The 288,358-nt window shown below is 41.0% G+C and overlaps 3 protein-coding genes across 3 annotated transcripts; 2 read left to right on the forward strand and 1 right to left on the reverse strand.

Moving 5' to 3' along the window:
* The first annotated feature begins 1,180 nt into the window (after positions 1-1,180).
* On the forward strand, positions 1,181-9,975 carry LOC133958455 (ephrin-B2a-like). The gene is made up of 5 exons (XM_062393249.1): positions 1,181-1,437; positions 2,056-2,339; positions 3,957-4,049; positions 6,946-7,062; positions 8,213-9,975. Exons 1-5 carry the CDS (start codon positions 1,331-1,333, stop codon positions 8,602-8,604), a joined length of 993 nt encoding a protein of 330 aa, XP_062249233.1. The 5' UTR covers positions 1,181-1,330; the 3' UTR covers positions 8,605-9,975.
* An 8,394-nt stretch (positions 9,976-18,369) lies between these two features.
* gpc5a (glypican 5a) lies at positions 18,370-129,610 on the forward strand. Its single transcript, XM_062381764.1, has 9 exons — positions 18,370-18,785; positions 22,701-22,862; positions 45,711-46,171; positions 46,261-46,494; positions 47,227-47,369; positions 47,910-48,035; positions 75,763-75,883; positions 89,879-90,041; positions 129,056-129,610. The coding sequence occupies exons 1-9, from the start codon at positions 18,632-18,634 to the stop codon at positions 129,211-129,213; spliced, it is 1,722 nt and encodes a 573-aa protein (XP_062237748.1). The 5' UTR covers positions 18,370-18,631; the 3' UTR covers positions 129,214-129,610.
* A 17,032-nt stretch (positions 129,611-146,642) lies between these two features.
* Positions 146,643-273,848, reverse strand: gpc6a (glypican 6a). Its single transcript, XM_062381777.1, has 9 exons — positions 273,184-273,848; positions 241,652-241,810; positions 208,318-208,709; positions 191,039-191,204; positions 177,494-177,624; positions 175,335-175,478; positions 155,363-155,493; positions 153,211-153,386; positions 146,643-151,476 (listed from the first exon to the last, which is right to left on the reverse strand). The coding sequence occupies exons 1-9, from the start codon at positions 273,347-273,349 to the stop codon at positions 151,259-151,261; spliced, it is 1,683 nt and encodes a 560-aa protein (XP_062237761.1). The 5' UTR covers positions 273,350-273,848; the 3' UTR covers positions 146,643-151,258.
* Between the last annotated feature and the right edge of the window lie 14,510 nt (positions 273,849-288,358).

The following is a 288,358-nucleotide window of genomic DNA, read 5'->3' on the forward strand; positions in this document are numbered from 1 at the left end:
AACAACAGGGGCTAAAGCTCTTCTCATGAACGTCCCCATGTGGTTACTCACTGAACTGATTTCTGACCTGATAAAACTGGCCTCAAATTCCATTGGTGTGTGCATGTGCTGGTTTGCTTTGCCTCTTGAGGACCCTTTCTAGAGTAAACACTAAACTTGTAAGGACCAGGTGACCTGGTCCTATGAGGCTAAACGTGACTTCTGGGCTCCTGGTTAGGGTTATGACTTGTGGTTAGGTTAATTATAGGGTTAGGCATGAATTGGTCATGGTTGAGGTTAGGGAGGATGTTTTGGTTAGACTGTCCTCAACAAAGGGAAGTCAATGCAAGAGTCTTGATAAATTGGACAAGATTGTAAGGTGTGTGTGTGTGTGTGTGTGTGTGTGTGTGTGTATGTGTTTAAGTGTAATTGCAGATCTAAGCTTTTTTCATAAACAGTATCCACAAGTCATACAGGCGAAGTGTGGTCCAATAAAGTGCTGATTTATCCACAATGTTCTATTCCCTTATGTTTTGTTGGGGCTGTATCTTGGAACAAACTGGCACAAGAATTTCACTTGCCATTAATATAATTTTCTTATCTGATCTTATCTTACAAAAAAGCATTAAAGGCAACAGTGATTCAAAATAAGACAATAGAAATACATATTGGCACGCTATAAAGTCAATTTCACTTAAATAAATAAATTTGCCTCAAAGGGCCCTACATTCCAAGTCAATGGTTCGACCTTCAGATGGAGAAAGATGAATTGATTCAACTGTAAAAAGAAATAAGTGAGTTGATGTTGAAAGTTAATTCGTTCCGATGAGGTGGATAAAATATAGGATGTTAAACCCAAGAACATTTGGCATAAGGATGGTAGGGTGGATGGTTTGTTTGTTTATAAAGAAAAGATTTAGAGGTACTTTGGTGGCACATTGAAGCAACCCTAAAATTTCCACCAATGAAATAAACGAATTTGTTTCTCCTACATTAGATGTGGTCTCAGTTCATACGAATAAAGTTACACGAGAGGAGGGGAAATAAAAAACGCAGCGTCCAGACGCGCTCTGATACGCACAGGGTGGATGTGGGCGGACCGGACAGTCAGCTGATGACCAAATACTCCGCACAATCTCTGTCCTCAATACACCGACGGTTTTCTAACCAATTACGCACAATGTGGAACATTTCATCCGTGTGCGGGACTCGCGACTCGGTGGGCTCTGGCGCGGGGATGAGTGGTCGGCGCGCACCTGGAGGAGACATGCAGGGGCTGCGGCAGACTTTCGTGCGCGTCCTCAACGGTTTATGATACGGAGTGAGAGCTTGTGGTTCGATCCTGCCGGTGATGGGGAGCAGCGCATGGAGCTGCGGTGCCGTGATGCTGCTGAGCGTCTTCTGCTGCTGCCGCGCCGCCACCTTGGAATCCATCCACTGGAGCGGCTCCAATGCAAAGTAGGTGCACGGACCAACTTGCTGCTGCTGCTCCGTGACCTCGGGGATCGACTGGAAGTTAAGACAAGCAGCCCATTTAGAATGACTAGTCGGTTAATCGTTGACAGTGTTGATGAGGGATTAAACTAAGACCGCTTTACTCTGTTGTGCATTATGTCAAGTGATGACATTTTACATTTCCTGATCAATTATTTGATAGAAACTTGTGAACAAGATACAAACTCATCCTAGATGATGTGATGTTTTCAGTTTGCTGGATTTGAAAAGATGAGTTTATCACATGAGACAAAGGGAAGCAGCAAAGTATTCCAAGTGAAAAGCTCAAACTGGGGTTTTTGGTTGGAAAAATTACTCAAACCGCCACTCGAGTCATATTTATCAACTAAACTGAACACTTGAGTTGTTCCTCAGATGAATACACATCTTGGGTTGTTTTTCTTGTTTGTTTATTCATTAGCTTATTTCAGCAGCTTTTCGAGACATGAAAACTACATTCATTTCACAACTTACATCTTTGCCACTCTAGTAACTGACGGGGATAATTAAAAATCGATGTTTCACTCTTTATTGTTTCACAGGTCATTTTCAGTTACATCTATTTTTCTGTTTCTGCCTCAGATTTACTGCAGGCCAGGGTCTGGTCCTGTATCCTCAGATAGGGGACAAGATGGACATTGTGTGTCCCCGGGCAGACGCTTCCCCGGGGGGGAAGGAGGAGTTCTACAGGGTGTACCTGGTCTCCCGGAGTCAGATCGAGAGCTGCACCATCGACAAGACGGACACGCCCCTGCTGAACTGTGACAAGCCTCACCGGGACGTCAAGTTCACGTTCAAGTTCCAGGAGTTCAGCCCCAACCTGTGGGGTTTGGAGTTCCTCAGGGGGAGGGACTATTACATCACCTGTAAGTCAGAGCAGAGTGAGACCTGCCTGTGACCTGTGTGCGTCTCTAAGTGCAAATCAACACGTGCAACATCCTAAAACGAGTCCCTGGTTCGCCCCAGGTGGAGCGGCGTTCGAGTCGCTGCTACAGCAACTGTTTCTTGTTCCCTCTTTTCCCCCCCTGTAACGAGAGGAAGCCATCGTCATTGGCTCCCTCTCAATTTGTCAGTTTGCGTGAGAATCAACAAAAATGTGGCCTCGTTATTGGACCGCTGTCGGTTAAACCAGCATCTTAGTGGCAAGTGATGCATGATACGGAGAGCAAGTCTGACAATGTAGCCTCATCCAGCGCGCCACACTCTGACAGCACACTTTGCTCTGGCAGGCCAGTGTGATTTCAAGGGCTTACATGCCCCAAATCACACAAGGCTTTTACAGCATCAGGCAGATTTGATGGGAGCTTTCATGGCAACGTGGCTTGTAGCCTCTGAGATGTTGTTATCTGACCTAAATGCTGCTAACAAGCCCATGTGTGTGGGGGAGTGACAGGGGGTGAACCAAAGTTCTCAGTGTATGTGTGTGTCTCCGTGTTTATGCAGTTTTTTTGTGTGTCACTACATTGTTTTGCATAAGTTGATTTAAAGTCCACGTCCAAGTTGCATCTAGAGTTAAAAGGATCTTTATCAGGCATATCATTGATAAGTTGATTCAACCACAGAATTACATTTAGTTTGTAGTTCATTAGGTCCTCCAAGCCAAAACGACATACATTCTATTGTAAGGTTTTAATGTTCTCTTTTTGCTGAGATTTCTTTAGTTTTTGGCTATTTTTTGTTGTTGTGGCCATTTTTAAGCTGTTGAGATGTATTATTTTGATCATTTTGATGAATAATGAACATTTTTAACCTTCACAGTGTTTGGATTTAATGCAGAACTACAGTTTGAATACGTTTTAGCTATAGGTGTATTCACGCTATAGATATACCTAATAAACTACCAATTGAGTGTAACTGTCAATTGTTTTAAATATTGAATAATCATGTAAGTTATTTATGAAGGACAAATGTAGCATCCGGCGTTTTTTGGAAAAAGAAGGATTTTCCAGGAAATTCCTCATTTTTTTATTGTTAAAGCGAATCAAATAATAATATTTGGACAGTTTCCATAATAATAATAATAATAATAATTATCACTATAAATACTATCACAAAGGCTTCATAAACAGCAACACTATGTAAATCCTAGGTTAATGAATTGTTCCATATACACTGTGCCCACACTGTGCTTAATGCATAAGCAACATAACGCTTTATATGTGACTTTAGTTATTCTATATCATTTAAAATGATATCGTGATGGTTATTTACCTCATTTTATTGCCAAACCCTATAATGAGTTATTTCTTGCAGCACTAGTTGCATCTTTTGATTTTTATGTGTAAATAATGTATGTAAAATACAGTCACATGCATCCTATTTGGTCAAGTTTGTGCATCTTCATGCATAAATGATGCAACATTTGGAAACTAAAACAAGAATTAAGGAAACTCTATATTGGTGGATGGTCTTGTAATATGAAAAATACATGAGATTCAAACTCTAACAATAATTTAAAATTTACCCTCATGTCTGTGTATCAGCCACCTCGACAGGAGCTCTTCAAGGTCTGGATAACACTAATGGAGGAGCGTGTAGGACCAAATCCATGAAGCTGATGCTGAGAGTCGGCCAGAGTAAGTACTTTGTGTGTGTGGGTGTGTGTTTGTGTGCATGTGTGCGTGTGCCAGCAGACTTGTGAATGAAAGACGGATACAGGCTCCCAGACGCAGGTATCTGACAGCAGCACTTAACGAAACATCACAGCTAATGTCTGCTCCTGCTTATTATACATGCGATGCCGTTGTATCACCTTCTCTCCGGAATTGGTCAGATGATCTCGATCATCTATTCATGCTCTTGAAGAGAGATTACCGTTGTGAATTATCTCAAATCCCTAATTCAAACTGTTGGCAGCTTAAGGCCATCAGTATAATCTTGCATGCCATCGCTCGGATTGGTCGCTGCTTTCAATAATCTTTTTTTTTTCTGCTTTAACATCAGAATAGCTGATGTGTTCTGCTCTCATCACATACATTACAAATTTAATAAATCTGATTCCTAACATATCCACTGCCATAGCAGAGGATGAGTGAGTTTATAATGTTCACATGGAAACATATTGAGGTTTTTTATTTATTAAACTATCTACGACAATATTATAATAGTGTTATTTGTAAGTAACCTTTATGAGAAGATACCTGTGTATGAGGATGGTATTTATTAGTTTTCTACACGCGCAGTATGTGTGTGTGTGTGTGTTATTGATCTTCACGTGATCAGAGAAATCGACTGATGCCGCGTTTCTGTGCATGTTTATAAAACTTTAAAATGCAGAATCTGCTCAAGCCGTAAAATGGAATTTATTTGACCTCAGAAATGTGGAGAATTACTCATAAATGATTCAAGAGTTTGGGTTAGAGATGAAAATAAAAATCGCAGCATTTTCTGTGTTTCTCCACTGATCATAACTGGGAATGTAGAGCTGTTTTTCTGCTGTGTTCACAAACACTGCAAGAGTAAACAAACCTTTAAGAACCACCAGGAAATACGAATAACTCAGATTTAGTTGTAATCTCTCGTTAATGTCGACACACGGTGGGATCACTGCAGCTTCCATCGGTATTTTAATGAACCCATCTGTTTATATTTGGATTTATAACTCGTGCTCCTGAAACTGATAATATAATCACCGAGTTTTTGTGCATTCGTGGTAAATGTTTTTGAGAAGATGAAAATTTGTGTTTCTGTTATAAGTTTATGTGAAAAACCTAAACTTCATTTTCTTTAAGAGCATCGAACAGATGTTGATTAAAGTGATAACATGTGATCTAATTTGTAGATTACCAGAAGGCTTGATTTTGTGGGTCGACTTCAATACCTTTCAAACTGCTCAGTGTCATTTGCACACAGAAAATATTTATTAATCTGTAGTGATGAATGTGGTTCGATGTTTTTGCCTGTTTTACGCAGGCCTCCATATTTTCATCAACCTGCCACCTTTGGTTACTCCAGCAGTTTAGAGTTTAACTTCCACAAAGCTGAGGGACTTCTGAGAGACTTTAGAAGCAGTGGTGGAAAAAAATTACTCAAATCCTTTATTTAAGTAAAAGTACTGATAAAATAACATTAAATTCCTCCATTAACTAAAAGTTCTTGTTTCATCAGCTTTGATACATGATCACATTTGACATTATTAGATTCATGCTAATGTATCAATATGAAAGCAGCATTTTACTAGTAAAGCCAATCAAGGTGGAGATGTTTGAGACACTCCACTGTATTTACTTCACAGTTTAGTCCAGTGGTTCCCAACCAAGGGGTCAGGCCCCTCCAAACAGTCACAAGCTAGACCTGTGAGTTGTCAGATGATAAATGGGGTGTAGGCCAAAAAGAAAAAAGACAAGATCTGACTCACAGAAAACTTGATTTTCATTGTCATTTATCGATAAAAAAATCACTAAAATAGGATTTGTTTTCTGAAATATATGATATGATATACATCTATATATATAATAATATATGATAACCTTAATAGTTTGGACCTTGAGCTTGTGTTTGAATAAAACAAAATAAGACATTTAGAGGGGACATTCCTCCTCACTGATAACAAAGATCACAAACGTGACAAAGCAACACATTACTTTTCTTGTGAGGAATCTTAAGGTTTCCATTTCTCTTTCTGGGAAATGGTAGTGTGAGAATTAGGTCATAGCTGAAGTTGTTAATTAAACTGGACTAAACAGACGACATGGTTTCCATTAGAAATTTAGTAAAGGAGCCAGCTGACCTAGCCCCTAGGTCAAAAAAGGCGAAACGACCTGAAAAACCTCTTTAAAAAAAAGAAATGAAGTGCTATACCTGTACTTGAGGGTACATGCCTACTTTGCCTGAGATAACCAAATAAGCTATGATTTGATGTTGTTTTCTTAAACTCACTCAAAATCACTCCTCCAGAGGTACACAAGACATTATCTTGTCTCTGTTTCAGCTGCTCCTGTCAGGAGGTACTATGCCTGACGTCCTTTCTGACTCATCCTCCCGTTCATCCAGACTTTGCACTAAGGATGTTACACATCTGTGAATTTGGTGGAATGCCCCCTTACTTTTGATTTCCAGCATTCCTTCTCGAAAAAACCCCAAGGAAATGTGTGAATTGGCTGCATTGAGTGTAAGTGTAGATAGTGAAAGTGTTAGTGAGTTGAGTTTTTCATTCAACACAATCTGAGTCCCAGTCTTGACTCAAAACAAAATTTCTGTGGTTCGATTAGTTGAGAAAATGTTTTCCCCATTTCCTCCCGTGATGTGTTTTTATCTGAATGACTCTCAGTGCAACATAAATCAGTCCAGAAAGAAAGAAGCTACGACGGACTGACGGCAAACACTATTCATTTTGTTATGACAGAACTCCACCTACGCAGGAACGCCACAGATTATAATGAAGTGAAAATGAGGTGTGAGGTGGGATCCCTGTAATCATGTGCTGTGATTTAATTCAGGTCAGCTCCTCAACTGTCCTGCTTCATATTCCAGGCTCCTCAGATCCACCCTCAATACTCCAGGAGTCGCCCACCAGATTCCCGCCCTCACGACCGAAACCCAAGGCCAAGGACGAGTCTGCGAAGGAACACGACGCAAAAAGCAAAACTGGTACAGAAAAAGTGTTGTCTTTGGCCTTTTGACACATGTGACTTTTAGTGAGTATTTGCGCCACGGTGAAGAAAATTCCCAGTATAATGTAATTTAACAAGACTGAAGTCACAGTTTAATGAGAAAGAATTTTATAATATCTCGTTATCCCGTCTTAATTCCAGAGTTAATTCTGGTAGGCCTAGAACTCCCATTTAAGGAGTCATTATAATGTTTTAACATGTCAACTACACATAGAATAGTATACATGAGCATATTTGTAAAGGATAAATGTAGTGATTATATAAAATACAATACATAATCTACTTTTGTTATTGTCAGCAAATTTCATGAATGAAAGCTAAAATCGGTGTTAGTTTGAGAGACACGTCTCCAACTTCTATACATATCTGTGGTTCTCTGCTCTGAGTGAGCCCATTGGTTATCGCTAGAAATATAAATCTTCACAAACAGGTCACAAATGCATCCACAACATTTTTATAAAGGCTGGAGTTGATTTGCCTTTAAATAAATGTGGGCCTCTGTAGTTTGGAGAATTTAGGTGCTTGAATGATTTAACTATGTTAACTTTAGGAACAAATTATTGGTACATTACAGGTCTAGATGATACAATTTAAAATCTTTGGAGATGTCCTGTCACTGATTTTAAACACTAGTGATTTAAAGGTATACAAGTATAAAGATTTGTACTCTGAGGCTTTGAAGTGGAATATATTCGAATTTCAGCTTTCTGTTACTGGTATGCTCCAGAAAAAGAGAACAAAATATTTAACCATCCTGTTGTCCTCTGAATCAAATATATTGAAAGGAATGAAAACTTGCATCCCAGCTGATACATCAAGGATCAGGGACACATTGTCTTTATTGTTTTTGAATTATCTTCTTTACAAACCTTCAGTGTGACCCATTGACCCGTTCGGTGTCAGAGAAAGGCTGTTCACTAGGGTGACACTAAAGATTAGATCATATTCTCCAGTGTCCAGCTTGTACAGAGGTGTTTCTGTACCATGCTAATACAAACTGATCGCAGTGCACCCGGGCATAAACTGAGTGAAACTGTTGTTAAATCTCTTTGTCACGCGTCCCGATTCACTCTTTCATCCCAGTTTCTCCTCGTTCTTCCCGCCCCTCCTCTTGTTTCTCACGACAGACGCAAACCAGGATGAAGGACAAACAAACCCCGGTGGCGGCGGTGACTCGGAGACACAGCTGTTCGTGTGGGTCTTTTCCGGCTGCGTGATCGTCCTTCTGGTCGTCATCGTTTTGCTGGTGCTGCTGTGGAGGCGCCGTCACCGCCACTGCCTCCCAGAGAGCCAGCAGTCCGCCTCCGTGTCCCTCAACACCTTGGCCCTGCCGAAGCGGGACAGCGTCAGCAGCGACAACAACGGCTCGGACCGCAGCGACGTCGTCTTCCCTCTGCGGCCTTCCGACAGCATGATCTGCCGCCACTATGAGCGTGTGAGCGGCGACTATGGTCCACCTGTCTACATCGTTCAGGAGATCACACCTCAGACTCCCACTAACCTCTACTACAAAGTCTAATGTGTGCTGCTCTGGTCTTTATCTAACATGTTAACCACATTTATAAAGATGGACAACACATCTCCTCCTCCTCCCACTACAGCAAGAAATGCAGCCAAAACATCCCGGATACTAACGCTGCCATCTTGCACATTTGGAGCCAGAGTCTGTGTCACTAGAAATCTGTGGATGCAGCCACGGTGGCGAGGTCCGGTCGATAGGCACATTTGACCAATCATGAGTCAGCCTCAGCTGTACATCATGACATGACGTTTCACCGCCTTTTCACAGCAACTAATTCAATTCAAACTTACTGGAAAAACAAGAACTTGAACAAACATCAGAGTGACATCTAACTAAACTGACCGTACATGGGGGGCCATGTAAGTATTCGATGTGTGCTTTGACTGATTGTCTTAATTTGGTCAATAGCAGGGGGAGGAGGTATTTAAGACCTTTACTGCAACCAGCCACCAGGCTGCAATCGAGACACTTTGACTTCACTTTTTGGTAGCCGTCATGTCGTCCATCTTTATAAACTAATGGTTAATAATCTTATATTTTACTTCTGGCTACAGTTTGTTACACAATGTTCCTGTGGCTGTAGAGTTTGTAGCATTTAAAGGAAACGTTGTGACTTTATCTGAGAGCTGTGTTGCTCTGAACAAAGACATCCGACACGTGAGTCAGAAGACTTGTTGGGCTCCTAGTGCACAAAAAGCTGCTTAGTACACTTTGTATTATTGGTGAAGAGACAATCCCAGAGATAAATGGTGTCATCAGATATCATTCAGTCGTTGTGTTCAGTTTGTGAGTTATGTCCCGTAGTGTCTAGCAAATGCCAGTTAGTTTTTGTTTGTATTTTACTAAGAAATCTGTTGTTACTCCCTGCTACGGAATGTGGCAGCTTCAACGTGTTTTGTATATTTAATTTATTGATAAAATGGGGAAGAGAGATTGACATTTGCATTAAAATACACTAACTTTTTGAGTTCTTTAGATTTAACATAATTGAAGTGTGTAAACTTTGTTTAAAATGCTGTTCATTAAAATTAAAATCATTTGGGGCCTTTTATTGTAGTTATTTAAATGATCATTTCCAAACAGCTTTTATTATATTGTACTGTGTAGCCAGAGGTCCCAAGCCACAAAAAAAAAGGATTTTCCAATGTAATTATTTATCACAGGATTTTTTTGTTACTTGTTAAAGATAAAAATGAACAACTTGTCAGTGTCTCGTCCTCTGTGTGTGTTCCATCTCTTCTTCCAAACCAACAAAGGTAAAAGGTAGAAGTGACGAACACAGGCAGGAAATGAACAGAATATAATGGAGAAAGTGAAGTTTGATTTAGAATAAATGGTGATGAATCACAGTGCACTCCCTCAATGATTCTTGTGAGCACAACATCACAGAGCAACATGTCACCGTGTGTGATGGTTTCAAGTAACAGTATGAGACAGCAGCAACACTATTTGCATATGGATGTTGTTAAGATCATCATGCTCCTATTCTGCAGTTATAGCCCCTGTTCTCTGTTTCGAAGATTTACAGATATTACACTGTTCAGCTTTGTTCGATGTGGATTTATTTTAAAACTTAAAACCATCGTCTGGATGATTTTTGGAGGTTGAAGTTATAAAATGAGATACTGCCCACAGGGGCTTGTCTCTCCATTACTCTTCTAATGGTGCTCCTGGGGAAGTGACTGTCACTATGCAGTTAAAAGTAATCTCACACCTGACAGGACAGAAAGAGGTGTATTCTTCTTTAAATACACTTTCCCTTGAACCCCTCACTCAGTTGCAGCATCCTCTTTGCTGTGATTTACCACCAAAAGCTTTTAAATGATCTAAAGAAAATATATTTTAACAAAGAAATGTTCAGCGCATAATTGTCTCATAGTCTCTCCTGTGGCTCCGTTCACAGCATCCATGGGTGAGCATGTTTCATGCTCCCCCAGCCACATCATGCGGCACATTTTCAACCTGTCAGCTTCCATGAGCTTCCTCTCCACCAGGGACACTGTTGCCTCTGAACAGACGATCACCAGGACATGTGCTCGGTGCATCAAACGAGAAGACTGCACAGCTAAAATTAAACAGGTGCTTTACAGGAAGAATACAAACGAAATCTTTCCTTTTGACTGAATATTCAGTGAAACTCTTGAGAGAACTGGGTTATATTCTCATTCACAGTGAACCACTTGTCTTTTTCCGCCTGTAACCGGATACAATAAGTTTGATAAAGAGCAGATGACAGGATTGGGCGCCCTCATTCTTGTCCTGCAGCAAAATACAATTTCCCCTCTGGCAAGAGAGGTGTTTTAAAATATCTGAGGGGCCGTTAATAGAAAATGTGCCAAAGATAACTTCATTACTCTTTTCTATAATTGACTTCTTTAATAGACTCAATGTGTCGTGGCCAAAAAAAACTCCCTTACTTTTTTTCAATGTGGAAACATATATTGTAACTGTACGGTGAACTATATGCTCTAATAAACCACTCTGCATGTTATTCACTGAAATAATAACTCTTCATTATCTTGAACTATTTGTACTTGCTGTAGTGTCTTGTGAAAACACAATATAACACAAAGGTTTGCTTCCTTAGAGCATGTTCGTTGTCTGTGTGTGTCCGTCCGCCACCCCCCCCCCCTCCCCTCCCCCTGCTTGATGTGACTTGTTCTTGTGAGATGTTTTTGTCCTGTGTGAAGCTTCACAGCTGAATGGGCAGTGGTCAGGCGAGGTGCGTTCAGTTGACCTCGGGGTCAGGCCGAGACAATGGTGGCCAGGCTTGTATGGGGCGAACAAAACAGAGACCCCCAGACTCACGGCCCCTGATGTGGGAGGGGCTTCAGGCTTGGTAGGTCAGTTTTTTTTTTAAGCGGGCAGATGTGGCGCTTCATTGGAGGGGATGTTTTGGATCCCAGGTACAGACTTGAATATATTTCAAGTGCTACCAGTATGTTGTTTTTAATTTCCACATTTTTACATGGGAAGTGATTTCCTTGTTGTTTTACAGGGAAATAACAATGATTTCATCTTGTTTACATGTCAGACGGCTTTTCCTTCATCTGTATCCCAAACTACCACATGAATTGTGTCGTCCTAAGATGCTTTTGTTACTGCTACCTGCTCTGATGAATCTTTAACCATCATTTGTGCAGGGAGCATAGAGCGGGAGTGAGGAGGGTGGGGGTCGGAGGAGGAGGAGAGCCAAACGCTTTCATCTGACCCCATGGGACAATGTGAAGTCTACAACCTCCCTGCGTCCACCCGACCCCCACTTCACTTCCATATGCAGAGGAACTAGCCCCACTGCTGGCTCCTGGTGTGGGGGGTTGGGGGTCAGGACTGAGAACTCACCACAGAGAAGAGAACGGGGAGGAACGGATATACTGCATTTTATGAGTTTTTCTCGTTGTGGCTCTGTTTGAGGAGTGTGAAGCGAAGCTCAACTGAAACACTGCACTGATAAAAGAGAACAAAATAAACATTTTGCACCAAGCTTTTACAGAAACATCCTCGTGCATCACAAAGGAACATTACAGGAAACAAGTTAAAATGTTTAACCTATTGAAGAGTACTGATTGGGTGCTTTGTATGAATTCTTCAAGTGTTTCCTCTGAATGTGTTGCTCAAGGATGATGTTTTCTATTTAACACTACAGGAAGTCCAGGGATGGGGAAGTTGTGGTTGGTGTTTCTAGTTACAGTTGAAAAACCATACTAAAATTGTAGTACAATATTTTGTTTGCTAGTTCCCTCTGCTGGCCAGCTCCTTTACTGTATTATCTTCACTGTGACAATCCACGGGGGTTTAACGCATTTTCTCAACTTCCATTATAATGACTTGGATGAATGTGGGAAAGGTGGAAGGAATTTATAGTTAAGGGCTCATCGGTTGTTTGTTAGTTTACTAAACTCCACAAGTTGAATCAGTGTTTTTTCATCATTTATTTAACTGGACTCACATATTTGTGTTGTGAACAAAAACAGCACAGGACCGATGTATTTAGACTTTTTCTTGAAGCTGCAATCATCGATCATACTAGTAGTGAGAGAAGTTCTCAACACCTTTGGGTAGGTTTCCGATAACAACAACGGAAAAAAAGGATAATGTTGAATCATCCTACCCCTTCTGACGCAAACAATTATTTAAATGAAACTGAAGAGGAAACATCTGTTTGGTAGAACGGCTGAAAACTCCTAATGAGACATGACAGGTGGTCTAAAGTGCCAATTCTGTGCCTAACCCTAAGACTAATGTGTGTTTTTATTCATAAAATCTTTGTTTGAAAATGGAAATAAAACTCTAGATAAAGGTATAGGTGCGTGAGGTAAACCATTTCAGTTATACGCCTGCTCATCTCAAGTTAAAATAAAGTGACTAAGATTATGACAAATGTTCTGCAGGTTTTTGTTTGATGATTAATACCTGTACGTTTTTTTTCATGAAACGCAAAACTTTCTATTGTCATCCTTGAATTTTCCATACAAGTCAATCAAACATCTGAAGTATGTGTTTGAGGTTTGTATCCGTCGATGATTTACACCTCAGTCTTTAAACATTTGTTTTACTTTTTTTACACACATTAAATTGAATCTACTGAGATTTTTACTTAGAAGCAATAAAAAGATGTGGAGTGTTGAGCCGGGGCCCTACATCCGGCCTGAGGCCCCCAAATTTGTTGCAATGCTCGACTGCTCCTCTGAAGTGGTTTGTTGGTTCTTGCCCTCGCTCTTAAAGACTCTGAAACATCCCGACGTTTAGTTTTAAATCTAAGAAGAAAGAAACACCAGGGCGTGAACGTATTTACTGTGAGCATGAAAAGTAACAAATACTTTGGTTCATTTCAGAGAGCAAGTTTTAATTACTGTGGTTGTCCCATATAACACAAACGACACATTTAGTTTTATGTAATTAGTACTATTGTTTTATCTTTTACTGTTGAACTATTCTGAAAGGAAAAAACTAAAATATCACTTACAGACTAAAACTGAAAATGTCTGTATTACTTTGATACAATACTTTATATTACATCTAAAACGTTTTTCAACAGTTTAACTTATTGTTTCCTTATTGATTGTCATTGTTTTTATTCCAGTCAAATGTTTTCAGTTAATTATCTGTGGCAGATTTGTTTGTTAAACCTCTTGTTGAGGTATTTCTTCAAACTAAAACTTAGATTCCTTATTGCTTTTATATCCTAACAATAACTAGCTACATTCAAAGAATAGACTCTAAACGGATGCCACTGTTAAACAATTTGGATTTCATTACCTGAATAAAGTTTTATAGAACATTTAAGGCTTATTTTGAGACTTAAGAAAAGAACATTAACATTGTCATTGGACAAAAAACATAGTTTGGATAGAACTTTATTTGTACTGCTCACAAACCCCAGAGTTTGGATTTATGAATGCATGGAGATGCTGTTTTTATTTTTGGTTTAATTTTTGGTTGTGTTACATACATTTTTGGGTTAAATTCGTTTACATGTATATGTTGCACACTCTTGCTAATTTTATCTACAGCAAATTCAAAGTATAGAACTAATTAACTAGCCAACTAGTATAGACCAAATTGAATAATCAATAATTTTGCTATTGCATATTTACAAGCCTACAGTTTTCAAAACTCTTAAACTATATGAAAATATAAAAAATATATAGTTTTTCCTGTTGTTACTGTGTGGAAACCAACAAAAAAATGAAGGTATATACATGATCTACAGGTTGATGCATTAATTCACATTATTCATAAGTGTTTTGGTGCAACAGGTTAATCAGCGGTTTCATTGTCTGGTTAAACGAGAACACAAATTAGATCAATATATAATTTTGTAATAAAAAAACAAAACCCGACTCTCTGGTTCGATTATTTAATCTTTTCTCAACGCACACGGACATTTACCTATACGCGTCTGAACGGACTGCTCCCTTGTTTACATACATACATATATATTAAGTGTTATCTCTTAATATAGTTGATAGGAATCTGCAGAGCTCCCCGTGTGTGTGCCTCCTTCCCCGGCAAAGGCAGGTCGGAAGTACCGTAGTTTATGTATGCTAATGTGGAGAGTTGGGGGTTGTAGCTAGATATTTACGTTCAGTGGGAGCCGCCCTTCATTCACCCACATGGTTACCAACTGGTCGCCTTCGCGCCACTTTCCTAACCCCGCAATCGGCTCCAGCGGCGGCTCCTGGCTTCGGATCCCACCCGGCTCGCCTCGGATCTCAACCCGCGTGTCGTCTCCGTCCGCCGGTAGAAAAGTTTTGGGCACAGTTCGCTGTTTATCCCGCTTTCTTTTTGTCGCGGAGAGACCACACGGCAGCCCGAGCAAGTGAGCGAAGATGGTGGATTTCGGCTGGTGAGTGTCTGCCGAGCGCATGTTTATCGGCAAGGAAGTCGGGTTCCTGCTCCGTTTTTCCGCCTCTGCGTGGCTCCGTTGAACCCGCAGCGGGCTGGGTGCTGTTTCCTCTCGCCTCGTGGTGTCTCGGGAGGAGAACGGGGATCTGCATAGTGAGACATTACCGAGATGTTGGCGATGAAAACAGTGTAACGTGAGGCGCATGGCAGCCCCCTCAGCTCCACCATTGAGGGAGATTTGAAAAAGCTTGTCCGGAGCTTTTTCTCCGCTGCGCCTCCGCGACAGCTGGAGGAGGGAAATGTGGCTTTTTAATCAACACTCCAAATAGTTAACATAAAACCCCGCAGCGTGATATTTAGAAACAAGTTTTTGAATGTGTTTATTTCGCTGCTCGGACTCGAGTGCAGTGGTGTGTGAGTTAAAGTGCCCCCCAGAACAAAGCAGCAGCACATGGGGCAGCTTTAGGCCGCGCGTTTTAGCTTAGCCTAGCCGCGCAAACTTAGCACAACACTCCAGCGGGGCTAGCTCTGGCAAGAGATATCAAATGCAGGGAACCCGGGAAAATTAAGGCAAACGTGGGTAAATGCAGAAAGAACAGCGGGGCCAATGCACCATGGATTTATTTTCAAACATGTGTTCGTTTGTTGTTGGCTAGTGGCTAAGCAGCGCCGTCCAGCTCCACTCCCCATGATGCTAGCCGGAGACGCGGACACAAATGAACCGCCTGTCTCAATGCTAACACCAGCAGCCGCTCCCCCTGCCACCTCCTCGGGTAGTTTCGGGAGAGAAACTGGTTTAAAGTTATCACGGTATGCCATGTTGTCAGCAGCCGCACCGCCGCTCCACCAGCACCGCTGTGGTGTGCTGTTAGCATCGTGGACTGCAGCCCGTGTTTTCTAGAAGCTCCGACGCCGCAGCTCGCGGCATTCTCCCGCTAAAGTGCCACGCAGGTTTAAACTTTGTTTCACGTGCAGCGCCGAGCTTTTTTGCGTTTACTTCGATTCGGTTTGTTGGTATTTGTGCGAAGATTGGCGCACTTCGAGGCGCCATGTTAAAGGCGGTGGGGGAGGGGTGAACAACACCGTGTCCCCGCGCAGGCGCGCCCGTGTCGCGGGGCCGCAGGCTGCTCATTCATGTTTTCACTGACCTCGTGCTGCTGCTGCGTTCAATCACAACATCTTCCCCCGTGAGAAGCGACGACGCTATGGACACTTATGACGGTGACCATTCACACCCCCACGCGTTCAGACCGCACTTGATTTGTTACAGGAGCTCAGAACCTGCACGTGTAACTTGTTGCGGTGCTATAAAGTCTTGTTTATTGTATGTAAGACTGATCCCACGTGTCCCTCTTGTGTTTTCAGATCCCACGTGCAGCGCCGGACCTCTTCTGATCAGAGCGGTGTGACCATCCTCTCCTATGGTGCTGGAGGGCAGTGATGCTGTAATCAGTCTGTGTATTGCCAAAGTGCTTACAGTGCAGGTAGTTCTATGCAATACCTACTGCAGTGGAGGCACTTACAGCAATACGCCGACACTGGTGTGCAGAGTCTCCGGTGTAGTTGTCATTCGAAGTACTGTCTTTGTGCTAAGGTGCATCTAGTGCAGATAGTGAAATAGACTAGCACCTACTGCCCTAAGTGCTCCTTCTGGCATAAGGGGCTGTGATCATTCGCCAACCAGACTCATTTCTACTTTCTAATTTGGCTCAAATATCGCGCAGTTCTCTGCTAGTTTTGCATAGTTGCACTACAAGAATAGATGAGTTGTGCAAATCTATGCAAAACTGATGGTGGCCTGCTTGCTCTCCACCTGTTAAGATTGGTTTTGGGGGGTTATCACATCAAACTGACTGTACAATATGCTGTTTTTTTTTTTTTTAAATGGAGTGCTTGACAGTTCTTGCCCCCTGACTTCAGGTTCAGCAGTACTAAAGTGCTTATAGTGCAGGTAGTGAATTCTCCCTATCTACTGCAATGTAAGCACTTGAAGTATTTCTAACTAACTTCATCTCTCTGAAGATTGAACGTCTATTATTTGTCAAACTCGTCTCTTGATCACCACCTGGTCAGTTTTGCTGGTTTGCAGTCAGCTTTAACTAATGTTCGCTGTGCAAATCCATGCAAAACTGACTGGGCTGGTGAACTGTGCTCCACCAAAGGATTTCTCTTCAAGAGTATTTTTGCTGCATGGTGGGTATTTGCATGTTCTTGGAAGTGTACTGTTTGGGTATGCGTAGCTGTCCCTTCCTGTGCAGGTGGGGATTAGTTGCAATGCTGTGTACCTGGAGGTATTGCACTTGTCCCGGCCTGTGTAGGAACGAGGAGATGGAGCTGACCTGGATCCTGACCTCAATATCCAGAAACCTGTTGTGTCCGGTTGCATGTCCTGTAATGTTTTGGTCGTTAAAATGTGTGTTTTTAATTGGTTGTAATGTTGCTGGTAAAAGATTAAAAGTGTTTTCACCAATTTTCTCTGAATTTTGTATGTTAATTTCACAACTAATGAGGTCAGAGTTACAGCTATACTTGGTGCCTGTATTAGACTATAGTTAACTCTAGTTTCCCCTTAGGATTATTACAAATCACAATTGGATTTTAAGTTAGAATTCGAATAAGGTTTAAATCATGATGACCATGTTATTATTCTAACGTTAGAAGTGCGAAGCGGGTCCAACAAGTCCTGAAATGACAAAGTTGAATCTTGAACAAATTAAAATTAACTCAGTTGCACCACTAGGTTTGAGAGCTGTGTGGTCAGATCTGTAAAATGAAGTTTACATGACATCAATACTTGAAAATCAAACATGTGTAGTTGATACACATTTGCAGCACCTGAAATGGGTATATTAAGCATATTTTTTATTTTTAAATCAATTCTTTCAAGTAATTCCTGTTTGAAATAATTATTGAAGTTCTTCATGAGAGCAATATATACGAGAAACATGAATAATAACTTTGACTACATCACTTTTTACACTAATGAAACCTAATGCACAAGTGTATGGCTGTTGGGAGGCAAATCATTAAATTTCCCCATATAATAAAATATTGCTCACAATTTATCAGCTCTGTAATTAATCCTTTAACAATACAACAATAATATAAAAATATTTTTAATTTAGAATTGCAGAGTTATACTTAATACACAGTTGAAAGTATGGAACTGAACAAATTTTAAAATGAAAATGAAAAAAAATTAAGAAAGATAAGAATGCGGCAAATCACATTTTTCGGGTGCAGAAAGGGGTTCAACATCAATCAAATTTTAAATGTTTAGGTTGAAGGATCTATTAACAGAAATAGTATCAAACCAAGAAACCGTACCCTTACGTTTACGATTAAAAGCCGTCCACCAGATGGCGCTGTCTGATCGCCATTCACCTGCAGAGCTCAGGTAACGCCGCGGTTCCGCCTCCTCTCTCGGTCCAACCTTGGACAACATGCCGCTTCAAAGCGAATCGCGCCGCAGCAACTTTGTGAGCGTCCGGACCTGAATCATCCTCCTCAGCCACTTCCCTCCACCCTGACACCGAACCACACAAAGTCCCTCCCGAGACCCGGCATGTGGACGTGGCGCACCTGAGGACCTGGGACTACACATATTGAGGTGGAACCTCAACTTCCAGAAGACACTTTCATTTGGAGTTTTTCTGTTTGGAGGCGTCCTGCTGAAATGGGTGAAGTGTGGCCGAGCTGCTGCGTCCTGCTGGCGGCTCTCTGTGGACTAGGGTTCGGACTCAACCCCAACACATGCGAAGAAGTGCGCAAAGTTTTCCAACTCAGGCAAATTGGACCCATTCAATTATCGCCTTTAAGTCCCAGAGCAGGTATGTTGGAGTTGAGCTGGACTGTGTGTGTGTGTGTGTGTGTGTGTGTTTGTGTGTTCGTGTCTGGGTTTCTGAAGGCCTGCAACTTTCACAACACAGTCTATCATACAATTTTGTATTTTGCGTTGACATCTGAAAAGAGCTCGTTCTTTCCCTCACTTTCCCGAGGAGCTCATTAACTGCCCTGTAGCTTTAACCTGTCATTTACTTTCTACTTAAATCCTCTCTGCAGTTACACAAACACCTTTTTAAACACTTTCCAGAGGCGTGTGCGCAGTTGCGATAATGATATAGACAATATAACAGCAGAGCTTTGAGCTATTTATGTGACATCTCTCTCTCTGAGACTTTAAAATCAAGATATTTAGAGGAAATACTACATGTGTGTGTTGAATTATCACAAGAATAAAACTCACAATAGTAATTCTACTTAGAGTTAAATCTACATGGGTCCAGCTAAATCTGCTATACCTGCTAATGTTCACAATATTTCATTTTTTCAGATTTTCAACTGATTTCAAGCTCTTGATGTTGATAAATTTGATTCGATATAGATCTTCTAAGAGCACAACTCTACAGTCACCACACGTTGTTGTGTGTGTGTGTTTATTTCAGTGTATTATCATCCTTGCATGGGGGAATTAAAAAAAAGTGCTGCTTTAATCCTGTAACACCAGCAAATAAATCTGCTGCGATTACTCCCTGGTTGTGACGAATAAGAAACCAAACTCCACTCCTTCGGCCGACTAAAGCAGATAAGTGGCTTGCTGGGATAAACAGGAATTATTTAGTGTAAAGTTAGGTAAACTGGGCTTCACTGAACTGAGCACCACCCATGATGTGGCACCACATGATGGATCTGTCAAAGACATGGGGGAGGAATTAAGGATGTGGATATTTCATGTGTGCTGTAATTGAGTGGACAGCTTGCCCTGTGTGTTCTTCTCGGAAAAGTAAATCTTAATGGTGTTGATTACCGTCCTGCCACAAACTGCTCCCTGTAAACTCCATCACTCCTTTCCTCTGCTGCTGCAAGGAAACCGAATTCAGTTGTCAGAAAACCCTCAAATACCTCCTAAACCTCTAAATAACCCTTATAACGCCATCACCACTCCTGCCCCCTTTAATGAGCCTGTGCGGATTTAAACCTCTGTGGTTTTTTCTTTCTAGATCATAGATTTGAACAGGACTTTCTCTTCCTCTGCCCCCTGTAGTCTAAGCGTAGATAAGCTCCTGATTCAGGAGCCAGTGACCCTGTAAAAACACTTGCGTCTATTTAAAGCTGCACCTCCTCCGACCTTTCTGGGCAGCAGCTAAAATGTCCTCCCATGTCCAAATCCATCTGAACGCTGCAGAGAAAAACATTGTTTCATAGATGGATGCAGATGAACGTCCTGAAACGCACCCAATAAAGTAATGGGAGATGGCAATAGTCGATCCTTGGTTTGAGAAGTTGTCTGTGAGTGCGGGCCTGCGAAAAATAACCAAAAATTCCAGGAATCTGAGAGAAATGTTTTGGCGCTGCCTGCCCGGATGAGAAGTGCCAAGCAACTTTCAGTTTAGGTCAGAACACAGCAAGTCGGAGAAGTCCGTCACCCCGGCCAAAGAAACGCAGTCGTCTGTGTTGTTGGAAGTGGAAACGGTTGTGGGACGTCTTAGGGTTAGAAAAAGGAGGCCTGGAGTGCTTTCATGTTGTCTTATCTGGAAGAGTTTGAATTCCTCCACGTGTGCCATCGCCTTGATTCCCCCCCACCCCCCTCCCCCTCACTCTTGAATCTTGTAAGGAGCTGATAGCGTCTCTGGCAACAGCCAAGCACGCTCTGCCTAGGCATGTCGGACAGGCGCTTGCAGAGTTTTCGGTGCTTTCAAGATGTTTTGATTGCCCCGCATGTGAGCAGATTGCTTACATTTGTTCGTAGTGGAAAAATAAAGGAGATAAAGCTTTGGTGAGGCGATAACGGTTTGACTCAGATCTTCCCGTAGGATCTCGGTGTTTTGGTTTTCTTGCTCCACTAAAGCATTTTTTTACTGCTAGAAAAACATGGGTATTGTAAAACTTCTTACCTGATGTTTTTATTTTGTCTAACTCCTCAATGGCTTTTCATGGGTCCACCATTTGTGCTCAGGCTCAAACATTTCTACAGGCTTTGTCATTAAATTATGAACAGATGGTTCCAGAGGGTGACGCCAAACTGATTTTAGTGATCTTTGACTTTTCTTCTGAAGTCTCCAGCAGACTGACATTTCCAGATATTTGTAAACAATTATTGAACTGACTTCAGGAGGACTTACAGTAGTTATAGACTGTATATAAAGATGGATGACATGTCTCCACATCCTCCTACTGTCCAGAAAAAAAGCCAAAATAACGAATGCTGCCATCTTGCACCTATGACGTAATTAGGATCTGCATAATAGTAATTGCTGTAGGGAGCCATCTCAATCATAACATTTCAACCGATTTTAATATCATTAAATAAGTTATTAAAACTAAACTTGCCAGAAAAACTAACACCTGAGACAAATGCTTTTTAAAGTGTGATTTGATCTATTAGTTTGGTCCGTATCCCATCCACTAACAGGGAAGAGGCAGGGTTAATGGCCTATAGAGCAGCCAGTCCCCAGGGGGCGTTCAAGACAATTTAGTTTCACATTCGGGGCGCAGGCTCTCGTCCATCTGTATATACAATCCACTGTCGTAACATACACTTCACTCCATCAACTGGTTTTACAGACAACTACAAACTTTTGAATGAAGCTCAACACTGCAAACTGAAATGTTGAGCATGATAAAGATTAAACCTGAGAAACAGTTATGTGGTAGAGTTGCCATTGTAAGTATGTACATGTTAACAGTACATATCAGCACAGAGAAGCCTCTAAATACTAATACCTCAGTGCTGCTAACACGTCTGTAGACTCATGTGCTGCCTAAAGAAGGAAAGCTGCGTGTCAGTTTGGACAGTTGCCTTCCACACTAATGACGCTGAGGACAGTTGCACACTCTTGTTCATACCTTTAGGCAGTTTAAGGTGTTAAATCTACCTGACTGGTCTGTGACATGTGTAAAGGGAGGTGGAGAACCCTAAAGATGTCATGCCCCAGTTTATGTAATGCAATAGCATTAGCCTATATTCGATTAACAGATTTGAGCATAAGTTTGAAAATGAAAGTTGCTTTGAACGTATTTCCAAAACCCAACCATTTAATTTGCTGCACTGAAACAAGATGTTTGATTAGGTTCCAAATTTCCCTTTTCATGTTCATTTAGAGCATCAATGGTTAATCTATTAGTCATTTGAAATAAAAATCAATTGATGGTCAATTCATCGTGAAAAACACCAAATATTTGACCCAGTCCTTCGGGGGATGTGATGGATTCTGATGTTTTACTGATGTTTCAATGAGCAGATTCATCAGAATCAGAATCAGAATTCTTTTTATTGCCATGTATATTTGCACATACAGGAAATTGCCTTGGTGTGGTTGGTGCACTTTACAAACAACAATATAAAAACAACAATATCGAACAATATAAACAACAATATAAAAAACAACAATATATACAGTAAAAGAGTTATGTGCGGTTTTAAGGTGCAGAGATTGGTGATAGTGCCAGTAATATAGAGTTATAAATTATGTGCGAGACTAATATAAGTTTAACCAAACTTATACTATCAGGTGTATTTGACTTGAAGATACTTTAGGTTATTTACTTTGATAACTCTAACTTTTTGGTTCCAGCCCCCTGTACATCTCATTTTCTGGATGTTCTTCACGGTTAAATCAAAATCCATGGAGAAATGACTGCAAGGCGAACACTGATCCACCCGCCTCTTACATTAGTCTAATTTTAACCCTAAACTTCATCCATTATCTTCTAAGATCATAACTCTTATTTCCAATGATTCTTAGGTTCAGACCTCCAGGTGTGCTCTTCCAAGAACCTAACCTGCTGCACCAAGAAGATGGAGGAGAAGTACCAGGTGGCGGCTCGGAGAGACATCCAGAACCTGCTCCAGATGTCCAGCACCAGCCTGAAGTTTCTAATCTCGCGCAACGTGGCCGCTTTTCAAGGTAGAAGTTTACTGGTTTAGCGTTTTAAGGGTTAAACTTCACAAACTCATGCTGAGATGAGAGCACTAATGTTTATGTGGGTAATTGTATGCATGTAGATGTTTGTTTGTACTTCTGAGTATACGCTGAGGAGTTAGGGTTTGTGTGGGTGCTATAAAAACAGTGTGTGAGTCAGTGTGTGTGTGTGTGCGCCTGCTGTGAGGCAGAGTGAACAGAGTCGGGTCTGTCCTCCGTGCAGATCTAACACCACAGTCTGATCATGAGACAGGTTGGCTGCTCCTGCAGGAGACTCAGGAGGCCGTCTGTGGGGGTAAATGTCTATCGGGGATACACACTGGAGCCTTTAACCTCCCTTCCTTCGCAAGGTGCCCTACTTCACCGTTCAACCTCATTTTCCCTCAGTGATCTCCATTCCTCACCATTATTTCACTCAGCGGTGACTGACAGCTGAGTGGCAGGCCGCAACTTGCCTCGGTCTATTTGCCGTCCCTGCCCTAGAGTGGGATGTGTCTCCCACTTGAGCTGTAAGCTGTCATGCGATGGCTGAAACGGGTGGGCAACAAACACAGAGCCTATGACCTGAATGTACAGACATGTCATTAAGCCAATTCACTTTAACGATGTCTCACAGTTTAAAGACGTGCTCTTATCCTCCTCCTCAACTCAAATGATTTATAGGAGAGTCTCGCGTAATCACTGTGTTTTAGTGTGGGTTTGCAGGGGCTAGGCCCTCTTTTTGTCATCAGACGTTTCATGTTTACTTAGCACTTTGCATCTGTGCTACCTTTTATAAATACTTCAACCAAAGTCACAAACATCTCTAGGCTGATGAAAGTTGTTGAGATGTTGGGTTTTCAAAGTATAAGGCTTGTGTTATTCTATTTATCTTGTTTTGAAAAACTTTGGAAAAGAGCAAAATCGAAATAATAGATAATTTATCTCAATATTTTCTAACTTTCTAACCTATCCTGTCTATGACCCTCATCGCCAGGCACATTTGTTGTTACCAAGGATGTTAATTTATAATAATACTTACATAATTCCCCAAATAATGTCCCTAAACAGCAGTACACTGTAGTTTAAAAAATTAGAATAAAGGGGGATTTCTTGTAGACTATTTCCCACTGTGAATTAATACACATTTGTTATTTAAGTATTTAATTAAAGGTTGACTCAAAACAAACTACATTAATTGTAATGAAAGAAAATGTAATCCAGTGTTGCGTGCTGATGTGATTTTTAGAATTTCACCGGCCTCATCCATCCTAATCCCAAACGCCCCTGCACACACTGTGGCTTCTAATGACGTCATTGCTGCGAGATGGCATCGTTCCTATCCAGGATGCTTTGGATTCATTTCTGGATAGTGGGAGGAGGTGGAGACCTGTCGTCCATCTTTATATATGGGACCTAAAGTGTTATGCATTCCTTGCTAGAGACCATATCTGCTCATCCAGGTTGCATTGAGCAAGATCAGGCGTTCTGGATGCAGAGGCTTTTTCTTTTTTAAATTTCTTTCTGCCCTATAAAGTTCTCGTAATCGTCCATGCACTGAGTGTTTTGTTTACACAGGGCAGCAGCAGTCAATTTAGACTGCAGGAGCCGGTAGCTGTTTGAGAAACACTCACAAAAAGAGCAGCACTCACATGGTTTCATCCGTGGAATGGCAGCCAGTGAACACTCCTGCCAAACCAAACAGAGTTCCCTGTCAACATCGGCTCTCATCAGTCAGCAAACACTGGCAGCTGCCTTCAACATCCAGGCTGCACAATGCAAATGGCAACAGAGGTTTAGCAATTAAAGGCACATACATATTGAAGTCAAATTGGGAACATAACTGCTTGCCGTATTACATCAGTTTATTATTCAGGGTTATGGTTAATTGCAGAGCCAAGTTTGCCTGCAATTATTTCCATAGTCTATTAATGGCCTTGATTGAATAATCGATTGGTTTACCATTTCACAACTAAAATTCAGCTGTTATCCAAACATATTTCCCTATGTATATTTTCCTTTCAAAATAAAAAAATATTCCTTATTGTAGGGAAATACGCAAAGAAAAACCTGTTTTTGTAGTCTTAACTATTCTTCTCCACCTGCTTAATATTGGTTTGTCTTTCTTTTTAAGTAAATCTGTGCTGATCAAAGGTCACAGCCAAACATGTCTGTTTACACACACCCACACACACAATGTCACGCACACGCATTGTGGCATTGTTCTATTTGGCCATAGAGGATTCAGTCTTTGTCTCCATATGTATGGGAAGCATGGAGAGACAGAAATATGTGGCAGGATCTTAAAACCACACAGAGCGGGGGGGGGGGGAAAAGATCAGTTCCACTGGTCATGTGCGGATATGAAAGAAACACAAGTCAAGCATTTAATCCGTCTCTTTTCTGCCAAGGGAGTGTTCAATTATGTTGAATTAAAACTAGTTGACTTTTTGTTATTCATCTTTTGTGACAGTCGTTTTGTTTCAGGTGTTTTCATATTATAATACAAGTGGAGAAGAGCTAAAAATTTAGAAAAGACTGGCCTCAACTATTCGTCTTCTTATTCCTGTGACAAGCTCTTCTGCCTCATCATAAACACAGGGGGAGACTGGCAGGAAAGAAGAGTGTTATTGGAGGTGGGTGGGTGGGTTGTGAGTGAGCAGGAAAACAAGTCTCATAGATCAAGTCTCCAAATGATTGGCAGCCTGTGCTGTAATTTGAGAGACAACACAGAACAGGCAGAGTGTATAATGCATTTGGACCTCAGACAGGAAGAGGGACGAGTTAAATGGGGGCAGGCTGATGTGGTCATTTGTTTTGTGCAAAGCCTTCAATTAGCCATCTTTATATGATGCAGCTGAAGGAAGAGGGGGGGATGAAGGGATGAGAAGAATGTAGAAGGATAACAGTGTGAAACTCTAAGGAGACACTGAGAAATAAAACGAACCCATAAAATGCTATTTAAATGTTTTCCTGTGAGACTTGATGCTAATGTTATTGTCCCCAAAAAAACTTCAAGGGCATCCTTTATGTAAAAAAAAAAGAAAAGAAAGGGGGCACAATATTTTCAGCAAAATGTGCAACGCAAATAAATGGAAACAAGCGCTCGAGCTGTTAATTACGAGGGGAGCTTCAAAGCACAGCTCATCCAGCAGTAACGGTTCATTACTTGTTTCTCCTCTTTCTTCAGAGAATTGTGCCGCAATGTTTCTGTGTCGTCCTCAAATGAACCTGAACATCCAAAAGATAGTTTGGCATCTATGGTTTAAAAAAAAATAAATGTTGGTGGCATCCTGTCAGGGCAGACAGCCTTTGAGCTTTCCAGCACATAGCTCTCACCCCTCCGTCCTGCTCCTGGCTGTCAGCGAGTCTCTCAGGACGCCATGTTTTCATTCACCACTTGTGAGGTTCCTGCACATCGTCCACACAATGCACAAATATGCGGGCCTGCTGAGCGGGGCTTTAGGGGGAGATCTTTCTTCATCCCGCGCAGGTTTGTCCTACATCCATGGCAACCAACCTGTGCAGTCCCAGCGTCCCGTAGGGCTGGAGTCAAATAAAACTCAAACAGAGCCCACGATGAATCAGCTGTTGAAATGCCGGAGAGGGGGTGTGAGGAGGGCCCGCTTGAATCCCAGAGAAACGGTCTGAGATCAGCAGATCAGAGGAGCGGCTTCCTCTGGGACCAGCTTTCATCTGAGGGACCATTTGAAATGCCATGTACTGCCTTATGCTGACTGCAGCAGCGAATGTTACTCTTGCGTCTGTGAATAATATAACCAGAGCTGCTCCTGTGTGATTTAAGGAGGGAAGGATTTTGTTATAACTGCTGCAGCAGTGAGTCATAGTCCAACTGAACCTGAATTAATTCACAACTGAGAAACTCTGAGACGTAGTAGAGCATGCATTATTTTACACTTGCCATGAATGTAGATCACGTGTAATTAATCATAAACAATATGAACTCTAAATCAGCGGCTTGAAAATTGTTTATGAACATTCAAAAGAAAATCCATTATATTGATTTTCTTTTGATGTGTCTTTAAATATGAAGCTACAGGCACAGCTGTCATTTTAACATATCTGTTCATAACATTCATTAAAAACATTTATTTCTATGCTTAACCCCTCTAACCGTTTCCCAATTACCAGTCTTCATGCAAAATTCAGATAATTGTCTCCTGTATAGCTCGTTACATACAATTCAAATACATCATCTTTTATAACTCTGGAAAAATTGAAACCAAAACTTCATACAGTCTTTTGGCCTATTTTGAGTGTTTCACAAGAAAGCAGCAACCAGTGATACCACAGGCCAAGCAAAGGGCCCACTCCAAACAGGCCTGTTTAAAACGGGTACTGCACTCGGAACAAATGGATACTGTGGGAAACATGAAAACTCGACAAATGGGCAATATTGAAAATATGAATTCATCTCGAAGCCGCCTCCAATGTTATATAACCACAGGATGAGCGAGGTCAGAGCGGCTGTTGCACATGTAACGCTACTGTTTCTTGAACGTCTATGGCACGAAGCTGTTGTGACCATTAACACTCTGTGGCTTGTGGGCTTCCTTTCAGTCATTTTGGTTTCCAGCCTCGGAAGAAAGAGGAAAAACTCCTGTCAACATGAGGCTCATGAATCCAGTGGCCTTTGCTTTTTTTTTTTTTTATTTGCATTGCTTCTAATTGTGAGCGTCTGCTTTTGTCAGGAGCACAAGTGGCGCAGATGAATGTGAGATCAAACGGTCACAGGACTGAGAGCTGGTGTGGCTGAAGAGCAAAGCGAGACCTGTTGTGCTCCGGATTAGCCGTTTGCACCCATACATGCTAATTGTGTTTCTGTTTACCAGCTTTTAGAGGATTCCACCGCACATCTTTTAGTCTCTGAAAAAAGGAGCGGAGATGAATGGCAGCGGCCCCACAGCTTGACTGAGAGGAGGCTGCAATCAGCCGTCAAATTGGTACAACACGCTCTGTGCCAGGGAGGTCCGAGTTAGGGGAGGAGTGGGGGGGGTTGTTTTGATCGCTGCTTATTAGACTGATGATGTAAAGTTTTTTTTTCTCTTTCTTTGCAGCTGACTTTCTATTTCAGTGGTTTTGTTAAGTCCAGTAAAGTTCAGCTCTCGGTTGGTTAACGCCCATGCCGTGTAACCACAACATCCTGGGTTTGAGTCCTATAAAAGAATATTTTTAATTTGATTTGAAAAAAATAAGAGTCTTTATTCAACTAGTGGCACGAAGACACTGAGATGAGTTTTAGTTTCATCTGTGACAGATTTGACCGCAGAGAAGAAATGAGGATTAAACTCGAGCAAATATCCGAGGACGTGGATACCAGCTGAGATCTGAGTGTGATGTTTGCTTTTCATGAGCTTTTTTTCTCCAGCTTTGTGACGGAAATTTTTTCAACTAATCCGTTTTGTTTACAAATGGATTATCGACCTTAAGAGACAGGAGAATCTTATCAACCACAGAGGAACACTTCACCCATCAGTTCTGACTGAAATATTCAAAACCACCACAATTGGAGATAAATGGACGGACGGATTTGTTTCTGTTCTCCTCATTTAAATCGAATGAAGCTCAGGTAGAGCTGCGTATGGCTGAAGGTCAAAGGTGGTCTGGCATTCATTTCATAGATTATCATGATTTGATTCTCAGAATTATGACCCCTGATCTTTCTTCCCAATTTTAAAATATTGAGAATATCCCGACTCTATTATATGAACTTTGCACAATTGGATAAAAGACACTGTTTTCCAAATGTTAAATAAAAACTTTATTTTAAATGTCAAACAAAGTTTAATCAGCATTTAATAAATAAAACAAACATTGAAGCAGACATATTTAAAGTAGTCAGAACAAATCATGGTCACAGAAGAAAATGTTATCTTATTTATCGACTCTACTGAATCTTTCAAATGTGACATTATGTTTCAGGACCTTGTCACATAATGATGAGTTATCTTATTTCTTCGGATGTTTCAGTTTAAAGTGGTTCACTATATTTGTTTGCTTCACATCCAACAGTTGCCCGACAAACTTTAGATTTGCTTTGTTTTACTTTGACAAAGCAAGTAATGTCTTGTATGAAAGATCCTATGATGGAGATTTGATATAAATCAAGAAGACAAGCATTCTGTGGTTTCTCAATGTAGCGATGATCCATGTTAGCAGGGTATACGAGTATTAGTAGAATTCAAGATCAATCACCCCCCCGTTTATGTTACTAGTTAATCTAATTTACCATGTAGATGAACTTTCTGATGTAAAGTGACTTGGCCTCTGGTCTACCATATGTTTCATGTGTAGCTGGAAGCCTGGTATGAGTCTTCAGGCCCCTGGAGGCTCTGCTGGATTACCAATGGGTCATAGCGACCAACTGCCTCAGGGCCCGAGTCTCTTTAGGGAATCCCAAGGCCCTTTATTCATTAATTGCAAATGTATTTGGGCCTTGAGGCGGGTCCTGCATTATTACACACTTTGTCTACTTGAGAAACAAAGGGCCGGTATCAAAATCTACATGGTGTATATTTTTGTTCCACAAAATTAACACAAATCCAGTGTCAGCGGTTTTACACAACTCCTTTTTAGTTGATTAATTCAGCCTTGAAAAGAGATCAAACACAAAGTGGTTTGGAAAATGGTGACTGATGGTGGGTTCTATATTCTTTAGGGTCTTGTCCGTGTATGTAAAGTGCCTTGAGATAATGTTTATGCACTTTTTAGTGTGGCTGTCTGTCTTGGCCATATTTAATTGAATTGATAGCATTTGCGTAGGTGAAAGCATAAAAATGATCGAAGCCTAACTTGAATATGAGGAACATTTTAAGCTGAAATGCAGGGTCGTTTTTCTCAAACTGAATTATGTGTAAAGTCTCATTTATGCTCAAAATAAGATTTGTTTAAAGTAACAGATGGAGCCTTCTGTCTGTGCTCTGAATTTATTTTGTCTGCAATACCACTGGATATTGTTGGGGGCAGTGTAGCACATAGTTCAAGCCTGATGATATACGACAAGAGAAATAAATCTCAAAACTGGCGGAACTTTTTGCTTAAAGACTTTGCAAGTTAAGAAACAGGAATCTATATGATGTTACTTCGACCAGGCACAGAGATAAACAGCTGCTTGTGAGTCTTTCTTAAGAGGAACATATCACAACCTCCTCCACTGTCTCCATGTTTTTTTTGGTCAGAAACTCTCGACCATGCACTGCCCTCTAGTGGAGGTATTTCTCAACAACCATGCCAACATAAAAGAAACGTGGCGGTATGTGGGGCAGTGTTTAAAATCGTTTATATCAGACGTATCTCTTATCTTACGTAAAGGCTGCGTAAATGAGCTTTATATTATACCTGCTGTTGAGATGTCAAGTTTGTTTAGTGGTTCTTGTGAGGTTTACCTTGTGACAATGTATTAAACTGCATCACTTAAATAAATATAATATGAGTATCCACCTCTTCTTTTTAACATTTGACCTTTTTCCAAATATTCTGCTATAGACACAGGACTAATTTGTCATGAAAACTGTGCCTTAGTCTTGTCACATCTCTGATTGTCTCATTTCTGCTGTTGACTAGTTGCTCTTTCCTTTCTGGGGCAGTTGCTTTAATATCTCAGTGTGATGACCTGGCCGCACTTCAAGAATATGCTGAGCAAGAAGTTGCTCTAAAAGCAGAACCCGGAGAAGCCACCACGCTCACCTCAGTGCTCCTTTGCCACCCGCATTTGTCCAAGAATTTCAAGTTCAAAACAATCATTTCTTCCCGAGGACAGATACTGTGTGGGGACCAGCCCTGAACTGCACTGCATCGTGGACTACAGTAACACACTGTTCCCTGCCAGTAAAGTTTCTAAGTTGGTCACAAATTGGCCGCTTGCCTCAGACAGGGAAAATATGCAGCTTTTTATAGGATTCTGCATTTTAGCATCTTTTGTCTTGAAAATGAGCATTCCTCATGTTACAGGCCGCTCAACCGACACCAGGCTGCCTCACATGGGAGCTGTCTTTTTGTTTTATTGTGTCAAAAATAGTTTCTGGTTGTAGAGAAAACACAGTATGAGAGATATGGCGTGAAAGCGAGCTATATAAACAAACATATTTTGAAGTTTTCGAGCTGTTGTAACATAGCAGTTGTTGTTGTGTCTCTCTTTACAAAGAATGGAGTGTATCCACAAAATACCATTGTGGTGGCATATTTGTAGATGTTTACACATTTTTTAGCTACACCAGTGGCATGTGACTGTAGGGATGGTGATCTGTGTGTAAGTTGGTCAATTTGAAATATGTCAATAACTGTTGGATGGATTACCATGAATTTGAAAATTTCTTGGATCCTTGCGACTCCTGACTTTTCCTCTAGTTGCACCAGCGGGTAAAAGTTTTCACTTCTCCTGTGAACATCTCAACAGGATGGATAAGGGCAAACCTTTGCACAGATATTAATGGATTCCTGGTGATGAAACACTTGTTAATGCCCTTACTTTATCTCTAACACCATCATAAGTTTGACAATTGTTGTTTGGAGGGAAATGTCCGTTTTTTTAATGAAATGAAATGTTTGGAACAACATTCATGAACCTCACTTAGGAAGAACTGAAATAACTTTGGTCATCATTTAACTTTTCATATCGTGCCATCTTCAGGTCACTATTTCAGTCTGAGGGTCTCATGGAAGGAATAATTGTGTTAGTTGTGACTGCTTTCAAACAGAAGAACTTTTTTTTAGCCTGTTGTTAAACAAGCGTTGCAACTGTCGCAAATTCATATCCCTGCCAATATGAACAGTTGTAATGTGAAATATTTCTAGGTGAGTATTTCACATTTTTGTGAAGTTTATTCGTTACAACAGTGAAACAAATCTCCAAATACAACAGCATTAATGTCGAACGGAAAAAGGTAGGTACAACAAGGCTTCTCACTGATTGGATGGACGCACTTCATAGGTAGATTCTCACAGCTGGCCTTCAAATCCCCTCTAACCTGCTCTCTGCTCCTTTGTGTGGGACCCTCTTTGTCCAGCGGGTCTGCAGCCATGCTGTCTTTGTTGCCACTCTTACAAGAGGAGTGTGTGTCCATGTGTGTTTGTGCGTCTCTGTGTGTTTGTGCGTGTGCGCCAGGCAACACAGGGGCCTCTCCTCGAGATTCCCACAGAATTTGGGTTTGGCTTTGTGATTCGAGGCTGGACAGTTGATCCAGGGGAGGACAGAGAGGGAAAAAGAATGCGAAGAAGAAGAATGAGCGACTGATGGAGAGAAAGTTGGGCAGATGCCAGATTCTATTGAAAGTCTTTGCACAGTGTTTGAAGTCAGAGGATGAGGATTTAGAGGGAAGCAGGATTATTCAGAGTCAATACCCCTCAATAATCCAGGCGTTCGTTCTGCTGCAAAGTAGTCGGACTGTTTTCATACTAGACTTTTCTAATCTTGTTATCATTTTCAGTGCTTGCAGGAGTAGTCTGACAATTTGGGGGAAGTAGCTCCTTTGTCTTCTTACAGAGAAGTGGATAAAAAGATGGATACCACTCTCTTGTCTTCCCGTTTAACATTAGGGGCTCAGCTAGAGCCTGGTCAGTCATGCATTAAGACTGGAAACTTCTAGTTTTATACGTCTCTGCATAAAAAGATGGACGACTGACAACTCCCTGGAAGTGAAGAACTGAAGCCAACATATCTCATCGCCCTCTAGTGGCTGGGTTCTGGACAATGTTGGTGTACAAAGACCAAAATTATGTCAACATGCACATTTTTCATTTTTGTAGTTTTTATCACACAATGCCTTAAAAAGTGGGAAACGTAATGACTGACACATGAGCTTGACTCGATTAGTCGGGCAGGTGTTATGGGCAAGATTTCCATATCTCAACTCTGGCTCCAGATTATGTCACCATAACAAGATGGTGACACCGGATTATGGTATTTTTGGCATCATTTTGGAGGAAGAAGAGATGTGTCTTAGGGGTAAATCATTATTTCTTTTAATTTTACCAATGGCTTTTTCAAAAGTGAGGTGGTTCAGTTTTGTTGTCCCTCATCACTGTGCTGGCATTACATTAGTATATACAGAGCTTTTGATATATTGCTAATGATTAAAATTATATTGCAAAAATTATTGATAGTGTTTTATTGCCCAGCTCTATATTGTCCAAATGTGTTCAATCGTGTTCAAAGGTCACAAAATCCCCCGATCAGCACCTTGACACACACATACACACACACCTGTATGTATATATATATGTATATATATATATATATATATATATATATATATATATATATATATATATATATATATATATATATATATATATATATATATATATATATATATATTCTCAACACTCTGCACTGTCGCCACTTACAGCATAGAGATGAACCCTAAAAATACACACCTTTGTCAGCACTTTTCATTGTTTGTCTCCCATGTGCCTGTTTGAAATGGAGATTCATGGCTGCTGGCTGTTCTTTTAGAGGCATTTTCTAGATTAGATGAGAAAGCACACTGCTAAACATGAAATGTGTCTTTATGACAGATTTATATATATTTCTGTCCTGACACGGTGTTGAGCTTCGTTGACTCCTGCAGGGTAATATTACAGTGTGATGTTTGTATAGGCAAGCTGACCGGGCAGCTACAAAAATGTGCAACAGTTAGCAATGGACAGCAGAAACTGAGCTCACACTCGCAGCTTTCCACACAGACCACGTTACTTTGATTCGGTGGTATGTTAAGTGAATGGTTTGGGCCATAATAGGCACTTTTCCTGGAAGTAGCCCTCAACTTTAACCAAGTCATTCTTCAAATAATTTAGACGTCTAACTCTGGGGGGGTTAACCGGACACAAATAGGACTGCTCTCTACGTCAGAACTGAGAAAAACGACTTTCTACAAATGATCCTGAGAGGAAACTGCAAGGATGAGTCCAGCAGAAGTGAAAACATGAGCACATCAGTGTCTAGTTTTTTCCCTCCAGCTCACTCGGTCTCTCTGCGTGTTTCTCGGGATTGTGCTTCTCTGTTTCACTGCGCTAGTTCAGAGAAGAGAAATGTTCTATCAGTGTGACGGGAGGAAGTATTTCCTAAGCAAGGAAGGAGTCTCCAGGGATTAGGCTGTAGTCGTCTGGGCGTTGAAATCCTAAACACAGCAACACACAGCAACACACCAAGCCCACTGTCTGCGCCCACTCTCCCCGCTCACACTCTGCCCCCTCATCCTGTCCGTCTCCCCTACATGGCAGAGATATAATGGCATTATTGTCCTTCTTTTCACAATATCCTGGCACGAGTGACAAATGAATGTTGTTTTTACTGCTGAGAGAGTCCAGTGTCTTGTGGCCCCTTCAGTACGGGTGATAAGTCTGTTTTATGTCATTCTTAAAAAATTCTCCTCTGATTTGCCTCGTTGCTCAGTCATGATTATGTGATGCTTGTGCCACAATCTGTACATACTCCTAAATAGTAATAATTCATTTGTATAGCACATTTTAAAATGCACAGTTACAAAGTGCTTCACACACAAAATAAAGTATACACAAATGACCGTATATATACCATCCATACGTGCATAGATACAAACATGCATACACCATACATACAAGAAAAGAAAAAAGTGAAGGAATAATCAGGCTTATTCCTTCACAATGAAACTGCATTAAAGAGTTAAATTGTTTCATTTGGATTTAGACATTTTATCAAACGTCACTTTCTCTGGGGCTAGTGTCTCGGATGTCGGGGTTTTTCCCCTTTCACTTTGACCTGATCGGAAACTAACTATCTTTTGGTTTTAGACTGTTAGCATGACGAAACTTTAAGACAAGCTGAATAATCTATTTGCAGAAATGTTATGTCACGATTAATTAATTTTCTAGAAAAAAATGTCAGGAGGTAAATCAGTGTTGAAAATAACGATAGTGGATTCTGCTCGTTTTTAGCCCTGAGCCGTTTATATCTACATTAGGAGTGGATCCTGTTCCATGGGGTCCACCATTTTGCATTGTTGGTTCTCCAAGCCTCCTCCATGTTGGTAGATGAGACAGGGGGCAAACTAAAAAGTAAAATAACACAACTATACATTGTTCTCAAAGCTGGTTTCTGTCATTTTAGGAAGTTCTTATCACATTATTGTTTGTTCAAGTGTTGACTCCATCCCCTGATCTCTACTGTGGAGACTTTGGGTCCAAATTGGCAAGATGCCAGCGTTCATGGACATTTTAGCTTTGTTTCTGGATAGTGAGAGGAAGTTCATCATTTCAGAGCATATCATGTATCTATTTAAGTGTAAATCTGTTACTGTGAAGGTCAAAACTTTATATTAAAAAAGAAGAGAGCAACAACACATTGATGTACACACCAGAGAAGATGAGATCCGGGACATAAACACGTCTTCTCTCAGTATTCCTCTCTGAAGACTTTTCTACAACAGCCACATTCTTTGCAGTGAAGTAAAGACCTGAGTTGTGTTTCCCTGCTTCCTCACCGGAGTCAAATTACCCAGCTTACCACGAACCGATCCTTGAACCGAATGTTCCATATCATCTTTTCAGAAATCTAATGTAATTATTCAGTTGAATAGAGTAATCACTGGCTTGCTGTGTGCATTAGCCCCTCCATTGAGGCTTATGACAGCCCTGTCAGCTCATTCACTGGCATCTAACAGCTCCCTAAGGCCAGCCGCAGGAAACCTTCAACAGCCTCACACAGAGCCACCTTTGAAAGCTAATGAAAGCTTTATTATGATGTTATTATTTTCACTCTGGCTCTTAAAAACGGTGGCAGCTCGCTCTCCTCTGGTATGCATGCATGTGTGCATGCTCTGACAACCTTAAACGTGTGCTAAACCTGACCTGTGTTTCTAAATGTGCAGCATGTATGAAAGGATATATGACCTAGACACTCACACACTCACACACTTACTTCCCTGTGACCCTCTCGGCTTCTTTTCCTGAACGGCATATTAAAGGCTGCATTCACAGCAGAGCTTTGTGCTCTTTGAAGTGTTCAAGAGCTGCAACAGATCCTCAAATATTGACTTTTAAGCCTTGTGGAGGTAACGGAGAGAAACAGACTGAGAGAGAGAGAATGGAGAGTGAAACAGAGATGGATAGATAGAACAGGGGGGCTTTTCTTTTGTTTTAGTACAGCAGGGTTTTTGTGAGATTTATAAGAGCAGGGCTGGATTTGTTCTGGCTAAATATGTGTTTTTCAACCAATAATATATGTATATACAGAGAGGGGTGTGTTTATTGATGTGAGGGAGGAAGTGCACTGAGATAAAGGCTGATGGGAAACTGAACCCGACTCCAGGCAAAACAGATTAACATGACTCATGGTCTTAATGGGCCTTTCCTTTCCTTTCCTTCATGCTTTCCTTCATCCTTTCCGTTACTTTCCTTCATCCTTTCCTCATTTACTCTGCTTTTTTTCCCTTCATCCATTCCTGTCCTTCCATTTCCTTCATCCTGTCCGCTATCCTCTTTCTTTTCCCTTAATTTATTTTGTCTTTCTCTAACCCTCTATTCATTTGCTTATCCCCTTCGTCTTCATCTTCCTCTTTATCTCTTCTCGTCTGTACCACTTTGGAGCGAGCGACTGTTTTCACTTTTTAAAACAATGCCTCCTTTATTGAAACTGAAGAAAGAGAGGAAAAAGAAAACATCCAAAGGGCTTTTACAATTTTTACATAGTAAACTTTTCCTCTCAGAGTTGTCAGTCACCTTTCCCTCAATCCAGAAGGTTTAAACTCGTGTGGAGAATCATTTTGAAATGGGACAGTTTAACATGGTCTTTCCCTCTTCATATAAATCTCTTCCTGTCCTCATGCGAACAGGCTCGGACACGTTTAACACACGCAAACACACACGCATAAAAAGGCCCGGTCTTGCTCTGTGGTTTGTTTGTAGATCAGAGCAGGTACACTGGGCTCACTCATCCACTCTGAATAACGCTTTGTGCTTCACCTCAATCTCCGGCTAAATCTGGACAGTCTGTCGGGTGGCGTGTGAGTTTGTACGACGCCACTGTCTTGATGCAAAGTATGATTAATTTGCCTTATCTGTCTTTTCGCTGTCTGTTCTCGTGTTCATTGCTGTCCTAGCAGCGGCCCATGTAGACGTCGGATTCCTGGGCTCAAACCTGGAAGGCTGCGTGTTCCTGTGAATCAACTGAGCTGCCTGCTGTCCCTCACAAACTTAACATGCTTGTGTGAAAATTGGTCATGCCAGAAAAGCCCAAATGAGGAAAAAAAAAAAAAAAACTCTTATCAAAACCCAGACAGCCCTGCATCCGCTGGATTTAGGTGAATATGTGCTCTGATGTTGTAAATGTGTTCTGCAGCCTCTTGCTGAGATTAAAGGCAGGTTTATTTTTGCATTGTGTATCCAGCAACTTGAGAGTCAGTGAGTTTGTTCGAGAAGCTCAGAACCAGACCAGTTTGGAGCCTCTGTGGAAGGTCACGAATTAAAGACAGACCCGGTTTGTTTTCAGGTAAATCGGAAGCAAATGTGGAAACATTTGGAAACAGCTTTGTATATAGAGGCAAACTGAAGGTTGATACTTGACTTTAGACCGAATAAAACAAGATAAAGACATTTCGTGAGCTGTGTCACAGTTCTGGGACCTCATCCGTCGGAGGCTGCATTTGAAGACTGACACAGGATTTGTGCCAGACTGACATGACTGGCACAACCAGGCTTTCCATTTTGAAGGGTGACAATGTGACCTTCCATCCCTGAGCAATGACGGCTGAATCCCTCTCCGGGCCAACTCCTCCCAGGATTCATTGCCCTTTATTGACTGTTTTTAAGAAAAATTGGCAAGGCAAGCGACAAAATCAAAATGTTGGATGCTTACACTTCTTTTTAAAGATGTATCTTGGGCATTTTTACTTAGCCCTGATCGCCCACTGTCCTTTTGTTAGAACAGTGCAAGTGTGAAACTGAGAGAGAATCGGGTCACAACCAAACCAAACCTGTGGCTGCTGGAGGAGGACTCGAGTCTCTGTATGGGGGGCTTTAGCGCATAATCCAGGGAAAGTGTATGTGATCTGTAATTTCAGATTTATTGTCTAGCATATCCATTTTTTAAACTGTTGCACATTTTAGGGGAAATAGAAACAGTGATCAATTCATACTACTTCATATTAATACGCAACAGATCAGCTGAAAATCTGTGAAAATGTGTCGACAGACCAGCACAGAATTTTTTATTTATGAAGGAAAAGAAAATACACAAATGAATGAATAATAAATGAATATTTCCCTCGGTTGGGAGAGAGTTGTACAAAAGTCTTTCCGGAGATAATCTTGAAATCATTAAGAATTGTTTTGTAAAACTTTGCTCTGCTTGTAGGAATAAAATAAAATATTCCTTTATTCCTCCAACAGTGGGGACATTTACAATTTGAAAGATTAGAAGTGACAGATGCTTTACTCTTTTTCAAGTTTTAAGCCCATCAGTGTCCGACCTGTTTCTCTTTTTAACACAAACAATGTCATCAAAACTGAATCCTGGAACAACAAAGTGTGCGGCTTCTTTTTTCATCCTCTAATACGCACAATTAGGACATAGTTTTCTGTTGACTCCTCTGACTGTGCCTCCCTGTAAGTCATTGACTTTCATTGTGTGTCCTCTGCTCTGGGATGAGGTGAACCCACAGAGCCACTGACTCATCCTCTCTCCATGGAGAACGGCCTTTTCTGCAGACTATCAGATGTCACTGTGCTCCTGTGTTGTGGTTGCGGCTATTCAGAGAGGATGAATCACATTAGGAAGAGACATTTTCGTGCTGTTCAGCAGCTCAGCTGAGGTCAGCCGGCGGCATTTGATCGCTCGAAACCTGGAAGTATGGGAATCTTCAAACAAACACACTGCTGCGATCTGCTAACCTATAACAGTGCACATCAACCACGTCTCTCTATTCTGTGAGAGAGTGTGTGTGTGCCTGTGCCTGTGTGTGCCTGTGTGCGTGTGTACTCATTTTGTTGTCTAGCATAAACGCTGACCTTGTCTGCACCTGTAGAACTCACAGTGAGCTCCTGTTTAAGGTCAATGGCAAGATGTGAATAGAGATTAAGTTAAAGGGATGGTTCACCTAAAAATCGAAATTCACTCATACTCACCACTATGACTGGTTTGAGGCCACAAAACAGACATCTCAGGGTTACACAGTGTTGCAGTCAAAGTGACCCCCTCTATACTGTTTGTGTGGTGTCATCCAAGTGTCCGGAGGCCCCGACTTTTATATTCGATTGGAAACGGGAATCCTACAATGCCTCCTTTATTGAAACTGAAGACAGAGGGGAAAAAGAAAGCATCCAAAGGGCTTTTACACTTTTTTCATCGGAAACTTTTGCTCTCAGGGTTGTCAGTCACCTTTCCCTCAATCCAGAAGGTTTAAACTCATGTGGAGAATCATTTTGAAATGGGACAGTTTAACATGGTCTTTCCCTCTTCGTATAAATCTCTTCCTGTGCACTTACATACATCATTTACATGTGTTTTAAGCCTAAAAGTCCAATTTGGGAAGTAAAGATGCAAGTGGACGAAGCAAAGCTAATGCGTACCTATGGGTGAGAGTGTGTGCTGTTTTCCGGTGTGTCCCCAAGAGCGTGGACGGCGCTTCGAGGAGGACATCGGAGGACATTTAGGCTTAAAACATAATGTAACTGACGCCATTTCATCATTAACGTCTTAAGAAGGGATCTGGTTTACTTCGATTGTTTTGGATTTGGCTAAAAACACTGGTTACCCCTGAGACTCCACAAGTGTTGCTCCATCGGCATAGTGGTGAGTGGATAATGGGTGCATTTTCATTTTTCGGTGAACAATCCCTTTTAAGGTTTGTATTAGGCACAAATTGGTCATGGTTAAGATTAGGCATACGGTTTCAGGATTTGTGTGTGTGTGTGTGTGTGTGTGTGTGTGTGTGTGTGTGTGTGTGGGTGCATTCCCAGGAGCTTTGATCTGTTGTCAGTTTAGAGCTTCAATTACAAATCATCTTATTCGTCATCCAGCTGACTGAACTTTTTTGTCATTGACATGTGTATGCATGCATGCATGCACACACACACACGCAAAGATGTCTTCTGCAGCACAAACAGACGTTTGATGACCATGTTTCATTGTTTAAACTCTCATGAAAAGTCTGAGTTAGCAAATTATTCCCACATTCAGCCTTACTATAAAAAAATTGTTTGTTACGATGCTCTGTGGTTTGAATTACATTTAGCTGTTTATAGGTAAGGCAAGGCAAGCTGAGACACCAGGCGATTTAAAGTGCTACAAGAGGCATGGAAATGGATTAAAAATAAAATATTAAAGACATAAATAAGATTAGGCAGACGAAGGGGACATTAAAAGTACATTTAAAAGACAATAAAATAAAGCAATTAAAAGTGCTTTACAGGCAAAGAATAATTGGAAACACAAGAAGAACACATTCAAATTGCAATTAAAGGCTAAAAAACAAAATCAAAAGAGACAAGTTAAAGATCAAAAGAGCTTGTACGAGCTGAAGCAAACAATAGTGTTTTATGCTCTGAATTGAATGAAGTTACAGTTTTCTCTGTTCAGGGATCTTGCTCCCCAGGTTGGAAAAGATGCTGCACTTTACCTGGTTTGTGATTCACTGAGTAAACATTCAGATGACCTGAGGGGTCGTTACGCCCCACGACATACAAGTAAATCAGAGGTGTTGAGCTGTGGTTGACACCTTTCAATAGAACAAGGTGACAAACAGAGACAGTATTTTTTTCCTCTGCCAAGGAGCTTATGTTTTCATCGTTGTTGGTTTGACTGTGACCAGGATTCTATAAAACCCACTGAACTTATTCCGTTCAAACCTGGTGGAAGGATGGGATATATGAGCCAAGGAACAGATTTGATTAAAGCGGCAGATCAAGGATTTCTTTCACCTTCTTTTACATTCCGAAATCCCTATGAAAAAGATCTGGTGTGTGCAGACTTCTAATACATATGAACATGTGCAATTGTATCAGTTCTTTTTACATGTGTGTAATACATTCATGTGCAATATTGTGGCTGGAGGTATGCGCTCTCGCAGTGCCCTTCTAGATGGTCTGCCAAAAAACGTCCTGGCACCATCTTATCTTTTAGGCTGTATTCTGGATTGTGTGCCTGTCCACTTGCTGAGGTTGCTTAGTGCCGGTTTACTGAGGGGCCATTTACAAAACACTGATGGACACACATCAGAAATGTATTGTTGGTCGACATGTTGACATGTTTAAAAAACCTGTAAAAACCTATTTCCATGATCTTGTTTTAAAGGAATCCAACCACGTTTACATATTTTATTGTTTTAATGTTGTCTGTTTTTTTGTTATGGATCTTGTGCTTAATTTATGAAAAATACTTTATATATTTTACTTTTGTTTTTCGGACTTTAACACACTTTTCTGTCAGTGTCTCCTCATCCTGCAGCATCACACTTATCACATTTTTTAAATGTTACAATTAAATAATGTCTCCCTCTGGTGGTGAAAGCATCCTCCAGCATTGTCTTACCACCTCGCATCTCCAACTTCGTTAGTTTCTCTGCTGAGTAACACTTGTCTTACACAGCTCTGTCCAGACATCCCTGTTCCCTCCTGAAGCAGTCAGACACAGAGGGCCACAGAGAGAGAGAGACACTATAATGGAGTGAAATAAAATATTCCCCTTTTCTTTCCCCCTTTAGTGCGAATTGCCACAAGGCCTGACCTTAAGTGCAACTCATCACTCGGTTAGCTACCCTGTCACAGCTAACCAGATCATCCTACATTAAAGGAAATGAGAAATGCAGCAATTATGGGAGAAAGGAAGAAAATGGGATCAAATTTAAAAGCCTTTTAGACATGGAGAAAAGCTCAGCTGCTGAGGAATTTAACTGAAAAGGGCTTTATATAATAGCCAATACATCTGGATAATAGCCAGCAATTCCCGAGCTTTCAGGCATTAATTGTTCATATATATGAGAATTTATTTACCGTGCCGGTAGACGAGGGAGCAGGCCGATGGGTGGCAGGCTGTAATGGCGTCTTTACTCTAATGGATTAAAATTACACATTCAGATTTTGATATCAATCACAGATGAATTCATCAAAAATAATGAATCCTTTCATTTATACTTGTCCTCCTACCCTAATGTTTGGAGACTGTCTTGTCGTGTTTTATCTCGTGTTGATGTTATTTTAATGCTCTTTGCTTGTCTCACTGTGTGGGAGAGCTGGAAAACAGCTTTAAAGCAGAGTCAGGCCCCACAGCTGGAAATGTTTTTCACTGCTCTGCTGTTTTTCACTGCACCAAAAACAAATATGTAAAAATAATTGCAAAAACACATCACACGGTCCTGTTCTGCTGTTGGAAAATACTACCTATTAAATATAGAAACTTAAACAGATAAAATATATATATATTCTTTTTCAACAACAAAACAAGATGTAAAACATTTTGTATGCACAGGGACCTGTCTGTCGTGTACAAATCCCAAACTTACTGACTTTTTACATTGCTACAAAATCAAGACACGCATCTGATCTGAGATTGTGTAACTACCATTAAACACACACACAAACACACGCATACCCACAAAGTTCCTTTAATCTGACAGGACGGTGTTTCCCGTCATGCTGTCTCTGCTCTCCTCTTATCAGCCGGGTCATTGACACTCAGAACAAACACTCAGGCAAAACAAGTACACTGTGGCATTTCTAGCATAAGGAATGATAAATATGAGAAATCAAGGACCTGTAGTGAACATGAACAAGGAAGGATTGTTCAATCATGCTGTCTTTAGTTTTTCAGCTTTAAATCGGCATCAGCTTCTGTTTTGACAACTCGGGTGCAGCAGAAATCTGCTATAAACATTTATATATTGTTTTACAAAGTTATCATAACAAGCTTATTAGCAAACTGATATTTGAATTACACATTCAGCAAACCTAGATTAACATAATCATTTATTTGTCATGTTTCTGGTTGCCTGATGAACAAAATCCAATATTGTCTCCCCTATTTGCTCTGTTATGGTCTCCACCAACTCCTGAGGGAAATACCAGTATCTGTCGCTGTGAAGTCTCCCCAGTCAGCTAGTTGCTAACTTTATCTGTCGTTTGGTGCCGAGCAGGTAGAGTGCCGAGGGTTTATTGCGGCCATCTGCTGCTCCGGTGAGAGCGGTAGAGAATAAATCAAACCAAAAAAAAGGTTGTAAAACAAAATCAATACGCTAAAAGACACTAAAACGCTCAGTTAAACAGTAAGGGCGACTGGAATCAGGGGATAAATTGAGTTGTAGTACATCACACTCATTTGATCCGTTATAATATTGATTACAGCAGCTTTAAAACAGTTATTCATGTATACATTTCAAAATGCTGAGTTTAAGGATAAATATTTCTGTCCTTATAAACACAAGATCCACTTTCTTCTCATCCTCCTGCTTATAGCTCTGCTGCGTCCCTCTTTTTCTTTTCTTCCTCTCCTGGTGTTATTTCTGTCTGTAGGCGCACCCTGAGGCCTGGCCACTGGTCTGCGTCTCCAAGTGAGAGACACACAGCGTCACACTCCTCTTTAGTGCAAAATAAAGTCATTAACGCAGCGGGGGCAGCTCCGTGTGGGTGTTCGTGTCATGCAGCAGATTTGTTTAGACGGCAAAAACACATATCAGATTGTTATTTACGTCTTTATTAAGTTTCTCACTTTAAAAAACTGGTGAGGAACTTGATGTCAAGATTTACCGCCTGGGAAGCAGAGACGTACAGAAAACGGAGACAAATCTGTTTACTGCACAGGTTTTCGTTATGGGATTCATTAACCCCACCATCTAATGCCGTGAACCTCCCTTGAAGCACGTGCTGTAATCCCTGTGGGACTCCTCATAACCCGGCCGCCTCTGCTTCATGCTCCCCAGGGCTGCAGTAATTTTTAACTGTACTCCACGAGCACAATTTCCTTTCTCCCTGTATCTCTGCCCGTCTGATCAGCTTCAGTCCTTCTCTCTGTCATTTACACCTGCAGCTTCTTCACTGCATTTTCACATCTGTGCCACCTGTCGTCTGCTTTCTTTACAAGTTCCCCTCTGTTTGTCCGTGCTGCTCTCTGACCAGAGGAGCTTCACACGAGCACACATCTTATAGGTCTCAGATCTTGTTTAGACCCATAACACTTGTGCAAGATCTCAGGAAACCTGGGATCAGATTCAGTTTCTGAAGCCTTAGTGTTTAATGCTGCCTGTGGGCATGTCAGACCCCTCTCTGCCCCCCCCCCCCCCCCTCCCTCGCAAACTCCCTCTCCAGGGGGCGTTCGGTCAGTCTTTCCGTGTCGCTGCATATTGTACGGCACTTGACGGTCTAAGCCCTCATTGCACTGGATACCTACCCCCTCCCACCCGTCACAAGCCCAGCTCCCCAGACTCTCAGCCCCCCCGGGCAGCTCCAGGCCCTCACCCTGACCGCTGCCTCTCACACCTCATGACGAGCACATGATGTGAGAATGGCCATGGCTCAGGTATTAGCGGAGACAAAAACTGGAAAAAAAGAAGTGAGACAAAGGGATAAAGACCAGCTCGCTGCTCTGGTGGAACATTTTCTATTGTGCTGCAGGTTTTTCCTTCATATCTGGAAAAAGAAGATGTAGAGCTTACTTATCATTTTCTGGTGTCATGTTTCCGGGAGCAGCGGAGGTGTAGTGTTATGGTCTTGTGTTTCTAACCTGTTGTCAAAAATGCAAAACCTGGAGCTGAAAGACAAGTTATTTTGAAATATCTTTAAAATGGCATCTCTTGCTTCTTGATGTGTTTTATAATTCCACTTTTATTATGAATCTTCTAGACTTGAGCCCTGACAGATGCAAATATTTGGGTCCCGATGCACAATATAAAAAAAAAATTGTAATGATGTTTCTTTTGAATAGTCCCCTTATGATTCTACATTTAAATTCACTACATCTGGATTTTTAGTTGGATCTGCACCAAATGACGATGTAGAAAAAGAACCTGTCTCGTGATGTTAAAGAAAGTTAAATACATGCAAAGATTTGCACCAACATGTAACATGTTACTTCCTCACCCATACCACATCCTTCCACCTAGTTTCATGGTAACTCGTCAGAAGGATTTGTGTAATCCTGTTAACTGCAGACAGACAAACAAATACAGGCGAAAACACAATTTCCATGACAGAGGTAATAAAGTGTGGTTAGAATGATGTGATGATGTGATTTTTCGACACTGTAATGTTGCACAATCCAGACACTTCCCCAAACACACACACAGACCCACAGACAGAATAAAATCCATGTAAATTAAGCTACTGCAGATATTTCTAGCAGCACTGTGCTCACCGCTGTGTTGAGGATGGTGAAGACATGTTTAATGGACTCTTTCATGTATGCATGATTTTATAATGTGTGCTGTATGCAAATGTGTGGACATTATAATAATTGCTTATTCCCACAGGAACACATTTTTGAAGTTCTCATTATCCATCCTTAAAAGCTCTATTAACCTTTCTCCTCCCTCATTGCATTCTCTTAACCTCTGCCTTTCTTCATATTTCTCCTCCATCCTCCTCTGTGTCATCCACTTCACTTGTTCTCCTTCGAACTCCCAAGACACGTCTCCTCTTATTTTCTATTAGTTTTTTTGAAAAACAAGTTGCTTAACAGGAAACTGCGGCTTCTACTAGGCCCTTCTCTCTTCTGCTCTGTTCTTCTCTCTTCTTTTCTTTTCTCTCTGACTCTCCACATGCAGCAAGGAAAACTAAAGCCAGATAAAGATTAGGTGTAGAATTGAGCTAAAGTCCCTGTGTAATCTTTTGTCTTTCTTTCTTTGTCTCTTGTTCTCCCTCTGTCTCCCACAGAGACATTTGAGCTTCTGATGAGGCACGCCGAGAATCACACCAACAGCGTCCTTCAGGGGTTACACCACAGCATGGCCGATCAGGCTGCGGGTCCTGTGCGAGAACTCTTCACTGACATCAGTCTCTTCCTGCTGGGGTCCGAGCTCAGCGTTGATGAGTTGGTGCAGAGGTTCTTCGACGCTCTCTTCCCGGTTGTCTACAGTCACCTCATCAACCCAGGTCCTGGAGAAATATCCCCAGGCTACGCTGAGTGCGTGAGGTCGTCGAGACGCGACGTGAGACCGTTTGGTGGGGCGCCCGGCCTCCTGGCAGATCAGATCGCTCGCTCCGGGGTCTCCGGGAAGCTCCTTCTTCAGGCGCTGCACCTCGGCATCGAGGTCATCAACACCACAGACCACTTGCAGCTGAGCCGCGAGTGCAGACGGGCCCTGCTGAAGATGCACTACTGTCCTCACTGCCAGGTACGGATGCTCGTCTCTGGGATGAGTTTATCTGACTTAATGAAAGTCTTCCCCAGAATCACTGATCCCAATGTGATCATTTTCCACAGGGCTTGACCCAGTCGAAGCCCTGCATGGGTTACTGCCTCAACGTGATGCGGGGCTGTTTGGCGAGCATGGCCGAGATCGACGCCCACTGGAGGGAGTTCGTCCACTCGCTGGAGGGCCTGTCGGCGCGGATGCAAGGACCTCAGGACTTAGAGCAAGTGCTTCTGGGAGTTCACGCGCTGCTTCGAGACGCTGTCGGACATGCTCAGAAAAGTGGACCCCGCCTCTCGGCACAGGTCAGATCATCTATAACTTGAAACTGAAGCAGGATCAATCTTACGGATAAAAAGAAGAATGAATGAGGGATGACATCTCCAAGTCCTTGAGTCATTTTTGGATGGAACTACGCTGCTATTCATGTTTGTAGCTCCACGTCAGATATGTGGTGTGGAGTGTAAACATAAATATCTTGAAATGGCAAACAGCACCCACATCAGAGCAGGCTTAAACTCTCCATTAGGACATGCGTGTGGGGAACTCTGAGGCGGTCAGGAACTTAGTATTTAAAGCTCCAGACAGAGCAGGATAAATCCAGAGTGTCAACAGCTTATTCATCAGGCTTAGACGTTTACCCAAACCAGAACATACATATCCATCATCATCACCCTCCTTATACGCTGAATCACAAAGTCTTTATTAGTCCGTGCTGATCTCATATTTTGTGAAATGAACACCTCTGGATTGCACCTGAACTGCTCCAGCTTCATTGTACCTTTTGAGACACCACAGCTCCATCTAGTGGTCGCCTGGTGTGCCTGCTGCCTGAGAGGTTGCACATTCAAAGACAAGGGATGATGGGCACGGCTGCACTAATGGCCCTTTCATAAACATCTGTCTTTTCCCTAAGCTAAATTAAGGCCCATTTGTCCCGCACCAGCACGGTTTAATGAGATTTGCAAAGTTCAAAATGCCTGTTTCCTCCCCGCAGGGTTCCGAGCTAAATTTGTGTCTGTCTCTCTGGGTAATAGGTGCACAAACTGTGTGGCACGCCGAGCAGGAAGCCCACACAGTTAGTCAGCATCCAGCTCAGCAGCAGCAGCAGCAGCAAAGACGCCGTTCCTCTTAAAGCTCCGGTTAGACCGCTTGGAGAATCGCTCGCTGTCAGGAGAAGGTAAGAAGAAGTGGAGGAAGAACTCAAAACATTTTACAAAAGCACAAATGAATAGACAAAATCAACTTCAGTTAAAGTACCACATTAACTTTTCAAAGTAGGTAAGTACTAGACTTTAAATGCACTTAAAGTATTGTTTGCTGAGTTTAGCCTTTCTTTAACGCAGTGGTCTACTCCATCATTATGGTTAAGCCTGGCGTTGCAGTTTCTTCACCACTGATGCTCCACTGCAGTAGGCGTGGCAGCATCACTGGTGATGTAGAAAGTACAGATAAATAAAAAATCAACCTTTATTTTAGTACAGTTATGAAGTAAATATTACATTGGGTGAAAGATGCCAAATGCCATTTAATTTTTTTAAACCTACAATTAAGATTAAATGTTTAGAAGTTAAACATAAAAAAATGTAAGGCAAACAATAGGAAACAGTTAAAAGCAATTCACACATTAGAGCACAAATCCCCCCAAAAAAAGAACCATAAACACCATAAGAAAATAGATGCAGATAATAATGCATGATCCACGTGGCTTCGTTTTCAGGGACTTCCTGAGCAGCATGCGTCACTATCGTACGTACTATGGCGGCCTGGCCGATCAGCTGTGTGTGAGCGAGCTGGTGTTTGGAGACGGGCAGTCCTGCTGGAATGGAACTGACATCGTAAAAAGGTTTGTTTTAACAAGTCAATAATACAGATGATTGATCAGGTGGGAAGACGCCATCATGAAACTTGAACTGCTAGAGGAGTGAACAGCATCATCTTCTTCGAACACTGGTACAAAATCGCCCATAAGTCCCTCTGCTTGTGCGGATTGATGTGTAGTGCAGTTTTTGTTTTCACACTCGTCTCCTGAATTGGACGTTTTTTCTGTGCTCACCTTGATTTCCAGTTTAACACGTACAGTGGGTACCAGTAGGATACAGTGATATCACAACCAGACCAGAGGCTGGCTTTGGTTTTTATACTCCGCTGGTGTGGTGTGAGAAATAATTGAGTCAGAGAAATATTTTGTATATTCTGACTTCTACTACTGACTATACTTCTACTATTACTACTACTGATAATACTACTACTGATAAAGAGGTCTACCTAAATTTCTTCACTTGTGCAGCCCTTCCTGTGACATATTATTTAGCTTGAGGTCAGAAGGGTTTTGAGCTGCTGTCCCAACGTGTGATCGTAGCTTCAGGAGGCTGCTTGTCCACCATCTGACCTCGGTCTAAGACACACACACACACACAAAGACACACACACACACACACACACCCTTCATATATACTGCCCCGTGGACAAAGTGACACCAATGTAGAATTAATCTATTAGCTGCCCACAGACATAGATCTCTGATATGAATGGTTGTGAACTGGAGCAGACAAACTGGCCTCTTTCATGGTATCAGTCAGCAACCTTGTCTCCATTACATCACCGCTCTAGATCTTACCCGTGCTGTCATCACTCAAGGACCCCCTCATATATCCTGTGTTTGTGGTTGTTCCTCTTAACTGTCATCCGCTGTCAGCGCTGCAGAAAACGGCAGGTGAGCCCATATTTCAAACCGCCGGCGAGGTTGGAGTTGCCGGTTCAGGTTTGACAGTCCATTGTAAAGGATGACAGCCTTGTTGAGATTGTTTCACAGCTGCGGCGCGTAGGTGAGGAAGAAGGCGGGCCAAAAGGAGAGGAAGGTCCTGCGCAACCAGCGTAGCAACCGCACAGATTCGCCGACTCGTTAAGAATGTGTGGTTTGCGTGTTGCTCATCAAAAGTGACTTTACTATGGAGAATCACCATCAAGGTTAAGTTTCACTCTGACATTAGCAACTTAATCTTTTCATCTTTTCCTATTTTCCCATTGGTTGTTACAAAAGAGGCAGTGATCCCCGAGAACAGACGTGTTTCTAATGCAGGCTGTCCGTCATCTCTCCCAGCAGCCTCAGCTCTTTAACCCTCCAATCCTCTCCTCATTCACACAAACACTTACTGATGGAGACCTGTCCATCGCTCGAAGATTTTCATTTTGATTCGGTCATTAGACAGAATCAAGAAACACTAAGAAAGACGAGGCTTTAAGGAGACAATTGAACCAAGTCCCCGCGACTTAGCAGATCTACAACCCTGTGCTGCTTTCTATTTGCCCAGAACCATAGATGAGTGGCTGGGAGTCAACACAAGCTCAGACCAAAGCAATAAATAACCTCCCGCATATGGGTCATAACCCGACATCCACTGAGAGAGAGAGGGGAATAAAACTGGCTGCTGGACGGCGGCTGATTTACAGAAGCTTATTGAGGCCTCAGAAACCTTAAACGATTGGTTCGGTTGCTCCGTGAGTGTTTCCGTGCACGTGAAACCGTTGATTTTAGTGTGTGCAGATGCTTTTCATAACAGCTCTTTGCATCTGCTGGCACAGATGGTCATATGGTCTTAAAGAAGCGATGAGCTGCACCAGAGCTTTGCTTAATTTAATATAAAGCAAAAGCACGAGGACAAAAGAGACAACATGACACGGGAGCCTCAGATTTAAGGGAGATTTTATGCACGTCCTGATCTGGGTCCCTGGTAAACAAAAAGATAAAGAACAATCAGATAAGATCATAGAGGAAGAACACAAGCTGCTTTCATCTCAATGTCTTTGTGATTATACATGATGGAGTCTCGCTTCAGGGGGGAAATAGTAACTACATTCTTCCTTCCTGTTTGTTTCTCTCCGTCTCCTGATGTGTCCCTCGCTTATACACTCATATTGTATAGAGGAAAAAAAGATTGAATGTGACATTTTCTGATTTGTATGCTGGTTTATTAACACAGCTTCCTTTTCATTGTGACGTATAATTTTCTACCTGAAATAACCCCTCAGTATGGAGGCTATTAAGGTGCTCGCAGAAAGAATGTAAAATAATACAGAGAGAAAAAAGAAAATTGTACCCAAACTTGTCATTGAAGGCCTCGTAACATTTATACTCTTGTTCACTATTTAATCAATTGATTCTACGGATTTAATTTAATACCAATTCTAGAGTTTTTAGATGTTAGAATGGGACTTTATTTCAGCAGTGGCCTTGTGTGTCTGCTTGCCAGAGACAACAATTTAGATTTGAGAAGTTTATTGGTGATTTCTTTGTTAACCCTAAAACCAATTTCCAACAAGCTTAATAAGGGATGAGGCCTCGGGCTGAAAAGAACCCATCACATTTTGGTGCAAATCAAAGGCTGTAAATAAATCACCTCCCCGCTCTATACAAACAAACAAGTACGTAATTTCTGTTCATGAAGACCAAGTTTTTACCCAGTCTGAGTACTCGAGTGTGGCACGAGTGAGTGAAAGAGAGGTAGAGACACGAGTCAGGAGAGTCAGAATCAAGATTTTACCCATTTAAAGAAAGTATCGATGATTATGAAACTGTATGCGATCTGAGTGCGTTCACACCTGAAGCAAAGCACGTGATGGAGACACTTTTTTCACTTTCTTTCTTAAAGACAAATAGATCATTGAGGTTATCAGACCACCTCCTTTTCTATATTCCTTCAAAAAGTAGATTGTTTCTTTTACCTCTGTTATTGTCTCCACAAACCCATGAGGAAAATTGCCGTCTCTTTACCAGCTAATAGCTCGACAGCCTGTCCTGCAGCTGCATGGGGCTGAGCTGCTTGTGAAAAGCAGATTCTTAGAGATTGTTGTGTTGAAAACAGCTTCCTGCTGCGACATGGATTAGAGCTGGAGGGAGAACCAGGATCGCTTCGTGCCATAAAACAAAGGAGCTGAAAGACGCTTAAAAATATCTCTGTAGAACTGAGAAGAGAGGTGGAGGTGGGTGCTATTTCTCTGTGGTTCTCTGCTTTACATAACAGAAGTCATGTGATCCATGTTAATGTAAAACATATTGATTATAGATGCTTTAAATTCCAAAGGTGATTGTAAAAAAGGTTTTATGGGTATGAACTAAGGAGTAGAAGTGTTCTAGAATTGAAGAATGATTATCCAAACCCCAGTACTGGTATAAAGGTGTGAGGGGTTGTGACGGTCTTTCGTTTGTCACAGAGCAAGACTGATGAAAGAGTTCATGTGATTTATGTCCCTGCACAACAACGAGTGAAACATCCCTCAAACTGTGGAGGTGCAGTGGTGTTCTCTTCACTGTCCTCGTCTGGGCAGGAAAGGTCAAAACATTCCCACATGCTTCCTTCATCCGTCATGGATACATGCACACTGAGGGAATGGCAGGTTGCCATGAGCTGCCACCCCTCTCTATAAACACACATACACACACACACACACACACACACACACACACACACACACACACACACACACACACACACACACAGAATTGGATAAAGCTTGAAAATCACACTGGTTCCTGCTCTCACTTTGTCTTTGTGTCTCTGTCGTAACTGGCTGACATAGACTAAATGTCATGTGATGACACCACTGGGATCCTAATTCCTCCCATTCCCATGTATTGCTAAATCGGTTTGACACCTGTTCTGGAAAAAAAATTGCGTGTGAACGTGTGCAGGTACCAAATCTATTTGGACGCACATTATGATATTTACACCCTCTCTGCCACTGGGAGAAAACAACCAGGAGTTATGGCCGTGCTAAAAGCTACAGCCTCAACAAGTGTGAGTGTGATGTTTTATTCATGATCACCTCCTCCAGTGCAGACTCGCTTTAATTCATCCCCCACCTGCGCTCTGTCTCACGCCTGCCAACACACACCAGGTGTTTGGCGCGGTGTGTTTATATTTTCAAAGTACCTTTTTCTAATTGAGTACAACAGTTTTTTTTTTTTTTTTTTTACGATAATAAGGCACCTGACCTTGCGTGCTGGCGGATTTGAACTGGGAGGGATGAGCACTGCAGGATAACATCGCAGTGTGTATCCAAAAAGATGCTCGAGGACAGGCGGGCAGATTTGAGTGTGGCCTTTCATTTAATAGGCCGCCCTTCTCTCCGGAGTGTGTGTCTGAGCACTGACCTTTGACCTTTCCCGTGTCTTTTGCTGCCCGATTAATCCCGAAGAGGTTAATCACATGGTAATAAGAGCCTCGCAGTCATAGAGCAGACCTCTTCACAGTGTGTGGCCGGTTTATCGTTGGAAGGCGTTGATTCTTTAATAGCAGGTTTATCTTTCTCTGTTCCATTCTGCTCCGTTCCTCGTCATTTGCATTTTTTGCGTCACCTGTCTAATTCCCCCCCCCACACTAGACGAGAAACTCAGCCTTGGCTTAACTGAAATGACAGCGTTTAAGCTCTGCTAATAGGAATCCACTGAAGCTGCATCAAGAGCTTAGGTTAACCCGGCCCGCACCGGGAACATGCTTCGTCATTTGAGGGTTGTCTGCGCCTCACTGTGAAATCCGCACGCTGTTCCCACCGGGGGGGGGGGGGGGGGGGGGCAGCTTGTGTTGAATAATAAAGTATATCGCTCTGCCTCCTGACCTTTTCGGCTCCTGGCCTCTCATCACAGGTTGCATGTGTCTCCTACAGTTGTCAGCCCTTCGCAATCCTGGATGGATTTATGTGGAGTTTAAATTATTCAGTGATAGATGGTCATACGCTAGCATGCACAAATAAGATTAAAGCAAAGTCTTATAAAACCGTATTCATGCCACAGAAATTATTTATTTTGCTTTTAATCATCTGGTGACTGCTGAGATAAACCTTGCAACTCTTTGCAGGGGTCTCCACCCCCTGGTTGGTAATCAGAGCATGTATGTTAACCCTAATGTTCTGCCCTAGGCACTGGAGGCCCCTCTCCTCTTTGACGGATACAAAAATATCATATTCGACTTGGTTCTTCATGACTTTGACTTGTATAACAATTCACCAAGGAGCTTATGTTTTTCTCCACATTTGTTTCAGTGTTTAATTATAAATACAAACCATTTATGAGCATAGTGACTTTGACTTTGAACTGTTAAATGTGGTTTCATAAGGAGACTGTTGAGGACTGTTGCATGCGCCATTTAAATGAGAGTGTGTTACAGATGTCTGCCACATAAACTGAATCTATTACTTCAGAAAGTCTTTGTGTTACACGGCCAATATACAGAAACACACAAACTCACATTCACACCTACTGACATCTAGAGTCTCCAATGAATATGCATGTCCTTGGACTGTGCGCTCCACCGTGTAGAGCCGCACTTCACATCCGGTCCTTAACAAGTTAATAAGAGTGGTTTTTAATATATCATCGTGTTCATAAAAGTCAAAGTTGGGGTCTTATCAACAGTATAATATTTGATGTGTAGCCCGTAAAATATATGAACGTTTAATGCCGTTTATCAGAAAGTAAGATTTTGTCAAACACACAAACCCCAAAGGAAAGGTTATAATGTAAAGGTATCTGAAAAATATGGTTTGTTATTATTTTTTGGAAATACAGCAAAGGAATTTGTGGGACTCCAAAATACAGAAATACTTTTAATTCAAACTCGTAAAAATAGTTTATCCAGATTTGCAGCCTCAGATATACATCAAAGCTTTATTCTTTGCTCTGCTCATATTTTGCTACAGACCATTGACCCATTGATAAACCTGCTGTTACATTCAGTAAAATCACTGTGGTCATTGTGGTCCTGAATCCAAATAGTCCTGCTGTTGGCTGTATGACCAGCAGGTGGAGCTCTTATCTTTGGGTTTTAGACACACAGATGCACACACACAGACACACACACCAGATTGCTCCTCTGCATCAGTTTTGATGATCTATGCTGTGGAGCGGTGCTTCCTGTCCATGTCGCACCTGACAGTGACAGACAGAAAACAAAATTCAAATGATAAACAGATACACGGAGGAACATCTCACCACCTCCTCCTGCGTTCGTTTGCAGTGATGAACTGACCTAATTTCAAAGGGGAAGGAATAACCTTTTAAACATGCACTGTCAAATATATTATGCATAGCTGTCCTCTTAGTCACTCTCATGCGAGAGAGTAAAAGAGTTGTTTCCTTTCCATCACATGCGAAAAAACAACTTGAAATGAATGTGGTGTAGAACCCCCTGCGAGCTCCGAGGCAACAGTTCATAAAGTTGAATTCAAATTTAGCTGAGGTTTTTCTCTCTTTTTTTTTCCTGTCTGGGAAATGACTGGGTAATAAAGTGTCATGCCTGGGCTCCCGCCACGAACCATCAAAGTTTTGTTTTAACTCATTCTAGGTTTTAATCTTTGGGGAAGAAACGCTCAAATCTGAAACAATAATTCACACATGCTAAAATGAGACGGACGGGAGGAGGAGGTGAGGGGGAGAGCTGATTGGACCGTTCTGATTGGGGAAAGCGAGAGAGGGCAGAAAGATGAGAGGGAAGAGGAGATGGGACGTTCTTGAAGAGCTCCTCTGTATTGCGACAGCTGGCTACTGCAGATAACCACAAAACCACTGGAGCACTTGAGGTCTGGGTGCTGCATGGCTAGAGTTCCACTCCAACATGACCTTATATCCTGCCTGGGTTTAGACGCAGGGGCTCGGTCAGAGTACCACATCCTGACGATTATCCCAAGTGACAGAATCAAGAAGTCTGTCTGCCTGACTAAATTGAGTTCATAAATCCCTCTTGTACGAGCATGTGTGTGTGTGTGTGTGTGTGTGTGTGTGTGTGTGTGTGTGTGTGTGTGTGTGTGTGTGTGTGTGCCCATTTCTGCTTTTGCCCCTTCTCTCCCTGGTTTTTCAAATATTCAAGATTGCTCTGAACAGATACACTTTCAATCCGGCTCTGTGGGCGAAAAAAACAGCGATGTCGTTCATTAGTGTTCAGATATTATCCCTGATGTTGCTACAGTAACTGCCATGAGAGTTAGCTGGTTGTATTGATGGTGCATCTGTGTGTGTGTGTGTTGTGTGTGTATCTCGTCCCGTTCATCTTTCAGCGAGTCCACTCCCTTCTGCCTCTCGAGCACCGATCCCTCCGCTCTCTCTCTCTTTCTCTCTTTCCACCAAGAGTTGGACGCCTGCCTCCAGCATCTGGAGCAGATTGTGACCCGCGGTGTGCCAGGTAGCAGGACATTAACAGCCAAGGCCTTATTGTCAACTGTTGAGCTGTCAGAGCACACACCCCTGGCCCCCGTGTGTGATATCAGCCTCCATCTACCGTGGAGCACACACACTCGGCCCCCGCGGAGCACTCTTCCACTTTAGCTCAAGTATAAATCAGAGGGCTCGCCGGGAAAAAAACAAAGGGTTTGGGGGGGGGGAAATGTGAGGTTAATGCCCATAGAGGGCAATCTGAGGATGCATGACGTCGGTGGGAAAACCCTCTGTGTGAATGAGAAATAATTTGTTTTGTTATAAAAGACAAAATATCCTGTTTTGCGATTCAATCACAAGGACACAGTAATATTGTTTTGACAACAAAAGCTGCTCCTCCCGGTTCTTAGCAGCAACACTAATAGAGCAGTTCCAGTCATAGACATCCACAATAAAACCACTGATATTTCTTCTCTTTGTTTTGTTTTCTGTGTGGAGAGCTGCTGGTGCCCTCCGGTAACAGTTCTTTTTCTCTCTCCGTTATCTTTTATTTGAGATAATGATGACATTGGGATGAATACAGAATAAAAGCTCGGCGCCTGATGTTGAATTCAACGCCGCTGCTGTAGCTCTGAGCATCGACGTCTCCACATGAATTAGAGTTGTGCGTGCCGTCTTATCGAGGGCGCCTTATTTCATATCGACTTTACGACTACATGTGGACCACGTCCATGTTGAGTTCTGCTCCAGAAGAGACTTAATTTCTCTCTTGCAGATGTGTGGCCGCAAACAAAGCCTTGCGTATCTTTGTATCATTGTGTTGCTTTATCTCACAGCTGCAGGCTTTTGACAGTGTGTGGTTCCTTCTGTTCCTTTTGATTTTCCACTCATTTGTTAACTAAACATGCTTCCCCTTTACCGGCACAAAGTGAAAAATGAAGTAGTCATTAAGTATTCATTACCTGTGCAATTTGTTTCTTCTTCATGCACTTTTAGCCCGGAGAATATTCTGCGTGCGTAGGTAGCCTGCATTTGGAATATTGACAGAATTCGAAGGCCACCCCTGGGCTGTTCGGTGTTGCAATATTTATGATGTCACAGAAAAAGTGTCGCAGTCAATCCGCTCCTCATCTTTAAAATATTCCTCTTGCATTTCATTATGCAGGATCATTTCATTATCACACGATGCACAGCGCTCATTGGTCCGTTCTGTCTTTTATCAGGGAGTTGGCAGCCGCGGGAGACTCAGCGCCTCTTTATAAGTGGAGCCCTACCTTTTAACTCCTGACCTGAGCTGAGAGCGAGGTGTGAATATGCTCTCATTAATCTCACCTCTCACAGTAAAAGGTCCGAGTCCGGAGGCTCCGTGAGAATTCATCCAAACAGCTCGTTCATTTCTTTGACGTAAACACAAATGTCTCCAATAACAATGTGCCAAGCGGAGATGCCCCGGGTCCAGGGTCTGCTCTCTCATCAATGCCTCTGATATGTTGTCCTGCTGTTTCTATGGAAACCAAGTCGGCCTTATTAAAAAAAAAAAAAGAAAAAAGTTTCACCTTCTGAGTCTGCCCTTTACCTGACAGCCAAGATAAACGAGCAGGGTCCTGGGAGGAAGGCAACACAAACATGCATCTCTGCTCAGTGGCCCGTGCTCATTGGCTCTCTGCTGGAAGCCCTTATTTACCTTAATGCTGGGAGGTGGTGAGATCGGGGGGGGGGGGGGGGGGGGGGGGGGGGGGCTTGAGGAGGAGTAGCCTCTGAGACTGAGTGTGTGCGTGTGCGAGTGAGAAGGGAAATTGTGATTACTCACAATACCTCCCATCAACAACCTTGAACCGTGCGGCAATAAAAAAAGAAGGAAAAAAAAGCAGCAAACAACTCTTTCTGGCCCCCGTAATGCACGCGGGCCAGATGATGTCATATGTCACCTTCAGCTAATGAAGGTGATGATGACATGCATGAGCGCCGCATACGTTCACCATCTGCTCGGTTCCACCACGCTGGAGCCGCCCCCCCCCACACTATGCTGCCGGGAGGAGTCGAGGCACGTCCCAACCGAAGTACGAATGTCCCTCGACGCGCGTGAAAGACCACCGCCTGCATCCAGATGACTCACCGCGACTTTTAATCATACCTTCGGCTTCACGAGCTGCTAAAGTGACTGTAGTCTCTGAGGCCACTTGCTTTATATCACCAGAGGTCCCAGTACATGTCGGCTGATGCGACAGAAAGATCACCAACTCGTAACTCCTCCCAACACGTGCTAATGGTGATTTTAATAAATGACGTGGATTTATTTACACATAGTTGTTATTGATTTTTTTCTCTTGTTTGGTTGAAGCAGCGCAGCAAAGGGGCAGAATGCATTCCTGGGAAGATGTGAGCATATTTTAAATTGTAAAGAATAAAAAGATGCAATGAAGAGAAACGGGAAACTAATGGCTCACCGGAAATCCCAGGAATGACAGATTTATGTTCTGTAACTTATCTTTGTTAATCTCAACCGGGGAAGTTACAGTCAGAGCCGATTTAACAGGCAGTGATGAAAGTGTTGTGTTTAAGATTAAGATTAAGATGCATTTATTTGTCCCAAACACATGCACAGACATGCACAGGAACACTCATGCAATGGTAGGTAAATGTATCCTCTCCTTTTAACCCATCTGGTGCAGGACACACAGAGCAGTGAGCAGCCATGTACAGCGCCCGGGGAGCAGATGTTGGGGGAGTAAGGTGCCTTGCTCAGGGGCACTAGACAGGGTAGGGAGAATCCTCTTGGATTTTTGGACAGATCAATCCAGGTTCGTCTTTTTGTTGTTTCTCCGTGGAGTCGAACCAGAGACCTTTTCTGCCCATAGTCCAAGTTTCTGCCACTAGTCCACCGCCTCTCCCAAGTTGGGGGATTATGATCAGAAAATGATTCTCCCTCATGTTAGTGAAGAAGTCAGAAAATGAGTGGTCCCGTGTATGATACACATTTCCCATTATTCTCTTATTAAATAATCTGTGACACAGAAAGGTCGATGTCAGATACAAACTCCTCCGGGGGACGTTTGTCCTTTATTCCTTCTGTCGTTTCATTCCGTACTTGTGTTAATGTGAGTGAGGATTGTTTTTCTTCAGATTGATTGTGTGTTGTGAAGCCACAGCCACTTTGCTGTAGCCGCAGGTTGTGAAAGTAGAAATTGACAGGTGCTTGACTTCAGCTGTTGAGCAGAGTGTAGAAAAGTGAGCGTTGGTGACTGGAGATGATCTTTAGATAACAGTAGATGACCTTTGAGAGCATTCGAAACTATCAGTCTCTGCGGGGGCTGCTCTCCCCCTCTTGTCATGTCGTGACACTTTTATTTTTCTCTCTCTCTTTCTCTCTCTCTCTCTCTCTCCATCTTTTCCATCTCCTCTCTCTTTCTCTCTCTCTCTCTCTCTCTCTCTCTCTCTCTCTCTCTCTCTGTGTCTGGTGAGTGGAGTTTCTGTGAGTTGGCAGCCTGTATCTGATCCTGAGGTAATTTACTGGGAGCGATAAGGAAGTGGTGCACACAGTCTTTCGTTATAGTCCTTTCTGACAGGGCAATCTGAAGCCCATAGAGACTAAATTGGAGGAAAATGTTGACTCCAGATAGAAGGGAACCGCGCGAGGTTATTATAATACAAATTTCGACAAACTGAGATTGAGTGGGGAAACAATCACCGGTGACTGCTGGTTTAATTTTTCACTGACACGCCTTTCCCTTTGACTTAAGCGGCCGGGAGTAATTGTGTAAGTGAACGGTAGTGTGGTCTAGTTTATCGTTTGGTAATGAGCAGGTGGAGACCTTGGCCGTAGTTAGGAATTAGTGCTCATTTGCGCAATTTTGATTGTCTGCTTAATTCTGATTTATAATTGTGTTGTTGACCATATGGCACATTTGGACTTGGACTCTTTTGCGTTTGCCAATACAAGCTCAAATCAGCATATATGTGCGTATAATATGCTGTACGTGTGTTTACACGTGTGTGGGTGTGTGTGTCGTGTCCAGTTTTGCCCAGCATAGCTCTTTCCCCCCCCTCGCAGGCCAGGGTCATTGCCTCAGGGGTGTCGTAGAGAAATGCGTCTCTGCTGTGGGTGAGAAGAAATATGAAAGAGACCCTAAATCAAGACGCAGAGCCCCATGAATCATGTCAGCAGCCGGGCTGAAGAAGAGGGATGGGACCATCTGCAGCAGCATATGAATGGCTAGCTGACTCACAGCGCTGTTGACACAAGCTGAAGAAGTGTGAAGAGGTTGTGAAGATTAGCGCTGCTGCTCACTGCATCGCCTCCAAACGCGCTCCAGTCAAAAATGGGCAAATCCAAAATACGATGCACGCTCCATTCGTCAATCTGACGTTTACAGAATTGCACGGAGGGGGGAAATGTTTTTCATTTGTGTTATAAACCAGACAAATTCTCATTACAACACATCTGTAACACTTGAATTCATGCTGCATGAATTATTCTTGAGACTTCAAAAATGGTCCTGCAGTTAAAGGTTTTTTATTTAGAGAGAGAGAGCAGCTACGCACACATGAGATGCTGCACAGGATGATTAAGAAGGTCTGTCGGCTCATGGCTGTAAAACCTTTCAGTGACGTGTGGCAGTCGCTTCTTTTGTGATCCGGGTGGCAGTTTTGACAAAGGCTGAGTCTGAAATAACTCACTACTCACTTTATAGTCCACTATAGACTCGAGTTCGCCATTTTGTCGTGCTGTCCGAATGTTTAGTCAGAATTATTATATATCGTAAATCAGGCAGGAGACACAAAGGAGGGCTCCTGAAGGGATTTCCATAAATCCAACATTGTTCAAAACCAATTAAAATAGCATGTTTCAGCCATAATTGATACAAAAGACAGAAAATGATGGTTCAATTTAAGATAAAAGCATACAACTGAGAACATTTCCTCACCCTTGTGTTTTCCTTTGTCCCCACATGACCCCTCAGGTGATTATGACGGATTAGTGATGGCATGATTTGTAACAGATTAATTTATAGCTGCAAAGGATCCATTACAACATGTTTATAAAGTCGTTTTCTTTTAGCAAACTAGCTCAAGTCCATATCCTCTAGGATAATGCCTCACAAACAGTATTGTTTCACTGATGATCTCTAACATAGCAACATGCCATCATGCGTTGGGCTTTACAGACCAGAGGAGAACTTAAAATACTGTCTGGAACTTGGAACATGGAACTCCAGTATGAGCAGAAGGAGTGACTGAGTGAGCGATTTTGGACGTGACCATAATATTAAAAATTTTGTTTGGAGTTGAACCGATTATTCGATTTATTGATTGGGCCAACAACATAAACCAAATGAATCATATTGTTTTTTTAAGGCAAAAACACCAATGTCACATCTCATTTTTTGACAGTAAACTGAAAATCCTTGGTTTTAGATGGTACCTCACCTCTTTTACTCAGTTATACATGGACAGCGGATAAATCAATAATGATGATAGTTAAATAGTTGAACAAGTATTGGGTTTCACAATTATAATAAAATTCAGTTGTGGTCATGTTTGTGCAGGATGAGGATTAATTGTCACTGTGAAGCCAATGATTTTGCCCCCTAATAGGAAATAACAGCGACGGCCTTGTTTTGACATTTAAATTTCACTCACACTACGCTGTCGTGAAAGAACCTTGTGGCAGCGGTAAATTAGTCTCTTTGAGGAAGCACTGAATCCTAATCGCTGCGCCCGGCGCCCAGGGCATGTTGTTAAAGCGCAGTAACGGGACAGATGATAATCACCAAACTTCACGGCCGACCCAGAGGGCTGGCGTTCTCCAAGTAGATTAACACGTCGCCCCGCTCGCGTTCAATCGCTGCACGCCGAGGGCACGAGGTGGTATTTATGAAGAGGGGGGGGGGGGGGGGGGGGAGGGCAGTTGTTCTCAAGCAGGTATTTGTTCATGTGACGATGTTGTGAAGCAGCGTAATCGTCAATCTTCAGATAAATTATCATCATCTCCAGAGAGTGCAGAGCTCTATGGCCGACAGTGGAAGGAGAGTAGGTCAACAAGGAAGCATGTGACTGTTTGTGTGAATAAGGATTCAGCCTGTCAGTTGTCATGCAACTTAAATCCTTTACTTTCTGAATCCAAATCCAAAACAGCTTGGGCTCTTTGTTGAATATGCTCATGCCGAATTAGTCAATACATCAACTTTTCTTCTTCGCAACTGGTTTGTTTGCTTTTCGAGTGCACACGGCGTCTCATCGCTATTCAACCGATAAATGTTTGTTTGTTTTCGAGAAAAGAGAGAATGAATGCACCGCAGCTGTGAGCACAGCATCCCAAAAAAGGCTGCTCTTTGTTGAACGTTTCCTTAATTACGAAAAAGGAAGCTGAACTGAGTCCGCTGCCTGAGGGGGAATCATATTGACAGATTTATTGTCAAACAGAGAGCGATGGAGAGACGGGCGTAGCCGTGGTGGATCCTCAGCAGGAGCATTAAGAGCTGCAGTGAGAGGTAGAAGAGGTGGGGCTGTGCAGCTGTATTATTCTTCTGCGTTTGACCGTGCGGAGATGAGCTGGGGGAGATACCGCGTGGAAACATAAACACAGACAGATAAGGCCATCAGAGAACGGAGGTGGGGATGCTCTGTGATCAGTCAACTATAAAATTGATTTAGACTGAGCAGTTTCTCTGTCTCTGGAGAAAGATTGGTTCCAAGACACGGAGGGAAAATGTTAAACAATCTGTGTTTTATCTCTTTCATTCTCAGCTCTTTCAGTGGAGCCATACACACACTAAATCTATCAGGTTCTGGTTTATTAGCTTCAGTTTGAGTTAATCCTGCCCTCATGGCTGTTATAATCTGATATAAGGGAAAACCTTACCTAAACCGAAAGGGGTTTTATTTTGCTGTACATCTGAATCTAGACAAACAAACAAATGTGATTTTTATCAGAACGGAGCAGTTAACCTGACAGATGTGGAAGTCACGTATTGAAAATATAAACTGTAAATACAAATGGACGATCTGACTGCTCTTAAAAAGTGAAGCCAAAGCATCTCGATCGTACATGTCATTAATCCTGCCTCCCCCGTGTTATCGGATGGGACTGGGATCCAACTATAACGTCCAAGTACACGTCAAATAGATTTATCCCAAAGATGGATTCTGTCATTTTAGTTTATTCTTATCTCACTGATAAATATTCAAGTATTCATTTTTGCTCTGCGCGGCTCCATCCCTCGCTCGCTGCTGCACAGACTCTGGCTCCAAATGTGCAGGACTGCTGGGTTCCTATCTGAGATATTTAAGCTTCATTTATGGATAGTGGAAGGAATCGGAGACGCTTCAACCTTTTACTAGATCTTGGAGTTGCCATGCGCTCACTTCTTTTCTGTCTTTTTCTTTTTGAATTTCATTTGAACATGTTCTTATGCTTCTTAAAATCTGTTCCCTGCAATACAAATAAAGTCATTATTATTATTATCCCTCTTTATATACAGGCTAAGATTAAAAGTCAAAGCTGCATCAGAGAAATTAATCAAATTGAACATATAAGAGACATAACCGAACCGTACCAGTTACTTACTAGCATTAATAACCTGTTAACACCATGACAGAATGATATTTAAAGATATATTGTATTTATTGATATGCAGTATATCAGTCATTGCATAGCAGGTTTCAGTTTGGTCTTCTCAGCTTCCTCCATCTCAGTTTGTGCCCTGAGCAACATTCAAGGTGTCTGGATTCTGCCTCTGTGGTTTTTCCATCTCCTTCTTTAAATGCACGCTTGTATCAGCATCACCAGACTCCTGGGCTGCTTCTGACTCCATCCCTTTTTTTTCTTCTTCCGCCTTCAGCTGTTTCTTGAGGTTTGTTTTAATTCCAGCGTAGCATGAGTGGGCGGAGGTTTGATGGTTGCTCTGTGTTAATAGGTACACAGTTGTCTGTGCCCACATGGAGTTGCAGCGTTCAAGCAGAGAACAAATCAAGCAATCCTGGAGTTTACTGGAGCGGTGGTGACAGGAAACCCCATGTTAAAGCACTAACAGATGTAACGAGATGTGAAGTACTGTGTCAATATGCTCAGGAGGAGCCACTCACATGATATGTCAGTTTGATGGTAGTTTAATAGCCATTCTATTCTATACTAGACACATGTCCTACTGTATTATAATATTTCTCTCGTATTGAACAGCAGAGTATTTCACCCCACACTTTCCATCGACTCTTGCCTCTGTGCACTTGTTTACCTCCAGGTTATAACTGTCGTTCCTTTTTTGAACTTGGGGACACAAAGACTTCTTAATCCGACGAAGCCTTGAATTCACCTCAGATCCCTCTGACTGGTGTTTTGCAGCTGTCATTCACCTCAGAGCTTTCAAGGCTCTTCAGGAAGTTTATGAGCCGCTTTAACATTAGCAGCAGCTTTCTCCCCCTTTCAGAGGGGGAAGACAAATGAGGGGGAGAGCAAATATCCACAGACGCATTTCACAGCGGTGATTAGACTGTTGGTATTTGGGTCCCTTTTGCCAATGTGCTGTTTACTGCTGTGGATCTCAGCGTTCCCTCTGAGGTGTAGTGGCAGAGCGGCAGATCTCCGGTCGGCGGCGGGAGGAGCAGCAGATGCAGCTGCTTGTTCCTGCCAGCTGTGGCAAAACAATTAGAGGACAAGAGACTGAGCACATAGTGTAAATTAGAGCTTTACACTGGCCTCACAGGTGTTTGTACGGGACTTTGAATTAGCGTTTGGCACCTCACACTGTGTACAAAGGAGTATGTATTTAATATATCATTCTAATATTCATCCATCCATCAAACGTACCACTTTACCTGCAGCTCGTCTGTGTATCACAGGACAAGGACACAGAGACAGACAATCATTTACATGCAGACCTTTTAGAGTCTCCAGTGAACCTAGCTCCAGTTTACGTGTCTCTGGGCTGTAGAGGAAGTCAGAGCACTCAGAGAAAATCCACAATGACATGAGGCGAACATGAAAACTCAACACGGAACAGTCTCAGCCGGGCGGGGATTTAAACCGGTAACAGCGGTAACCCATCAGTCTGGTATTCTCGAGTTTGATTTATCTCAGAGATCTTCCTGCGTACTAATAGCCTGGCTTATTGGGATACTAGCTGCTGTTAATTAAACTAGTAAAGGATCTTGCCAGTCTGGAGAGGAGGAAAAGCTAAGCACTGAACTCTTGCAACTTAAATGTACATGTTCAAATGGTGTAAAATACAGATGAAAACATCTGAAGTAAAGTGCTGCAGGGGATCCTTCTGTTGTTATCCCTCTCATGGCTCCCACGTTTCATGATTTTCATGTTTTTTTTCCTCCATTATCACTTTTTTGTCTTTGCTTGCCTGAGGGCATCTCTGACTCACCTGACTGCAGCCAGAGCGACTGTGACTTAGCATTTCAGATGCACTTATGCCTGAAGAGAGGGAGTAACTGGAGTTCCACTGTGTGACGTAGGCTTAGATTGATTTCTTTTTGGCAACATCACTTGATGGATTTATTGAACGTGATCCGACCAACGTCTCCGGCCATGACAGTGCATCCTCCACTGTCCTCACGTTTATATTCTTTAATCTACCATTGCAACACAGAGAAACAACGCGTATCTCCTGACACAGTGAACCCCTTGGTCGATTGTATTGAGCTGAAGGTTTGAAGTGTGGAGGACTTTGTTAGATGTGTGTTGATGAAAAGAAGAAAGCTACCGGTGCTTGCCTCAGCTTCAGCGAAATGTTGTCTATCAACCTTCCAACAGGGATTCGCACTGGGATGTGCGGAACACAAGCTGATCGCACTTCACCACAAGTTGCTCCAATGTGTTAGGTACGTTGTGAGAGAGTACCACAAAAGCTCTGCTGAAGATATGTCCAGGTGCAATAGCAGTGAACCTGTATCTTAAATTGGTGTTGGCAAGTAATGGTTTATTTACTCAAGAACACATTTTGAAGTTCTTTTACTTCATATTTGTAGTTTTAAATACTCTACTGTATTTATGCGGCAGATGTAATACATTTTAATATGTTACATTTATTTATCAGCTATAGTCATTATTCTAAGATGTTCTCTCTTTATTGACTTCCGTATAGACTAGATTAAGTAAAGGCATGTTACTGTAAGTATCATAAAAGTAACAATATTTGGTTTTTAGTAATTTTAATGTCAGGAAAATTGCATGCCCCTGCTAGTTGTAGTCTTTGTGCTAAATTCTTCCATCATCACTGCAGACAACGACAAAATGCCTCTAACTGTTTTAAAAACAGTTTTAAAGCCAATTGTCAGTTGCGTTGGATCAACTGGGTGCAGATCTGTCTCTGTTCACCTTGATGTATTTTAGAATCTGAAATTCTTTGTTTCGTTCCGCTCACACACACAGGAGGACATTTGAAAGCAAAGGACTGATCATTTACAGACCGAGAGAGACGCAGCACTGCTGACAGATGACATGTTAATATCCTGGCTTAAAAATCTCTGCAGGAAAGTGCTGAAGCAGGCTTCATCAAATCTGATCATAATCTATCTGAGCTCCTTTTGGCTCCGCTGCCGTGCTGGATGGGAAACACTGGTATCGTGAGAGGAAGTCCAATCATTGCTCAAGTGTTTACTTTAAACCTGACATCCTCGCTGCTTTGACTGTTTGATAGCTCAGGAATGAGAGTGTTGCTCGAGTCTTGTTGATTTGTTTATGCGTGTTTGCAGAGCCCCTCATAAATTCATAACCATCCTCCTCTGCACATCTTCTAGAAGCAGGTTTTGAGGTTTGGACAAGTTCGGCCAGAGGATGAACGTAGCAATGATGACTAAGCCTCTTACGTTGTGTGCCAGAGAGAAAAATCATCAGTGATTATTTTTGATAATCTGCACTGGACTGAGACAGAAAGAAAGAAAAACAGTATGGAAAAAATTATACCGGATATTTATCTGCGCTGCGGTCAAATCAAACTTCCAGACAGATGGAAACGATGCAGTATTTATGCAGGGTACAGGAAATGCAGCCGAACGTTATTTTAGATGGGAGCATGTTGATCACAGATAAAAGATAAAAGCTCTGATGTGTCTTTTATCGTCTGCCCGGCTCTCCCCACATCTGTTTAATCCTGAACATTACTGCCCTTGTGGGGCATTAACATCTTTTAAAATTCCCTCTTTCGATGACCATCTGCTTTTATGAGGCCATTGTGGCTCCTGGATAGCCAACTTTTCCATTTGTCCTTATTACCCTCCATAAAACTCCAATATTTAAGAGACGTTATAAAAGTTCCAGTGCAATTTGGGGACCTCTGATATCTATTTAACATTAAGAGCATGCATGATGGAGTTTCTCACATACAGCCACATATCCTCACTGGGAAAATTATCACACCGATAATACACTCTTAACAAGCCTGAATAATGGATTTCTGTGGATTTAAGGTAAGTGTTGTTTTGGGCGCCGGTGTCAAGGGAAGTGCCAGGCCACATGCTGCATTGGAAGAATGTGTTTTATATACACTTATAAATAGCTCTGTTGTGACTGTCAGGGCGAGGCGGGAGCAGCGGGAGGTTACCGCCGCAAAAGCAGTGTCAGAGCTCGATAAACCTAAACACGCGGCAGTCAGCGCTCATTCATTAGCTTCGTTTTCCACATGCAGCCACTATTTGAGGCACAGGTGCGTAATTTAAATTTCCTCATTGACTTTGATATCGCCACCTGTTAACAGCCCGAGTGCACTGGCGGCGTTCCGTTGTTAGCGAGAAAACTGGAGAATAAATAGATGCATGTATTGATTTCCCCCCTGTGGATTTAGAAAAGTGTCTGTGCTACCAGCTCGCGCCTCGCTCCTCTCGTGCGGGGATTTCGGGGCTCGGTGCCGTTTTAAAGAGCGCGAGTCGCAAATTTCCCCAAGTAACGTGCGTGAGTAACAAAAACACGAGTGAATGAATAAACAACAACCCCCCCCCCATCTCTCCACCATCCAAGCTGTTGTGTCATTGTTAACGAGAACGAGGGAAGATTCACTGGCAGCATTTATCCAAATCCAGGAAGTTTCAGGATGATCTTGTCCCCATGGGTAATATTTTCACCACGGCGGTTCCAAACCAATACTCAGATAAATTACACAGGTGTGAAACACTTTTAGAACTGTAGACTGTATAAAGATGGATGACGTGTCTCCACTTCTTCCCACTATCCACAAATGAAGCCAAAATGCCATCAATTGCATTTGCATACAGTAACAATCTGGGGACAAAGCTGCGGTATCAAAGCCCCACTGGTACATGTGATCGACCAATCACGGGCCAGTCTCCGCTGATATTTCCCCTTGTTTTTCTAGCAATAACTAATCAAAACCAAACTTTCCAGAAACATTTTGATGGTTTTCCTCCTAAAATGACAAGGGCCATCTTTGATTTTTTGTTTGGTCCATGACCCATCCCATAACATGGAGGTGGCAGGGTTTATGACATATACTGCTGCCAGCCACCAGGGGGTAATCAAGACACTTTGGCTTCAGTTTTTGTAAGCTGTCATGTCGTCCATCTCGTAAACTGTCAATGATAATAACATAGTAGCTCACATCATAAAACCAGGCAGAGGAGGTTTTGTGTTTCAATGTAAACAACTTAACACTGGAGGTCACATATGTCCTGTGTTTGCATGTTTAGACTCATAAAAGACCATTAGAGAACATTTAACACTGTGGTTTTGGTTAAATATTGAAAACAGTTTTTTTACTTTTTCAATATTTAATTTAGACCACGATGTTGAGGATTACATGATTCCCCCAACCTAAATCCAGTTAAACATGTTCACGTTATTAAGCCATTGAAAACATTAATCAGGCTTCAGCTGTATGAGAGGATTTAATGAATAAAATAGCTTTACAAATATATTCAGTCAAAACACTACCTTTTTTGTTATCTTGATTTTTAAACCAAATCTCGCCAAACCAACACAAACAGAGAAATCTTTAACTGAGAAAGTTTTCCATCCCTGAGTTGGATTATTTGTGTTCATGTTGAACCACATTCCTCCCAGTAAGAAGATTCTGGGCCTTTAAAGCCTCCTGCTATGCTTTGTAGGGGTTCACACATTGGTAGTTGGTACATGGTAGTTAGGCGTTAACTTATTTTTATCCTGATGAACTTAGTAAATGAATCTGCAGCGACTGTGTCTCTTCATAACAGCAAACCCACATCATCTCAGTATAACAGATCAGACTCCTGACACAAAAGGCCCATTACCCACCGACCGACCGCCACACCATATTAATTACCGTGGCCACCTTGTGCAAACAGCTCTGTTTGGCTAATTCCAACGTCTCTCATGACACAAGTCAATACAACTTCAAGGATCAGGGCTTCCTGGTAATTGGAACAAACATGGCAGTAGTGATGTTTGGACCTAAATCTTTGCCAGAGGCGACGTTGAGTGCTGTTGTATTATCCTCTTTGTCACAGCTCCCAGTGAAGGTCCACAGCTCTAGATACACATAAAAGCAAACATTGTAATCCTGATTATCAAAATCCTTTATGAAAATACCTAATTACAACCTGTCTGAGAACGTTTTGTCAATCAATTTATTGGTTTTTCCATTTGTGCATAAAGAGAAATGCGACGTCTCTATCGATATATCAAACGTCTGGCCTTACTGTATGACTGTGGAGATTACATACGCACTCATTCCCTCAGGAGGTGTGGAAATCTTGATGCATTATTTAATTACGGTGATGTGTCACCTTGTATTGTTTTCTTTATTGCCATATTAACTCCGGGTTATTGCACCAAGCAGATGTTAGTTTGAAGCATGGCCCTCTTGTTGATTTTACACAATAAACTGCATATGTTCTTTTGTCTTGCCTCAAGTATTTTCTGTCCCTCTGAGTTTAAGTGAACAGGCTGCTTTGAAGTGGCACACTCTCCCAGATCCTCTCAGCGCCCAGCGATGAGCCAGAAGGTGCGTTTCCTCTGTGACAACTAGGTATTACCTTCTAGCCTGCTCTGTTTCTAACCCAGCCAGCCATGCACATGTGTGCACGGTCAACCTGGCTTATCTCACGAGCCACTGAACTCCCCCTTCCATAACATTTTGATGAAGGTGCTCTCGGGGGAAAAAAAATACATTTCTCCATTAACACAACCAATTTTCATTTTCACGGATCGTTGTGGAACGAATGTATAGGAAAATAACACGTTTCGTTTTCTGTTAAAATCGTATTTGTCACCCCCAGTAATTATTTATGTGAAGTCGTAATTGAAATACAATGGGTTTAACTACCAGTAATTAACAGGCATTCTCAGTTGCAGCTCATTATTGATACAGCAAAGGCAGCAGAAGCACAGTTATGGATCTGACACATGAGCTGCCCGTGAATTATGATGACCTTCAGTTAGCTGCATTCATTGATTAAATCCCAGCAGCTTTAAACACTGCTTCTTAGTTTGTGTCATAGACAACAGTCTGTAGACCTACAAGCAAATTTCAAAAAATGTAAATGTTGAATAATGCAAACAAAACTTCTGCTTTAAATTCTGCCAGGTAGTGAATTTGACTTAATTTGACTAATGCAGATTAAAATAAGAAATAAAACAACACCACCAATTTGTCAACACAGAGCACATATAAAAAATACAGCAAAAATATGAATCACATTTAAGATGTTATACATGTAATCTCTATTAACTTCTAATTATGAATACATATTAAATCTAAATGTAATGACAAAATTACAGTGTTAAAAAGGGTCACCTGAAGAGCTCGGCTCCTTCTGCAGCTCCCCTCACCTTTACGCACCTTTATTTCAGCTCCTGTACCGTAGCTTTTTGACACCCCACTCTCGGTTTCAACCACAGCTGAGCAGATATTATACTTCTGTATAATATCTGCTCAGCACTGAATCGCTGCAAAAGATATGCAGATATTTCCCTGAGGAGTTTGTGGCAAGCGGAAACCGAGCTAAAAGGAGAGTGGGTACTTAACATGGCTCCAAATGACTATATGTTATTGCGGAGTTTATTTTGGTTTCAACTTTGTGATATTATTGCAGGTATCTGCTTTACAGCGAGGGCACCAGTGTATATGTATACAGCATATTCTTTATTAGACGAGATAAAAGTACAATAATCGCAGAAACGTTGTTGTCTTAACAGTTATTTATTTGCTGTCACCTGGAAACTTGATTTTGTGTTTTCTGTGCAGCTCATAGTGTTTCTATATTTAGTTGAACTTGCACTGCGTTTTGTTGTCCTGAACTGTGTTTTTGTCAGGTTGTTAAGAAAATTCTTCTGTAGACTTCTCTTCATTTGATTTGCCTGCGTTGTGTTACAGTCAAATTCATGCCCCACTCTCCAACTTTGCCTGTTCTTACTATCAGAAGTACACAGATACGATAATGTACCTGAGACAAAAATATCACAAACAGAAAACCATCCGATTCTGCACGGTAGCTCGCATCTGTGTTTTTTTCACACAACCACAGACTGATCAGAGCCGGGCTCCTGCTCCTCCTGTGCTCTGATCAGCACAAATTCCCTTACGCACCAGTCCCACTCTGTCCTGAAGTCAAGGAATGAGGCAAAGCAAGCCTCTAGATTTCTTTGTTCTAGACGTGAGGGTTTTGCACTTACTGAAAAAATGGCTGAAGGAGACGGGGATGAGAGCCAAGAATAAAATGACATTTTTAATCTAAGGGCTGAGCAGTGTGAGCAGAGATGTGATGCAAACCAAGCGTCCCTTTGGGGAGAAGGTTATGGATTACAGGATCCGGCTGCTGGTCCACAGAGACACGAGCAATCACTCTGCTGTTTGATATCCTCTTGTAGGCTTGATGCTACTGTGCTTTTTGCTCTTCTGAAGAATATGTGATGACTGTGATCAATGTTTTTATCTGTGGAACCTTTTAAACCGCAGACCCTCATTTTCTGGTGTCAGACCCCCGGAGAGTTTTTGTGTTGCATTGCCAGCCCTGCACCAGATTGTATATGTTGCAGGTTATGGATCCCAGTAGTATAATGAAATACATTCTTTACTGGATGGAAGAGGAGCTGCCTGTGTGTGTGTGGGTGTGTACGTGTGTGTGCGTGTGTGTACGTGTGTGTGTGTACCAATGATTATGTTTTATACATGCTTCACATTTAACTGCATCTTAATTCATGCAGCGGTTCTCACATTATAAACACTTTTAGGTAATAACTTTTTACAGATGTGGGGCTGTGCACAGTTTCATCGTGTGTAACTGTGCACAGATGGCTCTGATGTAATCTCCTCAATCTGCTTTTAAGCACAGAGTACAGAGAGGAGGAAAACGACTGCAGCAATAGTCATGAAGAGGTTCACCTTTGTGCTATTTGTCACATAGAACGGCATCTCTTGATAACTCTCAGCAACATAGGAGATTATCGTGGGGCTACAAGTGCAGCACTTGAGCCATGGAAACTTCCTTTGCTACTGATTGTTTTTCTCTTAACAATTTATAGAAGTGCGAGACTCAACGAGGACCATGGTGTTTCCGGTTGTTACACGTACAATCTCAATCTCAGCAGGTGTGTCCGGGGATTAAACAGAGCTGGAGGCAGCTGAATCATGGCTGCATTATACATGGATCAGGTGCAGCTTAGTCCCGACATGTCAGCATCCAGCCACAGGCGCCTGCTGCACCGAGCTAACATGGGCCTTCACTTTCACTCTCACATTCTGATCGATCAATAGGTTTAGCTTGCGCTCGAGAAGTCCAGTTATTCAAAGGGATCGTGTCATGGCAGAAAATCAGAGAACTTTCTGTCGACAGGCAACGCAACAGGCCGGTTACTCCGAACTGCAGCTGGTGATCATGTTTCCATCCTCTTGCATCTAAAATCTCTTCAATGTGAGCAAACTTCTCCCCTCATTACTCAGCTTTGGGTGAAGAAAGGTCCACGCACCAACATCTTTTGTATCAAATTAATTATTAGGATTTTAAAATAAATTTGAAAGGAAATTAAATGACACGTGGCACACTCAGTGGAGCAAGTCGGATCCCAATGGTTAATCATTCTGTTTGTATAGCTTGTCTTCAAATAGCTTAGATAGCGATCACCCAAAGCGCTTTTCAGGAAAAGTAGCATCCATCCATTCACACACACATTATACACCTCTATATAAACTGTGGTTTTTACCCTATCGGACAGCATTCATACGCTGTCAGTGCAGCCATCAGGGGTAATTTGGGGTCCAGTATCTTGCATCAGGACAATTTCCACAACAGACTAGAGGATGGGGTCAAACCCCCGTCTTTTTGGTTTGTGGGCCACCCGCTATCCCCCGGGCCCCAGCTCCCAACAGTAAACCTCAGTAATATCTATCTTTGATTCAATAACCTCACATGTTGCGTCATATTTTTTTGTTTCAATCTACCAAACAAACTCTTTTTTTATAAATGTTATCTTTGATGATTTAAAGACCAGATGCTCAAAGCGCCGCCACTGCAGACACATTCGAAATGTTCGTGTTAATATTTTATTTGACGGCAGCCACAGCAGAGCTGACAAGGACAGAGGCCATAGAAAGACGAGAAGGAGATAATTAGGAAAAAAATGTTAATATCTGTGATGGAAATCTGGAGATACAAGAGGCTGGAAACAACAAAGTTATCTACGTGTATTTAATAAGGGGCTTTCTGCAGAAAGGATCAACACAGGGAAACCACAAGGGTCTCAGAGTGAGGATGGAGAACAGTCAAAAGCACAGATCTTATATAGGAGGACTGAGGGCTGTCCCTCTGAACCAATCCAGACAGGATCCACGGTGGGGGAAGGAGAGGAATCTAAACATTAACAGCTGATTCACATGTGTTTCCTTAGGTGATAAGAAGACATCCACTCCTTCCTTTGATGGGTAATTAAGTAACAAATGGTCTCACCGTATTTCAACCCTAACAGTGCCGACCATAAAACAGCTCAAGTCTTAAACATTTGGTGTATGCAAATACAAGTCATAAATGTCTCTTACAAGGCTTCAAACGCTTACTATCTAAATACAAAATAGTTTGTGAAGCATGTTTAGTTAATTTTTCTACTACATATCAGACTATCCACTGAGAACAAGTTAAAAGGACTTGGGATGTATTTTTTTTCCCAAACTAATCCCACTCAGATTTGCAGCAAATTAACATCAACATTACATCTCAAGGACCCAGACAAACTGAGTGTGTTGAGTTCTGCCACCCACCTTTTCTTTTAAATAAATTAGACACACAAGCTTCCTGAACATTATTTATTCATACTTTTTCTTCTCCTCTGACCTTATATTGCTTGAGAACATCAAATTTGTGTTAGCTGCTGTGAAATCACGCACCAGTCATTTTAGGCACTGATTGATTTTTGTGTATGTTTTTATTTTTAAATCTCCGATCTGGGTATAGCAAACACACACACACACACACACTCAGCTGAACTTTCCGCCACATGCAACTCTACCTTGATCCGGTAGTTTGATGAAATGATAATGTGGTGGTGATGGAGATGTGAGCTGCGTTGTGGTCGGCGATTAAAGCTGAACGTCACTGAAACTAAATAATGAGGAGTCCTTGAGATGAACTGAAGCCTTTTACCAAGCCATAAAAACAACACTGTGCTTTAAAGCCAGGATTAATGTTGCATATTGAAACGTCAGGGCACAAATCATAGATACATTTTTGTCAAAGGTATAGTGGACTCACACTGTGGATTAATAGTTGTATGTGGGGTTTGATGTATAGTTTTGATTAACCATTGAAATAATATACAGCCTCAGCGCTGCAGCAGAGACACACATTCATGTGCGGGTGAATCATGTTTCCTCCAACAACAACAACAACAACAGTCCCTCTTTAACCTCAGCAGATGACTTCAAATGAATCACAACATCATTTTTCTAAGAGTTCACTTTATTGATCATATTTTACTGCTGCTGCTGCTGGAGAGAAGGAGAGATAACAGGTTTGATTTTGTTCACAGGGACAGGGGTGAGTTTGCTTTTCTGACACATCACGGGTGAATTCCTCTGTAATGGAAGAAGTACTCCACTTCAGTAAAGTACTATTACTGTACTACAATGTAGAGTCCTACTGATAGATCTGTTGGCCTATGTTATCCACAGATATTACCCTTAAATAGACATATCAGTGACTGCCTGTATATGAACATTTTGCACTGAAAAATTTGCATTTATGTTTTTGTCCAATCAGATGTTTAAAGTTCTCTATATTTAGTTGTATTTGTGTTTTTTCTTTCATATCATATTTCTTATATCTAATAAATATTATAGGAAATATGAAGCCTCAAATAATTTTTTTTTGTGGGGGTGGGGGGTTATATTGCTTTTAACGTGTGGTTTTATTTTCCATAATTAATTTATGCCGTTGATTCCATATATGTTACTGCATCTTTTCTGTGGTTAATTCTGTTTGCTGTGTTTAAGTATATCTTTTTGTATTATCCATATTGAAATCACTCCTCATCTTAATCCAGACTCCCTGGAAGAAGAGATAAAGCATATGAATGGGACTTTTCCTCTGTTAGATAAAGAAAAGAGGATATTATCTATGATATTATGATATGGTGCGCACTGACTCTATTATGTGTAAGCGGCATTTTATTGCGGATCCAGGTGGAGTTAGCTTTAACTACATTATGTTTAGTTGCTCTCTAAAGGCTCTTAAGATAAATCTGAGCTCTTGTGAGATGATTCATGGAGCAAGAACTAAGGAAAAGCCAATTCAAGTCTGTCTTCATTTCTTCTACTTTTATGTAATTGTGTATTTATGTGTGAAATATTGCAGAGTTTTACCTTCATGGAACTCATGCATTTAAATAAACCATGTTTGGAGGGGAAATGTCTCTCTTAGGTAGAACTGCTAACAACTAAGATACAAATAAAACATGGCCAGGAACTCATACTGGAGTCTGCAACTGTTTTATATGAATTCAAAAGCTGTGAAATATACATGTTTGGTGGGGTTCTTTCTGTGTGGAGTTTGCATGTTCTTCTTAAGATTTTAAATTTACCGTCGGTGTGATGTAAGTGTGAATGTATGTGTTTGTTGACCCCGTGATACGTTGGTGACCTGTCCAGGGTGTGACCCCCCCCCCCCTCGCCCAATATCAGATAGACCCTATCTTGGAGTACATAGATAATGTGGTATAAACAATGCATGGATGGATAAAATCTTAACGTGAAAATGAACTAGTAACTACACCTCTTAAATAAATATAGTGGAGTACAAAGTACAGTACTGACCACAGGTAAGGCGATGAAGTAAATGAAAGCAGTAAAAGATGGACAAGAATTTGTGCTTAGGTGCAGTACTTGGGTATAGGTACTGAGTTACCTTGGACCACTTGTACTTCTCTTGTTTTTCTGTGGTGTTGCCGATGACAGGTGTATTAAGATGCTCACAGACTCTGTGTCCTCTGCTTTGTTCACAGCTACACCCTCCGTGTGGTCGGCAATGGGATAAAAGCTCAGAGTGGAAACCCAGAAGTCAAGGTGAAGGACGCCGACCCTGTGATAAATCAAATCATCGACAAACTCAAACACATCAATCAGGTGAGTCACGTCTTCTCTGTACATATTTACTGTGTGTTCATGTTGTATTATATTTCCTCTTTTCTTTCACTTTTATATTTCCATCCCTCAGAGTAAATATCTCCTTCTGTTAATCTGCTAATCCTCTTTTCTTCTGTTTGTTTGTGGGACATGAAGCCTCCCGTCAGCTCTTTGGCTCATTCCGTAAAATACACAGAACCTGGTATCTTGTGAAGAGATTAAAGGTTTCACGAAAAACCTGAAGCCCTTTACACTTTTGCATAAAAAAAAAAATTCTTGATGAAATAATTCTTTCACCGGCAATTTCCAGCTAATACAAAACTACTCTCAAATGCAAAATCCTATCCAGCAATTGAAAAATGAAATCAATCACGACGCATTTAGAAACCCATTTGGTCTCGATTGTGCGTCTTCGTATTTACAAAATTCCTCCTCTGCTCTTTGTCAAAATCAATGTAGCTTTTTTATCTCTCAGTCCATTTTGATGCACATTTGTGCGACTGTGGCTCCTCTCAGTGCTGTTTATCTTTCAAAGATGATGAGATTATGGCAGTTTACGGGAGCACTTTCTCCTCTGTAGTTTCAGTAACAGCTGCTGGAGCCGTCTCTGGCTTGTTTCACTGCCGCAGCAGCAGCAGCAGCAGCAGCAGCAGATTTGTGAATCTGTTGCTTTGGTTTCCCGAGTGGCGGACCGAAGGCCAGGTCATCTCTCTTGAACTCGTGCTGGCACCCCCCCCTGACTAATTCACACCATCTGTGGGGTGTCAGAACACATAAATCTGTATCATAACCATTCGAGAGCTCCTGATTTGCCTGGTTGACGTGCACTGGGTACATGTGTCTCTCTGTGTGCAATGTTACATCTTGAATTTGTTACTATGGACTCGCTTGTGGTTTTGAGTAAATGTTGGGCGATCTTTACCAAAAAAACTCCCATCATCATCCTTCTCTTTTTACGTACAGTTGCCTCTGACAAGGAGCTTTTGTCCTGTTGGTGTTTGTTTGTTTTGCTAGCAGGATTAAAGCAAAATCGACTTAACTGATTTCCCTTAAATTTTGTGGAGGGCTGGGACATGACCCCATGACTGTGGATTTCTCAGAGAATAATTAATGGCTGTTGATGAAGAAAATCAGACACGATTATGGGACTGATAGTAATAAGTAAATAAACTGGTCTGGTGAATTTAAATATGGTTTAATAAGGGAACAATACTTTACTGAGTGTCATTCCAGTTAATAATATAGTTTATGTACAAATGTAAAATATCAAACCATCTTAGGGAATCATTGCCTTATATTGGCCCACATATTTGTATCAGAATGTTTTTACTGCTTAATATTGGTATTATCCTTATAATGTGTTAGAGGCAGTAACACAGTCAGTCCCTGTGGGGATAGAAGCTTTGTAAGTCATCAACTAAAGATAAAACACTTGGGGCAACTTTCAAGGTAAAATAATAAGTTTAAATAACTTAACCTAGCTAAAAAGGACTTTGTTTTTTTTGTGTCATAACCTTTTTACCTAGGGCAGTTTACAGCTTACCTCTGTGCCGTTTAAATGTATTCACTGGACTCAAACTGCTTTAATTATAGTAGGATTTAAATAAATAGTGGGTGTTCTGCAGCTTTTGTTTTGCAGTGTAGTTTATTTAAACATGTACGAAAAGCACTGTTTTGGTATGAATGAAACAGAAAATTCCAACATTGACTTCCTTGCTGTCAATTTCCCCTAAAAATCAGCCATCTGTGAATTCAGTGTAATGTAAAGGCAATTTACTCGGAGAAGGCAGCATAAAATGAAGGACACAGTTTCAACTTCACATGTGCTTTCTTATCCTATTAAATTTGAATTTTTTCTGTTATGATCACACGTTTAACTAAAGGCTTTTTTTATATTATAGATAATGTCAGATTGTTCTATGTTAAGATATATAGCGCTTTGGCTCAGTCAAAGTGGCTTTTACAATAAATAAAAAAAAAAGTATAATTACAACATAACCATCATAAATTGTCAAAGTATCTGTATAAAATAATAGGAATGATCCAACCTGTATGCTGTTTGTCTGAGGTTATGAGAACAAATTATGCTCCTGGTTCCACCCACGTCTGACACTCAGCAAAAGTATATAACCAAAGTTAGAAATACATTCATTCCCACCATAGTGACACCAAACAAAATATGGTGCCAATTACTCCTGCACAAAATATTCTATTGAGAGTAACCAGATAAAATCCCTCTGCATATATGTAAATTAAACCAAAGTAAAATCCAATGCATTTAAGTGAGTTCAAGTGTATGTAAATGATAACTGCAGTTCTGTCCCTCAAAAACAAATCATCTTATGAAACTGCATGTTGTTGTAAAAATTTGAGTTAATATAATGACCAACATATTCTAAAAGACATTACTTTCATTTAATAAAATCTAAAATGATGACATGTGAATGCAACATAAACTAAAGTAACATGTGACATTGTGAATGCATAAGGCCTAAATAAGGAGACTAAACAAACAACAACACGTAGGATATCGATCTCATATTGTGAAAGCAGAATTTTAGACATCTATTGGTCGAGGAAGCTCTTTGTGAAAAATCCTTCGGTAAGACATTCGCACTCTCAGGTAAACAAATTGCATTTGCAAGGGAAGATTCAAGGTTTCGCTGCCTCTCTTTTCCCTTGACTTTGCTTGTTGAGTCTGAATGCATCCAATTTAAAGTCTCGTCCTGAAGTGATTGGTTGAAGTGTGATCGTTCCCTTCACTCGAATCCAAAATGCTGTTTCTTAACAGGAACCCTGATAAAGGGTCCAGTCGTATAAACACAAGTGTCTCTGCTGCCTGATGGATTGATTGATGAAGTCACAACATTTGTCAGCAGACAGCAGTTCTTTAGTGATGACCTATCACAGGCTGGTTGGCCGAGTGGTGGAGTGTCGTCCTTTGGCTCTTTCAAAACAAATTAGCTCGAACATTTTGAATAGACTATATTTACACGGCGGCCATTCTCCTCTGTCATGCTGCTCAGGGTGGGAAGCTTGAATACGATTGTGAATAGATGAATGTTACCGCTGTGATCCAGGTTTATATAAACACAGAGAATCTGACAAACTGTTTTCATTTCACTGCTTCTTAATTGATCAGAAATCGAAAAGAAAGTTAAAATCTGGAGGTTATTGAAGATAAACAAACCTATTTGATAGCTCATAAGCTACAGTGCCACTAGACAACATCTCGTTCGCTTTCAACCACTTCCTTTCTCCCAGATGTGCATTTATATAAAATAAAATTCCTTGTGGCTAGAAAAGTGGCTGAATGCTAACATAAGCTGTTATCTAATGCGCTGTCAAATAAGTTGTTTAACCTTGAAAGCAACTTAGCATCTTTGTCTCTGACCTTTAGCGACCTTATTTTTTAAACGCCTGAAAATCCTTTCCATCGGAGAGAGTGCTAGACACCTCTCTATGGACACAATGATCTTACGTCTATATACTTGGTCGTGACCTAGTCTTGTTGTGAAAAAGAAAGTTTGGTTTTGTAGTTAAAGTTTACTTGTGCTGAAAGTCAACATTTGCCCTTCTGAACAAGCGTTGTTTGCCAAATCCTCCTGTTGTGTGCCAACGCTTCCTCCGGGCGGAATAAAAATAAAGAGGCTGTGCCTGCGCAGTGGAGTAAATGGTGCAACTTGTCTGTTTTGTTTATAGTCATGATGGTAACCGTCCAGATCTCTTGTGAGGTAAGCTGTTCCTTGGTCTGAGCTATTTCAGGACTTTGTTTGGGTATTTTGGGAATTCAAGATGCAAAAAAAACAGAAATGAATGTTCATCTCACGCTTAATCCTAATTACAGTGTGTTTTTTATCATGGCACACTGATTTACTAAATCATTTAGATTACATTCAGGGTCTGTTTTATTCGACCTGCCAGGTGGCTGATACGGAGGGAGCTGGGAGTAGACTGCTGCTCCCTCACGTCGAGTGGGGCCAGTTGAGTTGGTACGGATGCCTCCTGAGGGCGCCTCCCATTGGTGTTTTACTGGGCAAGCCCAGCTGTGAGGAGACCCAGTGGTAGACCCAGATTTTGCTAGAGGGACTACATATCCCATCTGGCTTGGGAACGCCCTCAGGAGGAGCTGGAAAGCGTGGCTGGGGAAATCACGCTGCTTAGGCGGCGGCCTCCGCGATTCAGACCTGCATGGATAAGTGGAAGAAAATGGATTGGTGTCATTTTGATCGGTGGATGTGGAGATTACTCGATTATTCAAGTAGTATACGGCCAAGTTCCGACCAAATTGAGCTATTAGAACAGGCAAGCACACATTACTGATGGAGCTTTGTCACAGGTATGCTGTATTTCTGTTGTTCCATTGTTATAGTGAAAAATAAAATTGCGTTAACTTTCCAGCGATGTAAAATCCTGTCTCTGAGAATCCAAACTGCTGTGTTGTGGCATCTGATAACCCTTTAATTATTAATCTGTTACTCAAGCTGGGACCTCCTGGATCATATTTCATTCCCTCACTGGTAATTTAACCAACACACCCCCACCAACACTTACTGTCACTGTTTATATTCAGAGCTCAAGGGGTTGTGTATCTTGTAGGTTGTGTGGATTGATACATGATCAGATAGAGCTGGTAACTGTTCATAAGACTGTTGAAGACGGACTGAAAAAGACATGAACACACTCTGTGGAAGGTCCCCTTTCTCAGAGTTGTGAAGTCGTTGTTCCGACTTTGGTGCGTTCAGGTGCTTTGAAGTCAGAATGTGGAAAAAACATAGATGCTGTAAACAAAATGGTGTATTTATGTGTTTGGACGCGTTTAAACAACACCATGGCACCTCTTTCCAGTATTTGCATAATATCAAAGAGCAAAGGAAAAGGCTGAGCTGTGACAGGCATATAAATAATTCAAAATGTGCATGTTAATCATACAAATAAAAAGTCTGGTGTTGGCTGCGTGTGAGATGGACATCCAGTTCACCTTATAAGCTAATATTTAAAGTTGCTTGTAAAATTGTGTTTATTTGTTGATAAGTTATAATGTCAGCAACTTGTGTCCAAACATTTTCGACAACTTGTTTCAAAATGTTGTACATGTAAATGTTTCCAGTCGGGAATACATTTATTAGTTGCTCTGATGCCACATGATTTGATTTGATTTCACAATGTTGAATCCAGACTTTCTGAAGCAGAAAATGTTTAAGAAAGCTAATTAATCAGCATGGTATCTAAAATGTAAAAAATAAATCTAAAGTCTTATGTAAATAATATTGTTACATCAGAGAAATTGCTTTTCACACGAGAAGTCATCAATGAGGAAGGTGAAATCTTACCAGGGACTTTCTGTGTGATACATCTGGTGAGTTTCATTTAACACCTTGTGTGCTCACAGTCCTTGAGTCTAGTTCTGATTAGCAACCAGATGGGACCTGATTCACAAATGGTTCTGTTTGGCATCTCATTAGCTGCTGAAGTGTTTATTTGACCTGAATAGGTGTACTATCGTACATTTTATACATCTGCAGGTTTTAAGGTGTTGAAAACACATGTTATGAGGAACAGCATGTTTTGAAGTCTTTTATTGTGCAGAGAAGAACAGGAAGTCCAATGTAAGTCACTGATACTGTGACTTAGCCCCTGTTCAGATACTGTAGATCTGAACAGGGGCTTGAAGTGGAAATGTGGGTCAAGTTGAGTACACTGTGATTTAATATAGTATTGGAGCACCTTATTAATACGATGGAGCTTACCGTAAAGCACATGTGCACCTGTGCATGAATGGCAGGTTGCCTGTGTGAACGCCTGTGTACTGTAATATGGCTGAAAGTGAAACGCTACCACCTTTAAAGTCGCCAGTGGCGAGGATAAGAAAAATGTATCAATGAGAAAGTTGATTTCCATGTTTTTCATCTACATATCAGAAACGTTCTCTACCATTTCCATTTATTTGACCTTGACTTACTGTAGTGGGGGGGGGACCAAGTTTCCTCAGGACCAAATGTAAATGTATCATTACTATTCAACAGCAGAGACTGCAGGAAAACAAAACAGCAATGCAGCTATTGACAAATTCATCATGCGATCTGAGCGTACAAACTCTAGATTTCATCATCTTGCTCATCAGCGGCCCTTCCTATGAATTATTTGTTGGCTCCCTTCCTCCTTGCCTGTCCTCTCCTCTTGATGTGGTAAAACCCATCAAGAATCTATAAGTAGGTCCTGTCCCTGTGTCTCTCAATCAAAATCAGGGGCAAGCAGCTCCTCATCCAGTCCGCGGCCTGAATTATTTACCTGTCATTGATGTGCTGGTTGACCAGCAGTTTTGCTTGTGAATTATTCATGCACTCGCTCCTCTTAGACCAAAGGATTAACACTGGTAATGTATTCACATTTTGTTGTGCTCCTAAATGTGCATAGCTCATCATAACATTTGACTGTAATAGAAATCCAGTTCATGAGCATTGGCAACCCTGGTTATAACCATCATCCTGATTTCTCAAGTTATTTCACTCACCACAGCTTCTTATAAATTGAGTTTATTCGTCTTGGCATCCAATGAGGAATCTGTGAAGACAGATCCATCTGGACTGTGCAAGTAAGACTTAACATCAAACCATGCGATATAATAATCAATTTTGTCATCTTTATACCCATGGATTAGGTGCATTAAATTACATCATTCCACCTACTGCTATTCTGGAGTTAACAACCTTGTCTTAAATGATTTCATGTGCATATCCATGAATAAAATCCACTTTAAGCAACAGCAGGATAATCCTGTTTATGTCATTGGTCATAAATTGCTACTTTCAAGCTTCACCGTATTAAATAATGTGAGGAAACCACATTTAAATATATATTTACTTTTAAAATTCAAACAACCTTCATGTATAACATTGAGATGTTGCTATTTTGTGCACAAGGAAAATTGTTTCAGGGGAAATGTGATGCCAATACAATTTATATCAAAACAAGAAAGGCATTTGGGGAGGACATATACCTTTGCTTAGGTTGATATACACAGACGTATTAAACACAGGCATCTGGTCCAGATCTACACCAAAATGTAATCCCTTTCCTCTCGGGCGAGTGGGGATCCACCCAGTAGTCTTTGCATAATCCTGCGAACAGACAAACAAACAATAGATGGAGACGTCACCTTCTTGGCAGATAGAAATATGATAAAATTACATCAAAATAATATCTACTTTTAAAAATTAACAACAATTAACCTACACCATACATTTATTTTTGCCAAAACAACAGTTTCAGGATTCACTGTTGTTTTTCTTTTTTTCCCAACACATGCCATTCGTAAAAAAACAACAGCATGACAAAGATATGCTTGGTTGTCGCTCAATGACACATTTTAATAGTTATGGAAAACAAAGCAGGTCTGTTGCGTAGACAGGAGACCTTTACCAAGCTTTGGTAAATTACGTCATTGTCAGTTTTGGTCAATGAAATTCGAAATATCACCTGCAATATCTATGAAATTCACCAATGTTCTTGGTGCTGGATAGAGGATTATTTTGCACAATAATATTATTATAAATAAAAGGGAATGATAGTCTAATTTCCACTCCAGCCTCTCAGTCACTGACCTGCTGCCTCTCTGCTGCTGCTGCTGCTGCTGTACTATGGGCAGGATAAACACCCTGTCAGTGCTGCGGCTGCAGTGAGGGCGATGGAATATGACAGTGTGTGTCGTGGGACCATGCTCACATCCTGACACTTCTCTCCCACGACTGGCAAATATGATCATTGTAAGATCTCTCCCCCTCCTTCTATTTACAGATAGTAGGACACGTTCAAAGAGAATACTAATGAGCTTAAAAATCCACGCAGCGCGATTCACCGCTCGGAAGGTGTGATTCATTTTGCCACATGACAACCTGCACCTCTTTAGGAAATGTGCTCAATACATAATGTGCAATTTTAATCAACGGTAAATTTACTGGATGTTATGACCTGTCACTGGCGATCACTTTGAATTCCTTGCAGTGCGTGCTGGGTAATATAGGCTAAATGGAGGCGCAGGCAGGATTCATGCAGTCGTAACACGGCCATCACCTTGTTCCATTACTGGAGCCGCACCTCAAACACATACATGAATGGATTGAGGTCACAAATTGGAGTTGACCGCTGAGTGAAAAATTCAGGCATTGGACGATGGTACAATGAGATTTTCTCACAGATGTATGACATTGTTTTAGAAATATTGAAACGATGAGGTCTAACAAATGCATTTATTTTAGTCAGACTTGTAATACCTTGGAAAACATATGCCAGTAAACAAGTTAATGTGCCTTAACATAGAAATACCACACTGTGTCATTCTCAACCTTGGAGAAGAAATTTTAAATACAATAATTAGTACAAGGCTTTATACACTGCACTATGAATAGAACTATATAGAGTGAATGTATATATTTAAAGGGTTTGAGTGCCTTCTTTCTTTCTATATATGTGTGTGTGTGTGTGTTTGTTTGTGTGCAATTCCTTATTCTGACTACCTGTGGGACGAAACTGTCTTTGAAACGGGTGGTGCGTGATTTAATGCTCCAGTAGCATTTTCCAGATGGCAGCAGTGAGAATAGTGTGTGGGCTGGATGACTGGTGTCCTTGCTGATGCTTTGGGCTTTCCTTGTAGGCCGGGTAATGAAGATATTAGAGAGGCACAGTCGGTCCCTGCCAGTACATTTTTGAAGCCGCCTTTATGGTGATTTGCTGCAGTTTCCAGTCCTATGCATCCACAACTGCCAAGCCATACCGTGTGATGCAGCCTCGGTCCCCCGTGACCAATCTTTTGAGACGCTTCACAAACAAAGGCCCGTGTTGTGATTTTCTCAGGAAGCAGCTGGTGTTGTGGAAGAGTTTGCCATGTGTGCAGCGGTGAGTTTAGAAACTCATAGATTAGTCAAGTGGCAAAGATAATATTGAGGGTGGGAGGTCGCAGGTTGTCAAGGGCAGGGATCTATAAATCGCTTCTCCCTCGAGGTACGCAGGAGGGGGTGGAGCTAATCATAGCCGACATTGGGCGAGAGGCGGGGTGCAGGCCGCCGGTCAATCACAGCTCCGACACACGGACAAACAACTATCCACGAGACAAAACATGTGTTGCAATCCAAAATATATAATACTCCCATGTAGCAATGGGTGATTTGACAAACAATTAATCAATGCAGGAGAAGAAGACTTGCATTGTAACCCTTGAGATACAGATACACTTTATTGGTCCCACACACATGCACAACACACGACATGCAAGGTGGGGAATTTGAACACAGGAGGACACACAGAGCAGTGGGCAGCCATGCACGGCGCCCCGGGGAGCAGTGGGTCGGGGTAGGCACTTTGACAGTGTGGAACAGATCCAGGTGTTGTCCAGGTGTTGTCCGTCCAGGTATGTTGATTTTGTTGTCACTCCGTGGATTCGAACCAGGGACCACCGTCGGATTTTCTGCCCATAGTCGCACTTTCTGCCGATAGTCCACAGTTATCTTAGATCAGCTTGTTAACGTTGACTAATGAGCGCTGGAGACACAGCACAGCTAAAGGTTCTGTTCTCTATTTATTTTGAAATTGAGATACATTTTATTGGAAATGAATCATTTCCAGATCTTTTATCTTTCCAGACCAACCAATCGATCAATATGGTCATCCTCAGTGCCATCCTTCTTAATAAATCCCATAATCTAATAAGCGAAAATACGAAAGAACATGTATTAAACGAGCGCGCTGTGTTCAAAAGAAACGTATCTGTTGTTTGTGTTGTTCAACCATTTTCCTAATTCCCATTACACTCTCACCTCCTGTGGCCAGTGCTGTTTCATCTTAATTATTGCTAAAGGCGAACAGCAGCCTCTCAGCACTTTCCTCCTGATTGCGTCTCCTGCCGTTGATCAAACGGTGACTCCGGAGTTCTGCTGATAAAATGTTAACTGACTGGGGTCCTTGTTGCCATAGTTACCAATGTGGTGCCTTTACTTCACTACTTCTCTTATTACTAAGACGAGAGGTGGATCCGCTCTGGGATCTTTTATAACCAACTTTCCCTTGAAAAACATTTCTAAATTGCTGCGAGCTTTTGGTCTCACAATTCCGCGAACAACGTGTAACGAATGGTTTCAGACGAAAAAACGCACAATCACAACAATACTTTCCTACCTCGCCGTAATCGTCCTCCGTGATGGAGGAGGAGAGTCGACGCCGGGAGTTCACAGACGCACAAAACAAACTCTTCTGACCTTCCCCCGCTGTTAAATTGATGCCGCCTTAACCCCTCCTCAACGGAAGACTCACCGGAGGCACTTTGTTGAGATCGGTGTATCAGTCGGTCGGTGAATCAGTGCACTGCTCAACAGTCTCACTATTGCTCATAGTTGTTTCTCTCTGCTCAATGTCAACCTTATGCTTTGGCTGTGAAAGCCCTTGAATTATAATAATTTTTCCAATCAGCCGGTTTCATGAAAGAAATATCCGCGGAGGCAAAATCAAAGGTGCGTCAGAGCCAGAGGGACGACCACCACTGAATATGGAAATCAAGACATTAAAGAAGCGTCACAATTTCAGCAGATAATATTATTATTATTATTATTATTATATTATACGCAGCAGCTGCGGTAAATTAACATGGCCGGGGGGGGGGGTGTTAGAATAGAACTACTAATAAAAAACAGTAAACAGTCTGGGTTCCCCGAAAATGACCTACAAAGTGCAGAGTCGAGCAGTGCAGTTTGTGAGGACAGTTGTGTTAGTGGGGAGAGCAATTTGTATTATTTGGGCTGTTCTAACTCTCCACACGCTGCAGTAACAGCCAAAGGCGTGCCCAGGGGTGCCTGCTCGGAGCTGCTTCTCATCTGGAGCTGCACTGAATGAATCAGAGCACCTGTCTCACAGCCGGTGTTACACAAAACCCCCATGTCATCGGAGGAAATGAGGCTAATAACACAGGTAGGCCATTCGGGCTCACTTCATTGTGTGTCAGAAAGAGCAGCAGCCCCCCCCCCCGGCCCCCTGAAGAGTAAAAGAGCTGAGCAGTCGGCTGACAGACCTGGTCAAACATGACAAATGTTTCATCGTTTTCGCACCAAATGAGTTTGCTGTGAAAAACCATTAGCTAGCAACACCCGATGAATTATTCACCACTGTTTGATGCAAATCGGTCATCGGTCGGCAACCGCACAAACCCCAAACACATGCTTGGGTCTTCTTTTAAATTTATAAAAGAGCTTTTAATAAATTATAAATTGTTTGTACTCCACCACTCATAGCTGCACATATTTACATTTCTCTTTCACCCCCTTATTTCTGTTGTTTCAGTAGATTTACCTTTCAAAAATGTTGAGGGATAAGGCTGTTGATCTTATTTTTATGTAGAGTGGGCACCACGCATACTTGAGTCCTCCTGCAGCTGCTGCAGCTATAGGTGCAGTTCCGACCTGATTTCATGCTTGAATCCTCCTGTCAATAATGGCATAGAATTCCAAAAAATAGAAACTTAGATAAATAATACACGTACACCAAAGCTGAACCCAATTCAAAATAATACTTCAATTGGTCACACGTTAATAAAGTTTGTTCAATCTAAAGTTAAGATATACTAATTTAATTTGAAAAAAAAACAGAGGTATACACCGCAGAGAAATTAGCATTATTATGCTTTGCTTCTAAGTAACATTTAATTATGCTTGTTTTTTATTTGATCTTTCTTTAGGTTTTGTTGACAGTTAACAATTTCTAGTTGGTTCCTGTTCCTTCAATGTGTTTGAATGACAAATTGTATATGTTCAATGTGTAGGGTTGAAGTGGGAATATAAAATATGCATTCGGTCGAGTCAATCTATCACAGTTTGAAATCACAGGATATGAGGTCAGGTCAACTCTCCCATGATTCTCCTCATATATTAAAATTTCTAGAGAACGTCTGGAATTGTGGCCTGACCTAAGGTCATGTGATTCATCTCTGCATGTGTGATTAGAAGCTGCAATTCTTCCTCTACCACACATACATGTGTCTCATTTATATACATCTGAAGCTTTCACTCTCTTATATAAGTGGATCTTAAAGCTCAGGCTGCACACTGTCTCCCATATGGAGATTAATTACTGGACAATATTGTTTCCTTTGAAAATGAGTTCAGCGTGGTCAGTTTCTGAACTCCACATACCGAGGCCTCTGTAAGCAGGTTATTGCAACCAACAATAAGATAATCCTTTATTAGTGCCACAGTGGGGAAATGTTACAATGTGACAGCAGCAAGAGGGCAGTCGAAATGATACATCAGTAGTAGCAATAGTTATGAATGCAAGGAGATAGAGAAAAATATAAAAACAATAAATGGAATGAAAACGAATATGTACAGTGTGAACATTTTTACAGTGAAATGGATTGCACACTTATACTTATGTTTCGACCAGCTTTAGTAATTATGATCAGGATAAAGAGGGAAATAAGATGAGAGCAACAAAGTAGGATTCGAATTGATGGGTGGACAAAACACTTTCTCATAGGAGACGGCTGTCTGTTTCCCAATTGTCAGAATAACAGCGCTGTTGTTGTTGTTTTAAGCAATGACTTCCCCTGGAGCATTTCAAGGGACTTTTGAGAAAAGCCAAACAACATCCTTCCAAATGGCGCTTTTATTATCAAAATCATAAATATTTATGTCGATAACATAGACAAGTACAAATGCCCACCACCATCCCAGACACAACGTACACACATTTAGACGTTCTAGTCTTCAACCAAACCTCTAAAATTAGGACGTTTCTGGCAGAAAGTTAGTGGCTTGGGGTCTCGTTAGGGGCTTTCATACCACGGTTGTTGTTACAGTCTCCTGTACAAGTATCCAATCTGAGAATTTAAGGAGGTTCACACAAAAATTACTATTGCTGTAGACTGATGCAATCAGCCGTTCTCAGGGGCCCCGGGTAATTGCCTGTTTTGTCTACCCTGTTGCACTCCTAGATGGCTCTATAACTGGAAGACAGCAGGTCTGAAATGACTTGCACTGGTTCACTCTTATGGGCTGTATCCAAGGGAAGCAACTCGTTTTAGTTGGAGGTCTTTCCCTGACCAGTCCTTCACCTCCTGGACTTCAGTGAATCAATTCAGCCAAGCTCCTAGACCAGGCTAATCGCATGCACCCCAGAAACTCATTATTCCACATAATGTGCTCAAGTTTTGGTCTGATTTCTGATGTAATTGGAAAGAAAATCATGGCAATTACACACATGGAGGGAGCGCTGAGATAACCCAAATCCTTGACGTTCTCCGTCTTCCGACCTGTCACCACTGAGGAGCGCAGACTCCAGACAGGCTCATTACCAGCACAGATATGTCCCAGCTCAGCCATAGTCGCAGCCCTGACACTGCAGCTCCCCTGCAATGAACCACAACAGCAACTAATTAGCATAGACACTACCTTTATGATCAACACAGAGCATTCTCTCTTGTTTCCAGTGACGTACCGTGAATTTAAATGAGCCAATTAGCGTTTGCATTTCCCCTGGTGTCGAGTTCACAAGTCCTTTGATTGAGATTCTCCTCCACAGCGGTACAGCAGAAACTTTAGTCGACCTGCAGGTCACCGCAGCTGACTGGGGTGAACGTCATGCTACTCGTGCTGTTGATTCATTCAAGTGGAGCTTGTAGGTGCTGGCAATAAGGATAATTGTAGATGCTCAGTTTTGAGAAACGTTAATAAGCCAGCCAGACTATTTTAAATGTTTTTCTATTTAAAAGTTGCAACAACAGAATTCCATTTGCAGAACAATTAGTTTTCTATTGCCTTCCTGTTTTTATATTGTATATTGTCCTTTAGAGCCCATTAGAGGACATTGTGCACTGTCTCCTGCTGTGAATATTGAAAGTGACTGATTCCTAGCAGCAGTAAACATTTTAAGCGTGGGCCACTAACCTAAAATATAACTACTTTTAACCAATTTGCATTTATAAAACAATAACAAGTGAGTTTTTTCCCTAACCAGCTGTTGCAGGGAAAGTCCATTCCTAAACTGGGCTCACTGGACCAGATTGAAACAGGCAGTGGAGACGGGGAGGGACGTTACAGCGGTGACTGCGATGATGAGGACGGTTGTGGAGGTTCGGGTGGTGGCGACGTTAAGAGGAAAGTCTCAAGAGTCTCCAAAAGTAAGTCTCATTGTTTTTGTATATTAATTGGAACAATTAACCAATGACCCTTCACCCAAGTGATGAACGAAACAACCCATATACTACACTATGGGAATGGACAATAGAGGGTATCATTTAAATTGTATTCATATAAATTGTGTTGGTTGTAGATCTGCTTGTGCCTGTGAAAACCTGACGCTGGAAAGTGGAGCAAAGCCACTATTCTGTCGATATGAAATAAATGCAATAAACTACGATAAACAATTAATAAATTACACTAAATACAGTTTTCAAGAACATATAAGTCATTTGAGATTACAAGGAAGGTAATTCTTGGCACAACAGTTCAAAAGACTTAAATGATGATAACAAGTAAATCCTGAAAAATTTTAATTTTCAGCGCCTGTGTTAAATTCTGCATTTCACCCGTCTGTCTTTACAGAAATGACTGAATTTAAAAATCAAAAGTATAGTTACACACCATCGACGGCCTTCAATGGTGCAGTTGCATAATACTTTATTTTAATAAGACTTGCTCCAGTCTCCATTTTATGATGGTCATAATAATAGTCATTAAAGATAATAGTTGCTATGGGGACATTATTGCAATCAAGGCCTGTTACTTTATAAATTATTGAAATGATTGCTCCCCAGAGGATCAGCAGCCCTCAATGAATTACAGCGGCAGATCTTCTCTCTTCCCTTTGTTACCTTTCCCACCCTCCTCTTGTCTCAAGGCGTGCATTCTTCCTCTCTCCTCCCTCGTCTTTTCTCCATCAAACATGCTAACAACCTGATTAATCACCTATCTCGTTTTGCCTATGGCGACAGCGGGGAAGGGGGGGGGGGGGGGGGTCATCCAAACAAGCCATTCTATCCGTGTAAATGTTTCTTCTCCTGCTTGTCAGTCTGTCTCGAGGCTTCAGCGGCTCGGGCTCGGGAAGCTGCTTAACAATCACTCATCTGAGGCTGTAGGGAGACGCTGACATTTATCACCCATTACAGTAGAGACGCCCTCTCCTTTGTCGTGGGCCGGATCAGCCTGTCTCCCATATTTATGTCCCGCCGTCTGTCGTGACCTCTGTCGAGCGCCTGTCCCCCGACGCCTGACCCTCACACACTGAGGTGTCAACCACCTGAACCACACCTCTGTTCAGTCCCTGTACGATTCTGCAGGTTTTTACTTTTAGGGTTGTTTTTCTTTGGTGCATCCTCAATGAAATTTCCTAACTTTGCAGATGCAGAAGCTCTAAAAACGTTCACAATGTGAAGCAGCCTGAAATTGCAGCATTTACTCGCTACAACTACTAATCAATCATATTTCAGAACAGAAATGTAGATACATCCTCAAATCCTTCTGACGGAAAGTGCTGCTGTTTGATAGGAATCTTAATTGAACTTCAGAAAAATCCATCCATCTCGATGCTGCTGGCACAATTTAAACATAAATATTTGTACAGGAGGTTTAATCCAAAACACCTCTTAAGCCTTTTCAGCCTGTAGGAGTGAATCAAGTCCACAGATGAACAATCAACCACACAGGTAATAAGTGTGAATAACTGTTGCGTCCTCATTTGACCTATCATAATAGAATGTCAGTGATCAATAAACACTCAGGCCCCGACATTAACATGTGTCTTGGGTGATCCAATCCCATATTGACACCTAGAAATAGGTCAGATCCCATCCCAATATTATAATGGGTCTTCAGAGTAAGTGAATCAATGGACTGTGGACAGCCCTACAATGTCAAATGATATTCATTTGAAATGGTTAAAATTTGAAGTTGGTAATAATATCTGAAATAGCAATCGTGCTCTGCAGCAACTCAACAGTAATCCCTGTGCTTGTGTCGAAAACCTGTGTCGGGTAATAATTCCCTCAACAGGTTTTCTCTCCCTTTCTTTCGTTTTGTCTTTTTTCGACCTCATGGGGAGCAACAGAACAGTTTGCTGTTTGGTGCTGAGCAGACGCTATTTCTTCACAAGCAGCTTCCTGCTGCAGCCGAAAGTCACGGTTCGAGAGTGAATCAAAACAGTGAAGTTGTTACCTGTCAGCTGAACGATGAGCTGAGACTCATTATGAAGCTCTGTAAAGCTGAGAGGAGCTGCAGCTTCAGCTGATAAGGCTCCGTTGGTTCATCACAACAAGCAAATCCTTTCACACTGACACATTGTTTTTCTATAACAAGAGAAGACCAAGTCAAAATCCTTGGTACTTTTGGCCAATGTGCAAAATCGACACGCTAATTAATGTTTTTATCAAGATGTCATTGCATCACATTAACATTCTAGTCCGGCGAGTGTCAGCTGGTTTATCTGTTGCACATCGGCTCAAACAGACATGACACTGACTCTGTACCAGGGAGGGTGCAGGATCAAGTCCACTTAATGTCCGCCTCAACTGATCCCGACGGTCTGGTTCACACACACAGCCCCTCCAGGTGACGTCTGGAAAAGTTCAGGGTTGCAGTGCATGTCTGAAAGCAGCTGTTGTCTGTCACATGGTGCACAGCCTCTGTCTGCCGTGCTGCTTCCCCTCTCTACACAGAAGTCTCGCCTCTCGCTCTCAGCACTGATGATTTTATGGAAAGCGGCGAAGGGTTTGTCCAAACGTCAGTAGATTTCTCACAATATGCGTCTTTGAGGAAAAAGCAGCTGATGACGTCAGATAAACAGTTTGCATTGATTCATAAATGACTACAGAATAGACACAGGTATTTATTGGCTGTGGCAGTGATTGAATTAGGACACCGCACCTTTTCCTGTACGATGTCAATATCGTGCATTGTCCTTCACAGGCTGAAGTTTTCTGACACTTTTGTGACATTGAATATGACTCACCGGTGGCATAGAAAGAAAGTTATAAGAGGCAAACTCCTTAACTGGCAATCGGAAAGGAGTCACCTACTTTTAGCAGGTTTACCCACGTTTTAAAACCCCCACATATACCTGTTAATTTGGTCTATCACTCCCTCACTCTCTGTTAATTAAAGCACTTTGACGTTGCCTGATGACATGATTTCTCAAATATCACTCAGACTGATTGGCTGCGTTGCTCGGCTCTCGTTGCGGGGAGCGTGTTTGGTGTTTCTAAGATGCACTGTGATCATCACACTTGTTCAGATCAGACAGGCGACTTGTGCAAATCAGCTTGAGCTGTACCGAGCTGTCGCCGAAAGCTGGAGAGTCAACACGTATACATTGAAAATGTAGGTGATGAAAATGTGTTTCATTACACTTTATTCGTTGCTAAAAATACAGTTGAAACCTTATTACCTCTCACTGCAGCAGCTACAATGAGGCTAAATGACTTTGGAGATGCAGGATTAATGCACATTGTTGGGTTTTATTCCAGTCTGCGTGCACAACTTCAAAACAGGAACCTAAAGAGACAGAGATACAATATTATATTCGACTACAGACCCAGAAACAATGAGAGAACAATACATGAAGGTGAAATAGAAACTAACGTGCTATTAACATCTCAGAAAAACATGACCTGGGCAGGATAGCATAACTCTCATTGTGTAGTGATTTACAAGAGAATATAATCACAGGGATAGAATGAGACATGATTATTAAATAATGCCAGATGAGCTGCTCTCCTAGAGAGAAGGAGTCTCACCTATTTTCTCTGTTGTACCATGTGTGGTTCACAGCTAAATAGACAGTGAAAATTATCTTTCAGTGCCTATTTCTCGAATATGAGATATACAACCTTAATATACTTCCTACAGCCTTTCAAAGTAGTAGTGAGGGTTATTGCAGGACTGGAAGATGCACAGCTTCAAACCTTACGTCTGGAATGACTTTCTTCACATTTACAACAAAGTTTAAAGCCATGAGATTGCAAAGCCTCTTTTTGGCCATAACTCAATGAATCTTTAATTAATTCAGTATCAAAAAGACACTTAATATTTTTCTTTCAGTCTTCTCTTGTAAGTCTGGATAGACGTGGATTTAAACTGAAACTTGACTTTGGTGGTGAGACAGAGCTACAAGGCAGTAAATCTATTTAAACCTCAGACTATAGATTGTACAGGACTCTGAAATTTCAAGCTGCCATTTAATGGCAAGCATTGTGATCTATAAAAGCAAACAAGAGTAGAGTGATATTACCATCTCAATGCGAGAGACAGAGCTTAGACACCATGTATAATTTAATGTGATTTCTTTCTCTGCAATTATCTATAATCCCTCTCCTTTGTGTCTTTGATGTTTATCAGCAGAACACTCTGATGATAGATCAGCGCGATAAGGAAATAAAATGCTATCAGCTCAATACTGACAATACAAGGCTGATTTAAGGGATTATCCTCATTAGGCAGAATTACTGTTGAGAGAGAATGGTACGTATGTGACAAGAAGCCACAATGTGAGCGGCTCATCCTTCAGTCTTGTTCCTCGGATCTCTGTATGTTTAGAAATTTCACCAGGAGAGAATTTACTGCATCGCCTTCCAGATTTCTGAGCCTCCTGACTGAGTCGCTGTAAAAATACCAGTTCTGTTCTTTTTTTCTAAATGCAGGGAAATATTGAGAGCAGAAAAGCATTGACTCACTTCACTTCGTTTCAACGCGTGCAGATTCTTCACGGCTCATTAGGCAACATCGACTGATGAAAACTCAATAATCCAAGAAGAGCGCACATCAACGAGCACCTCCACCCACATTAGTATATTACCGTCATCACACAACTGCCAACACACAGCTGACTTTTGTTCTTTAATGAAATAAAAATGATGATTTAACTCTACTGACAACTATCACCTCAATGTCAGAACTATTTTAAGATCACAGTGATTTGTATTGCTGGATCTTATTTGCTAATTATAAAAGACATAACTGGAATACCTAAGAAAAGTTGTAATGTATCTCATGTCTGTGAAACGCATCCGTTCATTCTCTGATGTGTGTTTCTCTAAGTGTAAAATTGTTAAATCCCTTTTATGTATTTATTGCACAAAGCCTGATCTCAGTTTAATTAGACACCGTTACAGTCCACAACAACAGCGGGCGAGAGAAAATTCCGCTTTGATATTCAGTGCTTGATTTCGGTAAATAAGGCAAAACTCAAGGTTGTCGAGCGAGGTTGAGACGGTTCACTGCCGCAGACCTACTTTATGATTGAGCCTGACGAGACAATTATACACCTGGTTTAATCGCATAAAAACCTTGTCGGGCTCAGGTTTGAATGTAATAAATCCAGTTTTGGCATTTTAGCTATGGTGCTTTATTAATCTGATGTGAGATAATAACAAAAAAAAAAAATCTACAGCCTTGCCAGAGGCTCTGTGAGGCCGATTTAATAACTTTGATGTCAACACAGAAACATCATCACACCGAAAAATCGACCATGTTGCTGTTTCATGAGCTTTAATGTTCAGTTTAATGTCACAAATCATCTGTTATTTATCAGAAATTTGGTGAGACGTCCCCTGAAATCCACAGATGTAAACCAGCTTGAGGCACCAGAGGAAAAGTCAGGATTCCTCCTCTGGGAAACAATGACTATAATGAATTGTGAATCAATCCATCCAACATTTTTTTTTTTATATTTCACAGGATGCCTACAAATAACTAATTCACCTGCGTCACTACTAATTATCCCCTGGGGACTATTAATGTCCCAAAAATATCCTAATTATCCACTCTACGGTTTTGAAGGATATTTTTGTCTGGACTAGTACGAGAACGACTAGGCCACTGACTTAAAAATTACACAAACCGGTCTACCTTTCCTGCCTGATCGCAGAATGTAAATACTAGAGGAGAAGAAAATATTTTCCTCAACTTGCCTTTGCCCAAAACTAAATCGTAGCTTTCCGTGACCTGTCCGCAGTGCCAGCAGTGGAAACTAGTTTCTTTCATGACTCCAGCCCCAACAGGCAGCTCCCGGGCCTCTTATCTGGCCGGGCACGGTTCCCGCGGCAGACACTGTGATTGCTTGCACCGTGAGCATTTTGCTGTAGAGAGATATCTGTCAGACACAGTGGCGGCACGAGAGACCGAAATCGATTTCTAGCAGGTAAGCACAATGAGGGGGAAGGAGAGAGGCTCCTTTAGCATGAGTCTTATTAATTAATAGTGTCTCGGCAGGAGAGTATTGGATGTTATCTGAGCTTCTCCCTCCCAGGCCAGAAAACGAGTGGTGAATGTAGCCGACGCATGTAGAACTCCTCCACTATCTAACGCCAGGTGATAATGGGCACAGCAGAGTTCAGGGGAGATACAGGGATGCAGGGATCAGCACACATTTAGTCAAACTTGTTTTCTGTCATAGTTTGCTAGGGTTGTTTAAGTTCCAGCTCTCAATGAGAGACTGGGGGTATCATCCACTGTGTTGGACACACACACAGTAATGGCTGTTAAGCTGGGAGCCGGTTGGAGTTTTTCTCTTTTTATACAACCTCCATACTACCTTGGCAGCGCCTATTAGAAAGTTCTTTATCCTCATTACAGTCTGAGATCAGATTAGGTCACCTGTTGTGACTTCTGCCCTCTTCTGTACCAGCGATAATGGGATCAAAACATTTACAGCTGTGTAACTCACAAGCTTTTGACCCGGCGGCTTCACAGGGTGGATGATTATTACTCCATTAAAGTAACCTGCCGAACTAATTAATAACCAAGGAATTCATCGGGGACTTGCTTGTCTCAGCAACACTGCACTAATAGCCCTTTAGAAGAAGACTACGTTTTTATAGTCACCTGAAATACACTATGTCCGAAATGTGATTTTGACATTTAAGTACAAAGTTTAGCTAAATAAATCACCAGAACAATTGTTTTTATATACATCAGCACTACAATTAACTACACTGTGGATTATAGATCATTATTTTCAGGTTATGATTTGCAAAATGTCAGAATTTACTGACAAAACATTTCTTTGAAATAACATTGGAAAGGAATGTAATGAATGGAAGTTCTGTGTTAGTAGTTTGGTTGGTGAGCTGTAGATTGTGTTAAATCCAGTCTCTGACAGATGAACCGCTGTATGACGTAGTTGCAGCTGTTGTTGAAACACGACATCGGTTTGAGTAAAGGAATCAAGTTACATAAATGCTCTGAGGCGCATTGACCCAAAACTCAACCATCGCTGTCTTCTCGAGCAGGAACCGCTCACCATTAGCAAAGCAAATGGCTCCTGAAATAATCAACACCCACTGGTTGATGAAACTAATCATGTCAGGCATTAATGCCAGGCAGCACAAATGAGCCATTTACAGACAGACAGCAGGCTCCCTTCTCTTGAGGCAGAACAATGCTGATCATTAAAGATCCCAACAAGGACATAAAATCATCCAACTAGTGTCCAACTCCTGTCAGACATCCACGTCTTCAAGCTGAAGAGACAAGCGTGTGAATACTCGAGCAGAATAAACAGGGCATTGTAAACGACGCCAGTGGCCCAGTGCACCAGCTACTGAGAGCAGAGCTGTCACTGTACGACAAGATGAAACAGATGAACCTGAGCACAGCACGACCACCGAGGACTTTCCACCACTGGGTGGAGCAAAATGAGTCCCAGGAGCTTTAATTAGTGTTTGCCGATGTCAAGAGTTTCTGATGAGTCACACCATTATAATACATAACTGTTTTTTAACATTGTGGCCGATGTCTTTTTGACTGGGTCAAACCATGAAGCCATGTGGATATTAGATCGGACCTGAGTCGTGTGCTAACTAAAACTCAATTAAGCTGCACCAAATTTCACACAATCATATGATTTATTTGTGGCATCATTTTGGAGGCTGTGGTGCAGTTGACCTGTTTTGTGTTATACTCACCCAAATCAGATCTGTGATGTTAGGCTAAGCAAGTAACAGAAACCCCTCTCTCCTAAATACAAAATTACAATTCAACAGCGCCACAGATTCATTCTTCATTCATTCAAATATTATTATTAATATGTTATTTCTTTCCACCATATTCCTCAGCTGTTCAACAACTGTGGGCAGCACTCACAGAGCCTTGGGACACCAGGCAGTGTCCAAGGTCAAAAACACACTAAGAGACCCGATGGAATTGTGGAGGAAAAACACTAAAAACTGCTCTCAAACTCGACAAGTGACCATCAATTGCTGCTCTGCGCAACCTAATCTGCAACCTCAGTGCTATTCTGTGTTCATTGTGATCACTGTGTAGACTGGATACAGGTTTAATGGGGGGGGGGCACAGCCAATCACCTCGTCTACATGCAGCCCATCAAGCTGAATGACAAGAGGATCTACAGACACTGGAGAGCCATTTGGAGTGGGAGGATGTGACTGGGTGGAAGAACATGGAGGGAGAATGATTGGACCTGAAGGGCCGGAACTATCAAACGGCCAAATTTCAGACTCGAGACTAGACAGTTGCAGGAACCTTGAGCCAGGTGGATTATCCACGAGTATGAATAAAAAACCACTCGCACACCTTGTATTCCTCAGACTGGGCCCACAGACAGCAGCATCCAAGGTATACACTAGTATCTTAATACAAACAGTATGCCCCAAAGGTTGTTAGACGTGTGAGCAGGAAATGCAAATATTGGAAACAAAAGGCTTTAAAGGGGAGTCCGTCCCCCTCTGCACCTCTGCAGCTGGAGACAGTCGAGGTGAGCATCAAGGACACTGTATGAAACACGAAGCATTCATTAGAGCATTAGTAAAATGGCTCCTGTCATCGCAGACAGATGAGGTGGCTCTTGGAGATTACCAGAGAAAAGACACCATCTGCCATTAGAAAGGGGCCAGAACTTATGGAGCAAATGATTGGATAACGAGTATATAGTCTTAATTCAGCAGTTTTTAAATATTACTGTCGCATAGACAGTATTTCAATTACTTTTTCTTTCAAGAACAGTTCAAAAGGTGACTTTCCATTTGAAAAGGACCAATTTGTCTTATTGGTGATGTGTAATAATTAGAGGTATTACATTAATGTGAAATACATTTTTCTACTAATATGAGTTTTTTTGTAAATTTACCACTTAAGTCTGAGAGAATACCTGTTTATTTTCTTATAAATTTAAGACTTTAATGTCAACAAGGCTGATTTGAATTATTTTCATACTGATCAAACTTTAACAGTGACGTATAACATGATTGGACCACAACTGCTTAATTGTACCGTGCAGTGCACTTGTGTGGATTCCTCTGCATCTATTCCGTTTCTTTAATTTTTCCCCCGTCTGGGAGAGTCTGTTTCATTTTATATATTACAGCCAAACAGTCTGGATTCTCAAAACTCCGGCGGCAGAAATAAATCCACCATATCCGGTGGATTCAGCTCGAGCTGAAAATCCTGAGGGTAAACATTTCATTCTAGACTTCACAGTTCAGGAGTTATTGGCCAAACATATGCACTATTTCTCATAACACCACTGGCTGCTTAAGTAGTGGTGGAGAGCTTCGAAAACCCCAAACCAAGACATATTTCTGTAAGTTCTGTCCCCTCTGTGGTAGATAGTGCTGTAGGTCACTCAGTGAGAAAAGATGAATCTGAACACAAAGAGTAAAGTTTCAGTCTTCTAGGCTTCGACTTTAATATGTAACGAAACCACTCGACCTACATATTCAATTTAATTGTGTACGAGATAATCCCCCCAAAACACAGGGAGAAGTAACAGGATGTTTCAATTTGGTTGCATTTTAATTGCTTCATAATCTTTATGGTAAATGGATTTGTATTTATATAGCGCTTTTCTAGTCTTGATGACCACTGAAAGTGCTTTACACTACAGTTTTACATTCACCCATTCACACACACATTCATACAGTGCATCTACTTGCAGCACTTTTGTTATACTATGGGGGCCATTCAGGGTTCAGCATCTTGCCCAAGGACACTGCGGCATGCAGATGGTTCAGACTGGGGATCGAACCGCCGACCTTCAGGTTGGAGGACGACCACTCTACCCCTCAGCCACAGCCGCCCTGACCCATGGCTTTGCTCGTCTCTGCTATAACTTCCAGGACAAACAAGATATGACGAAGGAAAACTGACAGCTAGCCAGTTAGTTAGTCGGCTGTTTTTCTTAGTGGAACAGTGGTGGTGAAGACATCAACTCCCATGATCCCACGCTTCTTCACAATGTCATCACACTGGTTCCTTATTTGTTTTTGTTTTAATGTGGGACCCCTAGCGGCCCGAAAGTGACACTTTTAGTACATTAAACTAATATAATCGGAAAACGCAGATAAACACAGGTCAAGTATATGCTGAAATTAATCTCTCAGTCAATTTTAGGCCCAATCTGTTAATCATAGCGATGATTGTGCCCGGGTGGTATGTCTCCATGGTTACTGTCGAGGTGACGCGTGTCCCATGTTTATGTCGCTTTCTCAGAATCAGTTGACGAACCTTCGATTACTAAACTGCCCTAGATCACTAAACTACCTCAGACAACGTATTAACCCTGACGCCTCCTACTCAGCCACAGATTGTTTGAGGTTTTAGCCTCACCGAGGGATTAGTTTATGTAATCAGTCTCTTGTGACTCATCGAGAATTTGCCTCCCCCGTTTGCTGTGGGCTTATCTAACTCGTATATGGATAATTGTGCACCTTTCTCCGGCTTGAGGCATATCCTGCTACTGGAAACCACAGATGTGAGTGACATATCACAACTGAAGTTTAAAAATTAGGGAGGTAAAGTCAACAAAACAAAAGCACTGTCTGTGAAGCTGTGCACTCTGTTGTTGTTTAACATTTAAAAAAGGGGGGAGGGGGGGGGGGGTCACCTTGTTGTATGTCCTTGTTCAAGAAAAAAATTCACATACAGTTAGTAAGCCATTAAAAGCAGGCAGATGAAAGCATACAGATTAATATCTGCTATGTATTAACATATGGTCACAGCTCAGATTGGATTCATGCAGCAGATGAAATGTGCACCAATTGTCTGTGAACGTCGGTGCCTGCTCCGACTCCAAGCGTGCGTGGAGGAAGAAGAAATGCAATTGCCTTTTGATTTGCCACAGTAAACATCATGACACTTTTATTGTAAGATAATAGAAACCTTGCATTTTCTTTATCGTTTCCCTTCCAGGTGTTTTTGTTTTTTTAAGCAAAGCCGTTTTAACCACAGGGCGTCGTCATTATCTCCAACGGCACATTCCTGTTTTTCCAATCATTTCCTGGTACCTTGCATGATTTAATGGAAGGCTTAATGAGCTGCGGCTTGCGTGTGGAAGGACATCTTATTGTGTTAATGAACCATGAAAAGGGCAAGCACATATCATTGTGTGAACTGTTTTAATAATCAGCTCAATGTCAGACACAGCCCCTCCAACAAAAATCTGCCCTATCAATCAGCACAGATGCTGCACATTTCATTAAGGCTGGTTTCACACCGGAGCTTTATAGGCCAGCCAAATACGACCCAGTTGGTTTTGGCCCTCGTTGCGATTTGTTTGGACGTGGTAACTGGACTGCGGACGAAAAGCAAACCACAACCAGACCCCTTTAGAGGAGGTGGTCTCGGTCTGGTCCTCTAGCATGGTTTGCTTGTTGTAGGATCGTATCCAATCTCGACAACCCCCCTTACCAAACTGGCAGGTGCACTCTGCAGGTTTGAAATAAACAGCTCCTTTAGCCAGGTGTGCTTTAAATCCGACCTCCTCCATGTTAATGAATTGGACAAATATATATATATTTATTTCCAACATGGTGTCTATCACTTTGAGTAGTTCTTAACATTGATGTTTGTCCAAGTGCACATTGTTAAGGGAAGATGGGTTTTAGTAAGACATTTGATGCTATAAAACGTGGCGAAACTTCAGGGTTCAAAACTGACTTCCGATTGCTACAGAGTGTAGTTTTTATGAGACCTTGGTGATTCAGCGCCATCTTCTGATCCCAATTGTGCAAACTCTGACAAGGTGACCCCGTTCCTATCCACGCTACTTTGGTTTCATTCCTGGATTATGGGAGGAAAAGAAGCTGCATCGTCTATCCTTATTTTGGTTTGCTGTAGGATTTTTATCAATGTGAAAAGAAACCGAACTAAGGATACATGAGAAGTTTACAAACCCACCAATTCAGACAAGTGTTTGCCCTGAGACAACTTAATGTCTGATGGACCAGCAACCAATGTACTCTGACCTTCGTCCCTCTGCATCCTCTTCCTCTCCAGCTCTGACACCGTCTGTGTGTTGCCGAGCAGATGCTTTTAAGGCTCGACTGGCCATAGCTCCTCTGCTGCGATATTTGATCAAATGTTCGTTTATATAACTTTTGGCTTTATTTACCAATATTTGCATGTTGGACAGTGAATGATGAGGTTGGTGGACTGTGTACACACTTGGTAAAATAACGGAAATGTATTGTTGTTTCCCACAACAAAGTCTGAGTTGTTTTTGCAGAGTAAACTAAGATTTTCTCATTACCCCTTACAGTACAGCTGAGTCTTTCATTTTGCAGCTAATTGACCCACAGCATTCGTGGCACCAGCTTAAATGTCAGGAAATCATTGAAACGTCTGTGGGCTGAATGTGTTTATCTAATTACTTGGTGACCCATTCTAGAACTGGAGTCCTTTCCCTGAAAACCAAAAATGTGGACGTCCAGGGATCGTCAACGTTAGCAGGATATATGCTCAGGGGACCATAAATGTAATTGCAAAATTTGTAATAATAAAGAATCCAGCAAACATAATGGTTCGAAAGATTTAAGTGTCGACTGAGGTGAAGATTTAAGGTAGCATTAGTGTTCTAGCCTCAGTAACTATATTCAAGTCTGCAACCATTCAGCACCATTTTGTATGTGAGAGAAGTAAAACTATACATACTTGGTAGTCCGAATGGAGGCACCTTGGTAGAGCAGCAGGAATCACCTTTTTGTTAGAGCAAATCAACACCGGGTCTTTGCCCACATGTCTGTTTGGCTCCTCTTTTTTACTCTTGAGATATTTGTATTCTTTTTGGGGGGTTTTCAGTTTTGTGCCTGTCGCCTGTTAGAAACAACATGTCCACTCGCTCACTGTGACATTTCCCTTTCTGGATTCTCACAAGGGCTTAAGTGCACATCTTCAAATATTTTACTAGAAGTCTGGCAGAAAAGTTCTAGAAACTGTCCAGAGCAACTGACTTGGACATTTGCATTCTCATATTCAGCCCCTCAGGGAAATGTCAGGAAAAATATTAGACATTGCACTAGATTAGAAGATTAGAAAATACAGTATTTGTTTAGAAATCTGATTCTGCAATAGTTTAGCACTGTATACCACTGTAATGTTCCAATTCAGCCTTATTTCCCCACCGAGTTTTATATTTCAGCCTGTGGCAAAATAAAAGTATTGACTTTGTCTGACCCACACCACTTGTCAGCATGGTGACATACGACAAACAGGTTTCGTCTCCTTCTTCTTCACTCAGCTTCATCCTCAGACCTCCAAGGTCATCCTTAGATGTGCATCAGCGGCCCTGGCAGACCCACACGCTGCTCCCCCATCATCCCTCCTCTCTGTCTGCCTGACCTCCCAGGCAGAAAAAAAAAAAATAACTATCTACTGTATGTCTGCTTCAAAAGTCCTCAGCTCACACTCTTTCTCAATAGTATGCACACCCACACATTTATACAGAAGCAGTGACACACGCACATGCACACACACACACAAACACACACTCATCTACACACGCTGGCACAAACACATCAGGTGAACCGAAAAAAATATGAGTCGCCCAACAGGAACAAGGTGTCTGGGTCTACTCAGTCTGATGTTTTGTGTTGACCTTCAGTGATAATGGATGAGAAATGATGGGAAAAGGGGATTTCCTGACAGGAAACATTGTTTGATGTTTGTCATGGCCACGTATGAAGAGGACGGGTTTGATGCCTTCATGTGCTCTGACACTTGCCACACACATGAGGACACACTGAGTTGTGCTGTCTCTGTGAGGGCATGTTTTAAGCAGCTTGCATACCTTTACATTATCACATATTCTCCTATTAGGGTTAGATTCTAAATATGAACGTAGGTACATGTAGTATGTTCATTCAATATTACGAGCCCCATTCTGCAACATCGTTTAGCCAATGTGCCAACCTAACTTTAACGTTAGCCCCTGTGGGTGCAAGTATTTTATGTTAACAGAATATTATCCATGCTAAAAGTGACATAGCCACAACACGGCAATTAATCACTTTGGATTTGATTTAGAGCGTTAGACTAATTCATGAGACAACAGGGAAGACATTTATCTAAAGTAGTCGTTAAATAACTTATGATGCAGTTAAACAGAATGGTTGTTATAATCAGCTGATTATTTCACCATTTGATGGCTGTGAAGTCATTGAATGAACGTCATATCACAGCCTTGCCCTTTAAATGACCAATCAGTACTTTACCACATCAATATTTAATGGAACCTCCCTTCTCTTACCTCTGATGAATTTTTTACCTCTTGATTTTATATTTTCATGTTTAATTTAGCTTGTGATTGATTCAACAGCGGTTATGTTATCATTAAAACATGGCTTCTCTTACTTGATAGTGAAAAAATGCACATAAAATCAATCATCTTAAAAATCGGCTTTTGATTGCTACGCCCCAGGTGCAATTATATAAAATGCCTTTTTGTTTGGGATGCATTCTGAAACTCTCCATTTTACTCAGAACCCCCTCAGCTAAACAACCACTCAGAAATACAAATCTGCTCATTTATCAATGAAGAAATAATTTAATTCAGTTGCAGCATGTTCTGCATCTGTGACGAAGCCATCAAACAAAACAGATGCTCAATTATTATACTAGTGATTGATAGAAATGTGGTTCGTTTCACTGAAAGTAGATTAAATCTAAGATTGGAATTACATGACAGTCAGGCAAACTAGCATCACAGCAAGCATCACTGTCGGATAATGTTCTTAGTCTGTGGCTTTATGGGAAAGTAAGTGCACTTTCCAGCCCTTACATTTGCTGTGTTCACGCCGCAAACCCCCCCATCACAGCCCGTCTCGAAGGTGCTCTGTTTAGTTGAGCTCTGGTGACTGTGAAGGCCGTTGGAGTAGCCTTAAGTCTTTGTCGCTTTCCTGTAGGCTTCAAGAGATAATTAGTACTTTGTATTATGGTCCATTATCCTGCCGGAAAGTGTTCTTTTGAAAAAAGGGGCAGAGTGTGGCCATGGAGGGATGATCCTGGTGAGCAGCAAGAATGGCATTGCATTTAAATGATGCTCAGCTGGCATTAAGGGGCCTACATGTGGGCCAAGAAACACTCACAGAATTACACCAACGTCTCTACTTTGTTCCTCCAGCAAAGACATCAGAGCCTGACCCACATATGGTTTGGCAGATCATATTGGCAAATGAAGTCACTCGAAAATTGTATTTTATAGAATAAGGCAGTAAAGATGTGGATTTATTTTTATATTTGACATCAACGTTTTTCTTTTCTTCTTCAAATTCTATGCATTTGTGTTTCAGTAGTGATTCATAATAAGGTTGTTGGTTATATCAAACATCAGTCGCCCTTATTTGTTATAAGGATTCATATAACTGCTTATATGTCAGTACCGGAATTGTTTTGCTCTCTAATTTCAGCATCAGCCACAAATATCCACAGATGGATACAGGACACGCAGAGCTCACGTCACATTCCCACTCTATCATCAGCACGTGGCAGTGGAAATCAAAGGCTTTGAAAATCTCCAAGATATTCCTACCATGTAATTATTAAGGTGCGGTGGACATGTGCCCTCTATAACCTAATTTCCTTCTTATTAGCGCACGGCGGTTGAACCTTGTGGGTGCAACAACCCACACATTTTCAAGGTTCAAGACGTGGCACAGAACCGCTCTCCTTCACCTTGCTGTTGTGCTTGACTTTTATTCATGGCCTTCTCCCCTTTCTTTAGCCCCAACGACTCCTGCCAGTTTGCTCTAGCCTCTCCTCGGAGATGTTTTCATCGTAGAAATTGCCACTGACTGCATATTGCTCTCGACTATTTCAACTGCTTTAAGCTCTATAATTGCTCTGGTGCACAAGCATCTCAGGAAGAAGGAGGCAGCAGCTGCATTTGGCATCAAATTGCTTTCTTTTCCTTCTGATAAATCAAACACTTCTGACCTCTTGCTCCAGAATTTCCTTGAGCCAAATTTTTTGAAAAATATAAACCTCAGACACCAGAGTGATATTATTATTTCACCTATAGCCAAATGCAGCTTCCCGGGCTGCAGAGGCCGCGAAGACGACCGAACATTTGACAGTGATAACCATCTGCTAGAAAAAAATGTATGTGTCAACAGTACTGCAACCACACGATCGTATCGGTCAGATATCAGACAGCTGATATGTGTCGGTGATCTGTGATTCCCCTGTGGGAGTCACATTCTCCTCCCCGTTTGCCTCCTCAAGTCCCACAATGACTCATCCTCGACATCAGAGTGACTGAATGTCACAACACTGTGTGCAGCTCGCAAACACTAAACACTCCCATCTCTCTGATCTCTGTCAATTAATGGGCAAGACAATTAACGACACACACACAAGCTCAGGAGCACAACTTATAGTTTCAACTATTATATTGAGAAGGTGATAATGATATATATATATATGGGTTAATATGTAAAAATTACACAAACTATAATTATCAAGCGGTAACACATCCAAATTAAATTAAACAGACAGTAAACATGATTTTTACGTCTGTGTAATTATACGTGTTTAATTGCACATTTTCACAAACTACTGTGAGAGTAAGATAGAAAATATGTCCCCTGCGGTGAACAAGAGCAGGTGATTTAAACTGAATATCACACACACGTCATCAGTATCATTTTATATTGTTGAATATAATGCATGATTTATTTTCTACACATTCAACATGCCTGCAACTTTCAATCCTGTTGTCACACATCAAAGTGTTGGAAAACACATTGATAACCTCTTTCAAATATAATTATCTCCTATCCACCAAGTACGATGGTATTCCAGACTGTAGCAAGAGTGAGATAAATGATAGAAAACTAAGTGATATCAGGAAGTTTGAATAAATTGAATACCTAGAGTGAATTGCATGTTGTGTCTCGGTGGGAAGCAATCATGATCAGAAAATGAATGGAAATATTTCAGTTAAATAGATGAAGAATGAATTAAGGTTATATTTGTGTATATAGATATATGTATGTGACAGCTTATTTATAAATTGTTTAAACTAAACCAATGGCACAGAAAAAAATCATTCCTTGTAAATTAAAGTTCCTTTCAACACAGAAAGAAATCTGTATTTGTTGAAGTTGCTATTTATTCAGAATATGCACAAGCCACAGCTACTCCAGTGAAACTTTGAGCTGCAGGGATTGGTTTGCCTGTTTTTCTCAATAATCTCCTGCTGTATAACTAAACAGAGGGTGGTACTGCAAACTGCTCTGAAAATATGTGGTTTAAAATTAGAGCTCTCTAACAGATTGCGTGCTTGTTGTATAAAAAGTGATATTAAATATATTAAACACAATAGTCCTCATGCTGCGAGATGTTTTGGAAAGCGAACCAGGCAACACTTATTTGCCCGCGTGTCTCGGGGATAATTAAAATTCACAGTGTTGTCACTTGCATGTTTTCGTGATGGGAAGCAACAGGACTGTGAAATCAGAAAGGGTTGGACATATTTTATCAGTTAAGGCTGTGATGACCCCATTTGTCAACCGAGTAAACAGTGGATCCGAGCAGGGCTGAGCAGAGTCTTGTTTAAGTGTTTCGTTCTTCTTCTTGGAGCAGGAGAACATTTTTAGCATCTCGGACCAAAATTCACATTTCTATTTGAATGTTTCCAATGAATGAATTTTTGCCCAATAAAAGTTCCTTGCACATGCCTCTTCTAAATCATTGTGTGGCACACACAATTTTCTTTGCAATAGGTTTTCTTTATTCCTTTTCAATTTTGTTTGAGGCAGAGGGAGAGACAAATCATTTCAGAATAGCAGGGGGCTTTCTTCTTCTTGAATCACAGGCTGCTGTATTAGTCTACATGTGCTCACCTCTGCCAAAGGCATTAAGGGAGAGGGATAAAGCAAATCCTGTGGACGACTCCAGTGTAGCCTGACCCAATAGTCTCCACATCAGGTGTGCATCGCATTCTTAAGTAACAGTCACACCAACCGATGCACTACAGCAGTGTAATGGTCTATGGAATCAGTTTAAAACCAGATCAGCAATTCAGCATTTGAACTATCAGTCGCTGTGTGGTGCTGTTTCGAGTTATACTCACTTCTAGCTCTCACTGCCATTGACATTAGAGGTGCTAGAGGACGAGGAGACTATACAAACACATAGAACTAATGCGCTTCCTGCTGAGTGCCATAGATGACGAGAAACACCAATACCAATTTGACAATGAGCCATTAATTTGCTGTTGCCACCTGATTCAACCACCTGGGAGAAATAACCCGGTTCAGTGAACTAGATCCTTGGTCCGGCCACCAGCACTTTTATATGCAGTGAAAACCTGTTTATAGGATCAGCTTTTTCCAGCCGGTTCACGATTTCATCCTGTTAACTGGGATGATGAACGTTTTCATTGTTCCATCAAACACAACAGGCTAATTCTCTGATTCAAGCACACTTAAGTTGAGTTAAATAATAAATATTCATCCGAGCTGTATATGCTTTGGCAAACACAGTGCAACGGAGCTGAATACATTATTTTCCATCACTTAAGTCCAAAATGCCTGTAGAGTAATCAAAGTAATGCCTCACTGACCTCAACGTTTGCCTCGAAATTTATTTCATTGCTGCTCACAAACACATTCTTGCATTGTGAGAGTGAAATAAAGGCAAAGTTAATGTTGTGGGTGGATTTCGAAGCAATTATATTTTCCATTAAGCCTCCTGTTGAAAGTGTCTATTATCTGTCCAATTGCCTTTTGAATGTTTTTGAAAGCAACCTTGACATTGCCTTTATTGTCTGCTTGATATAGTAGCAGAGCTTTTGTTACAGTTCACATTTCTGCTAATAATTGAATGAAATATACCTGTGAAATCGGTGAGTACTTCCTCCTGTAGGTTTAGAAAGCAACATTCAAATTCAGTGTGAAGCAGTATCTTAAATCTGAGCTGTTATACTCGCCCTCACCATGTGATGGAAAGAGTCTGTTTTATTTTATTCTTTAAATTATTTGATGAAAAAATTAAAAAGATTACTTCAAGTTATATTGTTGGCTTTATTTTAATATTGCATTTTTGTGAACCTTTCCTTATGCTGTATTGTATTTTAGCTGGCTATAATTGATTTTCAAATCCTTAAAGAAAGACATTAAATCTCAATCTATCAACAAAATATTCAAAGTGCTTCTTGTCCCAGAGTCACAGAGATCCTCATCACATCCTGCATCTAATCCAATTATTACATTTCAGTAGAGAGTAAACAACCTGGAGTTGGATTACCGACATGATGAAATCACTAAAATGTCCATATAAATGGTAATTAGCCTCATGATTGTAATGGGCCTCCTCAGGCTCAGCTATATTCCAGATGGAGACGACTTTCCTGTTGTTTTGCAAATCATGTCAAAGATCAGACAACTTCAGAACAGTCACTGTGCTCTAGATGGACACGTGAGACTGTGGTTCATGCTGTGTAATTAATGTAGCACCTTGAAAGTGTGTAGTTACAGAAAGTCAGATCTACCTGAGGGCTAAAGCCATTATAATTTATAGTTTCCTCAAGCCGCATGTGGGAAGAAGATTTTTTTGCCGTTTTATTTATTCAGTTACTTTCGAAACGATTATGCTTTTTACAGTTTTTTTTATTTAATTTCGTTTTCTGGAAAATGTCAAACAACCCCCCTTAGTGCCTCCTGATGCCTGTGTGTGTTTTCTTAAAGCTTTATCATTATTGACGTTATCAGCAGGGAACCAGCAATTCAGGCATGTTTAGGTGACTCATATTTATATGTGTGTCAAGATGCAAATAAAAATACAGATCTGGTGAATTTAATTGCACTTTCTCAAGGGCACTGGCAGAGATATGTGGTCTCTGAGTGCACTTCTACTTAATTTCAAATGGAACTACCTTATCTTTTGTCACAAGTATTGTCTAAATCCGCTATGAGTTTTAAATCAAATTTGTTTTCTGGAGAGATTATCTCACGACCATCCCTCAGTGCCTTGTGATGCTAAAGTGTGTGTGTGTGTGTGTGTGTGTGTGTGTCATCATCAATCTTAAACAAAATTTACGTTATCAGCAGGGAACAAGTTGTATTCTCCGGGATAGAGATCGAGATGTCTCTGATAATCCGTTCTGACCTTCTGTTGCTTTGGTCCCAAAGAAACCAAGGAGGCCAAATTATGAAATAATTTCTGTTTCTGTTGTTGAAGAATCACCGGACAAAGGATGGCAACAACACCAGCTATCGATCTGTAAGATTCAGCAATATGAAAAGTGTTGGAAAAACTTAAATGTGTAAGATTGGCAACAAATGCAGCAGTTGTAAAGTGGTAATTTTCCCATTGGAGCCGTGAATCCCTGTTAGAGCAGAATCTGAGAGGATGGAAATCCATTATCTGCAGTGCCGTAGAGGTAGAGAAGATTATCTGACTCCTGCAGGTTGATCCGGCATCCCACAGTTTGCAGACATCAAGATCCATCTCCCGACTGTCGATCAGAGTCTGGCGCTGTCTCCATTAGCACCTCGTGGCAGATGTTTCCCAATTCGCCGCCCATTGCTTAGTGTCACACATCCTTAATTGGGCATGGTAATTATCCAATCACGCAATATTAAGTGTCCTATTTGTGGGAATGTGGCTACTGAAAATGAATAGTTATTGATCAGCAACACTGACATTCAACTTACTCCTTTTCGCACATTAGCCTAGCATTGATTGCTGGCAGCACTTCCTGAGAATCGACCCGATTCCTAATGTGCGGTCCAGGCTTGACCATTAGAACCATCCATTATCACGCTTGCCATCCATAGGCCTGTCACTGAGGTCTGGTGGGAAATTGGCAAGCAGACATGATTGTGACTGGGAGGCAAAAGCAGATTAAGGCTCTAGTTTCTGTCAGCAAGCTATTGCATAATTAACCGATTATAGCCTATATACTGTGTGGGTCTGTTGCTTCTTAGAATATGTATGAACGATGCTTTATGTGTGTGAGTCCGTCTGTTGTTTTCCAATCAGCCAAATAGTGCGAATTTTAAATTTTGCATGAAGCTCAGTGATTAAGCCTTTAAAGTCTTGTGTTATTTGTTGTGCAAGACAATGTATTGTTACACACTTACAACTTCTCTCTTTTCCGTCCCTTGGAAATGAACTGAAAAACGTGTCTCTAACCTGCATAGAATATTTATACATCTCATGCTGGGGCTTCATATGGATTTGAAGTGGTCACGGCCGGATTAACCTTTCACACAGCCCAAGGGCAAAAATCTGTTGTCGAGCGCCTACTGAACCCTCACCCACCCTGTGTGCACACGGCAGACAATGTGTGACAGCTTCCTTATTATATGGATGCCCTCGCTGGAATACACCACCTGGCCTCCGGTTTTCTTTGTATAAATTAGCTCTTAGAAATTTAAATAAGGTTGTATCCCTGTCATCGGGAGCAGCAAGTGTCATTCAAAACACAACAGACTGAGGATCAGATCCCAAATACAACAGAAACAGTGTAACCTAAGACCTTAAATGCCCATTAAGGACGTTACATTTTATTCTGCGTTTGTTTATTTATTTGTTAGTAAGACTGCGCAAAACCATTCAACTAGTTTTCATGAAATGTTGTGGAGTGGTGGAGCATGACCTGAGGAGGAACCCATTCAATTTAGTTTGACGTCTGATTGGACAGTCTGACAATAATTCATGGATCTTGAAGAGAATTTTTTTTTCGGGGACTCATATTTATGAATATGGGCAATTTGGTGCAGATCCAAATATAAATCTGGATCTAGTGAATTTAAATGTGGTTTCATAAGGGGGCTGTTGGTGTTTGGCGGAGGTACGAGCTCTACTGTGCCATTCTTGTTTTAATTTAGAGGTCAGTCAATTATTAGCCTTTTCCCATCTCGATAAAAGTCTTATCCTTAAACATTGATCCACCGTCAAAAATGATCCAGGCATTTTGATGCAGCGTTAAAGCTGATTCATGGTTCTGCATCGGAGCTACGTCATAGTTCCGCACGTAGCCTACGCACGGGTCTGAGCATTTATAGTTGTGCGTAGGTGTTTGTGAGCCGCACTGCAATTGCACCACAGAAACGCTAGTAGTGGTAGAGTTTCTATGACGTGAGAGTGTCTTCTGGTTTCTGGTCCGCTTATTAACAACTTCTCTGGCGTCTCTGTTTACCACAGAACAATGGCGTTTGTTACTAAGCGGATCATGTTGTAGTTGGAGCTGATTGACGTTGAAGAGCAATTAGTTTTCTTAAGGAACAGCAACGAAGAAAAAAACGATTGCTTGGTGGCTGTTTTCAAGCGGTAGGAAGAGTTTTTTGCATTAGCTGCGATACGAGTGTAGGAGGGTAAACAGTGAGGCTGATAACACCGAGCTAAAATTAAAAAGAGCAACACTGAATTACAGGCGGCATTGTTTCCTGTTAATCCTTTAATCCAGGTGGGAAAATGTGGACTGACAATGCAAATCACTTTAAAGAAAGTTAATTACAGAATGTAAATACATTGAATGGCTCTACTTTTTAAAAAAATGCCAAACATAAATAGTATCAAGAACAAAGTAGAATTTAATTGGAAATCTTGAGGTTTATAAACACAACTTTATTTAACATGCAGTGAATCTTGGGCCTTTCAAACCCATGGAGCTCCGGGGCCCCATGGAAGGTGCCCACTAAATAATCCATTCTCCATTGAGGTTGGTCCTCAATCATTTCAGCCACCATGAACAACCATAATCACGATTAATGATAGTAAAATAATAGATTCTGGTATTTCCCCCCTTTCCTGTTCATTTACACTGGGGACTTTATATTTTGTATCTCTAAAAGTTAAAGAAACCTTCACCAACATATTACTATCATAAGGATTTATGATTCTTTTCTCTTCCCTGACATCTTACCATCCAGGTCCTTGCCCTGCTGGCTGATTTTCATTCTCTCCCCTCCGATAGCCTTCTGTCCAAACAGAGATTCAGTCAGCTGTGAGCGGTCTGATTTCATTGCTCATACTGATTGTCCGCACAAGTGATCTCTTTATGTTCTGCATTTATGACTCACCTGTTGCTGGGGGTCCAAAGTTAGGGAGAGATCTATCATCGTAGCAGAGCCAGGCAGTTTAATAACGCTGCTGTGGATTCCTGAGAAAAGCCAGGCATTTATTTAATGTAACACTGGCAATGTTGGGTGGCTGACAGATGGACCAGGTGAGTAGAAATGATATCCCGCTTCCTCTACCTGTTGAATTCATATGGGACAGCAGACTGGGAGGAATGCTCTCCCCTAAATACATACCCTAACATGTATATTTACTATTTAACTTAAGACTTTAATCCCCTTATTTCTTAGCTTTTCTATACATATTTTTTTAATATGATAAACACTGCAGGATTTTAAATTATCTAAATTCCACTGATCACAACCTCCTCTACTGTACGCAGCCTTAATTTGTAGATATATTCAGTTTCCTTGAGCTGACGAGGCTAAAACCTTATTGTTCCCATTTTTGTTTAAGCTGTATGAAACACATTAAACACCCACACAGATTTTAACATAAAACATAAACAGAATACAGTAAACACATTCAAATATGTCAAGCATATAGATGCTGAAATTAATCCCCAAAAACTCTAATGAGTGTAACACAATACCAAATCTGATGTACACGGCTCTAGGCATAATGCGGGTCGTCCAATAATCAGAAGGTCAAATTGTTCGATACCTGGTTCCTGGTTTGCATTCAAAATTGTCCTTGGGTAGGATACTGTACTCCAAAGTGAGGTCACATGATGTGTGATAGAAAATGTGTAGAGCAGTTTTGAATAATGCATTGTAGGGGCTTGTAGTGTAAAGAGCGGTCAATAAGATTTGAAAAAGCATTTTGTAAATACAGTTCTTTTATCATATTATTAACAGTTAAAGCAAGTCGCAATCATCAAACAACAACACTACAAGGAACACTGATTATTCCTTAGCATTTGCCATAAGATGAAATCCATGCCAGTGTCAACCCAGGATCCAAATAATGCTTCTGTATGGAGAAATACACAGTTGAAGAACATTATATTCTATTATTCTATTATTATTCTCTTAGAAGCTCGAGCTAAAATGATAAGGACCATCAGTTTCCTCAATCACAAAACACTTAAGCCTTTATGTTGCTCCATAATTTCCAGTTCTGCTTGACATTAGTTTTTGAACCTCTGGAAAATGTCTGCTGTATTTCCCAGGACTTGTCACATTCAGGTACCAGGGGCCAGGGTCCTGCACAGTCCATAATAATAACAGTAGTAGAGTAACCATGAGTGTCAAGCAGTTTGAGCATTGTGGAAACAGGAAACATGTAAAATTGCACTTTAGAGCAAGCGGCACCAGATTTATCTGTATAGAGCATATTCATTAATAAAACAGGTGGGTTTAGAAAAAGAAAAGGTGTCTACTGCAACTCTGTGCTTCCCCAAACAGCAAAGGTTTTATGCTTTGCTCTGCTTATAAATATTTCAAAAGAAATTACAAAGGCCTTTCAACACAAATCTTCATCCTGATGTACAAAGATCGAACAGAACAACGTTTACACACTCCCAGTTCCTTTGACATTTCATTGGGTTTAGTGTTAGATATTTGGTGATGGGTTAGAATCTTATGCCTAAAATATTCTGTGTATTAGCATAGTCCACAGGGCCTTTGTCAAGATTTACAGAGTGTTGCTCCAGAATACCTCCTTCCTCTGTGTACTGGTGGTGTACACCACTTCACATTGATGCTCCTTATTGCGCTGAAAGTTTGCTGTGGCAAGAAGCCCGCTTGTAAATCATGCATATTGGATGAGACATGCAGCAGATGAGCCTGGGCCCTCCAGTCATGCCTAGCATTAATTAAATATCAATTGGCCCTGCTTCCGTACCTCATTTCATGCCACATTCACACCTTGTCTAGGCTTGTTGAGGAAGAGTTAGAATGAAAGTTGTGGCCTTGCAGCATCATACAATCCTCAGCACTGCTGTGCTCCAGCATTGAGGTCCTATCGATACCCATTCTGCCTTGATTTCTATTGGGAATGCACAAGAAAAGAAAAGAGTTGGAAGGAAATCCAAACCGAATAAAGGTTTCTACTAGAAGGGAGAAAATATGGCAAATGGTTGATTGTTTTGAGCCTCAATCTCTTGATGAAATGAAAAAGATAAGTAATCTTTGACATAAAAGATTACATCATTATGTCTAGAGAATATTTCTGACAGATAATTTAAACTTATATGTGGTATGATATATGCTTCACAAGGATGCTTAGTTGTGAAATGTTAGCCGTGTCATAAACTGTGGCTGTATTTTGCCCCAGAGGAAAAAAATATTTAACTTGTACATTTACTTTTTAGTTAGGGCCATGTGACATCCACTAACATGGAAAAGAGGGGTTTCATGAACTATACTGTACCCTTCCACTAAGGGGCGATCAAGATGATTTGGCTTCACAGTCATGTGGCTCAACTTTATAGAATATACCCTGAGTTTGCAGATGTCTGAGTAGTGTCACCTGCATACAGAACAAATTATGTTAGAAAGATTTTAATGATTTAAAACAGTAAAATCAATTAAATAAATACATTTGAATGACAGTGAAGTGTGTTAGAAATACAAAACTGCTTTGGTACACAGAGTTTTAATAAAGCTGCTCATTTACTATATAAAGGCTTCTTGTGTTGCATGTGGACTTGTATGACGTTTGTTTTATAAACATGTCAGAACATAGCCTCTGCTTTAAATGTGGTAGTGTTAACCTCAGTGCTGCAGAGCAGACTTATGGATTATATTTGACCATCCTTGGATTGGAGCATATCAGCAGGAGCAGAGTTTCTGCTCAGTTCACTGACACTTAATGGAAAGTCAGCAGCACTCTTCACCTTTGATGATGTGTCAGGGATTCCCCTAATCCTCAGAGGGTTGGAGCGGAGGCACTCGCTCCCTGCTGAGCGGCTGAGGCCACTTAATGGGTCACAAAGTTAATCAACCACAGGGGGAGTCCGACTGACCTGGTGGGATCGGTTCAGTTGGAAGAAACGGACCACATGTAATGGAGCATATATTTTAATATTACGTTTGAGCAAATTCATATTTAGTTATGGGAGTTAAAATCTATTAATTAATTAAAGGGATTTAACTATTCAAATAGAAATTAAAAGTAATTGTATTTAAGTTTAACTCTATTAAGCTATCCATGTAGCTAAATTATGGTCAGCACACTAGCAAGCTTGTTAAGCAGCAACATATACGACACCCAAATTTATATTTGACTAATTACATCCATCCAGTTATGGACAATATGTACATACAGAAACTAAATGTCTGGCAAATCTGAAACAGACGACTATAAACGGCCTTTTCAGATGCTATTTTTCTCTTTTCTTTTCCTTAGTTGCAAGGCAACAAGGTGAAAACACAATATTCCCTGGAACTCTAAATCCACATCGTTGTTTTTCTTGTTTACTGTTCTTCACTCTAACTTAATGATGTGGAAAATAAAAGGTCAAGTAAAAATTGGGCCTTTATCCTTTTGGCCAGACTAAACATCACCAACAGAGTGACTGGTTCTGTCTACTTTAGAATGCCACATTCATTTACAGAGCTACATGTAAGAAAATGTTAATTATAATACATGACTCACATGAAGTCCACTAATTTAATACTGAATACTGTTTTCTCTACTCTGTGGTGAATTACATTTGAAGTCACCTTCCCACACACCACTCTCCTGACCTTAAATCCAGTAAAACTGCCAGTTTATGAAGTAAAAGCACAGTAGCCTCCAACATGTACTTATATAATTCAAATATTACTTTGCTTCAGTGCAGCTATAGTTGTAAAAGTACTGTGCAATACACCCCATCATCTTCAATGACCTTACAGTTGTATAAACATCTCTCAAAAACACAAACTGAACATTGTAACCTTCATGAACATAGAACTTATTGCAGGACTACATTAGTTTTTGTACAACTAATAAAGTAGTCTTATAAAGTGCCTTCTGAAAAAAAATGTTGGACTAAAATATAAGAATAAAAGAGTAAGAGGGACACATACAACACATAAGCAGGCATTGTGTCTATGAATGAAACTTTCTTGAGAAATTTGTACATTAGTCTTGCAAGGTTACCGCCACTTATACACAATAATGATCTGTAACCAGTGATTTCAGTATTTCTTTCTTTTTTACTGCTGTGCTATCAAAGCAGACACACTTTTCTGTTTTTTAAGAGTTCTATTGAAGACTCTGACTTTTATAATGGACCTTGGGCCGCTGCACTTCATTCTCTGCAGCTTCAGAGTTTGTCATACTTAAAGACAATAACCCTGTTGGCTCTTCATGCAAGTTATATATGCACTTAGTGATCAAGGGTCTGCCGGCTTATGGTGTTGCCAGAATAGTCACTCGTGTGATAGGACAAGAAATGTAATTCACGTAAATACTTATTTGCATTCAAAGCTGTTGGATTTGCATATAATTGCCATAATAGTAGCTTAAAATCTGTTCAAGCATGAAATTTGTTCCTCGACAAAAGTAACACTATATACACTCGTGGCACCAACATTACCTCTTATTCCTTATTTTTTTAATTCTCTTATTTAAACATTCTTTAGTGTCAAAGTCCTTCGCTGTCTTCGTCTTGACTGGGACTCGTTCATTTCGACTGTTCACACTGGAAAAGTTCCAGCATTTTCTGTTTGACAAATCACGTTTACATTTACTCCAACATAACCTCTAGTGTTCACATGAGTTAGGATTTTAATTATTGCTCCTGTCGTCTGTCTGCAGCAAAATGTAAGGTGTTTTGAGATGTCGTCATATCACTGCCAAATCTCACAGGAAGCAGCAGCCTTGCTCAGGACCGTCTCATCCTGCTTGGAGGAGATTGGCATTAATAGTTCATATAAAACAAGATGAGCTTAACCCTAATATATGACCGGGTGGTGGATGGTCACTGTGTTTATCGAGTTGCCAAAGTGTTGTGGAAGCACACAATTTACATTTTAATGATGTCATCGCATGATATTTGCATTCTGCCGGGAGTCCGCCCTTTTAGGCCCTTTATCTGTTTGCACATCGGCTCAATAGGGCATTACACTGACTTTGTAGCATAGCGGTAGAAGGTTGACATCTGTTTAATGTCCAGGTCATCTCATTCACACATACAGCTGCCTCGTGTAATTACTAGGGAAAGTTTGGGGTTACATTTCTGTCTGGGAAACTCTTCTACAGAAAGTAGATATACGGTCTGTCATTGTCCTCATCTCTATGTGTAACTAATAACATCTCCAGGATTGAAAGACCCTGGGTATCATATTATCATATTGGTAAAAATAATTTTTCAGGTTTCCTTTCCTCCAGTGTATTATGTAGACTTTCGTGTATGTAAAAGTTCTGAAAGTTAAAAAGCCCATAGTAAAGCGACTTCTCTCCCTTAGAGAAAACCCTGCTCCTGGAACGCCTCGTCAGTAGTCAGGCCGATACTTCTGCATCATTGTGATATCACAATTTCCCCTGGGTGTATAAAGCACACTTAGCAGCTAGTCTGGCACTTCCTCTTACAAAGTGGCCAATCAGAGCAGACTGGGCTTTATCAGGAGGGGGCATTATAGAAATATATAATAAATAATCCATTCCTCCATCCATCGCCTATACAATCATCAGTTTTTGCAGATAAACCAGGTCAAAGTTCCCGTACTATCTTGGGATCGGAACATTTTCTTGTGACACGTTGAAGGAAATGATGGTGATTCTGTTGTTTAGTGTGGAAAACCGTTTTTTGCATCTTTTCTGTGTTCACTTCTACCTATGATGAATCACAGTTAATAATGGCTGTGGTTTGTTTTTCGACACATGAACACGATGAACTGAAATTTGTAGAGATAATTATATTCTTCGCCTCAAAAAACAACCTCAACGTTGTGGCCAGCCTCTGAAGATCTGAGATTTTTGTTTACAGTATTTTGTTCTTTCATTTTTCTTTTAGTTCTGAAACACTGTCATTATTTTTGTGAATTCTTTAATTAAATGCTGCCGAGGGACGTCCAAACCAAATGCACAGATCCTTTTACATTTTCTCTCAATATTCGCTACTGTCCTCACTGAAGATAATCATGATTAAATTCAGCTCTAAGAGTTTTCTACAGTGCGTAAATAACCAACCAGTTAGCCAACAGTTGGAAATATCTGTTCTCCTGTTTTACTTCCTTCTTTCTTTCTTGCTTGCTTTTTTCTTTTTGAACTACTTCATAATTTCTTTAACATGTCTGCGGATGCAAAATGCATCAAATTAAGATAAGCAACCTACAAATTGAAATTTATTTTTCACATCAAATATCATCGTGGCTTGAGTTTAAAAACACGGCGTTCAAAATATTCACAGTCAGTGTTTCCTCTCATATTGATTAACCAATAGATGGCTCTGATGACCTGTGTAAGGCGAGGACACACAGACTCGAACAAAGCTCCAGCTGTTGTGTAACCTCCTCACTGCAGATTCTACGAGATCTTCATCTTCAGTGAGGCGCCTCGCCATCACTGGCCTAATCACCCATAAACTATTCCACAGCTGGTCCGATGAAGTTTTTTTGGTGTGTGATCCCAGGGAATAATACTCCGAGCTACCTCTGTTTATCGAAAGGTTAATGGAAGGTTAATAGGAAGAGAGGGAACAGTGTAAATTCAAAAACCTTACCATGCAAACTGTGCTTTCCTGAAAAGAGTAATATCTGGTTGTGATATGTCATGCTAATTAGCAATGGAAGAAAACATTTTGCTGTGTATGAAGCTGACATGAGCTCATTGCTCCCACTGTGAAATTACTCTGGATGGAGGTGTTCCATTAAAACCCGTCGAGCTAATAGTGTTGAGCCTGGCATAGCACTATCCTGCTTTATTTTAATCAGCTCTTTTCTGACTGTGGGTGCATGCTTTATTGTTTACATAATATAAACTGGGACCAGCACGTTCCAATTGGTTGCCGATGCAGCTCGCATCATGCTGAGCTCAGCATCCAACCCGCACATAAAGCTGTGAGGCTGGAACAAAGTGCACGACTTCCCTCTGATTCTCATTCACAGACAACGGTCCCAACAAACAGAGCCAGATGGGAAACGATGCACAGGCATTCACATATCATCATCATATGAAACTGTTCTGGAGCCTTTGATTGACTGTCGCAAACAGTTCTAATCACACAGGAAATGGCTTTGAAGCATTTGACTAATCCTGATTTTATTCAACCACTGATACAATGATCCTCCCTTGAGGTAAGTGAAGTCTCGGTTTCCTTCAAATATTCAGTATTTCTCTGCAGCATGAAATATTTAAATAAGTAAACAAAAATTCGTAGCAAAGACTCAGAAATGATTAACCTAAGATGTTATTTACTGAAGACGTTTTCACACCTGAAAGTCCCGATCAAGGTCCGAACAAGGGTTCATATCTTTGTTGTATTATTTGTTGTTTGGTTGGTTTCACATGTAATTTAGGAGGCAGACTAAAGGCTTTAATGAGATGTACATCCTGTCGTCATCCCATACGTAGGCTGCATCTACCTGGAATTGACATCTATTGGTTTGTAGATGGCGTGCGTATATATACACAATGCACAACATCACCCTTTCAAACCATTGAAAAAAAAGGTCTGTCAGACAATTTTTTCTTTTTAAAGTTTTTGTAAGTTTACATCATTTTGAACTAGAAGGTGACTGAGGAAATAGCTTCTCAGGGCCGTTAACACCTCCATTAATAGTCATATATATATTTCTCCACACGTGAAATAGCTGAATGACCTTGTCCTGTTTATGTGGCGCCAGAGGTGTTTAGTTTGCTGTTGCATGAAGTCGACTGCATGAGCCGGAACTCCGAGGATGTGAGGGAGCGGGAGATGGGGAGAGGCAGCTTCACAGAGACCTTTACCAGTGCATGTCAATTTGATCAGCCCCGTATGTTTTGTTTTTCTCAGAGAGAAACGGAAACAGTGCATGAAAAATTTAACACATCCCCCCTTTTGTTAACACACTCTGACTCCGTGTGATACAATATTAAAAGGGTTTTTGTTAGCTTGTTTCACTTGGCAGGATTTGGTGGTTCGGTTTTAATTTTTTTCCAGTTAAATCATCATTATCACAATCAGAGTTGGGCAATAATAAAATCAGATATTGTAAAGGGTCGTAGGGGAATCAATAAAGCATTCAATCTTTCAGGTTGTGCCGAGTTCCTTTACATAATAGAGACAAGTGGTTATTGAAACTTTGCCACAGCCCAAAGAGATGTGTTCAAATCCAGCGAAAAAACAATACGCTCTAAATAACACAAAATGATATTTTCTGATTTAAATGGATGGTGATTTATTTTCTGATGAGCAAATAACTGATTGTTATAACTGTGCCACCTTTATACTTTGCACATCCGTGCATATGGGAGGGAGTGTGTGATGTAAGTGACGTCATCACCTGCTGAGGTTCTGTGAGGACATTCGTATACCATCCACTTTCTTGAGAGAGAGCCAGCCGGTGAAACAAGGGCTCCTCCAAGAAGAAGAATAATAAGTCTGAGGCTGTTATAATAATTGATGCCTAATAAGTAGGCGTATATGGAGCCATATTTCTTATGCATTAATGGACTTTCATTACAGCTTTTGTATATGACCCCTAGACCATAGAACAGACTTGGCTCCGTTATTACATTTACAGCTCATTTCTCGATTTTCATGCAGTATTTTTAATTCTTGTTTAATTCTGAGAATCTAACCTTTCGTGACGTACCGGATTTGCCGGGGAAACGTCTCTGTCCAAACAGCAGCCTGCAAAGAAAAGCTGTGTACACAGAGCGGATGCAGAGCTTTGACTTTTCCAGCCTGATTTGTATTCTGCCCGTGTGAGCAACCTGAGAGTGACTGACTGGCGGTCAGAGCAGAGTATTGACTGCTCTGAGGATGTAATAGAGGCTGGGTGATGGGATCCAGGACATGAACACTCTCACTGTGGCATGTGCAGCAGAGCCATACAGGATATAACCAGGGCACTTAATCATTCTGCTGGCTCCATGCAGAGATGCACCAGGCCTCTGTGCTTTAGAATAATGCTTCTGCCTTAAATTAGATTCCAATGATCCAGGTTTTCTCTATAATTGCACAAACAGGATGGATGCTGGTTTGATTGGGGGTCAGAGCAGGCATTTGGAAAACTTTAGCTGTAAGTACAGGGGGTAAATTAAATCAGACAAAAGGCAGGTTGACCTGATTCAAGGTGATTGGACTATCAAGAGATTGTCAGCGGATGTTTATACCAGGAGAGCAAAATATGGACTCAGTTTAACTTCTTCCAAACCTCCACTGAATTATTATATCTACTGTTAGTGCTCTAATGTTTTAATCTAATGCAGATATTTAACTATCCCGGCATATGAAAATATCATGACCGTGGCCACATTAGAACAGAAAGGAGCACTCGTGTTGGATCAGCCTTCATGAACCGGCTCCTGGCTAAACACTGGAATTGTGCGGCTGACGTGAAATGAATGAGACTGTGCGACATGACGTGATTCTGGTTGGATAAAGAGTAGATTTATTCCGTGTTCTCTGGGCGTCTGGGTCTAATTGGGAGGGGAGGCCGTCTCCAGCACGGAGCCGCAGTCAATTGTTCTGTTTGAGAATGGGAGCGCTCAGCCTTCTCTGCGAGAGGTCTCAGGTGGTTTCTCTTCATTTAGCGTCTCTCCTCAGTTGCTCTGGTTTATGTGTAAACAAAACATTTGTGGGGGAGAAAACAACACAACTGGCTCAGAAATACTCATGCGTCGACACTTCCTCTGCTTGCTGGGCTTTGTATGTCATACTTAGATTGGGTTATATGCTGATTATTAAAATTCGTTTTAAGAGGCTTAGCTTTACACACCACCAGCATGTGTGTGTACACAAGAGATATTGTTTACCATATGTTGATTTGTGTGTTGGAAAGTGTGGCAGGGATAATTTCACCCATTTTTTCCCCCTAAGGTGTTTGTGTTATTACTATTGGGCTTATAAAGTGAAAGTTTATGAAGTGAACCGTTCTAGTCCAGTCGTTGGGTGATGACATCATACTTTTTCAGCTAAAACAAGGCATAAACATAATCAATGGAGACATGTCCACTCCTTTCTCTTACTTTCTGATGTGATGGACAGGATTTAGGACTAAAGCATCTGTTTGGGTAGAAGTTTTAGAAATATAGAACTTTTTATTATGAACCCATACCGACAAGTTGAATTTGTTCCATAGAAGATGGGTTTGTGTCAGGAAAACTCAACATGCTCCTCAATGAGGACCAGTTTAAATGTAGTGGAAATACAAGAAGTGCTGCCTCTGCATCTGCTGTCACGTCCTTCATTGAAAGCCTTTGTAACAGTTTGTGAGACATGACAAGATGAATCAAAGTGTAGATTTGAATGCTAGAAATAAGTGACAACCCAGTGTGGAGCTTTTATTCACAGCGCACAAGAGGTTTCCTGGATTTTGCAGTTTATGTAAAACTGATGAATGAGATCTGGAACCGTAGATGGCGAAGAATCGTATATGAGCCACAACATATTTTAGAAGACAAAAATGTTAACATTAAACTTTATGGAAAGCTTCTTCTGTTCATCAGCTTTTGCAAAATAGCAGTTGCTACATTTTGAATAATTTAAAAAAATATATATTTTAGAAAAATGGTTGCACAATCCCATGATGACATGATGACTGTACACAATTAAACATCTATGTAATCACACATTTAATTGTCTGTGATGATGCTAATGAGGCACAGGGAATGATGCTGGTGTTATTCTTATGTAGGAGAAAAATGGGCAAAAAAACTATATTCATAGCTGCTCAGTCTGGATACTTGACTATTATTTACTCACGAAGATTATAAAGATATTTTCTTAAAAAAAAAAACACACAGTAGTAATATATAACAATCTCTCCACCTTCACTTATTCACAGCCGACTCACTGAAATGACGCGTCTCCTCTCAGGTTCAGCTCTCTGGTTTATTCTGGTAGCAGGCGGTCTAATAACACTGTCAAATAACACAGAAATCAATGTGGTTAAACGGTTTCGAAGCTCTCACCCCTGCAGGCTGCAGTCAACAGCTGAGGAGCTCTGTCACAGTGTTTGACTCTGCGCAACAATAATTACCTCAAATGTAGATCTATTCATTTAGATTTATATTGTCTGATCTTTTTTATTAACATTTGAGCACCATAAACTGTTTTGAATCCATTTAATTTCACAGACTGACATGATGACAAATGAGAAAATCTGAATTTATGTAAAGGAGGGAGGTGGGAATAAGTGAAGGAAATTTCTGCAACTACAATACAAATACTTGAGTTTACTGCACTAAAGCCTTTCTACCAGGCTGTTTAGTCTAGCTGTGTAATGTTCTAATTCATTTAGTATCAGTATTATTGGTTGATTTATGTATCACATGACTATAACATCCAATCACATTCAAGCGTGTGTCATATTCAATAATGAAGCATCACTTCAAACTCTGAATTTAACTGTGAAGGTATTTGCAAAGTCACCGGGCTTAGATTGAATTCAACCTGAAGATCATGGACTCCAGCTCTTATGGCCGACCCTACTGTAACCACACACAAGGCTCTCTTCCATCACCGCAGCTGGCACAGTTAGTGTGCTATTGATCATTGTTGGTCCAAGTCCTCAGGAATCAGCTGATATTGATTTAGCTTCAGTTGTAAGCCTCTCTCTCTGACCTGTGTCTCTCTTCAGACCAAACGCCTTTTCAAACATCCTAACCTCTCTGCTGGGGGTTTACTAAAACATGTCATTACGCCAGCACTTTTCAAGCAGATTTCCAGAGTCAGTTGTGTGGATCCTAAAAACAGACAGAGCGTAATAGCTCTTTTCAGCCATTAGCGGTTTGGAGACTGAATTCGCTGTGGCCGCAGAAGAAAGCTATTTTCTCTTTTGGGTTGTTATTGTGAGGATGCAGTTGTGCTTTCTGACGGATAGTATGTGGCTTCGTGTGAACATTCAATATCACTGTGATAACCAGAAGAATTAGCAGTGATCAAGGGAAGTAGCAGCAGCTACACTGTAGTCAGAGCATCGTGTATGTGAGACCTTTTAATAATGTGAATTTGTAATTAAGCAATATTTTAAACTGCTTTAAATACTTTGGACAAATGTAAATACATTGCAACATGTTTTATAACAACAAAGTAAAGCACAGTTAAAATTCTACATCTTTGTTTACTTTTATTTCTGTCAGGCCTCAGTGTTTTAGTGCAAACAGTAAAATGATGTTGTGACATAATGAGCCCCATATCAATTTATCAAGAAATGTTTCCTTTAAGCAAATTATGTACTATTACGTTTTAATAAATTATTTTGGTCAGGGCATATATTCATGACTCTGAAGTTTTACTTTTGTAGCAAGAGTCTATTTTGTGTTTTGACTGCAATGAAAATAAAACAAACACTATCACGGTTGCAAAATAATTATAATTATAAGTAAAATGCATCCTGGCATTCTGTCTGCAGCCTATTGTTGCGTTTGAAGTGTCGGTACGAGGAGTCGATTGAGTTGAAGTTCACTGCTCTTGATTACAACATACTTACAATATAATATATCAATGTGCTATTAGATAAAACTGTTGTGATTCTCATTTGAAAATCCAGTTGTTACAACAACAAGTAATTCCTGTGGATTCTGCGATGGTGAAATAATTTACAGGCTACTTCTACTGCACCATAAAAAGTGGAATTGACGTCCACAGAGTACAAATGGCCTCTGCAGCAGGTCTTATTTTTCCATTGGTAAGATAAAGTTTGATAACAGAGCCTTTATATAGTGTGAAAGGGTCTGGGTTAGAGTAATCCCACCTGCGACACACTTATGACCCAGAGGCCTACAAGTGAGAGGCTGAAAACTCCGGGAGCAGCTGGTCTGTCGGGGTCCTGCCGCCCGCCTTCCCTGCGGGGATGAAGCAGGATGGAGTCTGAGGTGTCCTGAGGTAACAACAGTGGGGCTAAAGAGGACACTGCATTTCTCTTAAGGGACAGTGAGTTTCCCGTCTCGACACTCGAGGCCTCCAAAGAGATGTAAACAGCAAGATGGATGTTGGCAGCTGGTGCGGTGCAGTTGTCTGGATTGATATCCGTTGCTGTTAAGTGTAATCTCAAAGGTGGAGAGAAACAGGCTTTGGAGCTCAAGTCCAGGTGGTTCGAGATATATAATATGAAGGTTAGAGGGAAAAGGGAGCAGTTTTTGTTTTTTGTTTTATTTTATGAAGTAATCTTCTCATATACTGTATGTTCAGATTTTGTCTTGGTTAACTGCTGTCACTTATACTTACACTCCCCACTGCAAGTTCTGTGGAAGGCAAAAAAGAAAAAGTTACCTCCCTGAAGAATCCAGGCAACGGACAAGGTCCTTATCCAAGCCTTATCTGCAGTGTGCAACAAAGTGTGCAGCTGTGATGGATTCACATGAGGGACGTTATTAAATGAAGGACTCTGTGTTATTCAGAGGTTTAATGATGCACCTTTCAGAAACTGTTAAGGAACCTACAACCTGCTTCTTTTCGACCTTGGCACATTAACCGCAACGCTGATCAATGCCACGAAATAGAGTGATGAGATTTAGTGAATTATTTAGTTCAAGGAAAAGATGGAATCAATATCAGGCTATGGAGATCTGGTGCTTGTATTCAATAATAAGAGAAAAAAAGATTAAATACCTGGCCTCACCCAATAGCACTTGGTCCAGGAGCTGAAACTGTATCATAGTAGCTTCGGGATCTTTTTCACAACGTCTGTTGGACAGTTTCAAAAAGTGCAGCCTGAACCAACATCTTAGCATTTAATTGGTAAAGGTCCAATTTAGTAAATTGTTGGGCCGGGTTGGAGCGGTCGTCCTCTAACCAGAAGGTTGGTGGTCCCGTCTGACACCAGCAGAGATAATGCTACATCTCTTTAGTTTATTTTTAGTCCCTAAACACACGATTACCCCAATTCACCCTCGCATGTGAAATTATCACATGGTAAAAACATGTCTAGTCTGTAAAGACCTTTAATCTTAGAAATGACCCATATGGAGCACAGTGTGTAACATGATCGAGAATAAGAGCCGTCACCATGTGGTGTCCGGGAAGCTTAAAGATGCACAACTTAAACTCCTCACTTTCTTTTTCACCCTCTTTTTTATGTGTGTGTATCTGTTGCTCTAAAAAGTAACAATATGGCACCATAAAGTACACACTGATCAGCCACCATACAACATTAAACTCACCGGAATTTGCGACCACACGACTGAGAGCAGAAACTGAGAATATAGGATAATTTTACAGCTGCCGCGATGCTCAGTGTTAAATGTCACGTTTTCATGAATATAAATTACCTAAGAGGAAATTGATATGAGAAGTGTCCTCTCAGAGGCTCCACAAACTGGAGCCATGTCGAAATACAAAGAAACACGTATGGAACTCTACATGTTGATTGATGCTGTTTTAACTCACATGCCTTCAGCTTTGAAACCTCGGCACAAACACTCAGCTGTTGGCTCACAGGAGCGTCCAAGATGCTCTCTGCTGCACCTCCGGGGAAGAGAGGGAGGCTGAAGGTGCTCTATAACTCCATCGGCCCACTATAAATAGGGTGGTGGAAAATGAACAAACTCCCTTGATGGTTCAGTGGGTGCTGTGAACGATGTGTGAAGCCTTATGGCTGCGGTCAGAACAACAAACGCCAAAACGTGAGATATTTTAGAATGGTATAAATCTTTAATGCTGCTGAAATGTATCGAATCGTTTATTCTCAGTTTCCAATTAGTTTCGTATCATATATTATGTTATTACTAAAATGATTATTCCTCGAAAAAAATCCTGGATACGTTTAAGGAGCGTAAAAAAGCAACATTTACATTAAAGTGTGTGTGTTAAGCACAACTTTGATCATCTCATGGTCTTTTGGATTAGAGATGACAACAATGTCCTGGCAAGAGATTATTTTTTGTTATTTTCTTATATTTGTATTTGTCCATTGTGTAGAAACTCCTTTAGAAGACAAATAGCTACTTTAATGTTCAACCTGAGCCTGAGAAACCTTATTCCTCTGTGTTATAGACCTTTACTGTTGCCTGAAACCCATTAAAACTCAGAAATGAGTCACAAAGTGTGACCTTTCCCTTCATTACAATGACCAGGGGCCCTATAGCTTAATAAAATGATCCAATATACTGGTGCACATACTCACTAGCTTAGGCCTATTAATCAACTTATAATAATACACTGTTTCTCCTTTAAGTAAGTTTGCTTAAAGCCACCATGCCCAGATACGGAAGTCAATTCCATAACGTGTTCTGTGTGTCTCTGTGTGTCTGTCTGTCTGTCCGTCCATCCTAGGGCAAAGTGATATGGCCAAAAATGATATCCAGATAAAAAAAATCATATCGGTCGATACCGATAATTATGAGTGAAGGCTGTGATTTTAAGCTTTTCTCTATGACATATGATCAACAGATTAAATGTCTGTTTTATCTTTATTATGAGGAGCTCTGTTAGCTTTGACTCATTTCAGGATTCAAAGGTTAAACTTGTTCTGCCGTTGACTACTCCTGCCAAGTCAAATTCTAATAAACAAAACCTTAAACAGAACATTTTATACATCTGAGGCTTCCTAAATGTGCTTACATAATGCATAAGCATAAAATCAATACATAATATGTGCCCCAGGCAGCAGAGTGAAATCTTAATGTTTTGAGAGATGGGTGGAGTCTTTGTTTTGTTCATTGCGTTTTGTTGACAATAAGAAAGCATTCACAATGAACAAGCCTTGTCCCTCTAAGCTACTGTGTCAATACATCTTTCATAATGTGATATTGCTAAGGAGCATCCTGCTGACTGCCATGTTGCTCTCTGCTCTCTCCTCAGTGAGCCCAGATGTGACCGGCGATCACAGACATCATCATCATTATCATCATCCACCCGTCGAGGACGCGGAGATGGAGGGCAGATCCAGGGCCCTCGGACTGACTGGAGCCGTCTGGGTCTTGATGTTGCCTTGTCTACATATCCTCCCGGCCTTGTAACAGCTGCATTTTTTGCAGCGTGAAACTTTCAAGACTTGATTTCAAGCTTATTTATCCAGAAATGAAAAAGGGCCAGTGGACGTAATGTGCTCCAGTGTGTAATGCAGCAGCACTTCGACACAGTGCAGAACACGGCGGGAGTGAATTCATCGAGCGGAAAAGAGACGAGACACTGGGGCTCCTGTCAGAGAGCAAACGGTTCAGCTTTGCAAATATTATCTGTCCTGTCGTTTTTTTATCAGTTACCTGCTGTTTTTTTTAGCACTAATAATGAATTATAACAACCAATTTCACAAATGTAAGTACTGCACACATTGTAAAAATGTCTTAGTAATTTAATGATCTGTAGATGCATCTTAATGTTGGATTTGAAATTTAAAATATTTTTACACGCCCAGTTTAAAAAAGCCTGTTATTCTTATACCAAAAGAGGGAAACATGAACTTTTTCTTTTCAGGTAAACTGCTTCAGATCGTGTGAAGTGGAGTGTTGATTGTGTGCTGTATGTTCTTGTGCATTTTCCAACTCTGCCGGAGCAAACAAGGATTCAAGACATCTGCTTCTCTCCACTCGGAGCAGCTCCCGTGCTGTTCTGGGTCCATTTTATTGGCACATTTCAATTGCAAAATTGACCTATAACGCTGCTGCTGAGACACACGGTGAAAGGAGAGGGGTAGGCTGGAGGATGTGTGTGTGTGTGTGGGGGGGGGGTGGGGGGGTGTAAGAGAATTCATACTCCTTTCTTCCTTAGAAATAGATTAGTTTCCTCAGGAGTCCATTATCATCTTTCAAACTCAATCCTACTCTGGCTTCATGGGCCTGGATAGCTGCTGATAGCTCCTGGAGCCACTGGCGAGGAAGAATCCATTCGCTTGTACCTGCTGCAGGACCTGACAGCGTGCTGCTGGTGTGTGGCTGCCACAGTCTGTGTGCAGAGAGAGAGGGAAAGGGATATGTGTATTCATGGTTGCCAAGCTCGTCAGGTCAGTGCTTCTGTGGCTCATGCATGTTGGAGCTAAACAAAAATCACCTTTTGAGATTATTTAGAAGTGAAAATTGTTCTCTTTACTGCCAAGTTTCACTCTTCATATACAGTATAATGTACAGTATAATGCTTATATATACATGCAGTTTATTCCACAGAAATAAACAAGGGAAACATTAAAGCTGCTCCTGTTGATAAATTAGCTAAGAGATTTGAGACATTAGCTTCAGTCTCCACCCTGTTATTTCTGTATGGGTGGACAGACAGATCTGTGCCTTCTCATATTATCATCACAGTCAAAATTATGTTAAAATTATTATGAAGATGATGAAGTGACCTTAATTTCAATCAGTCAATCAATCAAATTTTATTTGTATAGCCCATATTCACAAATCACAATTTGTCTCATAGGGCTTTAACAGGGTGTGACATCCTCTGTCCTTAACCCTCAACAAGAGTAAGGAAAAACTACTAAAAACACTTTTAACAGGTAAAAATACATGGAAACCTCAGAGAGAGACACATGTGAGGGATCCTTCTCCCAGGACAGAAGTGCAATAGATGTCAAGTGTAAGAAAACATCATCAGGATAAAGGATAACTTCAATACTGTATATCAAGCAGTACTGCTGCAATCATAGTCTGCTGAATAATAAAGTTATTTAGCAATTAAATTACTCTTATAAATATCGTATTCCACTCGTCTAGACGTAGAACTGAACGAATGCGAATTGGATTTGATCTGCAGCTTTTCTCTTTTCAGCCAAAGGCTTACTCTGCTCAGGTACTCATGTAAAAATAAGTTCTGTAGTAATTTTAAGTAATTATTGTTTTTAACTATGACCTTCGTCATGCTGCACTCGTCCTCAAACTTGCACAGTAATTGTGTCCATTAGTCATTTTCACTGTTATCACTCCAGGTCAGACTTTTATCATAACGAACTGATATTTGAGTATCTGAGCCACTCGAGGAGCTCAGAGCACCAATACAAGGGGTCTGCGTTTTAGAGAGTAAAAACAGATTCTGTTTCTTGAACAGCATATGATTGATCGCTCTTCTTTCTTCAGCCTGTCTCCCACATGTACAACTTTGTAATACTTAATTGGTCATCAAGTTTTTAAAAAACAAGTTGAGTATTGATTCAGTATCTAGAATCACAAAGACTTAGAGGTGACTGATATTCCATCAATTATATTTATTCAGAACATGCACATTATTGACATATTCACAAAGACGTTTGCGGGTAAGGAATAAAGGCTGAGGTGTGGTAGGGGAGAGGAAGAAGTGCTCAGGCTTTTCAGAGCGTCCTCCACCACTCTCCTGTCCTCGTCTCTTCTTCTGCTCTGAGGTTTCATCTCGTTCACCTCTGGCTCGTCCTTCTCCTTCACAGTTTCCATCTCAAACTGTGGCTCACTGTCTTTCTGCGTGAGCTCAGGCTGTTCTTCTTTCAGCAGAGCGACCTCGTCCTCAACTGCCTCATCTTCAGCTCTGAGTTCCTCCACCTCTTTGCCACAGGTGTCCTCACCCTGGACGGCCTCCTGGCCGAATCTGACCCAGGTGTGAAGCTGTGTAGGTCAACTTCACACCGGGTCAGCTTCCACACTGCTCCTCTGCAACCCCCCACAAGTTGCTGAGGAGCATGATGACAGAGAAGAAGAAGATTCTGCAGCGTGTTAGCCTTTTCTTCGTTTCTCTGAGGACGAGCTGGGATACTGGGGAGCTTTAGGACAATTGAAGTCCAAATGATGAGGCAATTTCTGCAGCGTCAAAAGCTTAGTATGCCGTGGACATGTAAGTATGGTGCAGAGTTTCCCTGTATTGTGGGAGAACAAATGGTTGGAACTTTGTCACGCAATTATGTGTTTTGGTGTCAGAAGCTTCTCTTAGAAAACTGGTGCCCCTGTCTCCATTCCTACAGATTATCTTGGATGAGACATGTCAAGTTGACAATGCATCGTCAGATGAAAACTACCACTGCCAAACTTCCCAGGCTACAAAATCTACTAGGAAGTGGACCCTTATTTGGACTCTATCTCAATGTTTAAAAATGATAATGACATTAATCACACTCATGTTTTCTATTGTTCTTTTATGGTATATTTGATGCAGCCAAGAGGTCAGTGATGTTGTAGAAGTTGTTGATGATGAAGGGAGGATTCCGAGGACCCAGTAGTTTCAGTGTAACAAAGTTTATTACAAGAAATTACAGGTCCGGACGGGCATCTAGATACCCGGAGACACACAGCCAATGGTGAAATCTGATTTGCAGTGGTCGAAAGCACACATATATAGGGAGTTTGGTTCCACCCATGACTTCAGGTTCAATACATCCCACATGGGATTCCTGACTATAAGGGCACATTTTTGTGTCTGAGGACTAAGATAAGTTAATCAAAAGACATTCCATCTGAATCCATTCACCAGCTGGTCAGAAACAATGCCCTAGGTCAAAGGCAGAGTCACAACTGCTGCGCCGAACCAATAATATCACGAGTTTGGCACGGTCAAAGTTGGAGCCATTGTAGAACCACTGTGTTAATGACACTGTTAAAGAGTGGAGTTCAGTCTCTAAGTAGATAACATGGCTTCATGGCAGCAGGCGCAGAGACAAAGGAGCCTCAAGGCTGAATGCAGATGTCGTTGGCAACAGGTTCACTGGCACCAAAAGGAAAAGGTTCAGTTTGATGTCTCCTGTGATTATTTTGATGGTCTCATATTGAGACGGATGAGGGAGCAGAGGGGACAAAGCTGATGAAACAGCACCCCCATACACAGGCGTCATCTTGAATGTGTTTCACAGATTCTTAAATAACACGCTTTGTCTGTTGAATGTTTTATAATAAAAATATCACGGCTGCTGAGATCTTGTAACACAGTGAATTTTTTTGAAATAGGTCAGACATGCACAAGCAGTCAAACGCTCAGACAGGTTATAAACAAATCAGCAGAAACAAAGGCAAACAGGAGAATGATGATACTACTTGACCAAGATGTCGAATTAACATACTAAGCTCCTGGTTTAACTTTGAGCTGCCTGCTTTACTTTTCCTTTCCAATGATATAACCTCTGCCAAGAAGGTTGTGTTTGTTTGTTTGTTTGTTGGTCGATTTGTCTGTTTGAAATTTAACACTGTGGCTTTATGTATTTCAAATACATATTCAATTTTGATCCAACTTTATTAAGTTAAATGGAAAGGCTCCCATATATTTAAGTGTTTTCCATCGGGTCTTAGTGTGAATAAGTCAAATAACTTAAATAAAGGTATTTTATTAAATAAACAATGTGTTTAATGTATATATTCAATTTGTTCACATATCTCGGTGAAATAAATCCGGCATGTTAAGCAGACTGATATTTATGAATGTTTGAGATTTGGTGCAGATCATCAGAATTCTAGATGCATCATTACAAAACTTTGGTTTTACCCGTGTTCTGATTGTTTGAGTGTTTTAATTTTCACAAAACACAAGAATAATACAAGTTAACAACAACAAATCAGCTTGTTATAGTTTATACTTGAGACTGTTTGTTGTATTTATATCAGTCTGTGGAGTAACTCTTCTCCTGCAGCGTCCTGCGGCTTGTCATCCATCCTTTTATTTATTTTCTCCTCCTGCCTGCTTCTGGTTAAGCTCAGAGCAGCTTGGAGGGCCGAGCAGAGCAGCCTAACCGTCCTTTTGTCAGATAATACCCTTTGGCTGACCTGCCGGGACTTGTAATCCAGGGTTTCATGTTTCCCCTCGGCTTCAAAATGATTTCTCCCACAGCATAAATCACAGCTTTTTTTTGGAAAGTGTGAGTTCAAAACACAAAACTTGGGCGAATAAATCAGAAACTGTTGTGTATTTCTCTGCTGCCAATTCCTAAACATATATGAGATGGCTTTTTGTAATAAAATAATACAAATAAAGATGATGCATCAGTTCCTGTTGCCGTTTGGCCAATGCTTTGCTTTGAGGCAGTGAACTGAATGTGACGTGAGTCTGCTCAGGATTCTGTCCCCGTTGCTCTGATGGTTTGAGCCGGTTCGACCGCTCTCTCTCCTCTGAGCTGTTTCTTCATCTCATCGCCACCATTTCACTATTTTTCAGTCGTCCCCTCAGGTGAGAGGGGGAACAAGGGCCGAGCATTAAATCAAGATCTTTGATTTACAGCTCAGCTCTCTCCTCACAGTCGTATTTTAGCCGGTGACTTTATCTTGAATTTTGGAGTGAGTCGTGCTTTATACAGTCACCTCTATACGACTTTGAGAATAGGAGTGCCACACACCCATATTGGGGTGCAGCCGCCCGGAGTGTCATCTTCATCTACCCCTCCAAGGGGTGAGATCATGGTAGCCTTATAGTCACAGACTCATATACTGCAGAGATGTTGCACCATCAATTGTGCATTTAAATAAAAGTGTTTTTTACAACTGCTCTGTGCAATCGTCTAAATTATACAGTTTTTACGGAAAAGCTAAATGAAATTTGTTCCTCTCGTCCTTGTGGCTCAGATGTTTTCTTCTTTGTGGATCTGAAGTGGCGCCTGGACTGACTTCATCGGGTCTTTTTTTAAATGAATAATAATTCCAGTTTTACTTTCATACTTTCGTGGCTTTGATTTGAAGTTTTTTTCTGGCAGAGTCCAAGTGGCCTTTCTGTTTTCAGCTAAACAAAGTGCTCGATAAACAAGTAGAAGAAGAAGAGCTGATTATTTTTGTATATTTTAAGAAACCTTGATGAATTTGTTCCACATTAAACAAATAGCCTTTTCTACATGTGTGGAAACAGCCCACAAGCAACTAGCTAAGACCATCACACACTGAATGTAGTCAGTGGTTTCTTATGCATGATAAAAGCCAATTTTGACTGTGGCTAGCAAAGGTTTTTTTCTATTTCAGAACATAATGGAAAAATCTAATGATTCTTGAACAAACTATTTCGTTTTTAGGAGACCAACCAATTTTTTTTGTGCACTATTCAATTTTCCCAAAAGCCTTTTAAAGCTCCTTTATGGAACTCTGAATAATTAAAGTCTGAATAATAAGATGTGAAATGTTGAAATGCTTTTTATTGGATTAAAGTCAAATTACATTAACATATCAAGTTGATGAAATGTTTAATTTTCTGTTAACAGGTGTTCAAAGTGCAGTTATTCTTTGTAGGAAACTCTGCCGTTGGCCTTTTTCATTACAAGTAATTGGTGGTGGAGGAAGCAGGGTGGTAATAGGACGGTGTTCACCTCCCACACAGAAACCAGGAAAGGGGGATTTTAATGAAACCCTGCATTTTAAAGGAGGTGAAGACGGGTATTTTGAATAACTCTCTTTGCAGTATTTTCTCTGCTGGAGTGAGTCCAATTACAATACACTTTGGTGTCTTCAGAATTACTCTGAGGTAAAGTCTCAGATGGTATGAACCAAAGTCTTCGGAGTCTTTTATCTGTGTACACTGAAGAGTGGCTCCTGGGACCTTCTGAGGAGAATAATGCTGAGCGCTGCTTAAACGCATCCGGAGATTCATTTCATATTCCCATCAAGGTTTCTGTTTCACTCAGAATTATAACTGTGACCTTGACGTGAGCTAACGTTTAGCCTCATCGTAGACGGGAGCTTTAATCAGCGCAGTGCGGAGGCAGGCGAGGCTTCTGTTCACCGTGAAACCAGTGTTTTCAAAAGCTTAACTCTGAACACACGACGTGAGTGAAGGAGACACACAGCTGAAAAAGATGAGTGAGGTCATTTTTAACTAAAGGAGGCTTATCAATGCTGTTAACAGCAAATCTAAATCCACTTGAGTTTTATTTCAATTCAGCCTAAAGATCTGTTTCACCACTAAAATATCTCATCAACTGTATGGTGAGTTGCCATGCAGTTTTAAAACAGATATCCGATATCCTCAGATGATATAGAACACGGATTTTATTGATCTTCTGCCTTTTCCTTTAACCCTGGTTCATACTAGAGGATTTTCAACTCTTAGCCTATTTAAAGAAAATGTGGCAAACCACAGTCGGTTTTGCAGAGTAAAAATAGAATGAGAAAAACACCATGCTCCTGGCTGAAGGCCAATCACAGCCCGCAAGGCTTGTGATTGGTCGGCTGACTACATCCCGTCCGGAGTCTAGTTTCCGGTTTCATGCCCCACAATACGCGGAAATCACGGAAGATTTAGAAGAACGAATATGGACCAAATAGAAGAGCACTTGGCAGAAGAGATCCGAAAGTATGACCACTTATATAACCCGTCACTGACTGGCCGATTTGTCCGCCAGAAATAGGCTATGAAGAGCCGGAGTGGCGATGTAAATAAACATGCGACGAAGAAGAAGACGTCTCTTCTTTGTGTGTTTTGTTTTCGAAAAAAAAAGTTACTCCGCCTAGTGTTCTGGCGGTGAATTGCGTTGCAACACGCGCAACACGTTTAGGAAGGATAAACCAAAACGGATCCGTCGATGCAGCTGCGTGGCCTTCCGCGGTTGCAGTCGCAGGACTATAATTAGGCCTTGAGGAGGAGGAACAAGCTTTTGCAGCGCCAGGTGGAGGTGAGTTGTATATGTGTTGTTGTTGTTTATAGTTGTAGCTGAACAACCAAGCCACATCCGGTTGGTGACGCTTCGGCTCGCTCTCATTGGCTGTTGAGGGTTTGCTCCGTATTCTGTCGGAGTAGATTCCAGATCAGGGAGGCTCCGACACAATTGGTAGCATTAAGATTATTTTGTAAACCATTCACACTTCAGGATTATTTGTGCAGATAATCGGCTCTGACTGGCCTCTAATCGGAAATGCCCCTGATTATCCTTCAGTGTGACCCAGCCCTTAGGGTCAGGGTTCACTTAACTTACACCTTGTATAATAATAACGTTAATTAAAATGATCTATTTATGACAAAACACAGTCATAGCATCCCCCTCATCATCACAGTGGACTTGTTTCTTTTATCATTTCTGAATGAGCATTTACAGCAAATACATTTACATGAATTTAACGTTTTACTAATTAGTGTTTGGTGTATTTCTCCACATCTCTAAGGAAGATGTTCAACACAACAGTGCACATTCGATTCCTGTTTGAGGAGAGTCCATCTGTGTGCGACGTCTTTGCACCGTTGATCAAATCCCGCCCCCCCCCACATGTCCGTCCACTGTGCACAGGAGAGCCCACATACAAATTTACTATCAAGGTTACAGACTGAAACTGTTCGGGGCCAGGATCCGCTGTCGGAGTCAAAAAAGATATAATGGATAATCACAGGTATACTAAAGCCTCCTGCACGTGCACAGCTTGTATCCGGCAGCGAGGTTAAGAAGTTGCATTTATTCACGACTGAGCTTTATCATTTCTACTATTCGTTTATTTCCATTTTTCATTTTCAAACAGAAAAGCACTGTCAACAGTCGGCGTCAACCAGCACCAAGCCTCCCTGCTGTCCCATTCTTCTGCATCTCTTTATGTGAGTGCTCATTATTTATGCACACACACACACACACACCGTACACACACACACACACAGACACACACACACACACCTCCCACGTCCTGGAGACAGCCGTCTGCGCTTTCTCACCCTCTTGTTTTCTAGGTTCGAGCCTTTTCTTTCTCCGAGAGAGGGGGGTAAACAGTCCCATCAATAAAGTGTTTTCCCGCTGTCTACCCACCCACTGCTTCCAGATTATTAGTCGGGACTACAGCATAGGTTTCACAATAAATCCTCTCATCTCTTCCCTCCCTTGCTTTCCTCTTCATTCGTCTTCTTTGTCATCACTGACACTCCTCCTCACTCTTTCGAAACTTACTCCCCGGCCGAGGTGAGGTTTACTTTCAGACCACAATATTTTACTCCTCACAAACATGCAAATGCAGCCCATGTAGATATGACATTCATATGGAAACATTGTTAAAAAAAAAGCCAATTTAAATGATATACGGATGTTCATGTGCCTCTTTTTACTCATCAGTTAAATTAGTTTCGACTGACACAGTATCAGTCACAGATGTTGGCCAATTCCACCTGAAATCTAAATTTGCTTTGATGCGAGCTGAGGACTGGGATTCAGGTGCGAAGATAAGTGACCATAAATAAGCTTGAAATATGTGAGCAGGCGTCTGACGTTTATGAAAATGTGAGTTGATGCACTGCTGTGCTGTCAAGTGAACCTGCTGTGTGTTAGATATATTTAAAAAAACTAGGGCAGTTAAAGTGGAGCCAAGAAAAAGCAGCAGATGATATACAAAAGACAAGTTAGAGAGGATGTAAAACATACAAATGTAAATGGAATTAAAATGAATATCAAACTCTGATGAGACTGGAAACACTGATACAGGCCTAAAGGAGTAAATAACGTAGAAATGTAACAAAACTATTTTCACCTTTTATTGTAAGAAATCAGTTGATTCCTGAGGCGCCTGCATATATGCTTGTTGTCATCTTCGTCCTCCTCATCCTCATGTCAGCTCCACAAGGTCAGGTGGTGCTTGGCAGGATTGTGCACCACACAGCAGAGAGCTAATTTGGCACACAGGGAGACGATAAGACAAACTGTCACTAATCCTTAAGAGGTGCATTAATGCTTTCTGCACACAGGGAGGCACACAAAATAATTAATCATCCCCCTCCCCTTTGTTTGCACCTTATTGACATGTCAGTTATAGCATGTTACAGCCGATATCATGAAAAGACTCTTCTGCTTTGTAAATAGGAATCATTTTCCCTCCATGCAGAAGCTTCAGCCTTATGACTCTCAGCGTTTCGGGAGATGAGTTCCATTTTATTTACTGACCTACTTTTTTTTCACAGCTTCACGCGAGCAGAGCAGCGACTGTTTGGACCATCCCCACGGCCTCGGAGCCGTTTGCCAGACGAGCACAACCTTCCAAAATTCCTAATTTCCAGATCACATAAGTCACGCTCAAATCTGGTCCCTAATATTTCCCCCCCTTTTCATGGTTCCCACGCACACCATACTTCTGTGGTGCAAGGTGGGTGTCCCACTTCACATCAGCTCCTGACTGAGGTCTGACACATCATCTCGCCGCATCCAGGGCGGACGCGCTGCCAGTTCCATTTATGACACAAGCTGCTGCATTATTCATGCCTCTTAATTAGGCGGTGAAGCAGCAGCTTATACGAATGAGACATTTAGTGGATCAGGCTTTTGGATGTTACTTTCAACATGACTCTGCCACTGCACACAAAAGCAAACATGATAAGAAGTGGCACAGTGACGGGGCCCGGAAAGGAGGCAGTATTTTTAGCAACAAGTAATGAAACTATTACGATCATTTCAGTGCAAGGGGGTAAAGAGAGCTCACAGAACATCAGTGCCCACAGTGGGAGTCACACAGGAGATTAGGATTATTAAACTGACTGACTGTTTGCTCTCCCCGCTGCCAAACCAGGAAACTATTTGACATGGTTTCAAAATGTAGAACGGATCATTTTGTAATTGTAAAAACCGGAAGTAAGTTGAAATCAGGGTTAGGGTTAGGAATAGTGTTGCTTTATCATTTATCATGGGCCGGTGCCTGGAAAAAAAATAAATTGAGTTGAAATAAGGAAAGAATACAGCAGCAAATACCACAGTTAACTTTTTCACATCATAAACTTTACATTGTATTGATCTGGAGAGAACTTAGATGGAAATGGAAATACAATCAGAACTATTTTAAGATTCTTCTTCTATGTGTATCATTTATTGTTTAACAGATAAAACGTGTCTACTCAGAGAATTTGAATGAAAACTCAATAATCATTAATTTGATGAACCCTTTATTGTATAGAATGTCCAAAAGTTTGTGAGAAACATGTTCATGTGTCTGTTGTCTCGTTATGACCAACCAACAGTTCAAAACTAAGAAAATACATTGACAGTAGTATTTTGTTCTTTTGAAGTAAAATCTGCAAAATCACTGCAAAACCTGCATCTGTACAAATAAAATACCAGCTATTGGAGTATAATGAAACATCTAAGTGTAGAGAGTATTTTCATGTTCATATGTTAGTTAATCAACATAATATAATATAACATAACATAATACTATATTCATGTTTAGTTTGTGCAGTCGTAATCTGAAACTTTGAAAGTGCATGTAAAAAGTACAATATTTATCAGTGTCTACTGCAGTAGAAGTATCAATCAAAACATCACGTAAAGTATCTTAAAATACTATTTAAGTCCAGTACTTCTGTAAATGTCATTTTCCACCACGATCAAACACATTCAGTCAAAAATAACTTAAAACTGAAAGAAGCTCATTTTCAAGCCTATTTGTGATTTGAGATCTGACGATTGAAATTGTTGGCGTTAATTTTTGTCCAACTGATAAATTACTTTAACCTCTTTTACCTGAAATTATGAAATATCAAAATAACTCTTATTGAAGGGGAATGGATATTTTCTGTCTGACATATAGCAACACGTTTTAAAAATAGTTATGGACAATTATTAACAATTTAAAATGTGTTAATGAACAGTTGGAAGTCTTCTGTAGCAATATTTCAAAAATAAAAGGTCAAACATAAGCTGCACATGTGTTTTCAGAGCCAAACAGATCCAAGCTGCTTTAGGAGCTAAAGCTTTTTCTGTGTCTCTTGACAGTTGAGAAAAAGCCTTGCATGCTGAACCTGTTGGCTCCGGAGCCATATGCCTCTGACACGGCAGTGTGCATGAGCACGGATCAGCCCGGTGATGGGGCCTAACATCCGCTGCATGGGCTCAGCCGACTGCCTCTCTCTCTCAAGTCAAGTGGTGGGTCAAAGAGGATAAAACTGTTCTTTTTCTTTTCTCTGATGCATGCTAATTTGCAGCCTGTCAGTACTAAGGTGGCAAGGCCCTCAGGGAGGATTTTGCACTGAACTATTTCTTGTCTGTAGAAAGATCAGGAAGGGTAATCTCTGCCTCTGCTATCCAGGACTGTTCTGCTGTGTAATTCAGTCTTCATCCTCAATCCGGAGAGAGAGAGAGAGACAGTCACAGAGAGAGAAAGAGAGAGACAGCAGAGAGAGAGGAAGACAGAGGGAGAGTTTATTTCAAAAGCTCTAATGTGTGCGAAAAAAGAAAAAGTGTATTTGCACAAGTGACTTCGAAGGGCTTAGGGTACTGAGGAGAGGAACATGTTTTGCATGGAAATACATATTCAGAATCGTCTTTTTATAATTAGTCGCACAAAGCTGCGCACAACCAGCACAATATTTCCAAATTTTAATCATTCCTGGACTGCAGGCGTTGAATGGGCCCTTCAGAGGGACCATCCACTGTAAAGACTATACAATCTGTATAAAGATGGACAACGTGGCAGCTTCCCAAAAGAGAAGGCTAATCACCGTGATCGCCCCCTGATGGCTGGTTACAATATAGTACATTGACTATGTCTCATCCATGTTAGTGGATGGGACTGATATTTGTCCAAGGGCACATTGTTTGGGTACATTTCTTTGAATTAGTTGTTTGATGCTATAATAATAGGTTGAAACACCATGACTGACAGCTGAGACTGAGTCCTCATTGGTTGATTGCATGTATAGGCGGGACCTCTCTACCTCAGCTACCCTCCACGATCACTGCTGTGCCGACTCCGGCTCCAAATGAGAAAAATAAATTTGCCGTCATCTGTTTCTGGGATATTTTAGCTTCGTCTTCGGCCCAATGGGGGGAGGTAGAGAGGGTTCCTCTGTCTTTAAGGACAATGTGTGCTGCCGACCAAGGTCACATGAATATCACAGTCACCAGTTCAGAGAGCTTGTGTATTCAACCTGCTGTGTTGGTAATTAGGAAAAGCACAGATACACAAACCAGCATCTGGTCTTGTTTGTTCAAGCGAACTTTTTTCATATTTTTATTTCTTTGGAATAAAACTCTCCTTATTAACGAAGCCTCTCAAAAACCATGACACTTGGAGATTTATTTATGTCTTATTACACCGCGGTTGGGTTAAATCAATTTAATTGCTCAACTCTTGAGGGAGACCAAATTGAAAACCGAGGTTTAATTTCATAGGTCTCTATTTTCTAGGGACTCTTCACTGTCTCCAAAGCCCTCGCACTATTACTTGTCATGTAAAAAGCAATTACAATCAGTGCACGGGCGAAATGTGTCATCAGAGAATCCATTAACAATGTCCTCAGACCTTAATATTTACAGTCACCACCCTACTTTCAGACGCAACACTGAGTTGTATGAGTTGTGAAGGGCGATTAAAAGGCACTAGTCTCCCTGTCAGATCTGTTGTGTAAGGCAGTCTGTTTGAGGCTATTATGATTTCACAAAGGTATTTATCGCAGTGCTGTTGTGTTACGAGTGTTCCTGCTGTGTCCGAGCCTCACATTTGACAAAATGCTTATTAGAAAAACTAATTTGCTCGTATATTACTTCCCTAATTAAACTAGTGCTACTATAGCTCGGTTGGTGCGATAAATAAGGGCCTTTAAAATTTAGTTGAAAGGAAAACAAGATTAGATTGCATTTGTAAGTGTTTTCTCTACCTAAGGAGAAGATAAGCAATGAAAATAAAATCAATGTGCTCAGCCTAATTAAGTAAACTCTCTGTTAAAAGAATAGATTGTCCTTTTAGAAATTACACTTAGGCTTTGTTTAGACTGCAGGCAAATCGGAATTGTTTCTCCGATCAGATGTTTCAGACAGACTGGCTGCGCTGGGATCAGATTGAATTTGTGTGCAGACCACACCGATCGAGCAGCGCGGGTCGCTGCAGTGAAGATATCTGCATCAGCGACAGCGTCCGATGAGTTAGACGTCATCGTTGTGCGTCACGTTGAAAGGGACACAAACAGACACAATCTCAGTGTTTGGAATTCCATGTGTTCTTCGGCTGCCCAGATGAAAATTAATCTGGATATGCCAAACAAAACAAAACAATCTGATTTGTTTTGGCAGCTCCACTCTCACGTCTCTACGCTCTAACGGCCAATTTGCTTAGCTTAGCTTAAATAATGTAAACAGCTAGCTAGATAAATCTGCCTTCCAGCTCACCAATTAACATGTTGTGTTGTCTGGCAGCTTCCTAGTGACGACAAGACTCAAGGAATTTTTATTTCATAAACAGCCAAGTTCTGTGAAACCTATTTTGTCTACATTTCATCATTTTGGCTCCATTTAAAGTACGAAGAATAAGTGATTAAAGGCTCCTGTTTCCTAAGCATCCATGGATTTATACACAAGTAACACCTACTGGCAAGTTTTTCGATACAAGTGACGTCTTTTATCTGTGATTTCTAAGTGGGATGGATCATTTCCTTGGAAGTGTTTGTGTCTCGCTGACTGTAGAAAACGTATGTCTACTGTTTCTGTGTTCAGATGTGACCGGGTTATGATGTCTTGAAGAGGAAGGAGATGTGTAGATGCAGATTGCAGCAGTTACAATCAGTTGGTGATTAAAGCAACCATTTACATGAACACGCCATTATCGCAATCCACAGCGCTAACAAGTGGTAGTCCCCTGTTGAATTCAAATTGTATAAATATTGAATGTATCATGTTGACAAATTGACACCGCACGTCCTTGGGCCCCTAAAAACACACACATGCCAAAGGTGAAGTAGACAAGATAGACAGTTCTCGAGATACTGTATGTGCTCCACAGTCAGTCAGTCAGACACACACACACACACACAAAGAGACAAACATTTACTGACAGACAGACACACAGACAGAAGCACAGACTTTGAGATTTGAGAAATTATTAGACGATGTAGAGAAATAGATTGCAACCTGCATTCAGCAGCTGTTCTCTAAATGTAATACAATCCTCAAACTGTCCAGTTGTTGTTCAAATATTCTGAATGTAAAGAGCAGAACAAATGTTTTGAGCCAAATAAGTAAAAGAATAATAAAGATGTGTATCTCTGTCTCTTCACCAGGAGATCACGTGGCACAGCTGCAGTCACAGCACTAGTACTGTACACTATTTCTCCAGCTTTACAGTGAAGCAGACTTAATTCCTTTCACAGTCACAGAGGCTTAGCCAAAAGCAATCTAAAATTATCAAGTGGATCCCAAAGAAAAGCTCAGCTGTCTTTGAAATCCGTAAACTTTTTTTTAGTGTATTTCATCTGGAGTTTGGCCCTCTCACGCTGGTTTATCCATAATTGAAGCACATAAATAATTGTACAGACAGAAAGAGAGATTATAATGAATAATTCAGGTTCAGATGTGAGGCCGTTTCGTGTTGTCCCCATTGATGTTGTCATGTGAAAATGAATAAATGGATGTTTTGGGGAGCTGCTGAGATGTTCTGAATGAGGCAGTGCGGTTTGCTATTTGTGCGTCTCTTCTGTCTGCCAGACGTTTCTATTGTCTCCCCCGTAACAACGTGATGCTGAGCCCAATTTAACAACTAATAGATTACAGGTAGCAGTGAAAACATTTTCACACACAATTTGAAGCGTGCTCAACACAGCTTCACACTCAGTTTCCTGCCTGGTTCATTTTCACTTAATCCCTTGGTGGGCGAGGATGACATCAACACTTTTTGTGCACTGAGCAATTTGGATTTCATTAAATTTGTAGAATTCAGGTCCTGTAATCTTCAACAAACATTCTAACATATGCTTAAAGGAAAATGTAATAAGATAAATCTAATTTTTAAAACGACTTGACAAAGACATAATATTTTCTTATATATGTAATCTACAGATGAATATATAACCTAGTTCTACAATTATAGGGATCAAAGTAAAATGTAGCAGAACAGTGGAAACATATAATACAGTGAAATGAGATTTTAGTTTTAAATCCCCAGTGCCACATTAAGTCTGCCACGTTTCTTGTCACATATTTAAAGTTCAAAGCAATTTGTGAAAGCAGAGAATAGGTGAGAACAAAGCGTAAAAAGACGAGACATGAAATCCTAAAAGAGGCTGTTTGTTAAATTATGCTCCATTAGAGTTCATTCGTTTCAGAAGGTAATATTGTGTTTTTAAAGAAAGGGATTTATTTCATAAGCAGTTGTCTGTGACTCAGCCCGAAGCAGTTTGAGCTCATTCTCTTGTCACACTTTCTAAAACTCACTTGCCTGTAGAAGAAGAGCTCCTCCATCATCCTGTGTGGAGAAAAAGGGACTAGAAATCGGTGTCTTAACATCTCAGTCTCACCTCACTTAGTCTGTAAGCTGGGTAAATATTTAGTGTTCCATATAAGTTGTAGAGTAAGTTTGATAACAAAGAAGTTATTCTGCACATTACTGATTCTCCATAACTTTAAACTAAAAATGCCTTTGACTGAATATTTAAATATAGCTGAGAAATCACACTCTCCAGAGGTTTGGATAAAATACCAAGAGAGTCTCCTTTACAAAACACGGCCCTCAGACTAAGCGGACCAGTGAATCTCACTGAGGGGTAATTGTGCCCCGAGGGGCCCTTCAGAAGCTGCCCGGGGGGGGCACATGATAGGAGCTAGTGTAAAACCCCCCTTGATGCAAAACTACAGCCCAGCCTCTGTTTCATTCTGAAGCTCCAGCTCTGCTCATCAATCCTCTGCTGGTTCACCGTACAGTGCACAAGTTCTTTCCCACAATGCATCAAGAAATGTAATGTTGCATCGATGGTCACTAACCGAGCAATATATACCATCATGCATTGCGCTTGCGAAGGGAAGACGACGGGACGGAGGGCAGCGTGAACAGCCCGACCCTGTCGTACAAATGTAAAGAAGAGAGCAGCATAAACTGAGGCAATATGAAGTATATTTCTATATTTCTACATCTAAAGATTGTCATTCAACATGTTTTTCACCTAAACATATTAATATTAAGTGTGAAATAAACATTTGAAATTTTACTGTTAGATTTTCCACAGGCCGACATTGAAGTAGGGGCTAGTGAACGAGTGGGTGATTTCGTACACAACCACGGTAGAGCCAGCTCTGACTAAGCTAATTCAGCTACGTGTATCTAAGTTAGCCAAAAACTAACTTTGTGACACAATTGCAATAAAGAACTAAGCTTGAAATATGGATAATTAAGTCGGTGACATTCACACGGAGGCTGAAATGAAATGTGTCAGTTTGCTCTTTCAGAGAATTGCGTCACTTAACCGTCCTGTTCCGCTGTCGCCCAGCCACAGAGCCGCAGTTAGACTCAATGAGAACGTTTCAATTTCCCTGTTGTTGTTTTTTGTGTATGTCTACCGTCAGCAGTTTGGTTAAATTGAAGCCTCTTACTCACATTTAAAAAACTAAGCATCATATATTTTTCATTGGCTCACATCTCCGCCTCTATGTCTTTGAAAACATTTGTCAGCCGCATTACTTGGAGCAGCCTTCGAAATGCAACAGCCAAGTCAGTCTATATCATGCTAACGTGATTTGTTCCTTAGGTCTCAGATGTATATTTTAGCTCGTGTACATATCATGTCAGTGATCCGCTTCTCTTATTATAATAATATTCTTTAGAGACTATTTCACAGGATGGAAATCAGACTGGAGAGACAATAGAGGAAACTTCAGGAGAGTTGTTATTTTTTTAATAAAATGTTTATTTTTTACTTTGTATTATTTTCTGTATACAAGAATGTGTAACAAAAGCCAAATAAGCAATCCATTTTAGTCTTTTAAAAAATGGTAAGGCATGTCTGCTTGTATAACCATCAACTTCAGTCCCCCCCCCGAACACTTTAAACAGCGTGCACTGACGGCTCCAAAATCTTAATGTGCTCCTTTGTTATCGGATTTTGCAAATCACAACAGTACCACACTCACAGCAAACAGTTTGTTTCAGCAGAAGTGCAACAAATGATTTACATCAAAATGGAAAAGACCTTGCATAACACATTTTGTTTTAAACATTCGGTATAAAACATCAGCCGACCACAATTTTACGTAATTTTTCAGCTTTTTAAATGCCAGAGAAATAATGAGAAAGAAAATGAACCGGAAAAAAAAGACAAATTAAGAAAAGTGTTGAAGAACTCTGAACAAGGTAACACAGCTCGTTAGGAATCAGAGGAATACACAGGCAGAGGGGAAAAGACAAACGTACCTCTCGGCGTAATTGGAGAAGACTGTAATGATACCAGTGCTCTGGAAAAAAATGTGACCGGCGTCTGTAACAGTTCTTTTCTTGACTCACTTCCGAAGCTTTATTTCAGGAACACTAATCAGGATGTCATCCTCACTCTGTCTAATCTCACATATCTCGTGGACGTTTTTCCAGGTGCATTCGACCTTTGTGCGGCTGAAGATGCAAAGTTATAAAAAATTTGACAAACTTAGTCACCAAGCTTCACTGAGGAGGCAGCACCTGAAGCCACGAGTCGAACTTCCTGCCTCGCCACCGAAAACACTCTGTACCGATTGCTCTGCTACACTCCCCCCCCCCGACTCCGAAATATCTGCTCCCAAAATATTTTCACTTTCCACCTCCTGTCGTATGCTGTGTAGTTATTTCATTTACCAATTAAAGATTCGCCAAAGCACAAATATCAACTGAATGCAGCTCTCATCACTGCACTACTGAGTCTAGATGGGAGTTAAATCGTAAAAGTCAGAACATTCGGTATCGAGAGAGAAATGTAAAAATCTGAAGCTATAATTTTAATATCAGTCTGAGTTTCACGAGCTCCCACGGCCCCGTTTCACACGCCATCATTTTTTACATGAAACCTCCTCCACTGCTCCGCGGGACCCGTGGGTGGCTTAGTCCTAACAGACCGGGAGGACTGCTGCTGCACATCCGGCCTGACAGCTAATTACTTTAATAATAATTTATTCAAAATTCAGTAAATTATGAATGGTTACTGCTGCATGTCCACTCAGACTAACTACCAGCCGTCTGACTCATCTCTCTGACCCACTGAGACGGGTGATCCGATGGTTTGCACCAGATTACACACGAGCAAACTAAGATATCCAAGAGGAAAAGTGAACTGAGAGTGGGACCCACCGAACATCTGCATGAACATTAGAAAAAACTGCATTTTAGATATTCAGAGTTGGGTGAACTGGGATCATGTGTGTTTGGTTTTCATTGCCCCCCCCGGTTCTCTCTCATGCAGGCTTTGACCTAGAAAAGGCTCAACAGGCTTGCTTGCACGGTCACCCCTGCAGAATGCACTGAACATTTGCATGTGCTTTTTTAGAATGCATTCACTGACCCACATCTTCAAAATGCTCATTGCTTTCTAACCTACAAATTTCCAGTTGTGACTAAAACAGCAACACGACCAATGAGATGCATACGATTATTAAAAAAACAGCTCATGTCTTTGGTTGGATCTCAGCTTCCTCTACACTCTTAGCTCCTTCCTGCCCTCAACTAATGATGTTGACCCGGTGGTGGAAAGTCTCAGACTCCTCCACTGGTGACCATTTCTCTGTGGCTTTGCTGATGAATATCTCTGTTCCCAGGCTAGGATCCACTTGTCTTGCTCCAGTCTACCTGGACTGCACGTTGTCTGAATGATCTCTTTATTATGTTATTACTGCTGGCCTGGTGTCCTCTTTGCCAGTGACTGATATTTTGATGTTAGATGTCAGGTTGTGTTTTGGTCCTTCTCTAGTCAATCAAATGCAGCTTTTAAATGAATTCCCACGAAATTAGCAATAGAAAACGCCAACTTTCCTTCTGTTAATGTTATGTAAAAAATAAGCAGTTAGACACTAGATCTCCACTCGTGTCTCTTCAACCTGTTGCAGAAGAGCTGGACTAATTAAAGAAGCTGCAGTCAAGCTTCAAATGGGGGAAAACGGTCAAGAACAAAGAGAGGGATATATGTTTTTTTATATTTGCACTAATAAGAGGGAAGTGAAAATCACAAGTGGCTCCAAGATGTTCAAGTCTGCTGCCCTTTGTGTGTCTTTACTGGATGTGTTAGTCACATGCTTTATATATTTGATTGTGATTGGTCTGTTTCCATTACAATTTACATAATGTGTTTATCTTGACATAATTTTTTGTGCAAATTGAAAATGTGCACAAAACCAGGGGGATGGATCAAATGTGTTTCACTAAATTGGAAAGTTTGATGTCGGACGACCTTTTCGTGGATCTGTTCACTTTTTACACGGTGCTGTCGTGGTACACAATTAGGGTGTATGCATCAGTGGTTTCATTTAATCATGCTGGGATTGGTGGGTGGCAGCGGTTTCCTGCTGGGAGGGAGGTGACGCAGGTCAACTGTTCTGCAGAGGGATTCCTGTGGTGATAGCTTTCTCTCTTGGGGTCCCTCTTCTGAGCCATATGAGCCCGCTGAGAAGAGACTTCCCTAACGGTGCCAAAGGCTTTAGCAATCTGTCAAAGCTAGTTGTCTGAGAGACCACTGAGGGACGACAGTTCATCTGCACCTTTTAGTTGTGCCTTAGAACTTCTGATAGCTCTTTCAGGTCTTAGAGGGAAGGTGCCACTGTGTGTTACTTTCCTCTCTTCCCTCATGCTTTCATCAGAGCGGGAAAACGAGTGTCACTTTGCAACGTGAAATGCCTGATCTCTTCAGAGGTGCTCAAATCAGCTGGTGATCCATCAGGGCAGTGGGGTGTGTGAGGGTCCCCGTTGAGACAATACACTTACTTGAGGGCCATCTGAAATTATCAGGAGCATTTCAGGTGCTTATGAGCTGACGGCTTTGTCTCCACACACACATTTGCCCTCAGTTTGTTTCTGTAGGATGCCTGCAACTTTTCTGGATCCTGCCTTTTATGAGTGACCAGGGGTCAATGCCATTGGGTTGTGTTGCTGCAGCGTAAAGCTGTGGGCTTATGCACAGGGAGCCTCCAGAGCCTGTTAGAGGTCAAAGCCAGTCAGAGATAAAAAGGAGGTTATGAATAGTAACACTAATTCTAAGAGCACAGTCAGAGCCCTGTACCCTCGGCACCCCGCCTCTTTTCCAGTTGGTGACTTTGTACATGACCACTTCTACAACCTGTAGCCTGTCGGGCTGGTGGGTCTGTTCTCATTAACCAGAACATGGACATGAGCAGGAACATGCAATTTCCATGTGCTGCTTCATAAGACGTGGGGGGCACAACCAGCAGAGCAGTCAGAGAACTGCATGTGAAAAACATGGGAAATAAATCATAAATAATTTCCATGAAGCCAAGTATTTCATTTTCAAATACCTAAGATTATTAATATACTCTGGGAATTAAAAAACGAATGTTTAACACCCGAACAGAGGAGTTTAAATCAGGTAACTTAATGTTTGCAGGCAAGAGAAACATTACGACTTGCTGTTGCCACGAAAAACCTTCAATTACGTTGATCGAATAACTTCTAAAAACAAATAATACATTTATAAAAACGTTGCCATTAACTAAACCAGTAAGATTACATACAGTACCTTCCTGTAAAATACATACTGCAACTGTTAAAGTACAATACAATCAGTAAAATGACCTGAAAATATAGATCTTCTTTCTCTATGGGCTGAATGTTTCCTGGAGCTATATAAACTTATGAAGCCAACAAAAATAATCTGTGCAAAGTAGTTCTCCCGGTGCCGTACATGAGCACTTTCTCAGAGACAATTAAATGTGCAACTATAAAGTGGCTGTAAGAACTGCTGCTTCCTGACGCTGCACTGATACGACCGAACAGAAACCAGGTGAACTGCCAGCTCTGAACCAACCAATCCAAAGCCTGCGTTAAAGAAAATCAAAAAAAAAACATGTTGTCAGTTAACATTGTTTCCATGCATGCACACACAGTAAGACTTTATCCTTTCGTCTGAGGGGGGGAAGACTAACAGGATAACGTGGGTGACTTGTTTTCACGACTTCATCACACAAAGAAAAATAGATTCCCCTTTATCTGAAAGTCTTGAGATGGTGTGACCTTCTGAAAGAGATGCGTGTTTTTCAAAATCCTTTCCGGAATGATGAAAAAACAGCACATTTTCTGATCAGGTTTTTTTTTAAGAGATGAGAAAGCTGGTTCAGTGATCAGCATTCTTTGGGAGACGAGCAGGATGCAGCACTGCACTCACTTCCAGTCCTACCACACAGTCAGCCGTTCTCCACAGGGTTCCAGGAGGCTCTACACGTCCAGTGAGGGAACAGCAGTAGAACTTGCTGTTAAACATACTGTACGTATACAGTAGAGGAGTCAGTGATCAGGCCGCGCCCGAGTATTATCTCCATTGAGTCTGCAGCGCCCAAAGCGTGAGGGCGGCCATCACCAGGAGCACGGAGGGTCCGCAGCAGAGCGACTTGCCCTCGGCTGCTGCTGCCGCGCGCCCGTCGCTCCGGTCGGCTCCGATCACGGGAGCCTCGGTTCCCACAAATACAAAATCCGTCGTGCAGCCGTCGGAGCAGCCGCTGCCGCTGCCGGAGCTGCTGCCCTCGTCACCTGCGGCAGGAGAATCACAGGAATTAGACTTTACATTCAAACAATGATGGAAAAGTGACATTAAAGTGTCAAGCTGGGGTTTCCACTGAAAGTTCTCTTTGGTAGAATTTGGTGACTCATTTTGTGAATTTGAATCGTTTCGAAATAAACTTCAGTGCACGCACCAGTAAGAGATCCCATCCCCCTCATAAACCAGTCAGGTTCAGTGCTGGTTTTGAATGTCTTCGGTTCAGTGGTAGCTTTTGATTCAGCCTGCTCCATTTAGTTTAGAATAAAACTAGGCCACACGCTATTTGCAAGGTTAATAGCTCCTCAGCAAACACGTACTATGTTTTCAGTTTATCTACACACTGAGCAGAGCACAGAAAGAACAATCCTACAGACGATTGTCTAGTTCATCTAGTGGGAATGGAAAAGAAAAAAGAAAGGGGTCTGATGACCTTAACCAACAAACACATACAGGGGAGAACACAACCTTGATCCCTGGTGGAGGGAGTAATGGAGCTGCCGTCCTTTAAACCTTTATTACACTACTTCTATGTTGCATCACACTGGGTAAGCACATTTCAACTGCAATCTGCAAATGCACAAGATCCCAGTGAAATCTTATTTGGATGAAACGCAGTGACACATTCATATTTCCCCAGTGTCCAGAGGAGCTGCTCAGTAACATTGTTTTTCATCCTGGTCCGGAGTATAAGTCCAGACCTGTACACCTGAAGCAAACCTGAAGCAAACCTATGCAACAATTGTAGTTTCTTCAGCACACAATGTCTGATGCGTAACCACGACTAGAAGAAAAGAAAATAAAACAAATGTGACACTAAAATGGAGTTATGTCACAGAATGCGATGGCAGCCACACGTTTTATTTCCGGCTTGTCAGCTCGGGAGGATCCGCGGAGTCATGACAGAACGAATGGTTTCTGTCATCGCGGCATTTGAGATGTACATCACTGTCGGTGTCACCGGGGCTGCAGCTATTCATTCTCCTCATAACGGCAGCCTTGCCTCACTGCAGCTCTGATGCTGCCTGTGAAGTTGTATGATGAGTTGCTTCATGAATGACACCTGAGATTTTATTTTGGTAATAACAGTTTATAGCCAGCTGTATATCAGCAGGAGTTTGTGTGCATGTGTGTGTGTGTGTGTATACGTCTTCCCATTGTTGTGCGGAAATTTTTTGTTTTTTGTGATGACATTTTGTCTGAACGAATTTAAGGCTCTTTGGGGATCAAGACCAGATTTAGGGTTCAGGTGAGAATTAGGTTGGAGTAAGCATCAGGTCAGTGAAGCTGTTTGCAGACATGAACTCTGGAACAGGTCTGGAAAATTGGGTCTGGACATTTCCCCCAGTTTGCCTTTCAAATATGAAGAACTCAGCAGGAGATTGTCTGAGTCAGACATGTTCACAACAAGAGGAAAAAGTCTGGAACATTCAGACTGAGTCGATCATGCATGAGGCAGGACATGATGGAAGAATTCTGACATCACATGTTTTTGTTTACTGCAAATCGACTTCGGCTCTGATAACCAAAAAGCTCTAGAAGCTTGTCGTCTATCCAGGTTTACACATTCTACAACATATTCTACACGTTTAACATCTCTTTGACATCCTGACATATGTGTTTTTATTATTATATTTTAATCTTTCTCTTTCTACTTGACTTCGAGTTATCACCATCATCTTGTCCCTGCCTGAACTTGTAAATACAATAGAGGTCGGAGAACTTACTGGAGTCCTGGAAGTAGATGTCATTTCCATTATATGCGTTCTTCAGCTTGTTGGTCATGACCCGCAGAGCCATGATCTGCTGTCGAATCAGTGTGTCGGGCCTGGTGATATCCACGTCTACCTCAGGGTTGTTCAATTGGTTGGTTAGACCCTCCTTCACCACTTCAGGGAAATATCTGGACAGATCACAAAGCAAAAAAAACATCAGCATCTAATGCTCCCATAGCATTATAAGTAAAAATGACCTGTTATTGTAAAATGCAAATGATCTGGTCGACACATTATAGGCTATTGAGGATTTAAAGAAAGTTTCAGATGATTTCCATCCTCTCTTGATACAGGCCTCACAAACCAATATGCAGATTGAAAGCCTTGCTGTAATTTCTTTCTTCTTCTGGATACTGACCTCAAAGAAATTCACAAGTCTCCATCTTTGCAAAAATGTATTACAAAGTTCAACCAAATTGAATATGCTGAAGCTTAAATGAGGCTTCAACAGTCTGCCCCAGCCAAGCGAACGGGTTCTTTCAGATAAAATAAGTATATCAGAGTTTAATTGAGAACCAGATTTTTTTTTTACCTTATGCAGGATAAAAGATTTTCTTTCAAGTTCCAGCCAAATATCAGTAAAGTGTACCATCTAATACATGTGATGTAATACAGTATTTTGTGCTACACAACATTCACCTTTTTATGAATTAATTATCAATTGGTAAATTTGGATGCACACTTATGCATGTGAATAAAGTCTGTTGGGGGGGTGGGGGTTTCACTGCAGTTTTGTGACACACGGCCTCCTGCCTGTTTATGGCAGCGAGAAGAAAATTACATATATTTTTAAATATTATGAAAAAGACTTGGATATTAACAGGATGTGAAAATGCCTTCAGATAATGTACGATGTTATGATCTGTCTCTATACGATTCAAATTGAATAGAACTGATTTGAGGTTAGAACGGCCATAGCTGTATATGAAGCGCATGGGTACATTACTCACAGAATGCATGGCTGCATGTAACATATTGTGAAATATTAATGCTCATATTCAATATTCATATAGAATACAGTTTTTAATAAGGGCATAAAAGTGGAACATTGTGTGCATGTGAATGTTCTGACACTGAATCTGAGGCAACCGGCTGATCTGAGGCTGACTGAGCTGATCAGAGTCTATGTTGTCAAAGAGATAAAGACATTTCCATTGTTTACTTTTGCAATGTTTTCTTAGTTGATCTCTTTCTGCCAAGTTGCGGACACAGAGCTGTTTCCGAGTCAGACTCCTGTGCTGCCATAACGTCTTACATTTAACTTCCCTGGTTCCTCCACAGCAACACAAACACTGCAGAAAACCTCTTGAGAATAGGGACCGTGTGTGTGTATCTCATCATCTCGCGTGACAAGCGGGGAACTCAAATGCAGATCAACCGAAACTAGAGGCTTAAATCTGACACAACATCAGTGTGTAATCAGGCTTAATGGACTATTCCGTGTTGGGATTATTCAATTGCTGCTTTAATGGCAGTCTTGTTTATGCTCATATACATGTGCATGCGTGTAACATCAAAATATATCCATTAATTTTGTAGTCCTTTAAATTATTTTAATCAAAATGAAGTGTGCATAGTTTTTAGGCGAAAGGAGAATGTGGAAATCTATCTTCTAACACATTGGTAACACTGTCTGACTGTTACTGACATTTTATTATCTCCGGGCAATCAATTTACCTCCCAGATTCAGAGAGATGCTTAAAAATGGTCCTGGCACCAACAAGAGAACATGTCTTTTATTGCACCATCTGGTAAATGTGTTGCTCGGACAGGGCCAAAGTGACGGGCTGACACGTTTCCTCTGCCAGCGTCTCTGGTTCACTGTCAGAGAAAACCACTCTGGGCCAAATCTTCTGTACGACTCGGCGATACTCTACACGCTGCAGTGGTGATAAGAGGTGTTGGAAACTGCACGGCCCTCCGAGTATTAGAGCCTCGGAGCTTATAGAGGTTCTCCATATAAGCACTAACCATTGTGCTTACAGGGAGAGTGTTAATCTGGGAACACAGTGTGGTTATTTTAATCCCTGGCAGGCAAAATGTGATAACCGTGGTAGAGCGGGGTGACTTTGCGGTGGTTATAGAGAGCTGCAGAAGTCCTCACCTGCCCTTCGTGTGGCTGTTCCAGCACTGCTCGTCGTCCGATTCCGTGAGTTTGCCCTTGGCGCAGATGTCATCGGGCAGGTTGGACCAGAACCTCCTGGACTCCTTCAGCCTCTCTTTGATGTCAGTCACCTGCCACGGGCCAAAACACAAAGCAGAACCAGATGAAATTGATCGTTTTTGCATTTTAATGGATGAGAAGTGAGGGTGAGAGGTGCACTGACTGTCAAGTTGTTACACACAGGCCGACGATAAATATAATATTTGTGTTTCGTTCAAAACTGAAAAATCTCAGAGACTCCTGCCTAAGAAAATAAAATAAAAAGACAAAACAATCATGCATATCGCAGATTCCAGTAATTCCAGCTCTGCACATGGTGAATTCAAACATTCACGTGGCAGCAAAAGTTTGAGTAGTTGCACAGTCCCTTCTGTTCATGTTTTCCATCCCATAGGTCCTGTGGGGTGGACTTGTTTTCTTCTTCTTTTGCTTCATTTCTCAACCATAATGTGCTCATCTCTGATTCATACGAGACAGATCTGGAGTTTTGAATTTGATATTGGGCACAAGTGTTAACCCCCGACCCGTTCCCATCTGGACTCAGCAAGAAGTTTGACCGGACGACCAGCAAACAGGCGGGAATAAAAAACATGAGGGAAGGAAGTTTGAATGAGACACACTTCCCTCCCTCTGTCAGTCTCTTGTGTTCTTGTCACAAAAACAAAGTTGGATGTAATGTATGTCTTAAGACAAAGTCGGTAAAACAAATGACTTATCCAATAAAAAAGTCAATTTCATTTATATACATTCATGACATGATTAAATGCTCCAGATCACAAACCAGCAGAGGTCTGATGCACTACGTGTTCAAAGAAACTGCAATGAGATAACATTTGGGAAAACTTGAAGATTTTTTATATTGAAGAAATAATTTCTCTTTCTTGGTGAGCTTTGCTTTATACCTGGTGTATGCCTTATGTTACGTGTAGCTAAAGCAAGCAACTGGTCAGCTTTGCTTAGCATAAGACTGGAAACAGGGGAAAGTTAAGAGAAACAAAACGCACCTGCCAACATGTCGCTTTTTTTTAATCATTGACCTATTCTTAATCCTTTTCTTTAATGTTTTGAAATAATTTCTTAATTTTAGATGAACATAAGTTCAAAACTACAGAAAACGCAAAAGTGCCTGGTTATATTACATTTTAATTTCTCTTGGGTCACAGAATTTAGTCTGGAAGCTCAAGCTCCACTAAACAAGTTTACAGTGAGTCATAATAAGTTTAGAGTGATTGATAATAAGTTTAGAGTGATTGATAATAAGTTTACAGTGAGTGATAATAAGTTTACAGTGAGTGATAATACGTTTACAGTGAGTGATAATAAGTTTACAGGCCATATCAAAACAAACAGGTCTGGATATTACTTCACGAGACTGAGCCAAGTGTTAGAGAGGTGATGTTGTGTGAGACCGTGTGTGTTTGTGTGAGTGTTGGAATATATCTTGGTGAGAGAGAACATTGTTGCCGGGGTCACGACCTTCTCTGTGAAATTCTATTGCTTTCAAGCCGCTTCACAATTTTTTCTTTAAATTGTTTTGAACTTGAGGCAATTTTAGCTGCTGAATTCTTCGAGGGCTCTCAAAAACATAGGCTGCAAAATATGTGTCTCATAAAATTTATACCCATATATTTCCAAAACCTATAATCTTAATCCCAGTAATATGTCAGCTGAGTTGCAAAATACACAAATATGTACATATTGAAACCCTGTGACATTTAAAATGATCTCTCTGTCACCGAGATGTAAACATTTCCTCAAATGTATTGAAAGTACACTTTTAGTTGTTCCGTCAAATTTGTGTTAATAAGATTGATTGATGATTGATCATTCATCAGTAAACTGTATTATAGAGTGCTAACACAGCAAAGAAAAGGTGAATGGCATACATAGCAGTTAGCTCAAATGCTAATTCAATGCTTTACATCATCACCAACTTGTTTGTCCTTTTTGATGGATTCATTTAACGGTTCTAAAAAATAATGCACCAGCATTTCTCTGTTATTTCCAGATCCTTAACTCTACAGTGAAATAAATAAAAATATAAACAGTCCTTCCTTATTTTTGTGTTTGTAGCATAGTTATGTTTGGATGCTTATTAATGGACAAAGGAATTGGACGAGCAACACATCAGGGTTGAGATTTTAGCTTTATCGTTTGTATTTGGAGTCATGCTTTAAATGCACAATATGGTGGACATGGTGGTGCAGTGGCCTCACTGCAGACATCCACGCAGATTTAGTTCATTGGTGACCCTGAATTGCCTGAATGTGTGAATGTTTGATTCTTTACGTCAGCCCTGTGATCACTCGCCTCTCGTCCAGGTCGAGCTACTGGTTTGAGGTTTAGGACTAAACGCTGGGCAAGACATTCATTTATCTCCCAAAAAAGACAGACAGAGCTACTAATGATAAATTCTAAACCCTGATGTATATTTTAGTTGTAGAAAAGTTAGCTGTCAGTCACAGTGCAGTCAGAACACTTTGTGGTTGGAACTTGTTTGAGGCTGGAGGAGACAGATGAGGGAGAGGAGGACTATCAAATTAGCTCCAACGAACCCAGTGAGCAGCAGCTTTTTTTATCTCAACATTGGCTTCAAACCACAGTAGCCAGTAATTCATTCAACAAAGTCATAGCTGAGTACACCTCATACAGTATAAATTAACTCTGCTATTCTTGAGGGGGCTGTGACAGCTTATATAACTACTCCTCAATATGCTAAATATTTAACAGGGTTACACATCTGCATGTGTCAGCTGTTGTTCTGAAAGTTATCCCTCAATGAGATTCAAAATTGAATTTAAGAAGAAGAACGGAGGTTGAGGTTATGAACTCTCGCTCCTCTGTGAAGGACCACTTGCTCGGTTCTGCGTTCACTGATGCAACACATTGCAGTGAGAGACGGATTGTAAACACCAGACTCAATAGGCTGTACTTCATGTTGAGTCTCTTGTTGATAAACCGCAAACACAAAAAAGACTACACAAAATGTTACAACAGTTACAATACTACGAGAGGAACAACACCTCACATGATTTAACATATATGTGCTGATGATAGCGTCTGGAGATAAAGCTCAGCAGCTCATCTAGTGAATTAATTTAGTTTATTTCAAACATCGCTCCTGTGGATCTGTAATGTAGACAGCAGCATATTTATTATTGTCGGTAGGTAGCAACCCAGGCATCAAATGAATACTGACACCATGGCTGTGTTCTTTAATGAAACAAACACTTTTATATATCATCTGAGGAACAGAAATAGGACTTTTTAAAGGCTTCATAGTTCCAGGTAACAGTTTGCAACTATTTCATCATAGTTAAATCATTTAGCCTGACATGTTCATGTTAGCAAAGGTCTTGATGGATGGGTGTTTCTGTTGTTGTTGAAGAAATACATAAATGAAAGAACCGTTGTTGATGTTTCAGGAATTTGATTTACATCGGCTTGTGCAGCTCATCCAAGCCGGTCAGTATTTTATCTCTGTGGCTTTGGATATTGGTATCAGCGAGATATTACCATCATTCTTAATCCTGCCCTCTAAACAGTGATTAATTAATAATCTTTTTCAGCAGAGGAAATTGTCGTTATTAGGTCAAACACTATATCTAAACAAATTTAGTTTGGTCACATCTAAGGAATCTAGACAAATACTGTTCTGTACAACATGTCATTTATTTATTCTTGACCCTCCAGTTAATGTTGAAACCATCATTACTCATCATAAGTGCACACGGACACCAGTAATGGCCCCAAAAAATAGTCCACACATTTATCAGAGGACAATTGACCACACACGTACACACAAGCACACCCCCCTCATCATGTCCTAGTTACACTAGGGATTTGGGAAAGTGCATACAGTGAAGCCTCGGGTGTTAGCGGGACATGAAAGGGCCTGTACCAACAGGATGCCACAGCAGGACACTGCCCTCACATTTGATGTGGCAATCCTGTCATGGAGACACCAAAGCTGGTTAACGCACGCTGGTGTGGCTCTGATTCATGACGGCCCACAGCCCCCTGCTGCTCACAACAAAAATTTGGGTCAGATTTGAGTGCGGTGGGTTATTTTACTTAAACTCCAGTATATCGATATGGTCCGAGCCTGACAACTGAGCATCCACAACATTTCATATTTCCAGTGAACTGGTGCCTTGGAGGAAGGAAACCTTATACTTAAACATAAAACTAAATAAAGCGTTATATATTATTCATTTGGGAATTGATACCCATGAAATTATAATGCAGCCTCTTCCATCTGTATAATGTTCTTTCCACATAAACAGTGTCAAGAGTCCAGTATGAGCACAAATTATTCTACTACATACCCACAGCAGTAAACAAACACTTGTTCATGAATAAATTCAAACATGCTCTGTGCTCTGGCTGAATAGTGAAGACCCAAATCTAACCACGAGTCTTTACATGAGCACCCAGGGCACTGAGACTCACTACAGACTCAAATAGTTGCTGCTCCCAGCTGATCTCTGCTGCAGCCAGAGTCTCTCCTCGTCTCAGTCCGGAGTTCACGGCTGAAAACCTCTAAATTACTGATAATATCAAGTGCAGGTTCCGTTCCCAGACACTGGACGGTTTTCTCTCGGTTGGGTTCTTTATAAATTTGTGCATCTTCAAATTTAAGATTATTTAGTGCAATAATTGCATCCTTATATTGTTAGAATTCATTCATAAAAAACTATTTTTTTGTCATAAATTCATGAAAGATGTTTGGGCTACAACAAAGATGGCAGAGAGTCCAAAGACAATAATACAAAATAATATTTGATGCAAAAAGCCATGGTTTTTATGCCTTTTGAGCAGAACTGCAATTTGTGTTGAGTAAAGTGACACAGTGTTTTCTTTTATCATATCAGACCCAGTGGCCCAGCATGGCCCGCAACAAAAACCAAATTACTCCCACACATGAAACCAAGTCTGTTGCGAAACAAGATGATCAGCCACATGGCAATGGTTCCTATTCCTGCATTCACCTTTCAAGTGAAGAGAGTGAGGAGAGCTGGTGACGTCTGGGTTTCTGTGAAGTCTACAGCGGCAGCATCGAGAGGAGAACTGACAAAACTGACCCCGAACTCTTTCAGCATTAAACTGCTTAAAAAGAGACTTAGAGAGGGAGCTCCGACCATTGAAACCAACTTTATATATGTGAGTGTTTTCAAAGTTTATTCAGATTCTTTTGAAAAGAAGATCCTTGTACAGTTTTCATTCGGAACCGTTTTTTCTATTTAGGATATAAACTAAAAAATGACTCACTCAGGGGGATCTGTCCTAAAACAACTGTCACTCATCCTAGCTCCTGCCTCCTCCAAGGTCTGTGGAGTCCTGGAGGTGCTGTCATGGGGGTTGTTTATTCGTCAAGGCATGTGGCGCGGCCACCAGCAGTGCATGTTAATGTAGGTCCAGTCATTTTAATTAGGACTTTCACAGGTCGGATCCACCTGCTTCACTTCAAAGACACACAGTCAACTCTACATCACATTGCTCTCACCTTATTAAACATGCTGACAGTTGGAAAAAGGACCAGCTGAGTTCCAGGTTCTCATTTTTATTTTTGGCTAGTTAAGCTTGTCTGGGTATATCACAAGCTTTTACGTGTTAATCTATAACAAAACTATACTCTAATTATCTAATCTAACTAATCAGTTGTATCTTTAATGGAGAGTTTATCCCACAATTAAACTTTCCTCACCACTATGCTGATAGAGAGGTGGGTGAAGTGTTTGAGTATTCAAAACACTTTAGGAGTTTCAGGTGTAAACAGTGTTGTAGCCAAATCCAAAACAATTGAAGTAACTGATGACCACTTCTTCAAAGTGAAAAAAACAACACACAAAAACATGAAATGCCTCCAAACTGCTCCTGTGGTTTCATCCAATTGTCCGTAAGCCCCGACATTCAAATTGGATTTGGAATTGTCTCATTTACAACGTGTTTGTTTACGATTGAAGAAGTGAACACCATTTACTTCAATGGTTTTAGATTTGGCTGCAACACTGTTTACACCTGAAACTCCAACAGTGCTTTTGTGCACTTCACCCACCCCTCCATCAGCAAAGTGGTGAGTAGATGATCAGTGAATTTTCCTTTGTGGGGGTTGTCACAAAGAACAGAGTGAAGCTGTAGCTCACTGCAGAAGGATTCAATATTATGATTGTAAACAACAGTTACACACATGGAGCATTAACACTTTCTGCCTCAATTGATTTCACAAGAATAGTTTGATCTGCTATGACTCAGTGTTTGAGAAAAAAGCATTAATCGGAACCATGGCACGCATCACCAGCTTGTCCGTCCTTCATATGACTCACACGACAGTGGCTGGTTGAAATCATAAAATATAACAATCAAATTAAAATAAAAGAAGAAAAGATGTTTAAACAACAGATGGCTACGCTGGGAAATAAAGCAACATTTATTTTCATGGTAAAAAAAGTAATTGGAATTTGAGGAGAGTTCGCCACAACTTTAACCCCCCACCTCATCTGAGGCCAGAACAGCAGTGGAACAGCCAAAGTGGCCTTGCATGATAATCTACAGGTTTGTTGAACCTCAGAATGATTTAACCGACGAGAATCGTTTAAATACTAACAATAGAATTAAAGTCGATATAGCTTTTCAGAGGAAGCTAGCGCCGGAAGGACAAAATGAAGATAATGTGTCTCCTCATTCTACACTGAGTGATAAGTGAAGAATGAGATGTGTGAAGCACGTCTAGAGCTTTTTGAGCTTAAACAGAAAGTTATTATGCTCCTGCAGCCTTAAATGTGCCAAGAAAGTAAGAGAGAAACGAAGCCACACATTAAGGTTAAAATTTTACGTGTTACATTTTCTTCTCAACCAGCTTGTTATAACAGCATCAGAGTTCAGGTTGTAGTCAGGACAGGCACATGATGGCTTTCTGTATTTTTCTGCTTTGAGTTGATCCGGGCTCAGTTTGAACAAGACAGGGTCAAAGCCTATAGAGCTGCATGGTGAGGGGGCCATGTTCAAAACTGCAGCGTTTCAATCATCATATTCATTATTTCACCACATCACACTTTGCCCATGTTACACTGTTTAGCCACTCAGGTCAGGTTGGTATAGAAATATGTGGCAGGTATTGAACACACAAAGATAAAGGAAATCTAATCATCACAATCATTTTTAAACTGACAAAAAACCACACCTACAACGCTTACTTCATTGTACTCAAGTTTATGCAACCCACGTAGTAACCCACATGTGACAATTTAGACTATTTCCCAAACCTAGGACAGGGGATAATTTATTCCAAACCAGTGATTGGCCGGTGTCTGATCCAGGATGTCACAGGTCATGAATAGATTAGATACATGAACTAACATCTGAGCCGGAAGAAAGAAGTATAGGGCATGAAGAACTCGCTTATAAGACACTATCAAGAGCCTGAGCACCTGCCTGTCAGACCTCGTGAAGGGAAAAACAGACCATTTGTCAATAGAGACTTTCAAACCAAATATTAGCAGCAGCAGCAGATAACCTGCTCCTCACCAATATCCATGAACAAACAAAGCCCTTATAAGCTACTGAGATGAGTTCTGATCTGAAATGGTTCTTCTCTTTTTCCAATTGCATGAATAAAATAAAACAATAAATGAAAAAAGAAAGCAGTGAGACATCAAATATAATACAACTGTCGTAAAACTGTAGGCGGATAGCATGTACATTTTTCAGTAAAGGTAAAGAACTAAGTATAAAACCAATTAAATATAAAAGCTACAAGTCTCAAAGGTGACAGAGTCATAACCTTTACATAAACTAAAACAATTAAATAAACGATCAGGCTAAGAGAATATATTGTCTCGGATTCCAGTGCAGTTTTATGTGTCTGGATGAGTTTTTATGCAAATTGACTGTGAAAGACCACTCATTCAACACAAAACAACACAACACAACACAACAAATTACAACACAAACCCAACACAACACAACAAAAAGACGAAGATTCTTAAGATCTCCACCAAGGGTGACCTTATATTTCCCTATACTTCACAATTTGTAATTGTTGCATTTATTATTTATTTTTTTCTTTTCCCAAGAAAAGCACATGCACCCAGAAGCATGCATTCTATTAGAGGTTCCTGTCCAGACTGAAAGGAAGGAGCTGCTACGAGGGATTCCAAATCTGTACATGAGTTATTATTCAGGCTGAAAATCAAAGACGGATAACAGAAGGGTCAGCGCAGCGATAAGGACTTGATTAGGTCCCATGATGAACGACACGCAAACAAAATACACAGCCTCGTTTCTGGCAGTTCATTACAAACCCTCCTGTTTGGATGAATTACACACACAAACACAAAGAAAGTGACCCTACAGTCAATATCTATAACAGTTTTATGAGGTTGCTCCACAGACAGAAAAACTGGGCTTGGAGGACATTTCAGGTATATCTTCTCTGTTCCAATTGACAACAACAACTATAATTTACACACAAAGCAACAAGGTATAAATATCACAACGAGAAAACTGAGCTTGAGACGCCAAACCTTGAGAAAATACTGCTTGTGTGTTTGTGTGTGTGTGTGTGTCTGGCTGAACTGCAACTGCCTCAGACTGAATCCAAGTGAGGTACTGTACGTCCTGGGCGGCTTCTGCAAATCTTACCACAACACATAAAGCCCAAACCCTCCATAAAAGATGCCAGCTAAACCAAATACCGCTCTATCGTTGAATATTCCACCTTTCATGTTGGACAGAATTGAATTTATGTTTCTACAAAGCAAGTCAAATTGGACCTTAAATGATAGGGATGGCGAGCAGTTCTAATACAGCGCAGCCATATTTAACAAACCGCGACTTGACTAATGTAAGCACAGATGGAAGTTTCATACACAGCTGGTTTTGTGTCCCTTCCCAAGGGTAAACACACCATTTGGGGACAAAAGCCTCTGTGAGCAGATGCTTCTCTGCGAGGTAAAGCTACTACGGCAACTTTATAAATCTGGACTCACGAGGGGAAAAATTGGAAAAACATTGGAAACTAGCCAAATGTTACACACCAATATTGAACCATTCAGTTTGACATGATCTACACGTCTATTATTCATGGAATTAAATGCGTTTAGTTTAAGCAAATTGATTGAATCCTAGATTTGGATTTCAGCCTCGACCGAGTTGCGGATTTCCTCCAGTCTATTTCTGTGGCTGTTCCTTTGAGCTTCATTGATACTTGGAGTCAGCAAATTTCAACATTGAATATGTTTGCATGATAGGCCAGGAACCGAAAGATGAAATGTCCGTAGTATACAAGACCAAAGTCTAATCCTGTATCAGGACACGGGTATGGAATTGAATTTAATGAATCTGTTGTCGTGTGGATAGTATTAGTATTGATTTACCTCAAAATCGGCATCAAAGCAGCAGAACAGAGAGGATTTTGTTCTTCTAGATCTTTCATCTAGTATCCACCCGATCTTAACAGAGTGATGCTACAAATCCACTGAATCTTCCGCCATTTTTGATCACCATCATCCAAATCCACACCAATGGGATGAAATAGACCAATGCAATAAAATACCAATGACACCATTCCAAGGTAGCATCAGTTGTCTCGGTCCAAACCGAAGCAGAAATAAAAGATAAATGGAGCAGATGGGCACTGCTAGGGAGAAAGACTGCACAGACTTATCGTGTACCAAATATTTCTATACATATTTATCTAACCTTGATAAATTTGTAAGCCTAGACCGCTGGAATCGCCGAAACTCCTCTATTTTCTAGGTCAAATGGATACCGACAGGAACTCCTAACTATCGTGGATTGAAACACTCTATCTCTTTGCACTTTGGGATTTAAATTAAGTGCGACGAGGACATAGTGAAAAGAAAAAGAAAACCCTCCAAAGCGAAGCAGCACTAAATGTCCGGTTCCTTGTTATGCTCAAAGCAACTGGGTTAGTTTACCTCAGCCACAATGGTCCAGCGTTTAGTGATTCGGGGCTTTGAATAATGCACTGAAAAGGATTTCCATGGACATACTGTGGTTTATTTCAGCGTGCCAGCCAACCCACATGGAGGCTGTGCTGTGTTAAAGCAGGGTAAACAGATTCTACCTTTAGGCAGATGCGTTAACCACACTGTGTCATGGGAAACAGTGGCGGGCTCAGCAGCCTGGTGATGAGCAGGGAGGCTGATTCCACTACATGTTGTGGCTTTCAAGCAGAAAATACTAAAAAAGCTGCTCGGAGGGTGAAGGAAGTTTGTTCGACCAGTTTGGGCTTCAGATGGGAAACTAAAGATACTGGTATCCAAAGGTGTGAGTCGCCACGTCTATGATAGGTCTCACACTCTTCTTTGAGGTCGTCGACTATGAATAATAGCAACAGAGGTGATTAGATTCTGTCTGTTTGTAGTCAAGTGATTGGTTAATTAATCCGACTGCCACTGGGTCAGTTTACAGAAAACACCACAGAGTAGCTCACTGTGAAAAGCATCACACTGCACACTGCCCACACGGCTGCTATTTCCATGAAGCACAATGCAACCTGTATGGACTACACAATTATTTTAGACGCAGGGACAAGATGTGGGATGGAATTTATTGATGTTCGCAAAACTGTACCAGCACCAAAACAAACTCCTTAATGGCATGTTTGGCAGTGTTATTGTTCATCGTTAAATTTACGTGGTGACAAAAAAATCTGAGCTTTTCATGCCGGGTACAAACAACCTACTAACAACTAACAAATGAAACGGCGTCTATTGTTTTATAGCTTTTATGTAAGATTGTAATAATAAACAATGTGGCACAGGGAGATACAATCTTCACAACTTCAGTCTCTGTCTTTTTTTTTTTACAGATCTGATCCAAAGTCCTAATGTTTGAGATGTTAAGGTGTGAAAGGCTGTCACTGACTCTCATTATTCTTCAGCGAGTGAAATTGGAATTCTGACAGGAGGTGTCAGTGCCATCTCAGTCAGGAGTTTTCAAATTTTGTCGATTTAGTCCGTGTAAAGTCTTTCTGCACTTTCCTATTGGGATTTGATCACAGTAGAATATGCAGCAAAAGCCAGAGGAACTAGGAAAGAAACCAAGGAGAGGAACTTGAAACTCCCGAACAACACAACATCACCACGTGTTTTTGATTAACAGGAATATTTCTTTAATTTATGATCCATATTGTGTTTATAATTCCTGGCAGCTTTGCATCACAATAGCTGTGTAGCAACAACAGACGTTTTTCCTTTCCTGCCAAATCAGGGACACTGACACAGACAAGTAATTGCTCAATAACATGTTTTTCTGAAAAACTAGAACATTAAAATCCCCAACAACCACATCCACAAAGAATATTTTCTTGCTCATACTTTTTTCAATGACGCAACAATGTGTGTGTGTGCTGCTAATTTAACAAGGAATGAAAATATTGGAGGAAATAACTGGAGAAAGCAAAGAGAACAGACATCTTTAGGCAATCATGTAGATTAGGCAGAGAAGAAAGAATAGACTGTGAAGCTTAAGAGGCTCCACATAAAAGTCTAACTTCAAAAGATGTAAAAGAGCAGACTAAATCATATTAGCTGGGATGAAGTAAAGCAATTGGGTGAAGGCATGAATGTGACAATGAGATAAATTATATGCAACATCAGCCACTAGGGGTTTCTCAATCAGAACAATAACAAAATACCTAGTTTGATGACATCGTGAAGCAGCGTGGGATCATGGGAGTTGTTGTCTTCACTACCGTGAAAATATACATTTTATGCACGTTACGGCGTAAACACCAATGAATAATCGTGATTCATTATGAGTGACTAGTATATACAAAAAAACTGCTGACTGGCAATCATGCTGGCCCAGTGCGTTTACTTTGTCATACGTCATTACCACCGCCAGATACAGCCGAGACGGACAAAGCCATGGGTAAAGCGGAAATGAGGCATTTAAATGGCGCCCAAAATGAAACGTCGTATTGCCTTGACTAAAATTGAGGATTTCTCTGGATGTTAACATTATTGGAGCCATTTTGGATATTGCCGGAACGTAGATGTGGTCGTTTTTAGACATTTTAATGAACAATGTCAAAACTTTAAGTGAAGCTGAGGAGCTGCAAGGTGCCCACATTGATCTGTTGTGTCCGTCCACGTACATTAATCCTCATTCATTTCCAGAGACAGGTCTCTGTTGAGTGAGCAAGGCTGATTACTCATCAGTCTCTGTCAGATTTCCATCTCTTCTGACAGACAGAATAACCTCAGGGCAGACAGACTCATCGCCCTCTATTGAGTCACAGAGGTTAATATGGAGAAAAAACAGTTCACACCATCACATTATTTTAAACTCATCAATAATGCAGGTATCAAATGAATAGTTAAAGTGGACCAGTCAAACGTTGGAAAGATCACAGATTCTCCGGATTGACTTTTAATTGAAACTACACTTTAAACCTTGACTGAGCAGAGCCATGAGAACAGGCTTCCTCCGTCGCAGAACAACTGACAGAACATGTCTGTTCAATTTGTGACGGCGCAGTTGTGCGGTTGCTTGTGTCATCCACACAATGCTGTTCCAACGGAGCTGAATTGGGTCACAGCATCAATCTCTAGTTGTCACTTCTCTCAGTCCAAAGCCTGAAACTTCACACCTCCACCTGAAGCAGCTGGGTCTATAATAAGTACGCCCACAGCAGTCACTGTGCAGAAAAAAGTGGAATAGAGAGCAGGAAAAAGAGGATTTATCAAGTTGGAGCTGATTGATATAGAAAGTACTGCAGTGCAAACATAATCTTTCTTCATAACAGGTGGTGTAAGTATAAATTGTTGGCAGGTGGTGGAGCCTGTTCTCTTCCACTGTCCACCAGCTACGGTCATTTCATCGCCTCAAACAAGGAGGTTATGTTTTCAACCCTGTACATTTGTTTTTTGTCAGCAGGATAACATAAAAAAATGACTTAACACATTTTTACCAAAGCTGGGACATGGGCCAAGAAAGAAGCCGAAACATTTTGTCACCCTTTCGAAAAATACATCATTTTTGACATTTACACAGATTTACACAGGAAATAAAGCATTGATAGAGAAAAACAGGCATATTCAGGGGCCTGGTATCTATGAGTGTGTGCAATTTTGGTGCAGCTTGATTGGATTTAAGGGGATCGCTGGGCCTTCTATTCTGTTTGTTGTTTTTTTGTTGGTCAGCAGAATTGTACAAAAACTACTGAATGGATTTCCATGAAACTTGGATGGGACATGGGCCAAGAAAGAAGAACTAATCTGGACAAAGGGGCAGAGTGGATCCCTTCTATAACATTGTGAAAACAGGCATTTTGTTTTACATTTCCACAGATTTTACAGTGAATAATGCACTGGTCTTGATGAAAAAAGACCATTCGTCCACAATGATGATGGCGATTACATGATCTGGATTGCTTTGTTTGTTTAGCCGTAATGGCATTTATTTTTTTCCCCAGATCTTAGTCAGCACAATGCACCAGAGTTTAGACACCCAACCAGTGCTCACACACTGGGCTTGTTACTGCTGCTTCATTAGCATGCCAGTGCGATTAACTGGTCTTAACATTTGTTCTTTTCGCCTGCAGAAATTGTGGCTATTAAAGAGAAAAACTGTAGAGAGTAGATTTGCAGTGCATGCCAGCATTTCATTAAAGCTGTAACTGGATCCATCTTGTGGATGGATCCAGGATTTAACCGCCAAAGGGGTTAAGGATTTAACCCCTTTGGCTGTGTTACCATTTGTCATAATTGGCAGTGGTGTCTCCAAGTGCAATGGGTGGAGTGATTTCTTAATGACTCTGGCAGAGACGACAGTTTCATAAGTGAAGAGTTTCTGTTAATTTCTGCTCCCACTCTGCAACAAAAGGATGTACAGGGGTTTTCTTGTCACACATTCAAACTCAGTGTTTCTTTAAATCTCCAGAAAATCTTCCAGTCCTTTCAGTAAAGTGTGTTTACCATAACAAACGCACACTCAAGTGTACTTGTTGCTTATAAACATTGGTTTACTGTGATTGATTCAAGGAATAACACACGGATCCTTTACTCTTCACTTTTCCTTCCTTAGAAAAATGGCTGTTGCCAGATCGTTTCCTCGTGCAGGCACCGCGTAAAACAACGTGAAATGGAGCATGGAGAAGGGGCCTGGCCATTGCTAATGACGGATGTACTTTCCTTCCAGCTGCATGCTCATTTCAACAGTGCTCAACAACAAACAACCCATCAAGGAGGCTCAAATATTTAGAAATTGGTCAGATGAGTCGATGATGGGATCCTCTGTGGACATCCATCACATCTTTCCTGCGAGCATTTGTGTAATGGAGAAATTGACAGTAACATTCTGTCAGCATTGTTAGTTCAAGCTGACAGAGAACAAAGTCATTTCTGTCAGAATTGTGTCATTGGACATCTGCTCATCAATGTGGAAACAAGTGAAGAATATAAATGTTGTTATAAAACCAAATTATGGACTTCTCAACTCTCTCAGAATACAAATGTGAATATGAAACAAAGTGGAGGATAATTCACTGTTGATGACGGAAATTCAATATTGACCACAAATCCTAACCTGCACAATACAGAGTTGAATCCAGCTTCTACTGTAGCTTAGTCACATCCTAAAGGATTAATTTACTTTTCAACTGCGGGGCACTTTTTCAAGAGACACCCCGTACGGGTCTCATGATGGGGTACCAGCAACCTAGAGACCCTTTTACCGACAGATTAAAAAAGTTACAGTGGCACAGCAGCACAAGTATTACTGGTAACATTAATAATGACTTTGTTCAGCCACGAAAACTTGATGACGTGACCAGCATGCAAATACCAACACCCTAAAAACTGAGGCAGCTACATGGAGTTCAGTCATCATTTATTGTATTATTACCTTGTGTTGCCAATAGCAGGGTATTGTTTTCTGTTTTCCTCTCCTGTGTGTGTGTGCACAACAACTAAAAACACACAGACCTATTTTTTACCAAACTTGGTGGGATTCTTATTTGTGAAGGTATCTCTCTATGATTACACTTTTGGAGCTGGTTAGTCAGTGGTGTGGAGACACACTGGACAACACAATACTAACAGAGCAGGGCTTGTGTTGAGCTGAGGTCCGGCTGCTGCTGTGCACTGTCTGCTAGTCTGGTGAATTCACAGCTGAAGCTGCATCTACCAAGTTTATGTCAAACCCAGCCTGCTTTCTCACGATGGTAAACAATTATGGATGTTTTAACAGGTTTTTAACATGATGAATGTTTCTCATCTTATTTTGAAGTATGGTAACATTTCTCAACTGGCGCTAAACACAAAACGGAATGACGATGCTAAGTTCATCCCAACATCACCTTCATCGTATGTGGTCATGAATGAGGAATAACTGTAAAAATGGTGAAAAATCATCTGAATCTTTTTGAAATTGATCTAACAATCAACAATGTAATCCATAGAGCTAAGCCACTATCATAGCTAAGATTGTAACCAGTTCCGTACACATTAATTTAACATTTTCAAGTTTAGCAGTGGGTTTATAGCTGACATTGAAAATGCCATCATTCTTATTTTACCATTAGAGAAAGGGAGATTCCCTTGTAAACACTTTAGGGCCTTAAACCTAATATACATTTTATGCCATAAATCATTGAATTAGTTGTTTCAGTGAACAGTCCAGTGGTCTCAATTAAAAGAAAAAGAAAAGTAAAGAAGAAAAAAGTCTAATACACCCAACAATCATAAATCAAAGCACAAGTCGTTGGAATCACTGTCTCATGGCTGTTTGCCTCTGCCCAAAGTTGATCAAGCATTCTTGATGTATCATGTTCAAAGGAATGGGACAGACGTGATGCCACAGTGACTTTGAAAGCCAAAATCGAATCAGTACATCCATGAAACCATGTGAGTGTTTGTGCCACATTCTAAGATTTCGGTCCACACGAAGCGTTTTTTCAAGCCCACAAATGTGTCTTAATTCATCCTTTTTGTATTTACACAAATTCTTTGTTCACATTAAGTGAAGGAAGCTCTGACATAATCTTGATGTAATAAACCCTCTGAGACGGACCTCTCTCAGATTTGAATATTTTAAACGTTCAGGTCTGATCTGAGATGAGTTGTTTGAAAACTTCTACAAAAATCCTCCTAAACCATGGAGGTTGTGAGTAATGATGACTGGGAGCTTCACAGTCATTCATTAGCCTAAGTGTTCAACAGCGCTCAAACTCACATATTTACCAAACCTTGCTCCTTGTTTTGTGCCCTGAAGCAATTCAATTGTTTTTTTAATCAAAGTAGCTTATCTCGGAAAAATGCGAAGACTACTTCCTCTGACCTTTTCTTCTCTCGCTGAATGTGTGTGCAAGTTGGTCCCAGTGACTGATTACGTGATTAGCTGCTGCTGCCTTGGTGAATAAGATTGTTCACATGACTGTAAAGAGACAAGTAGTGGCCTCTGGTTTCTATTCATACATCTGACCTTCTGAGGTCAAGGCTTGAGGAGGCGTATACATGTTACTGCCATCTGCACTAGCGGACCTTGTGGTGCACCAAGCATTTCACAACACGTGTGTAATTGTGGATCTATGTAATAAATACAACTTTGACCTCGACAGTGACAAGCAACACTTTAACTTACCCTGATAAACAGTGTTCAGAATGTTGTGTTCTTATGCTCTCATACATTTTATGTTGCACATTTGCCAAATAGAGGAACAAATAAACTAAGTACTGCACAAGGCCTTCAAAATGCACTTCCAGAAACATTTTACATTTTACATTTTACATTTAAGTCATTAAAACATTCAAAAGATATGATTCCTTTTGTCAGAAATAAAATCCTCTATCTGCTCCTTCTAATGATAAATAGCTGTTCAGATGTGGGTGTGGAATCCAAAATATTCCTGCTAATCCAGGATATAATTTGGCCACTGCAGGTTAACAGGATTATTTTAGCAGGCATTTGAAAGAAGCTAAGGAAACACCTTGGATACTTAGGTCATCACATGCAAACGTCTACCAGTCATGACAATGGGAAACATGTTTAAAGTCTCCAATCAATCAGAGCTCTGAATGATGGAAACAACTGAAGAAAATGGAGAATATGAATATGGAAAAAAAAAAAGGATTCAAACTCAAAACCTTCTTGCGGAAACACCTTGGAACCCATGTAGGTTATCCAGATGAAGAGAAAAGAAATGCAGAAATGACCAGTATCGATATCGGCCTCAGCAGCTTAACGTTGAGTCGCACGCAAGAGAGAGAAACGCGAATAATTCACCCAACGCAAATAAAGAGCCGGTGTCACAACAAGCAATCAATATCAACTGTGAATAATGTAAAGAAGTGGATTACTTTGGGCAGGATGATTAAAACACCACAAGACAGATGACTTGGTGAAAGTAAGAGGAGGAGTTGAAGGCTTACATTGTGTTGCATTCTCCTCCAGACAACCCTCTGGGAGCAGCAGGGAAATGAAGAAGACAGAGATTTAATTGGACATCGGACAAATAGACTGACTGAGACAGAGAGAGACAGAATAGGAGCAAAAAGAATGTCGTTAGTCGTTAGTGAGGGAAGAAGTTTAAATGATAAATGGTGACGCAGAAATTTCCCGTCCTGCGGTTTCATTTCACCATGAGATTTAAAACCTTAAGCCACTTTACTCACAATGAAAAAACATGAAATCAGTATAAAACCTCTCACATGTAATCAAAGCAAATACCAGGACGATGCAGCACGATGGGGAGAATTGGTCTGAAGTGGTGTTTTATTTAGTGCACTCAGCACTGCTCAGCGGAAAATACATGATCGCAAAATCCTGTCTGGTGCAGATATATATTTCCGAATGGACCTCACCTGCTTCAGAAATGTACACAAGGAACTTAGATATGGAGAAACGCGAGTGAGATGCGATCAAGAGAGTAAGTCCAACCCGGAGCACTTTTTCCTCATCTTTTACTAGAAGTTGGCCCGAGAGCATGTAAACATGAATTATTAAAGATTCTGAAACCTGTGGAGTTCCTAAAAATTTGCTTTTGACTTTTAGTAGTATATTTTTTTCCCCTTTAGTGTAAGTGTTACGAAGCAAAGAGGAAGGTTGGGTTAGTTTCTAATAAGGCCTGTATTTGAGGATATGCTGAATTGAAGAACAGCCTTTTCAAGGGTTTGGGTTTTGTATTACACTTAATGTGTTTATTTCTAACAATTGCAGCTTTTGGAAGTACAGACTCCTTGTAAAGACAGACACAGTATACAGCATTTGATCTACTTCCCTGCTGCCGCATAATTTCCATTTTAATCCTGTCACACAATTTATACAGCAGAGGATTATCCACTGTACCTTTTATTTAAAAGGACCAGATTTTATTTATTAAATGGATTTGCCAAATGTGGAAGGATTACGTGAAGGAGCATTTGCAAAAGGGTTTGGTCAGACGATAAATTGATGACATTAAGAGAAATGTCCTGACATATACTGTCTCAAAAGTTTTTCAGTGGAATCTATTCAACACATTGATGTCAGTCAACATAACACATCATTAAAGGGAAAATTCAATAGCATTGTGTCATTTTATTAAGAATAATACAATGTAAATTGTACGACCATAGATTTTAACTAGTGTATCTAACTTATTTCGGCTTATACACATAATTTTGCTTGATTTCCAGTCATTCTTTTAACATATTCATGTATGATGATGATAATAATTATAATAGAAGGTTGCTGTTTACTGGAGCTCGACATATAAAGACTCTTACACAGTGGGTTTCAGTGGCACGGTCCAGTGGAATAACTCATTTTAAAGAAGTCCCAAATTCTTTAACATTGTGAGGCTTCTGTTGATTTTTTGGGGGAAAAATTCAATAATGTTGATTAAAAAATATTTCCATGTGGTATCACATGAGGACTGTGCTGGAGGTATATGCTCTCTCTAGTTGTGAATAGGATCCTTTTGGGAGAAAACATGGTTCTGATGGTATCTCAGAAGTAAAACCCACAATTTCTTCCTTTAAATGTTGGAGTTTTTGTTTTCTTACTCCGAGTACTGCAGTGGAGGATGTCACATAGCAACTGAGCTCTATGGGGAACATATCAGCATGGATATACGATGACATTTCAGCTGGAATCTTTGAGGTCCCCAATTCTTTTCTGCCCTTTGGACTTGAGCCCGGGTAAGTCTACCTTAAACTCAGCATGCCGCCACCAGGTCTGCCTCCGCCAGAAATATAAAAAAAAAAAACTCAACATGCTCAGATTCACACACACTGAGTAGTTAAAAGATGGAGCGAGAAATGAAGAAGGAATTCAGACTCCAACAAAACTATCTGTCCAACAATTACTATTATTATTATTATATATACTGTTGCTGCTATTATTACTATATACTGCTATTATATTGGTATAATTACTATCATATATAAATATACATTACATACTATATATACTGTACTATTTTTTATATACTGTCTAACAATAACATTAACCATCATATCATCAGTACTATTACCATCATCTGCCACTGCACCTTATCTGCCTATTTATCTTGTGTTTCTGTTCTTATTCGTTCTACTGCAATATATTATTTTATATTTTATTCTATTGTATTGTATTTTATTGTATTCAAATGTACCGGCTGCTATGACGACTTAATTTCCCTTCGGGGATGAATAAAGTAATCTATCTATCTATCTAGAGTTATTTTAGGATTCCACTGGAGGCCTCATACAAAATGTTCAAGATTTATTTTTTGTTCCATCATCCCTGTCAAAGAACCGTGCTTTAAATGTTTGTTTTATATCGTGCTTTTAATAAAGATAAATATTTCACTTTATTTGTTATTTTACACCAAATTTATTCAGATTTTTCAAACAAGTCATTTTTTTAACATATTCCAAACAAAGAAATATACGTCTTCTTGTGTCTGTGTACGTACCAGTCTATCCAGGCTTGTTCCGGCTGCTGTGGTCGGCCTCTCCTCGCGGGTGTAGGGTCTGAAACGAGCGTTGAACACATCTGAGATGCCGCGTGCAGACCGGCCCATTCCCGATGGCTTTGGTTGGCCACACCCTTGAAAAACCTAAAATGAACATAGGACGATAAAGTGAAAATGAAAAAGCACTGGTCTGCAGCATGAAACAATGCCCAAAGCTTCAGGATCATGTGTATCTCTTTTGTAGAATACACATTTTTCTTTTTGATCCTGTAAAAGTTTTAGTTTGCCTACACCACTGAAAGCTTTCCTTGGAGAAGCCTCTGTCAATTTGCTCACAGCACCATTTCTGGTTGGTGATCTGAGATAGAAAATGATACAGAGCCAGCCTCCTCCAACCACTCTATCAGTGCCCAGGCCTCATTTTACAGGAAGTGTCATATTGGTGGCAAAAAGGAATTTGCTTGAAAATGAAAGTCACGCTTCAAAAAGAAATGCATTTTGCCAGAGTTTCTAGGTCAAAGACTCACGATGGACCAAAGTTAAACCAGCTCTTTACAAAATGTTACATCATTGAGCTTTGATTATGGTTATAGAACTAATAACGTATGGAATAAAGGAAAGGGATATTTTCATGGGGCCGATGCCGTTTTCAACTGAACCGTGACAAGTCTGGATAAAAAAAATATTAACAGTAACTAATGCTTAGTGTTTACTTATTAATAATCAGAAAATAATTGCAGGTTACATCAGGAAACACAATCCTTGGAAAAAAAAGACTGTTATTAATTTAGTTGAAATACAAACTTTGGCTTTGTTGTGCCTAAAATGAGCCAAGAAAAGAAATGCAGTTCCGTTATTATTTGAACCCTACATTAATTCCTGTGTCGTTCACAGAACTTCATTCTGAGAATAGATTGTTTTCAGATGGCTCCGTCTCTATAGGCTCTCAGGGCCCAAACAAGAGACCTGCAAACAGCCCAGCTCATTAGGATTCCTGTCTGGCCTGTCTGCTGGCCCCTGGCACAGGATGTGATGGAGCACTCTAATGCGCTACATGGCCGTCACGACAAGAGGCTGTCTTCTCTCTAATATTTATCACTTCTTCAACATGATTACAATTCCACTATCCTGTACATCTCACACGAGAAAACGGTTTTCAACAGGCACGCGCTGCAAGACTGAAGGCACAATGCAGAGTGGCCTGACACATTCCGCAGAGCGCGGCGACCGAGGAAGGGCCACTTACGGTCGAGATGTGACTACGGGAGAAAAGATTGTAATCTCAGAGCAATCTTTCTGCCAAGTGCAACCTTCAAGCGTCAGGTGCTTAGACAAAGGGTCCAGCTGTGAATTGTAGCTCCCCAGATATAGAAAAGAATGCAACATCTAATTCACTGACCTTTGCAACCCGGGAGTGAAGATGGGCCAGAATATATCAAAGCATCAGAATTAAAGGTGAAGTGAGAAGGTGGCTTATTTTGAAGAAAACATTTTCTGTGCGCGATAATATCCTGAGGTGTTGCTTCATATTTGGAACTATTCCACTGAGTTATTAGATATTTGAACTGCAAAGGAATGTATCTAGTTACTTCCCTTGCATGTTAACTCTCTTCTTAAAGAAGACTCATATAAGATTAAACTGTTTGCCAAAAACATAACAGTTAAATGTGTGATCTCAGGTTCTTATCTTAGACCACGGGTTTGATCCTAAATATTTAGATTGAGGCTGTAGACGGATTGTTGAATTGGTTAAATATTGAAAAGTGGACACATCTTGTTTCAGGTTTTAACGACACAATTAGAGGAAAATGCATGACATGTGTATGACAATTTTGTGACTGATAATTTCTTTCAAAACATAAATGTAATGTGTCATATCAAGTTTCTTTTAAAATCTTTACTTTGGTTAAGAAGTACCATATGAAGATAGATAGATTAACATTGATGAACATTGTCCTTTGAATCCCATCACTGTGTATAACAAGGCTTCTGATGCTTCTGAACATAAACTGTATTCAAAAACAGTTTGATAGTATTTTCAGCCGTACAAAAAAATGCTCGATAAAAATACTGCAATAATTTACCCAATAAAATGATTTCAATACAAAGATATATTTGTATTCAAGAATGGCAGACCAAGCTGACTTAGGGCACAGTACCTTGGCGGACACCGTCATGCTGTTGTCTTGCATGGTCATGATAGCGTCAGAGATCTTGATGTCGATTGGATCAATGGCTTCTTCGATGTTGAAGGGTCCGTCCAGTCTGTCTGCCACCAGTAACATAGCATCTGTTATAACACAGAGGACACATGTCAATGCAGAAATGTCACTACTTCTGTGGGCACATACGGTTCAAGCATACAAACAAGTTTATATCATCTAAGAAGATTAGAAATACATGTCGCAAAACCCCTGAGGGTACAATCCCTGACATGGGTTTTAAGGTTTGAGCTCTAACAGAGAGTTCTACTCAGTAGTGCTTTCTGCGAGTGGGTCGACTGCCACTGACCAATCACAGACAAGAGAGGAAACTGCAAGTACCTTCATGCAAAAAAAAAACAGAGCGGAAGAACCAGATAGAGTTTGTGCTTGTTAGAGTTTGTGCGACAACAAGTCAAAATTAAATTTCAATGTGCTTAGTTTGCAAATGGCTAATACATAAAACAAATCATTGATTTGCATATGCTAATGGCTCCAGACAGAGAATGACAAGACTTCTGATTTATTCATCCGTATGAATTAGTATTTCTAAATTGTGAAAATGTTTCAATAAATTCATAAAATCCATGTCTTCGTCTCATGCTGGTAATTACTTTTTAATAACATCTCAGACACTTGTTTATTTCTGTCAAGCATGACTTACATAAGTCGCCAAATCCAGCATGTATCGCTTAAAAACCTGTTATATAAATGTTTGAGCTCAACAAGAGGCACGGCAAGTTCAAAAGTGTGTGTTGAGGCTGCAGCTGTCACCCAAGTCACAAAAGTGTGGCTCGGGCTCGGGCCCTGAAGTCTGTGAGTGATCGATAGAGAAGTGCATGTGAACGTGTGTTATTTAAAGTCTGTCAATTCACACCTTGATTATTTCATACACAGATATTCTTTTGTACTGTGTCTTTGAAAACATATTAATCATGTATCATTATACAACTTCCGACCTATTGTTGCAAGTTTTGGGAAGCTCACGCCTCAACAAACAAATATTTCCTGAGTCTAATCCTGAAGCATATCATAAAAATGCCCAAAACAATTACTACACATTGCAAAAGAACATACAAGCTTCTATGGCGTGTTGAGGCTACAGTTGTACTGTGAGTGCTACTTCTTAGAAGTCTCATTCAACAATGACAACAACAATAACTATACCGGCCTTTCTCACCAGACGACCCCACAGTCTTGGCACAAATCTGGACTTCTCTACAGATGATCCAGACTGCAGAAGTGTGTCTCTAAAGGGTCACCTGAAGAAAATGAAAGTCACTAATCCTTGTTGGTTGGGCACCAATGCCCCTAAACTTCATTATATAGTCTTCTGCTGGCTTATGGCCTTATAGAACCTGTGAAAGACCCATTTCCTCCAAAAAAACACCTTGTAACACCGTGACCTGCCTAACGAGAACTTGTTTAAAGTTCTCCTACACTAACACGCAGTTCTTACTTCAAGGTCTCCTTCTGTGAGCACCTGTCAAATTAGTACATGTTATGTATAAATTAAAAATAGAACTAGCGCAGGGAGCATGACATTATTACCTCCGAATCGATAGCTAAAACGAATTACCCACCAAATTGCCACTTAATCATACTAAAATAATGTGATGTTATCGTTTTCATACAGACAGATGATACTATTGATCATGTCGGACTGGGAGAAGTCAGCGGTGAAAATAATGTGTTTGACATTTTCATTATACTCCTTCCTGTCTCTCCCCCCCCAAAAACTAATTAAAAGACCAGTAAGTCGTGTTTGAAGGGTTAGCGCTGGTTAAGTGGGAGGGCAGCGATATCAAGAAGCCTTATATCTCAGTGCAGTGGCATTTACAGGGCTGTGGACCAATCAGGAGAAGCCTATTTGCCTCTCCGGGGGGGTGTGCACCTTACACAAGAGAAGCAGAAACACATTAGTCATCTGCTGCGTCTTTAGCTGGGAGGAGAGGCAGTGTAAATCATTAGATCATAGGTTATCATGACTAGAATCTTGATGTGGAGCGATCATTAGTCTCTACTACAGCTCTTTAGGCTGCGGCAGCACAGCCTGATGATTTTACATCCTGCTGTGACACTGGTAAACAGCAAAACTCCCACGGACTCTGCCTTGAGACAGGGCTTTAATCACAGGCAGAAAGCAAAACAAAAATATTTCTGCTTACATTAGATAAATATATTTAGATATCAGGATCCATCATCAGATAGCACGTCAGTGACTCAGTATCGTACTTTCCCTAGCTTATTTATTATTTGTTCAGACTTGCTGTCTGTATCCGTGACCTTGCTGTTGGAATCCAAGGATTCTAAGATCTTAAGGTCTGATCTTGTTATTTTAAACAGAATAAAAAATGTTATTCACACGTTGTGTCTTTTTATGCAGAAAAAGAAAGATATCACAAAATATATTCTAGCCTTGCTTTCGTCCGTCTTAATACTTAATATCCAGGGGCCCTGTCTCGGCCCAACAGAATTATGCAACAGCTGCAACCCAACCTCCAAGCTGGTGAAATGATCCTTGGCAAATGATCAGTGGGTGGAATTCTGGTTGTGATTTGAATCTGGATTAGACCAGATCAAAAGATTATTTTGTTAAAGTCAAGACTCATGCTCATACGTCCTAACTCAGCGATTTATCACCCAGAAGACTGATAATGACAATCCAATCCCCACTGGGAGATAGTTTGTAAGTTCAAGCTTTAACTCAGAAGAACTGTCCAGTAGGCTCGTGACATTGATTCAAGCAGAACTACACCATTTGCACAAAAGAGCACAAATGTCAGCGCTCATTTATTTTCCATACTGCAGACTTCTAAAACAAATAGTTTGACCTTTAGGAAAATGCAAGTCGGGAGAAAATATCAATACCACTCTCATGTAAAACGTAAAGTTAACTTTTTGACTTTAAGCTTTTTGCCATTCAAGATTTCTTAAACCAATACCTGCTGAGTGTTTTTCCTTTCTCATGAAACTTTAATTTTCATCATTTCCATCTATATTTGCTTGCTATGGTGTCGCCTTCCTTATCTTTGCAGATGCTTTGTGGTGTTTCCTGTGTTACTGCTGCCACCTATGAATAAGTGGAACAGGGAATCCAAAGGGAGAATGTAAATCGATCCTCTAATCTGCTCACACACATTCAGAACACAAAGGAGAAACATTTACTCCAAAGGTCGAAAGCTTTTTCCACAAAAATGTGTTAAAAAAATTAGATTAAAAATATATGAATAGGGAATTGGACTGTGAAGTTTCCACAAATATATGAAGCTCCCGGGTCCTGTAGTGTATCTCTGACACCACTGGTCCAAATTTTACAGAACTTTAGTTAACTGGAGTTTAAGTTACTGGGGTTTGGTTAACTGGGGTTTGGTTAACTGGCCTTATTAAAAAACTAATAATCATTAGATACAAGGTCACTTTTCAGGGTAACAACATCAATGTAGTTTTAAGTAAGGGGAATGACAAGTTAACTTTTGAAAAGAAATGTTTTATTTAATTTACTTGATGGTTTCAAGAAATAAATCTTAAGATTGTGTAGCTCTTACCTGAATCTGTCATCTCATGGTTCACACCTGTTAAACCCAACCGGACAATAATAACTTCAGGCTATCAACTTGTTTTTTTTCTTATGAACAGATATATAGACAGACCATAGCCTCCTCTGTCTGTTACCGGCTGTGAGTGTGAAAAGAAGAATTTCTGTTTGTTTACTTCGGAGCCTCAAATTGATGCTCGGTTGGATTTTCATCAGGATGTGGCCGGAGGTCACTGTGGAGTCTTCACTTGACTATGTTTAGTAGCTCACTGCTCTATTGCCACTGCTAAAAACAGCCTCTGTGGACATTAGTGAAAGTAGAGGGAAAACTGCAAGCAATTCTCCACTCATTCAGAAAAAGAGTCTCAAAGACATAAATGGCGGTATCAGATGAGCTCTGACAACCTATTTTTCATACAACTTAATGAATATTTGATGGGCTGTGACTATGAGTCAGCCATATGAACAGCTATGAGGAGCAGGTTACTTCTACGTGCTTAAATAACTTCAGAAAGGATGTCTCATATGGGAACGCTTCTTTCAAAGGCTTTGTTGATGAAAGACATTTACACGTTGAATCAGTTCTAACCATAACTCTTAAGGGGGGGGGGGGGCTCGCAGAGGATGATATTTCGTGTGCAGACTAAGCTGTTTCAATTATGCACAATGTTTGGCTCATGCCATCTGTACCACCATCCTTCGGTCACCAGTGTGCAGTCACAAGTGTATTATCCTGGATACTTTTCCTTGTGGGATCGGCTTGTTATCTTATTCATCCGTCCTTCTTTTTACAGATTGCAAAAACATTTCAACATAGTTTTAAAAAGATGTCACTCAAAACAGGGTTGTATACCTACAACACTGCTTACTGGTTAAATCACTTTAAAAGTATTATTATTATTATTATGCTGATGATTTAGCCTCGGTCTCTTTAAGGCCACCCTCCCGACAAAGACCGGTCTGCTCTGATTGGCCGGCTGCTCGGTCAACCACTTCCAACACATGTGGGCAACGTTGGCGAACATTATTCAAATCTGTGGAAGTATTTGTGACGAAGCGTTTCAGGAGCATCTGGAGCTGTATCTACTGTTGGAAAGTGAAATAAACCGTAGACTTTAAGCTTTTTTACTCAGAATACCTACACAATACACAACACATCTTTTTGTCTATAGTTTTTGTAATGGTATACGCACAGAGAGAGGATAGCAGTTTAAAGTTTAAATTACACAAAGATGTTCCCCACATTGCTCTTCTCTATTCTAAACTAAGATCACTAACCTGACATGTTCTGTGTTTACCTCTTCAGCTAACATTCATCTAGACTGGTGTATTTGTTTGGGAATTCATGTACAGATGAAATAATTAATATTCTAATGGTAAATTGACAAATAGAATATTGATTTGTACAGCATTCATCCATCTACCCATTGACTGACACAGTGGGTTGTATTGGCATGATTGTTTGCTTCTAGATACATAGCTCCAGCTTTTCGTGTCGTTTGGCTTCAGGCTTCACTGCATGCTCTCTTATTTTCTAATGGAAAACTTTTTTTCCCCTCTCTCACCCAGAAGGAATTGGAGAGAGTACAATACCTGCGGAGTCCCTCAGGGGACACAACAATCACTCATACGTGACTCCTTGACAAATCAACAACTTTAAAGTAAACTCGCTAATAGACGGAAACGTGGTATTCCTACTTCTCGGGAGCATTGTTTTATTTAACGAGTATTTCTGCTTCTTTAATTTCTGATCTCGGCGTCATGTCGATTTAACCTCTTTAACAGTTTGTCATTTTTGATGAAGTGAGCGTCGCTGGAGTGATCAATAAATACATCAACTGTAAGATCAATTTCTGTCACATAATACTAGATCCATCCCGAGCAGGTGCCTGTAAATCAGTTACAATACACAAACTGTGCTCTGGTTTCATACCCATTGCAGAAAGAACCCTAGAGATTAAAATACTGACATGAGTAACACTGACAAAATGTTGGTCTGTGCCCGCTTTCACTTAATTGATCGCTTTACTGACGGGCTCTGATCCGGGCTACAGTGCAGATATCAAGTGATACATGATTTTGTAAACAACGTCCTATAGGTAGGCAAGCCTCTAAATCTCTCATGAGATTTTCAAAAGTTAACGCAAAGACCAAAAAATCGATACGAGTGAGAGTTGATCATTCTCTTCCTGCCCTGTGGCGAAGGATCACTCTCAGATGTCAGGGGTGGAAAATCTTGGACTATTTCACACCACTTAAAACAGACTGGCCCAACTGAAATGAAACACATAAGAAAAGGGAAAGAAATCACACTGGGCTCTGCGTGAGCGCTCTGCAGTCAATCAGAGGAACAGCGTTTCAAGTTGTGTGCAAATTCGGAAGAAGAGAAATCCTCAAGTCAGGCTCAAAATCCTCATGTGTGACCTCGTCTATGGGATTTAAAGACAGATCACTCTTCTAGTTATGTGAACTGGAACAGTCATGCCACTTGGATTATTCTCTACAGTGACAAAGGATGGGGACAGAGGTATAGCACAGCTTTTGTTATATATGAAAGCAGGAACTCTCTTCTTATCTGTTATATTCTCAAATGACTTAAACTCGGTCAATTAGATAAACTTGCCTCGTTTTTTTTTAGTTTTCCACTGAGCTTCAGCAAAACTTTGTTGGTGCAGTAATTGCACTTCCAGTGTTGATGTGAATTAATGGAGGGGGGACAATTCTGTTGGATTGGAAATGATGAACATAATGCACGGGGGATTGCCACCCAACTGCCCACAAACACTGTCCCAAGTCTGCCCAATGATTCAGAGCTGGAGAGAGGAAAATGGAGAGAATAGCTCTCACCATCTGCCACTGCAGACTGGAGGGAATGTCTGCTTATAAACACCAAATGTAACCAACAGCACACGTTGTTGACACCCTGCACAAACTGCTAGTGACAAGTGATTTACTCCACAGCCAGAGGTGGTGCTTTTAACCATGGGAGTTAGAAATTGAAGTCATTGTGACGATTGTTTCACAGGATCAGAGTATGAATTTCTCAAATCCGCCTTTGTTAAACTCTGGAATCTAAATTTTTTTAAATTGGAATTAAAATTTGAAATCATATGTTACTTCATTAGCTCAACAAGCACGGGTTATTTCCTTTGTCTTTTATCTGTCTGTTAGCAGGATTAAGCAAAAACCAGTCCACTGATTTTGTGAGCTACACAGGAACATAGGGATTTTATTCACTTTCTTTTACACTGCAAGATACAGTATTTGGAGAAATATTTGGGGAATTTGGCATAAATAAAAAATAAAGCACATAGAGTGCTGATTTCTATAAACAGGAGCAGCTGTAGAAATTTCTTTGTACTTGGTATACTGTACAATGTGTGTATCTGATCCCAAGAATATATATATATATATTCAGTAGCTCCTTGGGAATGTTATGCCCTGTACAAGTGCCCCTCTGGTTTGTTGCTTGTAATGATGGAAGTGAAAAAAAAAACAATAAAGAGAAAGTTTCAAGAATCCAACCTTTAATCTTTCATTTGATTAATCTATGAAATCCCTCAGAAGTTTATTGTTTTTCTTGTGAACAGTTTTTTTAATCTTTGCTAACCATGCCCATTGTTTTGGCCTGACAACAAACCAAATCCACTCTGCACCTGCACCGTGTCTCCGTGTCAGGGAGACATCCCTGCATGGCTGCACATGCATTGGGGACCCGGGTCCTTGTTTACATGCTTGCTGAGAGGAACTACAGCGACTCTGCTCAGTGAGTAAATGTGTCACCTCTTTGAAGTGCTGTTCGTCGCCGCAGAGGCTTTTTCCATTTATTCATTTTTTGTCCATCACAGCATATAGTTGATAATAGTGGAAAGCCTTTTGGATGCTAGCTCTAAATACAGCATGAACGCTAAATCTGGAAACTAGATCCAGATGATTATGGTAAAAACAGGAAGAAAAAACAAAACATGTTGAATAAAAAAGACAATATCTGTAAAAGGACAAACTATCCATCCTGTTTCTTACAAAGTGCAATATCAAATTGGCGGAGTACTTCTTTAACAACAGCGAGAACAAGAATGTGCAGATGGTTTTCAAAACAATCCATGTCCTTAAAGTACCCGGCGGAGAGGAACGGGGGGGGGGAGCCAAGGATTAATTTTTGCCACAGCAGACCTCTGAGCTCCCTGACCTTTCTTTGAAGGGCACAAACATGCAATAAGAGATTACAAACACATTATGTCTCCGCAAATGCGCTCCCACAGTACAGTGATGCAATCGTGTTTGACTTTAAGTGCTGCAGTGCACAACGACTTGCAGATGCTTCATATTGTTTATCGGCTCAATCATCAGGCTCCAAATCGGCTTGTTCCCATCAATCACTGTCCTTAGTTAAACCGAGTTTTTAAACACAAGGAACTCACCGTGTGAGTATCACGCGAGAAATAAACCTCACCCTTCCAGTCTTACTTTAACACCAAACACTGCCAAAACATTCTGCTCAAAGACGCCAGAGACAGATTCCTGTAACACTCAGTCAGTTTGCAGCTGCAAGAGGCGAATCAATTGCAAAAGACCCAGTGATTTGCCAACATATCTGTGTCTTTGGGGAGTCTCTCTACAGGCATGCTCTCACGCAGCTGGATTGTAACAGAACTAACAAATACTTCTTAATAAGACTTATATTTCTTCAGTTTTATTGGCTTTAGGCTCTGTCTGGATGACTCCAGCTCATTGTAAGTCTCAAATACCGTGTGTGTTATGGCTCACATGTGAACCCTCGTGTCATTTTGCATTAACACTTCTCTCTACTGCTGCAGCTGCTGCTTCTTCTTCTTCTTTCCTGGGCTGCCTCTCAGCTCTCAGCTCTCTGTCTGCGCTTCTTATTCTACTTTGGAATCCAGCGAGGTTAAAGGAACTGTGCATTTTGTAAGGGTGTGACCATTTAGCATTTCTTTCTGACCACTAGTGCCTTCTTTCAGTTGAGCGCAGTGCAGTGTTCATCACTAAACTTCTCAGAAAGGTTGGTTTCCCCACCATAGTTTCTTTTCAGTCAGATAACAGTCCTTTATACTCTAAAGTGAGTAATACATGAACCAACGTTGTTTATATTGAATTCTTAAAGAACAGCATGGCAGGGATATATCTCTCAGGTGTTGTTTAGAGTACTGTCTTGCTGTGATGTAATTCCACAGTAAAAGCACATTGGCGGGACAAAAGGCTACCACATGCAATACAATTAAACGTCATATTTGGGTAAACTAATGATAATGTATTTTTGTTGATAATAATATGCTCTCAAGGATAAAGTAATGACACTCAGTTTGCATTATACGTGGAGGCTGTGAGATTAATAAAGAAAACATTGCTGGCCATCTGCCGTGGTAACTTAGAGCTGCTCTCGTTTACAGTGAAGCTGCATAAGCATTCCGGCCAATATACGAAAAAGCAGCTTTTTGCAGATTCTGCACAGCCAGTAGCAATTAGATAGAAAAGATACTGGTTCTTGATGATGCTGAGAATATGGAGATCACTTCCACGAGGCAAAGTGACTCATCCAGCCTTCAGCACGGTGACAGGCAGAACCCGAATGGCTGGCTTTTTTGTTCCTGTCATGTCTGCTACTGAGACCATTGTGTTTCATTCTCACTCAGTTTGAGTTTGTAAGCTAAAATGTCTTTTGAACTAAAAGATGCAGTATTTGTATGTCATACTTAAGGAATCTTAAAGTCTAATGAATACCCCTCGAGCATGTTGCTGTTGAGCGAGCACACAGCTCGAAGGCTAAACCACACGGCAAAGCAGGAGTAGTTTCTGCCAAGCAATCCATATCGTTTAAAAGCAAAGCACTGGCAGGATGTTCATCTTCACAATCTCACAGGCGTCACAGAAAGTCCTTCCTGGAGGACAGCAAATATATTGGATTAGTTCTCTTGGACTGGTGGGTTGTGGGGTTGTGGTGAGGTCCAATTACACTGGGACACAATCCACACAATTAAAAAGAAATGAGCAAATAAAATCAATGAGGATTGCTTACATTGTGGTGTCAAAGGACTCAACAGAGGACAAGTGAAGCCTATATCTCAATTAGGGGCAGAAATAATGTGTTTGCAGGTACAGCCGAGTGTATGCGGCGAATACAATGGTTTAGAAACCACCTCTTATTTAAGGCCAGGAGTTCATTACAGCCACTAAATCCATTAAAGAAGAAGTGACCAGTCTCTAATCCATGCTGCTCTTTACCTACTCTTGTCTGTCTCTCCATTCTCACATACACTGATAATAATATAGGATTTAACCCTTTACCCCAATATTTTTCAGCTGAAATGAAAAGTCTAACTTCCCAAACTCCATCATTGAGTCATTAAACTCTATGAAGACTTTGCACATGTTTTTCATTACGAGTGATCAGCGAGGACTGTTAAGATGCATAACCGCAAATGCAGAAAAAAGTATTGTGGGGATTTTTAGCAGTGTCAGAGAGGATAACAGAGAAATAGACTAACCACTTACAGAATCCTGAATAGAAATAGTACGGCACTCATCCACTGCCTCACCCTAAAAAGTAAATAGTCTGCTTTATAACCACATAGAGGTAAACAAGTCAATGGTGTTGTTGCACTGAATCAAGTACACACATGAAGTTCATGACATTTTGACAGACGGGCATTTCAGACAGTCAGTCATGTGCACCCTGAATGACAGGCACACAGTAAGAGACTGTCAGGGCCAGTTAAAACTTTGTGGATGTTTTGACAGTCCACTGACCAACATTATTACGTATGAAACAATCAAATACTCTTTAATCTAATGATGTTTTTACTAAATCTAATGCCGCTCCAGATCATTCTGGTTTAAAAGCTCAGCCCTATCGAGCAGTTGAGAAGCTGTGGACAATAGTTTTTTTTGGAAGGAGTTTATGATCCGTCCATCCATCTATCCATCCATCCATCCATCCATCATCTAATATCGCTTCTCCTTTTTAGGGTCACAGGCGAGCTGGACGGAAGTGAAGCTTACATTTGGAGGGAGGAAGGGAACAGCCAGCACAGGTTAGTAGTCCATCACAGGGCTGACGGCTGACATATAGAGAGGAACAAATCCTTCATTCTCACACACACACCTACGGGTAATTTACCGTTGCCAATTAATCTAACCTGAATGTCTTTGGACCGCGGGAGGAAGCCGCAGCCTCTCGAGGAAACCCACACAGACACAGGGAGAACACGGGAACTCCAAACTGAACGACCCCCATCGCTGTGCTGCGGCAGCACTAACCACTTTACCACTGTGCCACCTGTTTATCAAACAGTCAATTAAAATCTGCTATTAATTTTGGCCATCTGCAGCTGAATTCATTATGTCACTTGCCAGTCCAAAACACCATTGATCCTGGTGTAAGCCTGAAAAACAGCGGCGCGTGAATAACAACCCGAGTCCTCCCCTCTCTAGCACTCTCTCTCTCTCTCTCTCTCTTTCTCTCTGAGAGTATTTTAACAAGGTGCTGACAAGAAAAATGATAATGATGTGTCTGTCATGATGCAGAGCTGGGTAAATTTGTCACGATGGCAGGTGACTGATGGTCTGGTATCATCCATTGGCCAAACCGTGAATTCCTTTCCTGAACATTTGAACAAACACACACACACACACACACACACACACGCACACACACACACACTCTAAAGAACATCACCCAGCCCAGGTAAGAGCAGGTAAATTACATCCACTCTCAGGTTTATACTCATTGTTCACTGACAGTCTGTCTACCATCTGCCGGCTGAAAGGCATCACAGTAACCTTTGCAAACTGCAATCTACTGTACTCAGACAGTAGATGGAAACACCTGGCATGGATGCTGAGATTATTATAGTTTTCCGTCTGGATCGTTGTATATAGGCTATATCAAAGTATTCACCAAGGTCACTGCTGTTACAATGCTGAATAAACACAGCACTGGCATATTTGTTCTTTTCTCCCCTTTAATGCCTGAAGAAGCTGTAGTGTGATACTGATGTTTAAATATAAAACTGCTTGTGTTTTTATGTTTATATTAAAATCACAAGTGTCTCTTCATTTGTTGGATAACTTTAAACTTGGTGTCTTACTAGGTCTCCGTTGTTACTGCTTCAGCCTCAGTTCCGTTTCAATGAAAGAACTAGTCATTCACAAGCATTGTTTGGAATTTCTCTTAATTTTAATTTGTTGAATATGTTTAATTTACATTGATTATTGTCAACCTTCCGATTTGTGTTACTCACTGTGTCCTATTTTCAAAGTTTGTTATCCAGAAAACAAATATTGTTCCACTTGTGTAAATGATGTAAGCTCAATATCATGAAGGGAGGAACTCATTATCTGGTTTTGTTTTTCACTTTGAATTGAGCGGAGCCGAGTTGGAAATTCTTGTTCTTTCTGTTTTCGTTTTTAATAAAGGCGGGGAACAAACATTTGTGTTTACTGCATAAATGTCCCTGATGTAGCTGGATTTACAGGATAAAAGGCATCATCTCAGTTTTCTCTCTCGCTGTGGAAGTTTTAAACTAAACAAAAAAATCCTTGCGTCTCCTTTGTCCTGTGGTCCTACCACTCAATGCTGTCAATAGTGACATTTAAGCATGGACAGAGTTCACAGGTAAATGCCATTGAGGGTTCTAAAAAAATTGAAGGTCGTGTCTCTAATGTAACCTTCTCTAATAAGAGATGATTTGAAGGGCTGACACTGACAGACCATGCAAGGGCTCAATCCATAAATTTCTATAATGCAAAGATGTGCTCCAGTGGTGAGAACTGACCTGTGATACATTTAGAAGTTGTCTCTGAAAGGCAAATCAATATTTCTTGCGAGCTGCATGGTAAGCAAATCGAAGTCCTTTAGCAACAGATAATGAATACCAAATGTCAGTAGACCTCAAAGATTTGTCTTTCATGGTGAAAATCAACATCCCCTGGGTTCTACATCTCTAATTATACCCTCAACAACACTGTCTTTACAAAGCCGGCGCAAAAATGAACATCTGCACAAAAACTGGTTCAAAAATCCACTTTTTCATCACCTCAAGGGTGTTTTTGTCTAACCAGATTCATCAGTGTGCTGCAACAACAGCTTTTCTCATTACTGTCACGCGCGGCGTCCCTGCACGACAATAGATTTGCCTCCTCACAACCGAACAAGACACTAACTTTTTAACACATGTCATAAAGCTGTGAGACATTTCATTCAGCGCATGGGGGCCTGTGTTGATCTGAGACTTCAGACATGCCACGGGAGAGAAGGAGCGCTACGTCATCTGATGGTTTCTCGAACGACGGGCTTGTCACGAAACCTCAGAAGTGTAGTTCACTTGACACACGGTCTTCAGGGATGTCGCTTCAAAAAGAGACTTCATTTTAAAAAAATAGGAAAAAAAAGTCCCTTACCGTGGGTGGGAGGGTGGGATTGGGGTACATAACAAATAAAGCATTGGCCTACAAAAGATCCAGAGGGAACGCTCTATGTGCCTCCTCTGTATCCATTTAACACGAGGGCTTACAGCAGCCAGCTACTTACAGCCTAACTGAAGTGCTATATTACTCACTGAGCTCAGCTGGAAACACTATAGAAAATGTGTTTGCCTAGGATCTGCTCTCCTTTATCAATCCCGAACAGCAGGGACCAAAGCTTTAAGCGCCATGCCAGGGCGCCGGCAACAGCAAACAACGTTTCAGTCAGAATAAAAAAGAGGGAACCGTTGCACAAATAAGATTTCAGTTTTGTCTCTGTAAATCCTCTCAAGCTGAATCTAACACAGCACATCCTGAATTCCCACAGAGACTATTCAAAGGCATTCGGGAAAAGTAACACGCAGACCTCGAAGTACAAGCGCGCACAAAGGCAGACAGGGAGACCTCGAACGATTTCAAAAGGTAAATGAGAAATGGGAGCAAAAGCCCTCGATTTGAATCACAATCGATGTGTTTTTTCTTACCGATAAAGAGGTTCCATTCAGGATCGAGGTCGGCCTGGTTGGCCAGACAGCCCCTCATAACGTTGTGACAGTAGTTGTGACAGGGTTTCAGCCCGGGCAAGCCGCGGCAGTAGGGACAGTACAGCATCTTGGTCAAGGCTCTGACACATGCAGGAGCGACATTCACCTAAGAAACAAAGAGACGAATGGAGAGAGGAGGTTTGATGAAACAAAATGATGCTGCAACACACAAGCAATACTGTCAGATTTGTATACAACATAAGCTAAACATGAGGTTTCTAAAGCAACCACAGTATAAGGAGTGTACCTCCCATTACACCACTTCAGGGGGGTTAAAGTCAACATCTGACAAACATCTCCACACTGCATCTTCCGGAGCTTGAAATGTGAAAACCCACCGGGTGAAACCGTGTGACAGGATGAGTTTTTCAACTCTGTCCATCTTGATTTCCTGTGAAGGCCGGGCCTCTCGTTGTCACTGTACCAGCTTGAATGAAAGCAACAGGGTTCTGGCGTCTGGATGCAGAACGGAGTTACATCTGATAATTGGCCTGTCAGCCTCTTTGTTCATGCTTGACTTTTCGAGTTTGTCCGACCTGCACTCTTGAGACAGCTCGAGTGTCGGCGTGTGCAAGGTTGGCAGATTGGTTAGTGCTGTATTAGAAGGAGCAGCCAACGGAAGGACGTCTTTCACAAGCTACACGAAAAAAAAATAACTCAAGACATGATTTAAAAAATATTTTTGGGAGAAATGGTAATGAAATATGCTGTCATGCAACAGATAACAGAGAGGACCCACACATACAGGATACCAAACTAGTAGATTAAGGAGTCACCATTCATTTATTTCAAAGATTTGTAAGACCCCGGTTAGTGCAGGAGTTCTGTTATCAGGTGCTTTAAAGCTCATTATCAGAATTTATTATTATTACTATAGATTATTACAGGAGGGATCGCTCTCTCAGGGCAGACATGCTATTTGAATTTTGTAATTTTGTCGTCAAGCCCGGTATTAGTGTATTTGCCTCCACTGCCTCTTGGCAGCCGGCAGGGAGGATCAAATAAACAATCTTTGACATTAGCAATCTGCCACTACCATCACTCAACGTCGTCTAAGTCGGCCATTAAAGTAGGTTGCTAGCTGTCAATTCCATCGCTGCATGTCGTCTGCTGGTACGTGTTCCACTAAATTGTTTACATCCGTCTGGGAGTGGAGTTAACATACATCCTGGTTCATTTGATTGGACACATATCACAGTTAGCATGCTGTGACATCACGTTGGAAATGGGTCGAACAAGAACAAGGGAGTGATTTATTAATGCACAATATCCATCACTAATTAAGACGTCATCCTATGAAGTATGCATTTGATATGATTAAATATATATTATACTGTCATTCATTACACCAGCTGAGTGTGCATTAACAAACACATCTGCTCACAGCTAGTTTCCATTGTGTTGCAAACCCTTTCGTAAATACCTATGTTCCGCTAATGCTTAGCTTAAGAGCTTTACTTAAAGTGTTGCTGTGTATTAAATGACATTTCATTCCTACATTGTCCCGTTCGACTGGCAGAGCTGGATCGAGTACAAAAAGAGAAAAACCGAGAGCAAACAGAGATGGAGCAGGCAAAGGGGGGGGGGGGGGGGGGGAAGCCAAAGACGCTGCCAGACGCGGGGAAACAAACACCAAGGAGGAAAGAGAGATGGATACAGATGAAACAGACGGAGAGAAATCCGGACAAGACAGTCGCAGGACAAACAGAAGGAGCGGGCAGGTGCGATAACCGCATTTGTACTGGACAAAGAAGCGAGTATCCGCCAATCACAGTGCTCGCTTTGCAGGGAGAAGCCATTTCACTCGCAATTACACATTCAAGGATTTATACAAGGATATATATTTTTAGGTGCATTAGAAACAACGTAACTTCAAATCCGACCTTCTTTTCATGAAGATATTGAACGAGCTCATGTTCTAGATGTATCACATGTGGCTTTAACCTTTAGATCTCAGTCGAGTCAACCTTTCTCTCTGCACTGACATAATCGACATCACACGTGTGAAGCCACGAGTTAAATGCGACTGCTGTATGCAATTCATCCGTCCACTGTAACTGAGACGGGGATGAGGCAGTTTTTAGATGAGACTTGGACTTCCACTCTCAATCTGCGTGCATCTCCAGCAATCTACCTCCCTCCCTCTTCCTCATCTCACACCCCACAGATTTAATACAACATTTTTTCTATCAGGCTATTTGAATCATTTTATTTCACTGGCTGATTTGCATATAAATTTATTTGCTGTGGTGACAGAGGAAAGAGTTTGTGTCTTTTGTTTTTCTGGGTTGGCTCGGCCCCGGCCCGGTCGCTATGGACACTAAATCCAGTTTAAACTGCAACCATAAAACAAAAACAGTCTAACTATGGAATACACTCGTTAGATCAATTTACTGTAGCACAGCTTTGGTGTGATTAATCACATGAAAATGTTGTATAAGGTATCATCTACTTCACAACAGCAAAACACAGTAAATCTTCTCTACAGTTTAATACCCATCATACTTCTACTCCCGACTCATCCAAATAAAGAGCAGCATTTATTCATGAGGATATTAAATAATTAATAAAAAAGTCCCCGGATTAATCTGTTTCTGTCAATTCAATTAAACTTGGCCCAGTTTCTAGACAGCCAATTCAACGGACAAGAGGAAAACACGGGGAGATTTTTCTTGACTATAGTTCTGAACCAACTACACTCTTCATATCCAACATGGCTTTTTCGTGGCAATCAAAGTAATATACTTTCTCCTTGAACCGTCACCTTATCGTGGTGGAGAGGTTTGTGTGTCCCTGTGAACCTGAGGGCTGTGTTGTCTGGAGCCTTGTGCTCCTGGTAGGGTCTCTCATGGCAGAGTGGTCTCAGGTGAGGGGCCAGACTAAGAATGGTTCAAAAACCCTCAATGAATATCGATAAAAGAGGAGATGGGACCCAGCCCGGAGGAAGCCCGGGGCCCCCGTCTGGAGCTAGGCCCAGACGGAGGGCTCGATGGCGAGCGTCTGGTGGCCGGGTTTGCCAAGGAGCGCGGTCGGGCATAGCCCGAACAAACTACGTGGCACCCCCCCTCTCTTCATCTCATGGGCCCACCACCTGTGGGAAGACCCGTTGGGGTCGGGTGCGCAGCCACATGGGTGGCAGCGAAGGTCAGGGGTCTCGACGGACCAGACCCGGGCGGCAGAAGCAGGCTCTGGGGACGTGGAACGTCACCTCGCTGTGGGGAAAGGAACCGGAGCTTGTGAGGGAGGTGGAGCGCTATCAGTTAGATCTGGTGGGGCTTACCTCCACGCACAGTCTCAGCTCTGGTACCGTACTCCTGGATAAGGGTTGGACTTTATTCTTCTCCGGAGTTGCCAAGGGCGTGAGGCGCCGGGCGGGTGTGGGGATACTCATAAATCCCCGGCTGAGCGCCGCGGTGTTGGAGTTTACCCCGGTAGACGAGAGGGTCGCCTCCCTGCGCCTAAGGGTTGTAGGGGGGAAAACTCTGACTGTTGTTTGTGCGTATGCACCAAACAGCAGTTCAGAGTACTCGGCCTTCTTGGAGACCCTGAATGGAGTCCTGTATGGGGCTCCAGTAGGGGACTCCGTACTTCTGCTGGGTGACTTCAACGCCCACGTGGGCAACGATGGAGACACCTGGAGAGGCGTGGTGGGGAGGAACGGCCTCCCTGATCTGAACCCGAGCGGTCGTTTGTTATTGGACTTCTGTGCTAGCCATGGATTATCCATAACAAACACCATGTTCGAACATAAGGGTGCTCATAAGTGTACCTGGTACCAGAGTACCCTAGGCCGAAGATCAATGATCGATTTTGTGATCGTGTCATCTGATCTGAGGCCGCATGTTTTGGACACTCGGGTAAAGAGAGGGGCGGAACTGTCAACCGACCACCATCTGGTTGTGAGTTGGATCAGGGAGTGGGGGAAATTTCCGGATAGACCTGGTAAGCCCAAACGAGTAGTGCGGGTGAACTGGGAACGCCTGGAGGAGGCTCCCGTCCTAGGTATCTTCAACTCACACCTCCGGCGGAGTTTTTCTGGCATTTCTGTGGAGGTTGGGGGCATTGAGCCGGAGTGGGCGATGTTCAAAGCCTCCATTGCTGAAGCTGCGGCGGCTAGCTGTGGCCTCAGGGTCTTAGGCTCCTCAAGGGGCGGTAACCCTCGGACACCGTGGTGGACACCGGTGGTCAGGGAAGCCGTCCGATTGAAGAAGGAGGCCTTCCGGGATATGATATCCTGGAGGACTCCTGACTCGGTTGCAGGGTACCGACAGGCCCGAAGGGCTGCAGCTGCTGCCGTGTCGGAGGCTAAGCAGCGGGTGTGGGAGAAGTTCGGAGAGGCCATGGAGAAGGACTTTCGGTCGGCACCAAAGTGTTTCTGGAAGACTATCCAGCACCTCAGGAGGGGGAAACGGGGAACCATCCAAGCTGTGTACAGTAAGGATGGGACTCTGTTGACCTCAACTGAGGAGGTTGTCGGACGTTGGAAGGAACACTTTGAGGAACTCCTGAATCTGAATAACACGCCCTCTATGTTGGAGGCAGAGCTCGAGGTTGATGGTGTTTCATCGTCAATTTCACTGGTGGAGGTCACTGAGGTGGTCAAACATCTCCGCAGTGGCAAGGCCCCAGGGATTGATGAGATCCGGCCAGAAATGCTAAAGGCTCTGGGTGTTGAGGGGCTGTCATGGTTGACACGCCTATTCAACATCGCGTGGGAGTCGGGTACAGTGCCAAAGGAGTGGCAAACCGGGGTGGTGGTTCCCCTGTTCAAAAAGGGGGACCAGAGAGTGTGTGCCAATTACCGGGGCATCACACTTCTCAGCCTCCCTGGTAAAGTCTACTCCAAGGTGCTGGAAAGGAGGGTTCGGCCGATCGTCGAACCTCAGATTGAAGAGGAACAATGCGGTTTTCGCCCCGGACGTGGAACTACGGACCAGCTCTTCACTCTCGCAAGGATCCTGGAGGGGGCCTGGGAGTATGCCCATCCGGTCTACATGTGTTTTGTGGATCTGGAGAAGGCGTATGACCGGGTCCCCCAGGAGAAACTGTGGGAGGTGCTGCGGGAGTATGGGGTAAGGGGGTCTATCCTCAGGGCCATCCAATCCCTGTACTCCCAAAGCGAGAGCTGTGTTCGCGTCCTCGGCAGCCAGTCAGTTTCGTTCTCAGTGGATGCTGGTCTCCGCCAGGGCTGCGCCTTGTCACCAATCCTGTTTGTGATATACATGGACAGGATATCGAGGCGTAGTCGTGGTGGGGAGGGGTTGCAGTTCGGTGGTCTGAGGATCTCGTCACTGCTTTTTGCAGATGACGTGGTCCTCATTGGATCATCGGCTTGTGACCTTCAGCACTCACTGGATCGGCTGGCGGCCGAGTGTGAAGCGGCTGGGATGAGGATCAGTACCGCAAAATCTGAGGCCATTACTCTTAGCAGGAAACCGATGGATTGCTTACTCCGGGTAGGAAATGAGTCCTTAGCCCAAGTGAAGGAGTTCAAGTACCTTGGGGTCTTGTTCGCGAGTGAGGGTACTATGGAGCGTGAGATTGGCCGGAGAATCGGAGCAGCGGGGGCGGTATTGCGTTCGCTTTACCGCACCGTTGTAACGAAAAGAGAGCTGAGCCGCAAGGCAAAGCTCTCGATCTACCGGTCGATCTTCGTTCCTATCCTCACCTATGGTCATGAGGGCTGGGTGATGACCGAAAGGACGAGATCACGGGTACAAGCGGCCGAGATGAGTTTTCTCAGGAGGGTGGCTGGTGTCTCCCTTAGGGATAGGGTGAGAAGCTCAGCCATCCGTGAGGAACTCGGATTAGAGCCGCTGCTCCTTTACTTAGAAAGGAGTCAGCTGAGGTGGTTCGGGCATCTGGTAAGGATGCCCACTGGGCGCCTTCCTTGGGAGGTGTTTCAGGCACGTCCATTGGGGAGGAGACCTCGGGGAAGACCCAGGACTAGGTGGAGAGATTATATCTCAACACTGGCCTGGGAACGCCTCGGGATCCCCCCGTCAGAGATGGTCAATGTGGCCCGGGAAAGGGAAGTCTGGGGCCCCCTGCTTGAGCTGCTCCCCCCGCGACCCGACCCCGGATAAGCGGATGAAAATGAGATGAGATGAGAGATGAGATGAGATCAAAGTAATATATATATTTCCACTGCAAAGTAGCAAACGTGTTTTCCCGCTGCCCTTGAGGTTTGCAAATCTTTGGTAAATGTGTAATAAAATGATGCCATCTAATTATCTCACAGAGATCTTTACATTACTGCAGTGACTGTGCCCAGCAGTCGCAGATTGGCCCTGGATGAAGGATAATCTGATAATCTTGTTAGAAGTTATTTGCAGTTGAGTGGATGGGATATCTCACAGCAGGGCGAGCGTTGGAGTGGTGAGAGAGACGTCTCAGAGACAAAGTGAAATTAAAACAATAACCTCCTCATCTGAGGTCTAAGTGCTGCATGGAGTGCGTGTTGTGTGTGTCTGAATATGTGTAAAAGTAACTCTGGTCAATTTAAGTCCAAAGAAATAAACAGGGTTCATGTCTTTGCTGCATTGTTTACATCTGATCTGGTTAGATCTGGTTTCACAATGCAATTCATGGAGTGGACTAAAGACTTTTGTATCGCGTATGAATGTCCTACTGTTAATTTGATTGGTTTGAGGACAGGCGAGAGTCTGACTGAGTGTTGTCTGCTTGAACAGTGAAATGATAGAACCTATTTATTTGGTTAATCCTTTTGCCAGCATAAAATCATGATTGAACCGGCGTCACCATTTTCAGGCGCAGTACTAGACGGCAGATCAAAAGCACCAAATGAACATCCTGGTCGCTGAAACATTAAATCTTCGAACGCTCAACTGAGGTGAAGACTGCAAGCGACCATTCTATTTTTAAGAAATGTCTCAAGAACTGAACAATCCAAATAAGTGTTAAGTATTGATCGTAAAAGTACTAGAAGTAATAAAAGTAAAAGTACTCATAATGTACAAATAAATATGAAAGCATATTAAACTGTTTGGTTCGTACTACCAATCTTGTTATGTTTAAGCATTTTTCTTTACTAGTTTGTTTGGGTGAAGCTAATGTTGGGAAGTGAATGTTAAAATGTTTGGAATGTAAATTCTTTATCTGCAGAGTAATGTCTCAAATAAGTGTAGTCCAGTCACAAGTAAAACATCTCCCTCTGTAGTGTAGAAATACTTTAAACACTGTTGAGAATATTTAGAATGAGATGTTTCCCAAACTGAAAAGTTTTAAATGTCACACTGATGTTTGCGATAATATATTTTCAAATTGCCGAACAAGCAATTTTACTTAAATATAGCCCCTGAGTGGATGTACCTTGAGGAACAAGATCAGGGTGAGACATAAACAGCGGCCCACTCATTATTCTGGTGCTTTGAAAGAGCAGCTTGAAGGTGTCAGCCAGACTCCTGATGTGAGCATTAACTTTATCGAGGATTAATAAGCCTGAGCAATAATAAAGCGAGCCATTTCTAAATTTATCCCTTAAAGGCCAAAGTCTGGAGCCGTTATCCTCACCTGAATCCAACAGCAGCAATCCAACAGATCCAAGGTAACTGATTCATTACAATACAATGATAAGGCTCACTTTCATAATGAGCGATATGCCTAAGAGGTCCTCTGAGAAGGCGTCACCTTGTCTCTCCAACAGGGTGTTGTCATGCACATATGGCGTGAACTCCCTTTAGGGGTAGCAGAGTGGGAAGAGCAGAGACGCTGGAAATTGCTTCATGTCACCAAGTAATGAAGTTGTGAGAAACGACGATGACTTTGCAAGTTGCCAAGGCCAATCAAGGGGAACACTTTTGGGACAGTGAGGCTGTCGCCCGACAAATCCGTCTCAATGGTTCTGTCATAATTATTGTGACAGGTTTCATTGCTGCGTACTGATTGGACATGGATGTAAGACCACATTGCTGTCCCAGTGTCCCTACTCAATTCCACAGCCGTTAGTGTCAATGGCGATGGGAGGTATCTGTCACCATGTAAATCAGATTAAAATCTGTTTAAAAGCAACAGATTGTGCCTGGTAACACCAAATGTCTGGTTCTACCAAAGGGCTAACCTGAGTTTATGTTTTTCCAATCGTACTTATTTATAAACTTACACAAAATGTAAAATTACAGGAAATATGGGAAAAATCTCCCTTTGTGTGTCTGAACCAAGATGTTGGAATAATGCTCGGAAAAATGTTTTTTATAAAACATTATCATGTCACTGAGAATTTGTACCCTTGAGCTTTTGGATCAGGTGGGAATTCTTGAGTCATGACTAAAAAAAAGTTGTTTCATGCGGTCACAGTGACCTTGACCAACAAAATCTACTTAGCTCACCATTGAGACCGAGCTCGTGCCAACTCTTAAAAAAGTTCCCTCCGGGTGTTACTGGGACGGATGGACAACCTGAAAACACGATGCTGGGGGGGGGGGGAGCGATGCTGGTGTGGACGTGTCAAAACAAGATCAAACAGGAGTCGAGTCAAGAGTGTTATCCTGCAAGACAGATGATCTTCTGTTGAGCTCAAAGATCTGTCTTCACCATTTCTGCAGTGAAATATGCATCATGTTCTGTCTGCATTTGGTTTATGAAGTAGTTTATGTTTTCATGCAAAGCTCATAAAGCACAGCTGCTGCTTATTACACACACAGTGCCATGTCAAACACAGCTCTGTAGGGTTTTTGATACGTATCATATTTACCGTAATGTTTCCTCCTCGTGACGCCTACAGTAAAACTAGTTTTCAGAGAGATGTATTTTATTTGTACTCCATTACGTTTTAACTGTTCTTATTTGTACGATTGATGAGCTCGTAAAATTTGATGCTTCGTTAAAGTTTGAACTCATGAGCGGAGGGGTTGGATCAGATGCTTCTCGCAGGTTAAGACGTTTGTCTTAAACAGAAGGTGCAGTTATGCTTTACACACGGGCAGTAGAGACAGAATGAAAGTTTCTGCGTTACAATATTTCACAAGATTTTAATTAAAATTTCACTGGAGGAAGAGGTCATACTGTGGATACTGTATTCCTAAGGCAAAATGTGAAATTAAATTATAAATTGAGTTCTTAAGAATAAACAGATTAAGTGTCATAAGTATTAACTAACTCGACCAGAGATGTCTGAATATGTACCGAAGCTTAAAACATGAGCAAACCCTCAAATTTGTACGAGCCATTTCTAAATGGTCAGTCTCTTACTGCAGCATGCAGACTTTCATGAGTGAACAAATACAAACATTACCTGATAAAACCCCTTCATGTAGCAGCTTGTGCACATTGAGTTGATCAAAAAGGCAAAAAAACAAGGACTCAGGAACATGGCCTTTTTTTTGTTGTTGTGAGGAACAAGCTCTATTGTAATGCCTTGCATGTCCTCTCCAGAAAGTATTGCTTTCCTTTTAACCATGAAGGTGATCCGACCTTAACCATGTTGCCTAAACATAGTCCCATCTTAATCACAGGGTTGCCAGAGCAGAAAATGCTCACACAGCGAGGGTCCTTGTGGAAGGGGCTGACAACTGCCCTATTTTGTTGTTAAAGTGTGTCGATTAGTTGGACTCTGACACCACTGTTCAATTCCAAATGTACACATATGTAACTTCAAAATACTGTCACATGTGCAGCTAGAAATGTAGATGATGTATTTGTGTATACTAGAATTTGTTTAAATATGGGCATGGAAAAACCAACAGTACGTTTTAGTCCGGCTGAATTATATTTGTGTACTTCTTGGCGAGGCACTTTGCAAGAGCAGCGTCACAAGGACACAAAGATAGACGGAGATTCACAAACATATTTGTCTTTGTAAACGCAGAGAGATGCCAGTTGGCAAACACAGTTGGAGACTGAGGCGGTATAAAATAACCAAACTGGTAAACCTGAGATAAATATTAATCCTTCAGTACATACAATCACAGACTGAGCCCAGTGTGACGCCGTATGCACTCAAGTTGTCGTTGATAATAAAACACGGTCTGCAGCACTTTGTAATAATCGCGTCCTCCTCCTGCGCCTCTCGCTGAACTTTACTCTCTCTCCACTCAGCATGTTAAATGCAAGATGGAGCCGCAGACAATTCCACGGAAGTTGCACTCGAAATCTGTCAAATCAATCAACTTGAACGTCTCGGGCTGACAGAATAATCCACATGTGAGCAGCTGTGCCTCGGCGAAGCGACACAGTGGTACTCGGAGGGCCCCCCCCGCGAGACACGGCAGTCAGCTCAAGTGTCTGTCTTTGGTGATGCATGGGATCGGCCGTTGATTCACCCTGACATCCACCATGTTATGTGGCATGTCTGGAGCAGCAGTTGGGACTGTTTCTTTAATTTACCAAGACAAGTGCAAACACATTAAAAGCCAAGCAAGCCGCTCAATGACTTGGGACGGCGCAGCCACGAGCTAACGGCAGCAAAAAAAAACTGCACAGGCGACATTGTTATCCATCTGCCGCGCTGCCTTCCGGAGGAGAACTCAGCACTCACCCCGTGTCCATCTGACTCCAGAGGTCCGCGACCCAGCCGGAGTGTCAGGGGCACACAGGTCTCCGTTGGCCTGCCAAGAAACCTCCGGACAAATGTAACTACATTGGTGCTGACAAGCTTCTCTAAGTGCTTGTTAAATAAAGATGTGGTGCCATACACTTCAAATAAAGGTGCAAAGAAGTCGTCGCAGGATATGATCCGGAGTGGAACAGTCAGACGATGTGACATATTGTCACTAGTGGTTGGAGAAGACGGAGGAGTAACACTTTTTTTATTTCCTTTTTCCTCATTTTTTTGTCAACTATCCCTCCTTTGAATTTTGGTCTTAACCTTCTCCCTCTCGCTGTCAGGCTGACTGAGTCTCTATCTTTTAGACTTCTCAGTATAAGATGAAGGGGGGGGGGGGGGTCGTCCACTGTAGTATACAGTTTATTTCTTTATTATACTTTCATATCATGTCCCTGTATTTCAGACCACATGCTGTCTCTCATTTTTTTTTTTTTTCAAACATTCTGCAGTTCACCACAGATCAAAATCTTTTAATTAAAAGGGACATCTTTGGTGCAGCACATTTCCCCGATTACGTGCCAACCTTTTTTTGAGCCAGTTGCCATCTGCTGTCACAGCACTGTAGCTGAGGCCTTATCCTCGGCAAGCTGTGTGAGCGGTGCGCCAGCAGAAGGAGACAGACAGAGAGAGAGAGAGGCAGAGAGAGAGAGAGAGGAAGAGAGAGAGAGAAAGAGAGAGAGAGAGAAGTTTGTCCATTGTATTTGTAGAAGTGGACCTAAGCAGAGAAACCTAGACAGACCAGGATCTTTTGCTCTGCCCTGAGTAAAACCTGTAAAACATGATAATCACAAATCCAGATACAGAACTGTGACTCTGATAGATCCCATGAAAGAAACTATAACCACTGTAACATATCCCACTGGTATTCATTCCCCTGAAAAGCATAGCTTAAAGGAAACCTCATTGGTAGTTTTTTAGTAAATTTTCTTTATTTCATTTTGCTCAATTTGCTTATTTTTGACTCCATTAGCTTCATTGGCCAAATATATTTTCATTGTCACCTGCTGCCTTCATATGGCTGATTTAATAACCTGAAGGAGTCCCACAGTCTAAAGCAGCTGTGGACAACAGATACTGTCAGAATCAATCACATTTTGTTATAAATCGATGCAAACTACTTTACTGCGTCAACCACATTTTGTCATTTTATATTTTCGAGCTATAAACAACGAAACACTGTGATTATGATCCATCTTATCTCTCTATATATCTCTCACCGGAAGGTGCAGGTCATCTGATGTCCTGTCTGTCAAAGATCGGCATTACCGAACTACAAAGTACCGACATCTGTCTCACATCTCTCTGCACACAGACTATCATTTATGAAGCATCGGACAAGGCTAAAAAAGACAGACACATGTTGGCTGGTATCTTGTTAAAGGTCACCGCTAAGATCTAAAGGATTCAGCCTTTGAGTGTGTGTCAGTGTGTGTGTGTGTGTGTATGAGGACTAGGAGGGAGAGAGAGAGAGAGGCTGTGGTTTGCGGGTCTGTTGGTTTAATAAACGCATAATTTTGTGGGTCTGCAGTCTGACTCTCTGCAAACACTGCATCACTAGAGCCTGTTAGGGTTTGCATCCTAATAACATTCACCAAACCAAGTAATTCACAAGAAGCTTCAGCTTGATATTTACATGATCACTTTGAGGAAGCTTAGCCTCCGCTAGCCTCTTATTAGTGCCGCATGTGCATATCACTTCAATGGTGTGTCTGTGTGTGTGTGTGTATGTGTACTTGGGTAAGGTTTCGGTTAAGCTGTCCTCAAACTGTATATTAACACACACATTACTGCATACTTATTCAGGTTTGTCTGAGAATCTAAAAACAGCCACTGACTAGTAATGTATGTGAAGTTCACAAGGTAAACACAGCTTGGTAAACACACATGAATTGTTAGTTAATTTAGAAATGCACTTATCACACTTGTTGTTATCTACGATTTTTTTTTCTGTAGGGATCACCTCAACCATCTTTAATAGTCACGCTACTCTATAGGACCCATTTGGTTTACTGGGAGAAAAATACACATATGATATGAGGATATTGAAGGAAATGGAGTTCAGCTCATGTTATGCTGCACGTTTCCATTCCTCTCTTCTTTCGTAAAATAGAGTGGCACATTTGTCTGAGCTTGACTGTCGAATGCCCTTGACTGCTTCGCCTTGACAGTGAGCAGGCTATGCTGATGTATGGCAGCGACTACATAAAGTAGATGAGTAAAAAAGAAGAAAAAAAAATACACCCAGGAAAACCACTTGGAAGCAATGCTGGTATTGCTCACATGTCAGCAAAAATGCCCAGTAATCTGGCAGAACATTAATCTAAGGTAAATGTTGTGTAAAGATTAGAAACTGCCTCGGAGCTTACTGTTAAATTATCTGACAGTTCGTGGTAGGAAATGAGTGTATAATGAGATCAACATGACAGTATAAGCCATCAGGAGAAACAAATCCCTAAGTGCAAAATACCCCAGTTCCTTCCATCAGCAGGGCTAAATATGCACCACGGACTAGGCCGACTCCCCATGAGTATACGCAGAGTGAGTGATAAGTACTCTAAACGCCTGAACTTTAAAACGTTCAAAAGGTCCAAATCCCTGCAATCTTCTCTGAGCAGGTCTTAATGTGGCTGGACTGTGTTTTAAGTACCCTGCGGATAAAACTCCTAATGGTCATCATAAACTGTAATCCAGAGAGATTCTGCTCTTAATCCGGGATAGACGTCCAGGAAACTGTCCAGTCCAATCCCATTTTATGGGGTGATATCTCTCCTGTTCCAACTTCAGTGCGAACACAACTGACTGCTAGCAGTAATAATGTATGTAGGCTCATGATCATCAGCGCTGCTCTGAGCAGACAGATGGTTGAAAGCAGAACATTTTCACTGGAAAACCGCAGGTTTCGTGAATTTCACATCTAAATTCATTATTTGACTTAGATCAACTCACCGGGGGCCATATGCAACACTTCACATACTAATTAGATTAAAGACCCATGGTAGAGACAAGACAACATTCTATAATAATACTGCTCATCAACCAGTAGGAATCTTCCCAGTTTTACTCCCCTTACACCAAAGTGTTTACTTCAGCGGCATATTCTGTCATGGAGAAAGCTTTTGATGGATGTAGCTTTATGTAAATCCTCTTTACTCCTGTACTGTGATAAGTTATGAGGTTGTCAGGCAATTAAATTCATAATTAATTTATACATAATGCAAAGACAAATGTTACAATCTTCATATAGTGTATTTATAATCCACATGTACTTAAACTCAAAACAAATGTGGCCAGCTGTCATTTTTGTTTCATGTCAACGTTTAAGTCAACGTGGAGTGGGACTAATTCTAATGTAAATTAGATTTAAACTTTTCATTACATTTTAATTCATCACTTTAGTAGGATTGTGTAATGAAATAAATTAATGAATACATTTCAGTGTCAGTTAAGCTATATTATCCTTCCGATAATTTCAGAAATATCCGACTTGTCTTTTGATTTTCCTAACAAACGATTGACTTCTTTTCATTGAACATATTGTGAAATCACGTTTAATTCAGGTTGGACTTGCAGTGGTGTCCGTTTGATAATGGCTAACATGAAATTACTGAATGCTATGTGCTTGTGAATGGAACCATGGAACACATACTTGTGATTTATAACAGAAAAGGAGCCAATAATTTGTGGAGTTTAAATTTAAAAAATGTTTCAATAATCAATCATTTATCAAAATACTTGCATTTCAATTTGAATTAATCAACAAACTGCCCCTCATTGACGATATGCATTCTACAAAATGCATGCTTTCATTGTTAAGACATAGGTCGACTTTGCAGTTAATATTGTGTAGTTTAGTTTTTATTACAACACACACATTGAGGTGTGATTACAGTCCAGCTGTGATGTGTGTTGATCAACATTTGCTCCAGAGATCTGCTAAAACAACAGAAACAGCAGGACAAGCTAACAAAGCCTAACACAGATTTCTGTAGATATTGTAATGAAGCTTGGCACTCCACCAAAACACACATAAATACACTTCTGGATATGAAATAGAACAGAAATAGCCTTGTATAGAATCCTGTGCTCTCACCTGAGAAGTAACAGATTGGCATGGACTCTGAGACTGTGTGGGGGGGAGAGGGAAGTGGATTTGTGTTGCTGAAAGCAGCAAATACCAGGGTGATCTCTGGGTCAAGGTGATTTGTCATGTCAAGGAACTTTTCACCTCCAGTTCTGCGGTCGTTCACCAGCCTGACAGCCTTCAGCTATGCCACACTGTTTCCTGGCTCCTCTTCATAATTGATGAGGAAGCCGGGAATACGGGATTTGATCCGGAGTGACAGAGCCTCATAAGCCCGGGACAGACGTATAGAGGTGCTGATTTTAACCCTTCATCTGAAATGGCTATGCCACGGAGGACTGGTGGAGAGCAAGGCAAGGATAAAATAAAATAACAATTCATGACTGACTCTTCAGAGACGATATATGGCAGCACGGTAGCGTGGGGAGGATACAGCCCTCTCATATCGACATGCTTATCATGATGCAAATTCCCACAATCCCCCTTCATTATGTGCATACAGTGAAGTGAGCACACGGGGAGCGTGACAATAAGGCACGCTGATGGTTCACTTTCAGACCCAGTGGTAATAACAGTGGGCAGTGGTTTAGTGTTTGGTTTACTGAAGAGAAACCATAAAAGAGGATTATGAATGTGAACGCAGCCTTTTTCTTGTGTGTGAAGATAAATCAACTTTTACATGATTATCTATATTAAAGATGTTAAAAAAGATCTTATAAACAACTTAAACAACCAGCTTTATATACAGTCTTTCACATGTGTGACTATATTGTATAACAATATATTAAATATCACTAATGTGTAGTTTACATAGTGCTTAAAGGGTTTAATTCTGTACCAAAAGTACATTAAGATCTATTCAGAGTCTGTGTCAGATTGAATTATTTTTTTGGTCTGATTATCTCTCACCAATGCTGAATACTTTGATTTAAATATGAATAATACACATTAAAACATTCAGGAAAGTGCTACTACAATACTTATGATCAATTTGTTTGATATCATTTGACATAAGTGTTTAATAATTTCTCTATATGTGGTTATAGTCACTTTCCTATATTACACATTAAGTATAGTGTAGAATCTACCCGGCTCTGTGATCTGCCTGAGTGAGGCCAATGCTTATCAGAGAGTAGCAGTTATGGCTCCAACAAAAGCATGATTAAAGTTATTTCTCAAACTGAGAACCTCTCATTTACTTTTTGCTCCCTCGCTCTTTCGCCTACTTTCTCTTTCCCTATTGAACTAAAAGGGACAAAGAGTTTCCAGCTTAAAAAATTAGAGGAAAAGAATCAGATCACTGCCGAACTGAAGACTTTTTTTAAACTCACGTTTGACCTTGTGAGAAATCCGTTTGATATCACTTGTATCTCATAGAGGGGAAAGAACATTGATTTTGGTAGGGTCAACAACTTGCAAGATGGAAACAGTCACAATGATTTGTCATTAATTGAAAAAAACTAGATGAATAAGTATCAAAAATAGCTAATTACAATTTCTATTTTTAAAGCACAAAACCAATCTATTTAAAAATAGGGTCAGCAGGGAGGATTTTTTTTATCCTCCAACAAGGTTAATTTATTCTCAATTCATAATTGTTTTTTAAAGGTTTTAAATCATGTTTGATATAAACTGTAATTATGGGTGAAACATTTGATGAAGAATATATTTCAGGCAATCGACTATTAAACCAATGTGTTAAACTTAAATGAATATAAAATCCTAAGCACTTTAATACGAAAACTGCGTCACAAACAGTAAACAGTTATATAATTGTTTAGAGTTTAAACATGAGGGCTCTTGCATAACTTTCTGTGTTTAACATGGATTTAGAAAACATATTCGCTAAGCCTTTAAAGACATTTTAATCTCCCGTGTCTGATGATGCTCTCAAAAACATATTTATTTTTCTACGGAAACTAATCAACCAAACTCTCGATCTTAAAAAAAACATTATCAACAGCAGCAGCGACATTAAACGGCAACATAAAGAAGTCAGAATGGAAACGTTTGTTTAAAATTAAGAAAAACTGAGTTAAAGTTTAGTATAAGCTAGAAATAAAACTAAATCAGAACAATCTCAGGGGAAATATGCTTTCATCTTCCCTGTTTTACAAAGCTTTGGACTCTGCGGGTGATTCCACGGAAATGAGGAGCGCACAGTGAAATGAGTACAGCACAAGTACGATGAAACACTGCCCCCCCGCACCAGGAGATCAAGTTCAAGCATTAAAGAAAAAAGCTCTATGTCGATATGAACATGTTTGTTCTCCATTTCAGAACTTTTAATAAGGAATTCTCATGCAGCGTAATTCTATAAGATGATGGTAAATCCACCGAAGAGGTTTTTAAGGACACAGAACACACTAAAGTATGAACAGTAAGGCAAATGTCAAACAGAGGAGATTTAATAAATATTTACCACGTTTTTTTATAGTGTTGGTCTAAGTTACCAACTAATAGAATAATAAAATAATATAAAACCACAGTTATATAAGAGATACAGCAAAGACTCAATTTGATCAACAAAACAAACAAAACAATTGTTAAAAGTGCTGTGAAAACCAGACTCACCTTGGCGACCCTGTTGGCGACTTCCCGGCCGACCATGAGGCCCTGCACGAACGTCCGTGCAGCGATGAAGGCCCTGGTGACCTGGGCCTTCAGCTTCCGAGGCACATCCCCAAAGGGCTTCAGCTGATCCGTGTACTTGCTGACGCACTCCAGGTAGTCGTCTGTGAAGTGGTACTGGGAGTTGAGCAGCTGGAACATGCGCTCCAGCAGCCGGGCCCAGAAGTCGTTCAGCATCTCCTCCAGGTTGACGTTGCCTCCCGTGTAGTAGCGCTTCAGCTCGGTGAACAGGTCCTGGAACACGTCCGAGTTCTGCATGTACAGCTTCCCGTACGTCCGCTTGAACATACTGTGGAGGGACTTCTCCGAATTGTCCAGGAGCTCCAAGAAAAACTCTAGAAGGATGGATGGTTTGGGGGGAGAAGGGATAGAGCAGGAGGGATGGAAAAGAACACAGTCTGGGTCATTATTCAGATATTTACTGTATCTCATGTCTTTTCATAGAATGTGAACTGGACAAAAGGCTTCAGAAGCACCAGAGGGAAGGAACAATATACCGCTGGTGTATATCTTAAGTCTAACGGCACTTAATGGTTCTGTCTATAGAGGCAAATTATAGTAGCCAACAAGAGGTACTTGATTATGTAAAGAAAGTCAGTCCAAGAGCATTAATAATTGAGCAGCAGAAAATAATGGGCCACAAGGACCATGAATGATTAATGTAAAGGTTCTGATTGCATACTGTAACAAAATATTCATAAGTTTTAGACACTAGTATACATTATCATCCCGAGCGCCCCCCCACCATTATTCCCACATGTATTCGATTCTCACTGAAACCATTTGTTTGTCCGCCGGGGCATCTGGCCCTGGAGCCTATAATTGAATATTGCGTTACAGTTTATTGAAAGAAGGTTCATTCACATTGAATTGTCCGAACAGCGGCCAAATCGCGAGGTACGGAATTTAAACGTGACACCAGAACATCTGCTCCATTGATATTACTGTGTTTGCCATTCGTTCAGTACACACACTTTACACTGCACAACACTGCCATTCAAAGACACAAGGATAAGAAATGTTTTTTATGATCTCTTTGAACATATTCAAAGATACATTTATAAAAAACTAAATGATTCTGCAGATACGAGAATTTGGGATTATCAAAAAGAAGAAAAAAAAGAAAAAATTCTCTCTACGTTATATTATAAGTTCCAATATCTGCAAAACTATGTCAATGCCTTTATACCCATTAAACCTATAACTGAGCATAGTTTGCTATTCATTTCTTTCCGTTGTGTTTTACATTCTATGCATGTTCACAGATAAAATAAATGATGTATTTACATAATTTCATAACATACGAAACGGTGTCTGTTGTGTGTAAAAACCTATTTATCAACATCCTGGATCAAATGAAGTGATATCTGCAGTCGTAGCGGCAAATGTGACCTTGTTGTAAGACACGTCAACAAGAAACAGATGTTGCTGTTATGTGTTTACCGCTGTGTGAGATTGTGCCATTGTGGTGTATAGACATTATACAAAGATTCAGGGATCCATCTCGCTTGCATCTAAATGTGGCAACTGCAAATAAGTAAACTGTGAAGACGCAGCAGTGAAGAGTCGTGCGAACTCAACGCTCCATACATTACAGAATTCAAACTTCCTGGAGAACAATGTTATTTGATCGAATAACAAAACAAGTAAAAATAAATAACTTTAGTTATTTAATTATGTGCCTTCTTTTGCATTGCATCAAAATTCATCAATTTACATCAGCAGAAATTATTGTTTCTCCGTCATCCGCAGCATATGGCCCTCTTCCATGTGAGCACCTGATCTCTGGAGCATAACCTCAGCTAACAAAGACAAAAATCAGAGGAGCGAAAAAGCAGCATTAGCTGGGGAGTATCGCTGAAGCTTTGCTAATAGGATCCCCTGTTCCTGAGTGCACAGGCATAATTGCAGGGAAGCTCATAACACAACTCTCCATGCACAAATGTCAAATATTTCTCCATCCTCCTTTGTAAACAAACCCACTGCAGACAGTTTACGTGTCAGGGTTTCTAATAAAGCATTCAGGGGCTTTTCTGCTGCTTGGATATTCTGGCTGCCTGACATTTCTTTGCGTTCGCGATAGCAGTCACAGCCGTACTCCGCCATATCTTGTTCTAATAATACAATTCCCCTCTCTGATATGACTGAACCATACAGCGGGATGATTCACATCACATGTAGCTGACATGTTTACAGTGAAGCGGAGCTGCACTGGAATCAATCGAGGAAAACAAATATCGAAGAAACGTCTGACAAATGCAAAACACGAAAAAACACTCAAACATCGGGATATCAGAAAGCAATAATTTCAAGATCAGTATTTCATGACAATTCAACTTTATTTCAAAATTTGAGTCAGTTGGAGTTGAGATTGAGGTGAAGGAAAGGCAAATTTAAATTATTTTGAGATACTGTACAAAAGGCCACTTAAATCATGATTCATTTTAATAATTTCTAATTACTCATAAATCCATTTTACGTTTAATTATTTTCTTTTAGAATATATCCATACTCTCGTACTACTACTCTTATACATATCCTCTGGTTCTAAATGCTAAATGTTCAGGTTTGCTAGCCCACTGCCAATTACTTTTGCTTTGTGTTTGGATGGTGAAAGCTTCCTTTGGAGCCACTATAAAGACAATTAGCTTTTTGTTCAATTATAGACATATAAGCCCCTGTGTATAACACATTCAATATTGTATCTATATTATTTTGAGATGGGTAACAGATCTGGCAATAGAGAAGCGTAACATTTTTATGTGTAAAATTACTGATATTTAAATTTCTTAATTATTTCCAAATATGAAGGTTAAGGCAGATAAATTCTCCTGTGCACTTGGCTTCACAAGTTTCATTTGAGAATACGATTCATGTTCTTGTTTTTGTTGGTCAGGTGTTTGATTTCTGCCATTTGACATTGAGGGATCCTAAGAAGACTGCGTCCACATAGCAGCCCTGAAGTCGATGAGGTAAACCGGTTCAAACTGACTCAGAAATTCATCTTAATTTTCACTGAAAGGAATGAACTCACAGACCTTTTTGGAGGGCGCTGCAAATAAACACATAACATTGTTACTAAGATACATAATAACCTGCAATTTGTCCCTTAGAATTACTCTTTACTTAAAGTCCTCTGTCCTATGTCTGCAGAGGACATTAAAGATGATCTTGTCAATTGCAATAATGCTCATGAAAGAGAGAGACAAAACCCGGCTTGTGCTAAAAAGGACAATCTGAACTCAAAAGATAAATTCTATTCAGCACAGGCTAAATGTACACGGCCATTATTAAAGTTTGAAGATAGGGTAAATAAAAGGCTGCTGATAGACAATTACATGGACGATGTAATGTGATTAAATAACCTTTCCATCAGGCCGACATAAATGGCTTTGGTGGTGTTTTACCTCCAGGCAGGTGTAAGCCAGTCCTGACTGACATGATAATACAGTATGCAGTGGCTGCTGGATTGTGGTTATTGATTTCACAATCAAAAGGAGGTTAAATGACTGACTTCAGTGGTCTTCTCCCTTTCAGGCCTTTGTGGATGCAAACCCTGTCTGATACGGAGCAGCAGCACTTCACAACCATGCAGGATTTTCACATGAAGAGAAATTAAGATACAAATCAAGCAAACCAGCTGACTGAAAATTTAAAGTTACACAATCAGAAACCAAGAGTTCTAGAAGACATAAGTGGACACTTTGTTATGACCATCTTCTTTCTCTTGCGTAACTGTGTTTTTTATGTGATTTCAAGGCCGGGTTCTTGGAAAACAGACGGCACTGAGGACTTCAGAGTTTCAGAGAGCAGCTACAGCTCGCCAACTCACAAGGAGAGAATGGCTCTCCGCTGGCCAATAGACATATTTAGCGAGGGAATCATCATTGGGAGTCATTGACCTCGGATAACATTCAGCTGTTTGGCCCTTAGTGTCTTAATACTTGGAAACACGGCAACACATGGGTGTATTCTCACTGACACAATACTTTCAGGAATCATCCCACATTCAGATCCCTTGAGTGATGAACTTTGCACCAATCAATCAAAGTCAGTTGGAAAAATACCTTGTGTGAGATGTAGCAAGAAAATGGACGAATCAAGCCAACAGAACTTAAATCCATTTCAATGCCACATCTGAACTTATTCTGTAGAACGTTTTGTCTTCTTATTGAACTACATTAAAATGTATTTAAACACAACACAAGGGAAGCATGAGGTTAAGATTGCACTTGTGAGTCAAATAACACAAAATCGCCAGTTCACTACAAATATATGATGTTCACTCCACAAAACATTTCAGATTGCATAAAGCTGCTTTATAAATATTACTTATCTTTTAACCCACAGCTTTAAGCTTATTTTTCTTATCCAAAATGATGAATAGACAATAAATAGAATGCTTAATAATGAATATAACAACTGTGGTAAAGTGAGCTACCACATTAGTGAGGGCACTAATTTAGGTTGGAGTTTGTAATTTTCAGTGCATACAAAATATGGCTCATACCCTTGAAATAATTCTGAGTGTGAAGAATCAATTTTCTCTGAGAGCAGCACAAAGTGCTCCTTTGATATCTGGCCTAATTACTGTAAATAATTATGATTAATAAAGGTGACCTTTCTGTTGCTCTGATTATAGCACTCTATCCACAGAGAGAAAAAACTGCAGTGAACCATTAATTTTACTTTTGCTATCACGAAACAATGGGATCTCTAAAGCTCATTATGATGCATCAAGACCAATTTTCAATTAATGGCACACGAGTGTTGAATAACCAGAGGGTAGCAGTGTACACAGCCTACGAGACACAGCAGGTATTTATGAACCATATTCAGCATCATGTGGGAACAATACATAATGATTTTCATTCATTTGAATGTTTATTTAATCACAACAGCCTCCTTTGTATATAGAAATATCTATCAGTGTCTAATACAATTTAGATTTGACATAGATTGTATTATTCAAAGATGACAGTAGACAGATTGTTTCAGAACGGAGGCAGAAGCCAAACTGTTACACACTATAACACAGTTACACTCTATGACCCAACTTGCAGGACTTCTAAAATATTGAAGTGGAGATAAAACCTGATGTGGTATTAATCACCCTCGGAGTACCAGCGAGGCCGGGCAGACTGCGGATGTCTCAACAACGCTTCTCGTCCGATGGTCTCCTCACTGCCAAGAAGCTCATCCTTCTTTATTGGAAGAAGAAATAAGAACCCACTATAAAACTATGGCTAAATTAAATGATAGACGCTTTGCCTTTATAGAGAATTGAATTTGTTCTCAAAAAACAACATTTGAGACGACTTGGAACCCTTTTCTCTCGGCTAAAAACCTGCACGCAACCCACACGGCATAGACACATGTGGGTTACTCATGGGGATAGGAAATGGAATATTCTGTTCATGCTCTGTTGCTTTTTTGTATTGGGGGGGGTGTCATGGTTAGTCCATTTGATAACGCTCGATTAAAGTCCATTGTATGGATTGTCTCATATTGTGTCATCTAAGTTTCTTCTGTATGTTTGCTTGATTTGTGAGGAAGGAAAAAGAAGAAGAGAAGGGTAGCTATCTGGAAGCCGTCTGTGCCGCTAATTCAACTCAACAAATATAGAAATGTCCATCATAGACCAACTCCACCCTCGAAGAGAAACCATAAATCTACTGATACATATAGAAATTGTCATTGTAAATCTGTTTAATCTTTAATATCGACATTAGACCCCATGTGGTGCCGCGTGTCGACAGCAGCACTGGTTCTGATCTGAGGTGCTTGAAAAGAATGAAGGGAACCACTTCAACGGGGCTTTAGCACTGGTGAGTGTCTGTGGAAACTGCTGCTGGTTCTTGTGGCGATTTTCTCAAGTGCAGTCCACATGAGTGATATCGCCAAGAAGGGGAAATGCTACAGGGAAACTTGGCAGTGAAAAATGACCATGTTTGTCAGTTGGTCTGCAGAAAATAACACAACAACTAAATTGTGCACATTAATTCATATTTGTCACTTTAGATTGGGGTTTGTCAGTCAGCAATATTACCTAAGGCAGCAAAATATATTACTCCAGAATTTGTACTATTAAAACTTTATCTCACTCTTTCTGTCTTTCTTCCTTTTTATCTTTTAAAATAGGGTCAATGAGTAATACCCATAGGTGCACATACAACACAATTCAGAGAGGCCCTGTCAGTCCTTAATGGTTACACCACTGTCTCTGTCAGCCATTTCTTTTTCACACCATTCTAAATCTCTTTTTACTGGTCACCTTCAAGGTTGACCAGTAAATTGTGCTGGACTGGCACCAGACCACCTTCTGACCTTGTGATCTAGATCCTATTACAGACAGCGAGTGTGCCATATTCCAGGCTGGAAGACAAAAAACGTAAACAGGATTGAATCAGGTTGGTTTCTGTGCAGGTGAGAGAGCAGTGGAGAGGCAGAGGCACCTGTCAGGGAGATTACACCACATGTGACAGCCATGGCGACTACACCACTATTGAGGCCACTGTTGCTGGTGGGGAAATTGACCGTCTATAAAAAGCACTTTCCCTTTGATTGTAAGGAAGTGGCACCGGCACCTGATGTATGTCTTTGACGTTTGAGATTGTTGACAACTTAACAAACAGCAGACGCACGTGTAGCATGAGTGGAAAACCGTATTTTTTACCGTATGACTTAGATGCTCAGATGGAAATATGCTTTTCTGCCCTCATCTGTATTTTCCTTCGCTCTGCTGAGCCCATTAGTCGTTCCTTTTCCCTTTTCTCTCTCTTTGCTTGAGATGAAATGTTGCAGTGGAATTTGAAATAGAAAGATATACTGAAAATGATAATCAAACCATTTCAAACAGCTAGTTCAGGAACACTTGATAACTAATATAACTTCAGCATAATTAGTTAAAAAGTTTAATGTTTAATTTGTGACATATTTAAAACAATCTGCACTGTGCACATAGGTGAGCAGGCAGAACAAGCCCCAGTAACTTCCATCTCATCGTTAATCACATAGAGTTTCTATATTCTACAACAGACACATGAAATTACAAATTTTTGTTTTCTAGATCTTTCTATTAGTCATTATTACAAAAGCTACAACAAAATATGTGTTTGTGTGTGTGTGTGTGTGTGTGTGTGTGTGTGTGTGTGTGTGTGTGATTATATTATTTGTTATCCTGAACAGACTGTGAGAATTGGCAAACAATCCTTAAACATGTTTTGGTGGTTTGCCCTTATTTGTGTTTAATTAATTTGTTATTAGAGGGAAACCGAAAACAATAATCAACGCAACATCAGAACTAAACTTTTATAAAAAAAACATAAATACATGAAAACAGTTAGTTCTGACAATTGTCTCTCTTCTTGGACGTAGGGTTTTTATTGACTCTCTCTACAAATAGCTTGTGACCCAGTCTATGATGACAGGACAAGTTTGTGGAACTGGACACAAACATGACAGTAACTTCTCTCCCAAAACTCAAATCACACATTTCTTCAGAGTCACATTCTCTGCTTTAAAAAAGTTTGAAATTATAAAACAGCAGCAGTGTTGCTGAAGGGAGCACGGCCTAATCATTTCGAAATGAGTTTTGAAAGAGCAGAATTGCTGCAGGACGTTATACAAAGTTATAACTAGTTCCTACTCCGACACATACATTTTATTCCTAACTGCACATTGCATTGCTTATAATTTCCTTCACATGAGGACCCTGACTAAATATTTGTTCACAATTCATTAAACATTCACAAACATCTGTTTTCAATCACATCCATGTTGATGAATCCCAATCATGCCATTACGGGAAGCACCATAACAAGCCCTTAATTATCCTGAATTAACATATCCTTATGACACTGGATGAGAGATGTCCCATTAGGCCGTAGATAATTCCCCAGGCAAAAGTGGGAACATAAAAATCCAGCTATCTTGAGCAGAGGCACAAAGAGGCGAAGGGACACTGGATCTCCCAGGTTGTGTTCCCGAAATGAATAAAACCAGAGACGTTATAGGAGAGAGACAAACAGCCACATCAAGATGATGAGTGCAAAACCTTGCCCATTTGTGAGTGAAGTATAACCTGTGGAAAAATGGGTTTTAAACCTTATTCCAAGGAGAAATAACTAGATTTATTTTGTTTATTCAGATTTGATACTTTAATTTAAGAAAGTGAATTTGCGGATTTGTCCTCATTCATTTAAGCAGGACTTGCTTTCCGGGAAGTAATGGGCCGTGGGTTTTGGCAAGTAGAGCCCTGATGGTAGTTAGTGTCAGCAAAGTTACACAGTGTTCAGGCACAGACTGATCACATTTAATTCCCGCTTTCTCAACAACTTAACTTTGTATAGACTTAATTCCACTTTGAAAAAAAATCCACTTATAAAAAAATACTAGTTTTTCAGTTCTCAATACTTGTTAAGCATCTCTACGAGTGGGTACCTTGTTTTTTAAGGCATTCTGTCTTAGCCTTAAAAAAATACTCTTATCTGTATATTCGTTATATGAACAGTTTCTGAACCTAATTTATTTAGAATGTATAATATCTCTCCGACCAGCATTAAATTTGTGTGGTGTTATATTTCATCACAGCTTTTACTAAATCTACGTGTGCATCACTGTCAGCCTCTGCCTACAGACGAGTCCTGATGAATGATGCAATTACTAGATTGATCTCAGGCAATATACATATATTGTGCATTTTGTCTGTTCACTAAACATTCACATAACAATATGTGAATAATGTGACATCAGAGTACAATCATCATCTCATAATATCCGTACACCCTCATCTCTCTTATCCCACTAAATCTTTTCACACACTGTTGACTACATAGCTCGACTGCAGCTCACTGTTACTCTGCCTGATGTCAGGCAGCGGTGCATGACACTTCTTGATTTTCCTGAGGGATCTTTCAAATCAACATCAATGCAATATCCCAATACTCAAATGTGCTTCATGTTTCTTTCATCCTCAAAATATTGAGAAAAATTCACAATTGAGAATTGAGATGCAGAGCATGAATAGATTTACAGCTATGTGTGCACTTGAATTATATCTCTCGACGCCACTTTTACTGCATGTCAGACGTCTCTTTATTGGCATTTCAAAACGGCGAAGGGATAAAAAGCCGCCGAGCTTCGACATTTGAAGTCGACCTGAATTTTTCTCTCTGCTCCTGCTTCGATGAATTCATTCCAGCCGTGAACAGGGAGCTCGAAATTAATTGTTTACACGAAACATACACAGAGCAGATATTGATTTAACGGTGGGTCAGTTCATCACCCATTGTTCATCAATCATAATCAAATTCACTTTAAACCATGAGTGAGAGAAAATAGATGAGTGAATACATGAATACCAAAGCCCTCAATCCCCAGGCAATAACACTCCGTGCACTTTGATGACAATGCATTTTACACTGATGACATTCTCTGCAATGATGCTGCACCGAGCCGGCGACCAGGTGTTACGAATCCATTCTGCGCACACACACTTGATGCATATCAAACCGGAGCTGACAGCATCGATACCAGGGACCTCGTAATTAAAGCCCAGTGTTGCAACATAAAGAGGAACGGGAGGCAGGTTTCTCGCTGCCCATCAATCACACAGTGGCAGCTCATTTGAAACATCTCTAAAATTAAAGTTGCAGCACCCACTGCCTTATACAAAGAGCCATTGTTTTCTGACAGCTAAGTGAATCTCTGCTGGAATCGCGGGGAGAAGGGGTTGAGTGTGGAGGACTTTCATGCAGAGAGCTGACACACAGAATTGAGAAGGAGCCTGTTCTCTGTTCTCAAAGAAATAACTTTGGCTGTACTCGATGCTCTCTGATAGCAGCAGGGAGGGGGGTTCACATGCTCGCCTCGGATAATGGGCTCTTAGACGTAATGGCACCAAGCCAGCGCGCCAAAACAGACACATTCCACAATTCGGCATCTGTTGCATTAAAAGATGTTCGGTGGAGTCCAAATGTACCATCTGGCTGCAGGGTGAGGGGGAACCCATGCAGGTTGCATCCGCTGATTTGTAAGTTGGTTGGGAGACAATTTGTTTCCAATAATATGCACAAATGCATCAGTGAAATAAACAAAGAAAAAAATGATCATCCTCATTACCCGCTATTCTGTCTAAATGTGAATTTAATTGCAGGAGCTAACTGCTGCCGTCAGGTAGAGAGGAGAAAAAAAGACCAGGATCCAAAGCAAAGGAGATCCCGCAGTTCTTTATCAACTCAAGTTTCTACAGACTGAATTTAAAGCAAAACAACCGAAAAATCAGGGCTGAGGATTCATTATTCTTCTCATTATGCTTTTTAACCATTGAATTAGACTCATATCCCCAAGAGCAACACAACACATAAAGGTTTACTCTCTGACCCAAGATAATTGTTACATTCCTCATATGACGTACTGCCGTAAGTGGTATTCTTTTTACTTTATCATAATTTTTCTCCAGTGACGTCAACAGACGTGCACCTTCGTCAAAACATCACCTTCAATAAAAAATGTAACAAAATCAGTTGGAGCTTATTTCAATAGAGAGTCACTTCTTTGTACCAACACCTGCAGTGAGGTGCCGGCTGCAGCGTTAGAAGCAGCAGGCGGCGCGATAAAAGAAAAACTAAATCATTTAAATAGAGCAGTGATTTGTGAATGCCTCCAGTGTGAATACGACAGGACAATGGTCGTTTTAAACTTGCTGAGTGATGATGTGAACCGGGAGGGAGTTGCCTTTTAAATAAAGCATGGTGGTGAAGCACAGGAGAGGGCCGACGCCAAGGGCCATGACTGCCATGGTATAATGAAATAAGAGAGAGAGAGGAGAGGAAAGGAAGTGGTCTTTGCTGACTGATGATTCAATAAGCTCCAATGAATGGTGACAATGGTTTTCAACACAACCATTGCATGTGCAGTACACAGTTATCCAGAGATACCAAATGTGGCCATGTGAGGATACACTTCACAGCGAGTGAATGGGATTGTTGTTTCTAATAGTGACGGATGCAAAACTGGAAGAATCCAAATATCTCAGGATGAAAAACGAGACGCCATTCACACAGATGACGCCGACCAAGACGTCAATGATGTGCTGCGAACAAAAAGCACTGCGATTCGACTCCTGCAGGCTCCACTTAGGCAACCGACCCCACTTGACTGTTTCGAACATTCTCCTGCTGTTGCGAACACGTCTCACCCGCGGCGCCCCCTGCTGTGTTCTCCGTACGTGAAATGCAATCTTCTAATGCTCTCACGTTGTTTTGATGGTTCGTGTTTCCCTCTTTGTCCTAAAACTCTGCTAATAAATTGTCGAATCCAATCCGTGAAACACAACGTTGCCATTTTCTGACATGCTTATCAAAGTGAGGACACCGAGAACAAACCAAGGAGTGCAACTATAAGCCAGAAAGTGAGAGTTATGGTTTGGAATGTTGTGATGATGTTGTGTTGCTCGCAGAGTTGGTCAGGTTAGATCTTTTTCCCCAATCTGTGTCGAAACAACAAACCTCAGCTCTTCTAGTCCCATTCATCAGCCCTGCCACCCACCGGCAGCAGGTGACAGGGGTGGGAGCAGACGAGTGCAGGCTACATGGGGCTTTCCCAGTAAACCACAGGAGCTGGGGGGGGGGGGGGGGGATGTGTCTGTGCACTACAGAACACGCAGGCCAAGAAACAGTGTCACATGTTTCGCTCCCCCCCTGCACTCACAACGGGAAATTAGAGTGAAATGTATTATTTTCCGATTTGAATTCAGGTTCCTAAACGTTGTACAGTACAATAAACAGTGTAATACTAACATTAATAAAAGTATATGTTTAGGTTCTTATGGTTGGTTAAGTTTGGGCAGCAAAGGCAGAACAAGGTTGGATTGATGGGACGATGAAACCAACCTTCGATATACTGAGTTATTTCATTCCAGCCATTTCAAGGATGCTGGTGCACAGATGGAAAGCACGAAGGCAGGGATTTCACTAACTTCAGAAAAAGTTAATTAGGGCCATTGTTTGTCCTTGGAGGCGAATTTGAGCTGCCATGTATTTGCATCTTGAAACTCAGGAGGACATCTGTTTTCTCTTGGGAGAATCTTAACTCTTGTCTGCGTTGCTAAACTGACGGCACCCTGTGGGGGAGGCCTCTGCTTTGTAACGGGAAAGAAAGGATGCGATGTGATGGAGCGATGCTCAACCCCAACACGCCCACTGATAACTTATTCCTTCCTAATCTCAACCGACCCACTGTGAGCCTTTGTTCTCAAAAACAACAACAACAACAACAAGGGCAATCTCTCCGCCTTGTGTGAGTGTGTCATTCATCATGACCCACGTTCTGTGCATTCAATTTATCAACAAAAAGGCCCAGTTGGTTGTTTTGGAAATTACTAAAATAGAGTTTATTAAATAAAAGTGTAATAAAAGAGGAAAAAGTGTCAAAGATGGGTTTTAATTTAAACCTATATGATGTGCTAAGTTTCAATTTGCACACTTTAAACATATAAATATATATATATACTGTATATAAAAGTGAATTTATCACATGCTCGTGCAACATTGGCAGTGAAACATTGGCAGTGAAATGCCGGGTGGTATCAACCTGGCTGTGATAACAAGGCTAATGTGCAATAAAGAATGCATTATTATAAAAATAGCAAAATTTATGATAATTGCCATATTCAATTATCAAAGAGCTGTTACTTGACAGAGGATGTTTGACTTGTGTTATTCAACAATGGCCAATAATGAAACATACAAATACTAATAAACTATTCAGCACAGTCGTTGCAAAAGTAGGTCTACTGTCCCTGTGCAGTGGGTTCATTAACTAAGTATGTCATTATACTGTAGCTACACTCATCAGCTCCAGCATTAAAACAGCTCTTAATGTTGCTACGCAGTAAATGTAACCTGCTTTCCTTGGGTTACTTGATACTGTGAATAGAGTGTGTTAAACAGATATAAAGTACAAGCTAACTTAACCTTGTGGCCTGAGACGATGCAGTAGTGACTCTGAATCCGACCTTTGGGGATAATTTTCCTTCGCAAACACCTACAGTATCAACCAAGATTAAGCTTTGAGGAGTTCCTGTCACTGTCTCAAAGCACTAAAATAATTGTCCTTGAGAGAAATTAATTACCTTTGTGCAGTGTTGCACTGTGTGTGGGAAGTGATTTCGAGTTAATGAAAGCTGAAGCTCTGTCATCTCTCCCACTGTCCTTCATTTTTCAGGCTAATAAAGTCAGCCGAACGGGGCGGGTCCCTCCACGTTGCTCTGAACCGAGTGTGTTTGTGCACAGGAGGATTTAACAGATTCTGTTTTTTTGTCTCTTTCTCAAAAAGAAGATAATTCTGTTCCAGGAAAAATTGGAGGTGAAATCACATCGGTAATGCAGATATTTTTTTGATATATCTTTGCAAAACAAGCAGCAGTTTCCATCACAATGAACATTAGTAATTTCTGAAATTAATGAGCGAGGGCAAATTGCATTACACTTCAAAGATTAAGATAAGATTATGAAGGATGTGACAATTCGAAGTGCTATCAGAGGAAACTGTCGGAGCAATTAAATAAAAAAAAAAGAAATTATAAAATCCCAGAGCGTTTGCTAACCTCGGAGACTGCCGGCGTTCAAACAGTCTAGAGAAAGTTGAAATTAGAAGGGGATGTTTATCAGCTGATACGCCTCCCCTCTGAATTGCAACATATAACTGCACCAGCTCCCATTAGCACAATAAAGAATGCACGCTCGCATAATCACCACCAAACAATCGAGCACATCAGGACACTTCAGACAGAGAAACAGGTGGAGAGAATAGGCTGCTATTTTTAACAGCGCTCTAAATCGTCCAACCAAATTGAACTGTTTCAAGGAATCGCACCCAACTCGAGAGAAAACCATCCCACAGACAATGTCCTTATTCCCCTCTAATGCGTTGAGTGACTGCGCCTCACCCGTTCCCATTGCAGCGTGATCCTCTTATTTGTTGTGAACAGGGCCCATCAGCCCGAGGCTCAACGATAGAGGGTGAAGTCCTCCACTTTCCCCCCCGACTGCTGTGTCTCGCATCTGAGGGGACGTGAAGGTGAGGCGGAGCCGAGGTGGCTGCAGGCGAGCGACGACTGCCAGGCACAAACTAGTTAGCATGGACTGTGCTGAATGGGGGGGGGGGGGCATTAGCGGAGCTGCAGTTAACAACAGCTACAGCAGCAACATAGGAGTTGATGGGGCAGGAGCTTATAGAACAGTTGTAGTGACTGTGGCCACTGTTTGTCTTGAAGCAGACATCATTTCTTCTGTGAAGGGAGGAGTAACGTGACCACAGTTTGTTAAATGCCACGTTTGCTGGCATTTGATTTACTCACTGAAATTGCACTTGACAGATTTTTCTGTCCCGCCGCCATATCCAGGTGACAGATATGAGACTATGTTGAAAGGCTCATTTGACTTAACTTCAGTTATTACCAGGCTGTCAAATGAATATGCTTTATGGGCAACTGCAAGTTGTTGGCCAAGTTTTTCAGCCTAGGTTTCTCGCCTCAAGGGCAACAAAGAGGATGATCAATGTTATTTCTAAAGGCTGTTGTGGTCACATACATAGACTGTGTATAAAGAAGGACAGAGCCGGAATAACCCGGATATGAACCCTGCCATCTTGCACATTTGGAGCCGGTGTCTACACAATAGAAATCAGAAAATGGAGCCGTGGTAGTGATGCACCGTTAATATACGTGCTCGACCAATAGGCAGCCAGTCTCTGCTCTCAATAATAATGTTTCACCCTTGTTCTACAGCAGCGAATACCAAACTTACTGGAACATATTTCACTTGAACAAACATCAGTGTTGTAAGAACTGACAAAAGTGATAGAAACTATCTTGGACAAAAACTATTTGATGTTTACTTTGACTTTTTTTAGTTTGGTCCACGTCCCATCCACTAGCACGGTGGAGACGGGAGTTGTTATCCACTGCAGTCACTCACAAGGTGGTGATTATGATGCTTCGGCTTCACTTTTGGGGAACCGTCATGTCGTCCATGTTTATACTCAATCCATGTCCACATAACGTAGATGCATTCAGTGAGCTGGATACAGCCGTTGACCCTTAATGCCCCAGTTTATCCCAGTGGCAATTCAAGATATCAGAAAAAAAATCCTCTGTGGCCAAAAAAGCATTTTCTCCACAGCCTTTCTCTAGAGATATATGTAAAACTATAATCAGATTATCTAAAACTGCAAACAAGGCTGATTATTTCTCTGTATTGTGAATTTTTTAAGCATAAAGATTAATATTTGTAACATTTTCAAACACTGATCAACATGTGCATTAAGCTGTTTTATTTATCTCTTTTATTTATAAGTGAAAATTATCATAAAGTCACAAGAACCACACACAAACCAAAGATGAGGCAGTAAAGCACAGTGCTGTTTGCCGTAAAGATGTAAATACAACATTATTTATCATCGGGTCGTTGGAGGAATCATGATCTTAAGCCGGGTTAGTGTATTAATAAGGCAGCAATTATCATAAAACTTTTTTTTTTGTCACACACCCATTAAATACAGAAATAGCATCGTTAAATGGCTTTCATTTTCCGCCATCCTGACCCGCTCCCCCTTTCTCCCGTCCTCCCTCAGGCCAACATCATTTTGTTTTGCACATCACTGCCGGGAGCAGGTCGTGAAACGAAGCAGATGCCCATTTGCTGAGCGACAGTGGGCAGCTTAATCCCAAGTATGAACATTTAATTGAGCAGTCATTTCTGCGTTGCTCGGCCTGTTGCCTAGCTGCCAGGGCCCTGCTTCCCTCTGACGCAGTGTATTGGCTAATTATTAAAAGATTGACAATAAGACATTTCACATTACCTCTTGGAGCGTTCAGGAATGAAAGGACTTGCATCATAACTTGTGTTGTGTATTTTTATGTGTTTTTTTTTTAAATTTGTGTTTTCTTCCATCCAGTATTCCGTATTCTTCTGTAATTTATCTTAAAAGTCCAGGTTTTCCTTCAAAGCAGATCTTGATCGACCTTTTCACGAGGCCGTGCTGCGTTCACTCACACACACGCTGGAGCAACAGCGCCGGCTCAAAGTTTGATGCGATGAAAGAATCCAAAAGGCCAAATCATGTTTAAGTGGCATTTTGATGACATTTCTTTGGCCTGTTTAACCTTTGGCGAGCTTCATTTTTTCTCGTGTATTACATCTCATCCATGCAGACCACTTTCTCATTCCGTTCAACACCAAACACTTTTTCTGCGACTCTACAACCTGTCTCTCTGCAGAAGCCCCAGGGTGACTGCACCAGGAGTCACAAATGCATCAATACAGCTCGAAGCAGAGAAAAGTAGAATGTGAATTTACTTGTGCTGCAGATGAAATGCATGGGAGTGCAGTCTTTTGAAATTGTCTGCATGTTGGCATGACACACAATGGAAGTAAGCAAAGGATCTTGGTATTCACTGGTTAGACGAGGGTAAACAGGCTGTGAACATGGTGTGAGCCTGCTAACTCCAGGGAGGAAATAGAGGGATAAGTATTCTGGCAGAGGATCTCTGTTCGTTTGGCTCGGACCAAGAGTTGTTACTCTGCTCTCTAAAGCTCATCGTTGTCTGTTCAGAACATTCAAGTCCGAGTTAATTCTTGCTTTGGGCTAAAGGGAAATGTTTTTTTACAGCTGCCTAGAGGACAAATGTTCCAGACATCTGCTCAGAAAGGGTTTATTTGGCATGATGTGCGTGAGACTTCCTGAGAGCACCGCTTGTTTATCAATATCAAGAAGTTGAGTGGTTGTCAACACACAAGGCAGAAGCGCTGAATTCAAGATAAAAGATAGGTGACAACTGCAACATGCTCAATGTAAGAGAAGCTGTTTTTTCCCTTCATCTGTGCAAATGGCAAATGAATCCAAACAGAATCCAAATCTAAAAACGTTGGTGCTTCTCTGACTGTTCGTGTGGTGTCTCGTGGTTTTGTCGAGCACGATTTGTCGAGCAACGGAAATGGATTCAAATGGAATTTGGTCCACACGTTCCAGTCCCCCTCAGGATGACTTGTAATAACGTTGGTTTTCCCTTAACTTTTAATAACAGCAACTTTCAATTTTTTTTTTTGGGGGGGGGGGGGGCAGTAAGAGTTCCAGTCAACTAGTTCATATACTTATACTCATGAAAACTGTGTCACTGCTCGAACACGGAGCCCAAAAACGAATTAATCGTCATGTGCCTGCAGAGGACGCTGCTGCTCATTAGAAGTTATAGTGATGCTTTAAGGTCCGTCATCTTGTAAACATTTCAATTTGTCAAATATTTACAATATTTGTAGCTGCACTTAATATTTGGGCAAATGTTAGCAAGCTTGGTATATATATATATATATATATATATATATATATATATATATAATATATATATAGTAAATGTGCTTTTACCTGCTGAACATTATACAGCCTCAGAGCTGCTAGCAGGCTGTGGACTCCTGTTTTGGTAGAATCAAGATTAAAATGACCTAAACCACTCTGAATTGTTATTTAAATGGCTGATATAAACCAACACAAACACACACACACACACTAACACACACACAGTCCCACCCCGCAGTTTCAGTGCCTGAACTGTAGTGATCTATAAAACTTACCACTCAGCACCGAATAAAACATGAAACTTTTCCCATTATGGTCTGCCTCAGTGATTGCCTGCTCCAGCAGGGACTCGGTCTCCCTCCGCGAGGTGCAGAGTCTGTTCTTGGCTCAAGCAAATGCTGCAAAAACCATTCGCAGTAGCTAGTTGGCTTGTTTTTGTAGTTAATGAGGCTTGAAGAGTTTTAGGAATGAGAAAAATAGAGCACTTTCTCACACCTCACTTCTGCAGGGAGAAATGGACACTACTCTGCGTCCTGTGCAAGGCCACACTTTGTTTCAGATGTAATGAGACTCTGCACAAGTGGGTGCAGAAATTAACGCTGTTCGGTAGACGCATGAATCTCAGAGAAGTGTTAGATCTATATTTAATATTCATAGAGGGTGGATCTCACGTCTGACCCAACATACAATGAGATAGTTTCTAGTCTGCAGAATAGGATAAGCAGACACAGAAAACTGAATAAGATGGATGGAAAAGTAAAATATTCAGAAACAGAATGACAATGACATATCTCCACTATCTACAACTGATTTTGTGAATTTGATTTGTTCTTAAAAGTGAAATAAAACTATCAGCATTAACTGAGTGTTTCAGTTGATGCTGTCGTCTATGTAAACAGAACTCACTGTATATTATAATAAAACCTGCGTTGAACAGGTGCTGATTCAATTTGTCTGTTTTCATTGAACTGCATTACATGGCGAGCTTGTTCTTGTTTTTCTCTTGTTGGCTGTGGAACCAAACAGGAGCCGTAACAGTGCACAGTGACCTCCAGGAACCGATCACAGCCGGCTCCTTTCTCCAGGTCATTATTATTCAACCCTTCACTCCGCTCTGTTTCTTCTTCTCCTACTCGGTCAGAACAGTCGACAGATTCTCTCTCCACGTCTCTTTCAGCTGGACCTCGCCTCCTGACCTCTACCCAGCCTCCCGACAAGAAGCACAGCTCGTACCGAGTCACTGCTTGTTGCTTGTATGTATCTTGTCTTGTTCGTTGTGCGATGAGTCAGCAGCTTCCCTTGTCGATGTTTGAACAGTGCCCCTCTCATTGCAGTTATGCTAAATTCCAAAACAGTAAAAAAAAGAAACAGAAGACAGCAGTGTGTGACAGAGCTCAGGTACTGAGAGGTACAAAAGACGGGATTGAGAGAAGTTTGTAAAGCCTGTAGAGCTTTAACAGTGACCACCTGATTTTAGAATGGCTTTGGTTTTGGAAATACTTTTACCATTCATATCGTACAAGGAAATATCAGGAAAGTCTTAAAAACAAAAAGAGTTGAAGCCTGGAACTAAGCCGACAAGCTACGAGCTGAATCAAGACCATAAAACATTTGATTTTCATTCCATGAACCATAGTGAATGATCTCTTTCCATCGACTTCCAGCTCTTCTTTAATTGAACATTTTGGTTAATATAGTGTTGCAATGTAACGTAGTTTGTGCTTTGTATGTGTACAGAGTAAAAATGGGTAATCCTGGTTGTTCTGCGGCAATGTAACACTGACAATGTGATCGTAGCCAAAATGATTTTCCCAGTTATGGTAAAAATGTCCATGGTAACAGCTACAACTACAAATTAGACATGTCACTAACACACCTGTAGGGTAGCACTTCTCCCTAAATTCTTGAATAACATTTTTTTTTCTTAAAACACAGATGATATGATTGGGACTTGTGGCCTCGACAGGAGCATTAAACATTGTCTCACAATCTTGTAGCTTGAGGTAATTCTACCTTGGATGGTTAACGTATTACAGCTGAAAGTCAGAATCTCTATTATTAAAAACTGGTTGTTTATTCACCAAAAACTGACTGGTATCTATTTATTGTTACTTCCTCAAGACACAAGTCAGCAGATGCATTAACCTATACATAAATGAGCTAAATATAAATATTGTAAAAGTGTGTTTAAAAGACATGTGTGCATACAAGTGTTACCGCTCAAAAATATAACTTAAAGCAAACTTCCGCGAGAACCCATGAAGTATTGAGGATGTTACAAAACTTCCAACTACAGAGACAGCAAAGCTCTGCCAGTGTCCTCCACCCAGTGACTGGAGATTACTGAATGTCAGTGTTTGAGGAGTTACTTTAAACAGACCTGTCTGACGTCATAGAATTGCACAAAATATTATTATTGCACAACTGCTGTAATATGCTGTTACAGCAGTTGTGTACCAGCATAACTGCTGTAACACCCATTGGCTTCATGTTGTGGAGATTTCCTGCTATCAATCAATACATTCAGCCACAACAGATTCATGTCTAGTGATCATAGAGCTATAGATAGATAGATAGATAGATAGATAGATAGATAGATAGATAGATAGATAGATAGATAGATAGATAGATAGATAGATATCACATGATCATTTAATTATACTGAAGATGCTTTGGAAAATGTAACATTTTGCAGAACTAATGGGAAATGTAATTGTTAAATGAGACATTTCCTGAACTCAAAGTGTTTTACTCTCCTGAGACGATTGCACGTCCACAAGCACTTTCTCTGGTGTTGATTTTTAAAACAGAACATGCTGTTACGTTTAGTTTCATCAGATAAAACATCACACATAAATTATTAATACTCACAAATCGCAACAGCACATGATACAACTCTTAAGACATGGCACAATGCTTTACTGTCCTCTGTAATAATCAGTAAAGATGAATGACCTTTCTATCAGGTACATTTGTGCTAGACTGAATTATTGTCAAACTAATTTGTGGGATTCCTACTACACACGGTTCAGCGGTAGAAGTGGATATTTGAAATATTATCTGAACTATCTCTTGGTACCAGACGGAAAAGTGCCAAATCTAGGTTGATGTCACTTTTCATTATATGTTTGGCTCTGAGTGCTAACAGATTCGAAATGAGAATAACCTGGTGTGTGTATGAGGCCGGGCTCAGTTCCCTGCAGGTCTTCCCTGATCCCTCTCCTCTTTCATGCTCAGATTCTGTCCTATCAATTAATGCCATACCATCCGGAAACATCTTTAAAGAAAAATTCAGAAAGATCTGATCAATAATCTGGAGCTGTGACATTGGAAAGCACCTTATCGCTGCTTGAGGATGGAATAAATTCTACTTCCACGAACACGACCGGACAAACGTCGGTGCTCGGATTGATTTGCAGCAAATGTAGAGCATCCGATTCTGAACAGGTGGAAGAGAACCTGAACATTTCTGCATGAATTGTCAAATCATGAGTTGGACATTATTAATCTAGAGCAATGCTAAATCATTGGTGCACTCTTTTAACCTTAATAAGTATTAAAGGACCAGTGTGTAGAATTTAGTGACATCTAGTGGTGAAGTGTCATGTTGCAGCTGAACACCCCTCAACTCACCCGCCCCTTCCAAACATGACAGAGAACCTGTGGTAGCTTTCAGTTGTCATAACAACTCAAAATGTGTTTGGGTTACTGAAAAAAAAGGGGCCTTTCGTAGAGAGACCGACAAATACAACAATTCGTACAATTTAGATGAAACACACTTGTGAAAACATCACTAGGATTATTTTATATTCAATTTCTTGCAAAAGATTCCTTTCACATAAATCTCACCCACATTTAATAAGCAATCTTCACCTTCAGTGTAAATACTGCATGGAACCCCTGTACTCTGCTCTTCATAAAATATTGCAGGATTTTATCTAATTACTGTAAAATAATTAAATATCATACCACGATCCTTCTCCTGCATATAGTTGCCTAGGGGCAGAACGCATTGGCCTTCCAATGACACTAAACCATTTTGCCAGGAAAGCAGAGATGTAATTAATTCCGAGTAGAACATTATAAAGCAGTTACCAACTTTACAACAGCGAGACTTGGCTCCGCACCGACACTCGGAGGCGGCGCTGCACTGCCTCTCCCGCGCTCAGTTAATTATATTGACACAAGCCACCTTTGCTGAGGGCATCTCGGTGTCTTTTAAGATCTGAGACAGTTCAGTGTTGAGAGCCACTGGAAAAGTCAATTAGCAAGGCTCCGAAAATCAAAGTGATTTCCTCCCGTGGACGATACTCGCACCTGTTGAATAGCGAGGAGCAAATTGGCTGCACACACCATTACATTGCTGTGACCCTGTGGATAAGCAGCTTTGTGTCAACCTGGCTGCTGGAGAGCCTCCCCCCGTGCAGGCTTCCATGCGGAGCCTTGGCAGACTAATCCATCCTGCAGTGTTTCTTCAGTTTGAATGCTGAGATTCTTTACTAAATTAAGTGTATTTTTTCCCAGTGCTACAAGCCATCGCCGTACACGACACAGTTGTGGTCATTTATTCACTCTCACTCTAGATATGTGGATGTTTTATCCTTTAACATTGCAGCTATAGCCAACACACACATTTGTATGCGAGACACGGCTACAATTAAATCAAGGCTTTCAAAGTAAACATGTGGAGAAGTTTTTGAGCGTTTCATGTTCTGAATGGAACAACATTGCACAATCAATACAGAAATATCAGAAGAAGCGTGTAAACGGCAGCGGGATCACATGGGATTCGTGTTCTGGTGCTTTGAAAAGTTACTTTTATAACTTAATTAAACAGTTGGTCAAGAATATTTTCGCTGTGGAGTTTGATACAATGCTGTGAAGACAATTAGCCAGAAACCCATTATGTGAAATTTCTGTTCAATCAGTTCTATTTTGGCTAATGTGATGGAATTTATTCATGGTTCAGACCAAATTATTAGTTTGATTAAAAGAAAAAGAAAGAAATACGTTTTAAGGTAATTTCTCAACTGCACCATTTAGCTGCACTAACCTGGAGATGAGCCATGAGTTTAACATGCACCTACACACACACACACACACACACTTTGTCCTAGTTTAACACATTATTGTAGCCTGGCTGGAAATGACGTCCTATAACTACATATTTTCCAACACTAACATTGCATACATGTTTTCCTCAGTTAGAAACAACATGGCTGCAACAAAAAGAGTTTCCAGTAAAATACTGTTTCACCGAACTGGTAATAAAAATAATATTTTCTAACTAATCAAGGTCACTTTATGCTGACTGCTGCCTCCTGTAACAACCTTAAAGATTCATGCAATATTACATTTTCGACAATTTCCCAAATGTACTGTATCTGTTTTCCTTACACGTCAATTTTAAGACATATCCTACAACATTTTACCAATTTTATATACAGACATGTGAGGAAGCAATATCCTGTCTGACAATGCCCACTAATGATTTGTAAATCCTTCACCTATAGATACACAAAACACAACAAGCCAATTCGAATGTGTTCATTTAGGATGTGTGTGTATGTTGAAAATAACAACACTTTGCAGCCCTGCTTCCATTAAGTTCACGCATACAACAACCATGCTGGACCTCACAAATGAATCACCTTCCTGTTGTGTTCATACAAATGTGAATCTGCTGAGCTGATTCCATGACCAATCTCATTATCTGGTTTTGAAACACATCACACTTCATCATAAAAAAAGTAATAGAATGAAGATACACCTGCAGGTTGTCACGTTGCAGGGAAACAAGCAGGAACAAAAAAGGGGTTTAATCAGCAATGCAAGAACAATCGCTGCCTCTCCATTTGTCCCACCTGATGGCAAATCCTTCCCGCCGCAATTTATATGTAAGGCACGACATGCCAATAACTCAGTGTCACATCTGAAGTGAGCGCTAAACTAAAAATTATGCCAACCTCACGGTCACCACATTCAGTCATTTTAAATGATGCATGGAAATCAAGAGGAGATGGAACAGTGGGGATCTGAGACTGAATCATATCAGCACCTTTGCAGGAGGCGAGGTAGCGTTCCTCATCCGTCTCGATAGGCGGCTCGATCTCAGCTGTGGCCTGAGCAAACCCAATATCCCCGGGACAGGATTTTTTTCTTTGTAAGTGAGTTTTCACAGTGTACGTGTTTCAATATCTGACACAAAGTTTAAATGTAATAAATGTATAGAAGAGAAGAATCACACTGCACCAGCATCGTATATATTTCCTCCATGTTGTTTTTTTTGCAACAGTGGCCGTTTGGAAAGTTGTGCCTCTTATAGCTTCTCCTTGAAGCTCACCGGTGGGACGGAGTTAACAGTGTCCAGACCGCACAGAGCCATCCATCCTGAAGTACAAAAGTGACACCGGACTGCGGCGGGTGCCAGATGATGGAGGCTGCCACCAGCTCTCAGCTGAAGCCCTGCCGGACAGACCCCATTCTCTCAGTCCGCTGAGAATTACCGTCTTCCTGACATTCACTTAGGATAACACAGGGACACCAAAACAGAGGTTATTTATTTATGAACACTTCCAGGAACTGCGTGTCCGCATGGTTTAAGGTTTCATTAGAAATGGACGTGCAACTGTCACTGAGGTTTCATCCTCATCACTGAACTGGAGGGGTTAAATCAATGCAAGCCCTGTCCTCACCAGGGTCCTGTCCTCACCAGGGTCCTGCCCCCACCAGGGTCCTGTCCTCACCAGGGTCCTGTCCTCACCAGGGTCCTGCCCCCACCAGGGTCCTGTCCTCACCAGGGTCCTGTCCTCACCAGGGTCCTGTCCTCACCAGGGTCCTGTCCTCACCAGGGTCCTGCCCCCACCAGGGTCCTGTCCTCACCAGGGTCCTGTCCTCACCAGGGTCCTGTCCTCACCAGTGTCCTGCCCTGAGTGTAATTTACTGTCATCTCCTGTGTATTAAAGGTCTCATGAATTCCTGAGTGTCTTGTCTGTCCTAAATTTGTGTTTCCAGGCCTAATGTGTTCTTTTCCAGGAAGTGGTTCAGCATAATGGTTTCTTCCATATTTTTTTATTTTTTCCCTCTCAATCACGGGTCTAAGTTTAGAGGCTGCACTTGGCTGTTTAAGTGAAGCCCCTTGAGAAAAGCTGTCCTGTATAAATCAAACTGAATTGACTGTTGTTTTTTCAGGGTTAAAGTTCTCATTTGATTTGGATCAAATTATTAACACATTTTACCGAGTCATATAACGCTCTAGGGTAAAGTCATATTTTTTATCTGACGTGGCAAAAGTCTCCCCAATGGCCAATTTAGAACTGAGCAGAGAGTAGTTTGTGATTTCTAGTGGCATCAGGGAACAGATTTTCTGAGAGGGCCTCCATTTTGTTTGTGTGACACAACAGACATTTATACAAATCGTGTCACTCTGTTTCTCAGATCTATAGGCGGTGGGAATAAAAATCCTTTAAGAACCATCAGGCACATTTAATACCAACCAGTATTTAACAGCTTTGCTTTATAGCATCCCGTTGCAAAGGGAAATCCACTTTGGCCACAACAAACATTTCACATTGCAAGACGATCACATGTGAATCAAACTCTATTGTAAACTTACAAAATCATATTTTAAAAAGACAGAAAACACATGTTTGCTTGTTGTGTAATGTCACTGTGGTTCTGATGCATGCATGAGGATGAGCTATAGTCAGGCTCACACATTATGTGCATTGATCAGCACTTTAAACACTGATTATCCAGGACAAGTAAAGTGACAGAGCAAAATTATTAGATTGTTGCTTTACATCTACATGATTTCTTTTGAGAAACAGAATCAGAAATACCTGATCAAAGGGGACATTTGGTTTTGTGACGGTCATTCCAACCAAGAATACAAATAGATACAAATCACATATTATAATTAATAGATTGCAGATGCATTTTGTGTTTTGTACTATAATACAAGAATACAGAATACTTTTGGGCAGCCTGTCGTGAAATGTTCAGACCAAATCCCCACATGATGAACATATTTTTTACTGTGGACTCTTCAGGAACTTGTCATGAAAGTCACTAGAGGCTCCACAGAGGATAAACCCTTTTGATTTCAATGATTCTTTGGCTTTAACAGTGGCTATCATTTCTGTTACTGCAGTTTATTAACTTGACTAATGAATATGGTGACCAATAAGAGCACCAACTTCACATTTATACCTCAGAAGATAGATCTTATCTTGTCTTATCTTATCAAGATAACAATGTTGTTAGGTAAACACCAGGCCAATGGGTCCTCTCAAATAACTTCCTGTAATTTAGCAAGTTTCTCCCAGATAGCAGCCAAACTTTACCCAGCGATTAATGTGGAAATAGGGCCAAAACTCATCAGAATCCTGCACTGTGCATCCAGTGTAACCTCCTTATTCAATTTATTCATAGTATAAATTATTAATGTCGACTATTTTATTATGCACAAAGGATAATGGGAATTACAAATCAGTCCACAAACTCAAGCACTCCAGTTGTGCATGGTGTAATTAAACGTGTAAAAGCTATAATTCAAGTTTGTAGAAGCCAAACAGACATAATTTGTTGCGCTGAGGATATTAAGGACGATCTCTCGACATGACGAGCGAACAAATCATTTACTTTCCCTAAAAGGATCACAAAGCTTGTCACGACAGAACAAGCTTCAATAACCATAGTTCGTAACTTCAGAGCTGAACTGGCATAAGTACAGTATAATGAGGACCGTCGAGATCCTGTTTTGATGTAACCATTTGATGTCAACTATGAATTGTGGGCAATTTTCTAAATTTGCCTTGGTAAGTTCTTCAGTGAATGTCCAACATTAATAATAAATGTAAAGACTCTGCGTTTTTGATGTCTGGGAAAGTTAAGAGAAAACCAGAGGTTCTATATATCTATACACAAGAAGGGAACCGGCTTTGGATGCACCGACTTTTAATTAAATATATTTGAAGACAGAATATGTTGTCTTGAAGCTATAGGCTTGAGTTTGATGGACCTCAACATTATTTCTGTTAACATCTTGTATTAAATATATGTACATCATTAAGCCTTCAAACCCCAACACACTGAGGAACTGAGGAAATAACAGTATAGTCTCCTCTTGTGAAGCAGAGAGGAAGGTTGGAGACACAGAGACGACGTCCAGAGGAAAAATAACAATCATCATTGGGTGGTTTCACTCAATCTGTGGAAACCAGCAGCTATTGGTCAAGCATTTGGTTTAAAAGCTATGAAAGTTTATCATATTTATTTCCCAGGAAACTGATTATTAGGGCGGTTTAAACAACATCTGCTGCAGTTATGAGCCCAAAGGTCGGCAGAGACAGCGAATTATCATGATCCATAGTCATGTTTAGTTGTAAAGCGATCTCTAGCAGCCGTGGTCATCATGATGGGAGCAAAGGAGGAGGTCAGGTTAAGTCGTCATTGAATTGGATGTTAGCAAAACCACAGGAAGTTGCTGTTAATTTCCCTTTTCAATCAGTCGTCATTTTATTATTCTATCAACCTGAGGGTACAGGGACAAACAACCTCTATGGCAGCTCATGGTTGGACTTGTTGCCGTTTACGATTAAATGTATATTTACAATATGCACCTTTGGCCGCAAAAGTTCTATCAATCCAAACAACAACAAAAGACGTATCGATAACATAGTGAAGCAGCACGGGCGTACAATGAGTAATTGTGATTCATTGCAAGTGACCAATACAAGCAGTGGAAGGAAGAAACAGCCAACTGGACAACTGGAAGTGTTTCTTTCCTCCATCGTACATAGTTTGCTATGGAATTTCTAGAGACAGGCAATGCCAGGGGTGAAGTGGATGGATGAGACACAGATCAAAGGCGACCAATGTCCCATTACCTTAAATAAAGTGTCTTTGATTTTTAACATTTTGTTTGTAAGTATTAAAGTCAAGAAAATATGTAGTAATTTCTTAACATTTGATGAAGAATTGTTACATATTAGATCTTTAACTTGAACGAATTGCAAATAGAGGGGATTTTATAATGGCTTCATTTGATGAATAGAGACTTTTCATTTGTTACAGATGCCCCAATTAAAAATATAAGCCTCATGTCCGGAAAATTTGCTTCATTGTTTGTCTAGGATTTCTTAGCAGTGTAAATTCATCTTTATTTAAAAGGCCCTAAGCACAAAGTTAACATGGTTATTTTGCATCACCCAATTGAATCTATGGAACAGCTCTCACAAAGCTGAAGCCGCAACACTTGGTTGATTGGATACAAAAGATCGAAAGCACTCGATGTTCCACAGACTACATAGAAGATAAAAGAGAAAGAGACAGAATTATTCCACTTCTTTGCCTTATGAGGTGAAAATGTGTTAAAATTGAAGGAAAATTACCATCCATTAGTCCATCAGACATAATGTTTGATGTATTAAGTCGGTGAGTTCATTGACTCTCATCTCTCCCCCTGCTGTTTCTAATGGGTTGGACAGTGAAGTGCACTGTTGACTGTGATTCATTACTCCCTGGTTTTGCATTTTGTTAATCTCTGTTGTTTAGAAGAGGGCAGAGTATCATGCACATGACCATATTTCAGGTCCCATTTCAGGCATTCAAAAAACGTGCTTGTTTTCCAAATTCTTCCCCTCGTTATCTGTGGTGCACAAACAACTTTAATGCACCAAACAATTATAAAAACTATTACAATATATTTTTGCCAGTTATAGAAAATGCCCTCTTTCTACGATGCCTCGCCTTCAGAAGAAAACAAGTGACAGATGGAGAATGAATCTGTGAGACTCTCGAATTCGAGCAGCGTTTCAGTTTACAGTCAGTCCACCAGGGGCTTGTGAATTTGCAGAGACCACAGATTAGAGACAATGGGGTGTTGTGTAGGAGTCGGTCTTGGTTTAAGTTGGGTGTGAATAAGGGATTGTTGAAGTGAATGAGGGGAGCTGCAGCTCTCGGCGTCGAGCGGAGAAGCTCTGTGGGGCAGGATCAAAGAAGTCAGTCAACCACGGCTGCTGCTCAATCCAGACTTTAGTCAACCAACCATACACACTAATCTCTCGCTGGGGTCTCATGAGAGGACGAGGAGAGAAACGACCGAAAAGAGCGTCTTCCTTGCAACTACAACAAATGACAAACAGAGAAGGGGGGAAAATGGAGAAATAAATGAGTTCCTCTTGAATTGAACAAGCAAACATATTTATAAAATCATATATACATTCAAATGTCAGGAAGTGGAGGAACTTTTCTTTCTTGCTGAAAGTTTAAGATTGGAGGTTACATTTCCCCTCTATCCATGATGCTGTGTAATATGTAATATGTAATAAATGTGTAATAATAAAAAAATGAGAATCTTCACATTCCTTGGAAAATTTTCGATCATTAGATCATTTATGAATTAAAGTAAGCTGAAACTTTATTTATCTGATGTCTATTGAATTGTTGATTCAATTATGATTAAGTTGATAAGCACAAGCAGGTTAATAAGTAGGTGAGGCAGTGAGTTCTTATCATTTACAACTGAATTATTTGATGTTGGTGTCATCATTTTTATATTCAATAGTATGTGTCAGGCAAAACATGTGCGAATCTTCAACATGGCTGAAATCCAATTCTTAATCAATCAATCAATCAAATTTTATTTGTATAGCCCATACAATTCACAAACCTTAACCATCCTCTTTTATACATCCCAACTTTCCTCTAGAGGAAACAACTGCTCCAGTAAAAATTTGAATTCAGTGTCTAATAAGTGATCGGCCTCACAAGCCACTTATCTTGTGGAGCTCTTGTGTTGGTGCGTTGTGGTTCAGCTTGTTGACCATTAGTTTGCCGGCTGCAGTACTTTCCTAACTCGCCCTTTGAGTCGTTCTCGCACCAAAATTTCACAAGCTTTGTTGTTCCACGTTTTATTTTGACAGGACAGTTCAAATATAGTTTTTTTTCTTAACTCAGCATTGACAAATGAAAAATCTATGAATAGACTTTTTCCTGCATCTTTAAGCCATTATCCAGTTTAAATCAACATTCTAACCAAGCAAAGAATTAAATAGATAATAATATCTATTTAATTCCCATAATTAATGGAGAAACCCTCAATTAAGAGAACCCCTTCTCTTTTGTCTGCCACGGTACGTTTGCCCTGTCAAACGCTGGTGACCTATTTAGTGTGTACCCCCCCACACTGCCCCATTGTCTGCTGGGATTTGCTCCAGCAAACCCCCCCGTGACCTTTACATGATACGCTGCAGAGATGATATAGTGATAATTGAAAAATAATTGGATTCCTAGGGGTAACTCATTGAAGGTTCGTCACATGGACACCAGTGATGGGATTGACTGATTCATTTTTTTAGCAAATCAGGTCTAAAATGTCAATTCCACGGTGATATGTTAAATATGTGACACAAAAGAATCTGAGAGATTAAAAAATAGGTATCAAGACGGTCTCAGTGGCCCCAAACCACAATGGACGAAGGTTCTATTCTCAAATCCCTTGACTGAGCATGAGGCCCCAATTTATCACAGTTCATCCACTGCAATTAATCTTTAACAGGTGGGATGCAACCTCCCTCGTCCCCTCTCTCTACTGGAGGAAACCGATGCTTTCAAGGACTAATAGAAAAACTGTTGGGAGTGTGTGTGTGTGTGTGTGTGTGTGTGTGTGTGTTACCATACTGAGCCAAAGAAATGCAGGAGTGGAAAGCTGGTTGTGAGTTTTCTTTTCTCAACCTTTCTGCATGAACAGGGCTGGAATATAACAAGGCTCTGAGTCTCTCTGGGAGAACGGGGGGAGAACGGGGGGGGGGGGGGGGGGGGGGGGGGGATTCCGCAGCCACACGATTGGACATTCAGAATCGTCCAAACCTTAATTCCAGTGTGCAACAGTCATTTATGGCTTCAGGATTGCTCAATAATGCATCAAAACCCACAGGCCTCAGAGGGAAGCACTCAGTAATCAAAAAGTAAGTTAAGGTTTTCATAATAGGGCCCTATAAATAACTGGAGACAGAAATGAGGGCATGTAAAATTGATGAGGGATGATTCAAACCTCAGGAGGTGGAGGGAACCTGATGTTGGAGAGGGAATGAGATGCTGAGTGGCCTGGCGTTATGGGAATGTGTGGAAGATGGCGTGTGCATGATTTGTGTCACAGTTATAACTATATAACTGGACAGATATATGGGCAGTGCTCCACAGGCTTTGTCTGTGAAATAGTACTACTGATGTGGGAATACACTCCAGCATTAAAAGTATTTCAATTTAAATTTCAAACAATTGGATATGAATGAGAAGTCAGTCAATTGAACGTTATACAGAAGTCGAAGTAGTAAGTACACACTTATTGACTTATTGATTTAATCAAATATTTTTTAAAATGTCAAAAGAAACGCCAAATATTTGCAATGTTAAAGAAGAAAATAATTTTTTTAAATTCCTGGATTTCCCCCCCTCGTCTTGTTCCAGAGCCACACCAACATGTAATAGGTTCTCTCTTCACTGATACCACATCCTTCCTTCAAGTTTCAAAGAAATATTTTAAGTAGATTATGTGTAATGGTGCTAACTAATAGACAAACAAACAAACACGCCTGTGAAAACATAACCTCCTTGGCAGAGGTAAAAAGGGCTGAACCCTTTAATGTTCTAATGAAAGATTCTTTCTACTCCTGTGTGTCACATCTGTTTCCTCAGAAAAGACTTTTAAACATCTTTATTAGATGGAATTAATACCACGACCTAAGGTTCAGAAACTATGCGTTTTCAGAAATTCTCTAGAACTATAAACTAAAGCTGAATTAAAAAGCTTGAACAGATATTGCTCGGTTAAAAGTGAAAAATAGGTCAAACAACAGTAAAGAGATACTTTTACTATACTCATAGATAAGGTCTGTTTCAGCAACATTAAGATATTGATGCTTATGGTGACCTAAATGTTGATTTAATATATATGACACCCTGAATTAACAACTACTCAATCTGTTGTATATTACATTTAATCTAAAAATACCACAAATTCTGGTTCCGCAATAACTATATTTAGAAGTAAGATTAATGCTTTGACACAAGTTCGAGTTTAAGGTGTGAAATGAGGCATTTGAAGCTGACGCCATGTGCTAGCAGATGATGCATTACACACGCTGGGGTTGTGGGAACTAAAGAAACCTGAGGGTTGTGCAGCAGTGTTACAGAATGAAGCTTTTCCACCTCACTAACTCTGGTGCAGTACAAACGCAGACGGCAGAAATCAAACCGACAACAAACCGACGACAGTTTGGACTCGTTAACCTGAAGGAGAAATCATACAGACCCGATTTTTTGACGTTCAAGTTAAAGAGAGAATCAGTGCACTTTGCCATCCTCAGTGTGTAACAACAGAACCAGTGAAAAGGATTTGATTGTGTTTATTTCAGATCTTAACGACTGGATTTCTACTGATCTTGCATCTGTAACAGTGCGATCACAGAACGCACACGTTGACCTACATGTGACTAACAATGTGTCTGTCTCTTTTTGGGGAAGTTTAGCGTGTGAGTCTCTGTTGAAGTCGGTCACAGACAGACAGACAGAATTATCTGGAATTTATTAGTTTAATTCCTTGCAAAGATAATTCATATTTAACTAAGTATTTCCAACATGTTATAGATGGAAAATATTTCTTTATAGTAACGAAACAAACTAGTCGCACTAGCAAATTAAAAATATCTCTGTCTGTTTGTCCTTCGATTTCAACAATGTCTCATTCGATCCACTTCAAACTTGTACTTCTGAGGACCTTGGGAATTGCAGTGTCAAAAGTTATGCTTTTTTAATTCCAGTAATAACTATGTTTTAACAAGAGGCAATTTTCACATATCCACATATATCCACAAACTCACACATATACACACAAACACAGTTTTGGTCCAGACACTTCAGCAGACAATTTTCAGGTTGTATGTAAAAAAAATATTCTGAAGATTCATCAGTGTCTCTTTCACACTGAAGGAGCTGCAGTCCTTCTCCCGCCTGCTCGCAGATAGCTCTCGTGCAGAAGCAGCCACGTCTGAGTGAAAAGGTCTCGGCTGCAATTACCTCATCGTTGTTTGCTTTCTAAAGCAGCACCTACCACAAATTTGGTATTTACTGTCAAAGATTGATAAACACCTGACACTTGTTATTTACTAAAGTTGAACCTCGTTCTCGTTAACATCTCAAACAGCCACAGGCCCGACACGGACAGTGTAAGAGGCCGAAGCCGCTGTAGCACCTTGATATCATACTGTGCTCCGTGGGAGATATCCTCACAGCGGTGCAGTGCACTGACTGTGTTTCCACAGACTGTCAGGTCGGCATTCCAGCAAACAGAAGGCCAAGAACATTTTTCAGCACAGAGCTACAACGGTGCAGTTTTGTTCTGTCAGTATCTGAGTCAATTCACAGAAGCTGCTTTAGGAGGAGATACACAAAGAGACGACACACCGAGCGCTGCACTGTCAACCAGTAAAATAATAGATAGTGAGACCAAACTGTGGGTAAAGAAAACAAAGGAATGTATTTAAAGGGTAGGAGACATCCATTCGTGCGTTATCTATGCTGATTATCCTTAGAGGGTCTCTGGGGGAGCTGGAGCCAGGGGACATTGGGCCAGAGGTGGGGGACACCTTGGTCAGGTAGCCAATGAATCCAAATAGAGACAAACAACCAATAACCCAAATTGGAGTCTCTTATAAACCTAATCCCAAATTATTGGACTGTGGGAGGAAGCTTGAGTACTCGGAGAACCCCCCCACCAAGACACAGCTAAACCAATCTAGCCACATATAAATAATGACAATCATAGTAATCCCTAATCGAAGCATCAGTTTCCTGCTGCTTCTCTCAAGTACATTCACTCTGACCCATCAACATCAGACACTCGACTGTAGCTTACCGTCAAACTTTTTGTGCCTGGAGACAAACGTCGTCCTTATTTGGTGGCTGCTCACGTCCACCAAGTTCTCGAACTCCTGTTTGCTCTGCTGGTTGAGTTTGTCCTCCATCTCGGACGTGCAGCAGGTGTATCCCTGAGGACAGACACGCAGGTGCTCACCTGAGGGAAACAGAGAGGGAGAGTTTAACACACATCACTGCCACAGGATTCAGGTTTTTTTTATTTTTCCTTTTTTTTTCAAGGGGCTTAGCCAAGACTTTGATCAAAACCGCCCTCCCTGTGATTGTGGGGACTTTTCATCACAGAAGTTACCAAAGAGGGACAGGCCGTACCAAATGCAGGAGGGTAATATTTTACAGAAGCCTGCTATCGTGTGAGACAGAGAGACGCCTTGATAAGGCAGCACAAACACCTGATGCTAAAAAAAAATGTATACCACACTCCAAAGCACTGCAACAACAGCAACTAGGCCACTGTACATTATCATAATTCATCAAATGAAAGGCCGTTTAGAGTCCATAGTGTGTCATGTGCCATTATATTAAATGGATGTGAGTTTGAGAACCTCTGTGAATTTAATATGTTTAAACTCCAGCAGCTTGGGTTTAAACATCAAAAACATCAGCAACCACATAGTGATAAGTGTCTTACTGTGATAAAGATAATTCACGGAGCCTTGGACTCTTGACTCTTTATGAATGAAGTGGCATTGAAGCCTCTATTCAAAGATTAAAGTGTAAAGAAATGTGAGAGATGTTTCAGGTGAATACATGTTTGTGTTTTGAAGCGTTATCCATCCAAGGTGAGTGGAGTGATTCAAAATCCCTTTAGTAAGAGTCTTCTATAGAACACTTCACTTTAACACTTTATTGAATCCTTCAATCCAACTCTTTTATAATGTCAATCTAAAGGATAGGTGTGTGAGTTTTTTATTTATTTTTTATATTGTCATCTGTTGCTTTCACATGTTGCCTTATTGAAGCACTTTGTTTGAATGTGGCATGAAGAAATAAACCTGCCTTGCCTTATAAGTTGAACTGTTGAGGACAATAACATCTGCAAGACTATAATAACAAGCTGACATGGATCTGGGAAAGGTAGGAAATCATTTTTTCAAATTTTAGGAGTTAGCCATACAGCACCATACCACTTATTTGAAATGATCAAAATGTATGAAATTATAGTTGTTTTGCTGAGGGGGAGCAGTCGCTCTCACATCTGTGGATCCTTCTGTGTGTGTGTAATAGTGCCAGTTGTGAGTTATCTAAAGGAATGAGGGGAAAAAAGTTCACATTAAATTAAATAAAATTGAACACGCACAAAGCACGGCACTATCTGACAGAAACCAGGCTTCACCCATCATGCATTTAATACAGCCTCTATCTCGGAGCACGATGGCGGCATCGGCCAGCAGGTGTACCGCAGCGGAGAGACATGAGATTACAGGGAGCCCTGATTTGAGCCAGATTCCTGCAGCAAACAGTGAGAGTGGCCAGAGACCTTTGGTTGAGATAACTCCGTCCAAACACCGGGACAGCTCCAGGACGACAGTGGAAAGATCCACGAGTGACCAGGTCTCCACAAAGATTCAAATCTAACAGAGAAACCGAATTGAGCGATGAGTTACGGTCATGGGTGATAAAGCAATATCAATAATTCAACGGCATCAATAGCAATATAACTAAAGTTCAATATATATACCGAGAGGATGCTTCCATTGTGTCCGCACAGCGATAACAGCTGATCCAGCTCAGATTTGTTTAATGTTTTGTTGTTCTTCTTTATATTAATAGAAATAATTAAAGGATAATTGTTTATCTTGATATGATAAAAAAAAAAAAAACGGTTTTGGTATTTTAGAAATAAATTAAATCCATTCTGTTTTTTGAAGGACCTTGTAGTTTTTTCAAATTTTCTTGATGGCTAATACAACAATAATAAAAATAATACATGCACCAATAGCCTATATCAAATGTCCGATCATAAATCATAACAAAGCAACATTCGGACCCGGCAGTCAGTCTGGTTTATTGTTGGGTTTTGTTGATGACATTCAGTGAAAAATTGTTTAATCCAACTTTGACTGAATTGACCAACATTTAAAGCTCATCAAGTAGCTGCTGTGTCACAACATATACATCAGAAATTGCACAGCCTTATGATTATTAACACCTCTCAGAGATAAAAGAGAGAAAAATTTTACAAAATGAATCAACGGCAGAAAAATCTGTTGCCAACATGCGCCCATTGACAAACTAATATGACATGTTTTCCTTCCTGTGATGATTTGAAATTACTTTCCATTACAGAGCGCCTTTCGTTGTTATGCCTGATGAAAGCACTTCATGTAAAACTGTGTAGGAGCTCGACAGCAGGGGGCTTACGAGGGGGACTTGAGGACTTTATCATGGATTTCCAGTGAGTGGAAAAATTAAATCCATAAACAAAAACAAACAAGCAAACACTGAGACTGCTGTAAAAACATTGGAAGTGCACTGCACACAAGTGTTTGTCTTCCTGCGCGGCAACACCTGAGGAGCCGACGGCGTTGTGGCCCCGGAAAAGGAAGTTGTTATAAAAAAATATTCACGAAATAACTACCAGTCTGCAACACATTACAGATACAAATATAGCCACGTCTTTGCTGTTTGATGTCTCATCTCCCGGTCTCTATCTAAGGACATCAACACCATTATCTGACATGTTAAAGTCTGGCCAGCAGTTGCATGAGAGATTTGACTTTCTTTCATTTCTTTTTCTTAGCTCTACCTATTAACATTTAAGAAAGGGGAAGATAAAATGACTGCCGCTGCACCGATGGATGAAAAAGAACACAACGGACTCAGGCTGTGGCCATTTTTTCTCTTTTGCGTTTGATGGCTCCAGCAGAGAAAGTGCAGGACCTGGTTTTGCACATGCATATACAGTAAAGCTATAGATGAAGGAGCAGGGCACGGGTAATGAAACAAAGAGGATGCAGTATGTACGTGCTGGCACTCTCAAATGTGCTTAATCCTTAATCAGTCCTCGGAGAGGCACCGAGCTACAGTAATGAGGTGCACCATCAACAGTTCAACATAAGCCCATTGTCTCCAGAGGAAGGCACCAGCCTCCTGGCCACAGAGACCCGACTCTCTCCAACAACAAAATACACTGAGATTCAGCATCTGCTTTCTGTTTAGTGATTCTTTGAGGCTGCTTTGTTTCTCCGTTTAACAACAACGTTCTATTCTCCGAGCCACGCAGCGGCATTCCTCAACTGTCACACATTATTTCTGGTGCGTGCAGAAATGCAACACTGTGTGAAAACCAAACACGGTCCAGCAGAGAGAATAATATTGTGCAGGGTGTGAGGGTGAGGGCAGCATGCTGATACGGTTTCATTAGCTTATTTTCTTCATAATTAAATTTCAGGTTTCTTTTTACAGGAATCTCTCCTGTTCGTTTGTTTATTACGGCAAATGTTCCAGTCGCTGTTTGGGTTGTATCGGTTTTGCTTACGTGTGAGCTCCCATCCACTGAAACACGGCATCATTATCCATCACAGGAGGATGTTTACATTGATTATTAAGGGTGACTTGAGGTTAGATTCCACAGGCGTGTGTGAAAACACCCCATTTCCCCAGGATTTCATATCGCGGTGTTTGTAACTGTGGCAAAATAGATAAATGGTTTATTGACATTATGATGGATAACTTAAGAAGAATGACACTTTCTCGCTGCTTTGGAGAGCCCTGCAACTCCGGAGTACGTCAGATTGAATTTGAAGTTCCCGTTGATGCAATAAATTGCCTGAACCTCGGGGTGAAATACTTCTGCTGGTCACCAAAGGTTGGCATAAACAAAATCAATAAACAAAAGAACTGTCCTTAAGTGTGAGTGACAGCTGTGAGGACAAGTCTGGTGCTTTAAGCTTCGGCAGACCGTGCACCGCTCTATTTATCTGTCAACCTTGTTTTCGTATAGAAACATAATTTGACATTTCCAGCTACTTTCGCCATTTTGAAGACACTGACACTGCTGTTACATACACCGACCTAAAAAAGGACTTTGCAAGCAGCAGGCGACTGTGTGAGCTGCATGTTTATGATGTTGTGACATTGAGTTTCTTTCTCCTTCTTTCCTTTTCACACAGCTCTCTTTCCACACTGCTTTCCATGATCCAGGTGCCGAGCTGTGCGGCAGAATATTAATGGTAGTAAAGGCGAAATAAAAGAAAACATCTCTCCACAAAACTTTTGCTGCACGTTTCCCAGCTGAGATTCAAAAGAACAAAGCAGATGTAAACGCATCCTTATAGTGAACTTGGGGACTAATCGTCACCAAATCTGGATGGGACTCGAGCTTACCGGACCATATCTGTTCTGTTCCACTCGGTTGCTTTGCACCCAAGATGGAATTTGAAACCAAGCTGTCAGTACACTGCACGCTTGCAAGATCACAGTTGTGCTCAGACTCTCTCAAGCTGATTTCAACGTGTAAGACTCGATAGCAGCGGTGCCAACACGAATGGAGACATAGGGGTGTTCGCAGTAGAACGCCAGAGACAACAGGACTCAAGTCACACCTTTCTCTGAGCAGTTTGATACGTGATGCTGTACAGATCCATTTAATCGCAGCTTTCATAGTTAATTCAGGATTAAAATAGATATGTGAGGGATTTACAGTAAAATGCCCTTCCTTGAATAGTAGCTATAATGTAATAAGACCATTATGTTCATTCATAAGAATTCAATTAGGAATCAGTCAACTCCAAATGAGCAAATCTGTGTTAATTAATAAAGCCGTGCTGTTACTGTGTGCTCCCATGACCAGGGGCTTTGTTAGGAGTTGTTAGCAGGTGAATCGCAGCTGAAGAAGGAAAAATGAATACAAAAAACCGAGCACTGCTTTTGTCTCCAGCGTTATCGATGGCTGCAGGTGAAGAGAGGCAACAGGGAAGTTGGGACCGGTCCCAGAACACGTCCATGGCATCTGTTAAAACGGCTTGCCAAATCAGCACCGCAACCTAATCTTTCACTGCTGATGAAACTTTTGCACATTTATTAAAACCAAAAAAGTGGAGCTACACTTTTGAGTTATTCTTGTTGTGGTAATCTGTTCCGTCTGTCAGCCCTGTGTATTTGACAAAACAACAGAGGGAGAGGCTGAAGACGGTGGGAAGTGTGATCCTGCAGAGCGAGGAGCAGAGAGACGCGTTCTGAATGTAAGCCCGGGGTGACAGAGGAGCTGATGTACTAAAGAGGATAAACGTAAAGAGCTGCATGCCACGATCCCTTGCTGTACTATACTTCATTTTGTTTGTACCTGTACTTTAAGAAAAACAGTGGGCGACTAACACCCCCCTTTCCTCATTTGCAAGCTGCAGCGTACATGCTGTATATATCAGCTCACAGTTCAGAAGCAAAAAATATAAAATATGGCTTTTTCTTTTATATAGTCGGCAGTCAGGGCAGGTCCAAAGAAACCACAGAGCTTATCTGTTCTGTGGTCTTTGTGCACACGCATGAGGGTCATTCTCACACGAAAAAAATTCCAAATGGGACAGGGACACAGACTAAAGAGTTAAACATTTGTTCTTGTGTGAGAGCGGCTAAAAAGGAGGTGTGACTGTCTGCGTGGACGGTAAAAACGATGGCGTAAGCACACACTAGTTTGACAGCGCGTGTAAGCATGGAGCGGATCTCTTATGTTATTAATAGAAGTGCAAAAAATATTTTGGTCCATTATGAAACAGTGGCAGTGACAACTGGAATGTGGCGGTTTGCCACAATCTCGATAATTAATGAGAAGCACTGTATAGGACAAGTGAACACGTCCAACTTGGCGACAGAGATGGGTCAGCAAATGTGATAAACAACATTGTTACATTGTGGCGATACCCTTGAATTGTCACTGTAATGTTAAGTATCACAGAAATCACAAACTCAAATAAAGGGGCTTCTGATCATTGCCCATCATGTCAAGGGTTTAAAAACACCATAACCTTAATCCAATTAATTGCAATAATTAAATCACTAATGATATGAATTGGCTAATTAATTCAAAAGTGATACCTATTGAGAACTGGGTCTCCTGCAGAAGATGTTGAGGCAGTGATCATGGGCACACGTGCTTGATCAGGTTCTTCTTGCAGAAAGGAGCTTGCCTCCATTAGCATGTGAAACAACACGGCTGCATCTTGAGCTTTGGATCTGACACATCCACCCACATTCATGATTCATTACATCTTAACCTGATCACAAATTCACGGATCAGCAAAGAGAGACGAGCAAACACACATACATAATATATTATTTACTCAGAGGGTCGTCTCTGACTTGTGAGCAAATAGTTATGTAATCACTGTTTATGAAAGAGGGAATAGAAAAGCCTTCACTCGTACGTTTGACCCAGTCCAGCTTGTTAACGTTCTCCGCCGTCCTCGCAGCTGCCTCCAGCGCAGATGTCAGAAGCCGCACATCGCTCGGAACACGCTAATCAGAGATTTAAATGTATGTAATTACAGAAGGAGAGATAATTAAGGACAAATGCTAATCTTCTTGGGAGGATTTTACAGTTGAATGTCCTGGCACCAGCTCAAATGTTTCCCAATCAAAGGGAAGAGAGGCATAAGAAATATTGTTCGGCTCACAAATGCAATCGCACATTAGCTGTTTTGTTCGGCCTCTTTGATGCGCAGATGTGTTTGGCTGCTCCGGATCACTATCTCCACGAGCCGAGAAAAACAGCGACTGAAGCGTGGCATTGTAATTAGGCGAAATTGCTGACTACGGTTGCAGAGAATGCTCACATGCGCCGGGTCGACGCTGATAAACGGCTGGAGAAAGAATTTGGTGAGACAATGGCTGCTCGACACGTGCAATCAAACCACACACAGCTCCTTTCAAAGAACTCAAAGTTCCCCAGATCCATTATAAATGTTGATCTAAGATTTGAACGTGCGATACGCGCGTTTGACCATTCAGACGTTCCGTTCCTTCCAGTTTCTACGTCAGGAATATGTAGGTCCCATGGAGGAAGTGGATGAACCCGGAAGATATGATCACGCAGAGATTAAAGAAGAACTAACATGCTCCGCTGTTATGAAGAGAACGTGGCACACGCTGCAATCACATCTAACAGGCAGACATAAAGGTTGGCCCCTTTCTAGTCCGTCCTTTCTAATAGTGGCTCATTAAAATTGGCAGCAGAGGCTAAAGTTTGTTAGGCAGCGATGTGATGTTAAAGCTCAACAATTGAGGCAGATGCCCTGAAGACATGCAACAGATTTACAGTTTAGCAGAGCCTCAGGTGCACTAAAGTGGAGGATTGTTGCTGCTACTTCCTGCCTTTAGTTTTTCCCAACTGTATTTCCTTTCACTTTCCTGATTTTTAATGAGCAGGGCAAGGAAACCATTTCTCAGAGCAAATTGATTTTTCAATTGCAGTAGAATACCAACAACCTTTTTCCCCATTGGAGAACGCTACACGGAAACAAGTAGCTCCTTTTGTCACATTTTTATTTGTGTAAACTTTGACAACGTTTTAATTGGTGTGGTACCAATTAAAATTCTACAACAATGGCTTTAACCCAAACCATTTATAACCTCAACTTTAACGAAGCTCTGCATTGGTGGAGCCTCAGGGCTTCATGCGCCATAACGGCCGTCAGGGACCATTTCGGGTTAGAAATTGCCTCATCACAATGGCCTTGCAGGTCTTCACCCAGGAATGTTTTTCTGACAAGCTCAGAAAGTTCCTGACACAGAAAGACATCTATAATCAACACATCATGTAAATCATTCATATCAGGGCCACCCGCAGTCATTCCTGCCCCCCCGAATGTGGATGTAAAGGCACTGAGGGAGTGGGCAGGGCTGGGTGGTCCGTACTGCCAGAGGAGCAACGTGCAATCAGTGCACAACATGCAAGGTATTAATAAAGGTCTCGCTAATAGCAGTGCCCATGGATCTGAGAACAAATGCTGCCCTAACTACTCCATAATATATCGATCCAAAAATATCCCATATAGGAACACTGCCATCATGAGCTGAAGCCGTAGCCATACGTAGCCATAGTGATCCGGGGATGGAGACATAGTATTAATTGACGATACACATTCTTCACCAATCACAAGTCAGTCCCAGCTGTCAATCAGGACGTTTCAGGGGCACATTGTAAAATGAGCACTTCCACATGCATCAGTGAGATGAGAAGTAGTAAAATGTAAAAAAAATCATTTTTGAGAAAAAACATATCTAAAGTGTTGTTTGGGTTTTTGGTTTAGTTCATGTCCAATGCACGGAAATTGAAGATTCAAGGGTTTTGCCCTATGCTGCAGCCAGCCACCAGGCGGCAATCAAGATACTCTGGCTTCTTTTTCGTGTAGCCATCATGTCGTCCATCAAGAACTCTGATCTTTTTACACGGTCAAACTTAACTAACGTTACTAAAACATATAATTAGTAAAAGTTAACAGTGATGTACATAGTAATTAGCCAGCTGATCAATCGTAACGTCTGCATCATTAAGCTTTAGTTATTTTCGCTGTTGATATGTTTTATTTTTTGGCTAACAAAAATTAAAGCAGTGAAAACTCTGTTTGAACAGAATAAATTAGTAAAGTAGAAATTAAACCCTGCCTCCACAGGTTTGAGCAAAATGTAATAATTTCTACCAATTCTCAACAAATATCAATAGAGATGCTCTGGGCTTGGCCCCAAACCATATCAAACCAGGACACGCTCCTGCTTAACACCCCAGGCACTCCCATGTTTTTATATTCAAAACAAAATCATAAAAAAGGCCTAGATGGAATGTGTGTGTTAACGCACTGCACACACACATAAGAAAGTTTGTTTGGTTTGAAAAAGCTAAGGCAGAAAAGAGGAGTGTTGTAGTGATATAATAACTTCTGGTTGCTGTCTTCTAAAACTATATTAAACATTCTTTGGTTCAAGTTACTAAATATTAAACATTGTGAAGTTGAGATTATCCTACCTCTGTGAAATGTGATATCTAAATGCATGAAACTAAATATTATTGTCTGTTGGGTTACAGCATTAGATAAATTACCTAATCATTTATGATTCTCATATTAGGTTTCAAGTATTATGCACGTACAATAAGAGGCTGTGAAATGGTTCTTTTCATATGGTAACTCAAGAGAATGCAAAGTGAAGCAGTGATTTCATGATCTAAATTCCTGAATAATGTAGTTGAGGCAGACAACTTTAAAATGCTTTACTTTACTGAGGGACGATGTTCGGCTAAAGAAAAACCTTGTTGGTTATTATGCATAGTGAAGTAGCAGGGGTCGGGATGTCTGAATGGCTGACATGTTTACCAACCTCGGGCCAAGAGCTGAAATGCTTTGCTTCCTCTATTATTGAGAGAAAGAAATCAGAAGCAACATGTAACAACGCGGGAAATGTTGAAAATAAATATGGTTTTACACGTTTGAATCTTAAAGTTGATGGTAGACAGTTGCACACATGGACATACGACTCTAACCTGTGTTCACCCAACAACCATTCTGCCACCAGGCCGCCAGCAGCAACATATTCTGTTGTTGCTCTTCGAGGTGTTGGACCTCAACAGTCACAGAAGCCGGATTGGTCTCAGTCACTTTGCCGACTCATGATAAGGCTTCAAAGGCAACGCTGTGTACAGGGCTTCAAAGCGGAGAGGGGCAGGAGGTCCTGAGGCTTTCATTTCAACATGCTGGATAGAGTCATGTGAAGATGTATGCAGTAATCAAAACAAAACATAAAGGTTGTAAACCCATCTTCCTCACCACACTTCCTCATTGTCACACTGTGCTTTGAAAAGTTGCCAAAATATACCACTGGGTCATTTCAATTCTGGTTTATGGTTTATATATATTTATATATTTTGCCTGAACAAAACAAACAATAACTAACATTGATCAATGATGGTAATGTTAATGAAATGCAGGACCTCATTAAAGTGCAAAAGCCCAATAATCAATTTCTCTTTTTTATTGCTTTTGGCAAGAAAAATCCCCAAGACATCCACTGTGTGCATGTTGAAAGCTTAGTAACGAAATTTCATGAAATGAAAGTTATATTATGCAAAATTAAACAAAAAAACAGAAACTTAAACTAAACTGATCCTTTGAAAATAAATTTAACGAAAAAGTATTTTTGTGAAGTTGAGTTATAAGGCAATTTCATGTATGTGAAAATATACATGGCAATAAAAAGAATTGTGATTCTGATTCTGATCCTTTCATGACTCTCCATTTACTCATCATGGATTTCAATGAAATCAATCGATACAGAGTTCTGATTGGCATAGTGACAAAGAATAAACTGATTGATTGACCCTAGAGCTGATTTGAGACACACAACACACATATCTTTGGCCATAGTCAAATTTCTTTTAAAGTATTTTTTGATCAAATTACACATTTATTCTTATTATAGACCGCTCAATTGTGTAGTTTTAATAATAATGCCATTATTATAACTCATTGAGTAATTCCTGATGTGTTTACTGAGCTACATCAACACTGTAACATCCAAACTGCGGGTGTTGGAGAGAAGTGGTACATTAGTGTTATGTGGGAGATTAAAGTCTGTGTCCCTAAAAGTCTTTGCCTCCACTGTCAGTATAAATCAGTTCAGCTTCATTTTACTGCTACAGTAATGGCTCTGGTGCTTGAGAGCTCAACACATTCACCAACAAAAGGATTGTGAACGTACAAGATTCACAGCTTGAGATTTAAGGAAACAGAATTCTCTATATCTTAGAAAGTCCAATAGCAGGACCGGGGCTTATATCAAGAATTGAATCAATAGGGTTCATCAAGCAGAAATATGACTTCTAATTCCCTACTTTGGTGATTGAAACTACTAGAGAGGGAAACACTTTTTACTTTTTACTTTCTACTTACTCGACATTGCACCTTTTGTTTGAACCAACCCAGTTTTTCAAGTGTGAAAAATTATTGGAGCATGTGGCTATCAGGTGTTAACTGTTGCCTAGGAGCTGCCTTTTCAAATGACTCATAAAATGATTGATTAGTTTTAGCCTCTGGTTTCACCTGTGAAGGCTGAATGTAGTCGTAAAAAGAATCCTATCGGAGACACCACTTCTCAACCTGATTAACATTATTGTGAATTTTCAAGAAGAAAACTCAAATTACCTTTCAAGTTCTGGAAATAAAATAATTACGTAATTACGTACAGACGGACATGCTGATTTCTACAATCATTGAGAGTAGAGCACAAGTGTTTGGAGGGTCCTTAAAAATAAAATGTTCTCAGACTGAGCAGAAGACATCGAACATGCCTGCCAAGAATAACAACAGCAAGAAAATCCCAGAAACAATCCCAGAAAATTCAGAGTTGAGATACAGAGGTCATATCACAACAGGCAAACTGTTCATCAGCTGTAAGAATCACAGGTGAAGCCGGAAAAAGTTCTGGTACAAAGTTTTATGGAGCGAGATTAACCTCTACCAAAGTGACAGAGATGGGAAAGATCTGCTCATGTTCTTCAATGTAAAAAGCTCATCTGTAAACCACGGAGGAGCTGGTGTCAGGACATGTGCTTGGAGAGCCGGTCCCGGAACGAGCTCGCTAATCGTTTATTGATGATGTCAGTGACAGTTGCAGCAGGAGGACGATCTCCGAGGTCTCCGGAACCATCTCGTCTGCCGATTTAGAGAAAAATGCATCCAATCTAATCTGGAGCAAAATTCATCATGCAGCAAGACAAAGACCAAAAACACAATTCCAATGCAACAAAGGACTTCATCAGGGGGGCGGGGGAGGGGGGTTGCGCGGACTTAGAACGGCCAAGTCAATCACTGGACCTTAACCCGGTAGAGCAGCTTTACACACCCTGAAGAAGAGACTGGAGGGAGAAACTGCCTGAAATGAAAGCGGCTGTGGTAAGAGGCTGGAGAAATTACCCAATTAAAGAATCCAGCAGAAGCAAAAGGTCATTCGACTGATTAAGACCATTTGTTCCTTCAATTTCGTTCACGAAATCCGACCATATGATTAAAAAAGCTGTTGTGTCCTATTTCTTTATTTTACACATCAAGATGTTAATATGAGTAGAAAAAAGTCTTATTGTCTAATATTCTTATTCCTGTTTTTAGCAAGAAATTTGAAAGCTAAATATTTTAGGCGCTGGGAAAAGAGTGGGTTCTATTCCCATTGAGGCTCTGATGCCAAACACTGTGATTAACTCCCAAAAGGATTCATTAGTCTACCTGGCCAAAGGGCAGACTCCATACGGGCCGTGCCATCTGGTACATCCCTTGACCACTGTTGCCAGCATTTATAAAGTGAGGACATTCTCGCCAGAGCTTCATGCCAAACAAGCCAACAGATCATGAAGTCAAGAGAGAGAAATGTATTATTCAGCCATGCTGAAAATTCATAAAAAGGTTTAGTGATGCAGGAAATTAAGTGAATCTCTGCAGAATGTGGCAGCATCTCTCAGCCAAGTCCGTTCCTCTGAAAACAGTTTACTAAGATGAGCTTAAAAGACGTTAGTGGATTGTAGATATTATGTAAGTTACCTACATTTACAATGAAATCCAGATTTGTTTTTATCTGGCCCCAGGATTTCTGTGCCCGCTGCCTGTTGGTGGGGGTTCCACCATATCAGGGAGCCAAGGTCAATAACAGGGAAGCACCATCTTGAATGAATCACATTTATTATCACTGATCCACCAGCAGATTTCAGCTCCAGTCTCACTGAGAGCTGCCTCTCCAATATTGCCTCCTCTCTGCTCACACAGTCCGGCCGCCGCAGAGCACCAGTTTGCACAGAGACTCATTACCTTCAAATGAGGCTGGAGGCCTGAAGGAACAGGTCTGGGCTCTTGATATTTCAATTCGACAGCTGAGTTTACTGGAGCCGGGTCTCCAATGAAATCCACAATTCAATCGATTTCAAACTTAGTTTCTCAGTTTTAAGTCCTGGTTCTGTTCAAAATCCATCCAGCTTTCACTGAACAGATTTACACATGTGGCAAAATGCTATAAACCAACTTCTGGATCATTATAATTAGTATGACTGAAAAGTTTTGATTTGATCAGTACATTGTAAATTAGTTAAATTAATAAATATATTACAGAACAAATTACATGGGAATAATTGAATTTTTGCAAACCTTTAAATAATAAACATATAATATACAAATAGGGGAGGAAGAAATGTATTTCGTGTTTTGTGTATGTGTTTAGAGGTTGCCTGGATTTGAATGGAGTTGTGTATTGAACAGCAGCATTTTCCGTGAGGTAAAGGTCATTTGAAACGTTTAAAAAAATTCAGAGAACAATAAGTTACCGTCAAAGCAAATTACTGGATAAAGCCCAGAATACAAGACACTCGTTGACGGAGCAGTTTCTCTCTCTTTAGACTCAGGATCAGCACAAAGGACAGGACGAGCTACAAGGCTGAGACTCCGCTCCCTCTGGAAGGTCGACCCCTCTATCTGTGAGATCTATTGACTCAGGCACAGCTAAGGCTCCTCACACATCTGGGCCGTGGCATATTTAAAGGTCCTTTATTCAGCTGACACCATCAAGATTAGAGTGCAAACGGTAGCTCGCTCTCACTCACGCACAGAATTAAAGCTTGTTGAATGATGAAGAGTGTGTGACTTCTCCGTTATGTTATATGCAAAGAAAAAAATACCTCTGAGCTACATAAGGTCAAATCAGCAGAGACTGTCGTCGGCTAAATATTTCAGATGGTAGGTTGTGTTTAAAGGTCAACTATTAAAATCTGCTTAATGAAGGAACCATGCAATCAAAGGCATTCTGAATGTTATAGGACAATGTTATAGTTTTATTCATAATTTCAAATGACAAAAAAATGCCAGTTGCATTGATAATCAATGAACTCAAATGTGAACACCATACTGCTTTTTTGGACGTATATAATCAGTGTGAAGATTTTACCTTGGGCCCTTAGAAATTATAATGAGCCTTTCACTCTAATTTTTTCATTGAGAATCAGGAAAAAGAATCAAGGCTTAACTGATAATCACGCTGTTAACTACGAATGAAAATGATTGGTAGCTGCAGACCTGATGTTCGTCACTTTAATCTTGACATAATTAACACTTCTAAAAAGGACCTTGGTCATATCCTGAATGAAACCGCAATCAACGCCGGCTTTTTAACCTGAGGACATGATTAATGATAATGAGTTATTATGATGACATAAGACATTTAATAACGAACGCTTGAGCATTTTCACACGCGAGTTTGCGAAAGCCGTTTGAGGTGTTATTACATGTCAAGATAAATCCAGGAACTAGAAGTAAACCCAATTACTGTGTTAAACCACATCTGTCTCCATGTTGAAGTGGGAAAAATGCATCAAGCTCGATTGATCTTACTGCTGCTCTGCCATCTGGATCTACCCTCCATCACCCAAATCACCCACTTTCAACTATTTCCACTGGGGCTTGAGACCCAAATTGAATATGTCCAAACAAGATGACACAGATAATTCCCACCATCACTTTGACCATATGCTGCCGCACTCGGAGGCTGCAGAAAGATTTTCTAACTTTCAAATAACTTCCAGAGTTGGAAAACTGCGTGACAGTAATGGATAGATAAATATATGGTTCACAGTTTGGTGTGTGTGTGTGTGTGTGTTTGTGTGTGTGTGTGTGTGTGTTTGTGTGTGTGCGAGGCACCGAGGTGAGGCTTAACGTGCCGAATCAAATCAGACATTTCCTCAAGTTCGTAATTTGATGGTGCACTCGTCAAAGTGATATGAAGTCTGCCCTACTTTTAGCCTCCACACCTGAGATATGACAGAGATGTAGGTGTTAATAAACACACTTTTTATATATACGACAATATACTGAGTGTGATGTATTCAATTATCAACTCTTGCTTTTATCAAAATCTCCCAGCACGGCAGACACAGAATGGAATTTAAGTGTCAAGTGTTTTAAATGTTAATCACATTTACATTATGTTCAATGTGTCTTTAATCAAAGAGGTGTTTCTATTGTGTGACTACATACAGTACTGTGACGGAGGGGACACAATGCCGGTGTTTTCATATTCCAAAAGGGGAAAGACAATAGTTGTTTTTGCACCTTTCTTCTCTGTTTTCCTCCAAACATCAATAGCTAAATGTTCAACGAGATGATAAGTGCTGGAGGCATTCCGTCTCGCACAATGACAGAATTGCACCAGCCAGGTGCTGTGCTCAACAACCAGTCGGGATAAATGAGAAGCTATTACTGAGCTGGAAATATGGAGAGGCAATAACTCAAATCATAGGAAATGGGCCTGAACTTCGACCATGACTCAACAGATGTGTAAAAAGAGATTCTCGTTTGCAATCGCGGGAACAGCACACTATCGACATGGGGAAGGAATGAACAGATTTTTGGTCCAGTTACTTAAGCTTCCTTAAAAAGATAAACAGTGTCTTCTAACTTAATTAGTTCTGTAGACCAGTGGTTCTCAACCTTTTTTCAGTGACGTACCCCCTTCGAAGAAAAAATTCTGCCGAGTACCCCCTAACCAGCGCAAAGAAAGATGTAATGTGATTTATTAAGTCTTGTAACTAGACACATTCAAATTTAAAACTCCATCAATGTGAGAAAAGACAAAAGACTTTTATTATTATCTCAATAAAAATAAAGATTTGTGCACCTCAAAATAATTATCAACTTAAAGTGACCTCTTTTGGGATCATAATAAAGATATGTTCTCAAACTGAACTCATGAACTTAATTATAGCTAAACACTTCTTCCCAAAAAATAAATCATTAACTTAGTTTTAAATAAAAGATTAGCTCAAAACATATTTTTTTAATATTCATCATCTTAAAATATCTTCTTTAAAGATCGAAAAGAATACTGACAGGTAGCTTGTTTCCGTTTGCTTCTGGGAGGCTTTTTGCATCGTGTCTTGAGATGACCTGAATTCAGAAAGTTTCCTCTTAAAAAACTCAGGTGGCTTACCAACATGACTTTCATGTTTTGTCTGGAGATACCGCTGAAGATGTGGTGGCTTAATGCCACTGTTGGCTAATCTCTCCCCACAGAAAAAACATAAAGTGTAAATAACCCAATCTATGTTATTGTTAATATTATTGAAGTGTCTTTCTGTTATTTTATTGTGACATATTTGCTCGCTTTAAGGTCATACAATTTCATTTCCGCTTTTGTATTACATGCTTTTATTTTGAAAGGGTACCGGTAGAGACGCGGACTTCTTGTTATGAATCATTAACTTCACAACGGAAAACTTGTCCATTTTAGCGCCCCTCCGAAGAGGCAAAAGCTCTCACGGTTTTGTTTAGGGAAGGCTCTCTGCTCTGGTTTCGCCTTCTTTGGCGCTTGTCCCTCCGTGTTTCAGCAGTATTGCTGCTGCACTTCAACTCGACTCCATTGTTGAAGTTTTCAAGGCAGGTGATGACAGGCGATGACAGGTGGCGTGTGCCAGGTTGGGTCAAACCATCGGTATGGGGGAGACTCTGTTCTTTTTAGGATAATTAAATTAAAAGCCTACTGAATATAAAATTTAGTTCATGAACTTACACTTTTATTTTATTGAATATTTGTTAAATAACAATTTTTCAAGGATTTTTGAATGGATGCTAATTTTAAATATATAAAAATCTCAAGTACCCCCTGGAGTACCTTCAAGTACCCCCAGGGGTACGCGTACCCCCATTTGAGAATCACTGCTGTAGACTATAGTGCCTGGAAATCACTGTTAAGCCTGAAACATGCTTCTGCGTTTTCACGGGCCCGTAAGCGCAAGAGCCCTTCCGGGTCCCTTACGTGCTTATGTATCCCTCCTTACGTGCTGACGGGTGTCGACCCCCTTTTCTAAAATTTACGGCAAAGCTCCGCAAGCTCACTCAGCCCGCAAGGCTGTGATTAGTCTGCTCTACATCCCTTCTGGAGCTGCATTTCCGGTTTCATGCCCCATAATACCGGCAGAAATCACGGAAGATTTAGAAGAACGAATATGGACCAAATAGAAGAGCACTTGGCAGAATATATCCGATAGTATGATAGCTTGTATAACCTGTCATTGACTGGCGGATTTGTCCGCCAGAAAAAGGCTACGAGGAGCCGCAGTGGCTATGTAAATAAACAATCGACGAAGAAGAAAGAAGGCGTCTCTAAGGTCGTCTCGACAAAAAGCATTACTCCGCCTAGTGTTCTGGCGCGGAATTGCTTTTAAGACGCGCAACGGTTGGGGAAGCATGAATGAAAACGAGTCTTGCGCCACAGCGGCGTGAAAAGACGCAGACGCAGTCGCAGAAGCATGTTTCAGGCTTTACACTACAGGGAACTCAGAAGGGACGGGAAAACAGATGATGTGTATATACAGATGATATATAGCTGCCCAGAAGGGAAGGCAAAGCATCTTGATCGCCCCCTGTTGGCTGGCTGCGGTATAGCTAATATATCCTGCCTCCTTCATGTGAGTGGATGGCACAAGAACCGAACAAAAAAGTCAAACTTCATGTCAAGAACACATTTCTTAAAGATGGTTGTCTGTCATTTCAGATATTTCACAGGTATATATTTTCATTTTTCCGGTAGGTTTGGTTTCACTTTGCTGTGTGATGAAATGAAAACATGGTGAAACATGATGATTGACAGCTGAGACTGACTTGTAATTGGGACAGCACGTGTATCGACGGGATTTCACATTCGTGGCTCCATCCCCCGACGGCTGCTGTGCAAGATAGCAGCGTTTGTATTCCAGAATATTTCAGGTTTATTTTTTGGATGGAGTGAGGAAGTGGAGATATTTCGTCCATCTTTATATACTGTTTGAGACGTGTGACTAGATCCTAAGTCAACGGCCAGTCTTAAATAAATCTATTTCAATTATTTTTAATTCACTGCTTTTTAAACATAGACATAATCTATAGTATTTATAACATACAGCACTTACAATATACGGCATTTACCAAAAAAAGTCAATTTCTACCTTATCATCCCAAACAGTGAATATCAAATTATCCATCTATTGTACTCAGGCAGCCTCAAATATGCTTTGAGATGTGATCAGCACACGACCTGCTGCACTCGCTCATGTTGAGCTTTTTATAAACCACTGTCCTTTTCCCACCTGACGCCTCACTTCTGCACCTTGTATAACTCTAACCTTCCTTCTTATGCATTAACGCTTTAATGAGCACTTCTGTTCTTTCTCGACTCTACACCCAGCATCTGAAACCAATACGCACAATCCCAGGTTGCAGGCTCTCCTGGTAAATGTCAAAGGTAAGATGTTGTACCAGTCGAGCACTTGAGAGGAGCTTATGGCCACTACAGCTTTAAACATGCATGCGGTATATTAAAGCATACCCCACAATATATTGAATGGGGTCTTGCCTCTGTTATGGATGATGCCTGGGACAGATTTCACCAACAAAAATCGCACTAGTATTGTGCATTTTATAAAGATTAGAAAATGATAGCATGTGACTTTCTAGATCACCCTTTGAAAGAGATCTTACACAGAGGCTCATGAGGTGTTTATGAAATATAAGAATGGCTGTTTACAGATTCTGTTTCCCTCTTTGTACCCTTATATTAAAAATGATAAAGATAAAGGGCAACAAGAGTTCAATACATCAATATAATATCAATTCAATTTATTTCACTTCCACCAGAAATACTTAATGATGGATATAACAATCTTTTCCTCCATTAAGGCTCCAGTTAAATATGAAGCAAATGAGGTATAGAAACATACGCTTGACAGAAAGTTCAAATGTATGACCGTGCAGCACCTGCCATTTGAGGAACTGCTGCTGGCAAGTTATTTGACAGACACTTTTTTCAAGCACGGCAGGTACCTGGTCTACACTCTGCTGCTTCCAGGAAATAGCCACAGCCTCACACTGGGAATCTGAACAAAGCTGTCACCTTCTCCTGTCACAGCTCTCATATGTCACCAGAGTAACTATGAGCCATACTGTTGAAAGCATGTAAAACTTTGAATAATATTACACATTTCCTCAAGTAAATGTAACATTTAGCATTAAGCTACTGATAAATATCCCGGAAACATTTGGAGGTTTTTATTTTGCACAATCAAGGTATAAAAGCAGGAAATGTAACATGATTTAAGGATTTTATCAGTTTAATCTTATATTTTTGTGAACTTCTGGCTTCTCACTCTATCGATAAATGATTTGTTAATTTTTTTACAGGGTCCAGATGGTTCAAGCCATATCGGCATAACAAACTCTGATGGTACAAATGCTCAGTGGCTGAAAATACCCATACCAAAACAACCAAATCGCTTCAATTAAATTTATGTCACTTTATCTGTGCATGTCTTTTTGATCAGTTGATTTAGATGGTGATTAAATCACACACATTCGAAAAACCGAGCAATTCAATGTTGCGGCTGAGAGTAGGAGGGGACATACGGTGAGGTCAGAGCCTTGCACCGGTGCTCTGGATCCAGCCTCCTAACCGGTGCATGAATCCATTCCTAAACATAACAGCTGGTGGTCTGGAGAGCCCGAGGTAGAGCCCCGGGGTGTGAGATGACCAGCCCACTCATTTACCGGCAGCTTGCACAGGGGACAGGAAACAGTGGGGTTCTGGGAGCGGGAGATGAGGTTGGCTCCTTTTCAGATTCAAGCCCCCTCCAGGAGCCAAAAAACAAGGATGTGCCAAGACGCGTCACAATGGCAGATGTTCCTCGTGCGACACACGAAGAAATGTTCGACAGATGTAAACACTGGACATTAGGGCCTGTGACTCATAAATCTCAATCAGCCTTTCCATAATCCCTCTCCACCTTCTTTCAAAACGGGCCTCGAATTAATGGGAGTGAAAACTGGGGAGGCTGCAGATTCTCCATCCGGCCTCATCAACATTCTCGGTGCGACGACACTTCAAACCCGTCCTCTCCCGACATTAAGGTTATGAGAGCCTGTCACATTTGTCATGATTGCAAGACTCCCTGGAGATGCCCTATGTGGCCCCATTCAAATCAGTGGTGTGAGCCTAGTGAGCCTGGATATCTCTCACTGCAAGGCTGCCCTACGCTCCCATCAGCCACAAGGATAGGTGATTTAAGCGAACTGTGCGCTCACCCCTGCTGTACTTCTTTAGTTCCAGATGAGTCCCTGACGCCGTTCAGCGGCACTCTGCGAGTCACACGTTCGATCAAGCTTCATTAGCAGCCAATTTGATCAAATAATACAGACTCCGGTTACGCAGGAAGAAAGAAAGACTGCCGCACACCTTTTTCCAAGCAATCTGAACCTTGAGCAGGAGGTAAAGAGGCATTTTTAGCACTTTTTAATAACTCAACTGCCAAAAGCTCCTCTGCCTTTCGCAGGAATCATCCATCACAGCATCCATTAACATCAGCATAATTTTGTCTCTCACAGATCAGTGGAAAGAGCACTGTGTGTGTATACCGGAGTGAAATAGGGAAATGAGGGGTGAAGGAACATAGGGGAGACCTCTGACACGCACAGGAGTGTCATTATCTACCCAGAGGCCTCTCACTGCAGAGTCTATTATTTAATGTTACAATTTAGCCCAGAAATGTGACCCGGGGTTAAGATCAGCCCCTCTATGTTTTTGCATTAACACAAAAATTATAACAATCTACAATTAGTCTTTCAACCTCAAAGCCGAAAACGAGCTTCGCACTAAACTGGGTCATGAGCTCGTGTAATTTCCTAATTTACAACGGGAAAAACGCGCTTCCTTTACATATCCTGTCCTCGGTAACTACTGCTCTTCAAAAACACAATTACCTATTCTCTTGTTCCTAGGTGAGCCATCATCATCTTTTCACTTGAGAGGCTCAGTGGTGCAGTCGGGACTATCCTTACACAAGCTACTGCTACTTACTGTCCCCGCAATTTAGGTAAACAATTCACTGCCAAAGAATATTTGAGCGAAAGATTTTTCCTGCTGTCGTATAAATGTAATGGTGAACATGTGCATATGACTTATGGCTCAATCTCGTGAAAATAACCCAAACAAAAAATGACCTGATGGCCCCGTCTGTGCAGCCTAAGCCTTATTACTCTGCGTCATTATTGTCCCACTGATTTAAAAAGGCGTCAGGGTGGGACAGATATGAGCTGGACGGCTTGGACACCAAATCCACCAAACAAGACAGACCCTGACAAATACATAATTTCCTTCTGTCTGAGTAAAGTTTGTTTCAGAAATTACAAAATCCAACTGTTTAAGGGAAATGGCTTGGTGTTATTAAAAATAAAGAATATATCCGTGTCTCATTTTTAAAAGGTTTTCGATGGGAATGGATTCTTCTGCTGTCCGAGAGCCAGGGACACGTCGATAAACACAGAGTTGGTCTTGGGATTTGTTGACAGCAGAAAGATTACAGAGTCTCCAGCCGCTTTCTCCACTACTCTTTGAAAACACTCCTACATGACCTTACATAAAAGTTTGCCTCGGTTTTTCAGCCCCTCGCTTTTTTTGACTCTAACTGCTTCAGTGGTTCGGTGACAAAAGCATCACTATATTTAGCGTCTCCAATGATGTTCACAGGCCTTAAAGTTAGACATCGGTGTACGGCTAGTGGTTCTGTTTGTTCTAAAAGATGTCTGCCTGTTGGAGGACCTGCACTATTGATTTTGATACGTCAAAAGCTCCCCCGTGGTTTCGCTACAGTGAAACCATCACCGGGGGCCTTTCGGGGGTGGGAGCTGTCTATGTTTCTCAAAAACACAACAACAGTGTCACCGTCAAGTCGGTAAAGTCGTTTTTTTTTCGTCATCTTCGTCCGCATCCGTTGACAGCGTTTGATGTTTCCATGACAATTCTGGCACATCGTGTTTATCTGTGCTTAATGCTTGTTTACTTCCAAGTCTCTGAGGGGCGGCTTATTTAGCAAACCACATCAGCCGTGTGTGCCGGTCTGTGTCTGAAAAACAAAAATAAAAGGTCCCCGGGGTGAAATGTATTTGCATCCTTGACACTTCGATATGATATACCCATGTGGCCACCCCCCCCCCCCCCCCCCCGCTCTGGGTGGCTTTCTCTCTAAGACTTATCATTGGTGTCAAGCATGGGACTTCTATTCAGAGACTACCCTCCAGAGGCAGGAAGGCACTGTGGGCCAACAGGAGCGCCACGAACACAACAGAACGCCCTGGTTCTCTAACATACATAATGAATCCCGGTAACTAAAACAACAAAACACACTCGGCACAACGGGAGGAGTGATTAGTGTTGCCTGTGTAGTAAACAGTATGTTTTAAATGGCTTCAGGATTATCCTAAGGGTCTCCCTTAAATAGACCTCAGTAGGAAGGCACACCCATAAATTCCCCGATGTCAACAGTTATGTGACAATGTGACCCCGACATCCCTCAACAACATTATTGCATCACCCTCATCTGCTGGGAGGGGGGGAGCCATTTTCCCAGGGGGAGGAACAGCAAGCGTGATTTTCCTTGTTACGTCCTTTGGCAGTTTTTCTTTTTTACTCATGTGTGAAGGAGAGAAGCACAGTTGAAAAGGATTTTTCATTTTTCTAGTAACAGTAGAGCACAGCATGTAGCAACTCCTGCAACAATAACCACACCAAATCCGATTCAAGGACTTTGCAGAGTCTTAATAGGTCCAGACTCCTCAAAGTGTTACAACACAAATATTTGATGATAAGATCTAGCAGGATTTACAATAGCTCAGAGACAACAGGAACACACTCATTAGTATGTTGATATTCTCATTGCACCAGCAGCTAGTTTAAATTTAATAATGAATCAGAAGCACATCCCTTTAACCTAAAATGTCTGATTGAATGCTTTAATTTGCTACTCTATCTTGAACCATTTCATTTGGAATTTTCATATTCTTCCAGTTGAATATGACAAATTCGCTGTCACACAGTGCGGAGGTAATTCATCTTCTGACACATTGGCAGGTGAGGTTAACTATAAACGTCTTAAATGCCACCGATGCATGATGACCAACTATTTCTAACAAACGTCTCTGGCGTGGCACGAGCAGAGGGAGACAAGCAGCTCAAACACTCCGAGCAGCAGGCATTGAAATAACTTACAATAGAACTGATTTGTGGATATTCCTCACTTCACCCCCCTGATGATCGGAATAACTCGCCGCTGCACGGGGCCGCTGTTGTGCTGCGCCGCACTTATCAGTTCTGAATGTTTTTCACTGTGTGAGAAAACGGACCTTTGAACGTCCCGTCTCCACGGCCGGATCCCGTCAGCTCACACGAGGCGGGCGGCCACAGCTGGCTGGCGTTGAATCGTGAATCGGCTTGGAATTCAATGTTTTATTTAAAGTTTGGGCTCAGTGGGTAAGTCCATATGCTAACTTATACGGGTTTAATTCTTCAGTCAACGATCGCAGAAATGGCGACTTTGTCTCCTTTGTAAACAGACTCCAGGATTGACTACACAGCAGGATGAGATCAGCAACAGGTTGGACTAACACCTTAATCAAAGGCTGGTCCACTATTTCAAATTGCTTGTTAGTTATATGATCAGAGGAGCTGTATCATAAGATCCTTTTTATAACGTATAAAAGTGAGATAGCAAAACCGGCCTTACTGAATAATAGAGACGCCTTTGCTTCACTTCAATTTGTAGTTTTTACAGTCTGTTTGTATTTATTCTTCACATTCAATGCTTTTTCGGGGGGAATCTACAAACCTTTAAGGATTTCAAGGACCCGTGGGAACCCTGGGTCGATAATCCCTCATGTTCAGATGGATTACATCCTACCCGACTACCTCCTCATATCCCCCGAGCGCCTCTCTCGCCTCACAGATATGATTTCAACACATGGTCAGTCAAGGATGCTGTCCATGCTGATATGCTCTCTTTGACTGAGTTTGTTTATATTCCTGCTTATTTTTCTATGATCTCACATTACTCTCCATACTAATCCCTGAACATATAATCACATCCGGCCTTTAACTGCTGGTGGTTATTTTCTAGTTCCTCTCGAGGCTTGAGAGGGTAGAGATCCTTAATCCCCCTTCCATTACTGATTTAGTCCCTGAGTTGATTGAAAACTGGAAAAAGTGCAATAGCAGTCTCCTACGCTGGCCCGGGGCTTTTCACACTTCCCAGACATCACCGTACATGGTGCTGAGGAAGGCTTCCAGGAAAGCTGCCGACCTTATGCATTACAGGCATGAACGCCTGCTGAGGTTGACACATTCTTCAGGTCAGTACAACAGACAAACATCCTTATCGACCAAATCTGACAAAAGGTTGAAAATTGCAGCTGGAAGATCGACAATCAAATCCATTTGGATGTTCCACGCACTCGGTCTGTCCCGCCAAATGACAAAGCAAAACACTTTTTGACATTTTCTACCGCATAGAAATGCTTAAAGAAAAGGAAAACCCAAAATAACTTTGGGGGGAGGCTTTCTTTTTTTGTGCATTTCTAAACTGCAGCAAACACACACACACACAGACACACACAAACACACACAGACACACAGACACACACACACAGACACACACACACAGCCTAATCTCCCTCACATCTCATTTACTCTTCTCTCTGAAGACGTATACAGGCTGGCAAGAGACTTATTTCCAATTTGATGGAGCCCAGAGCATCTTAATGGGCTTTGGAAAAGATGCCCCACAGAATTTGTATATGGATATTTCCTGGGTTGGGCGTTTCCGAGTGGTATTCCCTCACTTTCACTCAAAGTCTCGAGCCATTGCATTATGTAGTAATTAGGCATCTGGCTGTGAGCACATTGGAAATTATTTGGCAAAGGTGCGTAACATGATTACTAAATCGAAAAACACAAATGTAGAGCAGTTTAAAAGTTGATTTAGATTTGTGCCATTGTGCACAACCCGGACAAACATCACTCAAACAATTACGCCTAATACATTGACTTTATGTTTTTCAATTACACATTAAATTTCAGGGCCGAATTTCATGAACAATTTTGTTTCATGCTGAGTGAATGAATCCAATAACTTGAGGGTGATTTAATAAAATTAAATTAACCATGCATTTAAATACATAAATTAAACAAATTATGAAATAAAATCACTCTTCCAAGTAACAAAAGAATACACCAATAACCTGATTGTCACCCTAATCTGTGAGTAAATTGTACAATTCATTTTCCTTCATTGCTAATGTAAAGAAACACACACACACACAAATGCACACACACAAACACACACACACTCACACTTATATATGAGAATAGAAATTAAATCCCCATCTGATGAAGCACATCTTTGACAGCCTCATGAAAATCCTACATTTGTGTGTTAGTAAGTGGTGTGTGATTCAGTTTAACACCCACAGAGATATACACGTTGAATAATCTTGAATGCTGAACACAATAATTGTGCTGTGAGCTGAAGGTTCACCAGGGTGCTCACATTCATTAAAGTACAAACAGTGACGATCTGTGATATCTGGGCTGTGTTTAAGGGAAGTGGGGAAACTGCACACAGCCCACATCCTGCAAACAGCCAAGCACAGATCACAGTGATCAACAGAGAGAGCCGTGGCATCAGCAATTCACATGAGGAAAAAGGAGAATGTAATGTATAACGGCTAATAGCTGTTCTGTTAAGTTGCTACAGATGAACCCCAAAGGTAATTGTTATGCTTGAAAGGCAATGTGAGTCTCAGGCAGTGCATAGATAGGAACTGCAGCACATCAAGTGATTTTGTTTCAAAGCCATAGCAAAGAGCCGAGTCCACCCATGAGAATCCCGACTGCTCTGTGTTAGTAGATGTTGATATTAGCGGCAAAGCCTCAGAGCAGGAGCTCCATGGCAGGGCTGACTGAAGCATTCAGGAGCCGTTGTGTTTATGAACAAAGGGTTGTCAACCAAGCGCCATTGTGTGTGTGTGTGTGTGTGACACTATAACTAACGTCTGCCACATGCACACGGGGGTGATCCTCGCAGGCAAACTGTGTCGTCGGCTGACTGCATAAACCCACCAGGCAGGCGACACGGCCGCGGAGGAATCACAAGCTTAACCTGGTGTGGTGTAATGAAGCTGTCTGACAGCCACTTGTAGACATTGTTCTGATTCACCTCACATACATACAGGCATGCTGCTCAGTGCGACTCCTCGACACAACCCACATGCTCTTTGCTTTGAATACCGGCTGTCTTCCAAGAGTTCTCTTACTGTGCCACTGTCTCTTTCTAGCCTCCACCTCCTTTGAGCAAGTTGAGGCACAAGGGAGTCCTTAAGCAAAAAAGGGATAACAGCACTCAGTGAAGTGGGTAGTATGGTTGACCTCCATCCAGGCCCGCTAACTCTGCCAATTACCCTATCTGCATCTGAGTCAAAAAGTTATTTCAATCCCAGACAGAGAGTATGGATGGTGACAGGGAGCACCGCTGAGCACGTATTGCATCTCCTCATGGTGACACGTTATGTGACTCAGACGTGGTGGGAGACCGTGTGCCAAATGTCACCGAGAAAAACATATTGAGTAGTTACACCTTGAGTGGTAAGCACAGGAAAGAACTCTCCTCCCACAACAACTTCTGAACTTAACACAGATTTTAGATGAAAAGGAAAGCGAGCGGCACAAAGGAGTGATCCGGCCTCCTGGTGTCATCCTTGAAACATTCATTTGAGGTTTCTGCTCCGTTGGCTTGCCGGGTTCTTTGAGTTCTGGATATGTTTTATGACTTTGGAGCCCATGAGACCCATTCAAACGGCGCTCTGACACTTAAATAATGGATGGTCTACAAATTTTAGAAAGTCTTTTTTTCCCCATCAGCCTGGTTTCTCACGTAGCTGAGACTTATGGTGCTCAATGTGGTATTCCTCACGGGAGCATTCTCTGCTCAGTTTTGTTTTTGTTCTGGATGCTTCCACTGGGAAACATTCTTAACCATCACCATGTCAAAATACGATTTTGTGCTGATGATACACAATTGTTCACATCTGTTTTGCCGAATGGTCTCGTTGCTTGTCTCTCACGCACATTAATGTATGGATGGGTAAACACTTTGAGAGACTAAAGGAGGAGAAAACTCAAATTCTTTTAATTGGACCCAAAGCACCAAGAGGAAAATTGCGCTGGAGGATTATTGGTCTCAGAAAACAGATTAAAACACACACGTACCAGAATGATTCTTGACTAAAATGTTGTTAAAACATCTGATTTCTTATCTCAGGAACATCTCCAGTGTCATCTTTAATTCAGAAGGATGCTGAAATGCTTATTCAGACTTTTATTAATGGCCATTTAGAGGACTGCAATTTCCTTTGTTACTCGATTACCCAACATGTGTATGAGAAAACTGCACCTTCCCCAGAATCCTATCTAAAACAAGTATTTGTATGACATTAGCCCACTGACAAAGACACTGCACTGCCACCCGTATCTTTAAGAAGTGCTTTTAAAGTTCTTCTATTTGCTATGAAGCTTTGAAACCATCTTAACCTTCCCTCAATCCAAGATCTAAAGTTCCAGCCAGATGACTGAAGTGCTGCACAGCTTATCTTTCAAAATGTCCTGCCTGGGTCTCGTTGCAGTACCAGCGATGATGCCCCTAAACTATGGAGCACACCCCCTCTGGATACGAGAAGGTGACCTCAACCATTGGCTTTCCTTTCATATTATTGTATATGTGGTTATTTTATTGTATTGGTTTTTCAGTTTTTTCCTATTCATTTATTCCCTATTCTTTGCTTTCATTAATTTAATTGTCTTTGAGCTAATTTGTATTTAACAGTTTAATGTTTTATCTTGCTATGTTAATCACTGGAAACTCTGTGTTCCCATGAAAGCTGAGTCGCTAAGTAAATGTGCCTCATCAAACGTGTCTGAAAACCGTGTATGAGAAATCAGGAAACAAATGAATCGGTCATAATTAGTTGAAGTCGACACAAATTAGTGGCAATAACTTTTCCATTTCATTGGTTATTGCCGCTCCCTTCATCTCTATGAGACATTTTCTTATGGGCAAATGCTTTAAACATTGACACACTTTTCTAATATGTTAAAAACTTTTTCTTCTAATCAATGTTGTAAAGACTGTTGTTTTTGTGTTGAGTTACATCTATTGCACCTCTGTCCGTCCTGGGAGAGGGATCCTCACATGCGTCTCTCTGAGGCTTCTACGCTCTTTTCCCCTGTTGATGTTTTATTTTGGTAGTTTTTCCTCACTGTTGTTGACGGTTAAGAACAGAGGATGTCACACCGTTTTAAGCCCTATGAGACAAATTGTGATTTTTGAATAAGAGCGATACCAATAAAATGTAATGAATTGAAAAATTGCATGAGCTTAATATCTAAATATAGTCAGAGAGTGGACTGGGTGATTAGATGACTGTATTTCAATACTGAAACCTAGCATCTGTAGAAACACTGTTTGTCAGCACTTAAATAATGTAGCTCAGCCTGTCAGTAGCAGAGAGCTGTGGAAATAATGTCCTTATGCAAATGGAGCTTACAACCTGAAGTAGCATCTTCTGCAAACGTATTAAACCTGTGTTTTGTATCTAGAGGGAAACCAAGAGCATGACACAGCAGCTGATGGAGGGATGAGCGGCAGCGGTGCTCGCGCAGCTTAGCGCACGTTTTTATTAGCATAGCTAATTAGGCATAATTGGGCGCTTTCTACTATCACATCTCCTGAGGCCTATATATAACCTCTGTTGTATTTATGCAGAGGTTATTTGCGAACAACAAAATCCAATTACACTCAGTGTATGTGCTGTACATGAATTGTAATTAGCATTTGATCAGAGCCCCAAAAACATGTTGATAAATAAGGTGACTAACAGATTAGACATTGGCTTTAACTCGCAGAGGAGAAAAGTTGCGTGACATCGAATCATAAATGCTAAAAACTCCACATTATTCAAATAAAAATGTGTCCAAGTATTTCTTAATCATTTAAATTTTTTTTATCCAACACAATCTGAATCCTTGATGTGGTAAATGGAGCCTGTCCAGGGCTCCGGGAGGTGGAAGCCAACAAAAAGTCTGTGGTCACATACTGGACCCCTGCTTGATTTTCATTCCGAGCCGAACTGTCAAACTAAATAAAAAAACAACTGCAAGTCCAAGATTCTGTCTCAGAAACTTGGACTGAAAACAAGCAGCTTAAAACGATCAAAAAAAACACTGAATAAATAATCCAAATATAAACCAGATGTCAAAAGTTGTGAAATGAACCATGCTCATAATCCAGTACTAAATATGTTGTGCAAATGTCGACCTCGATCAGTCGACTCCACGTCGCAATGACTTCCAGACATGAATTCTAACAAGTTAAACTAATGTTTAAGGAATGTTTGGATCCGCTCTACAAAAAAGAGAAAGGAGGGCGAGACCAGACGCCAACGTGTCAGTGTAACTCTGTGTACTCTGTCATATCGCACACATAATAATAATCAAATAATCACGATAAAGCAGCAGCAATGGTTTACTTCTTTTAAACTTATCTCACGTGAGTTTAGGTTGAGGAAACATTTTAAGAATTATTCTTCAAAAATAGTTTCTGGTCTTTTTGGAAGTCAACTTTTATGACTTTGCTTCTTTGATCCTGATGCAGACTTCACACAATCAAGGTCATTTGGCTTTATTTGTATTGTCTGCCCGGTCAACAGGGACCCTGTCAATGACATTTTTCATAATTTTTTCATATAGTTCACTCCCCAACTCCCCACACATACACACACAATCACAGTCTAACACACGCACACACACAGACTAACACACGCACATGCTCAATCAGTAAGAAAAGTATCAAATTCCCATCGAACCGAACTCGTGTTGGAACCGAATAAGGCGGCTCTATGATCATTACAGCCTGACACTGCCAATTACAAATACAATTTCTCTATTTTGTCTGTAAGAGGCAATAGAGGGATTAACTTCGGGGGCCTCTCTCCGCTTCCCCTCTTCCCTCTCGTGATGCAGACTATGTTTACTGTCTAATCTCCTTTTCCTGCTTTGACCACAATGTGATTACCAGACACATAAGAGATAATAAAACCATATCTCAGCTGTACCAAAGAGCATGAATTAAAACCTAAGCTGTAGCCTTGAGGAATATCGAAAAGCGGAAAGGAGAGAAAAAAAAGAAAAAAAAAAGGAAGAAGAATCACCACAGCAAGAGGAGTATCTGGTGCTGAGTGCATACAGCCCCCTACTGGTAAACACTGTTCACCATTTAGACAAATACAACACTACAAAGCTCCATGATCTTCTGTTGAATATGAGCAACAGGTTTCGCAGCCGGTTTCCAAAACCCGTCCTGGTGCCACGTTTGCAAAATCCCATCTCTATTTGAGCAGCTCTATTTATAAATGATCTGAAAGGCTGGACGTCTGCCATTAAATTATAAACCGAGGTGTCAGATGTGATTGTCAGGTTGTTATTTCTGCTTTTAAAGGTTTTCCCCGAGCCGATTTAACATTTTACAACCCGTGGGTGAGGGCAGGTCTTTGAGGAGAGGCAAAAACTCACATATGACGAAAAAACGGTGAAAGGTAACAAGTGGGTTTTGCTGGTTTTGGTGGGAATAAGGTTTCAGTGCTGCCCGTACCAGTGTTAAGCATAGAACGTGTGAATCAAATACTTGGATGAATTGACTGATGATTTAAGATGACCGATGCTTTTGCACAAGTGTAAGCTGACTATTGAAGTTTTTATTTTTATCTATATTGTATGTCAAGCACTTTGAGCTGGATTCGTTGTATGAAAGGTGCCATACGAATGAAGTTTTGATTATTAGTATGGTAATAATAAAAACTTCGTGTTAACTTAATTTCCAGAGAGCTGTCTGAAAAATACTTAAGTAACACACTCACTTGCTTCAAAACTCACAGCTCTCACAGGTCAAGTTCTCCTCACACAGAACATGTCCCAACTTGTTACCGACAGAAATTCAAATCAGACCCTCCCTTACAGAAAAGCAAAATGTTATCTCTGCTTAACATGGTCATTAACACTGGTTTTTAAAGCTGAATAGTACAAACAACTTGTTTGTTTTAGTAATGACAAGATGTTTGTACAAAATAAGATAGAATGAGTAATGACCAATAAGGAAGTTTATTTCGAATAGAATCCGGGTTTAGAGTAAATCCAGTGTTTGGATTCTATTTAATAGAGTGAAGGTGGGTTGTTGTGATTTACCAATAAGCCATGTAAAGAACAGGCTGAATCTCACTGACATTTAAATAGGAAAACTCATATTGCCCATAAATCCACCTCCCAGCATTGATCAGCAAGTCTCTGACTCATCGCAGAGACTCAGATCAAAGCTCAACACACATACGGGCAGTTTAAATCCAGACCAAGTCTCTCCCATTAAAATGTGACATGCTGCAAAAAACCCACTCGTGGTATGGATGATGCACGGGTTCGGATCCCACCGAGAAGAGGCTGCGAGGGTGAAGGAGATGCTCAGAGGTTGCAGGGTGTAAGGAAGCTCATATAGTTCAGACTGTGTGATAGTTGAATTTGCGTATGTGTGTTTGTGTGTTGGGGGGGGGGACAAGACACGACACATGGGGGGGACGATCCGCCGAGCTTGAAACCCACCTGATATCTCCTGATGAGGCACATTGACGAGGCTGAAGCCTTTGGCGTTGTAAGCTTGTCTCACCTCGCTACAGCTCCGCGCTTTGCTCTCGCCGGCGCATGACAGGGACAGCAGCAGCATCGGCACAGTACATAAGGCGACTTGCAGTTTCCACATCGCACACATCGGTGGAATCCTCGATGGTGCGGCTCCGTTACAATGAAATCAAAAGAAGAGGAAGAAGCAGAAGAAGAAATCCAGATGTGCGACGGGGAGGACGTCTCCACCGGGCGCGATGTCAGATGTTCATTTGAAATAAAAGATAATAATCACTCCTCACTTTGCGTCCTGGTAGGTCCACGTCATCGTCCAAAGCTTCGTATGTTCCCCTTAGAAATAAAAAAGAAAAAGAAAAACACACAGAGAGCGCAGGGAGTCCGCCTGCCCTCTGTCCGCCTGGAGAGAAATCCACGAGAGGAGCGCAGACGCTACCTGGTGCTCCGTGTGCCAGCAACTTCTCCCGCACACACACACACGCGCGCAGACAGAGAGAGAGAGAGGGGGGGGGAGAGAGAGGGCGAGAGGAGCCCCGTGTGCTGGTGTCGGTGTGTGTGAGGGAAGAGAGACGCAGCGGAGACACGATGCTCGGAGACCGAGGGAGGGCAGAGCAAAACACGGAGCGGAGCGGCTGCGACTTCGGCGGCGCACATCACATCCAGGGGCGCGCGCTGTCCTCCGCCTTTATGCATCTCTGCTAATGCGCACAGCCGCACACGTGCTGGGGGCGCGCGGGGAGGGTGTGTGTCTATGTGTGCGTGTGCTCACTGACCACACGCACACGCACACACCATTCAGTGTCCCTCTATGGAATCATAAAATGTCGATCATCGAATTATTGATCCATCTTTTTTCATGTCTTTGATTTTAGTGTAAATAACTTTCAGCTGCATTTTTTATGTATAAAAAGTGTCGTATAAATATAACATATTATTATTTAAACTTCAGTTTACGCTGAAAAAAGATAATTGTTGGACCAACTCTAGATATAATTTTTACTTTAAATTGGCGTCGACTTTGATTTCTTAGATTTTTGGGTAAGCCTGACAGACATAAACAGGACGTGTTTACCTGACTGACAAATTGTTGCTCCTCAGAGAAATTTGGGGTTTTAAAGTCTTCTTTATAACCAGAGGATGACAAACAGCTAAACATTGTAAAAACTCTAGGTAGATCAGTAATATCTGACAGATCAATGATGCGTCTCCACGTCCATCCCCACAAAGAAGTGAAGTGAAGCGAAGCCGAAGTATCAGGGACATACGAATGCTGACATCTTGTGCATTTGGAGCAAGAGTCTATGGGGTAGTGATAGGATGATGCAGCCCCCCCCCCCCCTCCACACTGTGCTTGCAGAATTATATTGATATAAATTGGACTTGAAAAAAAAATGAAAATGATATTGCGATAATTGATATTGCTGAAACGCACAGCCCCAGTATGAAGTAATCCTCCTAATAGACACCCTTTTAGCCTAATGTTAAATTACAGCCTTTTATAGTATTTCCCTAGAGCAACGGGGTTCATATTTATAGTCCCATATTAATGGAGACGATTTTACCTCATTTTACTTCCCCAGCCACAAATAGGCAAACGCATCACCATCAGTATCTCAGCGCACAGCAGTCTCATCACACGGCAAAATCTGGGTTTCATTTACAGCGAGAAAAGAGAGAAAACTTTGTTTGAAGAAGAAGGAAAAGTTTTCTTGTTATAATGAAGAAAATCTTGCAGAAAAGGTCTCGTTATAACATGAAAGATTTTCTCAGGAGAGAATAAAAGTGGACTACATCGCACATGATCCTGTACAAACACTCCCACTGTGTGATGCTGTGATTTGGTGGAGCTACAGCTGGCTTGTTAAAATCAACTTGAAAAAAACCCTGTAAAAGTGCAATTAAGCCGGTAAGTCAGGGTTGTGAAATTTTTAGGGAAAAGTCAGAAAAGCAGTGTTGCCGGAGTTTGGCTATAGAAAAGGATAAGCATGGAAACTGTTGTGGAAATAACCCTTTAAACATTTAGGGTTAATACATAATGAATATTCATCCAGCTGAGCAAAGTGGGATTCTCATTAGTTCAGTTGTGGACACTTGGGGAATGATGTTGTCTGCAGCTTCGGAAGAATGTGGAAATGTGACAGTAAATCCTGATGTTTCATTAGACCTCCAGCAAAACACTTGAACAACAAAAAAATTAAGCCAAAGTGTCCCGCTGAGGTCCCATCGATACACACGATCAGCCAAACACACGATCAACCGAAACCGATGAACACTTGAACATACAACAGTGAGCGAAGAACAACCTCAAGGGACAGGAACCATCTTTGAGAAAAGTAGATTTGACTTGAACTTTGAATGTAGTCCTTGTGTCATCCACTAACATGGAGAAGGCTGGTTTATAACCTTGACTGCAGCCAGCCACCAGTGGGGATCAAGATTCTTTGGTTTCACTTTTGGGGAATAGTCGTATTGTAGATTCTTAATTAAAGTCAATGTGCACGACTGAGCGATAGTCAATGGCTTTAGCTACAAGAATAAGGCCCACCCATTTCTAGAACTGTAAATCAGTTCAGCTGACTAAAGAAGTTGTTAAAAATTCTATTTATTGTAGAAATGTTGGATATATCGAGGATCTTTTACAGAGTTTTTCGTGTTTGCTACAGTGACAGCACTGCTGCTAACTACCTCTAACACTTCTGCCTACAAAGTGTTATTGTTGCCTAAATCTAACCACAGAAAGTGCTGTGGATGCAATACAACCCCCCCCCCCCCCGCCATTGATGTGACACTCGTGCACTTCCTGTGACCTCCATCCACCCCCAGCTACAGTATGTCGCAGAGACTTCGGCGCGGTTCAAAAATAGTTCATGGCCCATAAACAGTCTTCTTGAAATCATTAATTTAATATAATAACAGAAATAATAAGCAATGCAGCCAGGGACCAAATAATCTACATAAGACATTTCGGGGACAGGATGGGCGACTCTACACTAGGACATATGGTGTAAACGAAAACAAACCAAACCTATGACCTATATGACCACAATGAAAACATTATACAGAGAGGAACCATCACACACTTACACACAGGTTTGGGTTAAGTAACTTAATTATGTAATTTAGCTGCAGTTAAAATGTGAGGGTACAAACACAGCATAATGTAGGTGTGTCATTCTACCAACCAAACAAGGAACCCACATTTTACTCATTTCACACCAGTCTTAAAAAAACAAACAGATAAAACATGTGACTGCTGACAAGACAGACACCGAGACACCTCCACCATATGCTGCCGAACAGTGAACGTGCCGTACACTGTTAGCTAGGCTTCTTCCAAACCCTGACAGAAAAAAAAAAAAAAAAAGATCTCAGTTGTGTTTCTCAAGTGAGAATAATTATCTGAGTCAGTGTGGAGAATTTACTGAGGTGGATCCAGATGTGTCAAATTTGCAGATTCTCCTAATATACTGCAATATTTATTTCACTGTCTTTAACAGGTTTTTAAATGTGACATTTCAGGAATTATTTCTGAAAAACACGAGGGGCTGTGTTTTCTTTCTGTTTGTGTTTCTGCTGCCGCTCTGCCTCGTCTTCCAGCTTCGCTCTTACTTTCTTGTGTCTGGTTGCTTTACATCTTACTGTTGCTGAATCTCTCGGTTGGTGCTGTGCTTGAGAATTCATGCGACGCTGTTGGTGGTGTTGACACCACTCTGGTGGTTGGGGGGGGGGGGGGGTGTTCAGGTAAAGCAGAGCAACAAAACCTGTTTTTTAGAAGGTGAAATATTTATGTTGGATTATTAAATAAAAAAACAAGTTTAAAAGAAAGTAGATTTAGAAGATGATAGTGTTAATAATAATAATCTCAGAGCTTATTAATCAGTAATGCTGAGTTTGCCTCATACTAATACTATATAAAGACAATCATTTGTGACTGAAGTGTCTTTTCTGAACATATATATAGTTTATTGGTGTACAATTTGTACTCAACCATCTATGTAAATTAATCAAATGCATATTTTAACTCAATCCAGTTATATTTGCTATACAATAAAGGCAATACAGTAGAACGTATAGATGTTATTGCAGAATTTTACTAAATCAACAGATATATGTGACACATGGAAAGTGTTCAGACATTACATGTGAAAATGACCTGTTTATATTTGAGATATAAACCAATAACAGAAGAAGTAAATTCACTTCAATCAGATGAAGTGAATTTGAGAAATCTGTGTGAGATCCTGACGTTATATCTTAGTCCTGCTGAAGAAGATATGACACAAAACTAGTTATGGACTTGCAATGTACACATTCATTTACAGACGTCCACACTGGGACACAGTGATACAAAAGATAACTGAAAAAACTTTATGATCATATTCATTTGTGGTCTTTGTGGAATTCAAAATGGGATTGGAGATAATGATGTCCTCAGGAAGTATAGATTACATTGAACCTAAACATATGCATTATGTAATTATTTTCTATTTAGGAAGGCGATGCCAATCAGGATATGTCTGAGACATAATGGGTTTTCCCTATTCACCGCTGGTTCCATCTGCACAGCATTGTAACAGCCCAACTCGGCTAATAAGCCCCTGCTAATAAGGCGGAGAGATGATGAGAAGGTGATCCTGGTAGTGGATCGATAGCTCACCACAAGGAGTCAGCACAGGGTCCAGCGTGACTCATACTCAGTGCACAACAGGGGGAACTCAGCTTTCACTTCCCAGGCCCGCTGCTTCAAAATAACCATGTTAATCGTCAGGAGCCTGACTTTGCCTTTATTCATTGAGAAAAAAATATTCCAAAGTTTTATTTTGACTTTGAATCCGCAGCAAGAGAGAAAGATTGACCGAAAGATAGATCCTCCAATCAATCAGAATCAATAGATGGAGAATCTGCACACGAGGCAACTAGGATACAAGCGGCTGACTGACGCCATCACCGTATACTGTAGATGGATGGATGGATGGATGGATGGAAGGATGGATGGATGGATGGATGGATGGATGGATGGATGGATGGATGGATGGATGAATAAAGACATCTCATTGAATGTTATCACAGGAAAAGAACCCGTATTATTATTTACCTTTAAAATAATGAAGGCCAAAGACACCCATCCACTACTGTTGTTATTGTCCCTCTTCAATATAATCTGTAGACAATTCTTACTAAACTGCTGATTTGCATGTAGAAAACCAAACAGGTTGCATTAAAGTAAAAAAGCACAGCTCAGCAACTGTATTGTTTTTGAGGAAACAAGCAACATTCTTGTGTACCAGTATTTGTTGTAACGGGAGATAAGCAGATATGGTGCTAATTAAGTTTTACTTACAGTTTAAATCACTGCAGGGTTTTAAAAGTGTGGCGCGCAATGTCATGTTTGTACGTGAGGCACTCTGTAAGCAGACGAGGAATAAGGTCACTTTGTTCACATTAGCACAGCAAGCAAGGGCATGAATTATGAATCCCATATTTATAATTCATGGATGTTTAAGACAAATATGTGCAATTACTGTAAAGAGGTAAAAGTCTCTTCTCAGATAGAAGACCTTGAATTTTTGATTCCCGTAGTAAAAACATGAAATAATGCAAGCAAACAACGGGGGGGGGGGGGGGAGCTGAGAATACACAAAGGGCGTTTTCTTTATTTTCATTAGGCAAAAACTTTACTGTCAAACACATTGCAAACACATTTGTTACCGTTTTAAGAGAAGCACCACACCACCTAAAAACAGGGTGTTGCAATTTCCTGGTCTCAATCATTATGTTCACGTGTGCGCATATTTGCATGTTTCCAGCCTGAGAGAAAATCCAGTGATATAACCATGAAATATCTTGTGCTTGGAGAATATAAATCACCATATATCCACTTATTTGATGTCACTTTTACGAGAACATGTTTGGTAGAAGCAGAATGAACAGCAGAGCCTCAGCGTCTGTTTCCCCAGCCACGTCCTCCGGCTTCTCCTAGGTGATATCACCATCCCCAGACCCTGCAATCCCAGATATAAAATACCTCCGGTGTGTCCCAGGGCCTCCTCCATGTTCAATATTCTTGGAATATCTCCACATGGAGGAGACACTGAGAGCGTCCTCTAATCATACGCCCAAATCATCTTCACAGAGTCTTCTGAAACTGATGGAGCAACAGTTCAGGCTCCTCATCTAATCAGCTGAACCCAAACAAGATGCCAAGAGGATCTTATCTGTTTCAGCCATTACCCAATGTTGAAAATCCACTCTGACAGAAAGCCAGAGAAAATTCTAAAAGAAAACAGGCTCAAAATGCTTTTTCATTCATTGAAGAAGCTATTCGGCTGTTGAAGGGGAATCGCATCATGGTGTCTCACAGTAAAATGAAAAATATGCGAGTGATGAAGGGATCTCAGTTGGGGGTCAATAGTGTCCCTGCACATACAGCAACAATCTCACAATGCATTCTGCACTAATGTCTGGGGAAATTGTACATTGAATTGAATATTGACCTGTAGTGCTACAAAGTTAAAGACAGGTCATACCACTAATTCACCATCTGAAGCAGAAAAGACAGAAATAGTTTTTCTTTATATGGTGAAATATATCGATATCGACTGATATAAAAAAATGTTCATATAGCCCAGCCCGAACTAATATACAGTCTTTATAAGGTCACGGGTTTTGAATGAAATAAAACCATTTCATTCCAAAAAAACTGCATTTACAATGTTGTGCATCCAATGCATTACACACAATTTCATCTTGTATTGCAGCTGGTTTCATATTGAAAACATCTGGTCTTAACTTTCTGACACTGTCTCAATGTTACATTTAAAAACATGAATTTGATTTATCAGTTTACGTGAACTGGACACATCTTAGCAGCAGCCATTTACCAAAGCGGTGTATACTGAAGAATGAAAAGTGATCCAAAGAGAATCAAATGCATTCCAAGAAGTCTCCACTGGATAATGATTTCAGATGCGCAGACATACAATCAATAAACTGCATGCTGGCTCAAATGTTAAATCACAGTATGCCCAGTCCTTAATCATTTTCACACATCATGGAAAAGGTCATGTCAGAGTGGCATCAATCTGTTGTTGACAGGCATTATTTAGATTAACAAGCAGACCTGCATCACCTATCATTTCAACAAATTTCGCTGGATTATGCTTCATGTTTGAAAGCGCCAGACATATGAAGTGAACCACAATCAATAATGTCAGGAGCCACAGCAGAAATATTAAGTATTCACAAGGAAGCAGCTAATAAGAATGTTCTCCAAGTCAAATTGATGTCTCCCCCGCGTAAATGTCGTATTTGCATTTGTGTTCAAATCAAACGTGCCAGGTTAACATGCCGTGATGTTAGTGCAAGTTTGTTTCCTCTGATCCTTAACAGTACACTCCGTTTTCTCTGATATCCATTTAAGCCTCGGTAATTTATTCAAATTATTGCAGTGTGATCCATTTCTATCTTTCATACATAATTCAAAATAGTTTCAGGTGGTTGTTTTCCTGGGATGAAAACTGTTTGGAGCTAATTAATGATGTCCTGAGGCTTGGTAATTAGGGATCTGAATCTTATTGCAAATAGGGTGTGACAACTTACAGGGAGTGTGGCTCAGGATGAAGAGTAATGATCATTACAATCAGGTTCATTCAATATTTCAACTCATGATCTGTTGTCAGATATTTCACAGGACTTGATAATCTCAACTGGAGCAAACTTTACTCTGTATAGTATGGTGTTATTTTTTTTAAACATAATGGTAGGAGGCCCTTCCAGGATCTCAGCCTGGTCGGGAGTATAAGATGCCAGGAGATGCTTCTCGGCTCATTTTCACTGGTCAGGACTTTACTTTCTCCAAGTTGCCTACTTGGGTATTAACAAAGCCGGCTAACCAGTGAGCTTGTATTTAGGGAAAGGACAATGAACCCTAAACTGCTCTTGATGGCTGTGAAGTTTTAGAATGATGTGTGATAGAAAAGTGCGGTTTGTAGATGTCCTGTATGGATGTGACTTGTACGTTAAATTGCTTTGAGTTGTCAAAAAGGGTAGAAAAAAGCTGTTTATGAAACATCAAATGGATGTAAAGAATTTTTGTATTGAAGTAAAAATAAGGCTACAAACAACCCATATTACTACACAACTAAAATTCGTCTTTTACACTGGTCTTTATATTGTGTACCATTTACACACACATACTCTCAGTCTATAGAAATTTATTTTTTTAAACTAATATGAAAAACAAAAGATCAGTATTCCGTTCATCAGGCAGTAACGCAGCAGGCAGGCTGTTAGCTAGGCTACATACAGAGCTGAACAAGATCCTTATGGCAGATGAACAGTAAGGTTAATCACGTTAAGTGGCTGTCTCACGAGATGTCAGCAGTGATGTGATTTGATTATTAATGGCATATCAAAGGTCAGTTTTCCATAATACATTATTGATGTGGTCAGTGTATGGCTGTCTTCCGTAAAACAACACACGCCAACATAGGTCATGCCTGCAAGTAGGTTTTTGCAGTTGTTTTGTATCTTTAGTGGCCAAATTAATAAGGACAGGACCAAGGTAGGAGGTCAGGTGACGTAGCACAAAAGGCGACATGTAAGTAAAGGGTTTGGGTGGATGAATAAGTCCACACAACCCAGGGCTAACACAAAGGAGGCCGCCATCAGTTTCCGTTATGAGACAGGCAGTCAATACTGTTTCTTTTATTCATGACGCCTCCACAAACTTAACCACAGGTTTATTGTCGTTACCATGACCACGAAGGACCAGTGCACCTTCAGCTGATGTGCTCCTGTGGACCTGGGAAATGTTGAGGTTGTTGATGTATGAAATTATGTTGGAATTGAATTAAATTTAGCCGTTTTAATTATTATTGAAAGCACACGCTTTACTTTAAAAACTACATTCACAACCTAGTCCTAGATGATAACTCTGATCTGTATAAGTATGGCATGCTGTGAAATACGCAGCCAACAGGCAGTTTATGACCTTATACATACTAATGTTTATCCCAGAGACTTGTTCAGTACAAAGCTACTGTCGAGCTACTATTACCATGGTAACCACTTAGAAGATAAAAACAGTCCATCAGAGACAAGTGTCTGACATTCAAGGTGCAAATGTAGCTTATAAATGTTTAACAAAGAAAAAAATGGCTAAAATACATATTGATCGGAATAGATCGTGTTGAAGTTTCTCCCGGTTGACTTTAGTTTCAATTCTTTGATGCCAATATGAGATAAGATGGATAATTATACTTCTTAAAAGTCCAGTGTAAGATGTGAGTGAAAGGGATCCATTAGCAATTGTTTTTATATTTAAATACTTTCTATTTACATCCAGAGCAGGTCCTCTCTACAGAGGCCGCCATGTTTGTCACGGTAGCCCAGATTAAAACAACTCAACCCCTTTTGAGTTTTTATGACAACTGAAGGCGACCACACATTCTGCTTCAGGCTTGGAAGGGGAGGGTGAGGTGATGGGCATTCAGCTGCAACATGAAACCTCACCACTAGATGTCACTAAATCCTACACACTGAACCTTTAAAGGACAGCTAGGATTATTTAGTTCACATGGCAATTCTATAACGAACGAGCTGCTGGTTGCTGTAATCATTCCCTCCGACCATGCTGGCTCTGAAGCCTGAATTGCATTGGACTGACAATGCTCTAAGAAATTTTAAAAAGGGGGGTCAAATCCAGGGTCCCTATTTCATGCAAGGATGCACTCAACAGTTCAGCCCAGGCTTTTGAGAGACTTCGGCAGCCAGTTAATGCATTGAAAGGGGTTATCTTTATCCTGACAGATGTGTTGGTGTCTTGTTTGTGTTTTTTTCCTGGAATCACACCTACATGCAGCTACCAGAAATTATCCCTCTGGCTTGGCTTAGCAAGGAAACACTGTCCGGAGAAACCAAAAAGGAGAATTTCCACAGCGAACTATCCTGAACCAATGTGTTAGCACCATAAAAGGCTCGGCCAAAAGGGGAAGGCTTCTGCACTGCAGTTAGGTGGGTAAAATCTTCAGATAGAAGCGGGGCATATGTTCTCATTACCACTAGTGCCATAAGATAATCAAATAACTGGGTTATAATGAGAAATCAATTCTGCTGCTTCAGTCTGTTGGTTTTGATCTTGTATGAAGCAACAATTAAATAACTTGATGCATCTCTTTGTACCTCAAGGGCTACAAGTGGCTGCCAAGGCCATTTTAATATATACATTTGACCTTAACAATTGATTAATATAAGGTAGTATGTGTTTAAAGAGATGAGTCTCTATAGCTTAGACCTACATCTTGAACTGTGAATAGAAAGTGGGGACCTGAGACCATATCCATAAAGGTTCCTTATACAAAGACCTTCTAATTAGGATGACATTTCAAGGACTTTCTTAGAGATAAGACATTTTCTAAGAATGTATTGGTAAAGAGCTCGTAGTAAAGATACAAGTTTTTCATAATGCACTTTAGCACTTAAGGGAGGTAAAGAACTGTTAGACGTTGGGAGGAGGAGTTTCTTGAAAAGACGTGAACAATGTTGTAAGAGCCTTTTAATGCACAGTCCTAACAGGTGCACACAACCAGAGGGAAAGAGGCTTTATCAGCTTGACTATGTTCATCCACATCGACCTCCTGCCTTGTAGAGTAACACTGGGATCGAGCAGTAAACACTGTTCATCTGTCTATTTTGGTTGCTCTACTTGCTTTCAAAGCTGTTTGCTTGCTTGATGGTACATGTTAGATTTTCAAGCCATACACCATCGCCATATGGTGGCCACTGATCACAGGAAGGCATTATAGCTTTGTCACTATCACGTAGATAATGTACGGAGATTACCAGCCTGGTAAATAAGGGGGCCTAGGGGATAGAGCGGGTGCTCTGCAACAAGAAGGTTGCCGGTTGGAATCCCACTCTATCCCATCTGCATGCCTAAGTGTCCTTGGCAAGACACTAAACCCCCGAAATGGCCCGTCATAAATGCTGAGTGTTCTAAAAATGTAAGTCGCTTTGGACAAAAGCGTCAGCTAAATGACATGTAATGTAATGCAATATTGTCTGTGCTAATTGAAAAAAAATCTACTCTTGACAAGGCTCAACACATAATTCACAACTGACACCACACAGCACATATTTAAAAACATGAGAACATAATTAGTTACTCTGCAGGTGAGTCTATATTTTATGTTGTAATAATGTATAATTACACTGTTCCTACATAGAGACTGAATTATATGTATGACAATAATCAATTTATGACCCTTCTTTACCCATTATCACCAAGACATTTCTGTTTTTGAATCAACTTATCTCACTTTTTAGATCAATACGTCAACCATCAGTGTCAAACACCTTTCCTTGTGAAAAAATTTGGTCCGAAAATGTTCCTTAAGCACCTTCAGGGGTTTCTGAAAGTGTTCTCAGATTGTTTATGAATATGATCCCAAATCTTTGTCACGGTCATCTTCCATTCAATCAAAGCAATAACAACTATATGGTCAACCTATGGTAAAACCAAGAGGTGTGAAACAGAGCTCTGCATGTTTCACACCTCTTTCGCCAGCCACATTGGAATAACCAGCTGTTTCCAACAGCAAAAAAGTTATCTGAAGATTGATTGCTCGTTCCCTCTCGAGCACCAACGGCAGAAAGACAAGGTTAGCAGAGAACCCAGAGAAACCCATGCAGACACAGGTAGAACATGCAAACTCCACAGAGAAACACCAGAGCCGATCGCTACTGTGAGGTAAACCACTGCCACACCGTGAGGCAGCTGATGGCAAAGATGTTTCTCATATATTTGGTGGAGACCAACAACAGAGCTAAAATAGAATGACTATTGAATCTATATTCACAAGGGGGCCAGAAGGTTATTATAATTTCATTCAGTGTCTGTTTTGAGGTACAGATAAGCAACTTTTAGATATGGCATCAAATTCACTAAATCAATTTCATAAGTTGATAATATGTCAATGTCGTGTTTAAATCTGCTTTCCGCTGCCCAAAGTAGCAAACTAATCCAACGTTATATATATCTAAGGCAAAATTCCCAAAAGAAATCACTGATCATTTCTATTACTATTTTTGACCTTTCAAATTTATATGTGTCTATTTTGTGGTTTTAAAAAGTCCACTCCATCTATTTTGGTTCTGTCCCTCCTGTGTCACTTACTGTGATAAGTACTGCAGTTGCGCAAATTTATGTTATTAGCCATTGTTATCCAGCTGTGTATAAACACCACAAACATACATGAATAAAGATGGAGATGAATTTATTGGCACAAAAACGGCAGCGTTTATGGACTCACCTCGGGCGTACGTTAATGCTTCGGAGCATAACTGCAGTTATTCATCACACAATGATTTTCTGTCTGTACATTTATTTGTGTCTTTCAATAATGGATGAAGGGAAATGTGTCAAGTTGAGATATGGCCTTGGGAGCCGACGCTTTACTGAGATCCTGAGTTAAGTCATTGAAGGCTGCTAAATCTACTTTTCGTGTCCAACCCACTCTGTCCTGGAGTTGCGGGACCAGATGCACGTCCCCGCTGCAAGAGGCATTTCATATTTATCAAGTCAACACAGGTGATGGATTTGATGTCCCTGCTCATTAATGACACGCTTGAGGGGGACTGATCAAAATTACAAAGTCAGAATTGAGTGATAACTTCCATGGAAATGAATGGATGAGGTGTTGAAGGGTCTTTTGGGACACTGCACCACCAGGTTTGAAGGTGTCTGAAGGTGGCGAAATGTCTCCCAAGGAAAGTAACATAGTCAGATCCCTTCAATGAGAGTTCTCACGTTGGGCAAACAGTTTGGAAAGGTGTGAAGCAACGTCTGGTAACAGCTTGCCTGGGGAATCAGGTCCTTTTAATACATCACCCTCTGTTCATTTGGTCAGGGTTCTTTTTTTTTTTTTAATAAGAGACTGTGCCAGGTTCAGTTGATCCTTTGGCTTTTTATTTGTTTCCCAGAATGCCTCAATTCGACTCTCCTGGGGACTTCTGTCTGGACCAACTCCAGACCTTCATATACACATCGCTGCCTCAGTGCACCAGCTCTCCTGCCGTGTCTGTCTGTTGTCTTCCCTCTCTGGGTTGCTCCCAGTTTTACTTAGCTCAGAATACAATGTCACATTTATGTCTACATTTGTGTGTTAATGGATGTGATTTTGTGGACTATATGAGTCCAGATGTTAAACATTGAGTGTTTACCTGATGGTCAGTGAGAGAGTCTCCAGAGGATCAGTGGTTATTGTCTTGGTGATTCCCTGACGGTGGTGGTGGTACCACCAACATGTGGACATTTTCCAATGTGAGTGTGAATGATTGTTTGTCTTTGTATGGCAGTTCTGTAACACGCAGGTTGTATCCTACCTTCCCTCTTGTCACATGTTGGCTGGCTCCAGCAGTACAGATAATGAATGGATGGATGGATGGATGGATGGATGGATGGATATGTCGGTTTTTGACCAGATAACTGCCTTAGTCTCATATGTAGATACCAAAAAAAAGTTTCTCTATCTGCTTCCCCATGAGGTGATTTAATGAGGCTAAATTTAAGGAGACATAAATGTTTTGGGAAAGATTATGGATTGATGGATTTGATAAATTAAATCTGCTGCTGTATCCAAAGGCTTCAGCATCAGATCCAATGATTTCATTCCTCAGTCATGGCCGACATATTTAAGAAATTTACAGCTTATCAGACAATCTTTAGCTAGAGATGAATGTTTTGACATGATTTCCGATTGGTTTAATCTCTGTTATATTTGGTTCTGTACAGTATCTGGGTGTATATCCCTTTAAAACAATGTGAATTGCATATTCTGCTGAAATTATTTTTGCCTTGTATGTTTTATTCTTTGACTCATGCTGTAGCCTCCATTTTACAGTAAATTAAATAGTGACGATGACGCTGTGGTAAAATGTTACAACTGCCATTATTGTGACAAGTGGAGCTTTTCCACTTCACCTTATTATTTATTCCTTCTGTCTCTTCCTTTCAGTCACGTAGGCACTGTCACTCGGTCCCCCTCCCTTCAAAGAAGAAGATTTTTAGGAGCATCATCCAAAGAATTTTTCATCTTCTCTGTCAGGTTTGTCTCCCTTTCCTCTCAGCCGCTTCTGTCTCTCAGGCTCAACTTCAACTCCAGCACATTAATATGTAAAACATCACCTTTTTATTGCTGAGCATGCGTGATAATTCTTCTCTCACAGGGCCTAAAGGTGTGTTGCTTCTGGTCCAACCTCTTCCATGAGGTTTTGCAGTATTTTTTTTTTTAGAATATACTACGTGTGCCTTGGGCTCAGAGAACCGTATATGCAGGATCACAGGAGTTTGCTCTATTATTAGCATAAGGCAACTACTATTATTTTCATCATTGATTAAATTGTGGATTATTCCCTTTTTTTATTCATAAAATTATTAGTCGATAAATTACTGAATAAAACAAATCAATTTCTGTTGACATCAGTGGGTTACAGATGAATAAAATACTCTAAATAGCACAAATATGCCACTAATTAGTCTCAAGAACCAAATTTGTGGATATCTATCCAAAGATATTCACTGTACTAACATAAGTATCGATTAAGAGTCGCTTGTATACTACATAAGTCGGCTATATATGCACAAAAAAACGGTGTTATGAATGTTATGAACCTTTTAATGGCCAGTTACTATTTTACTGGGCGCAAAAAACAAGATGAAGAGGATGATGTTATAACCACGACAGAAAAGTCATGAAAAGAAACATGAATCCATCATTGAGATGAAAAAAACTGGAAAAAAAACCCACAAAGCCAAGACTCTGTCATCGTCAATGCTCGGGGATCAAGTTTCAGTCCTTGGCCATTCTCCAGTTCTTTATTTAGTCTCACCTGAAAGGCTTCATTCCTGTATCTCCTTTGCAATGACAAGGTTGGCCTTTCTTTCTCCGTGGAGCAGAGAATGAAAAACAAAGTCTTGCATCAGATCAGCTTGGGAACACCAGAGATTTCACTGACCTTTACATTTGCAACAGGGGAGGCCTTGAACTTCAAATGCATCATTTTGAGCTCTTACAGATACCAGGGCAGTTAAAAAATGGTTGTCAGAACAAGTGGTTCACTGACACGCAATGGGAATTTA

The sequence above is a fragment of the Platichthys flesus genome, chromosome 1, assembly GCF_949316205.1.
Source record: "Platichthys flesus chromosome 1, fPlaFle2.1, whole genome shotgun sequence".
NCBI lineage: Eukaryota > Metazoa > Chordata > Actinopteri > Pleuronectiformes > Pleuronectidae > Platichthys > Platichthys flesus.

Excerpts from the sequence above, each read along its gene's own strand:
- LOC133958455 (XM_062393249.1), top strand. The coding sequence starts at position 1,331 with ATGGGGAGCAGCGCATGGAGCTGCGGTGCCGTGATGCTGCTGAGCGTC. Across the intron at positions 1,438-2,055 it reads TGGAGCGGCTCCAATGCAAA|ATTTACTGCAGGCCAGGGTC; the intron begins GTAGGTGCACGG and ends TTTCTGCCTCAG. Across the intron at positions 7,063-8,212 it reads CGACGCAAAAAGCAAAACTG|ACGCAAACCAGGATGAAGGA; the intron begins GTACAGAAAAAG and ends TTCTCACGACAG.
- gpc5a (XM_062381764.1), top strand. The coding sequence starts at position 18,632 with ATGGGTGAAGTGTGGCCGAGCTGCTGCGTCCTGCTGGCGGCTCTCTGT. Across the intron at positions 22,863-45,710 it reads CAACGTGGCCGCTTTTCAAG|AGACATTTGAGCTTCTGATG; the intron begins GTAGAAGTTTAC and ends TGTCTCCCACAG. Across the intron at positions 46,495-47,226 it reads GACCCCGCCTCTCGGCACAG|GTGCACAAACTGTGTGGCAC; the intron begins GTCAGATCATCT and ends TCTGGGTAATAG.
- gpc6a (XM_062381777.1), bottom strand. The coding sequence starts at position 273,349 with ATGTGTGCGATGTGGAAACTGCAAGTCGCCTTATGTACTGTGCCGATG. Across the intron at positions 241,811-273,183 it reads GCCTCATCAGGAGATATCAG|GTGAGCACCTGCGTGTCTGT; the intron begins GTGGGTTTCAAG and ends TGTTTCCCTCAG. Across the intron at positions 191,205-208,317 it reads TCGCCAACAGGGTCGCCAAG|GTGAATGTCGCTCCTGCATG; the intron begins GTGAGTCTGGTT and ends TTTGTTTCTTAG.